At 34.7% G+C, this 288,358-nt stretch overlaps 11 protein-coding genes, 1 long non-coding RNA gene and 1 pseudogene across 29 annotated transcripts; 6 read left to right on the top strand and 7 right to left on the bottom strand.

Moving 5' to 3' along the window:
• Positions 1-13,280: 13,280 nt before the first annotated feature.
• Positions 13,281-16,734, bottom strand: LOC117322611. Its single transcript, XM_033877548.1, is given in 4 exon segments — positions 13,281-14,005; positions 14,008-14,753; positions 15,572-15,638; positions 16,349-16,734. Coding segments are annotated over 4 exon segments (1,425 nt in total). The 5' UTR covers positions 16,704-16,734; the 3' UTR covers positions 13,281-13,748.
• A 5,698-nt stretch (positions 16,735-22,432) lies between these two features.
• LOC117323348 lies at positions 22,433-44,882 on the bottom strand. 3 transcript variants are annotated; one of them, XM_033878521.1, is made up of 2 exons: positions 44,744-44,882; positions 22,433-25,477 (listed from the first exon to the last, which is right to left on the bottom strand). In XM_033878521.1, the coding sequence occupies exon 2, from the start codon at positions 25,420-25,422 to the stop codon at positions 24,016-24,018; it is 1,407 nt and encodes a 468-aa protein (XP_033734412.1). In that variant the 5' UTR covers positions 25,423-25,477; positions 44,744-44,882; the 3' UTR covers positions 22,433-24,015. The 3 variants fall into 3 exon arrangements, with proteins under 3 accessions (XP_033734412.1, XP_033734414.1, XP_033734415.1); XM_033878523.1 differs by lacking the exon at positions 44,744-44,882 and adding an exon at positions 40,590-40,719; XM_033878524.1 differs by lacking the exon at positions 44,744-44,882 and adding an exon at positions 27,777-27,865.
• A 2,082-nt stretch (positions 44,883-46,964) lies between these two features.
• Positions 46,965-155,442, bottom strand: LOC117323345 (ankycorbin-like). Of its 15 annotated transcripts, none has more exons than XM_033878505.1 (20): positions 154,522-155,439; positions 118,169-118,359; positions 89,308-89,527; positions 88,628-88,883; positions 86,213-86,236; positions 83,081-83,317; positions 82,736-82,810; positions 82,073-82,268; positions 80,918-81,051; positions 79,643-79,809; positions 64,231-66,748; positions 63,914-63,934; positions 62,801-62,874; positions 62,106-62,189; positions 60,959-61,185; positions 55,098-55,237; positions 54,540-54,737; positions 53,314-53,367; positions 52,145-52,156; positions 46,965-49,890 (listed from the first exon to the last, which is right to left on the bottom strand). In XM_033878505.1, the coding sequence occupies exons 1-20, from the start codon at positions 155,035-155,037 to the stop codon at positions 49,703-49,705; spliced, it is 5,532 nt and encodes a 1,843-aa protein (XP_033734396.1). In that variant the 5' UTR covers positions 155,038-155,439; the 3' UTR covers positions 46,965-49,702. The 15 variants fall into 15 exon arrangements, with proteins under 15 accessions (XP_033734396.1, XP_033734410.1, XP_033734403.1 ...); XM_033878519.1 differs by lacking the exon at positions 154,522-155,439 and adding an exon at positions 121,687-122,036; XM_033878512.1 differs by lacking the exon at positions 62,106-62,189 and having other exon boundaries at positions 154,522-155,440.
• Positions 74,679-76,856, top strand: LOC117323349. Its single transcript, XR_004531712.1, has 4 exons — positions 74,679-75,412; positions 75,527-75,597; positions 76,164-76,330; positions 76,686-76,856. It is a non-coding gene; the product is annotated as an uncharacterized LOC117323349 (long non-coding RNA).
• A 5,144-nt stretch (positions 155,443-160,586) lies between the features above and the next one.
• LOC117323350 lies at positions 160,587-179,860 on the bottom strand. Of its 2 annotated transcripts, none has more exons than XM_033878526.1 (3): positions 179,322-179,860; positions 162,271-162,417; positions 160,587-162,013 (listed from the first exon to the last, which is right to left on the bottom strand). In XM_033878526.1, the coding sequence occupies exons 1-3, from the start codon at positions 179,533-179,535 to the stop codon at positions 161,868-161,870; spliced, it is 507 nt and encodes a 168-aa protein (XP_033734417.1). In that variant the 5' UTR covers positions 179,536-179,860; the 3' UTR covers positions 160,587-161,867. The 2 variants fall into 2 exon arrangements, with proteins under 2 accessions (XP_033734417.1, XP_033734416.1); XM_033878525.1 differs by lacking the exon at positions 179,322-179,860 and adding an exon at positions 168,682-169,338.
• Positions 179,861-188,675: 8,815 nt separating this feature from the next.
• LOC117322612 lies at positions 188,676-221,819 on the bottom strand. The gene is made up of 6 exons (XM_033877550.1): positions 221,639-221,819; positions 200,176-200,442; positions 199,290-199,462; positions 192,889-193,060; positions 190,950-191,738; positions 188,676-190,559 (listed from the first exon to the last, which is right to left on the bottom strand). Exons 1-6 carry the CDS (start codon positions 221,817-221,819, stop codon positions 189,565-189,567), a joined length of 2,577 nt encoding a protein of 858 aa, XP_033733441.1. The 3' UTR covers positions 188,676-189,564.
• A 5,744-nt stretch (positions 221,820-227,563) lies between these two features.
• On the top strand, positions 227,564-232,764 carry LOC117323351 (fibrinolytic enzyme, isozyme C-like). Its single transcript, XM_033878527.1, has 7 exons — positions 227,564-227,654; positions 228,579-228,709; positions 229,545-229,696; positions 230,327-230,402; positions 230,881-231,055; positions 231,593-231,729; positions 232,526-232,764. The coding sequence occupies exons 1-7, from the start codon at positions 227,615-227,617 to the stop codon at positions 232,682-232,684; spliced, it is 870 nt and encodes a 289-aa protein (XP_033734418.1). The 5' UTR covers positions 227,564-227,614; the 3' UTR covers positions 232,685-232,764.
• A 13,578-nt stretch (positions 232,765-246,342) lies between these two features.
• Positions 246,343-251,748, top strand: LOC117323352 (fibrinolytic enzyme, isozyme C-like). The gene is made up of 7 exons (XM_033878528.1): positions 246,343-246,415; positions 248,188-248,258; positions 249,098-249,252; positions 249,642-249,714; positions 250,548-250,725; positions 251,104-251,240; positions 251,514-251,748. The coding sequence occupies exons 1-7, from the start codon at positions 246,376-246,378 to the stop codon at positions 251,658-251,660; spliced, it is 801 nt and encodes a 266-aa protein (XP_033734419.1). The 5' UTR covers positions 246,343-246,375; the 3' UTR covers positions 251,661-251,748.
• Positions 251,749-258,393: 6,645 nt separating this feature from the next.
• LOC117323355 (ADP-ribosylation factor 3-like) lies at positions 258,394-260,746 on the bottom strand. Its single transcript, XM_033878530.1, has 4 exons — positions 260,517-260,746; positions 259,924-260,100; positions 259,328-259,462; positions 258,394-259,183 (listed from the first exon to the last, which is right to left on the bottom strand). The coding sequence occupies exons 1-4, from the start codon at positions 260,608-260,610 to the stop codon at positions 259,020-259,022; spliced, it is 570 nt and encodes a 189-aa protein (XP_033734421.1). The 5' UTR covers positions 260,611-260,746; the 3' UTR covers positions 258,394-259,019.
• A 1,472-nt stretch (positions 260,747-262,218) lies between these two features.
• LOC117323356 (ADP-ribosylation factor 1-like) lies at positions 262,219-262,932 on the top strand. The gene is made up of 2 exons (XM_033878531.1): positions 262,219-262,472; positions 262,685-262,932. Exons 1-2 carry the CDS (start codon positions 262,379-262,381, stop codon positions 262,915-262,917), a joined length of 327 nt encoding a protein of 108 aa, XP_033734422.1. The 5' UTR covers positions 262,219-262,378; the 3' UTR covers positions 262,918-262,932.
• Positions 262,933-263,566: 634 nt separating this feature from the next.
• Positions 263,567-266,154, bottom strand: LOC117323357 (annotated as a pseudogene).
• Positions 266,155-268,077: 1,923 nt separating this feature from the next.
• Positions 268,078-270,158, top strand: LOC117323353 (ADP-ribosylation factor-like). The gene is made up of 4 exons (XM_033878529.1): positions 268,078-268,334; positions 268,552-268,728; positions 269,154-269,288; positions 269,507-270,158. The coding sequence occupies exons 1-4, from the start codon at positions 268,241-268,243 to the stop codon at positions 269,668-269,670; spliced, it is 570 nt and encodes a 189-aa protein (XP_033734420.1). The 5' UTR covers positions 268,078-268,240; the 3' UTR covers positions 269,671-270,158.
• Positions 270,159-271,713: 1,555 nt separating this feature from the next.
• On the top strand, positions 271,714-286,526 carry LOC117322613 (N-acetylated-alpha-linked acidic dipeptidase 2-like). The gene is made up of 18 exons (XM_033877551.1): positions 271,714-271,985; positions 272,852-273,152; positions 273,587-273,712; positions 274,655-274,841; positions 276,546-276,642; positions 277,004-277,093; positions 277,606-277,691; positions 277,821-277,940; positions 279,431-279,516; positions 280,049-280,112; positions 280,733-280,800; positions 281,111-281,208; positions 282,160-282,250; positions 282,772-282,855; positions 283,425-283,590; positions 283,953-284,034; positions 284,745-284,837; positions 285,295-286,526. Exons 1-18 carry the CDS (start codon positions 271,714-271,716, stop codon positions 285,524-285,526), a joined length of 2,343 nt encoding a protein of 780 aa, XP_033733442.1. The 3' UTR covers positions 285,527-286,526.
• The last annotated feature ends 1,832 nt before the right edge of the window (positions 286,527-288,358 follow it).

The raw sequence follows: 288,358 nt of genomic DNA on the forward strand, positions 1-288,358 counted from the left end.
CAATATTAGTGAATTTTGTTTGTATGCAATATCTTGCATAGATTTGAACTTTTACAATTACTTCTTGAAAAATAGAACAGCATAATAATATTTTGAGATAATAACTTTATATGCAAATCGTGACATCAATTTGTATTTCGAAATGCTGTATGAAGTTTATTTCATATTCTTAACCAGACGATGTTTATGAAAGGATATGTGAGTATTTGTGAATATTTTTATACTAGAATCCATTTAATATCATTATTGCATTATAATAGTAACAATGCGTTAATTTACAATAATTTACACATAACGGTGATGTATTAATTTCATATATGATGCGTAGCGTATGCAAATATCATTAATATGTCATATCTATCGTACAATATTGCAATTTACCTTTTGGCATTTCATTTTGTTATTTAAACTGAATGTGATGCTAAGTGAAAAGTGGTTAGCGCATTTCGTATTCAAATTATGAGATAGTGCTTTATGTGTAAGTAAATATATTTCCTGAGATATATAACAATTTCTTTATATCGCCACTTACTTAAGTAATAATCATTCTTTGTGTGTATGCATTCCTACAGTAAGTAAACCAACCTGTTGTTTAACATTTATAAAATGATTACAAGCAAATAGGTATGGTGAATAACATATGGTATACACAATGTACGTTAGTGTTAATGTACGTTTACATAGGGAACAAGTAAGATAGGAATATATTACACTATTAACCGACATATCCTATATAGCTTTAACGATATCAAATATGTCGATTTGTTTTGCAATTTTACGAACATTTATATAAGATACAGTGTGCCGTTCAAATATTATATTTTCCATCTTGTACAATTTACATAATACATATTATTATTTTTCTTTAAGGTATACACGTTTCATATAATATACATGGAATGAAACAAATATCGCTAATTATATACATGCAAGTGTATCTATCAAATAAATCAAACAACAGATAAAATAAATTATTGTCTAATCTTTCATACAGTTAACTTGTACAAAATCATTCTCGCCTCATATAACTCCGAGCATTTATCCGTTTATTCACTACCTTACATCATTTACTTCTTATCCAGTCATACTGTCTGCCATAAATGCATAATTATAAAAATTAAGTAAAAATTCATACTTTATTCACCCTTTTTATGTGTGTGATATTATATATATATATATATAAGTTTTGCAATATCATTCAAATTCTTTCGTTAACAGTTAAATGATTGTACACATAGAGTACACACGTTATAATAGTGCGTTTATTGAAGTAAAAAGTAGTCAGCGTTTGGCAGTGGTTATAATGTAACCGGAAGTGACGTTGTCTATTTACTTAGATTTTAAAATTTGACTTTCACCTATGCAATATATTATTTATTTTATTAAATTCACAACTCTAGTATCATATGACTTACACCTAACGGTAATTAGTTTATGCGGTAAATCATCAACTAAAATAGTAATATGAAATAAGCTGACCTCCAGTAAGGTAACAGTTTTTTTTAAAAGATAGATATAATTAAGCCATAGTTTGCATTTTTAGAAAAAGTAATGTGACTTAATGGTAATTATGTTGACCCATTAAATATAATCGTAATTGGGTTTGGATTTGAACTATTGTATTATGATTTGGTTTAGCCTACAGAAAGAAAAACATTTTCAAATAAACAGAAGCCATGTTTACCTCTTACAATAGTTGGATGACACGCCCCATCCTCCTTAAAATCATGGATAATGTTAAAACACATATCTCACTATAACGCATCAGCATTTGTGTATGAATTACCTTGATGACACATGTATGACACACACAGTTATGTATAATATGGTATGACTACCCTTTAAAATAACAATTTAAGATAATTCTTTATTCCTCAAAATAGAAATATGACGTGGTTCAAAGTCTGATATGGTTTACCACGTACCATTTTCAGTCAGAAGTTCCATTTCGTCCACAACATAAAGACAAGCTCACAATAAATGTATGACATTAGATTGGCAGCGCATTAAGACACCTATACATCAATGAACGAAAGCGTATCTGATTGTATGTAATGATATAACAAACATGCGCAATCAGTGATGATCATTATTGACGGAATCAATATGGATATTAGAAGAGTCGATGAAACGGTAGGTGTATATGGGTCTATGGTTAAATTGCACTAACCAATTCACCGTGCATTCGAAAATGCAGAGGCAACCTGTGCCGAATTGCCATTATATCTTATTTTTACATTAGAAGGGGTTTATTTCACTCCCTCCGTGTCTCTTACCCCTTATAGAGCCTCAGCCGACCAAGGAGGTATCCTCACTTAGTTCTAGTCCACGACTGGGGTAATATAATCATCTAGTCTTACATATCCTATTTGACTCAGAACGACCATCCTTTCTCTTTCTTTGCTTCTCGTGGAGACGGGGATGGAGGGAGGAATTTGACATTAGCATGATGGGACCTGCTCACCATACCGTTCATCCAGGGCATGGTGCGTGGCGGAGACACAACGCGCGTGTTTCTGCGAGCGCGTGTCGAACTTTTTTGATAAGAGGCTGTCTGGTACCGAGGAGTACCATATTGTTCCAGGCAATTAAGACGTTCTTCTAGCATTTTCATTGCCTCTTCGTCATGCCTCTGAATGTCCTCTAGCAATTCAATGTGATTTTGTTGTTTTTCCTTAATAACGCGGAGCTCAAATATTTGTTCCTTTTGAGCGCTGCGTTCAGCTATTCCATCATCATGCAATACCTGGAGTTTCATAATCTGAAGACTGAATCGATCTCTTTCTTCTTCGATTTCTTTTATTTTCTGAAGCTGAATGTTTAATTCCCTTTCTTTTTCTTCTAACTGTGATTTTTGTTCCTCCAAACGCTTCCAAATACTTTCCAGAGTTGTAGCTCTACTTTCTAGTTCATGTTTCAAAATCTTAGTTCCTTGTCCAGTGTCGCGTAACTTCTTGTTTTCGATTTGGAGTTGAATTATTTTTTGTTGAAACGAATTCAGTTGTTCAACAAAAGCGCGGTTAGTCTTTCGTAGGGCCTCGTTTTCATTCCGAACTTTATGGTATTCCTCAATCTGAGTTGGATCAGTGCTTGTAGTGGCAACTATGCTTTTCATCAACTCGGCGATTGCTGGTGCAATTTCTACCAAACCCCTTTCCACAACTTCAACATTTACTCCATCATTACTATTCCACTGAGCATTTGCCATTGCAGATGCCGCAGCTTGTGTCATTTGTGCGAAAGACGACTGTTCTGGAGTCATCAAAGAAATGTCGATAGAAGGTATTGCGTTTCTGGAAGTAGTAGCAGGGGTGCTACTGGGTGATTGAATAGGCGTGGTGATTTGTGCAGTGTTGCGGACAGATTGGTTCTTTTCCCCGTTATTGGCAAGCTCGCTCTGAAGCAGGGACGAAATAAATATATAAGCAAAGAATAGACAAGATACGTTAATATATCTCACATTTAAACGACACAACATTACTGGCGAGTAAATTTAATCGTTCCTACCTTCAAGGACAACACTCATCGTTTGGAAAATATATCTGAATGAATCAGTTGTAGTTGGAAATCAATTAATTGAATTAAAAGGGTGAGATTCATGCTTAACGCTTCGAAATCGCACTATTCCAATCGGTCAAAAAAGTTTTTGAAGGATTTTGGAAAATATTTTTGATCAATGATCTTGATGTTCATTGTTAATAGTCATAGCATACGTATGGTATCTATGAGAATAAATAACATGCATAAAGTCATAAGTGCAATACACTAGGACACCTATACTTTTGTTCCTGTATTTTTCACTAATTAGCAAATAATATTGTTATTCTGTAATACTCGTGAATTGTTCAATATTTTAATTGGAAACTCACATATCATATATAGAAACATCACAACATGAACAGATTTGTTTTCTTCCGAATTTTGCAAAATGGAAATGGCATACTTTTGTTAAAGGAACAACAAAAATGATTTTATCAAATTTCCGTATTCGGATGATTTTTAAAATTCTATTTAATTAGAGATATATATAAGTGCTTTGATACAAATGGGCGGGGTATTTTTAATGATTTCAATGTCATAACAGAATGTACACATAACATCCATTAGTGTTGACAATTTAACTGATACAGGAAATGATACGTGAGCTATAGGGATTGAATAAAATATTCCTCTTGAGACATCTTCAACCCGAGGATAATATTCTTGATTGACTTACCCAAGGATTTTCCAAACAAAAATATTACGCTGAGGGTCGGAGAGTTCTCTATCACATTGATAAGATACAGGAACATTCTATCAATTCCCATTTTCTCAAGATAGAGGATGATTTTTTCTCCCATCTTACTACTTAGTATTTCATCTAGGCATGGTGCAGTTATCCAAATATTAAAATTGCAATTGAAACTCAATATTTACGCAACATGATTGAATTGTCGAAATGACATCATTGTATTGTTGCCAAAACGTCCTATCTGCCATACCCTACAGAGACATCATACCCAAGGAGGTGATAGTGAAATCTTGAACAGATAAAACGGGAAACAATTTGCGCTTGATGGGAGAAAACTCAGTGACCGAAGGTTTTAGCCAAATTTGGTAATGATATTTCCATGACTTTTCTCTTACCTTGGATGATACATTAGAAGATGGTCTGCTGTTGTCATTCGAATCATCTGATCCTAAAATAAAATAAAATGTGATTTGCGTTACTGATTTTCTAGCTATTGTATCTCTATCATTCATCTTGTGCTCCTTTGTACATTTATTAAATGTTATGGATTAGATGTGATGTTTTGAATATTCACGTCGTCTCATGACAAATGGTCATCATAATATATTAGATAAATAGTGAAAATTTCAAGGCATATCTACTGTACTTTTTACGTAAAACCTATTCATGGTCTATACAAATTTGAAAGGCTGTCCATGTAACATAGGAGTAAAGTATTATGATTTACATTTTACCGCCATGCCCTTGTTGATATATTGTGATACAAGGGACATTTAGATAATTCACGTCCTTAATGCTTCATATTGATGCAATACTTTTATGTATATTTAAGCAAATGAGGCATTCAACATTATCTCCTTATCTTCTTAGACTTTTGTGAAGTATCATGATAATTGATAAATTGTAATTCACCGCCTTGGGCTTGTGTAAATTATTATGATTAATTATACATTGTAATTGACCGCCATACACTTGTGTAAAATATTATGATAAATGATACATTGTAATTCACCGCCTTACACTTGTGTAAAGTATTATGATAAATGTTACATTGTAATTTACCGCCTTATAATTGTGTAAAGTATTATGGTAAATGAAACATTTTAGTTTAGCGCCTTAGACTTGTGTGAAGTATTATGATAAATGATACATTATAATTCACCGCCTTACACTTGTGTAAAGTATTATGATAAATGATACATTGTAATTCACCGCCATACACTTGTGTAAAGTATCATGATAAATGATACATTGTAATTCACCGCCTTAGACATGTGTAAATTATTATGACAATGGTACATTGAAATTTAATGCCTTTCACTTATGTGAAGTATTAGGGTAAATGAGACATTAATGTAAACCTTGTTATATCTGCGAGGGTATAATCTCAATTTTGATATGTAAACTATATACGTGGACTTTACTTCCACGTTTCTTTTGTACCTGTTCTATAAATACCACATTCATCAAAATTAATACCAACGGAGGAATTTTCGCGGCCCAATTTCATTCGTGTATTTAACGTATAAAATCCACCTCGCATACATTTCAACTTTTACAGTATAAATAACTGCCGTACAGCCTGATACTAGCCTTGCGTAAAGAACTACGGTAATTGAGTCATTATAATTCATTTCTGTACTTCTTTACACTTGTGTATAGAATACGTTAAATGAGGCATTTATAACTTACCTCCTTAATATCAAACCATCGTTACGTAGATTTGATATTTACCAGGCCTTGTCATGAGTGGATGTTATATGCTAATATATTACATTATGTCTTCTGTTCTTATTGTCACTTCATAATATATCATGATGAATAAGAAATTATAATTAAGTATATGCTACTTCCATTTACAAGTATATTATGTTTTGTGGGTGTATTATATTATGTTTGTTGTGTGTATTATATTATGTTTGATGTGTGTAATATATTATGTTTGATTTGTGTATTATATTATGTTTGATTTGTGTATTATATTATGTTTGATGTGTGTGTTATATTATGTTTGATTTGTGTGTTATATTATGTTTGATCCATGTGGTATATTATGTTTGATGTGTGTGTTATATTATGTTTGATCTGTGTGTAGAATAGTATGTTTGATGTGTGTATTATATCATGTTTGATGTGTGTATTATATCGTAGTTGATGTGTATATAATATTACGTTTGATGTGTGTTATATTATGTTTGTTGTGTGTATTATATTATGTTTGATCTGTGTGAAGAATATTATGTTTGATGTGTGTAATATATTATGTTTGATGTGTGTAATATATTATGCTTAAGTTTTCATAAAATCTCATATGAAATATAAATAAATCTAAGATACTTTTCATTACATGACTGAGAACAAAATATTTTGATAGGTCAAAATATGGCATCATATTTAGTTTTTGACAGGTGCAACAAATGAAAATCGCTATAGGGTGTATAAAACTTAACGGTAAGCGAGACATTATAATCTATGCCATTACCTTTATGTAATACATTAAGGTAAAAGTGCAATTCACATCTTTACTGATATACACTTTTTGTCATGTATAGCCGTACATTATGACTCATTTACATAAATAAATTTATGTATCATATTGAGATAAATGTAATGTAATACATATTCAAATCGCGCCTTACTGTCGTACAATTATCTAATATATTACGGTAAATGTGCTGTTTCTCATCTATTACGGTAAAAATACTGATTATAATTCAAGTCTTTACCGATCTGTATTCATTTTATATATTACAGTAAAAGACTCCGATTAAAATGTCCACACCGCCGTGCACTTACGTAATATATTTCAGTTTGTACTTATATCAAATAACGTAATTATTTAAAACTGTGGCCCATATCATGAATTGATTAACCGATTAAAATACGATTGTTGGTTCTTTTTATTAATAATGGATATCAAAGATAAATGTGTAATATAGTGCATATCTTTTATTTCTCATTTAATTGGTTCAGAATACACACCACCCTTTCATGTTTGTGTTCGCTTTACTCTCTGCCCACCATGACCGTACTGCATGTGGTCAGTCGACCCACGGGTTTTGAATTATGTACTTTATCAAATGTATATATATTTTTTTATTTTTTCGAGGTCGTGCCTTAATAAAAAAAATAGCAGTTTTTTTCTATGATTTTGTTCTTTCTGAGATACAACCTATCTATATCATTTCATATGGTATTCTGATAAAATGGTTTGCTTCATTACCATTTTTCCCCTTTTTTCCCCTTTTTTACATTGCCATTCACTAACACCATTCTTTCATGTTTTGTTGACGAAATTCCCTGTCAAGCCCGATTAAAACAACATCAGGCTTATAGTATTTAAAAATGATGCTAGCATTATGCATTTTCACCTCATCGGCATTGTTATTTTGAGATACTGGATTTTCTTTACTACTCTGACCTTTTATTTTGTATAATGTCGTATGTCAATCCTGTCCTGCAAATTGGAAGTTTGTGCTTTTGTGCATTTAAGAATGTATGTCCCTATGTATATATATTTATGTGATTGAACTAATTGTTCAAAAACAATTGATGGTGGTGTTCCGTTTCCACATGAGCTGTATTTATCAGGTCGCGGATGAAGGAAGCATATCACACATTAGTTACGCTAGTTTGCGCTCCTTTATTTCTGTTAAAACCAAACGAATTCCGGAGATTAACGTAAGCAATCGCGTCTTTCTCTTGTATCAAATAATACAACGGTTGTCGTATGTACAGGAATTCAAACAATTATATATATATATTATTGTATATTGACCCGAATCAACATTGTTTACATGTTCTGTATCATAAAATTAAAGTATTTTTAGACTGACATGACACATTTAATGGCAGACAACATCTCATAATCTCAATCAAAATACAGTCAGCTTGCATTATAATGTATGCTTTTGGGTTCTTTCCCAGCTAGATATTTAAAACTTATTTTCCAATCTGATTTTGTTTTGTAAATTATCATAGTAAGGTCAGTGCAGCCGATAATTTACGAAAATGAATACCTTTTATTCATCTATAAACATTTTAAAACAACGCACTACATATATCATGAGCTAACGACTGAAAGTGATATTTGACGCCACTAAGACATATTTAACTTTAGTTGTAGTAAACTTATGGAAAGTGATGTTCCAGCATTATAAGTAAACCCCGGTAAGAACTGAGGGTGAAGTATGGAGAGATAGTGTGTGTTCTATCACAGATATGTCTCCATAGTATACCAAGATCTTCTTGTCGATCATTGAATATGTAAATTGTTAATAAGGCATATTTTTGAATGGAATTTATTGCACTTAAAGCAAACATTATTATCGATTGTTTATAAGGTCAAGTACTTGGCTAAGTTATGAACATCGATGAAACCTGTGTAAGGCCCTTGTTTCACCAACGTTCCCGAAGGAAATGCGAATTCCTTTACTCTTTTCCATAGGTAGGAATTATCAGAGTTAAATAATAATAAAAAACTCAGTTAAAGAAAATTTCACCAAAAGGTATGATGTTTCCTTTAGACAAAAAAGTGAATGGTGATGACACCAGGGCAGCCAAGAATATGTGTGGGGATGTTAAGCATATGTTTATCTCATTGCGTGCTCTCATTGCGTGCGTAAATAACAAATTTATGTATCTTGTCTCTCCTCTCCTTAAATATGTATTAAAAGTTCTATCGAAAAGCTGTACAGATTATGTTAATCATTAATATAGGAACGATTATTTATCATACAGTGTAAAAAGCAGCGTTCATTTATTTTAAAGCGAAAACAATATCTGGTTGATTAGGCCTTTACCATGTTTTTGTTGTTGTCTCAAAAAGGACTTAGATGGACAAGGTGTTGCTAGAGTGATATTGTGTTATTGAAGCAGACGGTCTAATTGTCGTATGTAGCACATCTACAAACTGCAGAAAGACACGTTTGAATTGGGAATTTTTAAAATCAAAGTCAAATAATCAACCAATGTAAAGCAAGCTATGTAAAAAGAATTATTAACATTTATATAATGATTACAACCATGATCCTTAGAACATTATCTTACCCGTGTCAGGACTCTCTCTGATCTCCAGTACTTCCATGACTTCTCTGTACCTATTACTGTCTCCCCGCAACACCTCACAGAACTTCTCATATGCATGAGACCCAGTTTTTATCAACGAATGGAGGAATTTGTCAGCTCGCATCAAGCGAGTGTTAGGCTGAACGGCTTTTATTTCTCGTTGAGTACTTTCAGAGAAGATCCCTGTAAACTCCTGAACAATTTTGTCAACCATGAGTTCATTTTTCACTAAAGTCCAATTCTTTATCAACCGTCTTTCGTCCTCTGGGTCCATGCCAGCCCCGCTGGACGCCATTTTGAAAATGGCTTCGCTCTTTTCGCTCTCTTTGTGGTTACATATGGAATGAATTTCCGTGTCGTTATCTCTCAGTTGACCGATCTGGTCATTTCTCTAAACTCGGTATGGGAACCAATCAAACGGCTTCATATAAATGACGTTCATGTGAGTTCAAAATATTACATACTTTATACTGGGGAACCCTTAAGGCTGGTAACTGATAAAATGACTCACAGTTATCATAATAGACTTACAAATTGATCAAAATTATTTTCTTATTTTTCACAGTAGGAAAACATGAAATCAAATTATTGTGTTAAATTCTGAAGATGAATATTAAGATATAATGAGTATCATAAAATGACAATGTTTTACCGGACCCCTTGAAGGTCCTCCCTAAAAGCTAAATTTGGACATCAAAACAATACAGATTGTTTAAAATGAATATATCTACAGAATCGGCGATCCAACTCGTGACCCGAGTATTCGGTTATTGTTTCTTTACCCCTATGGTGATACATTAAACCAAAGATCTCTCGAGCGGGCCCTAGTCCTTTGTGACTGATAAGACAAACTTATAAATGCCTTACCGAAATTTCCGAGGTATCCATTTCTTGCTATGAAATAAACACCATTAGCACAAGACCAACACTCTATAGCATTTGTGGACTTCTAACAAACCTAGTCAAATCGATTTGTTAGCAATTTATTTGTCGTCATGCTGGCGGTGTTCAATTACTGATATGACAGCTTGTTGTTAGCTCAGACAAGTTTTGCATCATGTCTACTCGTGTCGCTGTTAAACAATATGACCATATCATTTCGATTGTTTAAATAGTACATTTTCGTTTACCCTTTTTAAAATGTAAAGTATTTTTTTATTCAAGACAATGTTCAATTTTAAAGTTAAATTCTCATTAATTAACATTCTTCAAAAGTCATTACTATTTTATTCATTTTGATGAATTTTAACGAATATCATCAATGCATGAAAATTCATGAATAGTTCATAATCACATACAATTCTCATTCATTAAAGTTCTTCAAAATTCATTATCAACTGTTTTTACTATTCCATTCATTTTGATGAAATTTGATGAATATCATATATGCATGAAAGTTCATGAATAGTTCATAATCACATATGATGAACGATCATGAATTTTAAATTCTTTAATTGCTTAGCGGTAAATGAACACGGAGAAGCAAAATTTGCATAATTTTATAGATTACAACCTGTCCAGGCACACTTTCTATCTGTCAAAATTTCGCCCTTTTGACTGCTAGCGGAACCAATTTTCAAAACAATTTGAACTCGTTAAATGACGTTAAAAAGGAAAAGTAATAGTCAAAGATCAATTCAAATACTGAGGTTGCGGAGTCGCTTCAACCGATAATGTTGAAAATGACAATGTTTCAGAAAGTATTCATTACCTAAAACAATACTTAATATACAAGTATATCTTTCTATGCAAATGAAGGCATACGGTGCCAAATTAAATGCAAAATAATTAATCAATTATTGTTCCCAAATATTTATGCATGTCATTTTAAAACAAACTTTTGCTGAATATTCTAGTTAAATATTTCTATCAAACCACAAAAATGTATTATGATACTCGTTAATAAATGGCCTCCACCCAGTCGTTATAGTTCACACAGTTCGTTCCGTATTATTGAGCCTCCATTGTTTGTAATCGAATCATAGTTAATTGATCTTGATATTTTATAGTGGTTTGGCAGGTTAAATATATTAGATAATTATATGAAATGCATAACGTATAAGAACCATGATAAAGTGCTGAGAGCAATCGGCTTATTCACGGGCAAATATAGAAAACAATTCACGTCGACTGTTGGCGATAAAGTAAAAGCCGCTAACTCTTCAGAAACACATGGTCGCCTACTCCTTGTATTTTTTTCGTGAACTTTTGTTCATATTTTGCCCCCGTTTTGTCGATCGGGTTTTACTGTTTTATTTTTTTCATAACAATTGTCAATAAAATTATATATTTATATTTACGTGGTAAAATGACTATACATTCTACTATATTCTCCAGTCCATGATGTAAACTTACAGGAAAAATTGTCTTTGTGAGATATTATTTGATTAAGCTGATTATTTATAGTTAATATTCACTAACTATTCAAATTTTTAATGAATGTCGTTTGGAGTCCCGACTGGATTACTCAAAATCATAAATATTTCACCTAACAATTAATACCGCGTATTCAGCTTTAAGTCAACAGGTCTATTTCATACTATACAATTGTCAATGAACACCAACCACGATAGTTTCCATTGAGCACTGCACTGAATTATACGGAGATATGGATTGTATTTATATCGGTAACGAGATTTTTGGAACCAAATTAGGTCTGCCTGTGAAAATATTGCCAAAATCGTGATAGCAATATGTCCTATTGTTCATTACGAATTTCAGTAAGGTGTCAAAGTAATACATTATAATATGATTTTAGTTAAGTCAATGATTTAATTATTCATTTCGGTTTTCTATATAAGTTATTATTATTCATAGTTTTGTAATCGAATTATTACTACTGCTTCAATGCAAACAACATCAATATACTTGTGTTTATCGCATAGTGATAAGAAAGCAAATATTTTTTTCTTATAAATATGTTTTGAAGCTAACCATATGTTGAGGTCGTAGGCCCAGGTGTTGTCTCAAGTCCGAATGGAACATAATCTCTATAGAAATCATAAATAAACACGCAAGCGTGTACATAGAAATCTTTTGTTTTATTTATATTAACTTTACATGCTCGTACATAATATGTAGTAAAACAATGCATATACCTGTAACAATCACAATAGAATGCTCCAATGCACTTACATAAAACAATAGATCATGGACAATGCGGTAGTTGGACTGCTAATATATATGACCGGAGAGTCTAACCAGACTCCTATAACATTTCCAAACACAAAAACAGACATCAATTGTTTGTTAAACGTTTTTTAAAACTGCTAAAACGTATCATTCAAAGCAATAACGCATGCAAACATATAACTATAAAGATAATTCGGTAAATGAAAAATGTCGGTCAGGGGAATAGGTACAATATGCAAAATGTGTCAATGGGTAGTTATCCCGTCTTAAACATCTTGGGCACGTACACACACATATAAGTCAAATAATGAAGGTCAAACATGGTTATCTAATTATAACGACGAGATTGATCGTCCTCTAATCATTTTTCACATTATAGAGGACATGATCTATGAAATATATAACAATACCTAAATAATAACAGTTTTAGTATACTCCATATATAATGGGGACTGTTTTGACATCGCTATCCCTTACATTTACATATTGTTGTATATGATTAACATAAATAAAAACGAAAAATATCATTCAACCAGTATTAATGAACAAGACACTTTTGAAGACATGTATAGCTGGATTAGTGTGGTCTTATTATATATAAACATCATTATTTAGTAAGAAATATATAATTTCCTTTATGAAAAAAAAATCATTATTTGGGATTGAAAATTTTACATTTCTGTGATTTTCCATGATTTATCAGCTGATCATAAATATTAAAGTGACAAGATCCAATACAGTATATATACATGTATATGACCAAGTAAGAAACTAGCTAAAGATATCTCTAAATATACATAATCTTCAATCTTCAAAGAAAATAAATGAACTATAATGGTTTTGTCTGAAATATGGTGATATCCTTTCAGATTATCACTTCACTATTATATAAAATATATCTACCGTATATATAAATAAAACATTATTGAAAACATGAACGTTTAGTGGCTGAAGATCTACATATAATTATTCAACCGTAGACATTCCTTTCATACTGGTTGCATGTAACAATGATGAAGTGAGAAACATGGGTGATAATCAAAGTCTTCAAGGTTGCAGCGTTAAATTTTACATGGCCTTGGTAATTCCTAACCTGTGTTCTTGATTCTAGAAAGATCTACACCGGTTTCCATTAGTTCAAGGTAGAACATAGTAGTCATTTCCATATTATGACGAAACCATCTTGTGCCAAGTTCTTTGAGTAGACCCCGTAAATATAAGCAGGTGACTATCTCACAATAAAATTATGGTATAGAACCAAACCACTTTCCATTATGAATACCACCATTAAATATTCATAACAATATTGCCAGATTTGTCAGTTATAAAACATTCCTAATGGCCGTCTAGGCTTTATCTTTGAAGGATCGCTTCTCCTGAAGTTTCTTTTGGGCTGTTCTAGCTGTCTCATTCTAGCATCCAGGCTCTGCAGGCGTTCTTCCCCAACTCTCTGTTTGAATTCCAGCTTCAGTATCTGCTGTTGTTGCTTCTTCTTGTCCTCTCTAAGTATTAAGATTTCCTCTTGTTGCCGTTCATTGTCTAGTTGTCCTTCCTCATGTAGAGTCTCCAATTTCTTATTTGTTCCTTCTGTCTGGCGATATCGTTTTCGATATCCTGTATTTTCATCAGCTGGTTGTTAAGTTCCATCTCCTTCTCTTCCAACGCCTGTTTTTGCTCTTCAAGTCTCTTTTCCAGATCCTTCAGTTCAAACTCTTTCCGGTCTAGTTCATCCTTAGCTTCCATCACACCTTCTCCTTCTTCCCTGAGCTTTTTGTTCTCCAACTGAAGTTGTATGATCCTGTGCTGAAACGAGTTCAGTTTTTCAATGAGTGCACGGTTAGTTTTCCTCAGACGTTCATTTTCTGCCTTAACGTTTTGAATTTCTTCTTCACTCACAGGTTCTTTGCATGTTGTCTTTGCAAATTTTTGGAAAAGTTCTGCAATAGTTGGCGCGATGCGTACTAGTTCCTGTTCCAGCGCTTTCATGTCAACACCAGGTGTTTCAGCGGATGCTCCTTGTGTATTTTTATCAGAGCCAGTTGCACCGGAGGAATGGCCTCCGGAAGCTGATGCCATATCCGAACGTCCCTCGTAATCCGAGTTTCTCGATTGTGTGATTATTGCTTCTCCTGTGCTTGGTGCCCTAGCTATTCCCCCGTATGGAGCAATTGCATTATTTGGTGGTACTTGGTTGGTTGGTGGGAACGATTCACTGGCGGACGACTCGGACCGCCATGCACGACGAGCGGCCGATTTACCTCTTCGTTGGTTCTTTTCGCCTGTTTCGCCATCCCTGCTCGGCATGCTGATATCTGTACTGGCACTCTATCAAAGACAGAGAAAATTGATTTACACACGTTTGTTTTCTTGTATCAATGATAATGCTGCCACATCACCTCTGGAGTTATTATATGTTAGTTTTAAAACATGATTTATTTTTTGATGAATGATGAGGAATGGGACATGTGCAAAATTAAATGTATACATGTATATATATTAGCGACATACCATACATATTTGGAAATATAAATTTTATGTTTATAAAGCGATGCAATTTCAACATATCAATAGATTTTATGTGACGTTTAACATACAGGACGTCAGCATAATGATATAGTTATGCGTATATCTACAAATACCAATACTCGGCAAAGGGAGTTCCCCTGGCAATTACTTCATAGCTCAATTTAATAATCCAAAGTGTCTATATCAAATCGTACTAACACAGGCAATACTAAAATTAAACGAAGAAGTCGTAGAAGAACGGAAAGTTTAATACTTATTATTGGAGTATTGTTTTTAGAAACAAAAAACAAAACAAAAATAACATAATTATAGACATAAGAATATAAAACAATATGAAAAACATCTTATCAAGGATGATATGATCAGTAGTTCTACGTGATACTACACACCTTCATATACATTTACACAACATCATGATAATAGAAGTGGGTCAATGTTAAGATATTTAAACTTTTTGTAGAAATAAGAAATAGTCTACACAATTGTCCCTGTAATGTACTATCAATGCTACTCCTGTAGTTTGATAATAACTTATTTGCTTTAAAAAGTCTGCTACGTATATTTGTTTTTGATGTATATAAATATAATATTGGTATTAACTAATAACTTACAGACGAAGACATGCTGGAGATAGGCCTCTGAGATCCTGACATACCGGAGTCTGGCCGCAATGAGGGAGCTCCTGAAAAAGCGAGCAAATGACGTTGTTGACTCAAATCCGATGGCAGCAATTCACGGTAGTGTATATTAATGTATTAATTTTTTAAATTGATATTTATAGCAAATCTACTTTATGCTATTCATTTGACGTATATGGTTTTGTACCCACCCCCCATTTTAATGAAAGTTGTGTTTGCATATGTTTTACTGTTATCAGGGCCTCTCCCTACAACACTCCCACAACACTCCCTACAAATGTATACTACACAGTATACATTTTCAGAACGGATTATCTCCCTTTATTGCCCCCACATTCAATTATAATAATATGAATTATGCGAGCAATAGAAAATGCCTCTATTGTGTCATACATATTTGCTTAACAGGCCAAACATAAACTTTTAGAAAATACTTAGGCCTTGGATTTTGCGATATATCATATTATATAAATAGTACATATATTGTAACACAAATAATACTGAAACTGTCAATATGTTTTCTCTATACTTGTCAATATCTACATATACCCTGTATATTCCTATGTATTTAATAATTCATATTCTTTTGGGTCAGATACGATATTCATCTGCCAATATCATTCTTATAAACAATTTCTGTATTACTGGAGGCATCAATATATTTCATCCTTTATATATAAATATAATATATGGAAACTATTAAATAAAATAAATATATTGGCAGATCTCGCTTAGACCGGCATTTCGCTCTCACCTGTATTTGCGGGTCTGACATGCATGGCGTTTGAAGCACCCCCTCCACCAGCTCCCCCTCCCGAGTTGTCGCTTATCTCCAACCTTTCCATGATAGCTTTGTATCGGTTCTCGTTGTCACGTCGCATGATGTTACAAAACGTCTCAAATCCTTTATCCCCGGCATTTATCAGGTTGTTTAGAAATTTTTCAGCTTTCATCTGCCTTGTGTTTGGCTGAACACTTAAAATATCCCTTCCTTGGTTTGGGGCGAATATGCCAGCTTCGACCATTCCGTCCACAATTTCATCTGCTGGAAGTTCATTCTTAAGGTAAGCCCAGTGTTTCCAAATCTTCCTTTCGTCTATTGAGCTCATCTTCGTGCTGAATAGCGGTCAGTTAAAGAGAACTTTCTTCTCAAATAAGTTAATAAAATTATATTTTGATCACATAATATTCCCTGCGTTTGTTATGTGCGCCGCCATTTAATCTCCCCTGCCGTATGACTATGGACTTTTTACGGGCCAGCAAACTGGCCAATCACAGCTACCTTAAATTGTTTACAGAAGTCATATAAGACAATAGGAAAGGCGATTTCCGTTGTAGAGTTGCATTGTCTTGCATATATTTCATTGTTTGTAAGCCAAATACGTCAGGATTTTAAACCCTGGCTGAGTCACTGTAGAAGCATTACTTATACAATATTATAAATGGGTTGATAGCGTTTTAATTATTTTGTATATGTCATTCTGTTATGGACCAGATGGTCAAATTTCCTACTTGAACCTGATGTTTCTAATGATTACATTATGTTTCGTGGACAGGTTGTTTATTATAATAAGAAAATTTAAAGTCTTACCTGGAGTTTAGTCTACGGATAACACTACATTGTCTCTGTGAAAAAAGTCCGTATATGATATTATAATCTGTACCGTCCAATAAAACGAGGATAAAATATAAACATATATCTATATTTGAAAGGAAATCCTTGAAAAAGTACAAGGATAACAAGACCACGTGGCCCGGAAGAGTAAGCGTCTTTTGCTTCATCGATGACACCCGCCACATAAATCTAGGTCAAACCCGGGCTATGTCTCAGAATGTCATGTCAAGTATGGCAAATATCTCCATTTGTATTCCATCAGGATTATGTAAGACGTTACCATATGTGAGCTCCTAAGAAGTTCCGAAAATATTGTTAGTCATAAATCATTTGAACAGATACAACTACAAAAATGCACATATATGGTTTATGAAGAATAGTTTGCATGCTATTTCATTTCTATTTATGTATTACAGTTTGATAAAATGCGATATCCGTCTTAGAAACACTAACGATGTAACTGGTATATTTTTTTTATATCTTTCCCATTTCATTTTCTTTTTCAGTTGATAGGCATACAAAATTTTCTGATCTAAAGGTAAAGGTAGGTTATATAGAAGCTGTCTGATATACAGTAATGATGTTTTCTTTCCTCTAAAGTAAACATTGAATGATCATTTGATGAAGTTATTTCTGTGTGTTCAATCTTATGTAAATCTGAACAGAATACTCCAAATCAATTTAAAAAGTGTTTGAATCTTTACAAAATATTTAAAATTAGGTTTGTGTTAAAAGTAGTATAATTCAAATTTCACCAAGTGGAAAGACTTTGAATAAGAATTAAAATGATTAATTCTTTACTAACGTTTCAATTAAAACATTATTTTCCTATCGAGACCAAATCAAAGCTTTGGTTCAATTATTTTCGCTGAAATGGAAAACAAAAACTGAAAAAAAAGTATGTTGAATCTCAGAATCATAGGTACTATCCGAAGGATATGTCAAGGCAGAAAAGGAAATGAGAAAATGTTTTGAGGTCTCAAAGACACACCCATTTATTAACCAAATTGAAAATAATGGTAGGAATGTGATTTGAAAGGATGTTTTCAATGGAATGTATTAACTAGCGACAAAAGCTTTGTTTTAAACACCCTTGCGGTATGCCAGATATTATTTAAAATGACAAAGTTGGTTCTTTCTTCTCAGTTCGTGAATTTTGTTATTACCCTAGCATAATGATGATCTATACTTCCATGGAGAGTAAACGAGTATAAGATTACCCCAAAACAATATACGCAATCATACCGTAAAATATTCACAAAGCGTCAAAGGACATCTTTAAAATCGAAATGAGAATGGTATACAGGTGACAGACATTGGGATAACAAGTAAAACATATTCTGTTATGTAAGATTGGTCATCAAATATTTTTAATCGTGTTATATATATCATGCAAAGAGAGACAACTACTCATAGTATTGAACACATGCCGAATGTTTTAACCCCATTTACCTGAATAAGCACGTAAATGATATAGTTATATGGTTCAAATGATTTATCAAAACAAGGCACACACAATCAAAAAATGAATTTCCACTACTTAAATTTTTGATTATTTGTATTTATAGTTAATTAAAATCTAGCATTTCTTGTCTCGACAAAAAGACTAGCATTAAATGGAAACTGCCGACAGAAAATTCCACAATTAAAAGCTGTTGGGCAAAATTGTTGAGTTTTTAAGCTTTTTTCTATTGCTCGAATTTAAACTCAGCCTCAGAGTCTGACTGGTTGAAGCCATGACAAGTCAAGCCCCAATGAGTCCTATGAGAATGTCTATAGTATGTAAATATAAAAGAAAAACATAAAACAGAAAAAGGAAACATACAAAAGCATTGCCATCATAAACAAGAATGAGTGGAAATGGTGTGATTTGCAACAAATGGTTAAAACTGAACATTTAACTTTTACGATTTTCAAAACTCTCAGAGGTCAAAGTTCAGTAAGGCAGTTCAAGCGAATGAGCCAGGGGAGATAAAGGCATAGTTATTGCTTATATCAAAGGCATAATATCAAAAGAAATACTGATAAATAGATAACAATCGATGTTTTAGTTATAGATTTTAGCCTAGACATAAATATATTTGTTTAAAAAATGAGCATGTAAATTCATTCAGCAATACTTCTCATCTCTGACGCAATCCCCTCCTCTTTATTTGAAATTTTCTCAGAGGTCATATAGGAATTGCAGCGAATGTAAACACCTAGAAACATTCATAAAAAGCACGAAAACATTATTTTGGAACTACTAAGCTTTATATTCTTTATATTCTATTTCGATGGTGATACATCATTGATTACGTTGTCAGAACATTGGTTTTCATTTTGAAACTCTGACTTAATTTTGACCTATACTTGCATGGAGTGTCTTCGATGTAGCAGAAGTTGCTTCCCCTAACCGAGCGCCTGGTCTTTTTCTCCGTATGATTTTTTATGGTCATCCATATCATTCTATGTTTTGTTTATAGTTGCCGATTTCGTTTTGCATATCGGTATTTTATGGTAACTATCGACAATTAGAAATACAGTTAAAACAGACGCATCAATCTGTACGTTGTATTGTGATGCTGAAATCAGGACGTTTTTCTTATTCCAATCTTCTTAATTGAAGCATCTAGATCATCTTCAGTCAGGGCTGGTCTGTACTGTCGTTGTTGTGTCCTTGTGGCACTTTACCTTTATTGCTCTGGAAGACACGCGACGGGCCTCTATGTTGTTCCCTGAGGTAGTCACCAACTAATACAAGGATACCTCGCCTCAAAATGACCCTGGCTGCCCATGCGGCGATAAACCAAGCAAGCAAACAAACAAAAGGACACTGCATGTTATATAGGTTGCAACTTGTTTGTGATTTTGTAGTACTCATTAAAATAACATTCCAGCAAACTCAAGCCTTCGAATTTCGACTTCCGGCTTCGAATACTCCGTATTAGGTGTGATGCAATATTTATTTCTGTTAAATAGATCAATGGCGGACTACTAGATTAGACTTTGTGTTGCTATTTTAGATGGCCAAAGAAAACACTAGCTTTAACTCAGGGAAAATGCATAATGACTGCTTCTTACTTTATATAATGTTATGTCATCATGTATTGTGTCCTCGGTAAAACTTAAGTTGGTTTTGACAAAAAATTGCGTTAATCGCAGAAAACAAAGAATGTAAATTGAGGTTACCATTTATGTTTCGAAAGTGTTCTAGATATTACAGTTATACTCTATTGTAACACTATCAATATTATCTCTCAGCTCAAGAGGTACACAAATAGTATAAGGACTACAGTATAGACTGCAATTTAGGCTTCCAAAATTTAAAGGGAAGAAACTCCAATACGACTACAGCGATACAATAACATCTGTTCAGTTTTACCACCCATTGAATATGACCCCTGTCAAAACTGTACCAAGTGTAAAGTGGCATGGGGCCTCTGATCATGTGACTATATTATTGGAAATAAAAGTGTTGTCTACACAGAGGTCACTAGAATTAAACCTCTTGTTATCTTTTAATTAATTAATAATTTGCATATACAAGCTATCAATTATCACAGTTTAAGTAAGCGCACCACCAGGAAAAACCAGAACCATTTTGTATCCCTATGAAATAGCGTCTTCCAAAGTTGTAATATATAGATAGATATTTATGTGTATTCCCATCAAGATCGATTGCATTTTTATATATAATCAGTAGAAGTCTTTGCTGTTATTCATGCCAGTTAAATTTCTGATTTGTTTATATTTTACAAATGGTTGAATAATCCTTTGTTAAACACTCATTTATTTAATAATATCGCATAGAAATTGTTAAATATGAAAGAAACGTTTGCTGTGTATTTTCACCTAATTTACCCACTATCCCCGAATAAGTCTTGAATATTCCTTTTTTTTATTGTGTCTTTCTTTGTTGTCTGTTGACTTTGAGCAAAGATGGTAATTACTTAACTCTGTCATTTTTTAAATGTACCGATACATTTATTAAGGTGTCCTGCATCTGAACTAGACTACGGAAAGCATATATACATGATTGACGTTACCTGTGACGAATGATTAACATGTGTACACGTCATGGCGTCTTTAGAAAATCAGTAGAACAGTCTGTCATTCACAAAAGACCTTGTCCTTGCCAGTTCATGGCAGATCATGAGTTGTATGAATGTCTTGTCCAATGCGACCTCGACGGGATTGTTTTCTCTATCAGAAAATCTTTTGAAATGATCGGTACATGTCAGTTATGCAAATCTACCCGTATGTATATGTTAATTTGTACCGTGACAACCAGCACGCATCTCTCGATAGATCAGTTTTTCTCTGTAATAGACCGAAACATATGTATGATGATGTTTATTTCATTACACAGTTAGGTAATAAAATGCAGGTAGATTCACATATGTTTGTTCGCGACATCTCTGATGCACCAAACACATTAGGAGAATCAATAAGCTATGCCATATCTGCTCAGAAAATATCAATTATGCTTTATCAGATAGTTTAACACTGAATAAACACTATGGCCGAAATAACATATTTTTATGTAGACTTAAACTTTGAAAGAACCCGACAGATAAATCTTTTCTTGTATATAGTTATATACATTCACATGGGAAAATCCAACATAACTTAAACAGTACTAGAGTATAGGCAACTCTCACCTGGTTTTATTTACCTGGTAGCTCTACTTATTTATTCAGTTTGAGACTATATCCTACATTGTAACTTTTGTATGGTGGTAAGTGGTGACGTACAAATATTGACATATCCCTCTATTTCACACTACAATTGTATCAATGTTTAAGCGTTGTTTGTGGGTTTCTTCAAAATGCAACACAAACATGTGTTATACATAGAAGTAAATTTAAACATAACAGTTTGGAGAAAAGGGTGTCCAATGTGGTACGTATTAGACGCTAAACTTAGAATATGATATAATGACCTGTCATTTTAAACTTTGATTGCCATATCGATAAGAATATTAATTTTTATACAGGGAAGAAAAATAGGCCGTTTTCGAGCATCCGTTAGATACCATTGATTATAACCATATCACCCACAAAAAGAGGTAAGCTACATGATTACGGTCAAGCATGTGTGTGCTTAATGCACCGATACATCAATGCATACGTTACCACGCATGCGCATAAATAGGACCGCCAACTTTGAATATTCCATGAAAAGTCAACACGACAGGTTAGTCTGGAGCAGTACACAGAAATAAAACAAGTAATACACATATAGGCAATTGAACACTATTTTTATTCCACGTATTTCCTTGTTCCCGTCTTAAACCATTCCATATATTTAATTACCTATAACCATTCCATTACAAACGTATACCGCCATCTATGTGCCTTATCGACCATACAAGAATTATTCATAGCATAACTTTGTCATTTTAAGAAATATGAAGTCTACATATAAGTTAACGAAAAATTAATGATATATAATATCTATTTTCAATATGATGCAGGATTAGGTAAAAAAAAACAATGGTTGGGTATACTTTTGATTTTTGAATAATTATTCACCTATATACACATAATATGCAACCTTTAGATAGGTTAGTAGATATATCTTGGTCCAGATAGAATATATCATTCCCTCTCTGATTTAGACAGCAATACCTTAACCTAAAAGAAAGACGTTAAAAAACCAGGCTTGCCGAGAACTGTACTTAAGAAATAGTATCCCAAAGGATGATATGTTCCCTGTCTACGTCATACATAGATGAATGGTTATTCATTCTCCAACACTTTCTTAATTCGCTATATACTGAAGTTATACACACTCGAGTAAAGAATGTGCTACAAAATTGATTACGTTACTCGATTGCTGCATGAAATGATGACGTCATCTTATTGTGAGTCGTGACGTTTTTAGATAAGAAACGCATATTTCCTTAGAAAGAGAAAGACAAAGGATCTTTTCTTTACAAAAATTGATATACGTGTAAAGTCTGAGAACATGATATCCATCATCTCATCGTAAACAAAGTAAACCAGCTAGTTAGATAAAAACAAGATATGAAATTGTAAATTGATCAGGAATACTTGTTTTGATGTGATAGCAGAAATATATTTCTATGAAACAAACTCTAAGGCAATTGTGATATCTACTCATGTTCGACAATGTCTTTTGATGACGTTTGATGGTGGTAGGCTCCTCTATATACTGAGGACTATAATACAATACTAATAAATATACGTCCACTTTGATAAATAATTTATGGAGTAAATATTGATGTTAGAAATTATTTTGTTGAGCATATTTCACATAACCATTGTGTTACATTATTATCTTACATCGATACACATTAATTCGACGCTCTACATAATTGATATAAGAAACATACCTGCATGTAATACATGTATAGACCGTGCCATGTGTAGATTATTTTTTCTAATCATACTTTTGAATACATTTAGCATATTTGGCACATGTTACAGTTTTTGAACATATTTAGTATGATGGCTTAGTATATAGGATAACATAAGGTATAAACCTATCAATTAGTTATGTACACTTACGTATCCAGCTTAACCCTATCTAAAATATTTGAATATAAAATCTGCATTTTTGCAATATGTTAAAAAAATATACGACTGTTTGGATGTGAGAGATTTTGTGGATATCATTCTTTCCATTGCAATATGAAATGATTGCTAGCTAGTCGTGAAAGTTATATTTTTTAAAGAAAACTTCAATAATTTTGATATTTAAAAGCAAATAAAATGAAGTGCTTAGCACATAAAACACTAGTTTGTTCCTAGAAGAAGTAATACCTCAGTCCAATACTTAAAAGTTATGATATTTAATGTCTACACAACGTTTGACGCGGCGTATATCGACAAGTTCATTTGCTCTGAGATATTGGCAGGTAAAGTGTAAGCTGGGCTACAACTGTCCATTTTATGGTCCATGGCAGGCACTTCCCTTAGAAACTGCTTCGGTTCCATTGGCGATTTCAGTTTGTCAAGTTTATGTAGCCATTCCCTGTATAAATCATACGATGAGAGAGGAGGCGCCGAAGGCACGTGCCATCTCGTGCGCGTCACTGACATCCCGTTTTGTTGAAGGCCACCCGACACTGGCATCAGATTTTTTGATCGTGAGGATGTGGTATAAGCGGCCGTGGCCGATTTCACAGCGCGAGTAGATTGCTTTGATCCTGGTGGCAATTTCCACTTTATACCAATGTTTTCGATCTTATTTCGTTTGTTCTGCCGGTAATGTATTCCACAACTACTGTTTGCACTTTTAATAGTACTGGATGTAGAAGCACCATCGTCACCTCGACTATCATTGTCATTAGACGCTAAATCGTTCTGAGTCTGCCGACCTTTTTCAAACTCTCTTTCCACCCCGCTCCAAGTTACACGGAGTCCCTTTCTTTTCTTGTCACTTTTTTTACTCGACGCTCTACTTTCAGTACCGTCATCTAAGGAGAGAGTGAGAATTTCATACTCTGGAGTGTTCATATCTCTCTTTAATATCCCTCCTGAGCCAGTCGACCTGACACTATTACGCCTGTTTGAGTATTTGTTCTGTGGTTGAAAAATCCCTTGATATTTGAAAACTTTGACATTACTCGGATCATGTGTGTCGACTGAAAACGAAGGAAATGCCGCCGCATGTGTACCTGACGTTTCCAACTGATGTGACGGATGTAACTCGACGGTGGCGTTATCAGGAGGATGCGAAGCCGCATGTGCCTGTGAAAAATATTTGATTTGAGGAAACACAGACGATGACGCATCTGGTTGTTTCATAGCAGAATTCCGCATTTGAGACCGAATCTTTTCTTGATTTTTCCTTTGATATTCACTTTGCTTCCGCATTTTTTCATGTCTACGGAGCAAAAGATTGCTCTCATTGTCAAGTCTACTTGTTTGCACTTGCATTTCGCTATCGTATTTCTTATGGAGATTTTCTAGATGAACATAATCTTTTAAACCCTCCCGACGGAGTTTGTGCATCAAATGTGTCTTTGTAGTAAACTCTCCTGGAATGTTTTGTTTAAGCTTGGCCGTTAGACTGTTGGCCAGAAGGTTCTTCTCGAATCGCCCTCCTGCCTTGTCCATCAGGTAAACATCTTTATAGACAATCTCTTTAACACACTGATGTTTAGCGTCGTGGGAACTTGCTTCCGATTTCGTTCTATCAGTACTTCTAGTACCTTGTTTATGTGCATTTTCCTTGTCGTCTGAGGCTAGTGGCTTCTTCATTGTTCCGATAGAAGAATCTTTCTATCTCACAGAAAACGACTTCAACCCAGTCAGCCTGAAAAGAGATAACCACAATTAAGTATGTTAAACTATTTAAAATAAAAGATGCTTTGCAAATTCTTCTGAATATCATATCTTACATAAGTCGTTTTTACCGGTTCTGGCAGTGAAGCCACTCTTTTTCTGTTACCATTTCAGAGTCTTTCGGTACCAGTCCCTCAAGTCGACAAACGGAAATTATTCGGGACCTTTCGTCATAATTTTGAATTAGACGTCATGTCATACTATGTCATCTAAATCACTCTAACTCTGTGACTGGAACCGATTCCGATTCGAAAACATGCTTGTGTTAAGTGCTAGTATTGTTTCACAACAGCATGATATTTCTAGGAGCTTAAAACTGAAACGTAAATGGTCATATACATATATTTATATATATAAAGGTGTAATATACATATATACAATCAAGACAACAGATAGCAGTTATGTAGCATACCACACAGAGCAATGGTCGATAGCGAAATGGAAATATGATATTGTCATATTGTCAGTAGTAGTTTGTTTGATAACAAACTCAAATTGAGCATATCGATATCCAAGCAAAGTATATTAAATACAACTACTGAGAGATTTGTTTTGGTAAAGAATATCAATAAAAAACCGGGTCACGGCTTGTATTCAAATAAATACAGACGTTTCTATAGACCAGACCTACCTGCTGATATTTTGTCGATGGGAGTTGCTTTTACGTTCGAAATACTATCGAGTTTATGTCAATGTAACAGACGACAGGTTCAATTATTGCCGGAAATGAGTAGGGTATTAGCTATACAGCTATACTGTAGACTACATTTCCACAAGGCAATCGATTTTATTGATATAAGAGTTCTGATAGCAAGAACAGGGCCATAGGAGCACACTAGATTTTCTCTAAAACTACAGATAGAATAGTTTCTTTTCCAATGATTAATACGTGTTCCACAACGTCATTAAAATGTATTGACTTCGTATTATCATAACACTGTCCCTTCGAAGTAATTTCAGGGAACTTATTAGAGAAAGTCTTCATTTGATGTTAGGAGATACACAACAGATGATTGGTAGAGCAGGTTAACAGCGTTATAGTCATCCCTTGCTAATGAAGGAGATTCGTCACGACTAGTAAACAATGTGGTCTAGGCTATCTAACTGTGGAAATGAGAACATCTATGTTGCTAGCGTATGCCTAGAGAATAAGAACTCTTCAGAAGAATCCGTAATATGGGTCTACCTATCTCCTGTTTGTATAGGGAAATATCCAATATATTACAGCCGAGCGTTATCGACACGGGAGGATATTATACTATATATGTAAAGTCCAGTTTTAGTGTACACATATGAAAGTGGGTCAATGAGAATATTATATTTTAATGAATAATGAACCTATATATATATTCTACGTGTTTGATATTGTTAAAAAATTACAATTTAACCGAAACATAAAAACAAAGTATATCCTTATATTATTTTATGCTGTAGAGAGATCAACAAATATTCCTCGTATGTGTACTATACCATACGTATACCGCCAACGCCTATATTGTACAGTTTTGGCATTAGTTTAAAGGAAATGTAGATTAAAGCATGGTTAATGAAATTGAATAATGGCATACTTTTCATTTGCTTACATATTAAACATTGAATTATAGCAAAATAGAAATAGAACTTTACCTAAAAGTTTACTTTTGGTTTGAGTTCAATCAATTTATCGTCAATGATTTGAGTGCAATGTACAAGTAAGCTACACTGCTTCATTGTATTCAGGCTTACTTACTAACATTTTCTTTCCAGTCGGTTACTTTTAATCATTACTTAGTTAGCCCTCATGACAGATATTTAGTTAGTTTGTTTGTAATATGTAATGTTATAGCATATATACGTCAAAACGTCTGATAAAGGGAAGGGAAAGGAATTTTACTTACTTCAGCCTTATTAAAAAAGGAAGAAAATCCAAATGCATTTAATTTATATCTTAATAAAGTTAAGTGTATATGCAAATTCAGAAACATGCAGACTAGACAGACAATGCACGGAGATACACATTGTTAAAAATGCTAGCTTATACACACGAAAATAGATGTAATAAATGTTTATATATATATACAAACACGACATATTAATAAAATTGATAATACACACAGGCTGAGTATGCTATCGTTGTTTAAACATTATGAAGGGTATGATTCTTTCTCTTTTAAAAATCAAATGCTTAGCCGAAGAGGTTTGGATACATCGTTAACGTTCAAAATGTAATAAAAATATTCAGTCTACTATTGTTTCGAAAGAAATCTCAAGAATAACAAAACGACATTTACCTGTCGAGATCCCGGCTTTTGTTGGCCACTGATAGCCTTCCTTACACAGCTTTTACATAATACTCAATACTAACGTGTGTCAGACCCAGTTTTATAGATGTTTTGCCAGCAGGGGTCTCTTAGGCTAATTTCACACCCTACCGTTCGTGATTTAAAATCGATAGCAAGGATAAAGAGATTTATTTGACTTCTACCCAATAAACCCTTTCGTCAGGGTCATCCGGGAATTTATTATCCCATACTATTAAGTGTAACGATTACCCCTATCAGTAAAGCATGTCCTCGAAAGTAGTGTAGGTCGCTTTACCTGTCTGCCCTCAAGTGTTTAGATTGTCGGCATTTCCTTATTGCTTTAGAATTTAATCAAATTTGTTAAATGTTTTAATTGTAATCAGAGCCTCTTCCTATTTTGATTATCTAAAGTTGTAGATGATATCTATTCTATTTATCTTTCATAAACCATCGTGAATATGTATTCTTTTGGAAAATTCATTGGATTTAACACGTTTTAAGCAATTTACAATGGTGCATACATGCTGACAGATCTTTGTCGGAAAACCTTTTATGATCCCACTCTCAGCACTGTGAGGATGTAATTGTTTTATTGTAAACAAAAGCAGAAAAATATGTGATATCCATTGCCATAAATATCACCATTGTTCCGCCTTTGAATGTTGATAAAAACCAAGCGTCAACAATATTTGTTTACGTGTTAAACATGTTTGTGAAGAGAAATAAGGAAGTACTTGTGTAACAGAGACACCATTGTGTGATTGGGTAAGGTCGATTGCGCCTTGATAATAAACATAGAATAGATTTCATTGGAGGATCAATTGGTACAATGTGGATAGGATTTCAATAAAGAATAAAATTTGATTGAATTTTAACACATCTGACGTTAAAATTATTTGCACTTGGTGATAAAATACAACAAAGAATTCCATTGGATGACACAATGTAACAAACATTTCTATTGGATGAAACAAATTTCCTTAAATAAGATACGGTGTGTTTTCGGTGTGTTTTCTAACAATATGTAGTTTGGTTGTTACGAGGTGAATTGCTTCAACATCAATGCATTAGACATACATGATTAAAAGATAAACAATATCTTAGGCATTTACGAATAAGAACAATGATGTGCTCCATGCACAAAATATCCAATACATATACTTGAACTCCAAAGTATGTACTATTATTTGAAAATTGATTAAAAATCACGGAAAGTAAGGCTTGTAAAATGGATTTGTACCAAACATTAACCTTTTTGGACAAAATGTGACATTGAAAATGTATAAATAAAAAGTGTGACTACTAAACATCGTAATCGATTGTACAGTGGTAAGATGCTATCGGTAGGTTATGTTTATTTAGATAGATATTGAAAATAGATATGTTACTGTAATTCCTGTATTTCAACGTGAGTACTCTTGCTGCGAAACAGTAAATATTGACTGTGAATATGCAATGAGCGATTATCTGAGACTATATGCCTCACTAAGTAGAATAATGAATAATTACCTATGGACACGTGTATGAATTATGTAAATTTTAAATGTATTTTAAATTAAAAACTCATAATCACTTATCTGTCATTCACCTATTGATAAGCATATTTATGGTATAATTGATATTCAAGGTTGATAAGTGTAAAACAAATTAAGCATGCCTTCATTACCGTGATATATTTGTTAGATCGTACCGAAGCTCAACACGTGTTGATTGTTGTAATTTGGCATGTTTGTTCATGCGAAGTAGACTTATTGCATGTGTACAGATAGGAATATAGTACAAGAGGTTCTATAGCACCGGTAAAAACATTCAGAATCCAAATATTCTATCGAAGAAAGGAGTTGTACATGCATACCAGTGTCCACATCATAAAAACTTGCTGGAGCAAAAGGAGTTAAAAGAAAACCTGCATTATTCTGTTGGTGGGGTTTGATCCAAAATGTAATACTTGACGTTTTCTGTGTATATGTGATAATATTCAAGACGGGAAACTGCATACGAAGATATTGTTTATTAGTCCTTTTATGTATACAGAATTTATTTTTGTATCGATGAATGGCTGTTTAAACAATTAATGATATTTACGTAACACCCAGTGGCTTACAAACAAAATAACAATAGCTTGTCTTAAAAGGTAGCATCGATCTAAATATGCCCAATTAAATGTTCACGTTAAAGTCAGTGTCATTACAAGCGTTGTAAAGACCGTGAATTGACAGCCAGTAACATACTCCATTTGTTGAGATATAAGGAAGCTGCTATTTCGTAGAGTTTCCACCAAAATGTATGTATTGTATAACATAAAAAAATCGCGAAATTTGTGGTTGATGAAAATACACACGAAACTAAGAACCACCAATTTAAATGCAATTCTAGATTATTCATATCCTACCGAACTAAAGCATAACATTCTTACGCCCTACTTGCAGGGCCGCATTCCATATTTGTTTTGATGAGTATAAATAGATAAACAAAAAACATATACATACCATGTTACAGATGTGTACCTGTCCAGAAATATAGTATGTCTGAGTTTAAAACCTCCTTATACCTCTGGCTTCTTACTATAAACTAACACTCGGTATTAACACAGACAAATCGCATTACAAGTTAATGTTACACAGTAAGGGATTTGTTACAGAGTTAATACCTACATATACAGGTTGTATTTAATCCCTGTTCAATGCTTACTAACTAGCTATCCAGTAACAATATATAACACCAATAATTGGCGTAAAATAAACATTTACAGCAGAAAATCTGTAAAATACACAGGAAATAATGTTCATCTCAATATGTTTTCAACTTTCAATATCAGCATTATGTCGGTCTTTTTATGTCGCTTTAATGCTAGTGCATCACGAGCAATATAAGTATTTAAAATTTGAGTAACTTCAACAGCGTCTATGCTTTCAGTAGGTTGTTTTAGTAGATATCAGTATGTACTTAGAAATGTGAATTAATTGCTGGACACAAAACGACACTTCTGTACTGACGTGATACTAGTCAACTTCAAATATCAAAACTCAATATATTCCGCTTATATGTTTTTCATATTGTCTTCATATTTCACGTGATCGTCATTTCATTTCTTGCTAAAACTACATTCTTGTCAATGGAGTTATCTACACAGATTTTTACTTATTTCAAGTTCGAAATGAGTTTAGCTGCTATCTGTTCTACATCAATGTCCTTTTAGAGGATAAATGATTTATGTTCAAATAAAACAACTGGCTGTCCAACTTTTGCGCATAAATTCTTCTTGTAAGGAACATCTATCATCGGGTTCGGTTCTATCCTCACTAAGAGCACTTCAGAAAATACAATCAGTTTCCATTTTCGCTCTACGTGCACACTCGAACCACTTGAACCTTGTTTACATTACCTTCCTATTTCAATAAAAAGGACTTTTGTCGTGCATGTAGCTAGCAAACAGATATAATCCGTCTGAAGTAGAAAACCCTATTTATTACATCAACCAGAAAGACATCATAATCCTTTACACTATAGAACGGTCACGTCTAGCTAAGTGCTGTCATCTTGTTAAGCAATGTTGCTGTTAGGTTTCTACTGTATTGTAAAATACGTCCGAACAGAAATACAGGGGTATTTGAGCTGCATTTTACCAATAATGAGAGTTGAGGTAGTGTTTGAGATATTTCAAAGTCACATGAACTCCCCCAGATTAAACTACCAAATACCGGGAATACCTCACAAAGTGGTGTTTATTGAACACGGATATTACTACCCAATGACGGAATACAGGTTATGAATATCGGCCGAAAATATAGCTTTCGTTGCAAGTATACATGGGGAATATATTTCAGAATATGAAACATACATGAATTGCTGAGAATCAACACCAAACTATGTCTTGACACATAAACCCCGTTAAGCTTCTCTTACTTTGGCAAGAGAACTTGGAACATTTAAACAATTAGAAATCAACAGTCAGCAAAAGAACTGATAACCATAGAGTAACGACAAAAATATGACCGAAAGATACATAAATTCACACAAGACTCATGAAAAGGGAATGAGACCATGTGGCCTGGAAGGTAAGCGTCTCATACTACACATTTTTATAGAAACGGAATCATCCAGAATATTGATTCAACGAACTTGTAAAAAGTTACATCACAAAGGGAAATGGGTCGTTTTCACACGGTATCACGATGTAGGCAATGAAACTCTCTTATATCTCCCAAAACCCAGTGTTGTTATTCCATCAGCGCTGTCTACATTTATGAACCTGTATCGTCAGCTATATTGTCCTCTCGGACTCGTCAGTGATGCTAAAGGCATAAAGTGTTAATACCTAGAAAGTAACTCAACAAAGGCCGAAGGAATATGGACGGGGAGGGATGATAGCCCAGTAATTCAATTAATTTCATAATTTGCGCAATATTGGGTATCAAAGGGACGTCATTTACATACGTTTATTTGAGACTGTGTCACATGTAGATTAAGAAAACTTTAGCCCATCATCAGTTAACTTGGCCTGTAAATAATATCTATAAAATATCATGTCCTGGTCTGGACAACAGAGCTACGTTTTCGGTCGTCTGTAAAGGGGAACACATCTGATACTGGGATATATGAAAGTCATGGTCGCCTAGATAAATGTCTTTATAGAAGTGAGATGTTTCTACTGACGATATGATATCATGAGGCGCTGAATTAAAACATTACTCGGTACACGTGTACCTAACTCAGTTCGCACGTCCTGAACAGGACTCGAAGCTAAAAGTTCAAGGACAGATGACCCTGGTCAATATCCAGGCATTGATTTATTTGTAAGGATTATGGATACATTGATTTGACGAAACTGTCATTTTATAGGTTATAACAGCTTTATGATAAATTACTATCTCAGCCTAGTGTGAAGGAGTGCAGGATTAACAGAGGGTAGGACATGCTTTGGAAAGCATACGAACATGTTTGAAGAAAGGGTATGACAAGATTGAAAAGAGAAGACCAAGGTTGAATATAATGAACATGACAATGGGGGTCGGTGAGAAGGGAAGAGAGGGGCAGGGGGAGAAAATGTAAACATTAGGGAAGTATTGAATGGAAAAAGAGAGAAGACAGAAAGGCAGAGAGCAGGGAATGGAGAGATTGTGGCGCATCAGTTGATAAAAAATAGATACCACGCTGAGAAGGTTGTCGTTCAATAAATTCTGATTATCAATGTTGATTGAAAAATGTATGGGTATTAAAATCATCGATGCTCACAGGCTATGTCAATTAACATAGAACGAATGAAGCCAGATTGAAAGGAAATACAAGTATTGTGGTGTTCAATGTAGTCTATATTGTTAAAATGCTTGACATTTTCTTAATGTTATTTCATTGTATTTTAACATTCCAATGATGAGCAAAGAATGCTATTTCACATTGACGTCATTACACAATTTTCTTGTCTAGAAAACAAACACTCTTAAGTCAAAGATTTAGTAAGTTGCATAACAAATTGCCGTCGATAAATCCGAAATCAAATATATCGGTGACAGTTCTAGATTAAACTTGAACAGACTCTCGAATAATGGATTTATTATTTGATCAATACAATATTGGAAATTTGCTATCAATCATTTTTATTGGGGTTACGTGTACCCTCTTCGGGCTCTCAAACGTTACGGTGGCTCATATACTGTAAAACTGTCACGGTTAATTTTTCGTGGGATAACCTTTTGGTATCTGCCAGATTGTTTTTGGTCCCGCATTCCGGAAGCTAGTCTTTCCAGGTAAGTATTTGTCACACTATCCTAGACCATTATGCTGGTCAGACATGTCAACGTTAGACATAGAAGGATACAACCTACGTTAGGGTAAGACAGCGAACACTGGTTCTATTTATGGATAGAGACTCGTCAGACTGCCTGCCAATAATTAAATCTAATAAATGCGCGTAGGGGAGGGAGTTTATTGCAGAAACCTCATAATTTGTAACAGTCGACGAGTATTAAGACCAAACGCCTGTAAATATGCTTTACTCACTAGAATAGGTTTACATATGTAATACACATAGACTGTAACAAATCATTAGCTCTCTGTGATCCTTCACCCATCATATGATGTGGGACTTGCTGTGTTTTGTGCATCTGTAACATCGTGACGTATTTGGAAGGTGATTTTGTAATACATGGATCTCATATGTTTAACGTTATTTCTTGAAACTTTTTAGTGCGTGGTTTTTCAGACGTCAGTGTTGCAACAAAACTCTCTAAAATGCATTTGCCCCCTCCCCCTCCCCCTCCCCCTCCCCTCCCCCAAACACTCATGCAATCATCCCACCCCATAGATTCCTAATGTTGCTACCCCGGCATTTTGTGTGAAACAGCTGGTTTTCATGATGCCAATATAATGTGAGGTAGCACTATCACCAGGAGACAATCACGACCATACAGCAACCTCTTAAACACGCACTCAACACACGCATGTAGCTCGCGCACAGGGTATGCCTTAAATGACCTTAGCTGTTGATAGGACATTAAACAACACGGTTACAAAAACAACCCATGTTAAGCTAGTTATCTTTAAGTAATTCCGTTCAATAATAATCAAACACTCATTATATTAAATGTGTAAGCTATATACAACTACCATTAAATGACACTCACAATATCCATGTCATAAACATTCAATAAAGTTTATAGAGCCACTATAACTGTAAATGTCAAGTGTGAACATGCATGTTGTAAAATTTCAAAGAGCTGCTTGATATGTTAAATAACAGTTCATGTGTATTTGGTATATTTTATTTAGTCACCAGACCAGCATGTAACACGATATTTGGTATTTCATACCGTCACTTAAAAACTCAAAAGTGACTGTATATGTATTTTATGCTATCATCTAAACTGTTATGAACAGGTACATAGATATCTCTGCAAGCTGATAATGCCACGAGTACCTAGCATGCATAGAAAATCAATCCATTATCATGAGTTTCGGCGTTAGAGATTTCGAAGATTATTTGTGTTAATATTGAATACAAATATTACTGCTTTGTAGTTTGGCTAGGCTCTTTTGAAAGCTTTGAATTGTCAACACCTGAAATTATCTGTTAGTCTGCCAGACGGCTATCAACACATCTGGTCGCCTATGATACGTCACCTTTGCCCCGACTGTTTTAATAGCCGTCTCGATGTTCACTGCTCGTCCATTCAAAATATTGGCAAAATCGGTAACATCGTCACACACAGATAATGATGCGTTTCTCATGTGGAAATATTTCGCATGGTACTTGGTCTGTTTTCTAGTCTTCTCTATAGCTCTATCCAGGCCTCTATTTTGCGTCAAGTTGTTACATTTATATGGGTTTTCTTTGTACAGTTCCATTTTGAAATTTTAGCATTCTTAACAGAACATTGCCTTGTTTGTGACGGGTTATAACTTCACGTCAATAGGGATTAGGTGAAATAGTTAACATCAAAAATCCAGTTACCTTGGTTGTCTCATATATTGGGTTGGTATTGAAAAGTAATCTATATAATATACAAGTTGTTACTATACAGACCGCTCCAAACATTTCTTTTGACATTTTTTTTAGTAATCTCCTAGCCTATGTACATCACTCACGAGTCGTAGAAGAGTAAATTATTACTGTTGTGGGTTTCTCAATTTGTTTTGAAAGTTGCTTATATTTTGTGTGTCTTTAGTATCTACATCTAGGAATATTTTCACCAAGGAAATGTGATACTATTCAAGCAGAATTCTAAGTGATATACACGATTGAAAGGAGATTAACGTGCCGTATATCGATAAATCACATAAGGAATAAAGCCAAGGAGTATACAAAACATGTATACGGGATAGCGATGTCAGTACTATAATACTACTCCAGACGACTATTATCTGTCTCTGAATAAAAGATCGTCGTTCGATAGATTCCAATAATTTATGTCTCTTTAATAGTGCTACCCGTATGTTTTCGTTCATGACTCGTATTATCTAAAAATCAGTGGTATTGTTAGGTTTAGTATGCTCCGCCCGTTCAGTAATTACTCCGTTATAGACATATATATATATATGTACGCATACATTTTATATCAGATCATGAAAGTTTGAGGAAAAACTAATTTACTTCTCGTTATACCCCTTCCTCTTTCTCATTCGGCTGGATAACATAATATTCTCTATTCAGTATGCAAACTTATTGTCGTTCTATTTTGACTATATATTGTCCAATGTCTTCCTATGTGTTGACTCCATGGTATTTTACCCCTGTGTGTTGACTGTGGTGTATTATATCCCTGTGTGTTGACTGTGGTGTATTATATCCCTGTGTGTTGACTCTATGGTGTATTGTACCCCTATGTGTTGACTCTATGGTGTATTTTACCCCTATTTGTTGACTCTATGGTGTATTGTACCCCTGTGTGTTGACTCTTTGGTATATTGTATCCCTACGTGTTGACTCTATGGTGTATTGTACCCCTATGTGTTGACTCTATGGTATATTGTATCCCTGTGTGTTGACTGTGGTATATTGTATCCCTGTGTGTTGACTCTATGGTGTATTGTACCCCTATGTGTTGACTCTATGGTGTATTGTACCCCTATGTGTTGACTCTATGGTGTATTGTACCCCTATGTGTTGACTTTATGGTATATTGTATCCCTGTGTGTTTACTCTATGGTATATTGTATCCCTGTGTGTTGACTCTATGGTGTATTGTACCCATCTGTGTTGACTCTATGGTGTATTGTACCCCTGTGTATTTACTCTTTGGTATATTGTATCCCTACGTGTTGACTCTATGATATATTCTGTCCCTTCGTGTTTACTCTGTGATATATTGTACCCCCGTGTTGACTCTATGATATATTGTATCCCTGTGTGTTGACTCTATGATATATTTTACCACTGTGTGTTGACTCTATGGTGTATTATATCCCTACGTGTTTACTCTATGATATATTGTACCCCTATTTGTTGACTCTATGGTGTATTGTACCCCTGTGTGTTGACTCTTTGGTATATTGTATCCCTACGTGTTGACTCTATGGTGTATTGTACCCCTATGTGTTGACTCTATGATATATTGTATCCCTGTGTGTTGACTGTGGTATATTGTATCCCTGTGTGTTGACTCTATGGTGTATTGTACCCCTATGTGTTGACTCTATGGTGTATTGTACCCCTATGTGTTGACTCTATGGTGTATTGTACCCCTATGTGTTGACTTTATGGTATATTGTATCCCTGTGTGTTTACTCTATGGTATATTGTATCCCTGTGTGTTGACTCTATGGTGTATTGTACCCATCTGTGTTGACTCTATGGTGTATTGTACCCCTGTGTATTTACTCTTTGGTATATTGTATCCCTACGTGTTGACTCTATGATATATTGTGTCCCTTCGTGTTTACTCTGTGATATATTGTACCCCCGTGTTGACTCTATGATATATTGTATCCCTGTGTGTTGACTCTATGATATATTTTACCACTGTGTGTTGACTCTATGGTGTATTATATCCCTACGTGTTTACTCTATGATATATTGTACCCCTATTTGTTGACTCTATGGTGTATTGTACCCCTGTGTGTTGACTCTTTGGTATATTGTATCCCTACGTGTTGACTCTATGGTGTATTGTACCCCTATGTGTTGACTCTATGGTATATTGTATCCCTGTGTGTTGACTGTGGTGTATTGTACCCCTATGTGTTGACTCTATGGTGTATTGTACCCCTATGTGTTGACTCTATGGTGTATTGTACCCCTATGTGTTGACTTTATGGTATATTGTATCCCTGTGTGTTTACTCTATGGTATATTGTATCCCTGTGTGTTGACTCTATGGTGTCTTGTACCCATCTGTGTTGACTCTATGGTGTATTGTACCCCTGTGTATTTACTCTTTGGTATATTGTATCCCTACGTGTTGACTCTATGATATATTGTGTCCCTTCGTGTTTACTCTGTGATATATTGTACCCCCGTGTTGACTCTATGATATATTGTACCCCCGTGTGTTGACTCTATGGTATTTTGTATCCCTGTGTGTTGACTCTTTGGTAGATTGTATCCCTGTGTGTTGACTCTATGGTGTATTGTACCCCTATGTGTTTACTCTATGATATATTGTACCCCTGTGTGTTGACTCTATGGTATATTGTATCCCTGTGTGTTGACTCTATGATGTATTATATCCCTACGTGTTGACTCTATGATATATTGTATCCCTGTGTGTTTACTCTATGATATATTGTACCCCTGTGTGTTGACTCCATGGTATATTGTATCCCTGTGTGTTGACTCTTTGGTATATTGTATCCCTGTGTTGAATTTTTGGTATATTGTATCCCTGTGTGTTGACTCTATGGTATATTGTACCCCTGTGTGTTTACTCTATGGTATATTGTATCCCTGTGTGTTGACTCTTTGGTATATTGTATCACTATGTGTTGACTCTATGAGATATTGTATCCCTGTGTGTTGACTCTATGGTATATTGTACCCCTGTGTGTTGACTCTATGATATATTGTATCCCTGTGTGTTGACTCTATGATATATTGTACCCCTGTGTGTTGACTCTATGATATATTGTACCCCTGTGTGTTGACTCTATGATATATTGTATACCCTGTGTGTTGACTCTATGGTATATTTTATCCCTGTGTGTTGACTCTTTGGTATATTGTATCCATGTGTGTTGACTTTATGGTATATTTTTTCCCTGTGTGTTGACTCTTTGGTATATTGTATCCCTGTGTGTTTACTCTATGATATATTTTACCACTGTGTCTTGACTCTATGGTGTATTATATCCCTACGTGTTTACTCTATGATATATTGTACCCCTGTGTGTTGACTCTATGATATATTGTATCCCTGTGTGTTGACTCTATGGTGTATTATATCCCTACGTGTTTACTCTATGATATATTATACCCCTGTGTGTTGACTCTTTGGTATATTGTACCCCTGTGTGTTAACTCTAGGGTATATTGTATCCCTGTGTGTTGACTCTATGATATATTGTACCCCTGTGTATTTACTCTTTGGTATATTGTATCCCTACGTGTTGACTCTATGATATATTGTGTCCCTTCGTGTTTACTCTGTGATATATTGTACCCCTGTGTGTTGACTCTATGATATATTGTACCCCTGTGTGTGACTCTATGATATATTGTACCCCCGTGTTGACTCTATGGTATATTGTATCCCTGTGTGTTGACTCTTTGGTATATTGTATCCCTGTGTGTTGACTCTATGATATATTGTATCCTTGTGTGTTGACTCTATGGTATATTGTATCCCTACGTGTTGACTCTATGGTGTATTGTACCCCTATGTGTTGACTCTATGGTATATTGTATCCCTGTGTGTTGACTGTGGTATATTGTATCCCTGTGTGTTGACTCTATGATGTATTGTACCCCTGTGTGTTGACTCTATGATATATTGTACCACTGTGCGTTGACTCTATGGTATATTGTACCCCGGTATGTTGACGTTATGGTATATTGTACCCCTGTGTGTTGACTCTATGGTATATTATATCCCTGTGTGTTGACTCTTTGGTATATTGTATCCCTGTGTGTTGACTCTTTGGTATATTGTACCCCTGTGTGTTGACTCCATGGTATATTGTATCCCTGTGTGTTGACTCCATGGTATATTGTACCCCTGTGCGTTGCCACTGTGGTATATATTTTACCTGTGTAATGAAGATGCGGTACATTTTTCATTGTTTGTAAACGCTATGGCATTCGCAAACTTGTGATGACGTTATGGCATTCGCAAACTTGTGATGACGTTATGGTTTACCCGAGCGTGGTGTAGTTGCTGCGGTATACTTTAACTATGCAACAGTTTTTCTGACGTTTGTATGCTCTTATAAAAATCAAACTGATGTGTTAGCGCTGTGGTATGTTTTGTCTGTGGGTGTTGACGCGGTGGAATATTTTGTCCCTGTTTGTTGACGCTTGTATATTTTGTCCCTGTTCTTTGACGCTGTGGTATATTGTTCCATGCTTGTTAACGTTGATGTTTTGCGTGTTAGTTGACGCTGTGGCATATATTGTGCGTTTGTTGACGCTGTGGTATATTTTGTCCCTGGAGGTTGACGTTGTGGTATATTTTGTCCATTTGTTGACACTTTTGTTTACACTATATATCCTTGCAAATTGTCTCACTGTTAATCATTGTAATTTGCATGTGATATCGCATACTATTATTTTCATAAATCCTATTAAATCTTTTTATATATATACATTTCATATATTGAAATATCCCTTTCATATTATCGATATACTTCTTGATAGGCAGTTGCTATTCAGTGAGATATTCGCCATATTTACCCTTTCAAGTTTGAAAGATAAACTGTAAACTTATATAAGTATAATTATATCATAAACAATATATATGATGACATGTTTTAGATCACGTGATTAAAGGATATGTTTTTACGATTTATATTGTTTTATCTTATCAACGACACAAAATATTCTATGACATATATCGGAGATAGCACACACATAATCATATCCATTAATGAGTAATGCTTTGGTATACTTTAATGTAAACTAAAAAGTGACATTAGTTTCCTTAGCATAGCATACTGTTAGAGCGTTGATAAATGCATAGAGTGCACGTGACAATACAGATAACGAAAATAACACACAGCATTGACATTAATTTGTCATCTGTGAAGCGTCAGGTTAACCGTTAAAACAGCCACGTGCTATGAAATATAATCTCTAAAATTAACATATAACTTGGTTTTAACATCACTATAGTGTATAATTGAATTATGACAATAATAAATGATAATACATACCATTTTGATGGGGAAGTAGAGGTAAGAACCGTGACAACTGTCCTCTCTGTCGGTATATAATACTATAATGTAGTCGGGATATACACCAAGTGTCGATATGTAGGCAGTGATTTGGTCTTTTGACTATGTCACTACGGTACATATGTATACATTATACGCGTACTGAGGTCTAGGGGTAAATTTACTGATTCAATACACATCATGATATAAATGTCCTATCGTCAATTTCAATGCCAATTAATATTCAAAAGGTCGTACAAGGGGCCAGCCAGGGGGATTATATTTCGACGTGTGATATACGTGTAAATTACATTAAGTTTTGCACACCTTATGTACGGCGAGGCTCATTTCTCGCATTGCGTTAACAGGGATATTAACAAGAGAATCCTTTATAAGGGTTGTTTGAATTAATCAATATTGTATTGTACATGTATACTTACGTATATGCGACGTCATCCGGTATCTCATATAACAATACAACATGTTTGTTGGTTTGTTTATAGTTAAACACAGGTGAATTTTCATCGAATAATGAAGGTTATTGTCATAAATATAAAACAGTTATTTCAATACATGTAAGTAAGTTAGTCCGTTTGTTACGTAACCACACATTGTTTGACTCGGCTTTGTTAATGTGGGTTCATAAATTCACTTCATGGTCGCGTTCAATATCTAGTAGAAATTCTATCCCAGATCAATTATTTAGATACATTCGTGTTATCATTATTATTTTTGGAGTCATTAAAGTCTGTTAAAAGTATTAAGCGATTGATCTGGTTTAAAGTGCTTTTTGTTATTTGAATAATTATTCAAACAAAAAATAGTGCTTTACAATTTAATTCCACTTATCTGAAACGATATAAAGTCCAGATTGATCTGGCGCTAATTGTTAGGGACTACTGGGGCTTCAAAGCCATAATAATATGAAACAACTTCATTAAATTAGCTTAATAATATATCCATAGATTTGACACTGGACTGGTGTCATTTTACCTCCTTTTAGCACAAGTACTGGAAGGACTGCCACCACGAATGATGGGACCATTGATGGATGTGTTATAGTGTTATCACAAAGAAATGCAAGACCTGGACAAGGTAGCGTACACACCACCCTCTCTCATAATACTAAAGACGAGTGGCCCAGTCTTTACTGCTACATTTGTAACTTTAATGCTTAACGTGAAGTAGGCAATCTTATAAGACATTGCGGCTTTTTTCGGCCAGGGGACGGAACCCGAAACCTTTCTTATGGAGGTTAACTCTGAACTAAAGACAAAAAATGTCAATGGAAATTAGAGAAAATGTGTAGAAGTGTCATAACAAATTAGGTATCCTCTTATGAATCATGCATAGAGGGCAGCAGGTACAATTCAGAGGTGATACGTGTGATGTGAGTGAAATGAAACAGCTACCCTTTAAGAATTACTTATGTTCAACTGGGGACTACTGTGTTTTCAAGAATATTTGGTTGTTTTTGGATTCGTGGTATTTTTTGTGTCTTAATAATGTCTTCCCATATTTAAGCAATGGTGTCTTTAAGTTTCAACCTTGTAATAAATGATCGTATTAACTTGTGCGTCTTTTATTCAGTCAGTACAAGAATGGTCTTCAAAGATTGGAAAAAGTAAAAAGTATTTTATAGTTAATTACAGGGCCCGTATTCATGAAACCAATATCATGCTCAAACATGACATTTCTGCTCATTCCAAATTTCTTTAAACCGGTTTAAATTATGAAATAGCGTTTTAAAGAAAAAAAATACTTGAAATGATATTTCCAAAATTCCTTCTAATATATTAATTTAGATAAGCCTGAGCACAAATTATGTATTTGAGCTTTGGTACGGTTTTATGAATATAGGCCCTGGATCCAATTTCAATATCTGTTTTTTTCTGCTTTTGTAATTGAAAGGAATATCTCGTCTATAAAGGAATGAAAGCTATTCTTCGCGACCGATTGTCAACCAACAAGTGTTTGACACAAATTTCTTTAAGGAAAAAAATCGGTAAAAAAACAGTTTTCGTGACGAGCTTACTAGTGACAAAGATGTAGTTATATAGATGACAATGTCCGTGAAAATAACACCGCGAGGAAAAGCATTTATGTTTACCAATAAATATGAATCAATAATTATATAATGAATTCAATATTTTTTCCTTTCTATATTAAATTTTAACACACGGAATTACCTTGCCTTCCAGTAATCTATTTAGACCATTGCATTAATGATATTGACTGAAAGGGACTTTCACAATTACAGCGTAGATTTTAATGGACATATGGTTTTATGTACGCCACAATCACCGGACAACTTAATCCAAAACCTGGGGTATAAAATCTAAGTTTGGCCAGTATTGTGTATCGGCACATGTTATGTATATGAGATTTGAAAGACGTCTCCTGTTATCAGGGCTATCTGCATATGAGCAGCAAGTGATAACGCTGTCATGGTTCAGTGACCCTCAAAACTTTAAAGAGACAATATTTATTATGCTAATAATATTGCGACAAAAATCTTTCGCATAGATAGAGTAAATACAAAAAGGCACGGGTTTATTTATCAGATAAATATTTACTTTAATCTGCTCTGAATATACCTATGTGAGTTCTTTGTTGCGGTGGTGTGTCACGTTCACAGAGACCGGACAACGGAAACAATGCTTTTTGTGTCCGCGATTTTGTAGTTCATGCTACGTTCCCTATCACAGATACCAGACCATTTGGTAACACTGCCATGCGAATCACGATATAAAGCTGTATTTACTCTGGTGTTTTCCATGCCCTTTAATTAAATATTTTAATACAAACCTGTTAAGAATGTTGATTATTGATTACTCTGCTTTGAGGCAATAGCGAGAAGTACTTAGTAGTAGAATAGTTCACATGATTGTGAATAGCTGTTTACCAACTTAATAATTTATCGATAAGATATCATACGTAACGGTTTATATCTCCAATCGCTTAAATAATAATGTAAATAAACGGTGGACAGCTTGTGTTATAATCCATCATTTCAACATGTATATTTCATTAACCTAAGAATATATTAAAGGTTTAAATCTAATCGCAAATAAGATTTGCTATAATGTATTCCATTGATTTTTAAATCTGGGACAACACCACTAAAGGTTAGGTTTGTAAGTTTGCATATAGACGAAGGTGTGTTGTTGTAGGTAAATTAGACGACATTTCCTACTGGTAGAGCTAATTATATGTGAATTTTGGGAGAATATTGTTGGTAGGGTAGTGTGTAGTCTATGAAGTAGGAAAACGCTTTCATTTCCAGAACACATGGTCCTATAAGCCTTTTGTTCTTTTTCACGGGTAACAGTGGATTGGAGAAATCACGCACAAGACATTAGCACCTTTCAATACAAACTGAGTTCGGTAAAGCCAAAGATGAGGTAAACTGCATCATACAGCGGTCCATCTGCGACTCGACAGTTATGTCAAAGGCCTAATGTTATTATGTGTAAATTGGCATTTTGCTCATTTCCCCACTATTGATTATGAAGTCGACGATTTTGTTCACACGTTAGCATTATCTCTCCCCCTCCCCCTTTATACAAGTAGAAAGATGTGTGTTTCAATAGTTATATATTTCCATCACTCCAATATTCCTACAACATTAGTACGACCTTGAATGTGTTAATTCATGGACGTCTGTTCACGCACTGTTTTGATACATTGTGGCATGCACCACTATTCGTATTTGCATTAGTAATACTTACATCTTGTTAACAAAATAAGTTCATTTAATGCCGGTTTTCACGAATAATGGGGCATAACAACCGGTCACAATATACTTCTTCTCGGTCAGGGGACAGAATCCAAAAGCATTTCTCACAGGAGCGAAGGCTCAACTAAAGGTTTAGAAATGCCACCGCGTGTAAAGGACGACATTGGTAAGAATAATAACTAACTAGAACGCGAAGATAATATCCAAAATCTAGTCACTACTTACGAATTATGTAATGGGGACAGCAGGCACAGATATTACCCCATATTTTCTGGACACCACACAGAAACATTTGCATTGTCTGAATGGTTTCAGTTCTAAAATTGTAAGACGGATTTGTTTTACAAGGGAATCTGACCCAGCTAGTCATCAATAACTTGTTGATATTGTCAGTTATAAAAGACGTTCATCTTACCTTGTTGATACGCCATTGGTCACTTCACTTCCCAGGCCAAACACAAAACAATAGTTCTTCTTTGTATGTTCCCATGTCGTGTTTACTCTTATCATTTTATGTACGAAGTCTGTGGGTCTAAATGCTTGATAACTCACCGTTAATAAATCTACCTTTCTGTGGCATACATGGCAAGTTGGAGTATAAATCGTTAATCCCCTTATCAATTGTTCCGCTCGTACAACAATGCCGTTTTCAATCTCAATGGGTAGTTTATAATCGTATTTAATGTTTATTAGCTACGGTAGGCATACGCTCACTGTTAAATGAAAATGCTATTCAAATACAATAATAAGCTTTCATGTGCGTGTGTGGGCTATGTCTAGTCTGCCGGCCCCGTTCAATATTCAATAATGGAACGCCTCAATCTTTGTCTGGACATTTTTAATCAATTCATTATTTATCAATATAACTTATGTTTTTGATATGATTAGATTCATCAGTACAATAAATCGTAAACTGCACGTCAGATGTCGTGATTGTTAGTTGGATAAGTCTTCAAAAGATTTGATTTACGTATTTATCGCTTGTTTATTGTACTTATGTCAGTTTTGCTACTGGATATTATTGTGGTGATATTGAAAGTCATATCTAACAAAGCTTATCTCAAAAGATTCTGTTTTGAATCACAGTCAGTCCCAATGTAATAATTACCTTCAACACATGTTCAGTGTACCAGAATAAAGTACATAACTATATATAGTAACTAAAAAAATATTAATATGTATTCATGTGCAGATCGTAAATACTCATAATCAAAATTAATGATGGATCGTGGATGTGTAAGAGTCAAGTTTTGTCTTTATTATAGTTATGTCTATTAAATGAGTATCGATCATTATTTCCCCAGACTTTAAAAGATCATTAATATGTTTTGGGCAACCTGAGATAGAAAAAATTATGAATTTCAGGGCTAGTCAAGGCTTTAATTTGGTTTTAAAAGAAAGAAGAAAAAAACAATGTTAAATATACTGAAATTCAACCAAACAACCTTCGTTTTATCAGGTTACAATAGGAATTTTGATTTCCATGTTTTAACTTATATCAATCACGCTTGTTGGCCCAGATGGAAGCGCACGAAGGGCCTTACTGTGGGAGGAAACCGGAGTACCCAGGGAAAACCCACGTGGTCAGGCAGGTGACCCCATACCTTTTCACGTCCGATCGGGGAGTGGAACCCCGGCCGCCTAAGTAAAATGCATGTGTGTTACACTGTACCACTGTGCCACCCGACCACCCATCAGCGATGGATTGTCTCCTTGTATAAAGTTTCTTATTCTAGTATGTATTCATGTACGTTACCTATTTTTAATCCATGTTGAAACTTTCATGACCTCAGCTGACTACGTTCGAGGATTTTAGGAGGCTTATATCTGAAGGTCATTGCGCGTGTGGGTGACCAGCGATACTCTCCAAGTAGTTCATCGTAACAAATATCCACTTTAAGTCCGTATTTGAGTGTACTGAAACGCTAACAGGTTTCTGAAAGCATATTTCTCACATATCGTTCACATTTTATAACTAGGTTATTGTCATTAAAAGTGTATAAAAACCATACAAGTCATGCCCGGTCTCACACTGTACCGATCAGGATTGTGTTAAATGTAATATGAGCTAGTCAAGATTTAAATTAAAAATATCTTAGCATTAGGTGTATTGCTTGACACCTAGGATGTAAAGGGCATCGAATAAAAATGCCAGGTAATTTCACTTAATTATACAAGTACTTTACTTCAAAGACATATACACAAATCATTTTTGTTATTTGACAATGTCTTAGTGTGTATAATGAATCCAAAATCAGCTGTTTTCCGGACAATAAAGAATGTTCCGCTTACACCTAAATGCATTTTCACTTTTGCTATATTGCAGAAAATTGAATTGTAAGTTAAATGAGCCATCGTGGACCAAAACCAACATCAGATAAAATCATTTACAATTTGTTCGTACTTTTTAGTAAAGCAACATTATAAGCAGTCTTAATATCTCCGCATATTTTACCATACTCAAGTTGGGAGCAACCCTAATATAAACAGATGACTTACAAGTTGTATCATAAAGGCGGTAACTAGCAGACATTGACAGGCAGACAGACAGGTACATGTATAGTATATGATATAACACTAACATCCCCTGGTGCGTAGAATTTACACTGCATCACAATATAAGACAAACGCCATGGTAAATTGATAGTCTTTATTTGTACTAACACAGTAACACGAGTACTGCCTACCGCTGTATTTATGTCAGTATTATGCATATAGACGTGAAAATATCACAGATATTGGACATTATATATTATCATTAGCATATCACATGTTCTGATCACAGGAGAAAAATAATTTATAACAAGACATATACAATTCTCAGCAACATTAATATCTTCATCAGATTTGTCTGTTTTCAAATTAATATGATTTAATTTCAACCCTGTCATTGATTGTCTCACCATGTCGAAGTATTATTTCAAACTAAAAATCTGCAAGAATGACATTTTTTACATCTTAGTATTCTCCCTTGACAGGATTTTTATTTTATTATAAGCGAAGCGAGACGATTTTTAATTAAATATACTATCACCTCTTAGAAGCAACTGCAGAACTAGAGCTCAATTGAAATTACAATAAAATTTGTAACCGAAGAATTGATGGTGTTTCATATGAACATATTTTATAACATCTTTTTGCATTATCAGGGACAACAAAGTAAATGATCAATGACAATGAATATATCATATTTTTACAAACAAGTATCCTGAATACGAAAATACATTACGAACTCAAGGATAGACCATACGTAAAATTGATTATTGTTAAGTGTTTAATCCCAGGTATAATCTATGAATTCCTGCGAGTTAAATCTGAATACAAATCCACAAGACTCGATACAAATCATATCACTACAATATGTTTGGTTATCCTCTAAACTTTATAATTCTAAACTTGGTAACGGAACCATGACTGGGAATTACTGAACTCGTGGTATGATAATTCTAGAGACATCGCTGTTTTGATGAAAGTCTGTGGGATATGGGACATCATTTCACACAATAAGATGGCAGGTAGATAATTTCCCGGAGAATAGTGATTAAAAATGTTTAAATCTTGTTCCGAAATCGTATATAATTTGTGTATTATGCTGTGTATGCAGTGTGGTGCAATACAGTTTATATTAAATAAAAGCATTCTTCTATATGACAAATCATTATTCCGAGATGATTTCGTTTACGACATGAAACGTAAATTGCCCACTATTCAAAACCATTTCTCATACCAAAACGTGAAATGCGATCCAAGAATGTACATTCTTTCCATCCGTATTATTCTTCATATTTCACTTGGCAGAAACATACACGACACTGGTAAAAAGTTCGAGAGAAAGATGTTTCCTATAAAGTGTTAATGAACAAGATTCTGAAACTGTAACGATCTCCGAAAACTACAATGTATTAGCAAAACGACGAGTGAATTGCATGATATTCCGTCTCTTAGCACTAACGCCAAATGTTTAAATATATAAATTATATATCCATGCATAAATAGAAATTCCAATTGATATATTACAGAACTTCAATCAAGGATCATCTGAGATATAAACTACGTACACTAGTAGCAGTGATATAATGGAAATAGAAATACATTTTCAGATTGGACTGCAATGACAATGATTCCACTAAGGTTCTAGGAATATATTTGCTCAATCTTTGATTCTGAGTAAGTCATTTGATAAATTACGTTTCAGACATATCTTAAATAACGTTTCTGTGAAAGAGATGATCACTAAAAATTAGAAGTTTCTTGAACAGTGAGTTATATTATGGCACCAAATAAAACCAGGTATGAGTTCACAAACATCCTCAACACACACTCGCACATAGAAAATATTTGAACAAATATATTTAGAGCTGAAACTATATTCAAACTCACTACATTAGTCAATTCGATTATATAATACGACTTACTTAGCATACTATGATTGGTTATATAAAAGAATTTCAAATCTCCTGATTGGTTTGTCTACTTATTTAGCTATCCGCTGCTAACTTTGCTTTAAAAAAACAAAACTTTTAAATTGTTTGAAATTAACTTGATAAGATAAAAAATAATTTGTTAGTCTACTGAACATTAATTAGAATTATTAGTTCACATGATTTCTTCTATGATAACATAACAGACTCACGTCATTATCACAGTTTAGGTGTAAAAATAAGACGGGTGCTTTTCACACGGATGTCTACAAAATATTTAAATGTTAACAACGATACAGTTTCTACATTATATACATTAACTCTTTTTTTGCAATTAATTGATCGCGAATATTTGTACATAATAACGTATAAACAGACAATGTATCTAACATAATGGATCTATAAATCATATGTTAAAAAGATAATCACTTATAACAATAATATAAATAAGAAATATTTTACAATAAATAAAAAGCAACCACGGTCAAGTCAAATAAAGAATAAGTTATCACAGAGAATAGAAAAGCAAGTTGTGTAACAACTTGTTGGAAAGCACGATTTTTCGAATAAAAATCATCCACAGAAGTAGCAACAAATGCTCCCGGAAATACATCAAAATCTTCAATTCTGAACAACTACAGTATGTATATGACTATACCAAATGTATATTACGTCTCATTCAGTGAGATATTTAAACGAAAGTCAAAAGGTCCCTTCCCTCGTATTTCAAAGACGAAATAAAGGTTTCATGTCAAATCATGTTTTATGTAAGACCGTTTCCGGAAGATACGTTTTCCCCTTCATTATTTTGGCATTCCTTTCCACGAATTTCGAGTCCGCCACTGTTCTGGTATTGAGCACATTTAACGTTAATGCCATTGTATCTGTAAGAATTGACCACGAAGACATTTCCACCTCTAAAATTTTAATAACATGTCTAACTAAGGCGTTGGTCATGAAGACACTGGGCCCAACAAACGTTCGTCATCCATAGTAACATTCCCACTGCTTCGTGCCGCTATAGAGTAAGCCTTTTTCATTTGTTTTTCCTCTTTTAATGCTTCATCGTACACTTCTGGTTCCACGAACACAAGTCCCGCCCGAGGCCTTAGAGAACCATCAAACTTCGGCGTCCAGTTGGCTAAAATAAAAACAGTGACATAAGCACATCTTTCCTTGTTAGATATCTGCTTGTAAAATAAAGATCAAATAAATCAATGAATGAATGATATAATAAAAAGATGTCCATCAACTTCATGATTTGGTACTTTACAGTGTGAACCTTTGCTCGATGGTAAATAAACTTGTTATTAGTGAGATGTACTTCAAAACATACATAATATACCGATATGATTAGTTGTACTTCTTCTGTTTATGAAATTATATAAATACATCAACTCATCACCAATGTGTCCGTCATATCAATGCATCATGTAACTCTTTACTAAATCACAACCTATTCCTATTCCTAACCATGACATTGGACTGAAATCAAACTAAGTTTATTTTCTAACCCGTCACCAAAAAATTCCACAGTAACCTAAGTTTCTATGATTAACCTTTGATAAATGTGTGTGTTCACTGTTTAACAGTGTCATATGTATTGGAATGTTAGTAAAAGAATAAGGTTAGTTCAAAGGGAAGGCACATTATTAATAGATAAAATTAAAAATATATTTTTTTCAAAAAATCTGTAAAACAATCAAATTAATGGGACATGTTAAAATCACACAAACTAATAATACATATTTCACTGTAATTGAAAATGATCTGATAATGAAGCGAGGTTGTCTCCCCTTATTTCAAATACCGAAATTAAATATTTGAAGGGAGATAACCTCTATTACGGTGATAAAAGCTCGCCATGCAATGCATCTACAATATCAATCTGGAATGCGGTATCAAAATGACACTCAACAATATAATATAATAAGCAAAACCAGCACTTATAATAATGAAATACATTGAGTTTTTCACTCATTTAATTATGTATATATATATGAACAGAGACCCGAAAGTGCACTGTTATAAGATTAGAATACCATCGCGATGTTAGGGTAAGCAAACGGCTGACTTATTTCATTGTCATCCTCGTGCTGTAAGCACTATTCACCGACATTATCTTTCCATGAAAGAAATTTTATTTTAGTTTCTAAATTTAGCACGAAACCAAATTCAGCTTTTCGTCATGATAACACGTCATTACGCACAACTCTGTGCTCTACGAATATATATACTTCATATAATTAAATTTTATCAATCAAAAACATATTTCTGTCCCCAATGACTAAAGACGCTTGTAGAAAGCGTGACGATGATTGTTACGGATTTGCAAAAATGGACACGAAATACAAAAATTCACTCTACAGTAATTGTATCATGAAAATCATGCCTGATGAAAATGTTAATTACATACATATTAATGTATTACTTGTCATGTATCTAACCGTTCGCTTACCCGTTTATTACCATATTAAGATATCGGTTAGTCTATTGCACCATGCATCAATAAAATTGAATAAAATGAAAAGCATTGAATTGCTAAGATTTGTCAATAATAACACGTATAATATAATCTGTAAACTTTTGCTGAAAACAAAGCACCATGTATATAGTATGTCAATAGCTTTCTATAGGTTCAATTACTGCATTAAAGACAAATACCAAGCATGCACAACACTACTGATTATTCATTACAGGGCCATGCCACATTTAGTATATCTTAATGTAATACGGTTTGGTATCATTGCAGTATCATATTTTTGATTAAAAGGGGCACTATTAATAGGAACCGTTACATCCTGAAAATCATATTATTTAAAAAAAAAAACATATCAGTGTTTTAAGTTTATATATGAACAACAAAAAACATGCTTAAAATTAGTATCGTTCCAACAATATTAATCATGAAGGTTATATCTTCCAACAAAATTATAAATATAAAAGTTAGGGGAAAATACACAAAGGGATATTTCTGTATAACATGTTTTACAAAACTAATAATATTAATCTTCCAAACTTATATTCCCATCAACGTTTGTGTAATTATATACTTTCAAATGAATTTTAAACTTGCAACTTATACACATTACATTCAAGATACGAATGTTATTTGATACAATCTTATCTCAAAACATTACGCGTACAGTAAAAAGAACACTTGTGAACAAAACAATCTTCTACTTTACTTAAAAACTATTTTTCAATTGGTCCCTCTATAGCAACCCTTTTTCATAAGTAACCTCAGTTAGATAAAAGAACGTTTATAACCAATAACTTAGACCTGAATCCTCAATTTAGATATGTTAACAAGGGTGGGTAACTTTTTTATTTGTTACAGTTAGTTGTCTACACATGCAGCATATCACCGATAACGAGTTGGCAACGCTACATACCTTCACTATGATCTACAAAGACAAAGAGGAGACAGAGGATCATTAGTGGGCAAGTATACGGACAGGCACAAGTCAAAAGAGGACCATAATATGTATAGTTACTGGACAGATGCAACTGGAAACTACAGCAGCTGAAAGCGCTAAATATTAGAGAATATAGTCTAAAATGGAAAATGTGTAATATAATTTCCCGTAAACATACCAAAATGAAAAATATATATATATATCAATTTCCCGTAAACATACTAAGTCTTTGTAAACCTTTCCGAAAACAGTTCCATCGTATCAAAATGCAATATGCTAAAAGAAAGTGGACAGTCTCGATATCCTGTAATTTGTTTACAATCTTATTGAAATAAGTTGAAAGTGCATGCATATTTTGTCATAGATAATCTTGTGATACAATATTTGTAATACAATCTTCAATTAAACCATGATTTCTCAAACAAATGTTGTAGTATATTTTGATGTAGCAGTGAAAGCCATAAATCGACTTTAAGCTTGTGAAATTTGAAATTCTAATAAGCAAATAAAACCGTTTCCGTTTATATATATTAAGCAATTATTTGCACGTAAGTGTCTGCTATTTGATAAGAGATTTTTCAAAGAGTCAAAAGAAGGACTAGATACCAGATGAATTCATCAGGTTTCTTATGAATTAAGAATTGAGTTTGACTTGTATTCATCAACTATTTACACTGAAAACTATCTCAACCAAAGTTCACGGTCGTTTTTCAAAATTATGAGTATAAGAGTCTCGATATAATAATTTCTTTATAAACATGTATCAACAACCCGAAAACGAATGCAGCTTTTTAATTAATTTCAGTGTGAATAATTATGAGTCTCCACCTGTAGAACTAGATCACGGCATTAGACAGTTTGGTGATATCTGCACATCCAACATTGAATAAAGTGTAAAACCCTGGTCTTCAAATTAATTTCCACAAAGAAATATATTTTTAACTAAAGTTTGCCCATCTTGAAATATGTATTTAAAAAAGTGTCTACACTGTACTTAATTAAAAATTGTCAGTATTCGAATGTTGGAGGCGCAGATACCAATACTTGAAGGCAGTAAACGAAGTTTGAAGGAGGAATTATAAACAATAGAAAAGAAGAGCGCCCGAGTATCATGCTGATGTTGGAAGACTTATCCTCCTGTCTACCTTGCTCCAACAAGCCTCTATGTACGAGCCCCTTTTTACTCTTCACCTTGTTACCTGTCGACGTAAGCGTGTAAAACATATATGACGTGATTCATGCATTTACAATTCCGTGATGTATGTATATATCAAAGCTGTAAATAAAATCTGATTCTTAAGATTTCAACTGCTAATCAGAACTCCGAAGTTTCATTATTAAAATTGACGGCAACGGAGTACATCTTTTCCCATTTCTAATAAATGAGAACTGATAAATATTTCAAAATTTGTAAACCCGGATAATTTTGATAACCAAAGATGATATCAATATTGCAAAGGATTATTGGGACTAAAGCCTTGTCAATATTGCACAGTATTATTGGGACTAAAGCTACAATATTCCAGGTAGCAATAGTCAACATCTTTTAAACAGTGCTTTTTGATCTGATACATATATATTTTAAAATAAGCTTTATACTCATATATTTCATAATAACAATGTATATACAATGTACATAAATACAGAATAATAGCCAACCACCATATCTCAACTTTGTATTCTTCAGATTTCACATGTTAATTTGTTGTCAAAAACGCTGATCATGCAATCATCAAGATGTCTGATACAGTGGAATTTATATATGAAAACAGTATTTTCTCAATAATTTCATCTAGAATATCTGAAGAATACAAATACACTTTGCAATAGACAGTCTGTTTTAAAGAATATACTGGTCGCGGAATCACAATGACATACACTGTTTGGTTCTGTAATCCCTTGTATCACGAAATATAATGTTTCATTGTTCGTGTGACATCAAAATAAATATATATATTTTAGTTAGACTTTAAGAGAAATGTTAACCAAATCATCAAATAACATTAGGACAAACAACGAGGAATGTTTTGTGATTCTATGCCTGGTAACTTTGATAAGTAGCGTTTTGTTTTTTTTCCTTGGGATGAATCTATCCTGACATTAAACTCAAATTTGAATACCATTTACGTTTCAAGTAAAATTTGACCACAAATGGAGATCGATCTCTTATCAAATTGATGGTATACATGTCCTTTAATGATTTTGATATTTGATTCAATCCGACATCGTTATACAATAAACGTTATCATTAGCACCAGAACACGTGAACATAGGCCCATTATTTCTACTTCGAGTCACTTTCAAATGTAATTCTTTAAACAGACGTATCCAATTATTCATGCTGTTAATAAGCTTCTACACGCATGCGTACCGAATGGATAATCTGGATCTTTCTTTACCCTCCTCATTCCGTACTCCGTCATCTGAACAGTAATCTCACGATCCATACCATACTGGGCTTGAGACATACCCCCGCTGGTCATCGTAATCTGGGACTTCGGGCGTGGTGTCGATGTATAAGCAATTCGTGGCGTAGATGACTTAAAAGAGTGGGCTTTACTATTTTTAACTGAAAGAAGAAATCGTATCCTGGTTGGAATAAAGATGACAATGTTCATGATGTAAAATTCTAACCAAATCACTATATCAATCCTTGTTACATCACCATATCAATTCACAATTATCCCTGATTAATGGTCACATCACCATATTAACCCAACTTAGTCCTAATCACAACTATATCACCATCAAAATATGATTATCTACGCCGCATTAGCGAATATTCATTTAAATGAATATAACATTTCTTCTGAGTAACCATGTAAGTATTTGATAAACATGTTATCAGTAAATATAATCAACTAATCCAATACCATACTGCAGTGGGGAAAAAACCCTTTTATACTGATTTTGATAGACTTAGACTTACTATCTGAGTAATTCTGATCCGGTCCGTAGACCCTAAGAAGCTTCCGCCTCAGCTCCTCATTCTTCTTTTTGTGCCACTCTTTATATTTCTCCCTTCTCTCCTTCTCCATACTTTCAGCCTGGGACTGGGCTTCGTCACTCCTGTAAGTTTATCAGGCAGAAATATATACTACAGTCCACCCAACAGTACAAAATCGGAACTCATATATTATCAGGCAGTAGATGCAATTAATCAGTAATAAATCATCAAAAGTTTCAAATGTGTATTTTGATTAAACAATGGTAGTAGGGAATCACGGCATTGACTACTTGGTATAATGCGATGGTAAAACTTTTATAATTTTAGGTGGTCAAAATTGTCCTTGTCATTCTTCCTACAATTGCTATATGATGTTGATAAGATATGTTAGAATCGCATATCAACATTCGCAAATCTCCCAATAAAAATACAGCAACACAACATATGTCAAGATTATACAAGAGGCCCAGGGGCCTTAACGGTCATCTGACTCTAAATTAAAACCCTTATATTATTGTAGTATGCATTCTCTGTAGCAAGTATATAGTGGCACTGTTGGCCATGGTGGCCATCTTGGATTTCTGAACACCCCAATAAATAACAACACTTGGTGTGGACCATCTCAGGATCATTTCTGGTAAGTTAGAGCTGAATCCCACCGGTGGAATTTGAGAAAAAGTTTGAAATAGGTGTTGTTCAGGAAAACCATGATTGCGCAATCATGTTACAAAATGGCCGCCATTGCTGCCATGTCAAAGTTTTTACGAGGCCAAAAAAATAACAAGACTTTGTTGGCCCTGCTTCCTTAACATCTTCACCAATTTCCAGCTCAATGGCACCAGTGGAACTGGAGAAGAAGTATAAAATGTGTTTTTCAAGATGGCTGTAATGGCAGCCATCTTGGATTTCTGGCCGACCCGATAAATAGCTACACTTGGTAAGGACCATCTCAGGATCATTTCTGGTAAGTTAGAGCTGAATTCCACCAGTGGAATTTGAGAAGAAGTTTGAAATAGGTGTTGTTCAGGAAAACCATGATTGCGCAATCATGTTACAAAATGGCCGCCAAATTGCTGCCATGTCAAAGTTTTTACGAGGCCAAAAAAATAACACTATGTTGGCTCGCCTTCCTTGACATCCTCATCCATTTCCAGCTCAAAGGCACCAATGAACCTGGAGAAGAAGTTTAAAATGTGTTTTTCAAGATGGTGGTTATGGTGGCCATCTTGGATTTCGGACCGACCCGAAAAATAACGAAAAATAACAACACTTGGTCGGAATCATATCAGGATCATCTCAGGCAAGTTTCAGCTCAATAGCACTGATGGAACTTGAAAAGAAGTTAAAAATGTGTTTTTCAAGATGGCGGCTATGGCGGCCATCTTGGATTTCGGACCGACCCGAAAAATAACAACACTTGGTCGAGATCATATCAGGATCATTTCAGGCAGGTTTCAGCTCAATAGCACTGGTAGAACTTGAGAAGTTTAAAATGTGTTTTTCAAGATGGCGGCTATGGCGGCCATCTTGGATTATTGACCGACCCGAAAAATAACAACACTTCGTTGGGATCATATAAGGATCATCTCAGGCAAGTTTCAGCTCAATAGCACTGGTAGAACTTGAGAAGAAGTGTAAAATGTGTTTTTCAAGATGGCGGCTATGGCGGCCATCTTGGATTTCGGACTGATCTAAAAAATAACAACACTTGGTCGGGATCATATCAGGATCATTTCAGGCAAGTTTCAGCTCAATAGCACTGGTGAAACTTGAGAAGAAGTTTTAAATGTGTTTTTCAAGATGGCGGCTATGGCGGCCATCTTGGATTTCGGACCGACCCGAAAAATAACACACTTGGTCAGGATCATATCAGGATCATCTCAGGCAAGTTTCAACTCAATAGCACTGGTGGAACTTGAGAAGAAGTTTAAAATGTGTTTTTCAAGATGGCGGCTATGGCGGCCATCTTGGATTTCGGACCGACCCGAAAAATAACAACACTTGGTCGGGATCATATCAGGATCATTTCAGGCAAGTTTCAGCTCAATAGCACTGTTGAAACTTGAGAAGAAGCTTTAAATGTGTTTTTCAAGATGGCGGCTATGGCGGCCATCTTGGATTTCGGACTGATCTAAAAAATAACAACACTTGGTCGGGATCATATCAGGATCATTTCAGGCAAGTTTCAGCTCAATAGCACTGGTGAAACTTGAGAAGAAGTTTTAAATGTGTTTTTCAAGATGGCGGCCATCTTGGATTTCGGACCGACCCGAAAAATAACACACTTGGTCAGGATCATATCAGGATCATCTCAGGCAAGTTTCAACTCAATAGCACTGGTGGAACTTGAGAAGAAGTTTAAAATGTGTTTTTCAAGATGGCGGCTATGGCGGCCATCTTGGATTTCGGACCGACCCGAAAAATAACAACACTTGGTCGGGATCATATCAGGATCATTTCAGGCAAGTTTCAGCTCAATAGCACTGGTGGAAGTTGAGAAGAAGTGTAAAATGTGTTTTTCAAGATGGCCGCCATGGCCGCCATCTTGGATTTCGGACCGACCCGAAAAATAACAACACTTGGTCGGGATCATATCAGGATCATTTCAGGCAAGTTTCAGCTCAATAGCACTGGTGAAACTTGAGAAGAAGTTTTAAATGTGATTTTCAAGATGGCGGCTATGGCGGCCATCTTGGATTTCGGACCGACCCGAAAAATAACAACACTTGGTCGGGATCATATCAGGATCATCTCAGGCAAGTTTCAACTCAATAGCACTGGTGGAACTTGAGAAGAAGTTTAAAATGTGTTTTTCAAGATGGCGGCTATGGCGGCCATCTTGGATTATGGACCGACCCGAAAAATAACAACACTTCGTTGGGATCATATAAGGATCTTCTCAGGCAAGTTTCAGCTCAATAGCACTGGTAGAACTTGAGAAGAAGTTTAAAATGTGTTTTTCAAGATGGCGGCTATGGCGGCCATCTTGGATTTCGGACTGATCTAAAAAATAACAACACTTGGTCGGGATCATATCAGGATCATTTCAGGCAAGTTTCAGCTCAATAGCACTGGTGAAACTTGAGAAGAAGTTTTAAATGTGTTTTTCAAGATGGCGGCTATGGCGGCCATCTTGGATTTCGGACCGACCCGAAAAATAACAACACTTGGTCGGGATCATATCAGGATCATCTCAGGCAAGTTTCAACTCAATAGCACTGGTGGAACTTGAGAAGAAGTTTAAAATGTGTTTTTCAAGATGGCGGCTATGGCGGCCATCTTGGATTTCGGACCGACCCGAAAAATAACAACACTTCGTTGGGATCATATAAGGATCATCTCAGGCAAGTTTCAGCTCAATAGCACTGGTAGAACTTGAGAAGAAGTGTAAAATGTGTTTTTCAAGATGGCGGCTATGGCGGCCATCTTGGATTTCGGACTGATCTAAAAAATAACAACACTTGGTCGGGATCATATCAGGATCATTTCAGGCAAGTTTCAGCTCAATAGCACTGGTGAAACTTGAGAAGAAGTTTTAAATGTGTTTTTCAAGATGGCGGCTATGGCGGCCATCTTGGATTTCGGACCGACCCGAAAAATAACACACTTGGTCAGGATCATATCAGGATCATCTCAGGCAAGTTTCAACTCAATAGCACTGGTGGAACTTGAGAAGAAGTTTAAAATGTGTTTTTCAAGATGGCGGCTATGGCGGCCATCTTGGATTTCGGACCGACCCGAAAAATAACAACACTTGGTCGGGATCATATCAGGATCATTTCAGGCAAGTTTCAGCTCAATAGCACTGTTGAAACTTGAGAAGAAGCTTTAAATGTGTTTTTCAAGATGGCGGCTATGGCGGCCATCTTGGATTTCGGACTGATCTAAAAAATAACAACACTTGGTCGGGATCATATCAGGATCATTTCAGGCAAGTTTCAGCTCAATAGCACTGGTGAAACTTGAGAAGAAGTTTTAAATGTGTTTTTCAAGATGGCGGCCATCTTGGATTTCGGACCGACCCGAAAAATAACACACTTGGTCAGGATCATATCAGGATCATCTCAGGCAAGTTTCAACTCAATAGCACTGGTGGAACTTGAGAAGAAGTTTAAAATGTGTTTTTCAAGATGGCGGCTATGGCGGCCATCTTGGATTTCGGACCGACCCGAAAAATAACAACACTTGGTCGGGATCATATCAGGATCATTTCAGGCAAGTTTCAGCTCAATAGCACTGGTGGAAGTTGAGAAGAAGTTTAAAATGTGTTTTTCAAGATGGCCGCCATAGCCGCCATCTTGGATTTCGGACCGACCCGAAAAATAACAACACTTGGTCGGGATCATATCAGGATCATTTCAGGCAAGTTTCAGCTCAATAGCACTGGTGAAACTTGAGAAGAAGTTTTAAATGTGTTTTTCAAGATGGCGGCTATGGCGGCCATCTTGGATTTCGGACCGACCCGAAAAATAACAACACTTGGTCGGGATCATATCAGGATCATCTCAGGCAAGTTTCAACTCAATAGCACTGGTGGAACTTGAGAAGAAGTTTAAAATGTGTTTTTCAAGATGGCGGCTATGGCGGCCATCTTGGATTATGGACCGACCCGAAAAATAACAACACTTCGTTGGGATCATATAAGGATCTTCTCAGGCAAGTTTCAGCTCAATAGCACTGGTAGAACTTGAGAAGAAGTTTAAAATGTGTTTTTCAAGATGGCGGCTATGGCGGCCATCTTGGATTTCGGACTGATCTAAAAAATAACAACACTTGGTCGGGATCATATCAGGATCATTTCAGGCAAGTTTCAGCTCAATAGCACTGGTGAAACTTGAGAAGAAGTTTTAAATGTGTTTTTCAAGATGGCGGCTATGGCGGCCATCTTGGATTTCGGACCGACCCGAAAAATAACAACACTTGGTCGGGATCATATCAGGATCATCTCAGGCAAGTTTCAACTCAATAGCACTGGTGGAACTTGAGAAGAAGTTTAAAATGTGTTTTTCAAGATGGCGGCTATGGCGGCCATCTTGGATTTCGGACCGACCCGAAAAATAACAACACTTGGTCAGGATCATATCAGGATCATTTCAGGCAAGTTTCAGCTCAATAGCACAGGTGGAAGTTGAGAAGAAGTTTAAAATGTGTTTTTCAAGATGGCGGCTATGGCGGCCATCTTGGATTTCGGACTGATCTAAAAAATAACAACACTTGGTCGGGATCATATCAGGATCATTTCAGGCAAGTTTCAGCTCAATAGCACTGGTGAAACTTGAGAAGAAGTTTTAAATGTATTTTTCAAGATGGCGGCTATGGCGGCCATCTTGGATTTCGGACCGACCCGAAAAATAACAACACTTGGTCGGGATCATATCAGGATCATTTCAGGCAAGTTTCAGCTCAATAGCACTGGTGAAACTTGAGAAGAAGTTTTAAATGTGTTTTTCAAGATGGCGGCTATGGCGGCCATCTTGGATTTCAGACCGACCCGAAAAATAACAACACTTTGTCAGGATCATCTCAGGATCATTTCTGGCAAGTTTCAGCCCAACAGCAGTGGTGGAACTTTTGAAGAAGTTTAAAATGTGTTTTCAAAATGGCGGCTATGGCGGCCATCTTGGATTTCGGACCAACCCGAAAAATAACAACACTTGGTCAGAACCATCTCAGGATCATTTCTGGCAAGTTTCATGTGAATCCCACTGGTGGAACTTGAGAAGAAGATTGAAATGTGAAAAGTTTACGGACGGCGCACGGCGGACGACGACGGACGAAGCACGATGGCTATAGGTCATCCTGACCCTTCGGGTCAGATGACCTAAAAATCCAATATTACATACATGGATTCCTGGATGAGCCACTGGCGTTCCTTTTTAGTTGAATTGCCTGACTTGAGGCGTTCCGTAACATCTCTACGGAAATCGTTCTGGAGCTTATCATTCACTTTCTTTGCTTCATTGAGACTGTCTGAAGTCTTGCTGTGTACAGACTTCAGTGACTCATCGGTTTTCTTTGCAACCTCTTTCATTCTGTCTTCCACTGCTTCTCGCTCAGACATTTCAAATTCCTAAATCAAACCAATTGCTCACTTTAAAAATGTTTTTCCTTAAGTTGTTTTAAAATTGGTGATAATGAAATCAATTTGCGCTGAATAAACATTCAAAATGGTTTCTGAAGAAGAAATCATCTGAAGCATTTCAATTTACATTTACTTTTTCATAGAAGGAAAAACGGTTCAACAGATAAAAAACATCTTATGGAGACAGATAATCTTTTCCAGTTTCACTTGTGATGGGAAACGACAATTGATTCAGAATGCTTACATCATAGATTGCTATTCATAGCCTCAGATGTTGACTAAACATGTGTAAGTTAGTAAGGTTAAGATTGCATATGTATGGCAATGCCAACGTAATATGTGAATTGTGCAGTGGATACAAAAAGCAGTTATAACAGTTAGTATATCAAATTACATGACTGTTAACATTAGCTATGTGTATTGTTGTTTGTTTTAACTATTTTCAATGAAATTTCAGATAAAACGCTATGAACGGATCATGAAATGTATAAACTTGTTGAATATGTATATGAAATAGGTCAAATTCGACTTTTGACAATTAATTGTTGCTGATGACAACGAAATATGATCAGCTGTAGAATTAGATAATGTGTGTTTTGGTGAGGGTATGAATTAATTTGCCCAGAATATCACGAAGCATTTTGTGCACAAGCTTTTTTTTTTTAATTTATAAGTGGCCAAGTGCGACCTTTGACCTTTACCAATGACCGATGACCATCAAAATCTAATGAGGCGCTGAGACAGATGCTATGATATTATGGCTTGAATAAGACGCCAATCTGCCCAGGGGTTCATGAGATATCTTAAGCATGCACGCCAACGCCAAAAAGTGATAATGATATAGTATACACCCCCTTTACTAAGTCGGGTATAAAAAAGGGAATCGGTTCCCTTCAACATGAGTTTACCTCTTTAAATCTTAATTCAGCGTATCTGTTGTCCACACTACGTTTGGCAGAGTTTGCCGATTTCTCCGATCTAGTAGGCTGAGTCTTGAGAGCAAGAAAAAAACATAAAGCTCAGGGTGAATGAAAAGTGGTCAACTCAGATGTTCCACCAGATCAATGTGTCTATGTAAAGATTAGGATTCGAAATTCGCCACATGGCACATTCTTTTACATATATATGCCAAATGATATTCGTCAAATATTAATTTGAAGCCTAACTGCTTACAATTGATATAAAGTATGTGTATGGCTTTACTGTTTTAATATCTAAATATATAATTCTACAATAATATGCATTATTATATTATTATTCATGCAGTAGGCATGATGGATCCAGGATTTCCGCAAGAGCCTGCGGCTATTTTAAGATAAAGCAATGATTGTTTTTCTCTTTAAATCTGAGAACAAGCGAAAAGAAAAGAAAACGCATCTATAAGAATGCAGAAAACCTGTTTTCTTGTTCTAGGGATGAATGACCCCTGGATCCACCATTGTCAAACGTGAAAATGTTGACATTTTTATATGCATAATATCAACAATTGCAACGACACTTTTGTGACATTATTAACTATAACATTTATCAACAGTTAATTATTATCAGTGAACATGAGAGCTACATGCACCGTGCAGCATGCGATATACGAGGAGTTACCTACCCTGACAGTGTTGGTAGCAGATCGTAGTCCGGTCCTGTCATCCTCGTAGAAATGTGAAACAAACTGGAGTTGATCTGTTAACGAAGTCAAAACAAGAATTCTTCACATTACGGGGAGGTTAATGGAAGGTTTACATGTTATTGACAGCATGCTTAGGGGTGACAGTAGGTAAATATAAAGCAAAACGTCCAGGTAATTGTAAATAATTTACCTGGGTGTTAAATGCAACAACATCTATGTACTTACTGTTTTATATGTGGCGGGTCAGTATTACAATTATTACAATATATAAATGAAACTGTTAAAATAACGATCATTTGCAAATATACACAACATCATTACAATATGAAAAGCTAGAAATTTACATGCACATGCAGAAATATCTAAAGCCAGAAGCTGATTTAGCGAAAGTGTAAATGAATATTTGACAGATGAGCAGATGTAAATACAAGTTGTTTTGTTTTATATATAATACAGAATTAATAGGATTGGTGTATTATAGAAGTATATGTTTGAATTGTGAACACACACACGCCAATACAGTGAACTTAAGAGATTTCGATTATATACTCTAGTGGGAAACGGGTTTCTTTTACGAGACTGAAGTTTCACACAAATGTATCAAACTGATTGTTTCCGACGAGTGTGCATGTTTGATAACCATTTCCAACAGAGACATCTGAAATTTAATTTTGTGTTCAATACACCGCAAGTGCGAAAGAGAAATTATCATATTTGCTGCAGCAAGGTGCATATAGGTTATTGATAATGGAATTTTTAGAAACGTATGTGAGCATTATAGAAATATTCTTCATTCTCATAGAAATTGCATTGAAATCATTCAATGTTTTAACAAGATTTTGTAATTACATCAAAATGAAAACAAGGAAATGGATTTTTGATTTATGCATAACTTATGTAATTAAACTTGTATTTTCAAGCACAGAAATAATCTAAAAATAATTCTACTTCAATGAAAAAATAAAAAGGAAAATCAAGGATTCTACTGAAATGCATTGATACAGTGACACTAATTTGGACGGGTAAAAAAGACAATATCAGATCAAACTCAAGTGAGCACTCCCAAATCATACTACACTCCGGTATAAATACCCTCTCTATCCTCAAAGTTATCTGAAACAAACAGTTTGTATTGTACTTCCTACTCATCCCAGGCCTTCTCTGTCCCGAGACCTTTCTGTGCAAAAGACCAATGTGGAGCAACTTGAAATGCCAAAACAAGGCAGTGATAGCTGTAAAAATATTCATGCAACTCACCTTCAAACATTATTCAAATTGCACATGAATTAATTTTGAAGATTTAAAGTGTTCCGAAAACAGTCCACTTAAATATAAATGGAGAGTTTTCCATTTCCATGCTGAAACAGAATTCAACAATATTGTTGATGAACGGAATATATATGACTTACCTCGGAGGTAGCCTTCCCAGTCCTCGAGCACCTGCGAGTCGAGTGTACTGTCTGCATCATGTGGAGCGTTGTTTCTGTATACGTCCATCAGCTTACTGAACAGAACCACGTCGTGCATGGGACCCGTGTAGATCTGGGCACGCTTAAGTTGATGAAGCTGTCTAACCATGCGTCGCTCACTCTGGTACCGACGCACACTTTCTTGTATGGAGTTCACACATCGTCCAGTACCTCGGCGGGTACGTAAAATTGAGTGTTCAAGATCATTAATTTCGTCTGAACGATCCATCTCTACAAGTCTTCCGTTCAATTGACTATCACGATCACGAGCTAATCTCTTTTTGTCTCTGATTTGTTTGTGAACACCGACAGGTTTAGAAAGCCGATCAGGATCATACACACCGGCTACCTGTCGATTTCTTAGTTTCCTTGTCCTATTTTGTAATCTATTTTGTGCACGTTGTTTACGAGACTTTGGTTGAGCATCAACATAATCTCTTTCATCAATATCTTCACCTGATGAAAGGTCTGGCGAGTCACTCCTTTCAAATGTTCTTTGGCGCGATGGTTTCCGGGAATTCGTCAATAATCCCTGACTAATTCTACCATCAGTAGGAACCTTAGAAGGCGACTGTATTATACGCTGTCTGCTTTGTGGTTTCTCTTCACGGTTTGTCTCCGATTCTGCTCGTGATAAACTTCTCCTTGCAGCTGCTGCTCTCAGTGCTTCTGCTTCTGATTCTGGAGAATCTTTTGGAACCTCAAATTCTCCTTCAGACTCCTCCTTAGAAGCAGTCCTGACACGAGATTTAGGCTGACGACCTGGTGAGGATTCTCTACTGACCACCTGATCACCTGATAACTCTGTCTGGCTGCCACTCTGTCTGGTGTGCTGTTTCTTTGTCTGTATCCCTGTGTCTATTGTCTTCGGTTTTTCTTTCTCTTCCTTTCGATCTGTTTGAATTCCAACCTCTTCCTTTTGAACTTCTGAAACTTCCTTCTTATCCTTGCCTGCTGCTAAAGCTGCTGCTAAGCCTACTCCAGCTGCCCCTGCCGCTGGCGCGTGTGTGTGGTCTTTTGCTTCAATTCCAGTTTTACCACCTTTTTGTGGAGTTGCTACTCTTAATCCTTTCTTATTAGCTACTTCCCTTTTCTTCTTTTCTTCTTCTCTAAGTTTTTCAGCAGCTTCTTTCTTTTTCCTTTCTTCTTCCTTTATTTTTTCTGCAGCTTCTTTCTTTTTCCTTTCGTCTTCCTTTAATTTGTCTGCAGCTTCTTTCTTTTTCCTTTCTTCTTCCTTTAGTTTTTCTGCAGCTTCTTTCTTCTTCCTTTCGTCTTCCTTTAACTTTTCTGATTCTTTTTTCTTCCTCTGTTCGTCGAGTTCCTTTTTCTTTTTTGCCTCGTTCTGATCTTCTTTGGTTTTTTCCTGTTTTAATTTTTTGTTCTTTTCTTCTTCAGCTTGCAATGCTGCTGCAGCTAACGCAGCAGTGTCTTTTTTTCCCGTGCCCTCTCCTTCCTCTTCTTCTTCTTCTTCTTCCTCAACAGTATCTGTATTTCTTTTCTTGCGATGAACTCGTCCTCCTGCTGTTTCAACAGTCTTCCCCTTAGGCTGTTCAACACTTTCTTTTCCTTCCTCTTTTTTACCCTCCTCCTCTGAAGATTCTTGTTCTGAATCAGCTTCTACACCACTATCTCCGCGACTGTCCTTCTTGCCTGCCTCTTTGCTTCCTCTTCGCTTTACCTTTACAGCAGTTGCAGCTGCTGCAGCCGCAGCAATACGTGCAGCTTCGTCGTCCTGCTCAGAAGATTTTCTGCTCTTTTTACCTTCTTTCTCTTTGTTGTCTCCAGCTGTTTCTTCTTCTTCCTCCTCCTCTCCCTCAGTTTCCTCGCCCTTCTCTCGTTTTCCTTTTCTTTTAGCACCAACACCACCCTTTCCAAGTGGAACAGTTTTATCTACGGTATCCTTCTCTTCCTCCTCTGAACGACTTTCTTTTCTCTGTTTTTCTGAATCTTTTTCTTCCTCAGTTTTGCCTTTTGTTTTCTTTTTGTCTGTTGTTTCTTTCTCTTTGCCCTTTTTGTCTTTGGCTTTGAGACCAACACCAGCAGCTACTAACGGTTTCACTCCTGGGTCCTTGGCATCCTCTTCATCCTCATCTTCCTCTCCATCTGATTTCTGCACGTCTTTTCCCTTCTTTTCTGTTTCTTTGTCTTTCTTTTCAGCTTCCTTGTCTTTGGTACCCTTGTCTTTATCACCTTTACCTTTTTTATCTTTAGAAGGAGAAGCAACTGGCGCCAAGATTACATCTCCTTTCTTATCATGTTCAGCTTGTTCCTCCTTCTCTCGCTCTTCTGGTGTACTCTCAAGTGTGAGAACGCTACGACGGGATTTAGCTGACTTAGACTCACGCTTTCCAGTTTTGTCTGGATCTGTGGATGAATTTCCACCTTTTCCTTTTATATACTCTGCTGTCTCTTGATTGCCCTTTACCACAGCGGCGTCGTAGGGAGTGTATGTTTTGTCCTGTAAAATACAAAGGGAGACAAAAGTCATAATTATAATGGAAATGATAAATGTTTAATGTTCAAGCAGATATGAAACACACAGAAATACAAGTTCACTCATCATTATTCCAACAAACAAAATTTTTTTAAACAATTTATTCTAATAACAGAATTCTGTGTTATAGTATCAGTTAAGTTAACAGTGGATAATTAGCATTTTATTTTACATCAAACAATTAACTAAAAACGGATGGTAGTTAATTGCCTTACACAAGAGAAAATGGTAATTTTTCCGTTTGTTTACCATGTACATGTCTGATCTAATTCATGAACAAGTTTTAAATACATATGACTTCAAGAAATAAAACTAATACAACTAATGATGACATGATGAGATCATAAAGACAGATTTACAGAAGTTCCAAAACTTGTTTCTGAATCCAATTTGTACTGTAATTACTGAAAGTTTGATATTATACTTCATAAATTAATGTAAAAAGAAACAGTTGATGTAGGACCGCCGGATGGCCGGACGATGGACGCCGGACGATGGACGCCGCACCACGGCATAAGCTCACATGCCCTTCTGGCAGGTGAGCTAAAAATGAAATATTAATGAAGACATAATCCCCTATTTTGTGATGAGATCAATGGGATACATGAAATATCAAAGTAACAAGAAAATTAAGATGTTATGGAAAATATATTTGTGGTATTCATGATATTCTAATGTATTGGAAAACACATGTACAAAAGTATCTTATAATTGAGGAATATTATGACACTATTTGCCTTGTGAAAAGGAACTTGATACAGCAATAATCAGTTAAAAGGACAGTCTACCAAAACAAATCGACTATATAATCACATCAAACCTCGGCCCAGAACAAGTTGTCATCTCGACACCTGAGTTCATTGATTTCTCCCCGCACAGATTTTACCAGATAAGAAATAGAGGTAATATATCACGTATGTTTATTGATCAAATCTGTGGGGGGGTTTATTTTGCAGGTGAGTTAAATACCTACAGTCAAAACTAATACTCTTTTCACAACAAATCAATCATGATAATTGTTTTTGGTTGTTTCACTATACACTAAATATACCACAGAATATTTTCCAGAAATATTGAAAAGAAAAAGAAAAATTTTAAGAAACATTAGACTCATTAATTTTATGTCTAGCAAACATTTGGCCATGTCAAGTCATCATTTATTTCTTAATCAATAACTTTGGTCTAGACAAACATTATAAACAAGGCCAGAAATAGGAACAGACTTTAATACATCTCTTTACACTGTATCTAAAATCTCAAAACTTTGGCATGTTAACAGTGTCATTATTGACTGCCATCTAATTAAGCATGAACATATAGCATGACTATACTTTATGAATAACTACTCTGACACATGTTTTTCTCCTTGGGGTACTATAAGCTCATGTATATACACCAAAACATATATGTCATTAATTTGAATTTCTCCCACATACATGGTCATAGCAAGTAGCCCTGTACAGTACATGTATAGCTATATGTTTGTAGATACTAAGTAATACATCTACCACAGGCAACTAGAACCCATATTCCACATAGGTATCATATCATACATTTCTATGGAGTATGGGTTGAAAATCAGATGTACCAAGTCCCTGTGACACAGCATGTATACATATTTCATAACGAGGAGTGAGGAAAACTTCAACAGATGTCAAATTCCTTAAAATCCATGAATTAATATGAGAATGTTAACTTGAGGATGTTTCTAAGTATAAACTCAATATTCATCACATGTGGAGGATTGTGAAACAAAAGTAAGCCATATTTACATTAACTGTGTCCAAGGTCCAAGTTCAAGGTGTAATAAGTTATATTTCATAACACAAATACTACCTGCTGCCAATGTTTGTATATCTCTATGAATCCTGTTGGCCTAGACACTCTAAAGCCACAAATTGCCCTATCCTGGGGAACTCTGTACTAAGACCCTAACCTTGGTGCAATGACATTCAGCTTGTACAAAGAGGCTTTTCTTCCTCGCTCAACATTAACGGTGGGTATTTGACCCACAACTTTGTCTACAGTTATACTAGTATAGGGATTTAGCATTTTAAATTGAAGATGAATTGAACTCTGTTTTGAGTAATACATATACTGACTATGCCTTTCAGTTATGTTGTACACTTGTGTTTGTAATCACCAATTCATAGTCAAATATGATTAGCATTTACTCAAAATTTAATCTCAAACTTTTAATACCAAATTTAATACGTTTACTAAACCCAATATATAGGATACCACAGCTTAATGACTTGGGCAGACTGCATTATTAATTTACTAAAGCAGTATTTATTTGACTTTTTAATCAAAACATACTGTAAAGGAAGCTTTAATTTACTCTGCATGGATCAAAGAAATAACCATGTTATGGCCATTTGGAATCAAATGGGAAAAGTAATTTGACTGGAAAAGCAATATAAATTTACTTGCATATTGTCAATACCACATTCTTTCCTTCAACTTAAATCCTAACTGGGTAATTTTACCACTGGTAATCTTTGTGCTCTCTCTCTCTCTCTCTCTCTCTCTCTCTCTCATTTTCATATTGTGAATTATGAATTGATTGCTATAACATTATGGCAGACACAAATTCCTGTAACTCTGGGCGTAATACTAAGTTAAAAAAAGATAGAGCTTATCATATACACAGTGGTTCTTTGGCAATATCACATACATACATATACAATGTGTGTAAGTAAGTACATGCTTACAAACATGAATCTGTAATGAAAATTGTCCAGCCCTCACTGGGACTCGAACTAGTGACCTCTCCCTCTAGATCTCTTAGCGTACATCAATGCTATTCATAGGCTAGAGAGAAAATGTGCATCAACAAGAATTTGTAAGGTTGCCTCTGTTGCCTTATACTCTGGACTACTTTACAATCATCAGGAGGGAGGTACTAAGTTATACAGCTACATGTACTTAAGCACATGAAATACGCAAATGGTGTTAATATGGATACAGGACAAGAAATGTCAATAGGAAAAGCATAAAGCATGTACTGTCCATTGTACAAACCAATGGAGTTCCCTTTCTGTACTGTAGTAGCTGGTGTCCACCAAGATCACAACAATTTGATGACTATACATATAAAACCTGACTAACCCCTACTTAACTTTTCACAACAGGACATCACACCAACTCCTATCAATAACCATGACATTTATAAGCTGTTTTGATAGTTGAGAAAATGAACATATAATACATATCTTTAATATAGGGTCAACCTAAACACTGTACTGAATGAACTGAACAATTAAATTGCTAGGTACTCACACACAGCTGTGTATTACAGATTAAATATACATATTCAAATAATGTATAGATTAAAAACACATATCCAGTTCATGTTACATCTATGACTCGTGAGAATATCTGAGATACATAAACAGCTTTTTTTTTTTTTTAAATTGTCCTATAATTAATCAGCAGTGTTGAATATCATCAAGAACTGATTTCATTACCCTACCAGATTGGGACAAAATAGTATTAACTACACTTTAGTAGACTGCCGAGACATGTATGCTAGCTGTAACAGAGTGGATGCAGAGATATCACATACATTACTATGTACTAGATATACATACCTGTGTTAAGATCTAATGTTATATATCATACCTACACCACCATCAGCAGGACACACTACCAGCTCCTACACTGACACCACAAATCTGTTAGATACTCTTCAAATCTTGAAGGTAAATATACCGCCACATTTAAATCCGCTATCCAAATATGTTATTCACTTGTGGACAGCCAAAGCACTCAATCCATGAAATATCCACAATAGCTTGTGTATTGGGAGAATTTCATACGAGTGCCATCCAAAGCCCTTTATTGTCTGGCCCACTTCCTTTTGAACACTATAATACACAATATCTGCCTCATATAAATCCTCGTATTTGACATAGAATTGGTCGACTGCCTGTAAGGAAGAACTTTTAAGCTATATATACAAAAGTCTTTTCTAATCCAGGTCTTCAGAAATGAATTTTGTAAATATAAACTAGATTTTCTTTTTTGAAACTTCAGGTGAACTGTTTTGTAAGCAATCCTTTTGTAGATATTAGGGAAACACTACGAGAATTAAGATCTTCCTACGCCAGTGTCCCTAGACCATGTCTGTCATATTCTCATGAATTCCGTCTCAACAGCAGATCTTTTTGAGCTGTTGACAGATTTTAATTTTTGAATATGATGACACAAAGATACATGGTGTCGTTGGTGGCCTATCAGAGCAGAGGATTCCGTTACGGATCAAGACATAACGGACCATTACACAGACACTGTGAGCTCTATATACTTATATACATATAATTATCTGTATCCAATATATTACATCTAAAATAACATGGAAAGAATTGAACACAAAATATTTTTAAATGTACAAACGACAAGTTAAACAACTTGAATACCAAACCACCCATTAACATGCATACAAACGAGATAATTAGCCAATCAATTTGAGCCAAGGCTGTCGTTTGCATTGTAATCTGGTTGGTTCACTTCAAAAAGGATTTATTCTTATTTATTTCAATTTGATATCTTAATGATACCAGAATGTTTGACATAGTTTGTTTCTGGTCAATATTTCAACTTTAGACTGTTTAATCCATTTCAAACATAAGTTAGAAAACTGCCTAAAATACTGTGTCAGGCTGACAGAACCAAATTGGACAAAGACACCTTGACAATACATTGAACGGCAATACACCAGACAAGTTTCCTAAACAAAGACCACTATTTTAAACAATGGGCCATGAGGAAAACAATAGATAGAGATACAAATAGAATAGACATTTGATAACAACCACACAAAACCCACACAATATGAATCCATAGTATATCTCCATGGCCTGATCTTCCTTTTTGAAGGACAATATTTTAAAATGTAAGTTTTGAAAATCCCTGATGACCCATGAAACATTTTAATAGTCTATACATTGGTACGTTTTAAGGGAACTCTTTGTAGGCATTGTTGACAGCTATTAGTAAGTTGTAGTACGAAATCTGTCAGGAAGCTTGTATGTATAGACCTATATATTAATTACAGTGTACATTTATACTGTAGCACTTGTCTCGATCACCTGAACTCATTCATCCACTTCAAAATCTATAATCGCTTCAATCACCTCGATAACTTTACAAAATCTGGACGAATTTGGCAAGACCATTACTCAAATCCTCCCTATCATATATTACCTCATAACCTGTGAAAAATGATTAGATTCAACACCTGGGTGTTGTCCAAATGATAATCAATTTACCTGTAGTAGCTTATAATATATATTTGGTATTTAGTATTAAATCATGTATATACAGACGACACACTAAGCCACTACAGCTGGTGACTACTGTAACCAACGGAAGTTTTAACTATAATAGGTAGACACCAACCAATCAAGCTCCTTCTGAGTTACGGACATAAGTCGCCCACAAGGGTACACATACAATTCATCTTTGTTTAAATTACCATTAAATGTGAAATTTGAACAAACATCCATTCATTGATTTAAAGATCAAATGAAAACATTAAAGTAAACACGGATTAAAATGTGTACACTATAAAAAACACAAAAAGATATTATTACGTATATATTATCACTTAAAACTGACGTTATACAAAGAACGACCATTTCATGTTCTATAGTTAGTATTTCACCAATTATCTTTCAATTTACAGTCACGACAACAGAGGTCTACTGTGGGGTTTTTTTTATACATAAAGGATAAAATGTACCCTTTATAACTTAACACAAAGGGTCAAACGTACCAGGTTCACACTCTAAGGGGCTTCTAATTATAGCCAAATTAATTTTGTACATGCCTACAAGTTGTAATTTCCGTTGGAGATGTTGTTTACACTCACACTTTCAAGTCTTAAAAAAGTAGATTGCTTGACCTCTTTTCAACAAAAAAGTAACTAAAAACTTTAAACAGGCCTAACTAGAATTCAAAAATTAGAGGTAATTGTTTTTTCCAGTAAGAATTTATCTTTAAATCAAGATCAAAAGAAGTGAGTCTCTCTCTAAAACAGGGTGGGTTGGACTTTAGGTATATATAAAGTAATATTGTATTTATATACATGTATATATATACATTAAAAACCATCAGTCTGTAAACATATTAATATGTTCAATATATAGTTTAAGAATCCTTAGAGTTAAGGTGAAAAATGGTTGAAATTATATGTAAGTATTAATATCTATATCTGAGTTAAAATTATTTCCTGATATAAAGCTCCATGAATACTATACATCATTGTAGATGTCCTGTGGATGCCCTTATCAATTTGCAGCATGGACTGCAATGCAGCATATGCTGCAATCATGCTGCTTTTATGCTGGCATCATGCTGCTAGTTTCACAGCATGATTGCAGCATGTGCTGCATAGCAGCATGGTACCATGCTTCTGTACAGCATGTACTGCAACCATGCTTTAAAAATTGAGGTAATTGAATATCTGAACTCTATCATGCTGCAATCATGCTTTGTCGACTTAGTTAATTTATCATATGCACTGTATCATGCTGCAACCATGCTGCAATAACTTTGCCAGTTTGGATATCAAATCATATCATGCTGCAATCATGCTGTGTGGACTTAGTAAATTTATCATATGAATTGTATCATGCTGCAACCATGCTGCAATAACTTTGTCATTTTAGACAGGATATGTACCATGCTGCAACCATGCTGCAATAACTTTGCCAGTTTGGATATCGAATTATATCATGCTGCAATCATGCTGTGTGGACTTAGTAAATTTATCATATGAAATGCATCATGCTGCAACCATGCTGCAATAACTTTGGCATTTTAGATAGGATCTGTACCATGCTGCAACCATGCTGTATTAACTTTGCCATTTTAGATACAAACTGTACCATGCTGCAATTATGCTGTATTAACTTAGTTAATTTAATGAACTGCACCATTCTTTCATGTATTAACATGAATTGTTTAAGTTGAAATGTGTATATGCTTGGCCATTCTGCATTAGCTTAAAAGGGCATTCCTTTGTTCGGACATCACAAAATTTCTGTGGGTGAAATGTAGGTCCAAGCGAGGATCCAAAATCTAGGACCAAATTTCCCAGGTACCAAGATTAACCTAAACAATTATTAATTAATAAAATAAGATACAGAAAATTAACAAAAGTTGGTATTAGATATTTTAGTATCTTTTTTTTTAATTTTAAATAAAATATTGAAAATTTCCAGGTATCAATGGTGATAACAAAATAATTTTTAATAACATGTTTGTGTTGCAGCATTTCCTTTTTATACTTGATCAGTACCACACATATTTATTTAAAATTCAATAACAATTATTTAAATTAAGTATTTCGTTTATAAGTATGTTCTTTGTTAGTATAACGGTTCACAGCTTTTAAATGTGATATTTTGTCAGCTTTCACTTGTAGTTCTATCTCAGAAGGAATTAACTTAAACATTGATGAATGTTGCAAGTTAGTACATTCGTGTGACGACTTAAAACTCATCCCTATAAAAATTTCATTCAAATTTTCAGAGTTTAGATCGTTTTTTGAAGAACCAGTATATTGACTTTTGCTTCGATTATACACTTTTTATCGGAGATAGAATCAGTCACTTTATCCAAACACTGACATAAACCAAGACGTTGCCATTTACCATGCACCAGCTTACTACCAGGTAGCCACACATGTAACATGTTCGCCAAAACAAAATCGGGGTCACTCTACCAACAGTTACACATGTGCTTGGAATATCGCTTTTAATTCAATCAAATAAGATTAAAATCACCTGCTCTTTGTCTTTGTATCGCATACTTTCTGGATATATGCGGTGTTAAGATTACATCTGATAATAGCATACGAAATCACGTCGTGTTTGACACAACATTCATCGCTATAAACTCCAATAAACATGTGTCGAACTTATGTTGTCACTCGGACGCTTCCTTGTAAAACGTATATTGAAGTTAAGCGCTGTGATGATCTCGACCTCGACATGAGTTTACTAACAACAGACGATATTCCCGTACTTTAATCTGAATTATTTGAAATCGTGAACATAAAAAGAAAACGTGCATTGGTCGGTTCCTCGTCTGAAAATACATCCATATTAAACAATAGGCGTATGACAGACGAGGCCAAAACCTCTGGTCAGATTACATGTTTATCGTTCGGTTCACCTATGACCTCGTTTGTTTACCTTGCTCCCGAGATGTGACGAGAGTGCTCCTCGAGCTCGTGCGATCTAAATGTGCACGATGCAAGTATTAAATACTGTAATATTTATCTTAAAAGTATGACACAATAGAAGTTTATGATTTAGAATAAAAAACACGCACAAGTAAAAATGAATCGTGTTAATCTCTGGCAGTAAAATATTTATCCCATGATGCAACACACACGAGTTTAGCGGGAAGTCTGATAGCCATGTTTGAATTCACCGGATGTTTATTTCCAGAAGAAAAGTATAAACAAACACGACGATAGCCTAAAAACGAAGTTTGTTTCCAGTCTTACTGAAGAAGATCGACTTACTTCAAGTTACCGACGAATGAATATCAGCTTTCTCGTTGTTTTTGACGACCGATGCATATTTTTACCGACAAACATCGTTACGAGACAGGGTAAGTTTTAATTATATAATCTTCTTCACGTTCTGACATCGTTTCACATTATACGACGATGAATTTGATATAGATCTATTCATATCAATAATACCTAATAATTTATTATTTCAGGGTTTTGATGATTAATTTATCACAGATTACACGGCCGAAGGAAACGCAGTACCGATCCATGTGTTACAATCGTAAGTTTTCAATTTTATTTATTTATTATTAACGATCTTCGGCCCGACTTAAATTGCATTTTTCCCCCACTCACACAACCCTTGTTATGATTATGACGTACATACGTATTCACAAACAATGGTGAGGAAAATTTGTGTTTTGGATAATGAAACCTTTCGTGAAAGATCTTTACCTCCACATTCTTTTGAGGATCGATGTTTGCAGATTATTGCATCAAATTGAAACGATTAAATGAAATAGGTGAATTAAGATGAATTATAAGTAAGTAACATTGTTTTATGTATAGTATATTGCAGTTTCACATTGATATGAACTGATGGAGAATTCGGGAGTAGCTTGATTTAATTAATAATTAAGTCATCCTGGCAAGTTTTATTTTGTAGCTTTGTGTGGCTGGCTTAAATTTTCTTGATAAAAAGGCTTCCAAAGCAAACATAATGAAAATGATAGCAAAGTGATCATGAAAAGTACATAAGTTAAATACATACATTATCTTCAAAAACTTGACAATTATTCTAATTTTGAAATAAGAGAATATTCTAAAAGTCTTTCTTTCTTCCAACAGAGACTGAGTCTTCATGCAGTACATTCTGGAATGAGGAACACCGCATGCATTAATTGTGGTCCAAATTGATGGCATTGACTTAACACAAAGCAGAAAGGAATGAAGAGAAATGAAGAAGTTTATGTTTCACATTAATTAAGATTATTCGAGATATGTTATCTGTCGAGGTATACAACATTTCCTTTCATAATAAAAGTGTAAACATTAATATATATACCCCAAAAAATTATGTATATAATCTAAAAATCCTTGTTAGTTATTTGTTGTACTAGCAAAAAATATAATATAGTCGTCTCAAGCTTGGTTGTATTGAAATCCCCGGGGACAGTGACAGAGATATATCACTACAGTACGTGCTACATCAAACAACACACCATTGTTCAAATTGTCAATCAACATTTCATTTAGTCAGTATTTAGAATTGATTCCAAAATTATGATTATCTTTTCACAGTTTATTAGAAATAGGGTTAAATTCGATAGAAGAAGTCATTGACTGTTGCTTGTTTTTGTTTATTTTAAGTTTACGGACACACATGAAAACAGTTTCCAGTACATCTGGGCTACTTCGAGGAAACTACGTATACTGTCTGAAATCAGTCTTGTGCGTCGGTGACAAAATGTATACATATCCTACTATAACTCTGCTGGAAAATATTATTTTGTACTATTTTCCTACTATTTTAGAAAAAAACACAGAATTATAAATACATACTGTAGTATGTACTGACATTGAACTTGTATATCTTGTTGACTATTTTTGTTGAAACAAACCACTTCTAGCTAGGATGAATTGATATTAGTTGTATTTGAAAATTGTACTAGAAAAAGATAGCTGTGTTGTGTATGTGATGGAAGTTTTGAGAAAAAGAATATAAGAGGCAAATAAAATAAGTACCATGGGTAAATTAGAATTAAAATTTGTTTTGTCACATTCTCATTTCATTGATAAGTTTTAAATGTTTGAACTAGAAAAAACAGCCTGTATGAAAAGTTTTATACCATGTTAATTACCAAATAAAATGTAATACAAAAGTATTCTTCAAGTTTTTATTGCATGATTTTCATTGATTTTGTAAACCATCAGGGCATCCAGTAGGATTAAAATCTCAAGAGTCAGTGACCCTCAGCTTTGAAATCCTGAGAGTCAAATCAAAATCCTGAGAGTCAAAATATGAAATTCTCAAACTTGACGGTTAATCTTTTCCGAATGTAAGCTGATAAAAGCGTCTTTTTTTTAACATTATATTTAATTAAAAATTCAAAAGAACTTAGTTCATCTTAATTTATTATCCAATTGTTGTTTATATTAAATAAATAAAAGTGTTTTAAAAAATTGAACTTTTCTTTTAATTATCTATTTTTGTTTGAATAAAGCAGAATTAAAACACAATTTTTTTTTTTATTTAATTTAATCACTGAAATAAATTTCTTGTAAAGCTTTTAACAAATAAACTTGTATCACAGTTTTCTTGCTGAAATTATGTTTAAATGTGTTACAATGGTTAAGCATAATTTATAAAACCTTCTTTTTTCTTTTTTTTTTTTTAATCTGCTCAGCCTCTAGAGGTTATTTTTGTATGCAAATCATGTTTTCATATTTGCCGCCAAAATATAACAGGAATGATTTACGCTTCCCACCCTGTCAAATGCACTGCAGAGGTCATGTATATGTAAGGTTATTCAGGTTAACAATAAAATGGCTGCCGCCTGTGTTGGCATGATGCAAACTAGGCCTGCTTACGATCTCATTCTTGTTATGTACATGATTGAAAGTTATCACAAACATATGTTACATTAATTTGCTGGGATGGAAATCTACTATAGCTTACTTATTTCAATTATTAAAATGTGATTGCTTAGAATAAAGTACAGATCGGCCTCTACAGGTAGGTACAGTGGATACTTCACCTGTGCCCCAATTTGGCAATCGGCAGCGACTGTTGGATTAGTCACAGTTGAGTGGCTCTTTTAATTGACTCCTAGGGGTATTCTACTAATTAGTGTCACTGACCATAGCAAATATATCCTTTGTTGAGCCTGGGTATTGGACAACACATAGACTAATGACAGTGGTGGTCAAAATGTGAAGCGTCAGATTGACGCACGGCATGCAAAAGTCGTGCGTCAAATTAAATTTTGCTGCGTCATTGACCCGAGGTCTCTGGTTAATGGATGCCCTGAACCATGCTGCCATGAAGCATGATTGAAGCATGGTTATGCTGGGATCATGCTGCAGACCATGCTGGCATCATGCTGCAAACCATGCTGGCATCATGCTGCAGACCATGCTGGCATCATGCTGCAGACCATGCTGGGATCATGCTGCAGACCATGCTGGGATCATGCTTCACAGACCATGCTGGGATCATGCTGCGGCCATGCTTCCTTAAAGCATAAATGCAGCATGATCCCAGCATAATTTGCATAATTGAAACATGCTGCAATCATGCTTTAACTAGTAAGAATATATAGTGAGGTAAATTAGGCACCATGCTGCAGTCATGCTTCATTCATGCTGCAATTCCATGCTGCATTCATACTGCATCTATGCTGTGATCATGCTGCAAATTCATAAGGGTGTATAGTCTAATGAACAGGATCTATTTCCACTGTTGCAATATGCTTCAATAATTACAACATCTATGGATGACTGTATATTGCACTGCTATACCTTTTCAAGGCATAACCTTGGGAGCTAAGTAAAGGAATATATACCAGTAATGTTGTTGAATTATGAACATCAAAACTAATTAATACAGTAGTTTCAAACCAGATACTAATTGTATTACACAAGGAAAGTATGAAATACTGTAGCAGACAACCAAAAGGAAAATATTTATCCAATTCTGTAAGCCTCATGTAAATAAATAATTTCAAAGCATAAGTCTAATATACAACTTTCCGGTACATGTGAATGATTGGCAACACAAATCTACAACTCATTGTCTAATTAGTCCTATAGCACACATTCAAAATATAGTCACCACACACTTGTAAATGGCTGTTGGGCAAATGACCTCAGAGTGTAAACCTGTGAATTAGTCCTATAGCACACATTCAAAATACACCACACACTTGTAAATGGCTGTAGGGCAAATGACCTCAGAGTGTAAACCTGCATGTGGGTCAAGGTAATTAATTTGAACATCCACAGATTACAACACATTTGAAACCTGTGACCTTATATAGGTTCAGGTAAATCATTTTAACAAACTCTCTGTTTCTGAGAAGGCATTTGAAAGAAAAGTTTATGACAGACAGAGGACCAACCAATGCTACATCATTGCATATATAATCCCTTGCACTGGCAGGTGAAAAATTAAGGATAAATTTATTCAGAGAGTTGTATTAGTTCTGTTACTAACTCATTATAAAGGAAGGTTGTAATCACCCAACTCCCAATTCCCACCCTTTAATTACAAGCAAATGATGGTCTGATAACAGATGAGTATAGGCATCAATAAGAATGAGAATTACCTTGTGGATCATCGTTGCGTTTTTGTCGGCACCATTATCGATGAGAAGTTTACAGAGAGGCAGGTTGTTGACTATGGCTGCTATGTGTAGACAGGTGCGACCTCCCTTATTTGGTAGATTTACAGCATTAGGATCATTCTTCGATTTCAACAGGTACTTGACAACATCTGCATGGGGAAAAATGAGAGATTCAGTATGATTTTCCATAGACTGCATAAATCTGTTACAATAAATACTATCTTCATTTAACATAGTCAGCCTATGAACCCAGCTCTACTTCTGTAACATACGATATCTGGTAAATATTCCACCCTGGGACCCTCGGAGTTATACAGAGATCTCCCTATTATGTGTTGGACCATTTTGACAACTTATAAGCTAACTCATGCCTCATATTCATAAATGTTTCTTAAGTTAATAATTTATTAAAAGAGAATTCTTCAAATTCTTTCAGTAATGTTCCCCCTTTAACTTTCACAATGTTTTCCTTCATCAAATCAAAATAAGCTGTGATAATTCATTTAAGTTCAGACACTAATGAATTTTCTGTGTCTCTTTCTGTCAGACTTTAATTCAGATATAAATTAATGATGATTCTGTATTTAATTCAGATATAAATCAATGATGGTTCTATATATGTATATTCTAATTTTCACTAACCATATGTAGGTAAAACAACTAATTTGAAATAATATCTGGCATAAATTAATAGAATCAAATAAGGAAGACAAAATTTGCAATGTAACATATAACAGCATCGTATTACACAGTATAACCAAACTTCCTCTATAACATTAAAAAAAAAAATTCAATCGAAATTTTTAGAGAAATAGTTATATAATTCCTTTAAACATTTAAGCATTGATGTCATTTTTTTTTAGTTTCATCGGGGTATGAAACAAATTTTGTTCGCAAACTGTATGAATCCGCATAGCGGATTCTTATAGAAGTTTGCAAACAAAATTTGTTTCATGCCCCGATGAAACTAAAAAATAATTGACATCAACGCTTATAATAAATTTTTGAAAATGATATTCTAATTTAAAACATGTTTTATGTACAATTTTACTGGTTTTAAATGGGATTCTTTTTCTCAAATCAATACGCAACGTCAATTGTCGTATTGTGACGTCACATTTTTCGCGCCATTCTTGGAATTTCTTTCATAGAAGAATGAAAAGAATTTTTCGACCAATCACATTTGAGTATTTACCATGAAAACAAAGAAAAATTAATTATTTACATTTACTGACATAAAATTCTGTCTCTACTCACCACAGAATCCACCCTGAGCAGCCTCGTGGATGGGACAATCCTCGCGGACACTAGGTGCCCATAGCTGGGCGTTATGTTTATCCAGCATCTTGACAGTATCCACACAGCCCTTTATGGCAGCACAGTGGGTCGGTCTGAGCAAAAAGATGTGGTTTATATATATTTTAAATAAATAATTTATATGTTTTGGATTGTTTGGGATTAATTTTGAATCTTGTTTATTGATACAAGCTTTGCTTCAAAAGTAACAAGAAAATTACAAACTAATAGCAGAAAAATATCTTTATAAAATAAATAAATTACATTATTGTTCTAATCTTTATATTTTACATGTACACTATGTCACAATGATGTTGAAGCATAACTGGAAAATAAATAAATTTCAAGCATACATGAGTTATCTCCCTTCAACTCGAAAACTTCCTTTTTTCAATTTATAGTCTATTATTGATATTTTAAAATCAATAATTACAGACTTCATTTCATTTCATCAACATTCAATTTTTCATGAAAGTGGTTGAATATCGAAGTTTGTACAATTTAGATAATCAGTAATTTTGTGTTTCAAAGCAAAGTCTTATAACTCTGTAACATATATACATTGTACCTTCATAATGACAAATTTTCAAATTTGACATCTATAGTTAAATATTTATACTGGAAAGTTTTATTTTGATTATACATAAATGTCCAAACAGTAGATGTAACATGTATACAACAATGATTTTGCAGAACGACCATTACAGAACTAAGGTGTTGACATATAAAATATTTGCATTTATATAGCTTACGATCAATTTTAATCATGAGAACATTGAGTGTCAGTACACTATCAGATGCATTTTTGGAGGTCTAAATATATTCATCGATTCATTGACATCACAAAATCACAAATAATTTGAAATCTTGCATCAAGATATCTCATACTTCAGTGAAGTATGATTACATGTATCTTAACTGCACCTCCATCAGATCTTATTTTATTGTATTGTTATCTTGCATAAGTGTATTTCTAATATCATATAAATATCCCATATCTCAAACAATATTAGTAGTACCAAAAACAATATGTATCAATATCAAAGCCTTAAAAGTAGTATGACCACACCCTGTAAGGAACGTGTGTATGGTACTGTACATGGAAAAGACACTTACGTTCGTCCACGATTGTCCTGGTGGTTTGGGTTGGAACCAAACTTGAGAAGGGCCTTGGTGCACTCCTTGTTGCCCAGGGTGATGGCGTAGAACAGTGCTGTACAGTTGTTTTTGTCGGCCAGATCTACATTGGCACCAAGATTTTTCAATGTCTCTATACACTTGGTATGACCACGTGATGCTGCACAATGGAGAGCTGAGAACACAAAGAAAAGGTTAAATTAAAATTAGCTTCATATTCCTAAACATTATATTATGTCACTACTCTATACTAATAATGTATCTTATTTTTCTTCCTTATTTTGACATTTGTCTGTCAACTCATTCTGTATTTCTAAATTTTCTTTCTGGATTATGGACATTTCGGTAGCATCACTGATGAGTCCTAAAGCTACATGATACAGTGTTATATACAAAATTCAATAGTGTTTGGCAAATACTGTATGCAACTAAATTGATATTTTTTGTTATATTAATCACAAATACATAAGATTTCCCGATTCATCCTGCATCATATATTATTGATAATTTTATCTCCAAAATTTCCTTCCTGCATCAGCATTTTCTAATTATTTAAGAGTGTAGTTTTTAATATTCAGCTATATTTTAAAAGTTTACTTGATAATGATCAACAATCCATTTTCAATACTTAGATATAATTACCTGAGAGACCATCTTTATCTATAGCATTCACATCTGCTCCGGCCTTCACTAGCAACTTACAGGACTCAGAGTTACCTTAAAACATAAATATTACAAAATTCAACTACTTATTTAGTAAAGACATAGAGATTAAATTAAATGTTGGCAACAGAATAATATCAAAAATTTTCCTGAGATGTTTACTTCATACAGACTTTATTTCAAAAGTATTCATGAAAATAAATTATGATAAAATTTAATAAAGTGATGTAACAGATTGAATAAAAGACATTCTTTCAAAAGATAAAACATCTACACAAATCCAAATAATTGCCAAATTTAGAAACAGCGTAAAGCAATACATACCAGCACTAGCTGCCCACAGTAAAGGTTGGCGTCCATCTTTGTCTAGAACATCCATCGGCACACCATTTTCGACGAGTTTCCTGAGGACTTTCTCTCCTATCTTCGGATCAGTGTGACCATTCTCCTTGCCATTCATCTGAGCAGCATAATGTATAGGAAAAGCCTCATGACTGTCTGCCCGTGACACATCCGCTCCGTTCTCCAGTAAAATCTCCAGAACCTCCAAGTGGCCACAAACTGTAAAACACAAGTTATAACTCCCCTTAGGCAAAGCCTTAGCTTCTCCTCTGTAGACTATCCTAACTGAAAGTCCTGACACATTTTAATAGAAATATTAACTTGTCTATATGACCTAAAGAATACAGCTACAGTTAAATAGCTTCATATGTACATGCATAAATATATTTTTGGTTTTTACCATTTTTTGCTTTATAATATGAAACACCAAACATAAATTACTGACCTTAAGTTTGAGACACCGTAAATCTCTTAAAGGTAAACAGAGAGTAGGTTTCTGGACATTTGAATTAAGACAAGATTTAAATGATAGGTTCTAGGGTCACCAGAAAATTAAATCAATAATGACAAGTTTCTATCTGCTTGAGTTTCAAATTTCACTTTAATTGATGTTTTTGTTTTAAAATAGGAAGCAACTTAAATTGATACTTTTAGTGTTATGTACATTTAGGAAATGCTATGAAAGAAACATATAACATACTGTAGCTAAATATAATTACAGGAAATTAAATACAGAGAGATCTTATCAAAAGTTCAACACAATGTTTGTATACCAGAAAGATGTAAAATCAAACTAATCATACATAATACTCCTTTTTCTTAAAATTAAAAAATTAAAATAAAATAAAGCTTAAAGAGACATAGATACAAATTCAAGTTTCAAAACACTTTCTAGTCCTGTTCATGTTAATTTCTATAAAAAAATTTACTGATTCAAAACAGTAGTTATCTTGTAATAATAAATATTTGTATTTTTTTTCTGGTATACAAACTGTCTTCCAGACTCTATATGTAGAGGTCTACAATATCACAGATCTGAAATAGAACTTGTTAATTATAGTTGGTTATAGCTCTGGTTCTACAATGACTACTATAGTTAGACTGCCAGGCTGAAATTTTGATTTGGTTCTTTTCCTTAATCTTTGTCAGCATCACTAGATTTTAATGGGACATCTCCTATAGCAGCACCTAGTTTTGCCAATCAATAGTTGTACAGTACAGTATAGATAAAAAGTTCTTCAGGTAAAGTGGAGGGCATGAGTACCTACAATAAGTTTTTGCATGAAACTTTTCTTCAATTTCAATTTGTTTTTTGTCATTATCACAAGACACTTAATGTAACAACTGGTATTAATCATAAAATCTGAGACATTTTTAGATTGTTTGGGACGTCAACAAACAAAAGTCTCTATCGATTCAGCAATACAATTTTATTTTGACAGTCAAAACACTCATAGCATAGATTTATAAAGCATGCAGTGCTACTTACAGCTAAAGTCTATTATTACATGTATAAATTTTGGTACAGTCTGTTTTTGTCATACTGGTTTTGTTTTTTGTTTTTTGTTGTTGTTTTTTTTATCATTCTATATATATGTATCAATACACTTCCACTTGTTTCAGCAACCATATATCTTATAAAATTTCAACCCATATCCGCTGTAAAATTGAAACAGTCAATATACTACTATTTGATTTTAGTCAATGAAGCACTGGAAAATCCTTTTAAAGCAACATGTCATGTTCTATGCAGAAATCATATTAACCTATCAAACAGAGGCTACAACACTATGCCATATCATATCTTCTGGGTGAGGAGAATTCAAATCTAGGAAAATATTTATCAATATTGGCTAATTAGTACATTGCAATTATTTCATTATGTTATCTGAGGACGTAAAGGATTGACATGCCAAATTAAAACTGTTGCATACACTAACTGTAATTTAATCAGAATAAATTTAATAAAGTGTTGAAAAAAGTATAAATAAATAAATAAATATAAACACAATGATATTCAAACAAGCATACAAAAAATGGTAAAACATGTAAAAATTCAATAAATAAAATAAATAAATAAATAAAATGAAGTGAATATCTATATAGTTACAATACATCATTCCAAAGATTGTTTAATACTTTCACAAGATGAATACATTCACAAAACATTGATGATTTAAAAAAAAATGATTTAAAAAATTTATCAGTTTAACATATAGATTTTAGTCATAAAATTTTGAGGGCATTTTATTTACAGTTTACAGTCCTTATAATCTACATACGGTATATTTACCGTCTCTTAGGAAATACCATTCTGACTTATCAGGGTTATTTCCCTTTGTTTGATTTGTACCTGTATGGCAAAATGCTTGACCTGCATTCCGATGAATGCTGAGAATGAATAAATAGGTGTAAGTGTTTGTTTGATTATGACTGCATGTACAAATTTTGTCTTTTATCTCAAACGGTATTTTATAAATATCTAATTAAATCTTGATCTAATCTATTGAATAAAAAGTATAAGAAAAATTCTGGTTGCAGCAATTTTTTTTTTAAGTGGTTCAAGATCAGAGGAATGGCTAATATATATTTATAAAACTATTTTGGTTAGAAATTATTTCAAATATATTCATCAAAGTGTTAAGTATATATATGAAAATTAATTGTATGGAATTATGTCATATATCTATATATTGTTAATTAGTCTTGTTAATATTGAATTTAATTATATACGGTAGCTTAAAATATTTGCTTTTTACAGGAGAACTTGTGATTCGACACACACAGGGTTTATAAATCTTTATCAAGCAGAGAATCTAAACAATGAGTTCTAACTGAATTAAATGGATTTACCACCAAAAAAATCAAGATGGTATCAAGCATCATGATAAGGAAATCAGTTACTGTGTAATGATAATTATCATCAATAAATATTTTGTTCAAATTTCGATATTTGAATATATAAGAGGTGCATCTAAGCAACATCACTACAGAATGGTACATATAATATAATAACAAAAGTCAACTCTTGGAGAACACACCACAGGCTAAAAATGCTACCATAAATATATAGAGATGAAATACTGTGGTTGCAGGAGAGTGGTCTGCCCTTACCTTTACGTCCTGTCATATGATGCCCTTGGAGTGACGATTGAGGATATAAATAGATCAGTACAACACCAACAGGATGGGAGAATAAAATCACACAAATTTTTCTCATATGATGTCATAAAATACTCATTAAAACGTTAATTAAAAACCATTCTTCACACAGATGTTTAAAAACTTATTTAATATATGTAGCAATTAAATGAAGAAACAATATCTCACACCTGGGCAAGTTTATTAATGACTTGCATGATTAATGTATTTCGACTAACAGTTCTAAATATGACTTTTGTGAAAAATCTGAAATTTCACAAATGAATATGATTTGCCTTTTTTATTCAGTCAGATGATGATAATTTTAAATTCCAATATAATTTCATTTTATTTTGATTTCAATACTTTGACCATGCACGATTACATCAAATGCAAGCGGAGCATTCTGTTACTCATCCCACTCAGCAAAATCTCAGATATTAACCATAAATTTTGAATTCATAATCTATACTTATCTTAGTCTGGAAAACCAAGGTTTAATGATACTTTGGTTATAATATTTTTTTTTTTTTTTTAATTCTCCAGATGTTGAAATACTGGAATGTGGAGGTATGGATGCCAATTTAACCATTATATTTTATATTTTTATCTTTAAATCAGAATGAGTATTTAATTGAAATGTAATTTTAACTTTTAGAACATGTGAATTCATGTACTGTCCAGCTTAATTTGTTCGTGAATACCTATAAATCCAAATAATATTGATATGATATTGACAAGCACTGTATGACGTCATACAATGGAATTAAAATATAATCTGGTATACCAACGTAACAAACTATTCATATAGAAATAAGATACAGGGTTGTTTCTGGGAATTTAAAACTTAAAAAGTATGAAATAAAGTTATGCATATATAAAGAGAGGCTGAGCTTACATAATTATACAGCAAATAATGAATATCAATTTGAAACTCAAAATTAGCAAAATTGAAGAAAACAAATCCATTATATGAAAGAAAAAAGGAAAACTTTGAATCGTTAATATTTTCATCTAACTATCAACCTCCACAACAATAAAATCATTGACAGAATATAAGCCAGAACACTAGAAAACACTGTTCACAAAACTGACTAAGATCAAAACAGTTCTGTGTATACTTGAAAAATCATTTCATAAAACTTAATGAGGCAAAAGAAAATCAGAAGATCACTGGGTATCGATTTCATCCATATTACAATTTTGAACAATTACATTTTCTATCATACTTCAAATTTCAGAAATTTCTGTTTGATTTCAAACGGCTTAGTCTAAGGGAGGTAACCTGCTGTTTTTGGGTGTCAGATTTTATCTCCAGCTAGAGTTACTGTTTTACAAGTGTTTTTTGTAAATAACACCATTGATGAAACTTCAGTGCCATAACAAACCCTGTATGTATTGATAGGGTGCATAGCAACTGTACAAAGTAAAAACAATGAAACTGTTATGTTCGCCTGACTCACAGCCCCACCATTTCATCACAAAGCAGTACTTATAATATACCTACATTTGAATATGTATCCGCAAATATCAGGTTTCTAAAGCTCATATTATACAACGGCTGGAATTTTAAAGATTTGGATATGCAGGCCTAGAAGGGTTGGGTACATGTCCCCCCTGATCATGTACATATGTAGTAAATATAAACAGATGACCAGTAAACAACCTAACCTTAGTGAGTCAGTTTGACAAAATATAGATGTTTGTGCAATATTACACTTAATTTTTTATGAAAATTATAATAATAAAAAAAGAATGTAATGATAACGAGTATGTTAACATAGTTAGCATTGATATTGGCTTTTGAATTTGAGCATTTACATTTTTTTATAAGCATATACATGTATATATATAAAACATTCCAAAAATTTACTTGATGCTACATGTACCATAATTATTTTGGGATGATATTATATAGGATGGCAAGCTTAAAGGCCTTCAACTCTTCTTTGGGTCATTACAGATTGGAAGATGAATCCCATGTGATCAAAATAATTCAGTTTTATAACATCCAGGCACGTTTTCTCACTTTTCTTGTGATTTCAATGCATTCTCTTTTTGTTCATTTGCTTGATAACGAAACAAATTTTGTCAATCCTTATGGAATTTGAACTTAGCAATGAAAGCTTTTTCTTTTATCTTCACAGTATCATAATTAAACATCTACACGGCTATAAATATGTACATAACCAATATATATATAATTTTGAAATCATAAATTTAAACTCTTAAAATACATCTGTGATCATGCAATCCCTGATGTGGTGACCAGGATGACTAGCCAAGGTCCTAGGATAATTTTTGCATGAGAAATGTTACAGGTTAATAAGCGCCTAAACATCCAATATATGATAAAGAAATGAGTTATTGTGTGGATAAGGTACTCACCTGTCGCCCAGTGTGCGACCGTGTGATGTTCATTGTCCAGACAATTGATGTCTGCATCTTTCTTCAACAGGAGTCGTAGGAGGGGGGCATTGCCTCCTATCACGGCCATGTGGAGGGGCGTGAAGCCCTGCTCATCTTTGGAGTTGAGGAGATCAATGTCTTTGTGTAATATCATTTCCGCACATTGTGTTTCTAAGTTATCGGCACAGTAATGTAAAGCCGACTTTCCGGTTTTGTCCGCATCACTTGCTGAAGCCTGTAACAAAAAGTAGGGTTAATCAGGGAATACTACTACCTGGTACAAGAATGTCATGAAAGGCAGAATACTTATAAATGGGCAATGTATTAAACATAAAATGAAAAAACAAAATACATTTCATCAAAAATTATCTTTCAAATTTGTAAAATAGCACTTGATAAGATATAATTGTGTTCTCAAATGAAGCAATATTAAAATGAAAGACTTTGTGAATTTTGATGACATCACTGGAATAAAGATAAACCAACAGCATGTACAAATTGGAATGAGGCCTATATCCAGACCCAAATATTTTAACTGTTATTGAATAACAACATGCAGATTTATATTGATAATACTTTTATGTCTCATTTTTGGAAACTCGTTCTACAAAATGTTTTTGGAAACTTACAATGTATTATCTGTCCACTTATCAACCTACCCCTTTATCCAGGAGCTCTTTGAGTTGTTCTGGGTTGCCATTCTGACAGGCGATGATGACAGGTGTCATGCCATCGTCGGCCGCCTGATCCATGACGTCCTCTGGTATACCGTTATAAGTCTCTACCAGTTTCTGAAAGTACCTCGGGTCCTTGTTGCCACACACACGATGAAAGACGGTCTTACCCTGGTAGTCCGCTACATCTACCTCAGGTTTATATCTGGAAACAAACGGAGAAGTTATAACTACAATACCTCTATCACATGACTTATATATGGAACCGAACAGAGAACTACAATACCAACGTCAGCATTACTACCATCAACATGACGTCATGACATATGGAAGTCATATTGAAGACCTTGAAGTCAAACAACAGCTGATATTGACAAAGTTGGTTTTGATGATATAAAATTAATCTTGAAATTGTCCTCAAGATCATTCAATGAGATAAATGAAGAAAGTTTTGAAGCTTGATGGGTAAACGTCTCAAATAAAAAGAGAGCTTTTATCTATTTTAAGAACCTATTTTCTGTTACCCTGGATAGGGATATCCACAATTTTACCAGTGTGAGATTTTCTTTTCTCTTACTCTGGACAGGGATATACGCAGTTTTACCGGGCTGAGATTTCATTATCTGACCCAAGGGGAAAGAAAAGCAACACATGTTCTTTGCACGTTCTCAGCAATTGTATTTCGTCGCGTCAACAATACCACGATGTCATGGCAACAATACAATGACGTCACGCCAACAATTCAATCACGTCACATCAACATTTCCTTGCATTGATGTAATGTTAATATTAGATACGTAATATGCAAAGAGCACATGTAGTTTGCATGGTTTCAACCCTTGGGTGAGATTAATAGAATCTTTCACTCCCCTGGGGGTGAGATAGGGGAACCTTAACCTTCGTGGTAAGATATTAAGCTGCGCAAACACTCGGCAAGTCTCGTGTTTGGCAACTTAAGAATCTTCCCCTCGTGTTGAGATCCCCCTGTCTCAACCCCAAGGGGGTGAAAGATTCTATTATTCTCCCCCAAGGATTGAAACCATGCAAACCACTTGTGCTCTATGCACGATCTCAACAATTGTATTACGTCACAGCAACAATACAATGACACCAAGTCGACAATTCAATCAGTGTCTTGCATTGATGTAATATCAGTATTATAGATACCAAAGATGGTGAGAGAGAAATGATCATTGATCCCCTTGGGAGGAGACAGGGGGCCGGGTCTCAACCCTCGGGGTAAGATTCTGAAGCTGCCATGCGTTAATTGTGTTCAGCTTTTACTTAAGTATCTCTCCCCTTGGGTTAAGATCCCTTGTCTCACCCACAGGGGTGTATAAGATTCTATTTATCATACTCATACCACTGCCTGTTTATCTCCCATTTTAGTGGTGTCCTGTACAGTTATTCCATCTTTAAAATCCAAGGGTTCCACTAACCTATCCTTCCTACACCTTAAGACTATATATGACCAAAATTGAGGGCTCTGTACCAACATAAAATATACCTATATATCCTTTCTCCACCATAGGACAATGTCATAACAAGATTGAAGGCTCTGCATGTACACACTAATTACAATATACGACATTTAACCTGGAACTGTTACAGAATCATGTACACCTATTGATCATCTCTGTAATAAAGGTAAAAGCACTATGTATGTTAATGCTTCAGCAAAAAGGTAAAAGTGACTGCAGCCTTTGATCGTGAGTTAGGCTTAGAGCTGTATTGTGATCTTCTGAAGGACAGGTATTAGCCTACTAATTGGTGGGATTGTTAATGTGTGAAACCAATCACTTAGCTAAACATAAACATTTGTCACAACATATTTCAGTTCAGAATCTTATATGCATGGGCCTGTTCTGTGGCAGGGATATGTCAACACGAGTGTATATATATATAGGAGCTTCGTTGGTCAGTATGAGTTTTGCTTGGTGCTGGCCATGTATAGATATCCCTGTCCACAGAAATGACCCAATGAACATACAAATTTCAGTCAGAATAAATATGAATCTAATTTGTCCTCCATCAACCAAATATATTCTAAAATAATAAAATCAGTTTAATGATACAGCAACACGGGAATTCTATTTTTCTATACGAGACTGAAAGAATATTAAAAGTTTTTTAGCAAATTCAACAATTAACAAATCCCCATGATAGATAAATTTATCAGACTCCTTTGGAGAGTTGCACCCTATGATATTTTTGATAAACGTAAGTATTTTATTCATTTAAACATTCCAAGTAATTGTGAAGTACTTTCACATTTAGTGTGACTGCATGACATTTCAGCCTTTTAGTATCTGAATCAAACTCACATTTAAACCTCAGAGGTCAATCACCACAATAAATAGCTGTTTAACTTACTGTATCCAATGCCCTATAAAATTTGAGATTAATGTTTCTAAATACAATAAAAAATTTTCCCTCCATTAATTGCATTTTTAAAATTTACAATATGCCCAGTTAAGTAACTTAATGCAAACAAAGATTTCTCGGGGATGAAAAAACCCATCAATTTATAAAGAGAAACAAAATTAAAGTACACCTTTTCATAAAAACTTGAAACCTTTCTGTCTTCAACTAACAAGCACAATAAACACGACCGTAAGACTATTGTTATGATCTCCATAGGAAAACAATAAATAAAAACAATTAAACGGCCGGTGAGCTGGAAACCTGACCGATCACACCGATTAATCAAGGTAGGAAAACAGAGACTGAAATGGGTTACATTCGACGCTCAAATCAGTGAAGCTCGTAATCTGTGGAAGGATTTTCATGGTTCATTTCCTGACATATTGATGATGTGAATGCAGTAGAGATTATAACAAGTTTAATTGGGTGCCAGTACACCAGTATTGACGTCAATATCACATTTGATAAAATAATAAAAAGACAAAAAAACAAAATTGATTTTGTGCCACAGAAGATCTGTATTAAATATGGAGCTATAAAATCAGTATCCTTTACACAGTCTGGAGTAGGAATATTCACCTTATGGCATAACCCTTATCAATTTGCAGCATGGACTGCAATGCAGCATATGCTGCAATCATGCTGCTTTTATGCTGGCATCATGCTGCTAGTTTCACAGCATGATTGCAGCATGTGCTGCATAGCAGCATGGTACCATGCTTCTGTACAGCATGTACTGCAACCATGCTTTAAAAATTGAGGTAATTGAATATCTGAACTCTATCATGCTGCAATCATGCTTTGTCGACTTAGTTAATTTATCATATGCACTGTATCATGCTGCAACCATGCTGCAATAACTTTGCCAGTTTGGATATCAAATCATATCATGCTGCAATCATGCTGTGTGGACTTGGTGAATTTATCATATGAATTGTATCATGCTGCAACCATGCTGCAATAACTTTGTCATTTTAGACAGGATATGTACCATGCTGCAACCATGCTGCAATAACTTTGCCAGTTTGGATATCGAATTATATCATGCTGCAATCATGCTGTGTGGACTTAGTAAATTTATCATATGAAATGCATCATGCTGCAACCATGCTGCAATAACTTTGGCATTTTAGATAGGATCTGTACCATGCTGCAACCATGCTGTATTAACTTTGCCATTTTAGATACAAACTGTACCATGCTGCAATTATGCTGTATTAACTTAGTTAATTTAATGAACTGCACCATTCTTTCATGTATTAACATGAATTACTTAAGTTGAAATGTGTATATGCTTGGCCATTCTGTATTAGCTTAAAAGGGCATTCCTTTGTTCGGACATCACAAAAATTCTGTGGGTGAAATGTAGGTCCAAGCGAGGATCCAAAATCTAGGACCAAATTTCCCAGGTACCAAGATTAACCTAAACAATTATTAATTAATAAAATAAGATACAGAAAATTAACAAAAGTTGGTATTAGATATTTTAGTATCTTTTTTTTAATTTTAAATAAAACATAGAAAATTTCCAGGTATCAATGGTGATAACAAAATAATTTTTAAAAACATGTTTGTGTTGCAAGAAAATTTCCAGGTATCAATGGTGATAACAAAATAATTTTTTAAAACATGTTTGTGTTGCAGAATTTCCTTTTTATACTTGATCGGTACCACACATATTTATTTAAAATTCAATAACAATTATTTTGATTAAGTATTTCGTTTATAAGTATGTTCTTTGTTAGTATAACGGTTCACAGCTTTTAAATGTGATATTTTGTCAGCTTTCACTTGTAGTTCTATCTCAGAAGGAATTAACTTAAACATTGATAAATGTTGCAAGTTAGTACATTCGTGTGACGACTTAAAACTCATCCCTATAAAAATTTCATTCAAATTTTCAGAGTTTAGATCGTTTTTTGAAGAACCAGTATATTGACTTTTGCTTCGATTATACACTTTTTATCGGAGATAGAATCAGTCACTTTATCCAAACACTGACATAAACCAAGACGTTGCCGTTTACCATGCACCAGCTTAATACCAGGTAGCCATACATGTAACATGTTCGCCAAAACAAAATCGGGGTCACTCTACCAACAGTTACACATGTGCTTGGAATATCGCTTTTAATTCAATCAAATAAGATTAAAACCACCTGCTCTTTGTCTTTGTATCGCATACTTTCTGGATATATGCGGTGTTAAGATTACATCTGATAATAGCATACGAAATCACATCGTGTTTGACACAACATTCATCGCTATAAACTCCAATAAACATGTGTCGAACTTATGTTGTCACTCGGACGCTTCCTTGTATATTGAAGTTAAGCGCTGTGATGATCTCGACCTCGACATGAGTTTACTAACAACAGACGATATTCCCGTACTTTAATCTGAATTATTTGAAATCGTGAACATAAAAAGAAAACGTGCATTGGTCGGTTCTTCGTCTGAAAATATTAAACAATAGGCGTATGACAGACGAGGCCAAAACCTCTGGTCAGATTACATGTTTATCGTTCGGTTCACCTATGACCTCGTTTGTTTACCTTGCTCCCGAGATGTGACGAGAGTGCTCCTCGAGCTCGTGCGATCTAAATGTGCACGATGCAAGTATTAAATACTGTAATATTTATCTTAAAAGTATGACACAATAGAAGTTTATGATTTAGAATAAAAAACACGCACAAGTAAAAATGAATCGTGTTAATCTCTGGCAGTAAACTATTTATCCCATGATGCAACACACACGAGTTTAGCGGGAAGTCTGATAGCCATGTTTGAATTCACCGGATGTTTATTTCCAGAAGAAAAGTATAAACAAACAGTTTCCAGTACATCTGGGCTACTTCGAGGAAACTACGTATACTGTCTGAAATTAGTCTTGTGCGTCGGTGACAAAATGTATACATATCCTACTTTAACTCTGCTGGAAAATATTATTTGGACTATTTTCCTACTATTTTAGAAAAAAAAAACAGAATTATAAATACATACTGTAGTATGTACTGACATTGAACTTGTATATCTTGCTGACTATTTTTGTTGAAACAAACCACTTCTAGCTAGGATGAATTGATATTAGTTGTATTTGAAAATTGTACTAGAAAAAGATAGCTGTACTAGAAAAAGATAGCTGTGTTGTGTATGTGATGGAAGTTTTGAGAAAAAGAATATAAGAGGCAAATAAAATAAGTACCATGGGTAAATTAGAATTAAAATTTGTTTTGTCACATTCTCATTTCATTGATAAGTTTTAAATGTTTGAACTAGAAAAAAACAGCCTGTATGAAAAGTTTTATACCATGTTAATTACCAAATAAAATGTAATACAAAAGTATTCTTCAAGTTTTTATTGCATGATTTTCATTGATTTTGTAAACCATGCTGCCATGAAGCATGATTGAAGCATGATCCCAGCATAATTTGCATAATTGAAACATGCTGGGATCATGCTGCAGACCATGCTGGGATCATGCTGCAAACCATGCTGCAGACCATGCTGCAGACCATGCTGGGATCATGCTGCAGACCATGCTGGCATCATGCTGCAGACCATGCTAGGATCATGCTTCACAGACCATGCTGGGATTATGCTGCGGCCATGCTTCCTTAAAGCATAAATGCAGCATGATCCCAGCATAATTTGCATAATTGAAACATGCTGCAATCATGCTTTAACTAGTAAGAATATATAGTGAGGTAAATTAGGCACCATGCTGCAGTCATGCTTCATTCATGCTGCAATTCCATGCTGCATTCATACTGCATCTATGCTGTGATCATGCTGCAAATTCATAAGGGAATAGCCTTAATTTTGCTATAAATGAAATATAGAATTTTATTTATGAGTTGGTTTCCTGGAAACAACCTTGGCTAGAAAGTGACCAGACCCTGTTGTTATAAAGATGGTTAGCTTCACCACACCACTTGATTAATGAGGACCTCATTTCTCCTAATTACTTCAAAACCTGCTGGTGTGTTAAAGCTTTTCCTTCAAATAAACAGGTAGGAAGAGACCGACAAGTTTTATAGTTTCATAAATTTTAACTTTACCAGAAATGATTTTATCTGGATTTTAAAACTGTTGTCAAACTGTGATTAGCTTAATGACCTTTTGAACAACTGGGCCCACGGATTGGATAAGACTTTATGAAATATCATCATTAAGATATCTAAATATTTTAATCTACATACCACCCAAGACTTAAAAAGCAAAATCCTGCCTTTTTTCCTGTTTACCCATTTCCAGTGCAGCTAGTTATCTTCTATAGAGCCAGCTTGTATTTTCTGTGTATCCCCAATAAAAGGCTTAATCATCTGTATTTTTATGATATTTATCAGAGTTCAATGTTAAGGCTTTTAAGTGAACAGTGTTGTAGTGCTATAATTTTGGATGAATATACATCAACCTGATATAGTCTGTCAAATTGTTAATCACGGGATTCAATTAAATATAACAATGAAATGTTGATGTGTGTAAAAATTTGTTTCAATACATAATTATAATATTATTGATTACTGTGCCAAAGGACATGTGGTCAATAGTTATTCCCCCTCAGACATGGTGGGTTTTTGTTTACAATGTAATCATGCATTTGGTATATATAATATAGAACAGGCCATTGTGGGCAGATTAAAATGCATTGTACCGAAGGAAGCAGCTCTGTATTTTAATCCCGTAAATAATTTACATTTTGAAATCAGGTGGATTATATATAACATGTATAGATATAGATATTGTCCCTACAACATTTTACCGTAATTTATCTAGTAAATAAACAACTTGTGCAGATGACATTTTACCATAGTAATTTATTTAGTAAATGAATAACTTGTACAGATAGCATTTTACTATACTTTATCTAGTAAATAAACTTGTACAGATGACACCTTACCATACTTTATCTAATAAATAAACTTGTACAGATGACATTTTACTATACTTTATCTAATAAATAAACTTGTACAGATGACATTTTACCATACTTTATCTAATAAATAAACTTGTACAGATGACATTTTACCATACTTTATCTAATAAATAAACAACTTGTACAGATGACATATTACCGTGCTTTATCTGGTAAGTAAACATGTAAGGATGATATTTTACCATACTTTATCTAGTAAATAAATAACTTGTAAAGATGACATTTTTTTATTGTACTTTATCAAGTAATAAACAGATGACATTTTACCAACTATATCTATTACTGGTATTTACTCCATCATCACATAAACTTTACTCAATCATCACATAAACTTTACTCAATCATCACATAAACTTTACTCCATCACCACATAAACTTTACTCAATCATCATATAAACTTTACTCAATCACCACATAAACTTTACTCAATCATCATATAAACTTTACTCAATCATCACATAAACTTTACTCCATAACAACATAAACTTTACTCCGTAACCACAGAAACTTTACTCAATCATCATATGAACTTTTCTCCATCATCACATAAATTTTACTCAATTTCCACATAAACTTTACTCAATAACCACATATACTTTACTCCATCGTCACATAAACTTCACTCCATCATCATAAAAACTTTACTCAATCATCATATAAACTTTACTCCATCGTCACATAAAGTTTACTCCATCACATAAACTTTACTCCATCATCACAAAACTTAATTTACTACATCATCACATAAACTTACTCCATCATCACATAAACTTACTACATCGTCACATAAACTTTACTCCATCATCACATAAACTTTACTCCATCACATAAACTTTACTCCATCACCATATAAACTTTACTCAATAACCACATATACTTTAATTACTCCATCGTCACATAAACTTTACTCCATCATCACATAAACTTTACTCCATCATCACATAAACTTTACTCCATCATCACATAAACTTTACTCAATCATCACATAAACTTTACTCCATAACCACATAAACTTTACTCCATAACCACATAAACTTTACTCCATCATCACATAAACTTTACTCCATAACCACAAAAACTTTACTCCATCATCACATAAACTTTACTCCATCATCACATAAACTTTACTCCATCACATAAACTTTACTCCATCATATAAACTTTACTCCATCATCACAAAACTTTACTCCATCATCACATAAATCTACTCCATCATCACATAAAATTTACTCCATCATCACAAAACTTTACTCCATCATCACAAAACTTTACTCCATCATCACATAAATCTACTCCATCATCACATAAAATTTACTCCATCATCACAAAACTTCACTCCATCATCACATAAACTTTACTCCATAACCACATAAATTTTACTCCATCAGCACAAAACTTCACTCCATCATCACAAAACTTTACTCCATCATCACATAAACTTTACTCCATCACATAAACTTTACTACATAACCTCATAAACTTTACTCCATCATCACATAAACTTTACACCATCAGATAAACTTGACTCCATCATCACATAAACTTTACTCTATCATCACATAAACTTTACTCCATCATCACATAAACTTTACTCCATCATCACATAAACTTAAGCCATCACATAAACTTTACTCCATAACCACATAAACTTTACTCCATCATCACATAAACTTTACACCATCAGATAAACTTGACTCCATCATCACATAAACTTTACTCTATCATCACATAAACTTTACTCCATCATCACATAAACTTTACTCCATCATCACATAAACTTACTCCATCAACACATAAACTTACTCCATCATCACATAAACTTACTCCATCATCACATAAACTTACTCCATCATCACATAAAACTTACTCCATCATCACAAAACTTTACTCCATCATCACATAAACTTTACTCCATCATCACATAAACTTTACTCCAAAACCACATAAACTTTACTCCATCATCACATACACTACAGCTTACGTGGACTTTGCGGTTTCCACGCGCCCACGGTGGACTGCCCACGCAATGTCCACTAGTGGACATGCGTGGGCAAAGTGTCCACGTGATTCCGCGATTCGTGATGGATCGGCAGATACCGTGGGTGTCCACGCAACAGCGCGGCCCGTCGAGGAACACTGGATATCGTGGCCCGCCGGATGCCGTGTATGTCCACGGAACAGCGCGATCCGTCGTGGAACGCTAGATAGCGTGGCTAGCTTATGTTTTGAAGTTATGCTTACTTTACCGCGTCTTCTAATCACGGCCGAAGGCAGGATGTCCTCCCGATATATAAGAGTTACTTCCCTTCCGTTTCCCTGGTAATGTAATATTTGAATAATGCTCTATTATAACGGGCCGTATACAACATGTTACATCTCATTAATTTTCTTTAGTAACGGGCCGTATATAACATGTAATATTTGAATAATGCTCTATTATAACGGGCCGTATACAACATGTAACATCTCATTAATTTTCTTTAGTAACGGGCCGTATATAACATGTAATATTTGAATAATGCTCTATTATAACGGGCCGTATACAACATGTAACATCTCATTAATTTTCTTTAGTAACGGGCCGTATATAACATGTAATATTTGAATAATGCTCTATTATAACGGGCCGTATACAACATGTAACATCTCATTAATTTTCTTCAGTAACGGGCCGTATATAACATGTAGCCTTTGAATAATGCTCTATTATAACGGGCCGTATACAACATGTAACATCTCATTAATTTTCTTTAGTAACGGGCCGTATATAACATGTAATATTTGAATAATGCTCTATTATAACGGACCGTATACAACATGTAACATCTCATTAATTTTCTTTAGTAACGGGCCGTATATAACATGTAATATTTGCATAATGCTCTATTATAACGGGCCGTATACAACATGTAACATCTCATTAATTTTCTTTAGTAACGGGCCGTATATAACATGTAATATTTGAATAATGCTCTATTATAACGGACCGTATACAACATGTAACATCTCATTAATTTTCTTTAGTAACGGGCCGTATATAACATGTAATATTTGAATAATGCTCTATTATAACGGGCCGTATATAACATGTAATATTTGAATAATGCTCTATTATAACGGGCCGTATATAACATGTAACATCTCATTAATTTTCTTTAGTAACGGGCCGTATATAACATGTAATATTTGCATAATGCTCTATTATAACGGGCCGTATACAACATGTAACATCTAATTAATTTTCTTTAGTAACGGGCCGTATATAACATGTAATATTTCAATAATGCTCTATTATAACGGGCCGTATACAACATGTAACATCTCATTAATTTTCTTTAGTAACGGGCCGCATATAACATGTAATATTTGAATAATGCTCTATTATAACGGGCCGTATACAACATGTAACATCTCACTAATTTTCTTTAGTAACGGGCCGTATATAACATGTAATATTTCAATAATGCTCTATTATAACGGGCCGTATACAACATGTAACATCTCACTAATTTCCTTTAGTAACGGGCCGTATATAACATAATAATTTTAATTGTAAATAATCTAATAATCTCATATTAACACTAGTAAATATCTTTTATGTAATTTGCGTGTACACCATTGTATTAATGTATTTTATGTTACAGAAGTTAAAACGCAAAGTAAACGATGTGCTTATATCAGTTGATACTGTGTAATATGATAAATTCTTTTAATGCGTCATCTTTACGAGCCCATGTCTGTGTGAAGCACCTTCTATTTAAAAAAAATATATATCTAAATTTCATTAAGTGTGAACTATATTACAGATATTCTTTCCGTATATTACTTATGATCTGATCAATAATAATCATATTTTGGTTACGTACATTATGTATGTTGGTTTATGGGTTCTCACGTAACTACGGAATAAAATTTGTTGATATCATAGTTATCATCTGCTTTAAGTTTGAAACAAAAGCAAGACCAGTCTATAATCATTAATTAATTCGCTGTATAGGAAAGCAAAATACCGTTACAAAAACTGAGTTGCACAGGTAAATGCCTGGGGCTAGGACCTCGCAGCGGTTGCTATGACGACTTGGTGTGTCAAACGAGCTAGAGCTGTGAATCTGTCGCCACGGGTGACTGACCCACAAGGTAAGAAAAATCGTCTGGATTACCGCGGCGGGGGGGGGGGGGGGGGGGGGGGGGGGGGGGGGGGGGGTCTCCTTTCTCCTACTAGTAAAAATAGTTTATTCAAGTGTCACATGTTTCAATACAATACATAAAATACAGTTTTCATCACTGAGTTATTAAAACACCCGGCCGATTTCGACCTATGAGACACTGTCATATCATCATCTAATAAGAGCTATGCATTAACTAAATTTAAGAAATACATGCTAAAATATTCTAAAGTATTGTCACATTTGCTTACAATATATTACAATTTTTAAAATGTACAATAAACCTGATCCAATTCATAAAATATTCAACTATGATAACATCAGATAAATCTGACACAATTTCTAAAATATCTCACCCTTAAAAGCATTGCCGTCTTCTGTACATTTTATATAAAACAGATGATAATGAGCACTGTAGTGCATTATTATTCATTAAATATATAAGTTTATGTTGGGAGTCAAGCTCAAAAAAAGTAGGATTAAACACTCCTGCTTGCTCCAACAAAGTATTTCTTAAATCATCGTAAAAATCACAATCAATCAGGAAGTGAGTTTCATCTTCAATATGGTTTGAACTACATAATCGACAAACTCGTTCTTGTAATGGAGTTTTCTTACAAATAAGTTACGGGCAGGTATGTTGTGACAGTCATTATAGTCTTCACCTATACCTTACCTGGATTTTACCTGTGTTCTCCAAAGTTCTCCAAAATTACCGGTATCTTATCTGTATTCTCCGACATTACATGATCTTTACCTCTATTTTACACGAACTTTGAATTCATCTCATTTCATTCCTTATTAATAATTTTGCATACCATTTTCATAAACCAAATTTGCAGAAGACAGCTATAGTACAACAACGTAGATATTTTACTGTTTTAAATGATTGAAAATGCGAAACAAAATCACATCAGACCATTTACTACTATCCGATAACCCTTATCAACATGGCGAACTATCACTGATATTTTTCTTGATATTATTTAACTTAACTGATTACAAATCATATAGACATAAAAGTGTACTTGACTGTGAGTGGGTTAGTATACCATTTCACAATAATCAGGTGTGAAATTACGGTCGACACGGTCGTCACGCCTGTCACAGCACCACAGGTATCTGTTCTGTCGGGTGTTCTAATCGGAACTCGCCTATAACTGCTGGTGAGTTGACACGTATGGTTTCCGTGCACGTCAAAAATGTTCCGAATATATGCTTTTACAGGTTGTACGTATATTTAGCTTGAGTTTTGTTAAAAATTTCTTTTTACTGTAGGGATTCATTTTAAATTAAACACATTATTTACATTTAAATTCCGTTGAGTTTAAACAATAAACATTCGTATCACAAATAAAATAATTAGCCTAAGTTTGATCATTCACATACCCACGATGTTGAAACTTTACTTTAAGCATTTATTTCATGTACGAATTCCATTTTAAACTTATATTATTAGAAGTGTTGTAATCGAAATCGTTATAATAAAAGAAAAGTAGTAAGTAACATGTTATATAGGCCCGTTGAAATAGAACATTATTCAAATGTTACATGTTGTATACGGCCCATTACACCAGTATAGTAGAAAATTAGTAAGAAGTTAAATGTTATATGCGACTCGTTACAATAGAAAATCAGTGAGATGTATCATGGTGTATACGGACCGTTACAATAGCAAATTAGCATGTTATAAACGGTCCGTTCAAGCAGAAAAATAGAACATTATATAAATGTTACATGTTATATATGGCCCGTTATAATAGACATTCAGTGAGATGTTACATGTTGTATACGGCCCGTTATAAAAGAAAATTACAGTGAAACCTCACTATTAAGAACACCTGGGGGTCCGGGACAAAGTGCCGAGGTGGACCAATTTGAGCTAGACCATCAGGAACCGTAACTCTTAATTGACTGAACTCAGGTGCAAGTTGTTTAGATTTGGCTAAATACATGCCATAGTCTTAACTTTAAATAAAAAGAAAGACAATTGTTTTTTTCTATCATTTCCTTTATTTTCTTCATAACCTTCTAAAATTTCTGTCTTTCTTTTCAAGATGCTCTGACCTGTGTTTTGCCGACCCCAAACTGTTCAGCAAGTTGTCGTTGGCTACGACCATTGCTACATTGAATCAGTTCAATTTTCTTTTTTAGTGATAACTCGTTACGTTTACGTGATGGGCCATCATGAGCGAAAAAAGAAATGAAGTTAGAAAGAATAGCATAATTCTAGCGAAATATTTGAAACCAAACATGTTTTTTTTTTTCAAATTATAATAACACCTATCTACAGACCCTATTCAGCATTGATACAAAAACATCGAGATCGCTGAAAAAACTTGCGCTTGACCAGAAAAAAAATCAAACGTTACTATGTTTATTTTACTCGCTTGTATGTAATCGGGTCTTAAAACGACCAACAGCCACAAATCAATTATTTGAATACCATAATTAATAAGCAAATGTACGGTTATTACAATTTTCAAGGCAAGATAGATAATCTGATCACTTGTGTATTTGATCCGTCACAGCGCCACCAAGGAAGGGCGATCACCCGTAACGGTAAACAAAGGACTACAAACTAAAACCCGGCGGTTCATTCCCACTCAGCCAACATGTTGTTTTTGTTATATAAACATTACATGAGTTTACCTGTGGAAAATGTAGGTATAGTCTGTTTCAGTATTCGTATACATGGGACTCAAAGGTGATTAACAATAAAATTGAAATATACATTCATATGTACGTATTAATAACAAAATACATACAGTGATAATTTATTACTTATATCAATAATGATATTACACAACACTTTAAAAATAAAATAATGGAAAATCTTTCATAATCAAAAATACATCATATACAGGTAACAATGATATACAGTGTATTTTCAATCAGTTTTTCTTGTTGTTTTTTTTTTCTTTTAATTAGATATGATTACTATGTTATAATAAGCAACTAATTCTTACTAATTGAATTATTGTTTCAACAAAAATAATGGTGCATTTTGTTAGAATCACATTAAGAGTTAACGGCACAAACTTCAATGATATGTTTATAAGAGTATGTGTATATAACCAATACAAAAACAACACGATGGATGTGACTGCATAGAGGTACGGACAAAAGCCCCCCCGGACATTAGCCCCCCCGGACATTAGCCCCTAGGACAAAAGCCCCCCCGGACATTAGCCCCTTCACAATAATCAAAAAGTGGACAAAAGCCCCTTCATAAAAAAAATTATATTTATATTTTTTTTATTTTTTATGTTTTTATTTATTCATTTTTTTTTTTAAATTACAATATATGTTTTAGCAGTGGTTATATTAAGTGCTACATATACATTTCTTTATATGTAAGTGACTTCAGTCACCAGTGGCTTCTGCAATGTAAACAACTACTTGGACTGTTACATAAACAATAAGCTGTTACACAGGTGTTTGGTAGGTTTTTCATTGATTTTACTGTTACATAAACAATAAGCTGTTACACAGGTGTTTGGTAGGTTTTTCATTGATGTTGTATTCTCCTCGAAGGAAATATATCATTAATGGCTTCATGTGTATCAACAGTGAAATTTCTATGTTTGCACAGGTATAAATTGTTTTTATATTGTTTCTTTGATTTTAATCATTCCTAAAATTAAAATTACAACACAGAGCAACATGTTTGGTTAGGTACTTATTATGTTATAATTTGAGACACTGCAAATAGGGATCAAATGTTTATTGCTTTTGTAGGCATTTCTTTGATTATCAATATTTGCGGTATATTAGGAGGTCAGAAATTATGTGTAATCAGTAACAATTTGTTCAGCATGGAGATCATACGTACTGCCAAAGGTGGAGTGAAACTATGTGTAGATGGTTATATGTTTACGAAGAAAGGTACATTTCCTGAAATGTTCAGCTTACTTAATAATGTAAAGTTTGAACAAATAAATTATGATGTTTAACCACAGACATATAATGCAGCTCTGACATTGAACCAAGGACCTTCATTTTCCACACAATTTTTCTCCAAATTTCAGAGATAAAAACAGCAGTATATATACAGTTTTTGTTTTTCAAAAGTACAGATTTATATAAAGTATACCAGCTAAATTTATAATGAAGGGGCTTTTGTCCGGGGGGGCTAATGTCCGGGGGGGCTTTCGTCCGGAGGGGCTTTTGTCCTAGGGGCTAATGTCCGGGGGGGCTTTTGTCCTACACTCGACTGCATATGCTGATGCAGCTTCACATCTTATCCACTATATACATTGAACTATTTATTACGTGAATAATTTCGCATGTGAAGACTGCATATATGAGAACCACGATATATCATATTCAGTGATTACACAGTGACTTTGGTGATATTGTGAACTTTATCCGTGATTTCTAGGATTATACTGATTTGTGCTTTATTATTTAATCAGTTTCATGATTATACATGATTTGTTTTACTTGACCTATTAAAATGTCATTTAAAGTGTTTTGTTTTTAATTGTTTTCTCTTAAGTACATTGTATATATACTTGTTATATATCACAATGAAACAGGTAACGTTGACTTAAACTTATTGATGTGTCCTTCAATGTAAAGGTTAAATTGAACAAATGTATTTTCTGTTATACAATGTATTTAATAATTATGATAAAGTGTGAAATTTATAACAATGAAAGATATAGAAAAATGAACTATTTTCACTAATTTATGAAAATTTAAGTTATTCTATTTTAATATTTTTTAATTATATAAAAGTTTTTGTGATATATATATATTGTATACATTATGTACAAACTGTTAACAGCATGTAGCACAGGTAATACAGGTAACACAGGTAACCTGAGAATCAATTACTTCTCCAAAACAGGCTATAACTTACCTGTAATTAGTGCCTATTGTTCTGTATTGTTCCTACCCCCAATGTTAAAATAGGATATGTTGGCTGAGTGGGAAGACACCAACCCGGCACATGTTGGCTTGTTACGAACAATGAAAGACTGGATGTTTATTTTACCTTCCGGTCAGTGCGAAGATTTCAAAAAGATTAATAGCCATTCTACTCACCTGTCGATACACTGGTCAGTAAACAAAAGATCGATAATTACGTATACACACGTCAATGGCCAGTTTGACACGCATTACCGTAAGCTGTTCACGGTTCGCTACACACCAGGTGATTTTTTAGACACGACCAACTGGTCGTAATTGTGGGGGAAATAAGCGTTAATTAGTATTCGTTGGGACTGCCCAAGATGGTCGTAATATGGAATAGCAAAGTGGTCGTAATAGTGAAGCGACCAATACCAAGATATATAGAGAAAAATATCGGGACTGAAAAAAAGTGCCCGTAATAGCGGGGTGGTCGTAATTTTGAGGTGGTCGTAAGGTGAGGTTCGTAGTAAGAAGTTACGTGTTATAAACGGCCCGTTAAAATAGAACATTATATAATTGTGACATGTTATATAGGGCCCGTTTTAATAGAACATTATTCAAATGTTACATGCTGTATACTGCCCGATATAATAGAAATTTGTAAGAGGTTACATCAGCATCACATGTTATATACGGCCCGTTAAAACAGAACATTATATATGGTGACACGTTATATACGGCCCGTTATAATAGAAAATTAGTGAAATGTTACAAGTTGTTTACGGCCCGTTATATTAGAAATTTAGTGAGATGTTACATATTGTATACGGCCCGTTATAATAGAATATTGCTCAAATTTTACATGTTATATACAGGATGTTAAAACAGAACATAATATAATTGTGACATGTTGTATATGGCCCGTTATAATAGAAAATTAGTAAGAAGTTACTTGCTATATATGGCCCGTTAAAATAGAACATTATTCAAGTGTCATATGTCATATACGGCCCATTATGAAAGAAAATTAGTAAGAATATGTATGTTATATACGGCCCGTTAAAACAGAACATAATATAATTGTGACATGTTGTATACGGCCCGTATAATAGAAAATTAGTAAGAAGTTACATGTTATATATCGCCCGTTAAAATAGATCATTATTCAAATGCCATATGCTATATGCGGTCCATTATAAAAGAAAATTAGTAAGAAGTTACATGTTATATACAGCCCGTTAACACAGAACATTATATAATTATAACATGTTGTATACGGCCCGTTATAATAGAACATTATACCAAATGTTACATTTGCATTATCGTTGTCTTATTCGCATTAATTGCAGGCACGTGTTTACATTTGTTTATATATATTTCCTAAAAAGCGGTCTGATCCCGTTGAACCTGTGATATCACGATCTTGTATTGCTAATGTATATGTCTTTGTATATGTTGTAAAATCAGATTGGCTGAAACGCCAAAGGAATAGATGAATTAAATTTACCTACAGTTAAGGATCCACTTCTTGGCATTGGGAGTCCTTTTATATCATCATTATCAAAACAAACTGCCCTACAGGTAAATTCAACATGTTAGAGATACACCTGTTAATTAAGATGTGGTATTTACCGGGCTATTATCTTAACACGCCTCTGTGACCGCGGCCTGCCGGTCTCTGGCCTTTGTGGTGTTGGCCACTCGTCGGTTATAAAACGGACTCGGATGTATCTCAGTTCGTGTTTCTACGTGTAGATATTCATATAACATTATCATGACCAGTCCTAGGACAGGACTTTTTTTATTGTTTATTCCACAGATCAACCGATTCCCGTCTCTGATATCGAAGGTGCATTGAGACTTTTCTATCTCCAATAATTTAGCTCGAGCTCTCCAACAAATGAAATGTAACCCAAAACCGATGAGTGGATGAGTCGGAACAGAATATCACAAATCGTGCAACATCGTTGCCTAAAATATTAGCATCTCTAGAATAAACTTTTAATAGACTATTAATGCAATGACTCAAATACGGTCTCTGGGCGAACCTCACACGTGAGGTCACTGTGCGGAATATATCCCTATATAGGCTATTAGAACCGGTAGATAATCAGTTTTGACGGTATGTATCGATACAGTTTTTGATAATGTTTCTCAATATTTATTTAACGGGTTTTACGTCTACTATTACAACTGACGACAAAACATGTGCACGTACGCTGACTTGTCGATCATTCTCACCAACCAATGGAATTAACGGACGCCTTTCTACAGTGTTTGATTGACAGAGTCAGAGATCACTGGAGTGTAACAAGCTTTAGTGTCTTGTCAATCATTCTCACTAACCAATGAAACTCACGGATGCCGTCAGATACCCCGTTTGATTGACAGACAGCTAAAATAGAATCATCTGCGTGTGACGAGCTGCCGAGAAAATCAGCGGTTATGGCTGCCATGTTTATGCAAAACACCGCATAAAAAGTGTTGCATTCAATGACTAATTTATGACTTCAAATATGATTGAATACAAATCATTGAAATCACAGTGGTGATAGAAACAGAAACCATAATTGGACCTGAATGCAAAGCACTCAATATACATGATAAATATAAAGACATTAAATGGTTATCATAAATCGGTACATTTAGGGAATGTATATAAACATTGTACATGTAAATTATATTGCAGAAAGGGCCGTAGTAATGTTTTAATTACATTCTGAATCCATTCTGCTTTTGATGCAATAATGTAATGTTTAATTCCTTTTTGTGTTTTCCGTTTAGATACCACATTAACGATATTACATGTATACAAGATACCCAGATAGGCAGTTATTAACAGCTCTTTTGTGTGTACACTTTAGAATAGATATACAAATAGTTGTCACAACATTCGATATTCCGCATATTTTGATATGATCGGTGTCTGATAACATGATAGCACCGATGTTTAAAAGATAACGGAATAAGGATTCAAATGCCGAAGTTTAGATATTTTGATGAGATTTGGAAAAGCTGTTCTTATGTCGCAGTGGTATTTTCTATTTTCCCAATTCAATGTCGTGTAATGAATGCAATATTTCTAAAATAAATGAATATTTTTTAAAAACGTGAATACGTCAATGGAGAATGCTGGATGGATGAAACAGCTTATGTTAAGTTACATTAAATATTAACGGCGCTTAATATATTGCGATTGTTTTTTAATGTTTATAATATGGCCATAATAACGCTATTGATGGACCAAGGGTCTAAAGCTTTAAATAAAACTTGAAATGTTCTTCAATTTCATCTGAATCATAAAGGCTTATCTACACCACCAACATGAAACCATGCATAATTCTGATAAACGATACCGATACCACTACCGCTACCGAAAGACGAAGGGATATAACTCGTGTAGATCAGAAATGAACAGCAAACAACTTGTACCCACTGTATATCGCGGATCGACATGGACCACGGGCTTTAAAATGAAATGCATGTCCACCACGTATCGTGGATCGTCGTGGAACACGGTGTCTTGAGTTGAACTATGCCCACCACTAATCGCGGATCGTCACATACCGTGATGCCGAGTGGATACCGTATCAGTCAGCTGATGTCCACGATATATGACGGACCGTCGCGGAATGCCATATCCGGTGGGCGAGTGGGGTCCGCGCTGCCCACGTCCGTGACGGACGCGTGGAAACCGCAAAGTCCACGTAAGCTGTAGTGTAAACTTTACTTCATCATCACATAAACTTTACTCCATCATCACAAAACTTTACTCCATCATCACATAAACTTTACTCCATCAACACATAAACTTTACTCCAAAACCACATAAACTTTACTCCATCATCACATAAACTTTACTCCAAACCACATAAACTTTACTCCATCATTACATAAACTTTACTTCATCATCACATAAACTTTACTCCATCATCACAAAACTTTACTCCATCATCACATAAACTTTACTCCATCATCACATAAACTTTACTCAAAGTTGGGGTGAATTTAATATTGAAGTACAATGGAATAGCAGTTAGAATTACTATAATTTTTACTAATTGTGATAGACATGACTGGGTTTATTACCTGACACATATGCTTATTCATTGCTAGATGACTACCATATTTGATCAAAAAATGTTAAAAGCTAACGATATAATGACCTTAGTTGTCTCCCCTTTCTAACTCTTCATCTGCTATTTGAATACTATTACATATTGGTTTTATTATGAAAACGGAAATTAACATTACTTAACATTGTAGTACATTGTTTACACTCTGTCTGGAATTTTTTATCCTTTTTGCAAATGCAAAAAGGGGTGGGCAAGCAAAAAGGGGAGAGCACTTTCATTCACATGGGCATATTTAGGTAGATCACAGCTTCTACACAGTCCATATGCTAGGTCAATGAGAATTTCTTTTTTTAATTTTTATTTTCTATTATATTTTGTAGTTTTCCATTTTCAATAACCTAAAGATGATTTTGAAAAGTGAAAACTTCCTAAAATTAACACATTCAGCATCCATCAAACTCGCCTGCACCTTTCCCAAGGAAATTTTGCCATAAAAGCCCGCCTTCATTACTAACAGTACACAGATTTTAAAACAATCTGTTTTCATATATGACCATCAACTCCTCACATAAGAAAAAACAATTCTAGAAATTGATTTAAAACTTTTCCGTCATGTGCATAACAATTCGGAAAAATGGCCTGGATGCATGTCCAAGTGGGATTAAAATTTTGTTTGAAACCGATTAATAAGATTATATAATTGCTAGGCTATATAAAAAACAGAAATCAACTGTAAATGTATTACCTGCCAGCAGTGCTAATCAGCAATTCCAAATTGTGTGAGAAGGTGATTAGCACAGATTTCAAAATCCATGTTTATATATGTGTATCCGTTAAATCCTGCTAGTGCTAGGGCCGACCTTTAATCCAACTGGAAACATTACCGACGTGATGAAATGTTTTGTCATTCTCCTATATATGTCAGTTGCAGGCACAATATGATGAAGGGATTATACTATGTATCATTATCAAACCAGTCGAACCTGAATGCCATAACACAGATTTCCTCCACTAGGAATCATAACACACAATAATTATAAAACTTCAAAACTGATCTCCTGTGGATTTAAACGGATTAAAACCCTTAATTCACCAGGTTCAAATTCAATGATCATTGGCCCTTCTCAAATCCTGTATGGTCTGTACACTGTTATTAATATATAGGCCCTATCATTATGAGCCGGACCAGGTCGTTGGAGCTGAAGAAAGAGTATAGTATAGTAGTACACTTTCACCATTAGGATTGGCGTTTACCTTAGATTCCTGACTATGGAGACTCATGGTGGGACGGCAATAGTGTAAAATGTACATAGCGGGATCAATATTACCTAACAAAGCTCTCGTCCTTCTCCCAACACGGTATTTACATATACCAACACAGAAAATCTATCAACAGATCAGCACTACATTCTTCCTTATTTTAATTTTAATGGTATAGGTTTAGCATTGTCCTCTCTCCTACTTCTAGATGATGTTGCTGTACCAGTATTTCAGAAAAAGACTGATAGTTGTTGGGAGAAAGTAAAGATAGAACTCTAATAATATCATATAGAAATGCTGAAAGCTTTTTTATCAAGAAATCTATATGTTACAATAATTATGGATAACCTGGGGCTCGATAACACACAGCCCTCTATACCAAAAACACTTCCACTTCACTTATTTAAACAAACCTGCCATACATCTTCACAGGATGTAGGTCCAGCAGACTGAACACTCATCCTTGTTGAGAGGAAGGAAATATCACATGCATCTATAGTTATTTAAAATCTTAGATATACAAACAGGTGTCAATATCATACATAAAAACATCAGCAGATCACCAGAGTCGTTGGTAGTAATGGAAATCAGTTTCATTTTTATAAACAATGATCAAATACGCATAAGTTATTAATTGGTAATTGTAATCAGTTTCACAAGTCAAATGAAAATGCTTCTATTGTTTCCATATGATATCTCTTATAAACATATAGACTTTAACTCTTTCGCCCCTACTGACCATATTGGACTTCAAATGATGATTGCATGGAAGAGTCCACAAAAGTTTTTTAGGGTTGAAAGGGTTAAGTTCATCAATTATTTTTAAATTGCATGAAAATGTTTGGAGCATTGTGATATAAGCCAAAGGTCCAATTTTGTCAATTCTAAACTCTACCAATTAATTAACTTACTGTACCAATTTTGGCATGATGAATTTAGTTCCATTTCATTTTACCATATTTTTTAAAATAATTTTTTTAATATCATTGACCTACTTTTGTATCACTAGTTGTCAAGGTCTAAAAATCCTTGCAGATTCAGTGATCTACATCAGTACCGCAAAGTCTACTTTTAAAATTTGAAATAAATCAATCGTGGTTTGACAACCAACTTAAATAACACATTTGACTAACAATGAAAAACAAGACTCTTTTTTTAAATGCACAGATAGTGTATATGTATGTAACACGCAAAATGTATTGAAAAATTAGTCAGTTAATTTATTGTCATGAAAAAACCTGAACTGTCCATCATAAAATCAATTATTGTTTCATTTTCACTAACAAGGTTTTTGTCCTCTATGATATACACTATTGTTAGGTGAATGAAAGAGAGCTCTATTTCAGGGATACAAATATGGATCCATCTTAAATGTTGTTATACACAGTTTAACATGTATAATTAACAATATAATCTGAATCAATATCTGTACATACATCAGCCTCAGTAATAGTATATTATATTATTCAAGTCTGATAATTTTTCTCTTCAGTAATCAATAGAAAATCAAGTCACAGAGATTTTGATAAATATGTGTGAATTCATCGAAGCATATGACACTTAAATGTGAAAGGGACTTGAATTGTTATACGTGTACACTTGTATATATATATACGGTATATATCTGCCTATCGTAAGTGCATAACTAATTACATTTGTAATATGACATAAAGTCTCCTTGGGATATGTAACTATATGAGTGGAGAAGCTGGATTTTATTTCAAAAGTACATTTAGAAAGTGTCACCAAATTACATAAATCTATTCAAAAGAAACTTTCTGGAAATATACTGAATAATATGCAGGGAATCTAGGAATGGTAACTGCGGCAGCCATATTGAATTTTGGATTCAACTCAAAGTAAAAACTATGTCATATTTTGTGTTTATTAATCCCAGGAGGTGCTTAATCCTTATAACACTACCTACAGAAATATACTGTCTGTAGTATTAATTGTGACCAGCCAGCGTAGCCTGTACCATATTCCAATCAATAACATATAGACCTGTGGGCTTTCTTTCCCAGAACAAGTGCCATTACAACAGTATAATTTGTATACAAACAGAAACTTGACATACAGCTACCGTACTTTGACACCTAGAGCCAGGTATTGATGAGAATTGCATTTTACGTCCAGCTCACCGTATTGTATATTCATGTATTTTACTATACTGATTTTCTTGTCAACTTATGCATAACAAATGGGCCTCGATCATCAATCTGGTATCCAATATAAATTAAGCCAGACAAATACTTGCCTATAATACGTGGACTTATTTATCTGATCTCATATGCAGTCTACATAATCTTATATTTTGTGTATGAAATTACAATATGTACATGCAGAAATACATCAAACATCAAAGAACACAGTTCCATTTTCTCACAACACTGCAACAACTTAACCTATACAATATACATGCCTGACCTCAAAACACATGTGTCCTTCCTAACAAGTTACAACACACCTGTCCTACCCCATGACATACCTGTCCTATCTCATAACACACCTGTCCTACATCATGACATACCTGTCCTACCTCACAACATACCTGTCCTACCTCATGACATACCTGTCCTACATCATGACATACCTGTCCTACCTCACAACACACCTGTTCTACCTCAAAACACACATGATCTACCTCACAACACACACTGACCTCCATTTCACAAAAGGTCATCCAATGTTCTTTGTGAATTTGACCTTGTCCTCAATCTGACACAAGGTCATCTATATATAATATTCTTAATAAATCTAACCTAGACCTCAATTTAAGAAAAGGTCATCCATATGCAATACACAGTTCTTTTCATTGTACTTATTACCAGAGACTTGTATATCGATATATACAAGTCTCTGTTATTACTCAATAAAAAAACTAGTATCACCCATACCCATGTTATCAAATGCTGCCTCAGAATTTGCAGGAGTGACCTTAAATACATGTATCATTTTATATACTGTAGAACAAATCACATCCTGACATGTCACCCGAGGACAGGTAGTACATAATTTATCAGTTATTGTTACATAGACATAATTGGCAGCCTATTTACAGGTAGAATCTCTCACCTGCATAGCATCAGGGTCCCCCTGGGTGTAATACACACCTCCCTCCCTATATATACGTCACTGGACTACCTAGAGTGGGCAAGACACTCAATAATTAATGTCTCCAGTCGTTATTAGTCTGAAAATCAGGATCCCGATCACTGCTCCATAATATGAGAAAATCTATTGATCTCATCCATTCTACAAATTATTGAATTTTTTCCGTGGATAAAACAAAAACTTTATCGACAGGTTTAACTATATAGTCATATGATCCTATGATCCTTTCGATTGACCTTCTACAAATGTATTTGAGAAACGGTAATAATATGTATACATGTATATCTTGTCAAATATTTCTTGTAGTATATGTGACAAAATTGAAAATATATTATGTGCATGCTTCTTGCAATGTGCCATAATTATAATTCAATCAAAAATTAAGCATCCAGATCAAATTGGTCTTTTTACAATTGTATTTTATCTAGATTCATTTCAATTACTTTTGAACACTCGGTTTGGTTCACCATAACTCAAAAACCATTTTGAATTTAATTATCAAAGAACTGGAGTCTGATGGTGACTTGGAGGATACAATCTGATATCCAACACTTCCTATTAAGTTGACAATACACCTAAACTTTACTCATGGAAAAGGCATATATGTTATGATCATTTAAAGTAATATAAACTTTCACCAAATCATCCTGGCTATATATATTTATATATACAATTATATGTCAATGATCCCATACCTATATACCATTTAAGATCAAGGGATTTAAGAAGAAAGGTTTAAGTATACCCATGTGAACACTTAAAGACTAGTGTCAATACTCTGTTTACCGACATTGTGCCCTACAACTTAAAATCAAAATCAACAATGATCTTTTTTTAAATTATTTTTTTTATATATATTTACATATCATAAATCCTTGAATTTATTGGTTCATAGACTATACTAAGCATTTAAATATGATTTCCGAATTCAGAAAAAAAAGTACAACACTTTGTAATTTACTGTAGGGTCCGGTGTCAATTGGATGCAATCTTGCCCTGCTTACTGCTTTAATTCTGTGATCTAGTCAATACTGCACGGCACCAATCTTTACCTAATCGTACTAGTCTCTTTTACAACATATGGTGTCCTATTTCATAATCAACATCTAAATTTAAGTCTTTAGCCCACTATCTTAATGCCATCAACCTGAACTGCAGCTTACAAACGATATTTCAAAAACTGTTTAGAATTCAAGAATGAATGCAATATTCAATTTTCAGTATCATAATTTAAAGGGGCATTCAATTACAGATATATTGCACCTTATTGTGCATATAAGTCAACACCAGTTCAGTAAAATCTGCAAATGAATGAATTTCAGTTGTCAGGAGGCTTTAAACATTGCACTTAATTGTAACTGGGTTATTTGCAGTTAATAATGCATGATTAATTAAATTTAATTCACTGCCTCCACCAGGGATTAAACCCAGGACCTCTAACATTCTAGTCTTACTCTCCACCAATCAAGCTAACGAAAAGTTCTCTCTAACTGTTCTTCCCCTTCAGGAAAGAACTTCAATTGCCTCAAGTTTTCCAGGGGCAACAATGATGCTCATGGAGTGTTTTTCCTGGGTCCCTAGATTGCTGCCAACTATAGTGCCATGACAGATTAAATTTCATTTACTGCCTCCACTAGGGATTGAACCCAAGACCTCTGGCTTTGTAGTTTTCCATTCAACTGATCAAACTTAAGAGAAGTTCTCTTTAGCCAAGCAGTATATTGTGGCTAAAATTTACAAGGGTATGTAACCCTGGTAAATACTTGTTTGTAAAATATTACACAATACCGTTGATGCATCATTTCATGAATTTTATGATGCCTTCAATGTTTATTTCTTTTTTTATATTTCATATTTAAATTGATATTCTCTGACATAATTTTCTAAGGAGTGATAAAACATATAATATATATATATTAGCTAATCCCTCCAGTCATGGATGGCTCAATTGTGAAATAGTATACATTGTACCAGGCACACACAGTTCGATTTTTCTTTTAAAAACCTATTTATATGATCTGTACTAAAAGGTTAAAAAAAACAAAAGAGGTGTGTTCAGTGTCAGAAAAAAACTACATAAAAAGTGCATAAAGTTAATGGAGGCTTGTAAAAGTAAATTATAAGGTGTGTGTTTTCATCTGTCCAGGTACAGACTGTCCTTAACGAGAAATGTACCACCTTTCTACCTGGTCATTTCCTATTACAAGTGAATAATAAATCACCACTGTATTACAGATTTGATATCATACCTCCCAGTTCTCAAGTTTTTTTACACAAAGATTTACCTATCGCCTTGTAAAGCAGGTAACAGCACGTTTATGTTACATAAGGACCTTCCAGAACAAAAGGTCCTCTGTAGCATTTCATATATGTTGATCTCTTTAATAAAGTTATCCCTAGCTTACAAACATATACCCAGGTACATATAGTTTCTATTATTTGTAAATTAAAATAGTAGGTGGATACCTAAAATATGTATATTGCATGACAAAAACTCATCTCTGTTTAATTTTTCAATGAAAAAAGTCTGACATTTAATCATAAAATATGTATGATTCAGAAGCCTAATTTTAGACAGTCATATATATACTGGGTACATACATATTTAACAGAACAATGTGTCTTTTCATTCAATACATAAAAAAGGAATGAAATGAAAATATTACTCATGCTCAAACCCATCCTTGTTCTCAATTGACATTTTTCCAAAAGTGATGATAAAATGTAAAAAGTTTCCTATTTTTTTTTTTTTTTTTTAAATATACATGTACATGTGTATGGTTTTAATTTAAGAGTAATATAAATTCCATTCTTATATATCATGGCCATAATTATTCTATCATATTCATTTTTTATAATGATATTCCTAAAATAAAATACTTTATTTCTGACAGAACCAGTCACCAAACAAGCCTCCTGCTGACAGAACTGGCCACATCAGCAGTCGAGTCCCCAGACCGTTTTATCACACTGTAAACACTGTTGATGTTGTATCATCACCTTGGATACAGTAAACAAAGGTGTCCTGGTATCACTACAGCCAATCAATGCTTTGTATACACAGCAGGTTCTGTGTCACCATCAACACCACTGGATCAGCTAGGTTTATATCAACTTTGAATGCATTAGGTACTCATAAATGTTGGCATTATAGCCATGTGAAAAGGAAATTATAAATGACCAAGTTTTTGACACAGCTAGGCATTTTTTTATCACAATCATTAAAAGGTATTGGACATGCCCTATAAATGTATATACACGTATATGCCATAACTGATTGACAGGACATTGCATGTGCACTGCACTTGGATTCTTAAATGATCAGGACATATTTGTCTTGGTCAAATCTATACTTATTCTAAACCAAATTCAACTTTAGATGACTTAATGGCTTGATATAAGCATTCTACAAGCAAGTTGTCCATATGGTTACATAACCATTAACAAAAATTGATAATTGAAAAGAAGCAATGTAAATATGTTTTCTTTCAGAAATTTTGTTTCCATTATTTGGGGGAAACATTATCTTACAAGTAAGGCAGTTGTGATATTTCATACCAAACATTGACTGGTTGTCTATTAAATTGATATTTAAGAGAAATCAATAAACATCTTTGAGAGTTAAACAGTAACATGTACTATAGTCAAAATAACTGTTAGACAATATGCCACGATCATGACTTTCCCATTGTTAGGATTATGATAGGTGAATATCTGAAGTCAAACTTGGGCTATTAATAGACATTCTGTATACATGTTTATACAGTTTGTATATACATGTATATATCTGATAAAATTTTACAACATAATAAAGTTTATTACACCTAGCAATAGCATTATCTATACATCACATGTAGACAATAGAATTGCATGAACTTCAAATGAATCTGCAAGATAGACAATTTTTCTTAACACTGAGCATGTAAGACATTGAAACTGTTTTGATGTTTTTTTTCATCCTGAAATACACAAAATATTACTACATGTATAGCCGACACAATACTCACTTTAGTAAAAGTTCATATAAATCCAAACGTTTTGATGAGATGGCGTAGTGTAAAGCAGTGCGCTTGAGCCTGCGATCAGTCGCATTGATATCGACACCCAAGTCCAATAGACGCCGAGCAAAGTCTACCTGCCGATGCTGTACAGCTGCAACCACAGGAGGTACACCCTTCCCATCTTTGTGATCGAGGAACTGTACCAAGAAAAAACAAGTATTAAACAATGGTTGGCAGGTGAATGCACAAGCAGAAAAAGAAATTTTCGCACTTACATGTACAAAGCTGGGACATGCATATTTTTTATATCCTTCACTTCTAAAAATTATTATATATCTTAATGGCCCTGACCTTGACATTTACAGAGACACTTGCAACAAAGTGTTGGAAAGTACAAGTTTGTAAATAATAAAGTATGCATCACTATATATGCATATAACACATCAAATTCACATGGAATGTATACAGATTATACCCTCAAACTGAAATTTTATAACCGGTTGTTTTTATCATATTATCTACTTTGCTGTTTAGCAATAAGCCAACTACCTCCTTTGTGCCAAAATTTATGCGTTGAAACCCTTAGCGTGGTGTTAACAAATATCAAAATGGTAGCCTATATGTTACAAGCAAAATTTTTGATACTGTACATAAATTTTAACGCATAAAAGTTATCAAGCAATAGAGAACAAATTCAAGTTATTCAACAGCATATAGGCACATGATCTTCATTTGAATAAGGGATGTTATTTTTTTCATATTGATATTTTTCTGAAATCTAAACAGAATATAGAATTCAAATTCTGCATAAATCTAACTTAGTAATCTGAAGGGTTCTGATGTTAAAATCACCATTATTAAAAGCTGCATAACAAGATTGTCAGAATATACGGGCTAACATTGCATAATTACAAGGATAATGATTAAGACCAGGTGTTCCAGAAGTGCAAACGTATTGTCCTCTGTTTCCTCCATGACACCTGTCATACAAGTTTAGTTCAAATGCTAGTTAAATCACATTCTTCTAATTATAGTGATATCAACAAGCATCGAATGCGCCCGTCTTCATTTGTAGTTGAGTTACCTCCCTTACCTATGTTCTACTTCACGTACTGAATTAATGTAAATGTAATTTAAAATATAAAATTAACAATGGCGTTTGTTGCATCAATTAATGTTAAAATGACATAATGTTTTAGTTCTGTCACCCAATCTGCTGTGCAGCAACGGCTACTGTCATGACTCTTCAACCTTACTCGAGATACAGAAATACGCTACTGAATTTTCCCACTGCATCAACTTCTTCTTCGATCAAATTCACATCTGTCATAACCTACATTATTCTTGTCTATAGCATTTTCAATTGGTATCATATATACACGTTAATCGTGTAACATAAGGAACATAACATCCCGGGTTTCGTTATGCGAGGGAAAGTTAGCCTAGATGCCGACTTCAGCATGATACTTGTTTTTGGTTGCGGAAGCAGACGTACACACACAAGGGAAATAACTCTACGATACTTTACGAGTAAAACGCGGGACGGAATGCGGAATCTTTTTCTACGGAATTTTAGGTCACGTGGATACTAAGTTTAGAATATTTAGTACAGGTATATAAATGCCGACAGCACCGAGCATACTTTTACAATTAGTTAAACTATCCAACGAGAGTTTGAAAGATATCCTTCTAAGCGAGGAGCAGATGATGAAAGATGATCAATGGATAATATCGGTGTCACTATTAACCATATAGACTAGTTTAGCTAGTGCATTAGATGTTTCTATTGATAATTGTTGACCTGTCATTTTTCTTCTTATTCAATAAACAGCTTAAGGTATTATTAACGATCTTAAAACTGTAGATATTGTGTACTATCTCGTGATTTTGAAGCAGGTATTTAATACATGTATTGATATAGGCCTATTCATCACGCGTGGTAGATATATTAAAAGTACAACAGTTCGCCAATGTAAAAATCTATATCCATGCTCTAATATGTATTAATATACAAACTGTAAGTACAATATATAGTGTTGATATGATTACATGCATCTGACGTATTTTTGGTACGTACTTGATCTTCCGGTAACCCCCATAATCCCCTGTTAATCTTAGCTCTGTGTTCAAAGATTAGATTATGCTTTTATTTTCCATAAGCATAGTTAGATTCATTCAAACTGAAAACAGATATTTTAGCTCAAGTTTAAAATGTTCCACAAACAAACATCTGAAATATGGGTATGAAGCATTTTGCAGTGTATTGTACAGCTATATTGAAGTAATTGAGCGGGGAAATTTCACGTCATATTCCACAAGCTGAGCGAAATTCTGTACCGCTCTACCTACACAAACAGATGCCAATATTTTATACAGAGACTTATAAAGTTTGTTATCTAATTCTCTGTTTTATATGATACTTCTAAATATATCTTTCATTTGATTTGGGAATCAACAAAAACAAAAACAAAACAAAAAACAAAAAAATTGTGGGCATTATAGAAACCACGTATAAAATATTTCACCTTTCACCAGTCATCGCGATAGACAAATAACGATTTGTTCTTCCTCGGCGGAAATGTTTACGTTTTTGATTAATGTTAAAGCGTTTCTCATCGGCTCCTATCCAGTTTATCATAATTATACGAATGACAATAGATGCTGATTTTCGAAATAAACCAGTAAAATACTGTGCGTCTGCTCTGGCACTGTTCATTAACAGAAAGTGATTTAAAGATTTTATTTAACTCTGCCATACTTATTGTAAGCTTCAGTTTGAAAATTTTAAGAGGATTACATACGAATTTATATATAGGACACATTCTATCGACTCTCTGTTTTTTACCTATCGCCTAATATGTTTTGTGGTCACCTCAGGGACGAGATACTGATTGGAAATTACAAAACTGTAAAATCGATACAGAACTTGTCGCTAGACATGTAACATAGCTAGTTAGCATTAATTGATAGAGTAATTACAATCCATTATTTCATCAATTTAAAAAAAAGATATCTTATCTGTTGGTACAATATCTTTTTTGTTATAATATGTTTATCATAATATCTAGTGTATAACTACCGTACCCTTGGTTAATATTTGACTATACCAGGTTAATACAACACTTTATTGACCTCACCAAAGGTCCATAATTGATAAATGCATGTATCTCATGTGATGTGTAAGGCAAAGACAAATGCATTTGTGATGGACAACAGATACATGAAATGGAAAACAACTTGTGTATGTGATAATTTCTACATGTGACATATACGAAATTATATAAATCATATAGAAAGTCTAATGAAAAAAATATATAAATTTTTAAAACTTTTAAAACTAGATCGACATTGCTCTACCATGGATAAGCGAGTTTGCTTGTTATATCTTGTCACTGTAATCGGTAGAAACAGTAGAAATTTTGATGTGCTCAAGATGTACAGGGCAGGTTTTCTTCATCTTTCCATATTTCGTTATTATTTTAAATACTTTAAAAAACACCAATCCGCACTAGAATAAAACTTACCGTTGAATGTTGTTAAATCCTGATAGATATACGAAATGTTCAATTAAATCCCTATTGTCTACAAATTATCCCACATGTATCACAAACTCAGAAGTCCCGGGCCTAGCTGGACCGACACACCCGTATTGATGGAGATCGAAGTTCACACTGTGAGTCTAAACCAATCCAGAGGGTATCGATATCCGATCAGTTATTATCGATACACGCCTGTATGTGTCGTACACAGCTTCTGAACAAATACACAGAAACCTGTGGATAAGTACAATCGCTTCCGAAATCAATTTCCAATTATTAATGGAACAAACCCAGAGTATATCTACCCAGAAACGTAATACGTCCCCTTTAACTTTGCATACTGGGTATTGTTTGTCGTCTACAATATTTCAGTGTAGGTCCTTGGTAGGTAAAAATGTACTGCGTTACCCGTGACCGCACTTTGACAATGAGGGGCTTATATAGCCACCTACACTGAAGGTAGTGTGGTTAATGTAATAACTCTTTATAAATTTGTCAAAATAATTAACATAAATTTGTCTGTTTTGTTTATTTTTCTTCATTGACAAATTATTTATTGTTCAAAATGATTTCCCTTTAAATGAATCATGTTTATGATAATAATGAAGTCATTTTTATCATCCCTGCTGAGCGCGTCAATAGACTGCATGGTTTGCCAAAAAACAGAAGTTTATTATTACTACAAATATTAAAATATCTGTTTTCATAATATCTCTGATGACAATTTAGAAATATATATAATAGGGGATATATAAATTCAGCGTGTCTTCATCAATCCCAGTCTCATCTTTAAGCACCTGCCATAACAACGGTATTTTTTTTCGTATACAACTACAATATATCAGTTGATACAAAATGTATTTGAATTCTTTTCTAACTGTTTCCTGATAATAATGATTTTAAAGACGCCAATATCTTTTTTCAATAAAAGCATTTATTTCTAATTTGGTACATTTGTATATCAAAATAGATATAGGTATACTTCAAAGAGATTAGCCGGCCTCTGTTCTGTTGACCTCTTCATTGTTTGTATCATATGCTCTGTGGTTGTTGCGTTAAAGTATTTCAAAATGGTCATATATAAATTATGTATCTAATCAGTGAATTGCTCGATATATGTTTATTTGTTGTTGTTATTTTGTCCCCATTAAATAATAACAATGTAACAGTCTCTCGCAGATTCAATCGTTAAGGAATGCGTGCAGCCTCTGAATATCATACAAAGGACATTCATATACGTTGTAGATCAGAGTCCATTTTCTGAGTGATGTCGACTGTGTCGTCAAATTGATTCTAATCAACCGTATTCACACATCTCACAGTTATCTAATTAGCACCATCCGTTTTTATACAAAGGACGGTTCATATAATGATTTTATTTTTTAACAACCATAACTTGTATTTCAACTACACCGAGAGTATGATACAACGAAGAGTTAGTTAATGGGCCCTATATATTGTAGAGATATTTGATAATCAAAATTATTTCCTAAGAGCTACGGTTTTCTTTCGTCAATCTATTGTTACTGGTAGCAGCGCTGTAAGATTTAAATTTCAATTATTTATTATTTTGCCTTTTATAAAGGATTATAAATAACTTTTCCTCTTTATATTACCATAACAAATATCAAGGTCATATCAAGGTCATATGTATATTACCAATATACGTCTCCAGTTCCACTTTGTTAACTTAGTTTGTAATGAAATATTTCACACCAACATCGAGAGGCTCGCCCCTTTCACACACCTGTCCTGGAGCTGTTGGACTCGCCTAGTTACCGACACACACCCTCTCCTGTTCATTGTAGTCGTCCACGGTGGAAATATTTCTATTTTTTTTATCTGATATAAGAAATGTATAAAGTCTTTGTTCCAAGACCTATCACTGATATATATAACGTGTATATGTATTCAGCTTGAGAGGTGGAAGTGTAAAACTCGATTAGGGAGTCAAGCGGAATCTTACCTTCTCGTCGCTCTTCTCGTCTCATTCATACATGTGTATACGCAGTTGCGTTCATGGATAGCACTATGAACACAATTGGTGTTTATCATACCGCATTATTCTGTCAATTTGACGATTTGGAGTCGGCATTGAGTATATGATGTAATATAACGTACAGCTTTGATTCAACAGCTCAAATGACTTAAGATGACTTAAAAGGGTATTGGTGCGAATTTCATTGTACAAAGTTTTTAACGCAAAAACACAGACCGAATAAATTTTCCTGGTATTCTGAATATGAGAATACCTCCAGCATGTTGTTGTTCAGTGAAGTAGCCACCAGCTATTACAAAAGAGACCCAACCTCGAAATGACCCTGACTATTATCCGTGCATACAATCAATTAGCTTACATTTTGTAATTATTTAAAAATTTAAAAAAATTCCTCTCTCCGCATTTTATTATATTTCTAATTACATGTACGTTGGATTTGAACCATTCAAGAAATATATTTGCATGTGTTCACATAACATTACACAATTAAATTCTAAACCTGATGATTATAAGATTTTGGTGACCATCAGTCAATGTTAAATATAAAAGGTCGCCATTGACAACTTTTAAATTAGGAAAAAAATGTCTAGTAGAAAGTAAAAAGACACACAAGGTTTCTAATACCCAAATATGGAATATATACCTTTAACTGGAGAGTATGGTTTTTGAAAATGCAGAAATTGTGTCATACCTTTTCCTCACTTTTCGGCATTAATTTCCCTTTAATTACAGTTAGGTTGCAAGCATTATATTTTACCCCCTGTAGTGTCAAAGAAAATATTGGATACAATTTCTTAGTTTCTATGCTGATGGCAAGAAAGTTATAGTACATTAAACAAAATACATATATTAGGGATATTTAAAATGAAATTCAATCATCTTTGACCCAATTAACGAACATTAACTTGTCAGATTTTCAGTAAATATAGTTCCGGTGGTCCTGATACTGTGGTGAGAAAGATTAGTCCGATAAAACTCGACAACCGTGTCCGTTGTAGTGATCCATTGTTCTGAGGCCCATTAGATAGAATCTTTACTGAACATTATAGCATATACCACAAAAACGACATGGGTATGTACTCGGGTATGACAAAGCAAATTTTCACACTTTAAACAATGACTATTTGTTCACTTTTTTAAATGCTTGCCATGAAATCGTCATTGAAAGTCTAATTTGCTGAAATTGGAGGTGAATTCGGTATTTTTTGGACCAACGCGTTCAATTATAACATACCCCAGCAATGTACAAGTTGTATACACAAACATGTGTATGTTGATTTGTTTGGAGGAGATATGGGACTCAGACACCCACTCCTACTGGCAGAACATCACTGCATCACGTTTGGGATGATGAGATCCCCCACTAAAAGCGCATGACGTCATCAGTAAGTTCCTGGACATAATGCATTGTGAAGAAGCCATTTTGCGCAGAATTATTGACGAGAAAAACGAACTGAACAGGAACAGGAAATTAAAATGAAAGATAATTGGTCAATTGTAATAGTGCGTGTGCATTAAGGAAGTTTTTTTTTTACAATTTAATTAACAAACCTTTCAACGAGTAACGAGAAAGACGTGTCATTTAAAGTAAACGTACTTCCGGATCAAGTCAGCAATTACGCTGTCACAATACTGTCATACACGAAATGAACTATTTTTTATTCATTTTACATTTTGAAGCAAGACAATAAATACTGTTATTTGCGCAGATTGAAATGTATTTCCGGAAAAATTCTCTTCAACTTAATCACATCGACAAGTTTTAGCCATTCTGTTGATTATGAAATCTCAAATGAACTGTTACAGATGTGCATAAAAGAAAGAAAGAAAGAAAAGATATAAACTTGAAACTAGTACCGAGATGATCTATGGGTCGGACGTATGAACATTATAAACAAAATTAATGATAGCATGAAGACAATGGCGTCTATGAAACGTCACGGCAACAACTACATGTATCAGCTGTGGTGGGCGCCGTCAGAAGACCCATATAGTGCAATTCTTCGTGCGTTCTGAGAGCTACATTGATGTAGATTGGACGATGGTGGAGCAATGTCGAATTCCTCTAAATGGTTAGGGTAACCATTAATTGTTGGCGTATTGCCTTGGACTTTCGTGAGAGAAGTCCGTTCATTAAATACAGTTATTGGTCACATCCACGACAAACAGCTGTATTTTCTGGACCAATTATTCAATTGTTAAACACTTTCATGGGTGAAATGGTTTTATTTTTTCCCGTTGACTGATTCAGACAACACAATATTTACGACTTATCTAAGGCAACCGTATGTGTCAACGCCAGGTCTACAGACCATCCCTAATACCTACTACTTCTCCTCTCCCTCTGTTTTTATTGCGAAATCTCAAACTATTCAAAGTATTGTATATCCAGTCACCAGTCACGTTCGATAGAAATTCTAAGTTAACGGGACTTCCCTCTTTAATATTTGGGACATATCACGTTACTACTGTGGCCTAGAAAGGGCGTTTCCTCTTCAATATTGGGGACAGATGAGGCGATTTAACTGTGGCCCAGATGAGGTGCCTTAGATCATGGGGGAGTTTAAATCTTATGGTCGACATTATGGTTTAATTCTCTTTTATATGACGTTAGACATGTCCGATGCTCGTTGATATCCAGCTGGATCACTACCACTGTTCTCATATTGAGGACATGCCATAGCTTGGATTAGCATGGCGGATGTCGTCGATGAAGAAGACGCTTACTCTACCGGAACACCCGGTCGTATTTTACTTTTACTTTTTATTCATGTTAACGCTCGTTTTATCGGTTTCCAGCAAATAATTACGATTTGGTTTAAACATGTATAAATTCTTTTAACATTGACTTCTGTGAATGTTGTCATTAACATCGTTGTTGTGACTTAAATTTCTAACTTATGCAGTTTCTTGATGACACGTGTGTTATTTAAGTTTGATTTTATAATTTTTGGTAATGGGTTTTTACAGTACTTTTCTGTTTATGTTATACATACATGTATATTTTGTACACATCAGACAGAACTTAAATTAACTTTAAAAAGTTAAAGTAAGGGCGACAAGCATGACAGTGGGCCACATTGTGGAGTGTTTTCTGCCATGCACGCGTGCAAATCAGTACCCCCTGAAATATCAAAGACATTGTACCACTAATGTACGTTTAAATGTTAGTTTTTTTCTGTGATAATGCAAACAAGCAAATTTATAAGTAATGTTCAAGTACCCATATCACACTTACTAATTATAAATCAAGAATGAAAAGTACAATTGTCATTCTTCTCTGAACCTTCCTGACATCCTGCGGTCAAGATTAACCAATCACAGACTTCCTTACATCCTTAGTGATGTTTTACCAATCAAAAGCTTCCTGACATCCTGTGATCATGATCGATCAATCACAAGCGTTAATTCTGACACCATTATTAGTCTACACGCGGTCATGACTGACAAAAACTTTTGAAATTCTAGTATAGCTGAATCAGGAAGTTTCCTTGTTCTGAGCTATTCGCGTGGTTTTCATTCGAATGCCCCCGAGTTTCGACCGGAAGTCACTTTAATACTTTATCTCGCCTGTTTGATTCTGAACATAGGATATGTTATACAAATACGCGTTGTTGTCCCGACTGAACAAACGAATAAGCGGTTACATTTGAGCATTTACAATGCTTATTTTCAATTTTGTAACAGTGATTTTCTTAATTTTATATGCGATGAACACTTTAAAATGATTTTTGCATCACTGTATACGTATCTATATCGGTGAAATAGTTTTCTCCGACAGGCTTTATGTCTTTTGATAATGGTGATATACGTCAAAAGCAGCCTCAGCGCGAAAAGGCTCGATAGGACGTGAAACGTATGTAGCGTCGGCTGCCCGATCACGTGATTTTTCTCGGGTACTCAACTCTCCTTCCACAGTCAAACCCATCGCACACTTTAATCTGAGCAAACAACTTGTTTCGCAATTGTTGTAAAATACATTATGTAGAAAATGTTCACTTTTTACGCTTTTTTAATTTCGTTTTTTCGCTGTGAAAAGACGATATGTCTTGCTGGTGGGAACGACGAACTAACACTTATTAGTAAACAAACACTAGCTATTATAGCTGTTTTAATCAGATGACAATGAAGCAACGGAGTAAAAAGAGGTATTTGAATGTTATTTAAATATGTAATAAAAGGAGATTTGATGGTTCTCCGTGAAATACCATATATATTTCACAAGACGTTTGTACAGATATTCTTTATTTATAAAAAATCCCACCAAAAACAAGAAATATCTTTAAAAAAGATAAACGGCATAGTTTAAATGCTGGTGTTTATAATATAAAACTGCTGGTGAAATAAATGAACGAACTAATGTGTTTCAGCACAGATAACAAAATGATATCATTTTGAATCAATTTGGTGATAATACCATGGGTTATTTTGTATGTGTATGCATAACATAGCACGACACGTGTTCTAGAGTTCAGTTAAAAGTTGGAATTATAACGATTATCATTATACTCGGATAGGGTTTGATTGACGAGGATTGATGTCCTTGTTCCGGTTATAGCCGAGCCTCATTCGGATCATCCTCGGGTTTGCTATACCTACCCGAGGAGTTTCGGATGAGCCGAGGCTAGGACACTCTCAGATAGGGTCAGAGTTCAGAAGCGTAACTACCAGGGAACTGTGTTCACGTGACAACCCAGGCAAGCCAGGAAAATCACACTTGGTCTCGTTTGGAGACGTTAATCCCACTATTTAGCAGCCTTCATATATAAGGCAAAACATTCGTGACAGCGTTGGTGTGCAAACCTAATGATTTAGAAATACATTAATTTACTAATTTCATTGAAGATCAGACAAAGGGTACATATAAAATATCAAAATCTGTACATTTGAAAATTAGATTTCTGTGTCTAGCTGCGTTCAGAAAGCTGTGTTTCATTATATTCAATAACATTCCTAAGCATACGTATAGTAACGTTCACCAAACGTTTGAAAGCAAACGATTTCCTTAAAAGTATTGATTCATTTCCGCATTTTACCAACTGTCATGTAGTGAGGAAAATTTCAATAGTGAATTTTGTACTCTATGCGCATATAAAACTCCGGACCTGTTCTTTTGGTTGATGTTTTATAATTCATTTTAAGATTAACAGTAACAAATATGTAAATCGGTTTCGGGTTGTAAGTAGTCCTTTATAGGAATGACACCAAAGGGAGGATGGTGGGCTAAATCAGACCCCAGAAAAAATCTAAATGTTACTATGCCCAAATTTTAAATCATATTTAAATGAGCAATTTAAATATTATCTCCAATTTTCACTATTCGCTCATTCACTACATGTACGTTTACCAATAGATGATATAGGCGCTTAATTTACTTTTCTTAATTGAGAAAGTATCAGATTATTTTTTCTACAAGTTTCATGCAATTTGTGCCGAAATACACACACACACATATTTGAAAAAAATGTTTTTCTCGCTGTGTATAATTGGTATAATGGAATGAGTTAAATTATAATTTTATGTTGTATTGTGTTTCGGCATATTATCGTGATAACATATCTTATATAAGATAATACATTTTAAGGGGTAGGAAATCTAACGATGCTATATAGTTTACATTCAGCACGTATCTTAATATAGCTGTTAGATTATCTGACATGTGTAAAAGAGCTTTCAGATACCCCTTTTCCTCGTGGAATTAATTGAAATCTACTTTTACCTGAAATGGTTTTACATGTACGTCTAACTGCAAAAAAGCAAGTATGTGTACTTGAGACATATTTAAAAATATAACCTGTTTAGTATAAAAAAGATAATCTGAATTGTATAAATAAATATGTATTGTAAAAGGGAATGGTAGGAGAGATAAACAGAGAAAATTAGGAGAATTTAGAAAATAGTTTGCTCTATTTTGAAGGTACATTACCAAAAAGACTGATTGATCAAGACAAGAGAGGTGGAGGACGCCAAACCGGAATCAAGTTAATAATCATTCAGTAGAGTAAAGTTACCAAAAAAATATTATTGAATTATTCTATTTTTTTCTTTTGATTTAACTTTCTTATGTTTAGGACTTAACGTTTTTGTATCAAAGCTCATTTTAAACTTATCGAAACACTTTTAAGTCTATATTAGTATATATATCTGGCCTCTTTTTTATTTGATAACTAATTTTGAAATTATTTGGATTTATTTTCATTTTTCCCATATTTTGTGTAAACCGTTGGATATCAAAACTCAGTTTTGTGTGCTATTTAGAATTTGCTTCAACCTCTCATATATACTCATATCTTAAAATGCACAAATTTGGCATTGATCTTTTATGTCCTGAATGCTCTAAAATGTTAGCGTAAGCATTTTGCAATTCTGACAACCAACAGGGTGCTTTGTTACATCAGGTGTACCATTTTGACTTGTTTCTTATGGTGATGGTTCCTAAGGGGCGAGCTGAAATTTCTTCCAAAGAAACAGGTCTTCGGATTTTTCTTGATCCCACTATTTAACCGACCGATTGATTGCGTTCCCTACCACGTAATGACTAGTTATATCAATTAGTAGGTTTGACTAGAACCATCACCTAGGGACCGCATACATAGTTTGTGTATAGATAAGCTCATATAAATGACAGATTTTTTCTTTCTTTGTTTTTTTGTTTTTGTTTTGTTGAAAACTGATGTGTACGCAACTGCGTATTTGTGTATAGACAGCTACACATGTACGCGCCAGAATACGACTGCATTTCAATCAGAAATATAATTTTATTAATGTGCCATTTGAAAAGATGCATCCACTTATTCAGCTTGCATTCAATCGTATCTACATTTTGCATTTACCGCTACATTGACCAATCACATACTTCATCTTGACCAGTAACGCCACCTGTCGCGTCATTTCCGCGGACAAAAGAATATTATACCGCTATGCCGAAAAATTATTTCAACGTTGGAACACAACTGTATTTGATACATATATCAATAGCATTTTAAGTACATATTATTTTTTGTAATAAATTGCTTGGTGTACGTAAAAGTACAAGTAACGATGTGGTTTATCTTGAAGTAGGTAGGTATCTATTAAGAGTGCTACGAAAAATTGGAATTATGAAATATTGGATGAAACTGAGAAACTCCCGAAATTATATTTCACAGTCTTGCTATGACGACATGTTAGAAAATAATGATAGATGGATGTTGAATATCAAGGAAGAATTATATAGAATAGGTTTCGGATATAAATGGGAATCACAAAAGGTTGACATTAATGATCTTCAAATGACAAAGGAAAGAAGTTTTGATTTATATGAAAGAGTGTATAGAAAAAAATATATTGTCCTCTAAAGGAATTTTATATCAACATGTTTACAACAGTTATAGTTTACAGAATTATCTGAAAAAGCCCATATCAGTTGAATACTTGAGAGAAATAACTAAAATTCGACTATCGTCACACACTCTAAATGTTGAAAAGGGTAGATATCATAACATTGAGCGACACCAAAGAGTTTGTCATTTATGTGACATGAATGATATTGAAGACGAGTTCCTTTTTGTATTAGTGTGGCCTTGTTTTGCAAATTTAAGAAATACATTCTCCAAAAGTTATTTTGTAACAAATCCAAGTGTGTACAAATGAGAGGAATTGCTTCATACAAATAGCCCTAAAGAATTGACAAGTTTTGGTAAATGTATAAAGCTTGCTAATAACCTTTGACCTTCCAGTTACGCTGATACTGATTACATACCATATCGATAATCACTTAATAAGCCTGACAGTTTTAGGTTTTATACAAAACATTTTAAACGAATGCGGTTTAATGTACATGTATATATGGAATTCACAGTTTCAATGCAATTTGAATCCTAAATGGGTAAAAGTTAAAGTAAAGCAAACGGAGGTTGGAGATGTCGTCCATTTTCCGCACCAGGATCTTGCTGGACTGGATATGCAGTATTTTTATAGAAAATCCTTCCGTTATTTGTAGGTATGATTATGCCTTGTTTAATATGGTGATAATTATGTCATACTGTTTCTGTATACTATGACTATATTGTCTGAAATAACAAATTATTTAGAAAGTTTTGGCGTCAATTATATATTATATACCTCTTGTTACACGAGTTGAAAATAATAAATCTTATAAAACGAACAGCGACCGTTTCACACTCTTATCCTCATCCTTTCCTTACATGACATCTCCAATGAATGAAAACGCCCACTTCATAGTTAAGTAGGAACTCCAATGGCTGCCTTCTTCATTCAATGGAGGATATGCAAAAGTAGTTTGTAGATAATACGGTGAACTAACACTGTGATACAGTGTACTAATACTGCATCACAGTGTTAGTACATTGTATCACCTTACATTTGCATCATGTCAAGCATAGGAAAGGCCAATTGGGGCTTAGGGGACCTTTGATTACACAGCGGTACATATTCGCACCTGTGCTTGAAAATAAAAGTGCAGTTGTTCTTGCAAAAACCTACACATTTATACCAAAGGAAATCGATTTTCCTATATGTACATATATTTTCGATATATTTTTATATCGCTGCAGCCGTTTCATGTTCAACAAATTTGTTTAAATACGTTTCAGAGTATTCTAAACATTTACATATTAATTTTGTTTCAAGAAATAAAAGTGAAGTACTTGGATGAATTGAATTTTACTTCATTCCCTGACAAAAATGTAGGAGGTAACTCTTGTTTTGTCCCCTCAGGTAGACTAAGTACAGTTCACCCCTCCCCAGTACTAATCCCTACCCAAGTCAGTACCTCTATATACTAATCCCGACAATTATCTCCGCCGGACACTCCAACCGCCCCGGTAAACGGTGACGAACTACAGTCAGCACTTAATGTATGTAGTATTGATTATTTCTATTCTTTTTACATTTTATTTGAATTTTCACGTTAACTGCAATTAGTCAAAAAAGAAAAACAGGGCATCATCTTAAAATCACCGAAACCATATTCAAAACAATACCTTGATGTACATCGTACAAAGCCTTCACCGACACAATATATCTTCTTTTGCAGAATTATTTCGTTGGCATTTCCCATTTATATAGATATCAGTCAGGTTTCCAATCAGGGAATATTACTGTTAATCTGTAACAGAATGTGGGAAACCGCTACTGTCTAGTTTTCTGTGACATTTACAAGACATTCAACAGAGTTTCAACTGTGGCATGGGGGATTGGAAGTGAACATTTCTGCAAATATTTGTATTCCATTGTCTTTGCTACTTCCCATAACTACGACTTTTACAGGTCAAGTAAATTGATTCTCCCTAGTATAAAGTCTCTTACAATTTTCTCTGTGTATGTCCCTTATAAGATAGTTTACATCATTTTCTCTATGTATGTCCCCGTTATAAGATAGTTACATCATTTTCTCTGTGTATGTCCCCGTTATAAGATAGTTACATCATTTTCTCTGTGTATGTCCCTTTTAAGAAAGTTACATCATTTTCTCTGTGTATGTCCCCGTTATAAGATAGTTACATCATTTTCTCTGTGTATGTCCCCGTTATAAGATAGTTACATCATTTTCTCTGTGTATGTCCCCGTTATAAGATAGTTACATCATTTTCTCTGTGTATGTCCCCGTTATAAGATAGTTACATCATTTTCTCTATGTATGTCCCCGTTATAAGATAGTTACATCATTGTCTTTATGTATGTCCCTTATAAGATAGTTACATCATTTTCTTTATGTATATCGCTTATAATCCCCGGCCTTTAAGTTTGTTCCGTTTTTAACTGCATATCTGCATTTTGCATTTACCACTACATTGACCAATCACATACTTCATCTTGACCAGTAACGCCACCTGTTGCGTCATTTCCGGGGACAAAGAATATTATACGGCTATGCCGAAAAAAAACAAAAAACGATTGGCATGGCCCTGAGAACAGAGTGGTTTTAATGCTGTAAACTAAATGATGAGATATATGTATACAAGAGGTTAAATGACCGACCGAACACTCTGATGGATTGCCGTAATTCTTCGATCGCACCGTGTCGATTCCCATTAATGTCCCTATACGACATTCCGGACCGCGGTAAATAGACTGGACCATTGTTTATATGGCCATTCGCATGACCCAGAGAAATTTGTAACATGAACTAGTTAAGTGAGGTGTAGCGACCCTCCATCCCTCGATCACGGTACCGACTGACACATGTCACATTAACATGTTAACACTTTCTTCTGTGGGCTTCCAATCAATGTAAAGAAAAAATGTAAACTTTATTTATTTTACAACAATTGCGAAACAAGTTACATGTATATTAACTTATATTAATCACGCGGGTTGGCCCGGATGGAAGCGCGCGAGGGGTCTTACTGTGGGGAGGAAACCGGAGTACCCGGGGAAAAACCCACGCGGTCGGGCAGGTGACCTCAAACCTTCTAATGTCTCTCATGACACTGCCTTACTTTAAATTTGACTGTTCGCACTTGTGAGAAAGACTTTGCATTGGTTTCTGCCCCCTGGTCGTGCTATACCAGAGTCTAAAAAATGGCTGTTGGTACCTATCTCGTTAAGATGACATCGATGAGCTATCGAATTTTCTCTGCATACATTGTACATATATTTCCCCTGAAGATCTACATGTATATAATCTAGAAAATGTACATCCCTAAAAGATCATATCCATTTTGGAGGCCTTTATCCCTATAAAATATATGTCTATACGATTTTCCCTATTAGATATATATACATGTAAGATTCTGTCGATAAAATATATACTCTTGTAAGATTGTTTTCCTACAAAATATTATATCTCTACGGGACCCCTAAAGATTTAAATCAATATCAGATCTAAAGTTTTCCCGATAAAATTCTTATCCATATATAGAGAAACAATTTCTTAAATTTTGGGAGAAGCATCCCTAAGATGATAAATGTATGTTTAGTTGTAAGTTTGTGACTGCCAGTCATAATGCGTCACTTGGTAATGATCGATTGTCCTGATTATGATCAGAAATCTTTTGTCACGTTACACGATGGTATGTCACGAGACAATTACTGACCCAAAAACTCGATACACTGGACTGTGTTCGTGTTAATTGTCAATTTAAAGGATGACATAAGATGTTGTTGTGCCATGATTAACCCGTCCAATGCTGTGCTGTTGTTCCTTAAAAACTTAATGTATGAACGGCGTCTCTTGCTGACGTTTCATAGCATTTTATAGCTCATATACAAAATAAAAAAATTAACAGTTATGATCGCTTCTAACATCACATAACACTCTTCATTTTTCTCTTTTCAATATACATTTAATATTTTTTGTTAGTCACAGTAAGAAAATATATCATGACGAATTTACACTGTATGTAATTTGTACAATGAAATATTTTTTGTTGTTATTATTGAGACACGTGTATTCTTCAAGGGGCATAGTCATAACGGAGTTGTCTCCCTTGTCATATACGTCTCTGGTACAACATCAGTTGAATTCAAACCAATAAAATATAGAGAATAGGTGAAGTGGAATATAGAAAGGTTTATAAATTGAAATCCCAGGGGCTTCGAGGGAAATACCTATAAAATGTGAGAGCAATATCATATATCATATCATTTGTAACGAACCCCTATATTGAAATTAAATCCCGCTTCTAGAAGGGAGACAACTCTTGAAGACGTATCACATTCTCTGATAGCAGTTCATACAATACACAAGTCGACGGGCACGGGAATCAAATCTACGCTTAGCAACACTATTAAGTCAGAACAATCACCAGTTCTAGACATCAGGTACATAATTAATGCATGTGTATTGTTTATTTGTTTGCCGCCCTTATGCTGCACATTACTGATGAATTGTTCCGTAATCTAGTACAACATGAACTTGAACTTGAAATTATATAAAATGCTTACTCATACAGGTCTACAAGGATTGATTTCTCACGTCGGTGACCTCCACATCTGAACTCTAATCAATGAAAAAAATGGGGACAATGTAGAAATATCGATGAATAAAGTACGCAAATGTACATGTATTTAAATAGATATTTTAGAACGTTAAAAATCAATTTAATCCCCTGCGTCATATCTGAATTGTCAGATAAAAGCTCTGTGCAATTCATTCAACCCTTACAGAGATCTTTAGTGCGTTTTGTTTGTTAGTTTGGTATTCAACACTGTCAAAACAGACCAAACATCTCCGTGTATTTTGCTTGATAATTATAACCAATGTCTGCGTTTAATTTTAATTTCTTGGTCCATTTCTTCAGAGAAAGCTAGACTATAATTTATCGATATCACGAGTCTAATGCCTTTACGGAGATATACTTGTATACAACGGTATTCAATTCAATCCAGTGAAATTGTCAAAGGCTGTTTTGTATATATATATTTTTTTCCGCATGCTTTCTTTTTTTATACATTCACCAGTAGGACTAAAATCGACTCGGCTAAACTGAATGTTTTTTCATGAAAGTTGTTGGCAATAATTTTCAATCACAGACAAAGCCCAATTATTAAAACGTTGATTTACATTTGCTTGATCACACATTTATTTCCAGTGAAATATCAGAAATAATCAATAAAATAGAAATTTCATCATCACAAGTAATTACAATGATTAAAGCACATTAAGACTTTATATCTCAAATGTATTTTGTAGTATTCTATCTGTTACTATGGTAACATGTTACCTGGTTACATGATACGAAATATCGCCGCTCAGAGAAACTTATACTTCGCACATGAATCACATATTTTAAAAAAAAGTGTTAATTACGATTGGAGACCTGTCAATAATTCCTATCTAAAGATGAAAACAAACTGGGAAATAACTCTTTTAGATTATACCATAAATATTCCTCAGATATGATTTCAAACAATACCGACAATATTCATAAATTCCTGAAAGATGCACTATATCTCCGACAAAGAGTAATTAAGATGCTTGTAAACAAGAACAGATTATAACGTATACTTTTGTAATAACCAAACGTTGTATATCTTACACTATTACCACCCTCCAAAACTTCGAGGTTCGGCTTTTTATCTTTTAAAATCTAACGTTGATAACTAATTAATTTCATCCATTGCCTCGTCTCCATACAATTTGTCAGTAACTTTCGGTCGTACCCGCGATCACCATTAGGTTGCAGTATTTTATCATTTGCCGGTCTAAATCAGAAATGTTTCAATACAGTGTTTTCCATTTTATGTATTTTGTGAGAGGCAGTGTGTACGCTCTCGATGACGTCAAATGTTTGTGTGTAATTATGAAGAAACTCATTCAATTACATTCTGGGTGGTAAGAACGAAGCATGCAATATAAAAACTAAAATTACACGGCTGCACCGGAAGAAAACAGCATCAAGGGATGAAGAACAGCGATGAAAAGAATGCAGACAGAAGAACACATACCCCATCATATCTACTATAGATAGTCGACAAGTGTATTTTTTATGTATACATTTTTTCACATTCTGGTCTAAAGTTATAAAGGCGATTTGAGAACGTTAAACGTATATGTAAATTAGTGATTTAATTCAACGAAAACCTGACAAAGTAAACAGAACCCCACCAATGATATGTTAATACACTGTATGGTTCTTTCAGAGACTGATTGATTGGGTTCTAAGTATATCACGGTTCATGTGCCGCAGTGGTTCCACCCAGTAATAAGGCATTGTTTGTTTTAATTGCCCCTGTGGATGACTTAAATCAGTAGATGAACAATCGGTAATTTTGTTTCTGTGTCAAATATTTCCGATTAAGGAAAAAGTGTTGTATACAACACAAACCCTCGATGACGTGATTCTGATACACGGTGTTTCTTTGTCTTCCGTTTATTTATCTTGTTTAACGTCCTAATAACAGCAAGAGTCATAAGGACGTGCCATATTTTGGAGATGGAGGAAAGCTGGAGTACCCGGAGAAAAGACACAGGCCTACGGTCAGTACCAGGCAACTGCCACACGTGGGTTTCGAATTCGTAACCCAGAGGTGGAGGGCTAGTGAAAAGTGTCGGGACAGCTTAACCACTCGGCCACAGCGGCCCCTATTTGTCTACTGTACGTCTTAGACCTTCAGCCTACTAAATTGGACAAGACAAATGTGGTATCGATATGCTAGCAGTGAAGCATATGCTCGCATCTATGACATGCCTTTGAAATGAGTTTTCCCTTGTCCTACCTCCTTTTAACCTTTCACTACTGGTATCGGCCATTTTGTTTTCACAAAACTCAAAACAAGACCACGTGATTCCCGATGATGAAGATGCTAGTTCCACGAAAAAAGACAAGGAGTGAGAGACACAGAAATACAGTGAGCGATTTACTGAAGAAAAAAACAGACAGGGGAAGACATGATGCTGGGGAGGGAGAAAAGCAACACACAAGATGGAGAAAACGTATACTATCTAAATCCAGATCGTCGGTACAGTCTGTAAGACATGCAGTTTGTTGCAAGCTTATTGCTATGTTACGCTGATGAACTTCACTTTTGCGGAGAATCAATAATAAAACATTTGTTTGACCTGAATTGGTTACTTGAAAGTCAGTGCCATTGATCGCAAAATATGATGAAGTACTTGCAATCGTATCGTATTGTGTTTCTTAAGTTTTAAAATAATATCCAAATTCGTGTTTCACCTGTCTTAATTAACGGGTGTCCACAGTAATGAAGTAGGTCTTAATGCAACCCGAATTACTGAATCCGGACTAGGCCGTGCATCGTCATGGTTGTCTGTCACCATGGCAACTTAGTGAAACATGCTGCATCACATTCATTAATCGATAGTTAAATTTACACAATCATCCCTGGCTGATGTTCAAATCGTTATTAAAATAAACACAAAAGAAAATTTAGTCGATTCAAAGAAATGTCAATAGCGTACAACATGCAGACATTTTATACAGGTAGCAACCAACAGCCTACTTCCGGTATGTATGACGTCATAGATTACCATATTTCGATTTCTGGTAAATGGAAACATATTTTTTTCGTCAATATTTGATGATAATGACCCAGGCATAATATAGATCAATAAAACACCATTCGACATCAAATACATTACCAGTGCAATCACTCTACGATGGCCAGCATAACACCGGATATTGGTACTACAATATGTCTGCGCAAATGAAAATGTTCAAATTCTAGCTACTTCCTGAAATAAAACCATGTTCACAGTAAGAAAAGGAGTATTCAATACTGAATCACATGGAGAGTTGCGGATCAAACACATCTTACAGTGTACAGAAACTTCCATGTGACGTCACTCAACATATTTTCTGGAAAGCTAAGCGGTCCATGAACAAAGATGAATTAATATTTATGTCTTCAAAGTGCATCAAGTACTTCATCAATCTACACAGTCACGTTATACACTAGCCCCAACCTCACCTATGTACATGTAGCTTTGAAGTTTACCATTTATAAGAATACCACAGCTCTTGTATAACTTTGAAGTTTATAATTTGGTGTGCTTTTTATCCGAATGTAAATATTTTATTGGAAATGAATAATGTCGGGTGCCTAGAGACGTAACTTGATAATGATACTGGTGTATAATCCCATAATGCACCTAAACCGTCATGCGCCGACGTGACACCGTCCTCATAACATGCATACGTCGATGGATGATATATTGTATGATGTGTAACTGAGTTTGGTAAACAAAAAACATTAAAAAACAAAACTAAAATAACTGAATCTGATATATGGGAGCGTGGTTTTAGGAGAAAATCGAATTAAAGTTCTATTCAACAGTTATTTCATCTAAATGTTATTCAAACTAAGGTACTAAGTTACGAAAGCCAAACTATCTCCACAGTGGTTGTATACAAAATATATGCATAATGTCATTTGCAAACACTGTTGATGAAGGGTTTATTGTCATAAAATATGTATGCGTGGAAGTTTTCTAATTTAAGTTTTCGTCAACCGTATCCGTCAGCGCCCAAACATTATCAATATTTAACAGGAAACTTTTAGACAATACATGTGAAGCTATATAGTGTAATAGGCAAGTGAGGAGGCTCCACAGGGAATTCTGCCGTCTGATGATGCTATGTATTGTTTATGGAACTATTTCCGTCACTACAGGGATTTCATCTGTTTAGGAAACTTCATGCACCACTACTACAGCATGGCGAAATGACACCACGCCATGGTATCTAGTTAACATATATAGTCCTCAAATTTGTGTCGCTAAAACCACTCAAAGGAAAAATCGAGAAGCATGAGAAAAGGGTAATTTTCCAATTTTCCAAATTCAAACCTCTCTAATCCTTAACAATCATATAGTACACAGTTTAGATATGTTAATCAGGGTCTAGGCGTGTTTCTGATTTTGTCACCCTTCACCGGAAGTTTACATTCACGGAAATTCATTCATTCGGAAATGAACGCAGCGATTAGTACAATGATTTGCAAATGTATGAAAAAGAGAATTATCGTTTTATGCTCTTCCTGACGGGAATTCCTTGATACAGGACAAATTTGAAGAAGAGTAAATTTACATTAGTTTGAAAGAAATATGAATGACCCTTTAAAGGAAAGGGAAATCCTTCAAGAAATTGGCGGAAATTGACGGAAATCGACTGTTATCGGATAAGCAATGATTTGTGGCAATGACAGGATGTTTTTGTAAATTGGTTATTTGAGAGTTAACAAACACCACATGAAAGTATACACATTGACTGCTGGTGTAATTTACGGCCAGGTCATTTATAATATTTACCCGGGAAGGAACTACACGGTTTAAACACACGTGTCAACATTGTTAGGCCCACTCGACAAATATTGACCAGACCAATATATACTGCTACATGTACTTAAACCGGGTATATTTGAAGATTAATTTACAGCCGAGAGAAGGTTAAAACTGGGACAAGGCCTGAGGTCATACACCATTAACTGTCCATATGAAATAAAGCGACGTCAGGTCAAACGAGCATTTCAAACGGTAATAGACTTTACATGTACAGAGACAATGGGTTATAACCCTGTTCAATATGTCTATACGTTCAAGCATTGTGTTACGGTTACACGAGATAATTATTGGTTAAATAAACTAAGTGATTCCACAGGGACTTGACACAATTTCCCAATCCACAGTCTATATATATGTATGTATGTATGTATGTATGTATGTATGTATGTATGTATCATAAAAACATTATATCGACCGTGATTAAATAATCTGTGTCATGTCCCTGTGCGTACTTTCAAAGGGAGGAATTTTCTAGTGAGGGAACGCTATACAAATCTGTACATATCATATTTCACTGAAATAAATTAATAAACTAATAACTGAATAAGAAGAAAATCTTAAAAATGAATTCAATGGGGACAGTGCAGTTCGTCAACTTTTATTACATTAACAGTTTTTCTAAATTAAAAGATTAGTAACACTTTAATTGGCGTTTTATTACTCAAGCAGTTAAGTTAAAATAAGGATTTTACAATGCTAAAGGTTTCCACAAGAACCACTTCTATTCCCATGTGTATGAGAGTCGGTATTCGGTAATATGATAATCGTCATATTTCTGGCTAGACATTTGAACAAAAGAATCATCTTGTTGACGTCCAGCTCATATTTCAGATTAAATGCCCCAGACTTTGACAGGTGTAACTTGGTACATATTGTTAACTGTACCACGAAGGCCAAAGTTCCCGTCCGGCGATTTGTTAGTTTGATAAATGTTTCCGGATATAGAAACATATGTTCGATACGTCACTTCCTGTATGGAAAGTAAGAAACGTGAAGTTATTGGGATATGTGAAAACACCAGATTAGTTATTTGATACATTATTCCCATTCCAATGCCAGTATTGTTATACCTAACTAGTTACAGGAGAGCCTTTTGACGGTTCCAACGGTCTATCTGACATCTGGCCATGAAGATTGGCCAACAAGTCACACGGAAGTAATGCGTATCAGGTTAACAGGTAATGTAAAGTAAAGATTCGTTATCTGAAACACTGGTAACTCGATGTCGCTGCTAAACTCGAAGACAAAATATCAGTTCCGACAGAAACTATTAGGTATAGAATATACACGGCTAACTCGTCTACCCGGAATATCTCTAGTTTTTTCATTGTATCATTGACTTAGAGATACTGAGGTTCGACTCTAGATTTATTATACATATATTCAGGCCCATCATTTGTTTGTAACTATGCAATTAAAAGTTGTCATACAGCATATTAAGATGGGCCAGTCTATCCCAACTTCAGATTCGCCGTATAGCATTGAAACAAGTGCCTCATGGCAAATAACTGGCAGCAGTCACTATTGCAACTCTGATAGGGATATAAATGGCATATCTACTGCTACATTGTGCATAACCACAACATATGTTATAACAAATGCCATTACGGGTGCATTGTGTTAGCTTAAGAAAAGAAGGGAAGGTCAGAGAAAAACTTGGTCGAGCAAATGTTCATTCAACTCACTAAGAAAATCTATTGTGAGAGACACCTTTGCATGCCATCTTGGGAGTTACATGGAGGTTGGTGTAGAAACTTAGAGGGTCACACTCTTCAGAAAAGGTGAACTTCTAGGCCAATGACAAATAAAGATGAAAAGTCGTCGGCGTTGAAATATCAAATTTCCCTCAAATATGAAAATTTAAGTTGTTGTAAGAAAAATAGGAGAAGGATCAGTCTCAAGACTGAAAAGATGTCTTAATTTTTCGCTCCTGAGACTGATCCTTCTCCTATAGGAGGCCTTCAAAAATGACAAAAACCGGAGGCAGTTTTTGTTCCGATGAAAATACTCCAGGAAAACTGTAGGACCATTACACTGAATTGATAAACGGGAAATCATGAACCGAAACCTTATTATGTTGAGTTTGGAATGACTTTGCATAAAGTACACACGTATCATCAACCAACATATTAGAGAAATTAAGGCGAAACTGACAGTATGGCAGCTGGAACACGACAATGCATAGGAGACAGTCCTGGACTATGATAATATTTCTTGTAGCATTGGGAACCTGATAATGAATAGACCGACAGTAAGAACGACACATAATAATGGAAATAATACTGACCCAGACCAAATTGGGTTGGTTAGCTGATATGTACAGTCGAGAAAGTCAGTCAAATAATGAGGATATACAATTTCATCCATATTCTTTATCATTGGAATATATCTTAGCTTTACTGCGTGAGAGTGAGAGACCCTAGGGCAATAATGTGATCAGGTAACTTCCAATAAGTAAATAGAGGATTTGTGGTTAAATGCTTGGTTCTGACCACACAGGAGGATACAGAGTCGTTGGTGCTCTAACAAAAGAAATCCTCCTGTTTGGTCGCGAAGGTGAGGACTCATGAGGAGGATATTCCGTCAATCATGAGGAGCTCGGTATTGTACAGGTTAAGGGTTAATGACCTCCTCCAAATGGACGAAAAAGAACAACAAATCTTGACTGTTAGGAAGACCCAATTCATAAATATACTAACACTTTGTGCTTTATCGTACGGAATTCCCAATTCCCACGACAAGAATTGAGGCAATAGAAAGGTGGTTTGGAGTCCCAAAAAACTTAACAGCTATTAGCCTATAGTAATTCTGCGCATTTAAAACTTCTGACAGCAATGCCAACCTTTTAATATGATAATTATTACAACCGATGATCACACAGAAAGGGATACATATAAGGACACGACGGAAGTGGTATGGTATGTGACAAAGTCAGTAGCAGAGGCAAAGAGTAAGCTAAAACTGCAATGCTTCATGAACCCATCTGTTGGGAGACAGGGTATCGGAAGAAAAGACAACGGAAAACTGAGAAGAAGGCGTCTACAAAAGAAGCCAGTTGATTTGTACAGAACTGTAGAAGAATAAATCCTGCAATTCAGACTTCAAAGTTTTCTCATGATTATCTCACTATTACATCACACTAGAACATGCGAGAGCAAGATATCCCCCAGTTAGAAGAATCATAGTTGTACGACACAACATGAAATAGTTGTCTGTGTTGTATGGATGAAATTGAGATTTTGACTGCCATTTTGTAATGAATGAACAATGCGTTTTAAAGGATGAAATGAATTCAGCGCCCGAAATCATACGGAGACAACACATGCAACATGTTTTCTTTAAAAATAACTGCAACGTTAAATATACAGCAGGAGGATATTTCTTAATTTGATCCTTACTGAAGAGAGACCGTAAATCTAGAAAGTCATCTAATAAAGATTAATGTCGGAAATTAGGCAGTCATCTAGTCAGATTTTGGTGTAAGGTACATAGTGGTACGCTGGACCACGTCCAACTCCTAGCTTAATGATATATAGCCAGGGTATGTGTGAGCCAGTTTTAACAAGAGTTGTGTAATTAATAATCTCTCTGTGAAATCACGCACACGTACAATTCCAACGTGCATTTTGTTACACGTGTAAAATATGTAGAAGTAAAGATACTATTTTACCGAATCACTGATCTTCCTGTCAGGTTGACGACGAGGACGCGTCCTTCAGTGTCTGATCAAACAGATTAATATCTAACCGATGTACCTTGACCCGGACGATCGACGAATGACCTATGTGGTATCGATACACTAGTTAATGATTTCCGACACGCTTGGAATGACGACTGTTATGTCTATAGTCGTATTTATAAATACCCATGTTAGATTGACTTGAGGACTTTTAGGAGTATTGCCTTACCTCTGACAAATAAAGGTCAAAGATCAGTATTGCTGCATCTATTGTGGACATAGGGCGTCCCGGTAGGTCATGTCACCTTGGCAGTAAGGGAAGAGGGTGTATTTATGTACTCCTGTAAGGCATAGCTTAATTAGCTGACAACAGATTATGATTTGTATGATATGATGGCTTCTTTCATAAATTGATATACTCGTGTGTGAAGGCAGTAAAGTTCAATTATTGTTTTAGTGACATATTCAATCATTGATAATATTCAAAAGCAAACAATATTGAAAGGTTTAATGATGTGTCTTAAGCTTGTAACGAAATATCACACACAGGAGAGCATTCTTTATCTTTCATTACGATAATATCGCTGTCTGTCATTTACATGACTGCCCGTTGCGATTTCCACAAGTGCCGATGCCATTTTTTGCTTATATGGGTTGGCTGCTATAGAGAAGTCAAACAAATTGGTACTAATACTTGCAAGGATTTCACTTTTGTGCCCTCAATCATCCCTAACATTAGAAGGACAAAAAAAAAACATAAAAAAAACGTATGATGCATTTTTATATTCATAAATCCATATGGACAGTATCAATCATTAAATTTATATTGAAAGGTCTATTCATCTATGTTTGTCTCTGCTAAATACTTAGCAAGACCTTTCACTTTGTGTGAATGATGATATTTCTACATAACTTCCAAAGGAGTACTCATTGGATAAACATGTACGACAGAAGACCTCAAAACTAATATGGCACCACAATTTTATAAAGCTTTATGGTTCAGGTATTCACATACACAGCTGATTTTCAGGCTTTTGAATCCGCGTCATAGACCAAATTTTGGCCACACTGAATGGAGAGACACAAATGAACACGGGAAACCCCTATAGACTGGTAGCTCGCCGATAGGTAGAGATAAAGAGCTATCTAGAACGGAATCGTTGATATATCTGCTTTGACGTAATATCGCTCTAAAATAGCACAGGGGTAGTTGTTGCCAGACGTACACATTGGATGACATGATACAATCTTAACGCTAGCACATGCATACATTATGTAATAAAAATGCATTGGTTATGGTGACAGCTTACATGTCAGGTTCACCGGCAGTGCATGATTAATATTAATGGTGATTGGTGGTGCCGCTATTTGGGGAACCTTGTCTTGTTGTTTATATTGGTACCGTAGTAATGATTTATACCAGGTTGGTGATACAGCTGTATTGTATTGATTTTGAGTTTGATTTGATGGATGTTGTGTTTCTGTGAGTAAATGATTTGATGGTATGATTTGATGGTAGGTTGTGTGTCTGTGAGTTACTGATTTGATGGTAGGTTGTGTTTCTGTGAGTAAATGATTTGATGGTAGGTTGTGTGACTGTGAGTGAATGAGTTATTGGTAGGTTGTGTTTCTGTGAGTTAATAATTTGATGATTTGTTGGTTGGTTATGTTTCTGTGAGTTAATGATTTAATGGTAGGTTGTTTTTTGTGTGAGATAATGATTTAATGGTAGGTTGTTTTCGTGTGAGTTGACTAATTGGATGGTTGGTTGTGTTTCTGAGAATTAATGATTTTATGGTTGGTTGTATTTCTGAGAATTAATGATTTGTTGGTTTGTTGGGTTTCTGTGAGTGAATGATTTGTTGGTTGGTTGTGTTTCTGTGAGTGAATAATTTGATGGTATAATTTGATGGTAGGTTGCGTTTCTTTGAGTTAATGATTTGATGGTATGATTTGATGGTAGGTTGTGTTTATGTGAGTTACTGATTGATAGTTTGTTGCGCTGGTAATTAACAAGACCTAAGCTTGAAGTTTATCGGTAACACATGGTCAAACGAGGGCGTACAAAACTCGGTTGGGCGTTGTGCTAAGGAAAGTAGTTGTCTTCCAGAATACTTAGACTTAGCAAGAAACTAAGGAGGTTATCTCGGGACTAATGAATTCTACACAATATATTTGTTCTGAACTGATGGCCTGAGCGACAGGGACGTATAAATCACCGCCCGTAACTCACTCAATAGCTACAATATAAATATATGATTGATATCAATCAGGTCTTTTAAATACATAAACCTGTCTGTGGACTTAAACCAAATAAACGTGTATTAATTATCTTGTCAAAATCACATTTTTATTTACTTAAGAATGATACGAGTCTTTAAATTCTAAAAAAAAAGGAGAAGAAATCTTCTCAGGGCACACCTTCACCACTTCAAATGTCAACCTTTTGTGAACACTGAGAAGTATATTAGTATAGAGCTTACTCAAACGCCCCTCGTGGTATATATGCACCTTGATGACAATTATAAACTTTGGAACTCTAGTTTCACTGATTTACATTATGTACCTTGTTTTTATCATCATTTAACACAAATGGCAGTGGCCATTTTTGAACAATATTTAGGATTTATTTACTACATGTATACATATTTATTTAATTTTCTTTCTTTCTGAAAACCGAATTAAGAAACTGTTGATATGTACTATCACACACTTATGTAGGAAAATCCCATTCATTTTCTTCAAAACCCAGAAATTCTGCGATATTGCATTAATGACCAACACTTATCCCCGAAATGGTCTATGTTGACTATTCGTTGATATATAAATACAGTCCAGTAATAGAAAAATTTCGGTAAAGTGTTAATGGTTATGCCCAAAAACTTACAATACGTCAAGCAATGACCTTCGTTCCCTTTACAATGTCTCGTGAGTGTAGCATTTACACGTTAAATGACCTCTAAACCATTTGTGGTTGTGAAAAGAACACTTCTTATTTAAATAGAACCTATTTGATCTATCGTACTTAGTCCCGTAAACGGCGTTTAGACGTCATAGCTATTATATGTTTTCACAGGAGTAATACACATGGTATTTACATTGATTACTATAGTTAAATCTACAGATAATTAAAAAAATAGTATCATGGTTAATGATATCAGTGCTGGACTCTCGCTTAAAGGCAAAGTATATTTATATTCACCTGCTAAAAAAATTCGGTCTTCAAGTTCAGTTTTCAGTTTTTAAAATATATAAATAATAAAACAAATAAATAAAAATAAATCAATATTTCATATTGTCGGAACAGCCACCATATAATCTGGATATTAGCAAATGCCAATTTCCTTAGATGATGTATTGCAACACGGGATAGTGTTTCTTCTAAAACTTTCTGTAGGCCGATATTTACATTATTTACTACCGTTAAATCTTAAATACAGACAATTAAAAAAAACCCAGAATAATGGTTAAAGATATCAGTGCTTGTCTGGTACTTAAAGGCAAAGTATATTTATTTTCGTCTACTATTAATATCGATCTTTAAGTTAAGTTTTCAGTTTTTGAAATAGATAAATGAACACATAAACATTTCATATTTTCAGAACGGCCACCAATTTTCCTAACACTATGTATTGGAATGTATTATTTTGTTTCACTGAAATATACATCAACGGCATAACGTTTCTTCCAAAACTTTCTGTAGGCCGATTTCAGAATTCTGTTCAAACAATATATGTCTCCCTAACCTATCGTGTGTATCAGTGTGTATTGTTCTCCTTCATTATATGGTAAACAAACATGGACGCTAATTGAATGTATCTAGTCTTAATTTGAAAAGAAGTAATTTATCATTGTCCAGATATGAGAGCAGCTTATTATTTAAATGCCTTTAAATAATCGACACTAATTAACCTTGTTGTAAGATTTAAAGATAGCCATTTTATCCCACACACCACAGGTGTAGTTTTATTAGGATAGATTGAGACAGATCTAGATGGTGTAGTGCGCTAGGTTCACCTCTACAACCTCTATGTATGACCGTAGTACAATGTGTAATGATAATGGTAATCACTCCTGTCTGGTTCATAGGTTACTATATCAGAATGAAATGAAGGATATAATCTAATTTCTACATTTATATACATTAAGGATTGACTTTTATGTTTAAAACACCACTCTTAGCTCTATCAAGTTAATATGTAAATGACACTTTTATCTTAATACTTTATTTCACACTTTTGTGTAAATGTTTAGTATTATTTATGTTATTGTATAAAAATCACGTTGTGATATACCTTATTAAAGAACATTTTTTATATTATTACATCATAAAGTGACAGAGCGAAAGTGAACGTAGCCCCTGAAGTACTATTTTTAGTAAGTCATAACTTTGGTATACCTTATTTAAAAGACATTTTCATATTATTACATCCTCGATATTCCAGTTATTACGTTCATTAAGTGACAGAGTGAAAGTGAACGTAACCCCTGAAATACCGAGGATGATTTTTAGTCATAATTTTGGTAGACCTTATTTAAAGGACATTTTGATGTTATTCCTTAAGTTCAGAGGGAAAGTGATGGAGGCAAAACTGATAGAGAGCGAAAGTTAACTTAACTCCTGAAGTACCAAGGATGATTATCTTAGCAAGTTGCCATTTTGTCTATGCCATATTGAAAGGACATTTTGATGTTATTGCATTACTTAAGTTCAGAGTAAAAGTGATGAAGAGGAAAATACATGTAGATAGAGAGCGAAAGCGAACGTAACTATAAGAGTACCCAGGATGATGTTATTGTCAATCAACGCTTTTGAAATACCATATTTAAAGGTCAATATGCATTAATGTAGAATTATGATATTATGTTATAACTTATTTGAAAGCCATTTCACTTTATTGTTTGAATCAATATTCGAAGTGCATATAAAGTCAATATAAAAATCTTCATCATTTTTGCTATATAATATTCACAGTAAATAAGACATTTTAATAGATTTTAGTATCGCACGTCATTTTACAATAAAATGATTGAATTGTCCTTTCCTTTTATCTTATCTCGCTCATTTATTTGAATTCAATTTATATGTTTTTGTCATATTCACGTTGTCGTGTAAATTAACCTTGTACTAATAATACGAGTTTGTTATTTCAGTATGTAATTTATCACTATATTATTGTTTGACATCCTGAAAGTGTTTTATTCATACATACTTTATTGCATAAAAATCTTCCTTTTATGCACGACCCAATGTTTAATTAATGTTTTTGTTTGTTTGTTTGTTTTTTGTTTTTTAATTGTTAATGTATTATAATAGATATATTTATGTTCAATGATGTACAATTTGTTTTACAATCTTTGTTACACGACGAAATTCTATATTAATGCAATGACGTGATCGCCTAAGCAGTTTCCCTCGATTTTTAAAAACTATTTACGGTCACTATTCGAGTAGAAGACTTACGACCAATATGGAGCTTCATTCAAACCAAAAAAGTCGCAAGACTGTTTGGGAAAGATTAAGGTCGTTTCACATACACAATGTCTTTCAAATGCAAAAAGTTAGCTATATTTTAAGGAAGTTATATGAATATAATGACATATCATCATGTGAGATTTCCTTAAGTAAAATGTCTTTAAAATCACACTAGTAATCGATATGTGCATTAAATAATTCGAATTCGGGTTTCAGGTGTTAACGATATGTATCATCGGCCTCGGATATGACCAAGTAATAGAGAATATGCCTGTGTATATTGAAGTCTGGTTCATACATTATGTAAATAAAAAGTCTGGTTTTTAATTTTAAAACATGATCCTCTTGATTATGTCTATTTTAATGAATATGTGATGCATAATATATATTTAGGTGACAAACACACAATTATGGCAGTTGAAACACACTAAAGATTTATATAAATATGAGCCTGCAAACTGTTCCAGATGTTTTGCCAATAAGTTGTGATCCAAACTCTATCTAGTAGTCCATGTGTCAGAATTGGGTCAGGACCACACCAAATGTATGTGGGAGAATTCACACACAATTAAATAAATACCTATTACTTTGGCAGATAGTTCACACCACAATGAGAAAGAAATCGTATATGCGTACAGTTAAAAATAGCGATTTTAAATCGCTACCAGAGGCAAATTGTGTTCATGAACATATTCTGATTTCAATCTTAACTCTTTATTAGGTAAAATGCCCTTTGTCAACATTACTGTACATGAACAGTTTATAGACAAGCCAAAGTAAGAGAAGCATACAAATAAAGTGTCGCCATTAATCTATAAGATACAATCAACAATGATGACAAAGCTTCATGTTTTAATATATCAAGAAGAACAAATACAGAGAAAGGTTCTTCTACGACCGTATATATTGATACCAGATGGTGACAGAGCCGAGAGTCGATCACCACAGAACAGTTACTCCTAACCCGATATTATTTTTTATAAAACATTTTATAAACACTACCGATATTACCACTGTTTGACCTCTACTACATCACTAACGACATAAACCACTTTTTGACTTCTACTACTACAACACGACATACATCACTTTTGGACTTCTACTAATACAACATTAACGACAAAATCACTTTTTGACTTCTACTACTACAACACTAACGACATACATCACTCTCTGACCTCTACTACTACAACATTAACGACATAATCACTTTTTGGCCTCTACTACTACAACATTAACGACATACACCACTGTTTGACCTCTGCTACTACAACACTAACGACACACACCGAAGTTTGACCTCTACTACTACAACACTAACGATACAAACCAAAGTTTGACCTCTACTACTACAACACTAACGACATACACCACTGATTGACCTCTACTACTACAACACTAACGACATACACCACTGTTTGACCTCTACAACTACAACACTAACGACACACACCAAAGTTTGACCTCTACTACTACAACACTAACGACACAAACCAAAGTTTGACCTCTACTACTACAACACTAACGACATACACCACTGTTTGACCTCTACTACTACAACACTTACGACATACACCACAGTTTGACCTCTACTACTACAACACTTACGACATACACCACTGTTTGACCTCTACTACTACAACACTAACGACATACACCACTGTATGACCTCTACTACTACAACACTAACGACATACACCACTGTTTGACCTCTAATACTACTACTACACTAACGACATACAACACTGTTTGACCTCTACTACTACAACACTAACGACAGATACCACTGTATGACCTTTACTACTACTACACTAACGACATACACCACTGTTTGACCTCTACTACTACAACACTAACGACAGATACCACTGTATGTCCTTTACTACTACTACACTAACGACATACACCACTGTTTGACCTCTACTACTACACTAACGACATGCACCACTGTTTGACCTCTACTACTACAGCACTAACAACATACACCACTATTTGACATCTACTACTACAACACTAACAACATACACCACTGTTTGACCTCTACTACTACTACAATAACAACATACACCACTGTTTGACCTCTACTACTACTACAACACTAACGACATACACCACTGTTTGACCTCTACACTACAACACTAACGACATACACCACTGTTTGACCTCTACAACTACAACACTAACGACATACACCACTGTTTGACCTCTACTACTACTACAACACTAACAACATACACCACTGTTTGACCTCTACTACTACTACAACACTAACAACATACACCACTGTTTGACCTCTACTACTACTACAACACTAACGACATAATCACTTTTTGACCTCTACTACTACAACACTAACGACACACACCACTGTTTGACCTCTACTACTACAACACTAACGACATACACCACTGTTTGACCTCTACTACTACAACACTAACGACATACACCACTGTTTGACCTCTACTACTACAACAATAACGACATACACCACTGTTGACTTCTACTACTACAACAATAACGACATACACCACTGTTTGACTTCTACTACTACAACAATAACGACATACACCACTGTTTGACTTCTACTATTACACCACTATGACATACACCACTTTGACCTATACTACAACACTTACGACATACACCACTGTTTGACCTGTACTACAACAACACTTACGACATACACCACTGTTTTACCTCTACTACTACTACACTAACGAAATATAACTCTGTTTGACCTCTACAACTACTACAACACTAATGGCATACACCACAGTTTGACCTCTACTACTACAACACTAACGACATAATCACTTTTTGACCTCTACTACTACTACAACATTAACGACATAATCACTTTTTGACTTCTACTACTACAACACTAACGACACACACCAAAGTTTGACCTCTACTACTACAACACTAACGACACACACCAAAGTTTGACCTCTACTACTACTACACTAACGACATACACCACTGTTTGACTTCTACTACTACAACACTAACGACATACACCACTGTTTGACCTCTACTACTACTACTACTACTACTACTACTACACTAACGACATACACCACTGTTTGACCTCTACTACTACTACTACTACTACTACTACTACTACTACTACTACTACAACACTAATGGCATACACCACTGTTTTACCTCTACTACTACAACATTAACGACATACACCACTGTTTGACCTCTACTACTACAATACTAACGACATACACCACTATTTGACCTCTACTACTACACCACTTACGACATACACCACTGTTTGACCTCTACAACTACTACAACACTAATGGTATACACCACTGTTTGACCTCTACTACTACAATACTAACGACATACACCACTATTTGACCTCTACTACTACACCACTTACGACATACACCACTGTTTTACCTCTACTACTACTACACTAACGAAATATAACTCTGTTTGACCTCTACAACTACTACAACACTAATGGCATACACCACAGTTTGACCTCTACTACTACAACACTAACGACCTACACCACTGTTTGACCTCTACTACTACAACACTTACGACATACACCACTGTTTGACCTCTACTACTACAACACTAACGACATACACCACTGATTGACCTCTCCTACTACTACAATAACAACATACACCATTGTTTGACTTCTACTACTACTACAATAACAACATACACCATTGTTTGACCTCTACTACTACTACTACAATAACAACATACACCACTGTTTGACCTCTACTACTACTACAACACTAACGACTTACATCACTGTTTGACCTCTACTACTACTACTACAACACTAACGACATACCACTGTTTGACCTCTACTATTACTACTTCTACTACTACTACTACTACAACACTAACGACATACACCACTGTTTGACTTCTACTACTACTACAATAACAACATACACCATTGTTTGACCTCTACTACTACTACTACAATAACAACATACACCACTGTTTGACCTCTACTACTACTACAACACTAACGACATACACCACTGTTTGACCTCTACTACTACTACTTCTACTACTACTACTACTACTACTACTACTACTACTACACTAACGACATACACCACTGTTTGACCTCTACTACAACAACACTAACGACCTACACCACTGTTTGACCTCTACTACTACTACTATAACGACATACACCACTGTATGACCTCTACTACTACTACAACATTAACGACATACGCCACTGTTTGACCTCTACTACAACAACACTAACGACCTACACCACTGTATGACCTCTACTACTACTACTACTACAACATTAACGACACACACCACTGTTTGACCTCTACTACTACACCACTAACGACACACACCACTGTTTGACCTCTACTACTACAACACTAACGACCTACACCACTGTATGACCTCTACTACTACTACTACTACACCATTAACGACATACACCACTGTTTGACCTCTGCTACTACACCACTAACGACATACACCACTGTTTGACTTCTATTACTACCACATTAACGACACTTATATATTCTACCTGTTACAATATCGAGATTTTTCAATATCATAATTTGAAAAAATGTACATATTGTACGTGACCTTATCATCATGCTATGTTAACCGACCCGCTATGTCAACATAGTAAGATGAATATTTTAGTTAACAGTGTATGATATTAACAAAACACAGTGCTATGTTAACGGACTCGCTATATCAACTTCAAACGGCGTAACTTGAAGCTAACAATGCATGACCAGCCATGTCAGCTTAAATAGATACAATTTTAAGGTGATAATGTATAATCTTAACACAACACGGTGTAACATTGAACATACTGAAAGAGAACGCTTTGTCATTCCATTACATGCATAAATATCCATTAATTTTGATACATTGTAGAGGTATATGGTACTTACCTCGATCTCTCTGTCCCTGACAATTGCGTTAAATATTTCCTTGGCTCCAATAATGATACTGAGATGAAATGGATCCATTCCATCCTGATCCCGAATACTGGGATCTGCCCCACTTTCAAGTAACTCATTTACAAAACTGATATTTTTACTGAACACAGCCCAATGGAGTGGGGTTCGACCGGCTTTATCCTGGTCGTCAGTGGACGCCCCCTTCTCCACGAGCAGACGACAACATCGGATGTAATCCCGTCCGAATGAGGTGGGACCCCTGTCACATCCCTCTTTCACACATTGCATCAACACGTTCCCACCATCCTCGTCGAAATCATCGTTATCTTCGTCCAAAGGAATATCTACCTTACGAAATATATGGAAAAATTTCTTCAGATCATTGAATTTTCCCTCCGTAACGAGCGTCCAAAGCCGGTCTTTGAGCGCCTGCGGGGATACAACTGGCGTCGGATCTTTATCATCCTCTTCTTGCTCATCTTCTTCCTTTTTGTCTGTCGCCTCCATTATGTAATTACTTAGTGATGAGTAATTACAGAATGGACAGACCTGTTTAGCTCATCCTCGGGTACATTTAAACCCCATACCCGTACAACACAACACGTCTGTAGTCCCCTGTGTATCTGTTCACATGTGGTGCTAAGGACTACGATATTTAAACTACCCGATGAACCGTACGATCCTTAATTTCCGTCCACAGTATTGTCAGTGACACAATTTAACCCACACATATACCTTTAACTAATTCATTAAGAATACAACACACTTGGATAAGAACAAACAATTCAGGCAACGGAGCGTAAGACCACGTTGTAGTCTCGCCGCACTCAACGAGATATCAATAATGATGGGTATGATACCTACTGTAACGCTTCGCAAACAATTAAGGTCTCCAATATGTATATGACTGTTTTGTATATACATAAATGTGTACATACGTATTGACGAGTACCATTTGTGTACAGACATATGCGGCTTTCGCCCCGCCTTCCAATGCTTTGTTGATGTATAGAATATACATGTTGACACGTTGCTAATGTTCTATTGATTTCTGGGGCTCAAACGAAAGCAAGTACCATCTCAAAGGGAATCGTCAATATTCTCTATGTAAAATTAAGACTGTTGTTCATCGGGAATCATTGCGACAATTTGAGCGCAGCTGAACGTATTACATGTACTTCTTAATAATGGCTTCACGCAAATAGACGTGCCCGCCAGGACTTAGAGCTATTGTAGGTAAACTCACTTCATTTACGAGTGATCACAATGAATAACGATGGGGTTTAATTGATTCTTGTGTTAATATTAGTTCGAGCATTACATAATTAGCGATAGTGAGAAGGAAACCATTATTTGGTATTGTATTGAAATCGATCAGATTGGATCGTACATGAATTAATTATATATTAAGTTATTTCATGTTGAAAATAAATGATATCAATACACCAATTATATAAGTAAACATCATTATGATCCCATGAAAGGAATGAATGTTGTTGGGTTGTTTTTTTGTTTTTTTCTTAAATGTCTTTCATAAAAATATTGAGACGAAAAATGGTAACTCAAACAATGCAAACATAAGGGTTCATAATAAAGGACATTTTTTAAAATGTATTTATTGACCCACTAGATTGTTAATTTATCCTCTTTTCGTGTGATATTGGCTGTTGTTGAACGGCTCACGAGCTAGGTATGATGAAACTACGAGACAATGAGTGACTAGTCTAGGGGCAACAAATTAAACTCGAAGGCAACAGAGGAATATTCAAGGCAAATCAAGCTCAGAGGCAACAGAGGAATATTCAAGGCAAAACAAGCTCAGAGGCAACAGAGGAATATTCAAGGCAAAACAAGCTCAGAGGCAACAGAGGACTATTCAAGGCAAAACAAACTCAGAGGCAACAGAGGAATATTCAAGGCAAAACAAGCTCAGAGGCAACAGAGGACTATTCAAGGCAAAACAAGCTCAGAGGCAACAGAGGACTATTCAAGGCAAAACAGACTCAGAGGCAACAGAGGAATATTCAAGGCAAAACAAACTCAGAGGCAACAGAGGAATATTCAAGGCAAAACAAGCTCAGAGGTAACAGAGGACTATTCAAGGCGAAACAAGCTCAGAGGTAACAGAGGTCCTTTCAAGTCATAACAAACTCAGAGGCAACGGAGGACTATTTAAGGCATAACAAACTCCGAGGCAACAGAGGACTATTCAAGCCATAACGAACTCGGAACTCACTTGGGACTTTTCAAAGCAAAACGAATTCGGACCCTACATGGGACTTTTCAAATCATAGCAAACTCGGACCTCGGACCCTCTAGGGGACAATTCAATGCCGTACTTTAACATAAATATTGTCAAAAAATATTCTGCAAAGTAATTGGATTAAAATTGGAATGTTTAAATTATTGTGATGATTTGATATGTAATGCATTGAAATGAATGCAGTTCTTTTCCATTTAATAAACTGTTGCCAGTCAGGAGTAGCGTTGACATTATTTCCGTGTATCAAAGGATATACAAAATATATAACACAAACAACGGAGTGTACTTTAAATAAACAGCGAAGCGGTTAACGATGAGAGTACATAACTCCATAACATCAAAAATTTATTCTAGCTAATCCTTATAATTTAATCTATACCCTGCAAAAATTCACTTTATTGATGGACTTTTTCTCTTACAAATTATTACGCTGCTCCATTCGCCAAAATGACGACGCCGTTTATAACGTCGTTTTTTTTTTATTGGCGGATGATTTGGTTGTTAGACAATAATAAACCAAACCATCCGCCAATGAAAAGCGACGTAATAAACGGCGACGTCATTTTTTACGTTAGCCAATGAAAATGCTTGTTTCAAACAAGATTAAATTATTTTAAAAGTCATAACTAAAATAGGCTACCGCACTGTTAAAAAGGAGCCATATTTAATTCTTCGTAAGCAAACGCCATTTAACATGACATTTTAAACCAGTTGGTAGTTTCAAGATTCTCAATATTTTATAAATACCAGATGACAAACAAAATACCTTTATTGAATAACCGTACATCAATAGGCATTTTCTCAAAGTTTGTCAAAAGCCGAAATAAAAAACTTGAACCTATGTCATAATGGACACGTACAAGCAGGCCTGGGAGGGGGTGCAGACACGACCGCATGGCCTTGCACCTGTAGCCAACCTTGTGCACGCCAGCGATCAAGGCGATTGGTTGCAATAGGCAGAGTTTCATAACCTCATTAATAATTTGGTATATCGGACGAGATGATATTCTTACTCAATCAAGCTATATATACCTTTTAACATAATATGGTAGCGACACCGAAACCTGTCTTATTATAATGCCTCTAAATCTTCAGCGCAGAGTACAATGGCGAGATTGATGTGTTTTATGCTCGTTCCCGCAGACTAGAAGTTTGATAAGCTATTGTTGTTTCAGGTATGTGGTATGCGGAGTCATTTATTGCAGTTAACTATCAAAATAATCTATTAATTAATTACGTATATATATTTCCTCTTTGATCTTTCACATCTACCTTCGAAGTTACACGACCGATAACTGTTACAGCTGTTATTTAGTGCAAACTTCAACGATGTTACAGTATTATACAATGTGCACTGTTATAATGTCATACAATGTACACTGTTATAATGTCATACAATGTACACCATTATAATGTCATACAATGTACACCATCATAATTTCATACAATGTACACCTTTATAATGACATACAATATACAACATTATAATGTCATATAGTGTACAACATTATAATGTCATAAAATGTACACCATTATAATGTCATACAATGTACACCATTATAATGTCATACAATGTACACCATTATAATGTCATATAGTGTACAACATTATAATGTCATACAATAAACACCATTATACTGTCATACAATGTACACCATTATAATGTCATAAAATATACACACTTATAATACCATACAATGTACATTGTTATAATGTCATACATTGTACACCATAATAATGTCATACAATGTATACCATTATAATGTCATACAATATACACCATTATAATATCATACAATGTATACCATTATAATGTCATACAATATACACCATTATAATGTCATACAATATACATCATTATAATGTCATACCTTGCACACCATTATAATGTCATACAATGTACACCATTATAATGTCATACAATAAACACCATAATAATGGCATAAAATATACACACTTATAATACATTACAATGTACATTGTTATAATGTCATACATTGTACACCATAATAATGTCATACAATGTATACCATTATAATGTCATACAATATACACCATTATAATGTCATACAATATACACCATTATAATGTCATACCTTGTACACCATTATAATGTCATACAATAAACACCATTATAATGGCATAAAATATACACACTTATAATACCATACAATGTACATTGTTATAATGTCATACATTGTATACCATAATAATGTCATACAATGCATACCATTATAATGTCATACATTGTACACCATTATAATGTCATACAATATACACCATTATAATGTCATACAATATACATCATTATAATGTCATAACTTGTACACCATTATAATGTCATACATTGCACACCATTATAATGTCATACATTGTACACCATTATAATGTCATACATTGTACACCATTATAATGTCATACAATAAACACCATTATAATGTCATACATTGTACACCATTACAATGTCATACAATGTAACCATTATAACATATGAGGATATGTATAGCATAACATGTTATACAATGTATACTATTATAATATATAATGTATAGTGTAACATATAATAGCGATGTATATTATAAAATATTATACAATATGTATCATTATGATATCACACAATGTATACCACTACATTTATATACAGTAATTCGGAACTGTGACGCACATCCCTTTTGTAATCATATCATATTGAAAATGGAGCCTCGTGGTAAAACGAAGGAACCGGGGTCTGATTTCATAGGTCATTTTCATAACGTCGCCCCGTTCTCTGTTAATTTGTATTTGTATTTTTTGGGGTGTATGTCTCGGTTGATTTCTTGTTGTGATGCACTGTTTAGGACTCCGGGAGGGAGGACCCCCTGTCTCAGCTCTTTGATAATGAAAGGAAGGAATTCATATCTGTAGGGCAATATCCCCTCAAGGAGTTGACATCTTTTGTTCATCTCCTAACTTACATAATGTATATATGTTGTTGAAATTGAGTATTCTGTGTACATATTAGGAGCCGTAAGGCTTCAAGATGAATAAACAAATGAGACTGCTGAACCTAATCATTCGGTCCGAATAGTCGCAATCATGGTGATCCGTAATTCATCCAATTCACACCCAAGAATTACCCCAAGTTTTCTCTGACCCTGACACCATGTCTGGTGTAGGGGCTCTACAGCAAACGTGGTGTCAGGGCCAGGCCAGAGGAAACTCGGGCTACTAAGAATAATTGCCCCATCTTTCCTACAAATCGAACACACAACCCAGGTTTTTCCAATGGGATTAAAGTGGAGTGGGCAGTTGCACCAAATCTATTATGTCCCTGTGTATACTGGTACGCATATGTAGGCCTGAGCTGTTAAGGTGACCTATACTCTCCACTTTTACACTATTCCCTCCTTCACACAATCTTTGTCCATGAAGACAACCACAACCCAGGTTCTTAAACATCAAGAGAAGCATCTCGATCTCCTACATCTAACACTTGGAGTGGTGAACGGCACCAACTCTGTAATTATTGGAATACAATAAATACTTTTCCCGGAATGGAACTCTTACTTTCCACATGAAGACTCTGATAACAGTGAAATTCTCAACAGCTTTAGCTGACAGGTGTTTTCCAACTAGAGTTTGACAAAGTCTGTTGAGTATATTTTGGAGTCAAGACTTTTTGTCTAACTTGGGTCGGTATTGGGTCTGTAGTGGAATATGTTATTATAGTCTATCGTAAGGTATGGATTTCATATTCGTGGAAGCTATAGATACAAAGTCGATACGATTTTAATGAAAAAAATCTGAAAAGAAGTTCAGTTTTGTGTTATCTTTTTATTAAAATGTTTATAGTAAGAAAGAACAATATTACACAAGCAAACTATAGCTAAATAAATGTCATTTGCATTATACATTTTAAACAATTGAGCCATGCATTCACTCATAACGAAATACCAACCAGACTTTAAATATATATATATATATGATATTATTTGATAACATGAGGAAGTTTGACAAGGGAAATCACAAATTTAGTAAGAGTTATCTTTCTTGGACTGTTTGAACACTGGTATCCGACACCGCGGGGGGTCTCGCTTTATACACGTATGTGGTCCCCACCAATCAGAATCAGACAACAACAAAAAGAACGAGAACACAACGGCCATTTATACTTCTGCTGCCTACGTCACCATAACACATTTGGGGTCAAGGTCATACATGAAAACACTTGCCAAAACTATATACTGTATATCCATAAATTCCACGCAAATTTGTAGCGTTGACTTCTGAGACATAATTAGTGTTTCTTAGTTCATGACGGGAAAATCAAAATCTGCAGTGATGAAATCTTTTTAAATGATATTTTTACTTCTTTCGAAATCATAAATGACGTCAAGAACGGTGAGTTACGGTGAGTTAGTTAGCTTTGACTCAGTTTTGAAAAAAAATATTGCCATTGCGACCTTGACACATATGCTTAGAGATAAAAGCACTTTGAGTAAAGACAAAAATTATACAAATCTATAAAACTGAAATTGTCAGACGTATCATATAAATATTGTTATAAACTATTACAAAATTTACAATCATGTAAAACTCAAAAAATGAGCCGTGTTAGACAGTTTTAAATGTCACATTCATTGCTTTATCAAAATCCAAAACGGCAGCCATGATTTCAGTCACGTGATGTTTACTATATACTGGGATTATTTCCACAATGATTCCGCGGTTTTGGCCATACGTGCCTCATTTTCACTTTCAAAAATACAAAGCCAAAAAGTCTTATCTGTCGGAGTAAAGTGCAAAGGTTGTGAAAATGGGGGATTTAGAGCATATACATGGTAACCTGAAGACAATTTCCATTCGGTAGTTATCGTGGTTTGGTCACAAGATGGTTGGCAAGAGGATTACATGAAACCTCGTCCTGCCAAAATAACAGTCTGCCTCCATAAGTTGGTTGCATCGAGAAAGTTATGGCGGAATGCCCAGTGTCTCCACGCCTTCTCCTGAGAATGACAGTGATCATGAAAACTTGACCCTTATTTGATGGAGGAAACTTCTGTATTTGGCGTCAGAGGTGAAGTAATATATTAATTTATTTAATTTCTAAAACCTCCATGATGCCCGCCACGAAAGCCAATATGGCTGCCGCGATGGCCAAGCCCATTGACCAGCCTATTTCATAGCCGTAGTTGTCGAACTTGGATGCAAAAATGGCGATACCGATGATGATGAAACCCACTGTAAAACAATGAAGAAATAAATGCAACTAAAATCATCTTGAGAAATACTTGTTCTCTATTTTTTTTTATTTATTTATTTATTTATTTTATTTATTTATTTGAAACTTAAGCTACTTTGGATAATCATTTTACAAAAAATTAAATTCAGGTTTCAAATGATCAAATGCCGTTTTTCAACATTTTATTTAATTATAATTTTCAGATTCTTTCTCCAACAAATATGTATCAACACTTATTAAAACGTAGGTTACATACCAGCAGCGAACGTGAAGATGATCGTGGCAATGAGAGCATTCCTTCTTTTACATGAAGCGACGAAGAAGTAAAGGAGAAGGAGGAAGGTGGCGATGACGATGCAGATGAGACCAAAGCACTCCATAGCCTGGGTGGCACGGTACCAATCTGTAACATAATGAGGTCAAGGTCAGGACAAAAGGTCAAAGGTTAAACATACCGGCTACCCATTTATCGTTGAAATGAATATTTCGCCACAATTAACAAAATAAAGTCATTTTCTCAAAATGTCCGTCAAAATCAGTCTGGTAATACTTACATAATTATGTAACAATCGACACTTATTTTATTCATTGGCAAATAAATGTCATAAAATGGCAATTATAAAACTGTAATGTGCAGTAAGATTTCCATGTGATTATCGATATGACGTCATAATCAAATGACGTCATAATCAAATGGCTCTATAACAACACAATCCTTTTCCGGTTTTGTGTTTATTTAGATAAAATGTATCATATTTACAAGATTTACGACTATGTTGCGCCGTGTGTATGTTTCTTATTTCCAACCGTGATTGAAAGAGCGATGTCACGTGACCAGTTGCACTTTTAGAGTATATTTCTAGTTATCACGTGGATCTCAGAACAAGCTCAATTACATTTATATAACCATAACATCTGATTACATCCACACACCTACTGTACGATTGCTGTGTGGGTGTAAGTCTGATCAAATCATAACTTATATAAGAAAATTATTGCATGTAAGTGTTATAGATCATGATGGAATATGCAATCATTTGATGTTTATTAAAATTGTCTTAAATTCTTTACCATGTCATAAAACGGTCTATAAAACTCATCACATCTTAAAGACGTCTTCGAAAAATTCCCTATCAACGGCCCGGCCGTATGTTTGCAATTTGTGCCAAGTTAGCTTACCAAATGGAAATGTTCCGAAACTCGTTTCAGAAACGTCATATGAAATAACAGATCATGTCAAACCCAGTAAATATTACAAGGTATTATTCTTCAAATATAGATTCTGTTCTTCCATTGACAAAGAAACTTTACTTGCAAAAGTTTGTACATGTATCAAGGTCATTGACAGGAAAAACATCTGGCTGGTCTGGTTGGACAAACTGTTGATCCGAAAGTAAACTTAATATTGACACATTGACGTCATGCAGCACCTCAAGATACAGCGTCAGGCAAGGTATATGTAATCAACAATGTGAACCACTAAATCGGAGCTGGAACTAGTCCAGACAGTCGCTCTATTACGTCAGCAGATGTTGTTATTACAAGTGCGACTACCAATGTCAGTGTGTTACAAATGCATAACATTACAAATATTTGATTCTAAACACGTCATTCTAAGCACGAATAACATATCGTTAGTCAATTCACAACGACAATTCTCATTATACCGAACAAACATAATATCAAGTTAGTAAATATACAACCACTAACCTCGTTATACCAAACACAAATAACATATCGTTAGTCAATACACAACGACTAACCTCGTTAAACCAAACACAAATAACATCACGTTAGTCTATACACAACGACTAACCTCGTTATACCAAACACAAATAACATCACGTTAGTCAATACACAACGACTAACCTCGTTATACCCAACACAAATAACATCACGTTAGTCAATATACAACGACTAACCTCGTTATACCAAACACAAATAACATCACGTTTGTCTATACACAACGACTAACCTCGTTATACCAAACACAAACAACATCACGTTAGTCAATACACAACGACTAACCTCGTTATACTAAACACAAATAACATCACGTTAGTCTATACACAACGACTAACCTCGTTATACCCAACACAAATAACATCACGTTAGTCTATACACAACGACTAACCTCGTTATACCAAACACAAACAACATCACCTGTTATAGGTCACCCCAAAAACCTGTTATAGGTCACCCCAAAAACCTGTTATAGGTCACCCCAAAAACTGTTATAGGTCACCCCAAAAACTGGCATACGAGGAATGATTGATATGTTGTGAGCCTCGTAATGAAGAATGTACTCAAAGATGTTCTGTTTAAGTCCTACTATTTTCTGACTATATACATTTTTGTATGGCCGTGTACCCAAAGACTGGTCTCAGTTGGTTAGTTTATATCGACGAGGTAGTACTCTAATGTAAACAAGACAAGCGGCTTTTGCAAAATGGGACAAAATCGGTGGAAAATAGCGATCCATTATTTGCATTAAAGAGGTTTAACACCTAACGATATCCATAATGATATGGTAGCAACACTAGGGAAAGATGCCCCTTTATATGCTACCGTGAAAAGATTGGTGGCGGAATTTTAGAGCGGCCGACAGAGCCTTGAGGATGACAGCCGTCCTCAAAGGCCTGTCAATGTTGCAACCCCAGAAATGTCAATAAAGTTCCTGATACTGTTATGACTGACAGACGAGTCATAGAATGATATATTGCCGGAAAAGTTGGCATTTCACAGGAAAGAGTACATTCCATTCTGACCGAGGATTTTGCAATGAGAAAGCTTTCGGCCCGATGGGTACCAAGACTTCTGACAGTTGATCAGAAGCACACCAGGCGCATATTATCGAGTGCTAATCATAGCCTTTTTGAGGAAGATCCTGCCAACTTTCTTCAGAGATTTGTCACTATGGATGAAACATGGGTCTATCATTTTACCATATAGGCCAAACAATAATGGAAACAATGGAAGCACCCTGGCTCTCCCCCGCCAAAGAAGGCAAAGACTGTTCCATCAGCTGGGAAGATTATGGCCTCGATTTTCTGGGATGCAGATGGTATTCTGCTGTAAGATTGTCTCCAAAAGGGACAAACAATCAATGACGCATACAATGCTTCACTTCTGAGGAGGCAGTTACGAGACAATATCAAACTTAAGCGCCGCGGAAAGCTCAATAAAGTTGTGTTATTCCATCAGGACAATGCTCCGGTTCACAAGTCTGTTATTGCCATGGCTGCCATTCACGATTGTGGCTTTAAATTGATTGAGCATCCGCCTAATTCATCCGATCTCGCTCCATGAGACTTTGATCTATTTTCAAAACTGAAAACAGCTATTTCAGGCACCCACTTTCAGTCCGAGGATGGCGTCATACATGCAGAGGATGACTTTCTGAACAGCCAAGAAAAGGAGTTCTATAAAAGTGGCACTGGGGCCCTTAAACACCACTGGCAAAAGTGTGTAGATACTGAAGGATATTATGTTAAAAAATAATACAATATGTCCAGCAAAATTGAAATCCTTTAACATGATGCTCACAACATATCAAACAGCCCTCGTAGGTCACCCCAAAATCTGTCATTGGTCACCCAAAAAACTGTCATAAGTGACCCATAAAATTGTCAAAGGTCACCAAAAAACGGTCATAGGTCATTAAAAAAACTGTTATAGGTCAACCCAAAAAACTGCTATAGGTTTTATCCCCCCACTAACTGTAATAAAACACCCTAAAAACTGTCTTAGGTCATCCCCAAAAAAAGTCATAAGTCATCCCAAAAGACAGTTATAGGTTTCATCACCCCCAACACTGCTATCGGAGTCATCACTCCTAAAACTGCTACCGGAGTCATCACTCCTAAATAAAACTGCTACCGGAGTCATCACTCCTAGAACTGCTATCGGAGTCATCACTCCTAAAACTGCTACCGGAGTCATCACTCCTAAAACTGCTATCGGAATCATCACTCCTAAAACTGCTACAGGAGTCATCACTCCTAAAACTGCTACCGGAGTCATCACTCCTAGAACTGCTACCGGAGTCATCACTCCTAAAACTGCTATCGGAGTCATCACTCCTAAAACTGCTACCGGAGTCATCACCCCCAACACTGCTATCGGAGTCATCACTCCTAAAACTGCTATCGGAGTCATCACTCCTAAAACTGCTACCGGAGTCATCACTCCTAGAACTGCTACAGGAGTCATCACTCCTAAAACTGCTACCGGAGTCATCACTCCTAGAACTGCTACCGGAGTCATCACTCCTAAAACTGCTACCGGAGTCATCACTCCTAGAACTGCTATAGGTTTCATCACCCCCAAAACTGCTACCGGAGTCATCACTCCTAAAACTGCTACCGGAGTCATCACTCCTAAAACTGCTATCGGAGTCATCACTCCTAGAACTGCTACCGGAGCCATCACTCCTAGAACTGCTACCGGAGTCATCACTCCTAAAACTGCTATCGGAGTCATCACTCCTAAAACTGCTACCGGAGTCATCACTCCTAAAACTGCTACCGGAGTCATCACCCCCAACACTGCTACCGGAGATAGCAGTCATCACTCCTAAAACTGCTACCGGAGTCATCACTCCTAAAACTGCTACCGGAGTCATCACTCCTAAAACTGCTACCGGAGTCATCACCCCCAACACTGCTACCGGAGTCATCACTCCTAAAACTGCTATCGGAGTCATCACTCCTAAAACTGCTATCGGAGTCATCACTCCTAGTACTGCTATAGGTATCATGACCCCCAAAACTGTTATAAAAGGCATCACTCTTAAAACTGCTATAGGAATCATCACCTCCAAAACTGCTATAGGTTTCATCACCCCCAAAATTGCTATAGGTTTCATCACCCATATAACTGCTAAAGGAGTCGTCATCCCCAAAATTGCCATAGGAATCATCATCCCAAAATGGTATCTACAATGTGGTATCAAAAGAATATGTAAATCAGAAAAAGAAAAGAAAAAGACATGTTGGTCGCAGCAGACCTTGATGTCTGATGTCTGCAGTGATAGTCCCTAGTGATCTCAAGACCACACGAGCAGTCATCAATTCAACTAATATAGAAACCAACACTGAAGCACGATACCTGAAATTCATCCCATCCATGAAAAGTACAGTTCGAAAAGTGATACAGCGAGCAAATATTATCATGTCACTTAGCAAAACTAAGATTATTTCATGTACATGTGATATAAATGAGTCGCCGTGATCAAAGATAGCGTCAGACGGATGTGAGCTTTTGATATACATATCTAACTCTTTGATAGCGGGAACTGAATTACTGATTCCACAAAACGCTTACATGTGCAGCAAGTTATACCTAATATTGTAAAACGTAGGTTTCACCTTGAAAAAGGCGTTTGGCAAAGGGGAAAAGATAAACAATAACAACATTATGTGGCACAATATCATACAGTTTCATTATTACAGACAAGAGGGAGTTTTTGCAACATCTGTTCAGGATATGATGTTTCGGTTATCTTGTCGATAACAAACGGTGTAGTCGACAATTTTAGTAAAAAAAACAAAAAAAAACATTACCGTGCTGTTTCGTCCGTTATATATTGCCCTTATATAAAACGCCTGCGTTTGTACCCGTTAGCTGTTATATTTTGTATCGTGGAATGTGTCAGGATTTACGTTAAAATGTAATCAAAAAGATCTAGTTTAAACGACAACACAATAAAAACTGTAAACGAAAAATATTGCGCCTCTGTAAACCCCGTCGGGGGCCTCTTTGTGAGAAATGTACATCAGGAATGTGTAAACATCACTTCCTGTCATTATAAGAAGATGTAAACACGGACATCATAAGATAAGAGGATCACTACGGGGTACTTGGTTTTATTGCAAGATTGAAAAAAACACCTGTTTAATTACGTCATAACTCTTTAAGGAGGAACGCGGCGCAGTATGCTGAAGTCTTTACGGCGAGGAGCGCTGATTGAATTAATTATGAACACACGAACAGTTGGCTACTTAAATTACATGATGACGAGGAGGAAGCAACGAGAGGGAATTAAAACTTCATAATCTCGCTCGTGTCTATAACGAGGCACAAGGATTTCATGACAGATAGATGAAAATCGACAAGATCAACAAATTATATTGATCAAATGATATATGAAAATCATATAAAATTCAGCTATCTAAAGGGGCATATCTCTGGTATTTGTTGAGTTGTGTTTAATTTGTAAGTTATACACATCATATTAAATAATATGCGTCTACATTAGAAAGCCTGGTTTATTTATATACAGGAATCAGAGTATTTATCGAGTGGGCTCCATGCTGCTGAAGATACATTGGTTATATACGAGATAAGACGCGGCCCTTATCTGCTAATTCGCAATCGCTATTGCTGCTCGTGTAGGCGTGCTTTTAAAATGATAGCTTATCTAGATTACCCGTTAGATTGTAGAAGTTGATTTTTTATCGAATTCGTTTGTAATATATAGCGCTCATGAAGTAATTTCTGTGGTCATACTTAAGCCGTTCCCTTTATGATCAGGAATGTATTTTTTATTACGACATAGAAACGCAAGGTCATAGCAATACGTATTTGTTTCACATATAACAATGATTTTAAAAGGGTAAGGCTGAAAATACTAACGTTTCACTATAAAGACTACCTGTGTCCTCACCTGATCTCGTAATAACAATAGCATTGTTTCCTATATTCGCTCTAATGGCCCCGACGTCCTCGTAGCGTGAACTGTACGTGTAAAATAGGTACCTCCACAGGCCGTACTCTCGCCTAGCGTCCTCCCGGAATGTCGCAAAGATCCAAACATCCGTAGAAAATCCAACAATGAACAAAATTGTAGACACGATTTGTAAAACTAGTCCTATTTTTAGCCACACCGTAAAATGGTCATACCATTTATGTGCCATTGTTATAGGTCAAAACAAATGTTTAAAATATCCAAACTGATTGATATTTTACCGATTGGAATTAATTAGCACTCCAGTATATTAAATAGCTACATTGTATCAAACACAAGCACAGAACTAGTCAGAGAAAGTTTCCGTCCTTTCCATCGGTAACCTTTTTAATGAATGATATCCCTAGAAGTATGTTTCCACGCGAAGATAATTAACTGTCAGATACAAATATAGCCCACAGACGAAAATAAACACTAGCGGATTCTTACATGTTCAACTTATTGCTGATATTATTCCGCTCGACCAGTACAAGATAACATACAGTGCGCAATTGTCTAGGGCTACATGCCCAATTTTAAGACGGCTATTTTTCCTCTGACAAACCTCTGGGTCTGATTTCCTCTGTTCACTCTCATCCTTTTACTTTGGCGTTTTAAGTTTTAAACCAGATAATGAAACGTAAGAAAGTTAGTGTATTTTAAGAAGTAGCTTTTTCTATTTATACCTTCATAGAATTGCTCTATGAGGCTACCAGAGGGGTTCAGGAATTTTTCTGTTAAACTGATTTTTGATCGAAACAAATCAGCAAATCTATTTACAATTTTATTAAATATCCTGAAATATATAACCATAAAGATAATTTCTGACATGTTATTCTATAAAATATAAAAAAAAAAACATGCTTTTAATAATTATCCAACCCCGTTTGGCGCCTCCTGAATATCTGAACACTTTCTTGGCACCGTTTCATCTTTCAGAAATGTAATAGGTTACCTGAACGCGAGTTTCGGCATCTGGGGCCATAACTGGGGTAATGGTCAAGCGAAAGACCTGATACTATCCAGATGGTCAGCAGTCAAGGGCCAGATCAGGGTTTTTTTTCTTACTTTACACCTTCATTCATGCCTTTCGCAGATATCGTATGCACAAAATATTCTACAGTACTTATGAATTCGATTGAGGTTTAAGCACTCCCGTTTGAGCTTTTTAACGATTTATAGGCATTATTAAAGGGTGAAGGTAACTGGATGTCGAATGTTATTCATATTTATATGACTAATATATGATTTGAATATATTTGATATGCTTTAAACTGTTGAAAGGTTAAATTTCCTATTTCATGAAATTTGAGATAAATAAGCCTTTAGTACATATGACATTGGGAACGAAGAACGTGTACTATTTGGCAATCTGTAGTTACAGCTACAGGTCTAACTGAGACACCTGCCAAAGTCGTTATATCTGTTTTATGTATATCAACACTTCCGTTCTAAGTCGTTGTAAAACACTTTCAGGAGAAAATTACATTGGTACAGAGTCATTCTGACGCTTTTCGCTCTTCGCATAACATAAGGACATCCTATTTAGATGCAAACATTTAGATGACTTTTACTTGTTCTTGGAATGTTTGCATGCTTCGAGAGAAAATGTTTAGACATTGGATTCGTTTCATAGCCAGTATTAATGCCAACTAGAGATGAAAAAGTCCATCTTGGATTTGACATTTCACACTGCCTATGAATTCAAACTTTTGAAAATGCTCTTATCGGCAAGCATACTTACATTATTGTTTATACATTGTATATGTGCGAGGGTGTGTGTCTGTGTATGTATTAATATATCGGTAACAATGTTACAAAATGTATATTTTATTTAACCGTATTCCATGAATAATAATAAACATTATATACTGCATCTAAAACACACTAATCTTTGCAGAAACTATAACCATTTAATCGCGTTTCACGCAAATTGAAAAAAAAAATCAGAAACAAATTGCCGATGATAGCGGAATCATAAATATATTAATGAAAACACGATTTAAGAAAAATATTGTTTGTTCATTTCTTCTTTTATTATTAAAACCTTTGTTTTATCCGAAATAAACCCCCACAGCAACTTATTTTAGTTGATGCGTGTATATTAATGTGAAGGATAATTACGACACAAACCCCGTCGGTAGCCCCTGTGGTAGTACTGTAACAGATGACAAATGACCGACTCCTCCCATTCATCCCATTGAACCACTACAACGTACACTGGAGGGCTCTCAGCCGTCCACTCGGCGGACGTATACATACGAGGCTACTACCGACTGAAGCACAGGCACTAGGATACATTACATATAATACCTACATATAAATATGAACAGTGGGTTAAAACTTCGTGCCAAACTCCTGTGCTCTCAATAACTTCGGGGACAAATTTAGCAAAGAAGTATGGGGCGCCGTTTTACTATTTATTCCCATTTGGTGATATCACCTATTCGAATAGGTGATATCACTTATAAAATTCTTAAGTGATATCACCTATTCGAATGAGTGATATCACCTATACGAATAGGTGATATCACTTATGAAATTTTATAAGTGATATCACCTATTCGAATTTGTGATATCACCTATTCGAATGAGTGATATCATCTATTCGTTTCATTAAGTGATATTCGAATTGGTGATATCACCTAATCGAATTGGTGATATCACCTATTCGTTTCATTAAGTGATATCACCTATTCGAATGAGTGATATCACCTATTCGTTTCATTAAGTGATATCACCTATTCGAATGGGTGATATCACTTATTCGAATGGGTGATATCACTCTTTCGAATAGGTGATATCACCTATTCGAATCGGTGATATCACTTAAAAAAGTTCTTAAGTGATATCACCTATTCGAATAGGTTATATCACTCATTTGAATAGGTGATATCACCAAATGGGAATAAATAGTAAAACGGCGCCCCATAAAGAAGTGCCTCAGCCATTGGTTTTAGGACTTAACGATATTCTTTAACAAGTTTCATGTTTTAAAGACAAAATTATTTGATTTTCAAATGTCGTGAGGTGACATGTGTCATCAGGTTATACTGATCGATGTCGATATACCGAGGAATGTCCGATATACTGAGGAATGTCTGATATACCGAGGAATGTCTGATATACCGAGGAATGTCTGATATACAGAGGAATGTCTGATATACTGAGGAATGTCTGATATACCGAGGAATGTCTGATATACCGAGGGATGTCTGATATACTGAGGAATGTCTGATATACTGAGGAATGTCTGATATAACGAGGAATGTCTGATATACCGAGGAATGTCTGATAAACCGGGGAATGTATGATATACCGAGGAATGTCCGATATACCGAGGGATGTCTGATATACAGAGAAATGTCTGATATACAGAGGAATGTCTGATATACCGAGGGATGTCTGATATACAGAGGAATGTCTGATATACAGAGGAATGTCTGATATACTGAGGAATGTCTGATATACTGAGGAATGTCTGATATACAGAGGAATGTCTGATATACCGAGGAATGTCTGATATACAGAGGAATGTCTAATATACCGAGGAATGTCTGATATACCGAGGAATGTCTGATATACCGAGGGAATGTCTGATATACAGAGGAATGTCTGATATACCGAGGAATGTCTGATATACCGAGGAATGTCTGATATACCGAGGAATGTCTGATATACAGAGGAATGTCTGATATACCGAGGAATGTCTGATATACCGAGGAATGTCTGATATACCGAGGAATGTCTGATATACCGAGGAATGTCTGATATACAGAGGAATGTCTGATATACCGAGGAATGTCTGATATACCGAGGAATGTCTGATATACCGAGGAATGTCTGATATACCGAGGAATGTCTGATATACAGAGGAATGTCTGATATACCGAGGAATGTCTGATATACAGAGGAATGTCTGATATACCGAGGAATGTCTGATATACAGAGGAATGTCTGATATACCGAGGAATGTCTGATATACCGAGGAATGTCTGATATACGAGGAATGTCTGATATACCGAGGAATGTCTGATATACAGAGGAATGTCTGATATACCGAGGAATGTCTGATATACCGAGGAATGTCTGATATACCGAGGAATGTCTGATATACCGAGGAATGTCTGATATACAGAGGAATGTCTGATATACAGAGGAATGTCTGATATACCGTGGGAATGTCTGATATACAGAGGAATGTCTGATATACCGAGGAATGTCTGATATACCGAGGAATGTCTGATATACAGAGGAATGTCTGATATACAGAGGAATGTCTGATATACCGAGGAATGTCTGATATACAGAGGAATGTCTGATATACCGAGGAATGTCTGATATACAGAGGAATGTCTGATATACAGAGGAATGTCTGATATACTGAGGAATGTCTGATATACAGAGGAATGTCTGATATACTGAGGAATGTCTGATATACCGAGGAATGTCTGATATACAGAGGAATGTCTGATATACAGAGGAATGTCTGATATACTGAGGAATGTCTGATATACAGAGGAATGTCTGATATACAGAGGAATGTCTGATATACCGAGGGATGTCTGATATACCGAGGGATGTCTGATATACCGATGATGTCTGATATACCGGGGAATGTCTGATATACAGAGGAATGTCTGATATACAGAGGAATGTCTGATATACAGAGGAATGTCTGATATACCGAGGAATGTCTGATATACCGAGGAATGTCTAATATACACAGGAATGTCTGATATACAGAGGAATGTCTGATATACAGAGGGATGTCTGATATACCGAGGGATGTCTGATATACCGAGGAATGTCTGATATACCGGGGAATGTCTGATATACAGAGGAATGTCTGATATACCGAGGAATGTCTGATATACCGAGGAATGTCTGATATACCGAGGAATGTCTGATATACAGAGGAATGTCTGATATACAGAGGAATGTCTGATATACTGAGGAATGTCTGATATACCGAGGAATGTCTGATATACAGAGAAATATGTCTGATATACCGAGGAATGTCTGATATACAGAGAAATATGTCTGATATACAGAGGAATGTCTGATATACCGAGGAATGTCTGATATATAGTGGAATGTCTGATATACCGAGGAATGTCATATGTACAGTGGAATGTCTGATACACAGAGGAATGTCTGATATACCGAGGAATGTCTGATATACCGGGGAATGTCTGATATACCGAGGGATGTCTGATATACCGAGGGATGTCTGATATACCGAGGGATGTCTGATATACCGAGGAATGTCTGATATACAGAGGAATGTCTGATACACAGAGGAATGTCTGATATACTGAGGAATGTCTGATATACCGAGGGATGTCTGATATACCGAGGAATGTCTGATATACCGAGGAATGTCTGATATACCGAGGAATGTCTGATATACCGAGGAATGTCTGATATACAGAGGAATGTCTGATATACTGAGGAATGTCTGATATACAGAGAAATGTCTGATACACAGAGGAATGTCTGATACACAGAGGAATGTCTGATATACAATGTACCGAGGAATGTCTGATATACTGAGGAATGTCTGATATACTGAGGAATGTCTGATATACCGAGGAATGTCTGATATACCGAGGAATGTATTATACACTTAGGAATGTCTGATAAACTGAGGAATGTCGAACCTACACAGGAAGGGTCTCTGAGCGAAATAGTCGGGACAATTATAATTGATTTTCTACAAATTACCGCGAGTCTGATAATTAGAATAATTATGAATAATAATGAAGTCGGTATTTACACATAGAGAACGAAATGTCAGCTCGGGTTACTCCCTGGACACATTTCATGCTTCGTTTCTTGATTAGATATTTAGACATTTTCCCATGAATAATGAAATACATAATCTCTAACTATTTGTATTAAGATAGATTACCTCACTACCTCATACTCAACCTAAAAATGCAATATTGAGGGACTGCTTTACGTTAAGACTATTTTAGAGCAACCGGTACAAAGGTGATTAGTTGCCCCCTTTTAATGTTTTAGACCATTTTGCCCGATATGACTTTTAGAGTAAGTCAAGGTCGTTCACACGGCTCAGACTTGTTTACATCCCTAGGAAGGCCCTCCCAAAATATAAAGAAATACGGGTTTTTAAGGTTTATTGCTATTGCTAAAATGCCATCGGGCAATGGACGCAGACGTCATAACAGCAGTTTACTAACACTTAAAGTGTAATGCGAACTAAAACGACCATTCAGTCTTACATACATGTACCGATCTATATGTATATTACGTTGGCCTTACTAGCACGCTCTTGCCAGGAAGACTCTGTATAAACAGAAATGATACATTCCGAAGAGTAAATGCTTCCATCATAAACTAGTCGGCCAGGAAAATGTTGCCGAGATTGACAGGTTTGTTGTCCTGATTACACTGCGGGTGTGAGAGAAAATGCTGTGTGTAACATGGCGAAATATCAGTACCACAGATAACTCTTCAGGTGCGCCAACCTTCACTTTTAGTAGATATCGCATTCATATTGTATTGTGGTATCATTACAAACACTGTCAAAGCCAATCACCAATGTCTTTTTCTTGGAACACATAGACCGGAAGTGGATGAAAAGATATTGATATCCTGGTCTTAAACCAAATCCAACCAATTCGCCACGAAATCAAATATTAGTAATGTTGACACCAATCTCGCAATGTTAACAAAATAAACAAATATCTCTATACATCAATGTCAACGAGGCTCGTGCACGACATACGCGTCCAGAAGGTCAATCAGTGTCAACATCTCTGTCGTGTGACATGTCAAAATCAACAAATGTAAACATTATCTTTCATGATATGACATTACAAGATCTACTGTGTCCAAACAACTCTTGTAAGGTGCGATTTCTGACCAATCTAGTGTCAGTCAACCAGACGCTTGATTGCTACACATTCTCAGGGTGGTGAAGCGTTCGTAGCTAGCAAGAGCTTGGTTGAACGAGACCAGTTTTTGAAAAAGTATACAAAATCATGGTTTATAAAATTTCTTTCGAGTCAATTACATGGTTTTGGGATTTGATGTCTACTGGCACAGGTACAAACACCTGTCATCCATAAGGTCCTATACATTTTACAGATACAAAATTTTGAAATTCAAAAAATTATCTACCATTAAATATTGTGTATTGTATTTTCTGTCTGTTAACTTCTTATGGTAATGCTTCATAGTGTATGAATATTCAATACCGTTATTGATGAAGTACACTCCTCAAAATGCAACATTTTTGCAATATTTTGAAAATTTACCATTGTTTATGAAAAAAAAATTTCTTTAAGGAATAGTTTCTGATTTACTTATATAATTTTAACAATTTAAAATAATTTGTATAGTTTTTGTAGACGGTAGTATGTGTCACATGACTGTACCCGTGTGATCCAGTCCATGTTTCAATATAGAGGCAGCCGTCCCATTGAAAACACATGGAGACGTTTTTTACAATCTCGGGTTAGGGAAATCTCAAGTATTTACGAGTACACTTGTCAGCACCAGGCCGATTTTCCAGAACATACGAGCACCTGCTGTAGTATACCATATATTTCCACGGTGGTATGAAACCCCCTTGCTACTTACCATGTGGGTCTCCTGTTGTGTAGTTGAAAGAAAACGGTTAAGTATACCATCAAAGAAAGTTCTATTCCATCTTTGTTTTTATAATATGTACACCGTACTGACTTAATAACAGAGACAGCCGCTATTCGGCAAGACCAAACTTTACTAACATCCACTTTAAACTAGTATACTAATTATTAATGAGTTTAATGGTAATCTGTTATCCTCACCAAGTTTTCAATGTTTTGATTATTCATCAATAGTATATAATAATGACTTCCGGAGGTAACTGGGCAACATTACATCTATGGTAATAGACAAATCCATGCTAAATTCATAATTCAATTTACATATTTAACTGCACGGTGTTACATCATGTATATTCTGTGCCATACATTGAAGGTCAAGGACGATGTCGTGTTACATTATAGGATGTGTGTCAAGGACGATGCAGTGTTGTATTATAGACTGTAAAATAATGTAGGTCAAGGACAATGTCGTGTTACATTATAGGCTGTAGGTCAAGGACGATGTCGTGTTGTATTTTAGGCTGTAGGTCAAGGACGATATCGTGTTTTAATATAGGCTGTAGGTCAAGGATGTCATGATGCCGTGTTGTATTATATATCGAAGGTCAAGGTTGATGTGTTGTATTATAGGCTCTAGGTTAAGGACGATGTTGTGTTTATTAAACACTGTAGGTCAATGCCAATGGCCTGTTGTATTATGGACAGTAGGTCAATGATGATTTCGTGTTGTATTATTGGCTGTAGGTCAAGGACGATTTCGTGTTGTATATTGGCTGTAGGTCAAGGACGATTGTCGTGTTGTATTTAGGCTGTAGGTCAAGGACGATATCGTGTTACATTATATAGACTGTAAGTCTAGGACGATGCTGTGTTACATTTTAGGCTGTAGGTCAAGGACGCCATCGTGTTACATTATAGGCTGTAGGCCAAGGACAACATCGTGTTACATTATAGGCTGTAGGTCAAGGATGATGTTGAATTGTATTATAGGCTGTAGGTCTAGGGCGATGCTGTGTTATAATATAGGCTGTAGGTCAAGGACGATTTCGTGTTGTATTATAGACAGTAGGTCTAGGGCGATTTCGTGTTGTATTATAGGCTGTAGGTCAAGGACGATTTCGTGTTTTAATATAGGTTGTAGGTCAAGGATGCCATGATGCCGTGTTGTATTATATATCAAAGGTCAAGATTGATGTGTTGTATTATAGGCTCTAGGTCAAGGACGATGTTGTGTTTATTAAACACTGTAGGTCAAGACCAATGTCCTGTTGTATTATGGACGGTAGGTCAATGATGATTTCGTGTTGTATTATTGGCTGTAGGTCAATGACGATTTCGTGTTGTATTATTGACGTAAGGTCAAGGACGATTTCGTGTTGTATTATTGACGTTAGGTCAAGGACGATTTCGTGTTGTATTATTGGCTGTAGGTCAATGACGATTTCGTGTTGTATTATTGGCGGTAGGTCAAGGACGATTTCGTGTTGTATTATTATTGGCTGTAGGTCAGGGACGATTTCGTGTTGTATTATTGGCGGTAGGTCAAGGACGATTTCGTGTTGTATTATTGACGTTAGGTCAAGGACGATTTCGTGTTGTATTATTGACGTTAGGTCAAGGACGATTTCGTGTTGTATTATTGGCTGTAGGTCAATGACGATTTCGTGTTGTATTATTGGCGGTTGGTCAATGACGATTTCGTGTTGTATTATTGGCGGTAGGTCAAGGACGATTTCGTGTTGTATTATTGACGTTAGGTCAAGGACGATTTCGTGTTGTATTATTGACGTTAGGTCAAGGACGATTTCGTGTTGTATTATTGGCTGTAGGTCAATGACGATTTCGTGTTGTATTATTGGCGGTAGGTCAATGACGATTTCGTGTTGTATTATTGGCGGTAGGTCAAGGACGATTTCGTGTTGTATTATTAATGGCTGTAGGTCAGGGACGATTTCGTGTTGTATTATTGGCGGTAGGTCAATGACGATTTCGTGTTGTATTATTATTGGCTGTAGGTCAAGGACGATTTCGTGTTGTATTTCAGGCTGTAGGTCAAGGACGATTTCGTGTTGTATTTCAGGCTGTAGGTCAAGGACGATTTCATGTTGTATTATAGGTTGTAGGTCAAGAATGAGCTATCATATATTGTACATTTGTAGGTCATGGACGATGTGTTATATCATCCGTTCAAGATTAAAGATGTTGTGTTATGCTAAACACTCAAAATCAAGGAAGATATCGTGATGTACAATACAACGAAGGTCAAGGCGCTATAGTATACGTTGTAAGTCAAGAAGTTGTATTTTACAAAAGAATGACGATCATTGACCATGTCCTGCTCTTTCATACAAATTAGGTCAAGAAAGCTGGTGTATTATATCATACATTGTAGTTCAAACTTTAGGTAAATGACGATATGTCTTCCTTCATACATTGTAAATCAAGGTCGATGTGTTAGGTTATATACTTTGTAAATTAAATATGTATAGTATACATTAAAGATGAAACTGTTTCACTAATTTTAGGTAAAAGGCGTTCTGTTGTACAATATCATACATATTTGGCAGAGGACATGATTATCATGCAGTGTAGGTCAAGGTCAATGTGTCAGGATGTTACACTGTAAGTCAAGGCCGATGTGTTGATATGCTACACACTAGGTCAAGGTCGATGCGTGATAATATCCAATCTTGGTCATGAGCGATGTAATACACTATAAATCAAGGACAAATCCCTGCTGTTTTATGCAAACTTAGAAACATGGTATATGTCACAGATATACGTCATCTGATAAACTCAACATGCCTATTATACTGATAAATCCTATAATTTATGGTACAAGTGTCATGAAACTATACTGTCGTAACATCGGCAACATTGACAGAAATAATGAAAAAAATACCCATAATGGACAGAGAGAAACTACAATTTTTCTTTATTTTATCAAGCAATGATCCTTACCTGCCATCGCCCTGTTAGGGTTGACATCCCCGGAAACGCAGCCCCGACCTCTACAATCCTTGTACTCCCAAAGTCCCTGACTCCTGTCGTAATGGTAAGATGTGTACACCATCCAGCCAGTCGTGGCGAAAGCAATCACAAATAACAGTAATCCCAAACATAGACAGATTAGAGCAATCTTCATCCATGTCGAGGAGGTGTTCCACCCAGCCATTTCCCCGCGTTACTAGTGACTAAAATTGTTTTAAAAGAACAATCCTGTCAAATGTGTGATTGTTTCCCTTTATATAACGTTTATCACTAGTTATGATGCAAACAACGTCTTATGTTTTTTAACAAGATGACGCGAGTTTTGAAAATTGGTAAAAGCCCACCTAACTCAGCAAGGAAAATGCTACGAGAGGGGTAACGCCCTTGTATGATGGAGCTGTGTCGAGTTATTTATAGCTTACACACGAGGAACACAAATCGTAACAGTATATGTTGTCCAAGTTTGAAGATGGTGCCAAGCGCACACACGTATCTGTGCAGACTACGTAAAGTTAGTACAGGGGAAAACGCGTGACCTCACTATGAAACTAAATACATCTTCGCGCGCATGCGAACTGATGAATATCCCAGGGACGCGAACTCAGAGGTAGCTGTACTAATGCGAGAGTTACCATGACAACCACTGTCCAACATATATCAATTTTGTTTGTGAAGGTAGCTTGCCTTGTGGTGTTAGGCGATACTCACCATACGGAGTACCTCGCGGATATGTTTTCGTTTGTTTTGATCTTCAGTGATTTGGATAAACGGAATGAAATCTTAATAATATAGATTTTAGAGGTCAAAACCTTGACCTCTATTACAATGTACATTTTCTATCACTAATCGTGTTACATTTATTTTTGTTGGTGTTTGATAGCATAATAGTGAGATAATAAGTGACAGAACTATCGTCAGGTTCAAAATTCAAAACAGGTGGGCGTTGTTAGCTGAAATTGTGTGGATGTGGGTGTCCTATAAGTTATGCATAAGAAGCGGTGGTATTCACACACCCAGGGCGACGTTGTGTGTCAATTTTGTTCTATAGAATCCCCGCCCAACCAAAGTTCGATGTTGTGACTCATCATCATCATCATCATCATCATCATCATCATCATCATCGTCGTCGTCGTCGTCGTCGTCAGTAATATCACAACGCTCAGGATGATACCATTCGACTAAATCTCTCCAGTCGGTAACATCCCCGCCCCTGGGATACTGTGTGACTATAACCCCTCAATCCCACCCCGCCAGGTAACATCCCCGCCCCTGGGATGCTGTGTGACTATAACCCCTAAATCCCACCCCGCCAGGTAACATCCCCGCCCCTGGGATGCTGTGTGACTATAACCCCTCAACCTATCCCGCCAGGTAACATCCCCGCCCCTGGGATGCTGTGTGACTATAACCCCTCAACCTATCCCGCCAGGTAACATCCCCGCCCCTGGGATGCTGTGTGACTATAACCCCTCAATCCCACCCCGCTAGGTAACATCCCCGCCCCTGGGCGACGTTTCACGAAATCCTTTCGCTCGGTGATATCCCCACTCCCGGGGCGATGAAGTGTGATTCAGAACCTGAGCTCGATGATGTTACTGTAAAGTGATAATGAGAGTTCATACTGGAGTAGTGCTAATAAGTATGACCATTTTGATCCTAAAGTATGGTCCAACTTGTATTACTTTACCTAAAGTATGGTCCAAACAGTATTACTTTATCATAAAGTATTGTCCAAACAGTATCACTTTACCTAAAGTATATATGGTCCAACTTGTATTACTTTACCTAAAGTATATATGGTCCAAACAGTATTATTTTACCTAAAGTATATCTGGTCCAACTTGTATTACTTTACCTAAAGCATGGTCCAAACAGTATTACTTTATCATAATGTATGGTCCAAACAGTATTACTTTACCTAAAGTATGGTCCAAACAGTATCACTTTATCATAAAGTATGGTCCAAACAGTATCCCTTTATCATAAAGTATGGTCCAAACATTATCGCTTTATCATAAAGTATATGGTCCAAACAGTATCCCTTTATCATAAAGTATGGTCCAAACAGTATCCCTTTATCATAAAGTATGGTCCAAACAGTATCCCTTTTATCATAAAGTATGGTCCAAACAGTATCCCTTTATCATAAAGTATGGTCCAAACAGTATCCCTTTATCATAAAGTATGGTCCAAACAGTATCGCTTTTGACTTTGGTAATTAGAGGATGAAGTTCTGTAATTATATCTAGGTAAAATGAAACAAATGGCGAATTGAAGAATCCGGGTTCATGAATGTTAAATGTATCCGAGTTAGGTTTTAGTTATACTTGTTGAGGTATAGAACATTATCGCGTATGTTTGTAATTCTTCTCGTCATATACACCTGGGGGAGGGGAGGGTTAAGGCCAAAGTGTGTATGGGTGGATCCGGGGGGGTGGGGTCTGTATACAGGGGATATTATCTACACGTATCTATGCTTTCACTGTCATAAATATCATGCAACTGTCCATAATTTCCACCATCATACAAACTGTTTTTTGATCCATTATAAGTTGATGCTGGGGAGATGTCAGGCCTCCCACACAAACCTACACCTGTCGGAGTTAGGTCGTGGGCGTTTTCTTGGTACATTTTTAATAAATGGTGCTACTGGCAGTTTCCCGAATACCTCGCCATCTTCTACCGTAGCGATAGGCGATTACTCACGCTCGAGTCTCGCCGTGAACGCCCTGGGCTAAGCTTTCCACCGATATTTCCTCTCAAGTTATTTCAACACTAGTAATATATATTTACACGGTGACTCAAAAACATGTATTACGTTTGTTTCTATAATTGTTATCGAAACATTCTCTGTGAATTTAAACATCAGACACCGTCTCAATCCAAACCCGTTTTTTGTTAATGCGAAGTTCTTTTACTTGCAGTTTCCGTGGTTCGCTCAAAAGCAGAAAGCAAAAGGGATGTGTATTTCACAGAAAATATCAACATGTAATCAACCATATCTTTCTATAGTAATTGTATAATCTATTTTAAGGTATATATATATATATATTCGCGATTTTATTTTATATGCACTTCCAAATGAACGAGAAATTAAATCCACTGACAATAATCTAACATAGACGACACATAGTTTTACATTATGATACAAATCCATTACAATAGCTTTATTTTATTGTATTAAATAATGTAGTGTCACTAAAATCTTGATAAATAATTGAATTGCAACATTTAATTTGTCAGAGAATCTAAGGTCACATTCCACCTCATGTCACAGACACGTACATCTAAGGTCACATCCCACCTCATGTCACAGACACGTGGATCTAAGGTCACATCCCACCTCATGTCACAGACACGTGGATCTAAGGTCAGATTCCACCTCATGTCACAGACACGTGGATCTAAGGTCAGATTCCACCTCATGTCACAGACACGTGGATCTAAGGTCAGATTCCACCTCATGTCACAGACACGTGGATCTAAGGTCACATTCCACCTCATGTCACAGAAACGTGGATCTAAGGTCACATCTCACCTCATGTCACAGACACGTGGATTTAAGGTCGATTCCACCTCATGTCACAGACACGTGGATCTAAGGTCAGTATCCACCTCATGTCACAGACACGTGGATCCAAGATCAGATTCCACCTCATGTCACAGACACGTGGATCTAAGCTCAGATTCCACCTCATGTAACAGACACGTGGACCTCAGGTCGATTCCACCTCATGTCACAGACACGTGGATCTAAGGTCAGATTCCACCTCATGTCACAGACACGTGGATCTAAGGTCAAATTCAACCTCATGTCACAGACACGTGGATCTAAGGTCAGATTCCACCTCATGTAACAGACACGTGGACCTCAGGTCGATTCAATCTCATGTCACAGACACGTGGATCCAAGGTCAGATTCCACCTCATGTCACAGACACGTGGATCTAAGGTTAGATTCCACCTCATGTCACAGACACGTGGATCTAAGGTCAGTATCCACCTCATGTCACAGACACGTGGACCTCAGGTCGATTCCATCTCATGTCACAGACACGTGGACCTCAGGTCGATTCCACCTCATGTAACAGACACGTGGATCTAAGGTCACATCCCACCTCATGTCACAGACACGTGGATCTAAGGTCGATTCCACCTCATGTAACAGACACGTGGATCTAAGGTCGATTCCACCTCATGTCACAGACACGTGGATCTAAGGTCGATTCCACCTCATGTCACAAACATGTGGATCTTATGTCTAACAATCTACATCTGCCAAAATCACCTTTGATCATTTCATTTTTCAGTACTTTCACAGAATTTCAGATAACAAACTTCCATATTCAAAATCCAATATTGTTGCCTCTTGGCGATCTTGGTTGATATCATTTTTTAAACAGAATATATGCATATGTAGTCACCATGGTAAATAGACATGTAGAAAAAGAGTAAACACTTTTCAACTCAAAAAGTCAAATGTCTGCCCGATGGCCATTTTTTGCTTCCAAACAGTCCTAATATGAATCACAAACAAAGGACAGTTTTTAAAGGCCTCCATGTGATGATGGTTGTCTAACGAAATAAAGTTGATGAATTAGCAAGTGTGATCAAAGTACATGTAACCTCCCTTGATTTTTTTCACTTTTCATTCTGGGCCATAGGAACATGTCCAGCCTCTGTGATTTTGTGTAAATCAAATTGTATTAAAACAAATTCATAAAATTAAAGTTTCTTCTGTAAACACAAAATAATTTAAAACTGCGTACATATATTTTACATTTATTTCACCACAAGTGCATAAATCATTTATGCCAGAAACATCTTATCATACGTACTCACCCTGCATAGTGCGTGGTTATCAACAGACTCACACAAGGGAGGTAACTCACCCATACAGTAATGCTAGAGCACTATACATAGATATTGCCTTTAAGATTTACACATTAGTATTCATCAACATAAAAAACATAAATAGCATATATATAAACAAAACTCAAAACTTGCACCTAAACAATGAAGCACCATTAGAATACAAAGATCAACATAAAATATATATATCTATATGTAAAGTTGTAAAAAATTCAGTTTTCACCATAAAATATACAGCTGTCCTACTGCAGTGGGGACTACCTGAATCCCCTCTCCTCAAAAAGGTCAGACAGAAATTTCAAGTCAAGGGATGGTAATCTTGATCACCCAACCAAAGGCTTGCTTAAAACTTGGAGGATATACACTGAACAATAGCATCGGCCTAAATAAAGGCTTGCTTAAACCTTGGAGGATATATACTGAACAGCATCTACCTAAACAAAGGCTTGCTTAAACCTTGGAGGATATACTGAACAATAGCATCTGTCTAAATAAAGGCTTGATAAACCTTGGAGGATATACTGAACAATAGCATCTGTCTAAATAAAGGCTTGCTTAAACCTTGGAGGATATACTGAACAACAGCATCCGTCTAAATAAAGGCTTGCTTAAACCTTCGGGTATATACTGAACAACAGCATCGGCCTAAACAAAGGCTTGATAAACCTTGGAGGATATACTGAACAATAGCATCTACCTAAACAAAGGCTTGATAAACCTTGGAGGATATACTGAACAACAGCATCTGTCTAAATAAAGGCTTGCTTAAACCTTGGGGTATATACTGAACAACAGCATCCACCTAAATAAAGGCTTTCTAAACCTTGGAGGTGATACTGAACAATAGCATCTACCTAAACAAGGCTTGCTTAAACCTTGGATGATATACTGAACAATAGCATCCGCCTAAACAAAGGCTTGCTTATATTAAACCGTGGAGGATATATTGAACAATAGCATCTGCCTAAACAACGCCTTGCTAAACCTTGGAGGTTACAATGATCAATATTAATCCCAAGAGTTAAGAATTTGTGTAAGTCCATCATATTACTAGCGGATTCATTTTTTTCCATTTCATTAATAAATTGCCATAAAATAATGGTTATATTAGACTGTATGTTTTCTCATCCATTAAAATCTGATTGTATCATACTTAGCTGTTCCTGTGACTTTTCCATTCTATTGAATTATCACATTCCACATACAGTTATCTCCCCCTGGATTGAAAAGCTGCTGATCTAATTTCAATGTATATGTAACTGACTTCAGATATATTAAAAACATAAGACCTAAACTAAGACCTATGTTCACTTCCACCAAGGCCAGGAAAAATTATAAAGATAAATTGATGTAATTAGTTACATAAATGTTGTAAAATAAATTAAGTTCGGTTTTATGTAATATGTAAACTTTACATTCCATACATATTTATGTACATACCACATACAAACTGATACATACATTTACCCTTCACTTCATAAAATATTCCATACACTTACCACATTTACTTCAAACAGAACAGCTATAATTCATTTCCCTTCAATATATAAGTACCCAGTATCAAAGATATTTGCATAGATTATCTAAATGAACAGATCAAAAAGAAAAAAGAAAACTTAAACTATAGCCAGTCCCCATGTTTCAAACCTAAAATGCCATTCCAATCAGAAAATTGATATTTGAACATACATATATATATACTAAAATTTGTTTCTCACACATCACATTACTTGGGTGTTGGTCATGGGTATACAAAATGTCTGTGAGAGTACGGGTTAATGTCTTACACATAGCTTATCTTACTAATGAAATCACTTGACTGAGCCCAAGCATCCACAGGGAATATTTTTCACTTTTCATTTTGTTACCGATTTGATTTGGAACCGTTGGAGCCACTAGACCTGACTTTCATTTAGCATGGTTTTAGAGTAGACTAATTAAGCTAGAGCCTACTTTTCCACTGAAGCCTCATTATATAGATATTCTTGCAATTAGAATCTTTAATGTTCATTATTCAAAAACACATATCTTTGTTTTATTACCAATCAGTATTAATATGTGACATTTCCACCAATGAGAATGCTTGTTATTTGACATACTGTTGAATCCAGTAATCAGAAAGCTAGGTATTTGGAATGTTTACACAACTACCTTAGGTATTTGGCAGATATACACAAATACTTTGGTTTTCACCAATAACAATACTTGGTATTTGACATACCTTGGTTTCAACTAATCAGAATACTTGGTATTTGACATACCTTTGTTTCAACTAATCAGAATACTTGGTAATTGACATACCTTGGTTTTCACCAATCAGAATACTTGGTATTTGACATACCTTGGTTTCACCAATCATCAGAATACTTGGTAATTGACATACCTTGGTTCCCATCAATCAGAATACTTGATATTTGACATACCTTGGTTTCCACCAATCAGAATACTTTGTATTTGACATACCTTGGTTTCCACCAATCAGAATACTTTGTATTTGACATACCTTTGTTTCCTCTAACCCGAGTACTTGGTATTTGACATACCTTGGTTCCCATCAATCAGAATACTTGGTATTTGACATACCTTGGTTTCCACCAATCAGAATACTTTGTATTTGACATACCTTGGTTTCCACCAATCAGAATACTTTGTATTTGACATACCTTGGTTTCCACCAATATGAATACTTGATATTTGACATACCTTGGTTTCAACTAATCAGAATACTTGATATTTGACATACCTTGGTTTCCACCAATCAGAATACTTTGTATTTGACATACCTTGGTTTCCACCAATTAGAATACTTGATATTTGACATACCTTGGTTTCTACCAATCAGAATACTTTGTATTTGACATACCTTGGTTTCCACCAATCAGAATACTTGATATTTGACATACCTTGGTTTCCACAACTAAGAATACTTGGTATTTGACATACGTTTGTTTAAACCAATAAGAATACTTGGTTTCCACCAACAGAATGCATGCTTGGTATTTGACATACCTTGGTTTCTACCAATCAGAATGCTTGGTATTTGACATACCTTGGTTCTACCAATCAGAATGCTTGATATTTGACATACCTTGGTTTCCACAAATAAGAATACTTGGTATTTGACATACCTTGATTTCCACAACTAAGAATACTTGGTATTTGACATACGTTTGTTTAAACCAATAAGAATACTTGGTTTCCACCAACAGAATGCATGCTTGGTATTTGACATACCTTGGTTTCCACCAACAGAATGCTAGGTATTTGATATACCTTGGTTTCCATCAATCAGAATGCTTGGCATTGGTTTATGGTAATACAGTACTAGTACTGGTGACAACAAGTTATAATGGATATTTATACATAAATGATCATTATAGAAAGGAACCCTAGTATAAAAGTACTCACTTTTGAAAGGGGCGGCACAATATGGTAACATACTCATGATCACCTTAAAGATAAATGGGGGTTACCTGTCTGACCACTTTGGTTTCTCTGTGTACACTGTACATGTATAGTAATACCCATTACACACCTCCATAGAGGTCAACAATACTGATAATGTACAAGTTAACATAACTTCTTTTGTACATGTTGTAAAATGAATAAACTTTATACATCATTTGTATGAATGCCTTCACTTTGTGAGCAGGTTTTCATCAGTATTTACTAAAACTAATCTAAAGCAATAAATAAAAGTTCTATCACAGTTTAACAGTTTCAAATACAGCAAGTTTTTGTATTAATACAAAACAAAAAAAAATTAAAAAAAAAAAAAAAAATTGTTCAAACTCCTCATGTCAATACAAACTCATAGTATACTAAGTATGATGTACAACAAACCTCTAACAGCCTTAAGGTAAACCAGAGCAAATAAAAGGTCAAGGGTCAAACCTGGAATGTTTAGTTTCTTTGATCAATCGATATCATAGATCTATAATTAAGGTACAGAGAAAGCATGTCTAAACAACTGTTTATAAACAAAACTGATGCCTATATTTAATTAATCCTAAACAGTGAAAAATATTCTCTCATATTTCTAAATTGGTAATCACATTTAATTGTCTTTAAGAAATGTCTTTAAACGTTTTTTTTTTAAATAATCTGTCAAGATTAATTTCAAACCACATATGTTAATATTGTACACCTTACAATTTTGTAGTCATATTCTTACCAATTGTTTTCTTTTAATGAACTTTTTTTTCACCTTTTGCACATGACAATTCTTTATCCAAGTACAATAACTTGTTCACTGCAGAGATTCTAGATTATAAATAACCCTAGTTTAATCATATATCATCAAGACAAGTTATGATCTTACATGAACTTATACTCAATTATTAATTGGTGTAAGATGATGTATATATATAAATTTTAAAAGATTTTTTAATTTGAATGTTTTCAATACTACATACATTTTACCTGTATATAGTGTACATTGTATATGCTATAGTTTACACATTCACTTAAGCATATTTATCCAATGTTATACTGAATCATGATTTTCTCTTAATTAAAAAATAAAATTGACTCATTTTCCTCAAATTTAAGTGAAATTCTTAAACTGAAATATCTGTTATCAAAAAATGTAAAATATATTAATATATTGCAGCAATCAAATTTAAAGATGCTACATCATGGACACAAGATCTAGAGAAAACAAGAAAAATGAAAACAAGAATATAATGGACTGTTAATTTTTATACAATAACAAAATTTACATAATTTATGCAATAATGTATTACATTGTACCACCCTTCAAAAGGTTAAGCTTGTGTCTTTAATTTTTTAATTTAATGTAAATAAATAATCTATTCTTCCATATTCCACCTCTCTATTGGGTATATAAATTTTTGTATAACAAACTATTATTTTTTCTTTGGTTGTGTTAATCAATATAAATTGCTAGAGCATGCAGGTGGGTGCCATTATATGTATTTTTGTGACTAGGAGTGTATAGGCTGTCTGTGCTGTGTCATCTTTAAATTAAATACTGGTAATTGTAATTTTCGCCTATTTCACAACAAGAATACAAGTTGCTTCCCTTTTTGCTATAAATTGGTAAACAATACAGGTGAAATACATCAAAACTCACTATTAGGCTATATTAAATCACAACAACATATCCATGAATCTGTCAAATTAAGTGATCATGAGCTTGAGACAACAAATGAAAAGAGGGGTATATATATATTATACCAAAGATTTACTGTACATGAATGTTCATGTACACTAAGAAATAAAATCATTGATCAATTTTATAAACTTAACAATGTTATACAATATACATTTTTATATCCAGGTAATTCAATAACTGCATTTGTCTATGTTAAATATCTGATCATAACCGGACAAAAGGCCGTGGATGGTAACGAATGTGAACTCGGCGTGACCTAATAAATCTGTACATAAAGAAAACAACAAGAAGCATGCTGGCACATACTATTAAAAATAAAGTGTTAGGGGGGTTGGCACTGTTATGAGGTAAAGTGTCAACAGTAAGTGTTTTCTTTTTAATACTCTCAACTTTATCCTCTAAAACCTGAGCCGGTTGAAGTATTTTCTTTTGAGTCTCAGCGGTGTCGCTTTCATCCTCATCGAAATTATTGTAACCATTGTGTTGCTCTTTTTCATCATAATACGTGTAATCTGTTTCGTCAGCCTTCGGAATCACTGGTTTCCTACCGATCTGTATATGATTGACATCATTTTTAAAATTATTCAGAGCTTTCTCTTCATCATAGTCTCCATCCTCATTTTCATTGTTGTGGTTGTCATCTTTATATCCATCTTCCTCGTAACCATCCTGTAAACCTTTATTATCGGCGTTCACTAAAGGCCCATTATCAAATTGAACCAACATATGCTTTTTATCCTTACTCTGATCTGGCAAATTTTCTTTATTTTTTTCATCATAGACTTCTTCATTTCCATTGTGAGCGTAATAATTCCCGTCACCTTCCTCATTATTGAGATTTAACTGTGCGTTTAGGTTATTTTGTGCCTCATTTTCCTCGTAATCCTCCCCGACACCAAGCTTAGGAGCATTACCCTCCATTAAATGACCTGCCACTCCTGCCCCGGCCTTTAACAATTTCACTAAATGTTCGTCCTCTGTCAAGCCATCGTTATCTCTGTCCTGCCCATCATCTACAGCCAGGTGAGAAGCATTTAAAGCAGACTGTTGTTTAGAGACTTCCCTACTCATAAGGAAGCGGTGCTGACTGGGGTCCATTATTTTGCGCTGTATGTCCATGGGCCCCGGATCAATGAGGTAGCGTAAGTACATGACCAAAGCTCCAGCTGCCACAGCTGTCTTGTGAGCCAAGCAACCCTCTGGAAGCAAAAAAAAGAAAATTTTTACATAAAGTAAATGTAGATTGGATAAGTTTCGGAAAGACTGTCTAAGTTTGCCAAAGATTCAGTCATTGTTGGCAATATAGACAATTTGTAATATTAAAGTTTAATGAAGGTCATTGTTGGCTACGTATACCACACAGTAAACTTTCTGAAAGATTTAGGTTTTACTAAGGGTAATGATTGCTGAAGAAACTATCTTGTAACTTTCCCAGTAAACATAGTCTTACATACAGCTTTGAAAGTCATATCCGTTAATGTTGCACCACCACAAATATATATTTACCTACCTACTAGCTAGACTAAAACTGTCAGTTAATATATACACATATAGATATATCAAATAACTCAAATTCACAACATTTTTACCTTTCATGGCCTTTTCTGCCAAGAGGCGCCGCCCAATGTTGTGAATTGCCTCCCCTGCTTGTCCCTGGTTTCGAAATTGGCGCTGTTGTTCAATTTCATTACCATTCCTCTCCACTGCTGCTCCTGGAATTACTTGCTTGTTCTGTTTAGAAGATATCTGATTTAATGCTGAATTTTGATTGTTTCCTGTCCCAGTGTCCACGTTTGTCCTCGATCTTTGATGTCCACTTTGAATATTATTACTAATCACCGAATCAACTTTCTGCGAGTTCATCTGAATTACATTAGCACCTGCAGAATGTTTTCCAGTGTCCATTACGACATCCGAGTTGACTTTCATTAACACTGGTGTAAATTTACCTACGAGACCATTTCCACTCTGAATCACTACATCACTATTTTCTTTCACAGGTGCCTTCGGAACTATTGATTTGTCATCAGAGGACCTCTGTCTTTCTATGTTGACATGTTTTAAAGCACTAGGCAAGTTCCTGCTATCTAAACTTTTAACTGCATTTTGGTTGTTGCCTTTAGCGTCATGTTCATCAGAACTGTTGATGTTTCTCTTTTCCTCAAGTTCATTCAAATTATAATTTTCCAAATCGTCCTCATAGGTGTACTCTGCACTCAAATCTGTGAATTCCTTGCTTTGATTATTTCGAATACTATTTGTGGTTTTCAGTCTATGCATAACACCATAACATCCTGGTGGTTTTTGCCATGACAACATCTGGTCAAGATAGGAATACGACAAAAATTGGTAATATCCCAGACTTGGACAAACAAATTCTGAAAATAAAAACCGTATGTTTTCACATTTGATCAAACTGGTAAAAATTAAGGACACATAGGCAGCCTGCTATACTTATCATTTGCCCTTAAAGGTTATGAATTTGTGATGTCATCTTCCCTTTAAAATATTTTGTTTTTATAATATTTCATTGATAAAACCTCAATGGGTTTGTAATATGTATATACATGTATATATATAATTTGTTGATTTCAATAGGAAAGCCATCGCAGAATTTAAGGGAAAAATTTTTCCTTAAATCCAATATGATTTCCTATGACAATTTTAAGAATAAAAAAATTCTTTATTTAAGAGACAATGATGAAAATGAGACCAGGTCTTATACCACAATGAAAACTAATAATATTTAGTCATAATTATGTGTTAATTTTTCATCATGAGTCTTGATAAACAATAGGGGTGGAACGGTTCAAGATTTATTCGGTTCGGTACAGTTCAGTTTTTTCTGATTTGGTTTGTTCCATATAAACAATGTATTGTTGGTACCAGTCATTTTACACTATTTGTGTGTGTTTAGTCAGTTTTTTTTCGCCTATCCAATGAAAGCTACAGCTTAAATTTTCATTGTTCATTAGAGTAAAATATTCAGTTTTATTTTATGTTGTTGTTTTTTTTAAGTGAATGCCTCTGTGTTAACACAACAGACCATCCTGACTTGGATCTATTTTTGTTTGTTTCGAACATTGATGTTGGGTTTGGACTCCTGGCTGATCTCCTGCTTGCATGCACACCATGTTTCCGCTGAAGATGGGATGATATAGTAGATGTAGTGCCGTGCTTATATTTAAAGGAGTTTCTGCACATGATACACACTGCTGATTTCTCATTTTCCTAGTCGGGTTCTGGTTTTAATAGGAAATATGCCTCATATTCTCTGCCATTGTATAAGTCACAGTCATTTAGCCACTTGATCATTATGTGGGTAGACAACAAGTGTCTGGTTGACCGAGACTAGCATTTTACAATAATCAATTGAGTAATTTTAGAAGCAGACCAAACCGAAATCTGTAATGTACGAACCAAAACCGAACCTACCATGTTGAACTGTAGTTCATCGTTTTTTAACCAAACCGTCACAACCCTGATGAACAAGAATTTAAGTGTTGTCTTCAAACTTAGCATACTTACGCTGCTCCAAAAACAGATCTTGATATTTTGGTGTGATGATACCATGAAGATGTAAGTTGATAAAATCAGTCATCTCATAAAAATTGTTGGCACAAAACTCCTCTCTGTAGTCTTCTAGGGATCTCAGGCCCTTCTCCATCAGCAACTTGTTTAATGTCCGCCCACAGCCGTGCTGAAAATAAATGTTATTTCAGTATTTATCACTTTTGTTTTCTTTTATGAAATTTTGTAAATGTGGTACATCTAACTTATTTTTCTATTTCTTATTTTTTAACCTTGGCATCAACAATATTCCACAGGTAAAATCCTATAGATGTTCATCTGTTTCTTTTTCTTCTTTTTTAAAAATGTTAGTCTTAAAATCAAACCTACATATGGAATGAGGATATTTCCTGTACTTTTCAGGAAATAATGATAAACTTAAAGGCACTTATAAAATAGCTTCTGGGGTAATCTCACATCGTATAAGAGCAGTTTTGGGTAAAATTATTAATGAGGATCAGACAGGGTTTTTATCAGGTAGATATATAGGGGAAAATATTCGTACGGTCTATGATGTAATGCAGTATGCAGAGGAACACAACATACCAGGAATGTTATTGATGGTAGATTTCGAAAAAGCTTTTGATTCGGTTTCATGGGCGTTCATAGATAAGGTTCTAGGCTATTTTAACTTTAGGAAAGATATAAGGAAATGGATAAATACTCTTCATAATAATGCAAGTGCATCTATAAATCAAGGTGGAAACATATCAAAACATATTAAGATTCAACGTGGATGTCGACAAGGCGATCCAATTGCACCATACATTTTTACTCTCTGTGCCGAAGTTTTAGCTGCAAAAATTAAAAATAATAATCTCATAAAGGGAATTAATATTGAAAATTCTCCTATTCTAAATGTACAGTATGCAGATGATACAGGTTTGATATTGGATGGATCTAAAGAGTCGCTGAGAGAATCTATTTTTGAACTAACTACTTATGCTAAGATATCTGGTCTAAGAATTAATTCTAATAAATCTCAGGTGATATGGATAGGAAGTAGGAAATATAGTGAAGAAACTTTTTTGCCTGAAGTAAATCTGTTGTGGGGACAACACAATTTCACTTTCTTAGGGATAGAATTTTCTGTTGATCTGGATAAAATTCCTAAAATGAATTTTGACAAAAAAATTGTAAAACTTAAATCTGTTATTAACTTATGGAAAAGAAGGAATTTGACACCATTAGGTAAGATTAATATTATTAAATCTCTGTTGATTTCACAACTTAACTATTTGTTCATTACTTTGCCAAACCCTTCAGAAAAGATGATTGCCCAGTTAAATTCTCTGATTCTGGATTTTTTATGGAATAGTAAATGTCATAAAATAAAAAAAAATGTTGTTATTCAAGACTATATTGATGGGGGTTTAAAGATGATTGATGTTCATTCTTTTATTGACTCTCTAAAGTTAGGTTGGGTAAGAAGATTATTTCACTCATCTGGTAAGTGGAAATTAATTTTAAATACATATGTTAATTTTAGAAAACTATGTAACTGTGGAAAGGAATATATTGATTTGTGTAGATCCAATTGTAAAAACTTTTTTTGGAGGGATGTGTTTAAATCATTAAATAGGCTTAATAATTCAGATTCTATTAGGCTTCCAAAACCAGACTCAATTTTAAAATCACCCATCTGGTATAATAATGATATCAAGGTAAACAACAAGTATGTTTTTTATCAAAACTGGTTTGATGTGGGCATATTAACAATAAATGATTTAATTAAAGATTCAGATGATTTAGCTTTTCTTTCTTTTGAAGAGTTCAGACATAATTTTCGAACTATAAACACAAATTTTCTCCAATACCATGGACTAGTTTCAGCTATCAAGCGCTTTTTGAAAAAATTTGATTACCTGATTCAAAGACCTCAACAGCCTTTTATACCTTTTCTATTTGACATATTTTTAAGAGTGAAAAGGGTTCAAAAGATTTTTACAAATGCCTTATTGCGCCAATATCCATACCTACTGGAACAAGAAAATGGAACCAAGAATTCATTATTGATCAAAATAAATGGGCCAAAATATTCAAACTTCCTTTTATAGTTACCAAAAGTTCTAAATTACAGTGGTTCCAAGTGAGAATTATACACCATATTTTGGTAACAAACACGTTCCTTTTTAAAATAAACTTAAGTCCTAGTATTTTATGTAACTTATGTTGTATGGAGCGTGAAACAATAGTGCATTGCTTATGGGAATGCCAAGAGGTTCAGTCACTATTACAGAGATTTGAAGCACTACTTGATATACTTTTAATTCCGTTTGCTTACAATAAAGAATCCTTCCTGTTTGGTATAGTATCACAGTACTGCAGTAATGTTGATAACGAAATTTTAATTCTTATCAAGCATTATATTTATAAAACTAGATGTCTCAGCAACTCTTTAAATCTTAATGCGCTTATTAATGTCATCAAAGATCATTTTTCTATTCAACAATACATTAATTACAGTAAAAGTGAGAAAATTAAAAGGCAATTTGAACTCAATTGGAAGAAATGGAAACCTGTTCTAGATTTATAGTCATCTGAAAAAGATAGTTCCTCTTTGCATATATAGCTTTAGGTCCCCAAAGACTGACATCGCCTGTTCTAGCTCCTTTCCATTACTTTTTATTTTTACCATTTAAAGAAATTTTCTCCCATGCTTCAGTCATGTTTATTTTTGTCTGTCTTTGTGTGTGTGCGTTCTATGTGTGATGGTGTGTCCGGTTATGCGTCTGTCTGTGCGTGTGTCTGTTTTGTCTTGTGTGATGGTGAGTCTATGTGTGTGTCTGTCGGTGTCGAAGTGTGTGTGTGTGTATGTCTGTGTAATGGTGCGTCTGTCTGTGTCTATCTGTCTTGTCTGTGTGATGGTATGTCTGTCTGCTTCCTTCTCACTCTGTATAAATTTAGGTTAGGTTATGTATGTATGTTAATTAATATGTAAATGATGTAAGTAGATGTGAGGCTTGTGGTTCAAGCTTAAAATAATCGTGATGAAGATGATGTTTTTTGTGTGATGATAAGGATGATGATGTTTTATTGTGATGAAAAAAATGATAATAATTTATGTATGGATAATGATATCATGATAGATGATGATGATGATTAAGTGTGATTCTTTTGATGATGATGATGATGATGATGATGAATGGATGAAGATGATGATGCTGATATGATGATGTTTGATTATGTATGATGATGATCATGATGGTGATGATGGTGGTGATGATGAACCGATGATGATGAGGAGTAAGATGATGATAAAGATGATGATTCTGATATGATGATGTTTGATTATGTATGATGATGATGATGATGATGAATCATGAGTATAGCTACTGTGGGTGTAAGAGTGAGAATGTGTGTGCATATATGTTTCAAATGTTTTGTATTTATGAAAAAAATCTTGAAAAATAAAAAAATTCAAAAAAAAAAAAATAAACTTAAAGGCCGGGGATGACCTACATAAAAAACCGGGTGGTTAGCAATTAAGCCGATAAGGGAGTAGGAGGGGCTACAACAGCCTTTGCTGCTGCTGTAAACACAACCACATGGGCCTTAACCACGTGTGTACATGGTCACAGCAATGCAGAAGCACTACAGTATAACCAACAGTCATTTATGATTTGATACAGCCTGCATATTTATTTAGAAATATTCAAATTAAACATAGACATTTCTATTTACATGCAAAAACCCCTATTTGATTAAATATATCTTTATTTCAAATACAGACATTTATTTTTCTGATATATAAACTATTATTATTATGTACTATACATTTTTCAGTATTCAATTCAAACATCTAAATAATATCTGAATATTTGTCAGGAAATATATATCAATTTGTACCGTATTTAGCATTCTAGATAATAATTATCTGAAATAATACTAGATATCTGAATAAATAGGATATGCCTATACCATAATCACAAATTGTTAACTCACTTAGTCACATTCAGATGCTCACTGAATCACAATATGATTGTTCTCACGTGTGTATTCCTTTGTTCCATGTATAGCTTATATCACCGAAATAATTTTTTTATACATTTGTTCCAAACAGAATTTCTATAATTGTGTGTTGGGGGTTTATAGGTTTTCTTTCAATCAACTGAATATTGTCAGAAATATTTGTGTACATATATATGTTAAGAGTAAAAGTTGACCCCTTAGGTCAAGTCGATTTCATTGAAGTTGAGGTTAGTTTTACAATTAGGCGCTACTCAGGCTATCCCAGTGCAGTCAGTGTGATAAATTTCATAGCTGTCAGGACACCTAGCTTTGTGACCGCGGGAGATGTCAGATAACTTGATACATGTAGTTAATGAATTTTGGATTTAGAATAGCGTAACTTTATTTCATGCCTATTTTCATTTTATAATTGCTCAAGGATTCCTTTGTATTGTAAATGGTATATCAAGTAAACTGAATTTGATACCTTATACCAAACACATGTTATGATGCAACAGGAAACACTGACCTCCATCTCACTGGTCAAACAGATATAATCTGGGGAGTGTTTGGAGGGAAATATTCTCAGTAGGTCTCTCAGTCACTTGTAAGGTGTGGCAAGATAAACATGGCCAAGGAAAGAAAATACTGTTTAGTTGTGAGCCAGGAACAGAGAGACAATATTTTTAGTTTGTTTGCACATTATGACTGGGATTTAGAGGAAAGGATTTGTAATGAAAAGTTTACTGCCAGTGATGAATTTGAAAACAGATGTAAAGCCACAATGACAGAGCCTGATAATATGTCAAAGGAATATGAAGAAACCGGCGATTCATCTCAACTAGAGCAATATGCAGAATTTATTATTGCAAAAGAGCCTCTGTCAAATGAGTGTCCTCATTGTTTTAGTCAACCATGTGTCACAGAAAAAACTTTCAGACAGATGTGGTGGGAAACTAAAAACCAACCACAACATGCACGGAATCATCATTGCAGGAAAGAAATGTACAAAAGGTTTTGGGTTATGTTACTACATAGACAAGTCTGGAAAGATGCTAAATACTTAGTAAAGAAAAAAAAACAAGCACTTGAGAGGAAAAGTGAAATACAGAAACTTGTGTGGCATAAACATGACATTATGCCTAACTGTGTTATACAATTAGTGAGGAGCTGGTATCTTAATCCAGATGGTCTCCATACATGGGCCATTTCTGGGACTAAATCTGACCACTAGCCGAGAGAACCTGTGTGATACTTATTCTAGACTGTAAATCTTGATGGAGTAGATTAAATCTGGTGATGATTGCTTTATACATATTTGTTTAGGAAAAGTGTGAGATAATTGGATTAATGTATATTCCTGTAATATATATGTGCCTCAGGGATCTAGTTTCTGGACATTGCCGCCAAAATGTTGATAAGGTAGGAGATTTTGTTTAGTCAGCATGCCTAGCTAGGGTCATAGCAACACTGTGTATGTAAACTTCCGGTATCAACTTCCGGGGAGGCAAATTCAAATTTCAAATTTGATTGACAGCCTCCAACATTGGCAAATAAAAATTTTACATCAGGATTAAAACTAAATTAGATTTTTAAAAAGAAAACCATTACCATATTCAAATTCATTACAAGAATATCTTCATCCCCAACAAAATTAGTAACATCAGCTTTATTGAAAAACACGAATTTATAGAAAATCCTTCTCTGAAGTGAAGGCAGCCAAAGTTTTGCATATTCCTCCATTTTCCTGAGTTGTCTCCCTTTTATACCCCATCCCCGGCCTTTAACATGTCAAAATCCAAGACAGTAACCCATCAATCATTTAGTTTTTTCCATATTCAGTCTCAAAAGCAAAATGACACAAGTAATTGGGGGCAATAAGTACATAGAAATGAAATGAAGAATTACCTTTTTGGATCCTCACAAGAAATAAGCAATAACAAAATTTGACAGCCAAAAGCTTTTCTTGTCCAATAACCTAATTACAGTGTTAACGTTTGTACTAAATGTCAGGTCCATTCATCATACACTGTTAAATGTACATATCTTAGCAGAATTCTATTTAGCACTGGATGGTATGCATTAGATTACTATTACACAAATTACACATTTTATACACTGTTTCTATGGCAAATCATATTGGTGCACTAACACAAGTCATCATTGTGCTAAACCATTGTATATTAGTTAATCTGCTAAAATTTGAAATTACCTAATAAATGAGCATGTTTACAGTACCAGGGTTATATAAGACTTCTTAGAAATGTGGCAAATCACGAGGATAAGTAAAATGATCTAAAATGAAGTCTAGCATGAGAAATTCTATGGAATATTCATGACTACTGATAAAGGTAAGAATTTTTATTTTTTTTAAATGGAATTGCGAGATGAAAATTACAGTATCTGACCTTTTCAGCCAGGACCGTCCATAGAAGCTGATGAGTGATACCGTAACCAGATAGACCCGTCGTGGTCATCATCTGGATACAAAAGTTGCTGATTTCACATGTCCTCTTGGAGTTGGAGTTGGTTCCCATCAGCTCTGCCATACATCTGTCCGACACATCTTCATTCAATTTGGCTAAAATAAAAAAATTTACATATAATGCTAAAGTACTGTTAATCTATGTATGATAAACACACTATTACAAATGATCCATTTATCATATCATGAAAGTTGAAATATATACATACACACAGTAAAACCGGTTTATAACAAATTTCATGGGACCGGATATTATTTGTCATATAAAATTTGTTATAAGATTTTAAACAAATAATGTTGAGCTTAATTCAAGGAATATAATCTACTTGGTCACAATAAGCAGAAATTTGTATTAAGCCATAATTAAACTGTAGGGGCTATTATATGGTGACATCTTGCTTACATTAAAAAAAACCTGTACGTATGTAAATGTAAACTTTATTTTACAACAATTGAAGTTATGTCAACTTATATCAATCACACTTGTTGGCCTGTATTGAAGCGTGTGAGCAGTCTTACTGTGGAAGAAAACCAGAGAACCCAGGGAAAACGACCTTGACCCCATACCTTTTCAAGTCCGATCAGGGAATCAAACCCCAGCCGCCTAGGTGAATAGCAATTGCAAGTGTGTTACAACTGTGCTTCGACCACCTAATACATATGTATGAGACAGGATGAAGACACAGTTTGGTATAACAATTAATTACCCGAATATGACAATCTACAACCATTATGTGTACATGATAAGTTTCAACTATAAAAGCATGACATATATATTGATGAAAAGACCAATTGTCAGCAAAAATTACTTTTTCTTCGCTGTAGGTATAAAGCTGGTTGCCAACGAAGCTGATTCTTGAGTTCTTTGTGCTTTTTTAAAAATTCCCATGGTTTTCCAACAACAAATCGCAGTTTCTGGAAATATTCTTCATCGTCTCGTCGGACATATTCCACAGCATTGTTACTAGCCAGTGAAGATACCGACTTCATATCCTTCAGTCTGGAAATGATATCTGTAGACAGATTGTGATGTCTTCCTTGCTCCTCATACTGTCGAAGCAAAAGGTTTAACTGTCCTGTAAAAGAAATGTTGATATATATATAATTGCAATACAAACACTGTTATATTCAGATGACAAATTAAATCACGAGAAGCAATTAATATAAATGAATATTAATTACTTTTTATATAAAATTTGACAGCTGTTTTTTTTTTTTAATTCAAACAATCCATGTAAACAGTGGGATTAAATCTTGATCTGTCTCATCTATGTTGATTCTTTCACTTTTTATTTTTATTTCTGCAATATCTTGTACATTTTGTATGCCCTAGCTGACCTGTGCAGCAGGTAGATTGTAAGCATTGTACCTGCTGCCCCATTGCATGCTGATCCTTAGAAGTGACTTAATCACGAGATCTTATCTTTTCTCTCTTTTAAGCTTCTTAAACAGCATTCTTAAAGCTCTCCTTAAACTTCCTCAACAGCTTTCTTAAAGCTTGTTTCTAATGTCTTTCTTGACACTGTCTCACTTTTGGCCTTCAGTTGAACATTCGCCCTCAAGCTCGTGAGAAGGCTTTCAGTTCTGTTTGCTGGCTGAGACATATATACATATACACCACGTGCACGGTCTATATCAAAATAGTAGTTTAGGTTGCTACTCCTGCTAAACACTCGGCATAATAGGAGTACTAGTGGGACAACTGGTTCAACAGGTCAGTAACGTGAACGGACGGGGTGTCCTGATTGGGTGCCTTTGGCACTGTTAAAAAAAATGCAAACCAAACCAAATCGACCATATGTTATATTAAGGTAACTAATTATGATATATAATGTCCAGTCAGCAAATTAAAAGACAAAAAACATTGATCATGACAACTAACCTAAGTAAAATATTACAAAATGATGATCATGAAAAGGAGACCATGTCTATCTTTTATAATAAAACTAGCTGCCTATATATAGCTAAGTCAGTTTGTCCCTATATATACTCTACATGTCCATGCATGGCCCTGTGGCTGTGGTATATAAAACAAAACCAAACACCTACATGTTCTGTGTCTTCTGTAGTTCAACCTAAGTTTCAATCAAAACAGGGTTGTAGATACGATAAATCTTGAACTGAAATTACTTTATAATACCTATAAAGACCCATGCATGAATGAACAGGGAAAAACACATTTCAGTGGCATGATCAGTATCCCAACAGGAATCGAACCTCTGTCATTTCCAGTGTGATAATTAATCATCATGATCATGATCAGATATATAACCTCCTCATCACAATCGAGTCAATTACAAAAAAGCATGCTCCATCATGATCAGCTGAATAACAGATGTAGCAGGCCGGGTTTTAATTGTAAATACTGTGTACATAGTTGTATGGTCGTCTTCTAGCTTCGGGCTCGGGGGAATTTCCCTTTAGCTCAGTCGGTAGAGCGGCAGACCAGTAAGCCGAGGGTCTCTGGTTCGATCCATGCTGGCTGCACACTATATAGCTACTACTCCTTGAACTTTTACGTTGGTGCTGCAGACCACTGCAGGTGATCATGAAAGCAAGAGGCTTCCTTGGAGATAGAACATGGGTTGGTGTGTTCAGGGGCGAACACATTTGAAGGAGGGAGTAGTGTAGCAGGCCGGGTTTTAATTGTAAATACTATACATAGTTGTGTGGCCGCCTTCTAGCTTCGGGCTAGGGGGAATTCCCCTTTAGCTCAGTTGGTAGAGCGGCGGACCAGTAAGCCGAGGGTCACGGGTTCGATCCCGGCTGGCTGCACTACTACTCCTTGAACTTTTACACAGAGATAAGCCTATCTAAAATTATTGTCAGTACATGTTTGTAAGCCACACTTACAGGTACATGTTGTACGTTCCTTTTACAAACCAAAATCGATTATCAAAACTAATGAAAGAGAGAATCAACTCATTTCATAGCCCATTCCTCTGGCCCTGACACCATTTTAAATGACACATGCACAGACATATGTATACATAGATATATGCCTGTGTCCATTTTTAAGCATGAAAATAGAATAAAACATTGCATAATAAACAGCATTATGATTCACTGCAGGGATATTCCTACAGTGAGAACTTGTGAATTGGGGGCAAATAAATATAACTTCCCTTTCACATAATAAAATTTTCCTAATTCCCAATTTGCCCATGAAAAATGTAAAATTTAATTATGATTCTTATTCTTACATGTATACGTAAGTGGCACAGAGCTTAAAAGGATATTGTAGAGTGCAACTGATACTATGATGTGAGTGGTACGAATTCCTATAATGATCAGACACATGTCAAACATAATAAAAACGTAATTTATTATCCACTACTGCAATGAATTCAAGCAATCACAATCATGCTTAGTCTGACGACATCACCCTCAACCACTATACTAGAGATGTAACTGTGCTCATTATAATTATAAGCTTACAGTATGCATTGAAAATTATATTATAATATTAATAATGAAAGAAAACAAGCCCCCCCCCCCCCCCCCCCATTTTTCCCTATTTCACATTTAACACCTTAAAAAATCCACATTAACTGGACCTTAGACCCGACAAAAATGCAGGAAACCCCCTTGCACTGTGTCATGTAAAATAAGTCGGCTGTAAGTAGCTTATTGCTGAGTAGACAGACGTGTTTGTCCGGTTGGGGTATTTACCGAAACGGACCGAAACGGAGATGGAATTACCGAAACGGAGGAAAATGGGGCTTAATTTAGCATTCTTTTCAGAGAACGGACCCGAATATATGTTCTACAGTGCCTAACTGTGTCATATGTAAAATATCGGGGGTTTATTTGACCGAGAAGTATTTTAATTCGATTTTTTAATCATTCGCGATTAGCGGCCCGATTGTCGTCCGGGTTGCATTACCGAAATGGCCGATAATGGACCCGAAATCGATATTGTTACAAGAGAATGGACCAAATATTGTATTATTTGGTGTGTATAGATGTCAGAGGTAAAATATGTTTTATTTATTTTGCCTAGAAGTATTTAAAAATAATTATTAAAATACCCGATTGATGGCCCAATTTTCGATTGAGACGAACTACCGAAATGGAATTAAATTTACCTGAAATTATCTGTTTTTGAAGAGAAAGGACCCAAAATATTATTCTTCAGTAGATAATTGAATAATGTATGAAATATGAGGGGTTAATTTAACCTGGAAATGTTTGAATTTATTTTTTTAAAAACCTCGCGATGTCACATTCAGATTGTAAACAGAGTCGCTCGCATAGGGCGTGAGTAAAAGAAAGAGCCGGAAAACGGAAATCCGGATTATCTAAAAACATGCAAAAATACTTATAAATTTAGTTATAATTAATAAAAGGATTTCTTATTCTTTATAGGTTTTTAACAGAAATACCATGTTTGATTCTCTAAGTAAAATTGTTGTGGAACCTTTGGTAATTTTTAAAACAATTTATTTTAACAATTTATAAAAATAGTGATTTTTTTATTCTCGCCAATCCATATTTCAAACTTGAAGTAATTAATGAATTGAATTGAAGTCAAGGCAATGAATTAATATTTTTCCTATTATTTTTTAATAAACTGCAAAAAAGTGTCCAGATGACTTTTTGTGCCATGCTGTCACAAAATTTCCATTATAATTCTAAAATCAAAAATTAATATAAAAATATGATAGCCTGTCAAAAAAAAGCGACTGTAGTCTACAGTAATCCCAATCATTCAGTGGATAGTGGTACATATATAGGCCTATGCATATTTCTGTAATATGAACAGATCTTTTTTCTTATAACTTTAGAATGATCGAATGTTATCAAATTTAGATTAAGTCTCATCAAGAACAATAAGTGGATTATTGAATTCTAAATGAAATCAACATGTCAGTGTAACTTCAGCAAAAATTCATTATTGTTAAAAATCAGATCCATGAATAATATCTATTCTAAAAAAATCAACAGAATATTCATAATCCATCAGCTGTATACATGTACATGTATATAACAAGAGATCCCAGAGGGATCTACGCATCCACCATTGAGATTGATCTCTTTTCTACTTTTCCATTACTTTAATTCTTTTAATTATATGGGAAACCTACATATGAAGTCTAAGTTAGATCTTAAGAAAAACTTTTGGAAAAGTATCAATAACGGATTTAACTGTCGATACGTATGGTGGGCTGGCTGCCTTTAAGAAATTTTGTTTTCCTGATCAGACTCAAAGATAAATAGGTAAAAGTAGGGAACAAGGGAATTTGTTAGGCAGTACTTTTCAAAAAATGGGAATTATAAGGAATTGTTTATGTACATGTACTTCCGTCTGATGATGGTGAGCAAAAATCTTTATACTGTAGGTTTTCTTTTTTTATGAATAAATTACTTAAAACATTCTGTCTTTTTTAAGATATAGGAAATATCTAGCTGCTTCTAACTAAGTGTATAAGTAGTGATGATATGATGATTAGATATACTTGATTAACTAGTTGTTTTACATAAGATGATCTGATATTAGTTTTTTGGTCGCTTTCGGGTCCTTTAATTACTTTAAGTCCCTGAGAATCATTCATGTGTCTTATTAATTAATTAGGACAAAACAACTATAATTGATTTTTGCTATACTGTATCTATATATCTTAATTTATTTTGAAAGATATAAATATCTTGTGTCATTTGTACAACCCTAAATCATGTTGTAAAGATTTTCAATATTTACTTGTCATTTTCAGAAAGGTGTGTACGTAACTCTGTAGGATCATGCAGATATTGTTAGAAACATTGGAAAACTAGCAACGCATTATTTTAATGATTTCCTTATAATACATGTATACTGTGCTGCTTTACATTAAGACATAAAATTCAGTAATCAACAGAAAAGTTGTTGAATTGAAAACCTTTTAGAAATCTTATTAACTTTCATTCACACACATTTCATAATTAAGATACCGTATAATTGAGTGTAGAAAAAAATCAGGAAAGCTTATCATTTAAAACAAAATCTCTTAAAGTTTGTACAATAAATTATGATGTTTTCCACAAACTTACTCACGTTTTCTGTCATATATGTTGCATACTTCAATTAATGAATACAAAAAAAATTGCAGTGTCTCAAATTCTAATATAATAAGTACCCAACCATGCAACCACGTTGCTCTGTGTTGTATTAATTTTAATTTTAAGAATGATTAAGATCAAAGAAACAATATAAAAACAAATTATACCTGTGGCTGTGCAAACATGGGCATTTCACTGTTGATACACCTGAAGCCATTAATGATATATTTCTTTTCAGGAGAATACAATATCAATGAAAAACCTACCAAATACCTGTGTAACAACTTATTGTTTATGTAACAAATCAAGTAGTTTTTGTTTGAACCTTGGAACCAGTTCTTTACATTGCAGAATCAACTGATGACTGAAGTCACTTATACATATACATGTATGTATATATGTAGCACTAAAAAATCAATAAAAAATATCATTTTTTTTATGAGGGGGCTTTTGTCCTAGGAGCTAATGTCTGGAGGGGCTACAGTTCTCCTGTAATGGCATGGGGGGGGGGGGGGGGGGGGGGGGGGTGGCTTTTGTCCGTACCTCCTTATAATTACCATGTTGATGTTTTATAATTCCAAAATTCTCATTATGATGAGCAAATTCACACACATGAAATTGTATAATGCATAAATAAGAATTTACATTGCATGATAATATAATACCTATTACCTAATATGCAAGAAATAGCGAGTGCAGGACAAAGAAGATTATGATCATTTCCATTTTTATGACATTGCTATATATTATTACCTTAACTTGGTGAAGAGTATATGATTATGAACATTATATAGTTAACTACTTAATTGGATCCAATTTCTGTATGAATTACTTACTTGACAATATTAATTTGCGATATGTAAATTTTACATATTACTCCACATCACCCTTTTAGCCAACTAATACTTTCAGATATGAAAGTTATTTCTAAAATATTTGAAGATTAATTTTTCACACCTTGGGAGATGATTGACATGCCTGTGTAACTTACACTAATTGACCAGTGTATTGAAAGTCCCCTTAGGCTATAACTGAAGTGTCCAGGTGTAACACACCTGTGTTGAAGGTGGAGAGAGAGAGAGATTTCACCTGTGAGATATATTTAAGAGTTAATTTCCTAAGATTTAAATACAAATGTATAACAGGTATAAATTAAATCTTTGTTAAATTATGTTCAATGAACATCAGTATAAAACTCAAAAGTTGAGTATGAATTAAAAATATTGTATCAGGTTCTGAGCTTGTTACTCTTCTTTTGTGCCTTGTGCAATTACTTTTGTGCCTTGTGCAATTAATATTAAGTACATTAAATATTCAATAATAACATTAAAATATATATATAGCATAGGCAATTTTTCCTTGTGAAGTAGGCATGTCATCTAAATTACAAAATAAAATAAAATCGAACACATCATTCAATACATGAATTTTATTTGAGAGATGGTATTTTGCCTCAATTACTAATAATATTCAGACCTTTTCTATAATTAATTGAAATAAAACATAAATATCCATAGGTTTTTAAAAGATCAGTTTTGTGTTTGTTATGATATTAAAATTGATTAAAAAATATACATGTATAAAAAAAATTTACAGCATAAATGAACACTTTTAGTTCATTATAAACTCCTGAAGTGAAAATTTCATCAATATTTAAGACATGTTTCATATTAATAAGTCGGACCAAAGAAACACTTTAACTTTTTTTTTGCAAATTTTGACACTGTTGTAGATTTATAAATTTGAATTTACCATTTACATGTTTCCAACAAGGAATTTTTCCTAAGTCTAGACTTGCATTGATTTCAGTGATAGGATGGTGATATTTCGACCCAATATTTTTTAGATTAACAAGAGGCCCATGGGCCTTAACGGTCACCTGATTTTTGAAATATTTCAGTAAATTTGAATGAAAGAATGAATTTCAAAACAAATAAACAAATGATAGTCAAAAATGTGATTTCCCTATAACTATAGTAAAGTTTATCTCCTCCCATGGGGCAAACGTGAGACCCCAGGGCTAGGAAATTCACAATTACGGTAAAGCACCTTAAGACCCTTCGATCTGTGAAGAGTATTTAATTCTACCTTATTTGGGTTGTAAGAAAAAGATTTTTAAAATTTCAGTTAATTTGACCCTTTTTGGCCCCGCCCATCAGCCCCTGGGGGTCAGCCAGGGCCAACATGTACATACCATCAAACTGTCATCCCAAGCTGATAATGTTAACCAAGTTAGAATGAATTCCAATAAAAATTCAACAAATAATAGTCAAAAATGTGATTTCCCTATATAAACTATAGTAAAGTTTACCCCCTCCCCAGGGGCAAACATGAGACCCCAGGGTCATGAAATTTAACAATTTTGGTAAAGTACCTTAAGACCCTTCCATCTATGAAGAGTATTTGATTCTAACATATCTGAGAGTAGAGAAGAAGATGTTTGAAATTTCAGTCAATTTGACCCTTTTTGGCCCCGCCCACCAGCCCCTAGGGGTCAACCAGGGCCAACATGTACATACCATCAAACTGTCATCCCATGCTGATAATATGATACAAGTTAGATTGAATTCCAATACAAATCCAACAAATAATAGTCAAAAATGTGATTTCCCTATATAAACTATAGTAAAGTTTACCCCCTCCCCAGGGGCAAACGTGAGACCCCAGGGTCATGAAATTCACAATTTTGGTAAAGCACCTTAAGACCCTTCCATCTATGAAGAGTGTTTGATTCCACCTTATCTGAGAGTAGAGAAGAAGATTTTTTGAAGTTTTAGTCAAATTGACCCTTTTTGGCCCCGCCCCTCAGGCCCCTGGGGGATGGGGACCATATAATTCACAATTTTAGTTGAACTTTAGCCATAGAAGCTCCCTGCCAAATTTCATTGAATTTGGTGCAGTGGTTTTGGAGAAGAAGTTGAAAATGTAAATTGTTTACGGACGGACGACGGACGACGCACGACGACGGACAAAAGGCGATAAGAATAGGTCACTTGAGACTTCGTCTCAGGTGACCTAAAAATCAATTTTGTGAAGTCAAAATTTACATGTTTATAATTTTTTATCATATATGGTACAGAATTTAATGATAATTGTACAAATATATCATAAATTATCACTTAGTCAAGTAAAATGATATTAGTTAAAATCCTGACTATTTTAATATTATTCGAACATACTCATTTGATGATGAGAAAATTACAACTCTTTATTCCCAGACTCTTAAACTCTTAAATAGTACGCATATTGAAGTCCTTAAATATTGGATTGATCCTGCATTAAAAACCCAATTCTTCACAAATCTTTACTAATAAGTTAAAACTCTTAATTCTTGAACCCATAGACCTTAATTTTTAACTTGTTAAACTTTAAAAATTTTAGGTCCATATTTGAGATGCCTCAATATCTAAATTAATGAACATATTGTTCAAATAAAAATGTTAATAGTCAAAATCCTGATATTTTAAGATAATTCAAACATACTCATTTGACGATGAGGAAATTTAAATGTCATCACGTGATGATTTATGATTAAAATTCTTAATTTCCAGACACTTAAATTCTTAAATCTTAAACAAAATAAACTCCAGATTTTGGACAGGGGAGATGATGCAGGTGTAGAAGAAATGACAGTCATGGAATCTGCTGCAAAACATCTTATAGGTTGATCATACTCTATTAAATTCCTGAATATTCAAAAAAAAAAATCAAACATCATCATTTGATGTTCAAAAATTCAAACTCTCATTTCCTTAGGCACTTATATACTCCCAACGTTGGAAGGATCCTGTCACCAAATCAGAAAACCTTAAATCCTAGAACTACTTAACTCCTAATATTGGATTGATCATGCCATTTATTAAATTTAGAATTTTTCACTCATAATCCCATAAATATTAAACTTTTAACTGCTAATATTGGACAGAGGAAAGAATATTCTTCTTCTTCTTTTTCTTCTTCTTGACTTCTTTTTCTTCTTCTTCCATAAAGTAGAGGGATACAAATCCTTAATATCTTACATAATGAAGGGGGTATACAAATTCTACAGCTACTTTATATATATATAAATTGGGCATATCTTACAGAAGTTAGGGGGATACAAATCCTATGGCTATAGAAATGAGCATTTCATATGATAAAGATATGATAGAATTTACTGATTTTCTTGGATATCTTTACCTCCATATTTTCTGCATGTTATAGCAAATGCATGTAATAGCAAAGGAAGTCAGACAATTTGCAAATATCTACCATATACAAGAGGCCCAGAGAGCCTGTATCACTCACCTGGTTTCATGAGATATGAAACAAGAATGATGCTTCAGTATATTTGTCGCTGGTATTGCTATGTCAATATATATCATCAGCATTTTATATGGGTACATGTACATTGGTTTTATTTCAATACTAAAAATGCCAAAAAGTGCATTAATCCATGAAATGAAATTGACCTTTGGCGCGACCCCATAGGGATGCTACCACACAAATGCGAGTGATATCCATTGTTAAGTTTCAGAGAAGATCTTGTTAAGACTAATTGACCCCTTTTAACCCTGCCCTCTGCCCCCTCGGGGGTCAGCTCCTTCCTTTATACAATTTTGAATCTCTACCCCTATATGATGCTACCAGTCAAACCATTGCTAAGTTTCAGAGAATAATTTGTTAAAATCAATTAAGCCAAATTTACCCCTTTCTGATCAGCGGTTACGAAGAAGAAGTCAATTGTTGACGGACGGACAGACGACGGACGCCACGTTAAGGCATAAGCTCACCTTGGTCCTTTGGACCAGGTGAGCTAATAAGGAATAAAGAAATCAGAGTATTTCATAACATATGAAATAAGTTATAGTTTTTAGGTCAGGTCAGGATGACTTATGGCATGCATCGATCGTGCTCCATCCATGGTCCGCCGTTAGACTTTTTCTTTCAAAACCCTACTCCTCCTTAACCCCAAAGACAGTGTTTTATTTCCAGAAACACCGTTGGGGAAGGGCAGTTATATTTTATATAAATGAGGCTAGTGTGATTAGGGCCTGATTGGTGGGGCCCCAAAAGGGAAACTTTGCTGTTGTTTTGCTTTAAAACCCTACTCCTCCTAAAGTGCTTAGTGGATTACAACCAAATTTTGTACTGAAATATCATAAGGGGATGGCAAAAACATGATTTTTTATAAATGGAGTGACCCTTGGGGTCGGGGTACGGACAAAAGAAAAACCTTGGACAATAGCCCTTTTGTAAAACAGAAAAAATATGGGTTCGTAACTGTTACTAAATGTATGAGTAGTCCTTATCACCTTTACATATTGAGCATAAAAGAACAAAGAAAATAAGACCATTTGCTTGAATTTCTTGAGTCAATCAAACCCCAAAGCAATTCAGAATTTGATATTTGTTCGATGATGAATTGTAACATTTTACTGAATATCTGAAATATCCTTGATATCTTTACTTATTTATGTTCTACATGTAAGAATGAAGGAAATAAGGCCTTTTGTAGTCATTTAACTGAAGAAATGGAAACAATTCTATATTTCATAATATCAGAGTTTTTTGTTCTGAATGCATCAAACAGAATTGCAAAAGTTTACTTATATAAATATCTGAGCCATCCTTCATATCTACATCATCTCTACAAATAAAGATTTTCCATGTTACATGGTACTAGGTGTAAGATATTCCAGTTATTATAAGTTATTTATGATAATTTAACAACTATTAAAATCTAAAACTATAATTTAATTGCCTGTCTATACTTAAGTTTCTAAACTTCTAAAGTATATGGACAAATAAACTGGCCCTCAATAAACAATTCTTGTTATCGCTATTTCAGAAATCATCATAAGTACAGAAGGGATCTTTCTCAAAATATCTACCCCCATTGATCACGATAATTACACCCTTGTAAAGTACATATCTACCCCAATTGATTATTACACATCCTACATATATACCCCATTGAATATTACATCCATGTAAAGTACATATCAACCCCCTTTGATTCATAGAATATTACATAATTTCCATTAACCGAGCAGTTCGAAAAAAAAAGACAGATACAACGAAGAGAGGCAATTTTTTTTTATCTTATAACCTATGATAAACTGAAATATATACATTCAACAATTCAAGTACAATATTTTTAACTAAGTGTCAGATATTTTCCTAAATTATTCATTTCATTTATATTCTGAGTAGTAACCAAACCATCATATCAGGTCTGGTATAAGTTCTGGCATTGAAATCTCCAGTTATGTACACATTAATACATTTTTGTATTTGATTTATAATTACCACAGGTAGTTGTGGAATATTGCAAAATTTGAAATAAGTCTTATTTTAGAGTTATTTTTGGAGAAAACACTGATTTCAGGTGCAAAATAGCAAACCACAAACAAGCTATGTTTTAGATTTTCTTCAAATTTTTACCATTACGCTATCATGTATATTTTCAACTAAAGACATCTTACTTTTTAGCAGTTTTATAGAAGATATTTTATATTACTTTCATCAAAACCAGTTTTCCTTGGGAATACATATTTACAATAAACATTTAAATAAAATTCATCTTTTTCGAATAACCAGCATTCACTTAAACATATATTGTAATAAATGGCAATTATAGATAATCACTTCTTCTTGATATCTACTGGAGGATTATATCCAAAAGGGGTCAGTTTTATATAATTGATATAAACAACTTCTGCTCTGAAACTCAGCAATGGATATCACTCATATTTGCCTGGTAGCATCACTATGGGGCCTGGGTGGGGATTCAAAATTGTACAAATGGTGGGGCTGCCCCCAAGGGGTCTGAGGGGCGTGGCCAAAAGGGGTCAATTTGGCTCTCTTAATATAAACGACTTCTTCTCTGAAACCAAGCAAGGGATATCGCTCATATTTGCCTAGTATTACGTAACATCCTTTTGGGTAGGGATTCAAAATTTTATAAAGGAAGCAACTGACCCCCACTCCCCCCGGGGTGCAGAGGGCGGGGTCAAAAGGGCTCAATTGGTTTAAGCAACTTCTTTTCTGAAACTAAGCAATGGATATCACTCACATTTGTGTGGTAGCATCCCTATGGGGTTGTGCCAAAAGTTAATTTTATTTCATGGATTAATGTATTTTTTGATATAAAATCCTCACGTACCCATATAAAATGCCTATGATATATTGACATAGCAATACCTGCGACAAATATATTTAATCATCATTCTTGTTTCATATCTCATGAAATCCAGGTGAGCGATACAGGCCCTCTGGGCCTCTTGTTTTTAAAGTGCTTGTTGGTATTAAATATGAGTATACAGACATGTTTGCGTGAAATAGTTGTTTGAAATCTTTATTGTATTTTATTCCAATTATGGGTTTTATGCATTAACTGTGCTTGTTTTAAAATCAGTTATACAATATATATTACATTATTTGTTCACACAAAAAGTTGATTTATTTTTTTCATAAGTGTTTAAGCTTTTAACATATTTTGAGGGGAATATTTTCTATCATCCTATGTTAACTATATAAGGCTAACTGCATGTTAGAAGCATTGTTTTCTTGTGTAACTGTTATATATATATTCCAATGAAATTTACATTATAACTTTTTCTCTTTGTGCTTATCACTTTGTCCATGCATACCTATATACAACTGATATTATATTGCACATTTGTTTTCTCATTTTCTTTTTTATTAAAATTTAATCTTTGTATTTTTCATTTTACTTAAAAATATACCTGTTTGTTATATGATACCTTTTTTGCAGTGAATACATGACTTTGTAAAATAATTAGTCTCCTTTTTATTATTCCAATTATGGGGTTTTATGCAAAATACAGTGCTTGCTTTAAATTTGCAGTATTACAGTGCTAAATTCATTAGTTATAGAACATATATTTTATTATCTGTTTACACTAAAGATTTATTTGAGTGATTTTCCATTAGTGGGTGAAGTTTTCAAAAAATGATATCTCACAAGGGAAACATTTATTCTATAACTTTGACTTGTTTCATATTGCCAACTGTTTATTTCATGTCTTTGCCTTTTGTGCTCAATAAAATGTGAAAAGTAATTATTTGTCTTATCTTGTTGAGGTTTCAATTATTTGGATTATAAACAATGGTTAAAGCACTAAGTTTAATTTTGTTTTCGAAAGATAATTAAAAACATAAATGCTCATGTATTATGCTACATGTTTCATTTCATTAATGAAAACTGAAATGATATCAAGTTTAATCAAAGTACTGGAAGTACTGTAAACGAACATTATTGTTTAATGCAAAATCAGTAATCTTCTAAGTTTAAAGTCGATAAATTTACTGATATTGGTTTAGGAATTAATTGCCAATTATTTGAAATGTTTGCAGCTGTTCTGATATGATTGAACACATGCATATTTCTGTAAGGTCCTGATTGAAATTGGAAGTTTATTGATCTATCTTGGATGGATAAAAATAAAATATGTCTTCTTTCTTTCGGGAAGCCATCATCAGTTATAATACAGCCAGGACTCTGTGACCTTATTGATGCCAACTTCTAATATGCACTAAATTAAGGCTAGTTCCATCGTTAGTTTAGCATATTTCAACTTAATATGATGAAACACACATAAAGAACTACTGAAAACCAAAACCAGAGCTGCTAATCAAGGCCCGGATTAGGAATGTATGCTATTGAAACTGTACTCAAGCATGTATGGTACTTCAAAACAAAAAACTTCCGACTCCTTTTGTTCAGGAATCATTTGATGTTAATAAATCTTTATATGAGAAGATATACTTCTGGTATAATTACAGCATTGTACACAATGTGATAAAGAATAACAACCATATAAAGACTATCTTCATCAAATAATTCAGCAAACAGGAAAAGAAAACTTCAAGCTTCATTTTCAACTTCAAACTGATAAAGGTTACAGTCCATTCGATGGGATGACACATTCCCTATTTATTGTCCCTTTCCAATGTTGACCATCCAATCATAGTGAACCACACAGTTCAGCAATGTAATTGCACAAATCATATCCTTTATGTGGAGAGAACAGTTTTCGGGGTGTTATAAGATTCCATAACTGTATGCAAATTTGTGAATAATTCCATATCTATATCTATATATATACCGTTCGTGTATATATTTACACATATCAAAATTGGAATGACACAGGAGATTTGCAAGTTTAAGTTCACCATCAGTCATGGGAGGTTTACGTAAAATGTTATATTTACCGGGGTAATTAGTAATTTTGATTATATATCTATCAAGCTCTATTCTGTACTTTCTACCAGTGCTTATATTAGAGAATGGACACAATTATATGTTCTCCAATGTCAAAATTAATCATATGTAAAATATTAGGGGTTTATTTGACCGAGACGTATTTAAAATGTTTGTAATCATTCGCCATTCGAGGCCTGATTGCCGTCATATTTGAATTACCAAAATGGACCTGAAATCAATATTTTAAAAAAGAGAATGATCTGTGACTTGAATATTTCATAAAAATAATTTAATACATCGTTTATTCACTTCATTCAGATCTTCAGACACCACATAATTTGTGAAGTCATATATAGAAATGTATATGAACCATTTTGTTATTGATTAATAGTTCACACAAGTAAGCACTAGATGTAAGCAGAAAGTATATGTACCGCTATCTACTGGCATGACTTTGAGTACAGTAGACTACACTCGCTTTGTGGATATTGACAGGATAACATATATTTACATACTAATTCAATTTTAGAATTGTAACTGAAATCTTGTAACAGCATGGCACAAATAGTCATCTGAACATTTGTTGTATATTGAAAAAATATTTAAGGTAAATATTAACTCATTTGCTTGACTTAAATTTTCAGTTTATCAATTCATCGATTACTCTGTGTTTGAAGTATGGTGTCTTGATTATGACTTGATGAAAATTCTAAATTAACAAATTATTAAAATGAATTTGTTTGAAAAATAACACAAGTTCCACAGCAATATTATATAGAGTATCAATCACAAAATATCAGAAGTTATCAAACTACAGATAACAATTAACGACTGAATATCAAATTAAGTGAATATCACAAGTATTTTTGCATTTGTTTTTAGATAATCCGGATTTCCGTCTTAAAAAAAAAAAACTAGTAGACGTAGTGCATAGTAAACGTAGCCATGACTGTGCTCACGCTAGCCGTTCGCATTTTCGTAATTAACGAAACTACATCATTATTTGCGAAAGTAAATAAAGACCGTTTAGCTACTTTTGCGAAAGCATTTTTCACTTCAATAGAACGTTAAATCTCTTGGAAGTAGTCCACGATCATATTAAAGAAGTAATATTAAGTATTCGACTGGATTCACTGCTTTTCACGCTAAGTTTAAACATCGGAAGTCACAGAAAAAATGCTGACGAGGTCTGTGTCTTTTCGCCCCTTCGATGTAAACGTACAGGCGATCAAGACCAGCAGATTTTTCCCGATGGGAATTCCCCTACATTTGTGTTCTTCGATACGAAAATGGAAGTTGACGAGTTCAGCACCTCGCTACTTCCAAATGACATACAAATGGGAGGGTCTTTTAAGGCATACAAGTCTCTTGGAAATGGCAACTGCCTTTTCAATTCAGTGTCAATATGCCTTCAAGGTAACATTAGCAGCATTATTATTTCAAACAACAGGTCTGACACTTCAGACTGTTCTATAAATAGACCAACATGTGTGCCGTCCGATAAAACTAGAAAATATATTAATAGTCGGATTTAGTCAATGGAAAGTTGTAAACATACATGATCATCACCAACTACAAACGATTAACCTCTGCCTGATGTGAATTCTCGTGTTTTTAAATTATTGTACAATTATAAAATGTAGCCAGCCACGTGTGTTTTTATACAGATTTTTTTTGCGTTGTCAGAAGAAAGTTCCATCAACTGATTTCATTAGGTACAGTAAAATTATTATTTGATATCGATTATATTTTAATTAAGTAATATTTCACATAGGTAACACAGATAAAGAAATTTTAAATATTATTTGTAATGTAAATGAAAATAACATGTTAAATTGAAAAAAAAAAATGAAAAAATCAATGAGCTTTAATTTCTTCTGATGAATTATCAGAAAGAAGAATATATTACTACTTGAGCGGAGTTTTTCTGATAGAACTCTGAAAGTTTTTACCCATTATCTGTATCTTAGCATATACTTGTGCGAACACAATGGTTTCAATATATATTTCATGCATTTTGACAAATTTTCAATAACTTTCATGAGTTTGTTTTTCACTGGAATTTATTGAAATTTTGCACAAACAGAAAATTATTTGCTCATTCTTCTGATAATACTTGTATAATTTTCCATAGCCGATTACAAGCGATATTGCATATATTTCTGCAATGGCATTTTATTTAATGAAAATGAAGAACAAAACGACTTCATGCTTTTGTTACTTTGCATACATTCTTATATTTTGGGAAACTAAACAACGGAAAAGGATTGAAATATATCAGATAAAAGAGACAACAATTCTTAATTTGTGTATGGAATTTCAAGAAAATCTATTGCAAAATGATGTCATAGATATTCCTTGAAAGTTTGTCAAAATGCATAAAATATATAGCAAAAATATTACAATGTACGTGTTCGAATATATATTGCACTACACTGTACATTGTCAGACTTGTTTCTGGTAATTTGTGCATTTACCAAAAAAAATCATCCATTTTCTCTTTCCGTTTAGTTAACACATTCGAAAATAGTACTTGAACTATTTTTTTTCATAAATTATATAAAGACTATACCTTGGGTAAATGTAAATTGACATGTACATGAAATAAATATAAGTTTGAATAATTTTGTCTTAAGGAGACCCAAGTGATCAGTCCATTCCATTGGGAGCATGACATTTATCCACTTGATCATTCAGTTTCTTTGGGCATATTTATGATTATACTTTGAATTTGATATTTGTGAAGTAAGAATTGAATCATTAACTTAGAAAATACAATTACTAGTCTAATTCAAAACATTTCTGAATAAATTTGATTTGTTGACTGATACCGTTATTTTTTTCGTTTTCTCCCCTCTCCAGGTAATGAAAAATTAGCTGCAGAACTCCGACAGCAATGTGCATGGGAGCTGTTTAATCACATGGGCGATTATTTTCAGAAATTCGCCAAATCAAAATTAGAAAACATACCAGATAATTATAAGCTATAGAAACTTTTATTTGTTAAGAGTTACCCATATCATAATACTCAAAACACGCTACTGAATTTACTTATTAGAAGTATAAATGTTGTTAATATTTGACATTTTATACACCAGCTGTCTGATTTACATATTCTAAACACTTATCATTGTTACAATTCTGAATTTCAATCAATTGCCATTGGTTTGTGTTCGTTGTTTAAAAATAAATCTGTTGTTGTTAGAATTTAAATATTTGTGTTGTTCTCATGAAAAGCAAATGTTCGTGTTATAAATCTCGACTGCATATCTTGCATTCTCTTCCTGAAAAGGTAAACACAATACAATACACAGTGGTTATGTACACTATTAGCTTTTCCTCTTTCTATTATTAAGCTAATTTCATCATATGTGAACCCATAAGCATGCAATAAAAAGTTGCTAAAGGCAATCCTTATTTGCTAAAAGAAAAAAAAGGTCTTTAGCTACTTTTGCTAAACAGATTTTCATCCTAGAGTTAGCACAGCATGTAACAGCTGATTTTAATCAGATTGACTTAACATGAACTTAACACCGTCACAGAAGTTCGTCGCAATCGAAAATTTGGTCGTGAATTCGGTATTTTGCAAATTATTTCAAAATACTTTCAGGTAAAAGAAAACAAAAATTCTCGTAAAAATATCGATTTTGGGTCGACTATCGGCCATTTCGGTAATTCAACTCCAACGACAATCGGGCCTCGATTCGCAAATGAATAATTAATTTAAAATTCGGTCAAATAAACCTCTAATATTTTATATATGATACAATCAGGCATTGCAGAACATATATTTTGGTCAATCCTCTGAAAATAATGCCAATTTATATTATAATTAAGCCCGATTTTTCTTCGTTTCGGTATTTCCAAGTCTGCTTCACGTGTGGTCCGTTTCAGTAAATATTCTCGTCTTTGCCGAAATAAAAACAAGCTATATAATTGTTCATTTTAAACATGACAACAACTGCCAACCACACGTATCCAAAGATGTTATTGTTGATATTGTAGTAGGAACGACCTCTCAGTCGTTACAGACTTTTACCCAGGTTCTAGTCTGGGGTTCCATGTGTTACAGTAATAATGAACAACAATATTAAGTTTCAACAGTTTTATTTGAACATGAAGAACATTAAACATAACACGGACAGATATATAAACGGGTTCAGCTTCCTGGCTCGGCCCGTAGGACGACACAATGTACGAGACAAGAACGAAACATTGACTAAGACATTTACATAGCCACCCACCTGCAAACACGTGTACACCCTACTGCTAACAGGGACGCCGAGACGGACTCAGCAATAGCTAACTGCCCGTCTACCGAAAACACGTGCGCTACCTTATTATAGTAAATACGGTAGCCAATCTCGGATGCCCTACTGGTCGACCAATCAACGAGACGCTCTCATACATTGTACATGACAAATTATAAACAACATGGACGACACGAGTGACAGACGACAAGTCCCAGCGACGGCAATACACACATATTATAAACACAGAGCTCGAACAAGGTAATATTAATAATAACAATCATCCATAAACAGATACATCCCTTCCATTCATGATCACATTCAGTCATTCACACACAGACTCGATCATCGGTAGCTCGTACAACTTACACAACATTCCATAGGCCTATGCACACACATATACACATGTAAAATACCCAACTTCCACAATATCATCTGAATATTGCCGTAGTTATATCTGTCACTTCGATTGTACACCCCATGCATGCCAAAGTGAAGGAAGAATCGACCAATCAAATTGGTTTATTTTTGATTTCCGTAAATCTTGCAGTTACCTCCCTTACAACAGTAAATACGTTCCAAGTATCGCCTACAACAAGCAATCCCGTGCACATAACAAGATATTATCATTTGCATTTGATTTATTGGGTCATTTTCGTCAAAGGAAACTGGTATATGGAAATCGATGACAATTTTAACGCTATGACCAGTCACCCTGACCACAAATGCCACCTAATTGTAAGCCTATACATATGTACAGTTCTTTCTCGCAAACACGTACAGTAACTACAGTATAGTATGATACAATGTATCGTCTCGTATGCCGTCATTGATATATTTCTTTCTCTAAATTATAGAAATACACACCTAGTTGATAATGATGTAACATTCTAGAATATATATATTACACATTTAAGTAAATCGCGGACACATTTGCAGACCTATGCTATAATGTCAGCCGTTTTGGAAAGAACACAGAAGAGCAAAACTTTCTAAACATCCGGAGACGAATGCGCCTGCGCAATAGTTGTTTACATAAATATATTGACCTGGACCGGAGTTATTCGCAAAGTTCAGGTTCATTTAGTCTTCTCATTTCGCTAGCGTTATGCATTTCTCAAATCGTATGCATCTTGAAAACACCTACTGAATACATTTCAAACTTTTCGGTAAAACTACTATATAAAACGAAGATGTTTTTGCAAGTAAATTATTTGAAGCGTAAGGCATTGAAACAGACAGTAGATGGCGTATTGGTGAATGTGGCTACCATATATGGTTATATTTCTCAGTCCAGTTCTTGATCACAATAACCGAACATTAATGTTCGTTTAAAAATTTGAATCAAAATTTTTACCAAAGATAGGTCTGAACAACAATGTCTTCTAGTGATCATCATGGGAATGAAAACGACAAGATTTATAATTATAAATGTCATATTGATATCTTCAACACAATTATTATGGTAGTTTGACCGACGTGACTGCTGAATCTATCTACATAAACTATAAACATCGGAACCATACAGAGATGAGCATTTTGTACTGACATCAAGAGTAGCAAGGGATGGCACACATTGAATGTCATATAATGTTGCATTGAAATTCTTATGAGTGGTTATAACCCTCCCTCACCTTGACTTACACTACAAAGTTAAATATTTAAAAGTTTAAAGAAATCGTTTGAAACAAATACTGAAATAAACAATGTGCACTAGATTGCAAAAATGGTCAAATCAAAATTTTTTTCATGGAAACACATATTTTGATAATAAAGCCTTACCAATTTCCCAATAAGTATAGAACGACAACACATTATACCATGCATATCATAATAATCTCATCAAATGTTCTGTAGGCGAAGAACTGTTGTAAAAAAGCATAACTTGTCCCGCAAATGTTTGTCATTTAATAATTAAAATATTGGATAAGTAAGATTTATATTGTGTACTTGATGGAATTAATTTGTGTTACTCACCCTGAACGGACATCATTCATTAATAGCTGGAAAATCTCTGATATCTTCAATAACACAAAAATGTTGAAGTCCAAATCATGTCATAAAGCAGGTGGAAGTTTTTTGTTTGTTTTTGTTTTAAATAAATATCCGGATTTCTGTTTTCCGGCTCCTTTTTTATTCATGACCAATGCGTAAACGAAAATTAGGTTGTGGTTCGGGTTTTTGGATAATGATTTTAAAATACTTCTAGAGAAAACATATCAAAAATGTTTTACATATGACTTCTTTATATACCAAAGAATACTTTATTGGGTCCATTACCCCGTAAAAATATCGGTTTAGGATCCATTATCGGCCATTTCGGTAATTCAACTATGACGGCAATGGGGTCGTGGATCGGATATTTTGATAATTATTTTTAAATACTTCTAGGCAAAATAAATAGAACATATTTTACCTCTGACATCTATACACACCAAATAATACAATATTTGGTCCATTCTCTTGTAACAATATCGATTTCGGGTCCATTATCGGCCATTTCGGTAATGCAACCCGGACGACAATCGGGTCGCTAATCGCGAATGATTAAAAAATCGAATTAAAATACTTCTCGGTCAAATAAACCCCCGATATTTTACATATGACACAGTTAGGCACTGTAGAACATATATTCGGGTCCGTTCTCTGAAAAGAATGCTAATTTAAGCCCCATTTTCCTCCGTTTCGGTAATTCCATCTCCGTTTCGGTCCGTTTCGGTAAATACCCCAACCCGTGTTTGTCGGCTGTTTGTGCGATACCACATTTCTTACCTTCTACCACACGCAATCCAAATAAACCGTCCACGTTTAAATCTTCATAATTCAATTTATAGTAATTGACAAGCTTCTCCAATGCATCAACCACTTTCCCGATGTAAATCAAACGATCTTCTGACAGTGAACATGGTAAAAGTAATATTAGCAGCCCAACAGCTGAAACTTTCGCCGCCATCTTTAATTTGTTCTATCATACTAAGTCCGGACCTGGAAGACGTTCCGGAATTAAAACGCTGGATCGGAAACTAGGGTTCTCTTATTATAACTAATTATTATATTATTCGTATGTAAATTTAATGACCCGCATTATTCAGAATTATATAGTCATGAATAATGAAATGTTAATGAACAACGACAATGGAGTCAAAAGGCCAAGAAATAACAAATTTATGTAGTCATACACAATGGATGACATTATCATAGGATAAGTCAGGTAATGGCAGAGTTTATTATATATGGTCATAAATTTACATTTCCCACTGCCTTCAGCTCATTTTATGAATGCAAATTGGTTAGCAATTATAACATATATTTCAATACTACGTATTGGGTATTTGAAGATATTTTAAGACCTATATTGTATATGTACTGGAGAAAAGTATGTATATTATGTATTTATTATTATACAATTAAAACTACAAATGACTGTAATTTATAGAATGCTCTACACTCTACCAGAGACCTATATACTAGGTCTCTGACTCTACCACTTCCGATGGCAGACTGGTACATAGATAAAATTAAAAAAAACAACATTGTTAAACATTTCTCTGACTGTATACTGATGACCAGTTCTTTGTGGCTTGACATCACGTGTTATTTGTCATCGCCGGGGATTTTTCTCTCTCGGGTCAACGGGCTAAAGTGGGTAGGCTATTTCCAGACACTGTAGTGTCTTTGGATAGAATACAATGTATGGAAGGATTTCGCTGGGTACATATGGGGAGGGCATTATATACACACGTTACAATGTAATGTATGGAAGGATTTCGCTGGGTACATATGGAGAGGGCATTATATACACACGTTACAATGTAATGTATGGGCGGTCTCGCTGGGTACACATGGGGAGGACATTATATACACACGTTACAATGTAATGTAATGTATGGAAGGTCTCGCTGGGTACATATGGGGAGGGCATTATATACACATGCACGTTATGTACAATGTATTTTATGGAAGGGTCCATTTAGAGGGATGCCAGGTTGTGCAATATTGTTATACCTGAAATAGTGTCAAATCCAATTGCTCTTCAAGACATGACATGCTAGCCTATGATTTCAAAATTTCAAAAGTCGGTGAAATCTCGAAGAGAATTCAAAATTAATAATTTCAATGAAAGCAACCCACAGTCCATACATATATGTGTGTATTGTATTTTGAAAATCGTGCCAAATCCCTGTTTTCAGCCCAAGGAAAAAAAATGCTGTATATACATGTATTATACGAACGCAGACAGTCCTCAAAACAAAGCGGAACTGATGAGAAGGTATATCAATCAAGAAGTAAATATAACAAAGGATATATGCCATAAAATACCACACAAAGAGAACGGATAATATTACGGTTAATTATGATCTTTTTCTTAATTAAACTGACTATCACCGAGGAATAACAATAAATATATATATAACAAACTAAGGATGTCGAGATAAATATAGGTTATGAAATTTCACGATATTTTTGGCTAGAGTTGCTAAAGGATGATAGTCTAATTATAGGCCATATCTACAAAAGGTCAGGATAGATGACAGTAATTTAATATGACAGAGCTTTATATATTCAAATATTCTAATTTTGTAAGATTTCAATTTGAAAAAATAAAAAACAAACGTACAAAACAAAAAAGCAACAGACAGGGTCATATGAGGACGGGTGTCGAGGAGACATCAACAGACAGGGTCATATGAGGATGGGTGTCGAGGAGACACCAACAGACAGGGTCATATGAGGATGGGTGTCGAGGAGACACCAACAGACAGGGTCATATGAGGACGGTTGTCGAGGAGACACCAACAGACAGGATCATATGAGGACGGGTGTCGAGGTGACATCAACAGACAGGGTCATATGAGGACGTGTGTCGATGAGACACCAACAGACAGGGTCATATGAGGATGGGTGTCGAGGAGACACCAACAGACAGGGTCATATGAGGATGGGTGTCGAGGAGACACCAACAGACAGGGTCATACGAGGATGGGTGTCGAGGAGACACCAACAGACAGGGTCATATATGGACGGGTGTCGAGGAGACACCAACAGACAGGGTCATATGAGGACGGGTGTCGAGGAGACACCAACAGACAGGGTCATATGAGGATGGGTGTCAAGTAGACATCAACAGCCAGGGTTATATAAGGACGGGTACCAGGGAGACATCAACAGACAGGGTCATATGAGGACGGGTGTCAAGGAGACACCAACAGACAGGGTCATATGAGGACGGGTTTTGTAGGAGACACCAACAGACAGAGTCATATGAGGACGGGTGTCAAGGAGACACCAACAGCCAGGGTTATATGAGGACGGGTACCAGGGAGACATCAACAGACAGGGTCATATGAGGACGGGTGTCAAGGAGACACCAACAGACAGGGTCATATGAGGACGGGTGTCGAGGAGCCACCAACAGACAGGATCATACGAAGGTGAGTGTCGAGGAGACACCAACAGACAGGGTCATATGAGGACGAGTGTCGAGGAGACACCAACAGCAAGGGTCATATGAGGACTGGTTTCAAGGAGACACCTAGGAAAACAAAACAAAGAAAGACAGAGTAGCGATGACAGAAAGAAAGATTTAAGATCTCAAGTGAAGCAATGGGTCAGAGGATCTATTTTGGTCTCTTCAATGTTCCATTGATTGACGACACAGAAGAAAAACCATGATTCTTCATGGGGTCCACTGTTCGGTCGCCTTCAACAAGAAATGTAGTGGGATATAACGGGCTGTATTTTTGGGCTCTTAAATATTCCCTGAACAAATGTGTAGTCAATGTGCCACCCGACGGTTGTGCATACTATAGAAGAATTATACTACACGGAATATAAGATGAATAACTAATCATTATATTATGTGTATGTATTGCAGCTAACAGTCATCCTTTGATTGATTGAAATTAAAGCCATCCCGACAAGGGAAGATATTCATTCTAATTTATGACTGGTACCATCACATCTATAAATCGATCGAGCACTGTTTATGATCGTAGCATAGTCTCATGAGAAATGTCTACCGGTATCAATAGCCATGTCTCTCATGCAATGTCCAGAAGAGGGATGCGAATGGCGATCTCGGGATCTTGTTGCTGAATTCGCTGTCGGCCTGGTCATAGTCCTTCAGATTCTTGACAGTACTGCTTATGTCATACAAATTCCTCCGCCTGCACAACCTACAACAACCGCAACGTCTGAAGTTGAATTCGCATACTCTATCAGCTGGACATGACGCAGAGACCAAGGCAACACCAGCCTTAGTTTTGTTTGGACTAATTGTTCGGGATGCGATCCTTTTCCCGATTGGTAGATACTCACCGCATGGGACAATGAGAGCCATTCTGTCCCACCGTGGAATGGCCATGGTCAGACGCCATTTCAGTAACGTTAAAGCGAGCACACTTTCCTTTTGTAACCGCTGAAAGTTGCAAATCATGTCTGATCAGCCTGTCTATTTTGTTTAACGTCCTATATAACAGCCAGGGTCATCTAAGTACGTGCCAGGTTTTAGAGGTGGAGGAAAGCTAGAGTACCCGGAGAAAAACCACCGGCCTCCGGTCAGTAGCAGGCAATTGCTCCACGTAGGTTTCGGCCCCCCAGCCAGAGGTGGTGGATAGTGATAAAATGTCGAGACACCTTAACCACTCGGCCACCGCGGCCCAAGTGTGTGATCATTGTAGTTGGGATACACTTTGGATAAGTTAGTTCCGAGATGCAATCGTTACACACGTGAAGAGAAACAATATATTCTACAACATATATATTGAACCATAGTTGCGAAATCGATTCAATATATATGGACTTGATGAAAACGTTCGATAAAGTACCACACAAGAGATTAATTGGAAAACGCCGAAGCTGCAGTATAACTAGTAAAATGGGAGCAAAAACTTAAGGAAAAAGCATGTTACTCTATTGATCAACGAAAAAATATCCCTCAAAGTAATGCCCATGATCTTATACTATTTGTAGTTTATATAAATAACATACTAGCCCACACTTTCAAAACATTTCAGTTTGCTGACGATACGAAAATTTACAGAGAAATAGATATAATGAAAAATGTAAAATATCCACAATCAAATGTATGAATAAACAAAACACTACATGTACCATACGGTAGGAAAAGGAGAAGAAAAGTTGATCCTGGAAATATAAAAAAGATATAGAAGTACACATGGAGGAAGGCATCAACTTCTCACCACATATACAATAGGCCGTCAACGAGGCATATGGTGTGATCTGACTGATGGAATGTCCATAGCACCAAGTGTGTAACAATATTATTCACATCCACCAAACTGTCGTTGAATGAGATTGTGCTCCATTAGTAATTTTTTTGTTAGTCGACGAAGGTGGTCGATCGCGAAAATACTACCACGCGAAAACGTTTACCACGTTTGTTGACATCACGTACAGTTTATATATCGAAATCGCGAAATTACCCCCTGCGAATATAACCACGTTTACCGTAACAAATATAGAGAAGTTTTATCGTACGATAGGACGTCAAAATATTTTGATATCACGTACAGTTTATATATCGAAATCTCGAAAATACACCCCTCGCAAAAAGATCCCCGTTTACCGTAACTTATATAGAGAAGTTAAATTGTACGATAGGGCGTCAATATATTTTTGACATCACGTAGGCTAGTGATTTCATCTACATCTATATACATATGTATACTATACCGTAAATATTTGATACAACATGAACAATTACCGCATCGGTACACCAGTTCTATATGATTTCTGGAGCTAAAATTTTATATAAGATAAATAAATAAGATTACATATAACATAATAATTTGATAATATGTAGCAGCATGACACGTCTTCATAATGTAATGATACTTCATTAGGTAAATAGATTTGATAGGATGTTAAACAGCAATTACAAGGGATGATTGATATGTTGTGAACCTCGTGTTGAAGAAGGTACTCAATGATGTTCTTTTAAAGTCCTACTATGCATTTCAAATTGAAGAAATACAAATCAAATGATGGGCTACTTGTTATTCTAAAACCCGGATCCTCAACTGGTCGATTTAATATGAAAATAACGAAATCGTTTTCACTTAAGGGAAATGATTTCAACTTCACTGTTATAAGGTATCAAATTTCACTGTTTAAAATGAAAACGAATTATTATAGAATTTAAGTCAGAGATACCTAGATTTAATTACATAAAACATAAGGTCTTTTATCATAAAACTTTAGATATCACAATGCTATTCCACTGGTCTCTTTCAAACTTTTGCCTAAAACTTAGGATTGTTAATTCGATATTTCTCAATATATAAATACTCTATTAGATTTGGTTCGAAAGCAATACAATAAATTCAAATTTATTGTTTAAGTATTTAGAAATAAGATAATGCCAATTCATGACAAGAGGCCACAAAAAAGCACTTGATCGATATCGACAAGTAGGCAGATTGCCTCTTACGGTCGTTTATGATACGCTTTGAATGCAGAGTAAACTAAAAAAAGCTTCGATCATATGTATATTGTTTTCGTTTTCAACGGCATCAAGTACTATTGGTGTATAAATGGTATTACAAACACTTGTAAACATCACGTTTGATACATGTTCGTGTCAGGTAGGACAGAAACTCGGCAGCTGTGGAAGTGGGGGCACATGGGAAATTACAGATGCTGCATGTCATGAACAGTACCAGGTAGCATAAAAAGGACAGTTTCACCGAGCAGAAGCCACACAACACCGGTTGTTTATCAGTCACGATGAACGGTCTTGTCTTCGTTTGTTTCTTGCTTGTAGCCGGTAAGTCTTAAGGGTTTTACTAATAATTATTTGTAATGTATGTATGTTTCTATGTGTGATCTTCTTACAATGAATTAGTTCTGTTGTCTTTCATTTGAAAACGTTAACAACATCAAGATTACCGGAAATAATAACTTAGGTACTCCCTGCGAATGGAAGACAAAACAGTGTTATAAATTTAGATAACAAATTTAAAGCATGCTGTAGGAAGGATACATCAGATTTATTTATTTACTTTTTTATTCATTTATTTCATTTATTTATCTATATATTTTCGATTTTGTATTTTGATCTTCGAAATGTTATATCAGGAAAAGAAATATAATAATTTATTTATTTAAACGCAATAACATACATGTACGTGATTATATTTTTTTTATAATCCAGATTAAGGGAGATTCCATTTTTTATTGCAGAAATTGCTTTTTGATATTCTATAATCTTTGCATTTATATACATGTATATATATAATTTGTCAAGTAGTAATAACGAAAGCACAGACAAGTAAATTGTCGAATCTTCGAGGCAATCTGCACTTTTATCAAGACAAAATAAAATTACAAACGATCACACATAGACATAGAACATGGAACAGTTACACAAATTGTCTGGTGTTTATCTACTAAATTTGTGTAACTGCGTCAGTTTCTAAAATATACTTAACGTTCCTTTTTATCCAACACTAAATGTTATGAAAATAATTAAATTTTGCGCATTTGGCCTCCCCAACAATATTTTGGCATTTCTAGTTTTTGGTCACCTCCCTGAGCATAACTGACGAATCATAAAATACCGAAACATTTGTATGGGACAGTTTCCCTCGAGTCTTGTAGCGTTACTTGCTATGGATTATATCAACGGTTTTTATTGATCTGAACATTGTCGGGTTGAAGTATTTAAAATCATATGTTTTGATTTTGACAGAATCCTGGGCGAAGGTAGCACCAGTGCCACGCCATCCTTCGGAAGACCTCATCAGGAAGGCTGAAGAGGCCGGATCCTTGCCGCCAGTGCCACGACACCTTTCGGAGGATCTCATCAATGAGGCTGAACAGGCAAGTTTATGACAAATAAATCAACAAAAATCTACTGAACTAAATAACAAAACATACTGATGTTCGTGGTAGTGTCACACATTTGGGGGGCCGCGGTGGCCGAGTGGTTAAGGTGTCCCGACACTTTATCACTAGCCCTCCACCTCTAGGTTCGAAACCTACGTGGGGCAGTTGCCAGGTACTGACTGTAGGCCGGTGGTTTTTCTCCGGGTACTCCGGCTTTCCTATTTAAGACCTACTAATAAGAAATGATTTAGTAACGTCAAAACTTGTCGTTATCAAGCCAAGAAGTTATGAACTTTTGAATATCCCTGCTCATGTAAGAGACCAACATTATAATCTCCTTTGCATACAAACTGTGCCATTTCTACATGTGTTCCGATTCCATTGTCTTTTTTTACATGATTCCATCTGTCTATGCAGACTCCGATTGAAATCCTTCCCTTTATTCGTTTCATAATCTAATTTACGCTCAATTTCTTCTTTTCTGGAGATGTTAACATTTGTAGCCTTCCTCGCTTCTTAGTGCAATCGCCATTACTCGTTTTTGTTTCTGTTTACGGCGCATGCGCAATCAGTATTTCGTTCAATATGTAGGCAGAGCGAATGGAATTTCTTCGGGACGCAATTAATCATTTTTATTATATTTTTTTTTATTATTTTAGAGATACATAAGAAGAAAACAATTTCCAAGGTTGGTAAAAGTGTCAAGTGTGTAACTTTTATTGCTGAAGAACAACATACATATGAGTCTATTCGTGTTTTTAATTAATAAATAATACCATTTATCGGAGGAGTCTCACCTTTAAGATAATATAGTCTTTCTTGGTTTTAGCTGTCTAACAGTAGAATTATCGGAGGGAGTGACGCCCAAATCAGTAACAACCCCTGGCAAGTATCACTCCGGCGATTCAGCAGCCATATTTGTGGAGGGGTCATCCTCAATTCTACTGCTGTTCTGACCGCTGCTCACTGTGTAACTGGAAAGTAAGGATGTCCATTTATTTTATTGTTATTACTGTTATTATATAGATAAATATATATATATATAATTTGACAGTGCCATGACGTTATCAACTGGATACATTGTTATCTGAGATATATAATGAATTTAACTTCTACAACATTTAAATGAACGACATAACAATTCACAGAAAAATGGTATTATATGTTATCGACAAAATATTACTTTTCATTGTTGTAAACAGATCTCGGTATCAATTTTAAATAACGTATCATGTTGAACGATTTACAAACTTAACGAACACACTATTACAACTATGATAGGGGCAGTGCAGTCAAGAAGCATGATGACATTTCTTGATTCATCATTATCTGTCAAATTTGTATCAACATTTTTTGTATGGCAGATCGTGTCTTTGGAAATCTGACCTCAGTAACACACCTAGATTGTCTTAAACATATGTTAAATTGCTTTGTCCTCACTGTCCCTATGACTGCCCCCAAACATATGCAACTAAACTATAACCTCCTAATGCAAATCTGCCATATAAAAGGGAATACTATTCTATATATAAACGGGGAATTTATTGCAACGTTACATTTTATTATGACCCGCAATGTAGCATTGTCTTATTTTTGTATTTGCCTTTAAAGCTCCTACACAGTGCGGTATGGATCCGGCAGTTCCAACGGTGGTGGAAGCATCGCGTCAGTCACGGCTATCAAGTCGGTCAGTGTCTTTTTTTTCATCACAATGCATTTGTATATAAATATATCCTATATAAGGAGAAAAACATTACATAACCCTCAGAAACGGATGGACATGAGATTATAAACATGTGGGGAAAATAACCACCCGTCCTTGTAACACGATTAAAACGATACAAAACAGGAAGGTAGACACGTTTTCCTCAGAATCAAACAATGAACGCTATTTAGATTTTATGAGACTCTAGTTAAAGTTCAAGGTCACTTTCGCTTGTAAAAGATCAGTTTTAAAGGCCTCATGGTAGTCCCACGTAATTGGATGAGGAAATCCATAAGGGGACACGTCAAGGTGATAAGGGACATCTTATGAGTGTCATAATAACCACAAAAACCATCGTTACGATATTTCGAACCTTTAAAAGTTTTTCAGACTTGCAAATAATGTAACATTGAGCTTTAAATCTATCTTTTTAGCATATGCATGGTATTTTACTTGACAGCATGGAAATTATGGGTCGGGTTCAGGCGCTTTTCCGAACGATATTGCAGTACTGACAGTTCAAGAAATGAATTTAGGCAGTAACGCCCAAGCCATCAGTCTGACTTCTCGTACTAATAGCGATTTAACTTCAGCATCATGTAGGATCACTGGATGGGGACTCACTGAAGCCGGTGGTAAGAATATCTTCTGAAAACCAATAATATACTGTTATATGATGCATGGTGATTGTATAGTGCAGAAAAAATAGCCAGGAGGTAAACATTTTTTAAACTTCCCATGAAACAGATTAAAGATTATATCAGAATAGTTTGATGCAAAAATGTCGATAAAAGGAAGATTAAAAAAAATGCAATTTGCAATTGCCAATGATTGATTAAATAATTTCAGCATATTTCAATAATTTTAACAAAGGGTTTATCATATAACATGTCAAAATAACACGCCAAAGTGTTTTAAATGGTATTGTATGTTCGTCAACATCGTATTAAGCCATACAAAATTGGAACATAATTTGGAGCAATCAAGGCAATTAAGTTCTAACGAATTTCCAAATTTTAATAGATCAGTGTTTATATCTAAGGAAACTGTATATAGAACAAGATTATCATAGCTTACTGCAATACTTGCATCGTGAAAAGCACAAACATAAGATTCCCGCATGTACGTTTGGTCTACATCATATACTAATTAACTATATATATCCTAATTAGGCAGCGTTTCGACACTCCTCCAAGGCGCTGATATGAATGTTATAACGGACAGCACGTGCAAGAACACCTGGGGAACTAACATCTGTAATAGTTGCCACATCTGTATCACCGGGGTTGAAGCGAGCAGTGCATGCAACGTAAGGGTTTACTATGTGGAATGAGTAAATACTATACTCTGAGGATTCATTATTTGGCATGGCATAAGTAATTACATCATAAGGGAACATTATGTGGCGAAGCATCTGTAATTACACCAATTATACCACATTTTGTGGCGAAGCATCTGTAATTATATCATTTATACCGCATTATGTGGCGTAGCATCTGTAATTATATCATTTATACCGCATTTTGTGGCGAAGCATCTGTAATTATATCATTTATACCGCATTATGTGGCGTAGCATCTGTAATTATATCATTTATACCGCATTTTGTGGCGAAGCATCTGTAATTATATCATTTATACCGCATTATGTGGCGTAGCATCTGTAATTATATCATTTATACCGCATTATGTGGCGAAGCATCTGTAATTATATCATTTATACCGCATTATGTGGCGTAGCATCTGTAATTAACAACAATTATACCACATTATGTGGCGTAGCATCTGTAATTACAACAGTTATACCACATTATGTGGCGTAGCATCTGGAATTACAACAATTATACCACATTATATGGCATGGCATCTGTAAGTACACAAGATGAGTTCATAACTGTAGCATTTTATCAGTATTTACACCAGATTGGCTCATTATGTGACATTGCATCAGTAATTACACTATTTATTCCATAAGAGCGCAATGTTTGGTGTAACATGAAATAATAATTTAATATATTTGCATAACAACTAAGGTGAGGTCGTACATTTCTTTCTGAACTGTCTACTTTAGTCAAGCTTAGTATTCTCTCCATTTTGCTATTACAGGGAGACAGCGGTGGACCTTTGGTGTGCGCAAATGGAAATGATATGGAACTTGTCGGAGTGACGTCATGGGGAGCGACGAACTGTCCAACGAATTATCCGTCAGTGTATACCGAGGTTAGATCCTACACGAATTTTGTGTTATATTCAAATGCGATTTAGTCAAAATAGCCATGTCGATCAGCTATCTTCAATATCTTATTTGATTTAGAGCCAATAAAATGCATTCAATCTCATTAAAACGGGTTATGTTTATTTATAACTACAGTTCAGAATAATTTTTGTAGCACACTCGTCACAACGTTTGGTGCAGGATCACGTACAGACAAAATCGACAATTGCAACCAAATCTTAGCCTACAGAACCTTTAGCCTACCAGCTGGAAAGAGAGCCGACTGCAATTGACAGTTTGAACTCATTCCAGCCTGATTAATAAAATATTAGAATTATCTTAAACAGTTTTTACAAGACATAATCAATTTAATATCATTCTATCAACTGCATACTTCCATGCTTGTGGAATGAATATACATATGAAACACATGTGATCTGTGATTTGAATATAAATTAAAACTTTATAACATCAATACCATTGAAATATACCACTGTGCTGATATAACACTAAACAGCCCATTCAAAATGGCGTCGTTGTCACGGTAACGAAGAGGAGGCATCTGATTGGCTTAAATTAAGACAATGTATGATTTTGCCGACAATTGTTACATAGGGGATGGCGGAATAATAAATTCAATGGCGGCAGTTTCGAAAAGCTTGGTTTCTTTGTTAATGAAATAGTGGCCTGTCATTGGTCAAAATTTAGAGATTGTCAGATTATGATGAAATCTGATATGTAGATGATTTATGATGCTACAAACATGACTGCGACTTTTACTAGCGTCTGAAAATGTTTGATTTCAATAAAATGGCATTTCAAGGTATTATGACTTTAGAAATAACATTGTGGTTTCTTTAATCTTCATTATCGACTGCGGAGGTTGTTTTGGGGACTTCTGTCAAGTTCTTCGCTACAATAACCACATGTCACTTGTGGTTTTGTACAAACCTATGAGATTGATGGGTGTTAAGCTGTGCTAGTAGACTTGTAAAAGTCCTCTACCTTGATTTTGCATCGGTAGTATCCGTTCATTTTGTACACATCTTTTTCATTTTCAAATTATCCAATAACAAGGTTGAATAGTTGCTAAGCCATATCAAAGGAATATGTGATAGCTTTCAGGATCGGTGTTATGCCTTTAACATATCAACAAAACGGGTGGATGATCTGAGACACCATTCTATACTACTAATCAAGGTCATATATATGCGATGACACGGGAGCTTCGTTCTTTGGGTGAAAATTTCGTCCAAACACTAGAAACATCGACTCGGAACACTGGTTCTGGAAAAAAATATATAATTTACTCATTTTTGTGGAGTAAAAAGAACAAAGATGGCTGTCCACACATGCTCGAGAACGTTTTCATTATCGATTGGATCGGTTGGAATAGTTATTCGCTTACGAAATAAGGGCGGACTTGTTTTCATATTAGCCTTGATACATGTATAACGAATTAACGTATTAACGAACAGGCCCATTATAGGGAACACCGTCTTGTTGTTCTCGTCCTTTTTACATAGAAAGTGTTCTTGCTCTACTCTAGGGTCAACTAAACGATCGTGCCTAAGGAGTCTCCAAATGTATTGCACTAGAACAGACAGGGACATGGCTATATAATTGCAAGTAGGATACTAAATACACGGGTACAAGCTTGATGCCTGATAATGTCATCTGGCAAAGAGTGCATTTTAGCAATCCAAATTAAGAGAGCCTTCGATGATAAAGGAAAATATTCGTTTGTAATGTTTAGTAATTTTACAATGCGAAAATAGACGTTATGATAATACTTCAACAAACTGTATGAATAAATGGTCGTTCCCTGTCATATTAGTATCCGTATACATGTACATGTACTTATGTGTGTAGGTATACCTCTTACTATAAGTAACGTGTATGTCGGTAGCGACTCTGAAGCTAGCCATGATGTGTTTCAATACCTCCGAACGGAACGAGCCTCCATATCGGGTGCCTTCTTTAGTTAAACTTTTGTTGGGATTTGTGAGTTTTTCTACAGTGGACTGGTGTAACGTTAAAAAAGGACCCCCCAATGAGGTCCCCTCATTCAACATAAGCTTAACCGATCTCTCTGACAATAGAGAGGAGATTCAGTTCAACTAACAACACAGCTTTTCTATCAGAAAGCATGTATCCATCTTGGTAGATTCGTGATTCACCGTTCAGTATAGGGCAAAATCCAATTTTCATCCTAGTTGGCGCTATTAAGTCACTCGTTTTATATTTTTTTTAACAATAGAAAATGAAGAGAAAATATTTCGTTGGAAGTTACTCCATAATATTATTCCAAATGGTGTTTTACTAAAGAGATGGAAAATTAAGTTACATGAAAATTGTGAAATTTGTAAAACGAAGGATGATTATAATCATTATTTTATTGAATGTTGTGGTATTGACCCACTTTGGCATCACGTTAATCAATCGCTAATTAGACTTGGTTATACTATCGATCTAAGGAATTTAAGGTATATAGTTATTGGGTACAAAATTGTTTATACAGCCTATAACGATATCAACAGCCTTTTATCACTTATAGGGTTTGTTATATACAAATGGTATCACCTCAGTGAAACAAGAACTAAATATGTGGATATAGTTAAACTTTTTAAATACGAATTGAGTAGGAAGCTTTATCTTAAGTATTACCAAAAAATGTCATTGTTACACAATTTTGTGTAAAACAGTATTTTAGTGAAGTAAATGAAATATCAGACATGTTCATGTATCAAATATGGAAATTGTTGTATGATATAAAACATAATGAATTGATTAATACGAATAAAAAAAAAAAAAATATCAAGCACAATGATGAGAACAAAAAGAGAATGAAGACATCAGCTAATGCAGAACTTAAAACAATTTATTATGATATGACTAAAAAAAGTTCGAAATTGGTTTATTCCAAGTTGTCAGTATGATTGTAAGAATGTGTACTATATAGAGAATATCAGTCAGTGTGCTCGGCATTGGGTCTACAATGTTTACATTTTTTACATTATGTCTATAGTCTGTTTCAACTATTTGTGTTATCCTTCTTTCATTTGTATTGTTTATACATATATCGAAGATTGCTCAAAATATGTTTGTACAAGTTTTTTTTGTTTTTGTTTTTGTCTGCATGTGTGCAATGTTTGAAGCCAGAGAGTCGGGTTTTGTCATTATAAGTATGAATAGAATGTTTTCGGTATGGTGGTTTGGTTTCGTGTTCTTGTCTCCGTCTAAATGATGTATATCAATTTGTTGTCCTTGTAAAAGCGAGGTGTACATGTATTATAAAGTGTGTAAGATGAGTTTTTTTGTTATATGCGAATGTGTGTCCATTTAAATGAGTGTAAAACAGAGAAAAACATGTTTAATGGAAAAATATAATTTGTGCAAGCTGAAAGTCGAAAACAAATATATATTCTCAGTTCTGAGTGCAAAAAAAAAAAGAAAAAAAAAAAAAAAAAAGTCACTAGTTGTACAAGTTGTGTCATTACTCTTTGGTGTCACACTCTCTTGTACAAGCTGTGCCATTAGTATTTGGTGTCATACTCCCTTGTACAAGCTGTGCCATAAGTATTTGGTGTAACACTCCTTTGTACAAGCTGTGCCATTAGTATTTTGTGTAACACTCCCTAGTACAAGCTGTACCATTAGTCTTTGGTTTAACACAGTAATGTAGTATCTCTCTGTAAGTTCCCAGTCTATGGATGGTAGGGAGAAGTTATTCTATAGTGTACCTCTCTGTAAGTCGCCAGTCTGTGGATGGTAGGGAGAAGTTACTCTATGTTGTACGTTTTCAACGTTGAATATGGACCCTGAATGCCTTTGAAAATGGGTCGTGCCGCTGAAAAATGACAGCTTAAAAGGTCAAAAATTGACTCTTCAACATAAGCTTAACCGATCTGCTCCATTGTAACATCAAACAATTACAGAATATGTATTTAAAAGACGTTTTAAAACTCAACCTGAGAGGGAAATGTATGGAATATAACGGCAAATCTTCTTTGTAAATCGCCCCCTGCCTTTGAAGTTATCACTGTGCGGCACTGTGCACGTGCTTGTTTCTTTGATGTGTCAATCAAATTAGACTCCACTTTATAGCGGGGACTTATTGCGGGTTGCGATTAAATAAATAATATTAAAAATGAGGTTTTAATATCACTTTTCAGCGTTTTATAAGAAACAAGCACGTGCACAGTGCCGCACAGTGATAACTTCAAAGGCAGCGGCGATTTACAAAGAAGATTTGCCGTTATATTCCATACATTTCCCTCTCAGGTTGAGTTTTAAAACGTCTTTTAAATACATATTCTGTTATTGTTTTCAAGAAATAAAGTCGGAAAGCCTCTAATTTTGTCACATAGAAACGTGTACTGAAGTTTATTTAGTGATCGGAGATGTGCCGTTTACCGGTCCGTCTGCGGGTAAGCCTCTTTAACTGATGAATTCGCCCCTTTTTGAAAAATATTTATCCATTTTCTTATATCCTTCCCAAAATTGAAAAATTCCAACACTTTATCAATGAAGACCCACCCTACCGAATCAAAGGCTTTTTCAAAATCAACATTTAATAGCATCCCAGGAATATCATTTTCATCTGCATACTGCATAATATCATATATAATTCTTGTATTCTCTCCTATATACCTACCTGAAATAAAGCCAGACTGATCTGAGTTAATAATTTTATCCAATACTGTTCTTATTCTAGTAGCAATTGTACCTGAGGCAATTTTATACACTGTGTTTAAGAGCGAAATGGGTCTCCAATTCTTAATATACTGCCTTGGCTTATCTCCCTTTGGTAAACAAGTTATGATCCCCTGTCTTTGTGTTACTGAAAGTTTGTCAATATTAAACCCGTGTTGAATTGATCTGACTACAAAATGCCCTAACTGTTTCCAAAAACATTTAAAAAAAAACTCTACAGTAAACCCATCTGATCCTGGACTTTTATCATTCTTCATATTTTTAAGAGTTTGAGAAGCCTCCTTGTAAGTAATATTACCCTCTTAACTGTTTGATTCTAAAATATTTAATTTTGGTATATTATCATAATAAAGATATTCATTTAAGTTTACATCATGTAATTCACTATCCTCTGAATACAGTTTTTCATAAAATTGTTTAACTTCATTTAAAATTTCCTCTTGGTTTCTAATTATCTCACCATCATCTTTTTCAATTATAGGTATGATTTTAGTAATAAAGTTCCTATTTTCTAAATTAAAAAAAATCTGGACGGCTTCTCTCCCTCTTCAACCCATTTAACCTTAGATCTTAATATATTTCCCTTGAGCTTATGTTTTCTGATGGACTCTAATTCTCCCTTCACTCTATTTAAATCTTCCAAGTTAACATTATCTTGCTCTTCTAATCCTTTTACTTGCTCTCTAAGGGATTGTTCTTCACTAGCTCTCTGTTTTTTCTTATCAGATGAATAAGAAATGGTTTTACCCCTAATTTCAAATAAAACAGTTTCTAAAAAAAAAGCTGATCATTTATTGTAAATTGAATATCTTCATCTGAAACATCTGCTAAATAATTCTTATTATATATTATACTTTTTTATCATCATGAAAGTAAAGTGAAACATATTTCAATATATGTTATGTTTCATTGCCATTATGTTTTATTTTCTCCAAGGTAAAAAAAAAAATCCATTATTATCATTATGTTTTATTTCCATTTTCATTATGTCAACTAAGAAACAGCGTGAGTAAACTTTAACTTTGACACGTTCTTATCACTTATCATAATGGAAATAAAACATATATTTAATGGAAATAAAACATATATTTAATGGAAATAATCCGGGAAATAATACTGATTTTACTAATAACAAATGAAGTAGAGAAAAGGTCTCGAATTGGTCAGAAATTAAACACCCAATGCTTGGTCAATAGATCGACTATTCCATATCTGATTCATGAGAGTGGGTGTCCGATTTACTCAACAGTAGCATTTGCATTATGTTTTATTTCACTTAAGTGAAAAAGATTTTCCCTTAAGATGAATAAAATTTATTTCACTTAAGTGTAATTCTTTTTCACTTAAGTGAAATAAAACATAATGCAAAAAAAGTCTTTTAACCTTAAGGTAAAAAGTATTTCACTTAAGTGAAATTTTGAAGCATATTTTACCTTAAGAGGAAATGGGATTAAATGTTAAAACGGCTTGCCATATGTAATTTACACTAGATCTGTGTATATCTACTAACACGGCATTAAACATAACTAGCGTTTAGCAAATCATGGCCATGGTGAAGTGACCCCCTCTTTACATAAATAACATTAAAATCACCTACCCATTTTCTTGATTTCCTATGTATATAATAATGAATGGAAGTAGGCAAATAATAGGTGTGTGTGGAGGGGAGGTCATGACCATGATAAAAGCCTTTACCTCTCCATTGACCCGTAGCCACCCAAATTTGTACTGGTTATCATGAAACAACAATATTTTAGTTAAAATATGTTAAATATCACTTGATAAATGTTATAGTGATTTTATTGGGGGGGGGGGGGGGGGGGGGGGGGGGGGGTCATTTCATCATAATGTTATTTTGACCCCAGGGTCAATTTGCCATTGGGGTCAAAATACCATACTACACAGGGATGAGCAAATGTTAGCCAATGAGAGTAAATTGTGTGTGCATATAAGGGTCTCAAGTTAAGGAAAGAAGAAATGTGTCATAGGCTGGGTTATAACCGGATCAAGGACGTGCCCTATCATTCAAAGGATCAAATAATAAAATTTGGGACTAACTTCACGTATCACAGAAATTTTCTACTTTATGTCAGATACACATGTACTTTAGTGAGAGCTGAGTGTTTGATTCGTAGTGGGATTTATGTGTTATCTGACTTCATGAATGTATAAATAAAATTGTATGATCTTTGAATTCATTGTTTTTACTTGAGAATATACAATGTTTGAAGCTTTCAGAATCATACACCAGTAATGTCTCCCTCAAAATACTAAGCATGTCTTCATATGACAGTAGCTCCTTCTAAACAGTCACAGAAGCAGTCTTATGGTATTTTCAAACACATAACAGATAGTTCGATATGTATGTGTATGTTCAATGGTAGCTTACATGTAAACACCTCGGTCATGTATAAAGTCAAACAGTTTGTGAATGTGGATATCATTGACAGTCGGATTTTTCCTCTCGTAAGGGCTATACTTTCATCGAACGGGACGTTGGTGTTCAGAAAAAGAACCCTCTACTCTGGATGCACTTCATCAACAAGCTGAATGTAGGATGACAACTGCTCATATCTTTCCTAAAATATTACCTATCACATACAGTATAAAATTAGCGCTCGATCACGTGTGTCTTGTTCTTTTGCTGTGCCACACCCTAGAATGTAGGAAAACATGATACTACGATACCTTCCATACAGCGATACCGCATATTATTTACCAAAAGAACTAACGGTACATACATGTACTTTGAATCTTTTTGATGCCCCATACAGCTCGGCAACTCTCATTAGGCAAAACGTTGCTGATTGGTTGACCAAAGTCGTCCTTTGAAACATGCTTACCATGTATACAACCATGTGCAGTTCTGCTCTTTGTTTCAATCTGTACATATATTTATCTTAAATTTTTAGGCCTGATTAGTGTGAAGACGTGGAACACTTGGTTATTCGGTGATGTAGAATTTGGACCAAAATCAGAAGCTCTAGCTGGACTGGCAGATGAGGAAGAAAATGAGGTATATAAAGACTGATAGAACCAGATGAGTCATATATAATGACCGATGAAGAATGCTTCCTTTAAATTTAAAGTGAAAGGATATCAACCCGAAACCTATTATTTGTGTCTCATGAAGAGTATTTGTGTATGGAAAGTATGATGTCTGTCACAAGTATGGTGGTGGTTGTGTGACAGCTATGTCACAAGTATGGTGTATGTGTCACAAATTTGGTAAGTATAATTTTGTGTGGTAAGTATGGTTGATGTGGTAAGTATGGTGTATTTGTCATATGTTTGGTGAGTATGATGTATATATAATGTGGTAAGTATGGTGTATGTGTCAGAAGTATATGTTGACGTTGCATGCATGTGAACATTAATGTTCATGGATCTGGTTAACTGAAATAGATTTGTTTTCAGAATCGATTAAAATATCTAGTTCAAGAAACTTTTTTTTTTACTTTTAATTGCCTTCTTCTTTGTTGTAACGTTGATGTATGATTTACAAGTACAACATTTGTTTGGCTGTATCATGTAGCCATACAGCCAACTAACAACAAGGAGAGTACGGAGTTAAGTAGTTCTGGGGTTTTCCTTGTTTTATTTGACATGTAGACAAATTATAGAGTAAGTGTATTGAAGAGCTGTATTTTAATCAAATTGATGTTTCACTAAACATTAGTTGGGGGACGGGACTATAAGTTTCCTCTCTGTCTGTCTGTCCACTCAGTTTTCCAGTTTTCTCACTCACGCTTCAAGATATGTTCGTGAATGTTGGTATGTAACTTCAGTATGAATAGGTTCAGATAAAGTTTGAGTTTCAGGGTCAAGGTCAAGGTCAAGGTCAAAGTTTTTTAGTGGGGTCCGGTAGGGGATATATATTGCTTCAGCATCATTATATGCATACTTATCGCCAGAGACTGACACAAACATTTTTGTCATACATTTGTACTTTTGTTTAACATACAAGAATAATATCAGTTAATCAGTCCTGGATGCCTTGAAACTGATGTATTGTCCACAGTCATCAGGGATGATCTGTCTCTAATTTTCTAAACTGCACAGATTGGGATATTGCTGTAAACCCAGCAGAACAACAGTATGTTGATATGTTAATCCTCTATCACATACTGCGCATGGTAAACCATGTCTTTCAGACTACTACAAGCTCTACCTCGTCCCCTTCCCCGAGCTCTGAGAAGCTGGTGATGGTGTCTATGGTATAATATATAATTAGCTAACATGGTGTTGATCTGAATTAAAACCAAAGCTATTGAATTTGTTTATAACATTATAAAAAGAAAACTTGATATATGACAGAAAAGTAGAAAGATACTGGACAAACTCATTACGTTTGCCATTCATTCTCACTGGGAGACACGAATGTCCTTGTTTTTTTCATATTTTCTCCTAATTTAGAATTTTTCACCAATTTTACCAAATAAGCATTAATTTAGCACAGCACACACTATTTTTTCAGAAACATATCTAATTATGAAATTCACACACTAGTTTTTTGCCTTCAAGCCGAATTTTGTGAAATGTACCTAATACTTCTGTGATAGGCACTAATATTGTTTTCAGTGTCTATTATTTCCCTCAATGTCTAAAAAAAGATGAATACTCTCTAATTCTCTCTTTACTGTCTAAAACTAGGTGATGTGTCCTATTATTCTTCAATTTTGACTATTTTTCCTGGTCGGTACTAGAAATATTGGACAGTGTCTAAAATTGGAGAAAATGACTATTTTTCTTGGAACAAGGACTAATTTTGAGAGATTTGCCTCGGGCTATTTTATCACACAGCAACACCACAGCACTGCTAGCTTTATACTACCTTACCTGGACAGCAGTAATCCCTGACCACCAAGCTCAGTGGCTAGCCCTGGCCTGCAGCGCTCATCCATGAAGCTGTCTTATATAATTACCTAATTGATGGATATCAGGTCTTGAAATAATTAGGATACAACAGGGAAATATTTCATCATTGTGATAATTTATTTGTGAAAATTAAAACACATACGTCTAAAGTTTAGTGATATGAAAAGGACTACCCAAAAAGCTGATGAGTATTTCATCAATTAAAGGATTTATTCAGCAAAATGGAGAACAAACTGTTATATTGAACATAATCATAGACGTATATATCACAATATTTGATGTGTTTTAGTGACTAAATGTTATATCTATCTTTGATAACACAATAGCTTAGCAGATAATGACAATTAGTCAGCGGCAGTGGTACACGTATACAGGATAACACAATGATGCAGCTCACGACAGAAGTGGATATTTCACACTTTTCAAGTTAGCATTGTGACACTGTATTTCATTGCATCATAAGCAAAATTATATGTCTGCAAATAGCTTATCTGTCATCATACGTCAAAGTATAAATAGTAATATAATTAATTATAAATAGTTATGTTATAATACAAGTAGTATTTTATCAATAATCATCGATTACATGGTGCTATCAGGTTCCTAAAACATCTCCCTTTACAGTATCTGTATTAGTTTCGAGTGTATCTTATAGCTGGGTTTATCTGTAAAAGACTATTGGACAACTTAATTTATCAGTGATATAGGCTACTTTATTATAGATATTAAAAGTTATAATGGTTTGTATTCCTTAGTATTAGGTTATGGTATGTAGTAATTGTCGTGAATAGAATAGTAGAAATTGTCAAAATATCAGTTTAGTTTACAGTTTGATATTTTTAGACATTGAGGGAAATAATAGACACTGAAAACAATATTAATGCCTATCACAGAAGTATTAGGTACATTTCACAAAATTCGGCTTGAAGGCAAAAATCTAGTGTGTGAATTTCATAATTAGATATGTTTCTGAACAAATAGTGTGTGCTGTGCTAAATTAGTGCTTATTTGGTAAAATTGGTAAAAACATCTAAATTAGGAGAAATATGAAAAAACTAGGACATTCGTGTCTTCCAGTGTCTTTTTAACATGTTGTACATGTACCTTGGAGACATAGAGTTAGCTTAACTCTTATATGCCATGTACATAAGTCACACTGATTATTACTTGCATGTATTTATATCAAATATATACGCCAGTTGAATGGAAAACAATATCTATTAAAACAGAGAAGGTATCAATTCCTGTGCATATCTTCGAAGAATACAGTAACATTCTAGTTAAAAATCTTAAAGAATCAAGAGAGACAATAAGTTTATGTTTCGATTGTAATTATCCCCTTTGAAACTCCACTAGTTTAGCGCCAGCGATAGACAGAGTTAATTATCGAACGACAAAGCCACAACAAAACGAATTACTAAGTTTGATTTTTAAAACTTATATATTATATCACTATGGAATCATGTACTGCAAACAAAAAATAGCATAAAGACGCAAAAGTAAGTGCCATGCCTAAGACGTGTGTTTGCTTACACTTGCCTCGTGATTCATTTTTCTTTGCGACAGAAGTTAAAGACTTCGTCACGAGACGAGCCATCTGAACTATTCGGCTTTCCTCGTAATAAATCGAGCGTGATCGTGTTTACAAACAATAACAATGTTCCGACCCGAAAATATGTACAAAAACGACAAATTTGACGTTATAGGCGCGTGGATCGCTTAATTATGGATATATCTTATTATTCATAGGGCGAATTCTACAATTACTGAGGTTGAAATGTAAGGTAATAATCCCTTAAGCGTTTAAACCGTTTGGTGTTTCGAGTCCTATGTTTGGGTTGTTTCATACTTCGTTTTCCAAACTATAGAATAGACAACGTAATATTGGGATCAAATCTGCTTTTCCATTTATCTGTCCTTTTTCTAAGATTTTATTTTAAGGTCTTTTAAGAATATTATGGTCATTATGTGTTTTTATTTTACAATAGAAATTGAGTAGGGTAGGAAAAGACAGCTGGCACGCTCTGAGACTCTCCCCACAATCGCGTAACGTGACCATTTTTATGTAGCGTAACCACGTCCCAAATCGATAACGCTATCGATTGCAACGCATATTTCAAGTACGAAATATAATCAAGCATGGGCCTGTTCCGTGGACAAGGGATACCTCATGCCTCGTGCTGTCAAGACAAACTCTTACATTTGGATTGAGACCTCCTGTCCACAGAACAAGTCCATGGACGATTCTATTATTCTTCCATCGTTCACAGATTTGTCTCCTATTTTGTTGTTCTAGATTTTTTGTCACACCTAGGGTGTTGTGTCCTTGCTAACTTCAAGGATATGACAGATTAAACGTTCGCGTAACAATACAATGACTTCACCGTGACAAGCAATTACGTCATGTCCACCATTTACTGACGTAACGGTGACAATTCAATCACATCACGTCAGCATTGTGTTGCATTGCAATAGTATTTATTCAATATTGGAACGAAAAGACGCCATTTTGAAAACTTGACAGAGAAATCTCTATCACACCCTCAAGAAATGGGAATATTCTAACAATTTCACACGGGATATTGAAAGACAGCTTATAGGCACTATGACGCTATCTTCATTAGTGTAGCGTCATCTTTTCATGAAGCGTAGCCATGTCAAAAATGTTAAACGTCATTAAATTCTACGCACATTCCATGGGTAATTAGTGATAACCGGTTAAATAGGTTTGACAACACCTTTGATTTTGTTACTTTTGTTTTTGTTTTAAGTTTGCGGGGAAAATAATCAAACATGGATCTGTTCCGTGGACAAGCCTCAGTAAAGCCTCGTGCTGACAAGCCAAACTCGCCCACTCGTGTTGAAATATACATGTCCCACGGGACAAACCCATGTAAAATTTTCTTAGTCACACATGTAACATGATTCAAATCTAATAAAAAAAGTCATTAAAATCTAACAGGAAGATTTTAGTAAACAGAAGTCGAAAAATTGTGTAAAATAAAAAGCGTTTTTGATAGAACAGAAATTGTTAAAATGGCTGATTATGCCGAAATGTTTTCAGCCTATGTATGGCAGTGTATTTGTCCATTGCACGTATTTGAGAAAATATGTTGGTATGTTTAATTGAAACATTCATTAAATAAACGCCGTCACCTACAATGACTTCTTTAAACTAGATTTTGGCAGACTTTCTTCTCTCTGTAAGACTGTCCTCTCTTTAGAATTCGACAAGCTGACTTTTCTCCAGGTTCTGACCGGCCGACTTTTGTCTAGATTCTGACTGGCGTACTTCTCGCTAGATTCTTAGAGGCTGACATTATATTTATACTAAGCGTGGAGAAGGGAATAAAGACAACAAAAATCAAAAATAAGTCTTTGTAAAAAGAGACAATATCCTTTCATGTGTATCAATTTATCTTTATTAGCTTAATTAATTTCTTTTATTTGTTATTACTTTTTTTTTCCTTTTTTATTATTTTTTATTTTACAAAATAGACTTAGCTGCTGTATTTTGGAAGTAGGCTTTCCAATGGGGACGGATCCTGTCCTAACCGCCGACATCCCACACGGTGGAGGATACATCCTTACATTGGGGCACCCCAGCATTAAAACAGATTGTTAGAATGGAAGAAACGTTTAGTCTGACCTGACACGTGATAGTCGTTTAAATGTGAAGAGGTATTTGTAATACAATCAATCTAAATAAGTTGACACTGGGGAATTGTTTCGGTACATAGCTAGCAATAAAATATTACCAATGCATGACTTTGACAAGAGGCTATAAAAAAGCACTTCACAATCAAGTAGATGAGGTGATCATGAGATACCTTGAATGGACAGTATAGAAAATGTAAATGTTTCAAGCATATGGATATTATTTTTAATTTCACAAGCATAAAGTACTATTAGTGTATTAATGGTATTCCCAAAACAGGTGTAAACATCACGTTTATTATATCATTGATTGGTATAATGTACTCTATTCGTGTCAGGTACCACATAAATTCGGCAGGTGTGGACGTGGAGGGGGAGGGGGGTGCGTGGGATATTACAGATGCTGCATGTCATGAACAGTACCAGGTAGCATAAAAAGGACAGTTTCACCGAGCAGAAGCCACACAACATCGGTTGTAGATCAGTCAAGATGAACGGTCTTGTCTTCGTTTGTATCTTGCTTGTAGCCGGTAAGTCTTGATTTTTTGCTGATAAAATCACTTATAATGTCGGTCATGATTTTTCACAATGCTCTACTGTTATACTGTGATAAATTGAATTATATATGATATATTGCAATTCATTCATTTTCTGTGATGTATTTTGATCATCATATTGTGCCGGGAAACAATTTATTTATTTATTCTACGCAATCGAAACGCAATCAGAATGTGTGTGTTGATGTTTCCTCTGTTAAATCATGTAGCTATTTTATTGAGCGTCACACAAACATTTCATATTTTCATTTATGTCATAAACCAAGAAAACCCGGATTTAGGAAGATTTTATTTGTTTATTTTATTTATTTATTTATTTATTTATTTATGTGTTTATTTATTTATTTATTTATTCATTTATTTATTTATTCATACATTCATTTATTTATCTATTCATTCTTTTTAATTTCTTTTAGATATTTCACATTTGTATCGGTATTTCACACTAACTTTAGATTTCAGTATTATAGTAGGGTAAATCAGAACGAATTGCAAGCAAAATGACTTCATGGTAACATGCTGTGGTTTACACAGTGTGAGCATTGTTATGAAAAAGGAGAATGTGGACGGCCATGAGTATGACCTTTAAATGGAAGTTTTACCTTAGAAGCTTTACGACAAAATTTATTGTTAAAAATAAACTGATTTACTTATCTAAAACAAATGGATATCGTTTCATTATTGACATGTGCTATTAGAAGAGTAAACTAGTTTTATTTGTGTATGCTGAACCCGAAATTAAATTAACCTAACCCATTTAACATGTATAACGTCATATAAATCTGTTTGCAAAATCTTTTCAGTAGATTTAAATAGCTTTTTAGCGCGACAACAAACATTTTTTGGTGCATATCTTAGCATTGCTGGTGTATATTTTAGCATTGCTGGTGTATATTTTAGCATTGCTGGTGTATATTTTAGCATTGCTGGTGTATATTTTAGCATTGCTGGTGTATATCTTAGCATTGCTGGTGTATATTTTAGCATTGCTGGTGTATGTTTTAGCATTGCTGGTAAATATCTTGGCCATCTTCGTGTATATCCTAGCATTGCTGGTGTATATTTTAGCATTGCTGGTGTATATCTTAACATTGTGGTAAATATCTTGGCCTTCTTCGTGTAAATCTTAGCACATTGCTGGCGTATATCTTAGCATTGCTGGTGTATATTTTAGCATTGCTGGTGTATATCTTAGCATTGTGGTAAATATCTTAGACTTCTTCGTGTAAATCTTTGCACATTGCTGGCGTATATCTTAGCATTGCTGGTGTATATTTTAGCATTGCTGGTGTATATCTTAGCATTGCTGGTGTATATCTTAGCATTGTTGGTATATAGCTTAGCATTGCTGGTGTATAGCTTAGCATTCCTCGTGTATAACTTGGCATTCCTAGTGTAAATATTTGCATTCCTAAGCAAGAACCAAAATGATATTGTATGAATATTTAAACTATTATTGACTGAAATGGATATGAATGCATGAAAAGTATCAAAAAACTGACGCTGGTTAATATGGTCTAAACATGAATATGAGTACATATCTAAGTAATCTAAGCACAAAATGACATTAAAATGAATTTATTGCTTCATTGGGCAAACACTACTGATAGTCGAGTAATGTAAAGAGTCATGTAACGTTATTTGTTATTAATTATATATCATTTCTTTTCTTTCTGCAACTGGAATTTTATATCATGACCCTATGTCGAGTTGCATGATTAATTGATATGATATGATTTTGACAGACTCTTGGGCGAAAGTGGCGGTACCAGTGCCACGCCATCCTTCGGAGGATCTCATCAAAGGAGCTGAACAGGTAAGTCTACGGCTAAAAACTACACTAAAATAGTAAATGATAAAATAGAATAATGTTTTCATATTTACAATATACATTAATAAAATGTTATCTGACATCTTCAGTTATAAAAGACTTCATAAACATTTCATCTATAAATATCAAAATCATAATTGCAACATAATTATACTATTAATTCATATATAAATATACTTATATATATATCAGATATATAAGAACGCCGATGTTGATTGGGTGCCGTAGATCGTGAGTTCGAGGCCCGGTCAGGGCACGAGTCAAAAAGTTGTCTTCCTTCGTCATTTGTGTTTCTAAGCTATATATCTATTATTAGCACAATGTATCATATACACTATGTGTTGGTGATCCGAAGATATAGATTTGAATTTCCTGTCGTAGTTGTACCGAGAGAAATATATATAAGTACAATTCGTATCCATGTATGTAAATACATTGCGATCCAGGTATTCATATCATCTTATAGACGACTTCCACAATAATCATGTCAGGGTATCGGGCCGACCATCACTGCGCCATTGAAACGTTCTTTTTTAAGAACGCCGATGTGGCGCAGCGGTATAGGCTGCGGGTATTTCTGGCTAGGCGATTGGGTGCCGTAGATCGTGAGCTCGAGGCCCGGTCAGGGAACGAGTCAAAAAGTTGTGTTTCTAAGCTATATATCAGATATACTATCATACCTATCACCCAACCATTCTGACTTTATTCATCGACATACATATCATTCCTTACTTAACACCACTTATATACTGTCATACCGTTTTTTGTGTATTCGTCAGCCAACGACGAAAATTTTAAGATATCAAAGCTTATTTTGTTTTCAGCTGTATAACAGTAGAATTATCGGAGGAAGTGACGTCACAATCAGCGACAACCCTTGGCAGGTCTCCCTACGATCCATTTTTACTGGCCATATTTGTGGAGGGGTCATCCTAAGTTCTACTACTGTTCTGACCGCCGCTCATTGTGTCACTGGAGGGTAATACTGTACTTTGGCTAGACACCTTTTCGTATACTGTAAACGTGGGTATTTTCGCGTTGGGTTATTTCGCGATTTCGATATGTAAGCTATACGCGTTGGGGCAATTTTCCCGATCGAGCCACATTCGCTTGTAGTTCAAGATTACGCAAATTTATATCAATACAATAAGTCTGGGGAATTATCGCGATCAAAAGGACGTAAATAGCATAAATTTACCCCTCGCGTAAATTTCATCACGTTTACAGTATCATAAATAACGTTTCATATTTAATAGTTATTTACGAAAAAACTATCACCGATATTACCGATATTTACATCTCATAAATGCGACAATTTAACCTGTGTCATATTTTTGGTGTGTGATAAAAAATGTTTTTATATTTTAGTTTTTACTCAGTGAGTTACGGCACCGGGCTTACCAGCAGTGGATCCACCGTGCAAGTCACGAACATCAGGAGTGTCAGTGTTTTTTTTTGTTTTTTGGTTTTTTTTCTCGTGAAATTTGCATACTTTCTATATATATATGGGGCAAAGAAGTAATTTAAACAGTGTGGACAATGAGGCTTGTTAAATTTTCGAGGCAATCCGCCCCTTTATCAAAACACTGTTTGAATTACTTCTTTGCCCCATATAATCATTACAAGTAATTCGTATCCTCCATACATTTATGTGAGGATCCAGTGTTATCTGAATTATACTGTTTATATTACTTCTTTGACCCATATACATATACTTTATAGAAATCCCCATACGAAAAATAAAAACATCATTAAACAGAAGAATATTACAGGAATTTAAATCGAAGTCTTCTATTAAAAACACCTAGTGTAGAATGTAATGTTTTCCTTCTTTCTTCTAAACTGAAAATACCTCGTTGATTATCATAGGTCAAAGTTTGTTTAAAAAAAACAGAAATAAAAAAAACTTGGAGGTACTGGATAACGCATGTATGTCTATTACAATATATTTACTGTTTATAGGTTTTGTTATAATAAGTACCATACCCGGCACTGAAGTTGTTTTGGAGATAGATAACATAGAATTTGCCTAATGTAAAATGCCATTGTTAAAATGCATGGGTAACTACGGAAGGGGGAGTTGGGGGAGGAGAGAGACATTCAAGTAACTCTGTATTTATAAGCATGGCATTAGGTGAGTGCCATATTGACATAGAAAAAAACGTAGCTACAATATTTCGAACCTTTTGTATTATTTTACACTCGCAATTCATAATATAACCTTTAGCAATATATTCAAGTAAATTAGAATATGCATTGCATTTTACCTGACAGCATCGAGATTACAACCCAGATTCCACCACATTCGCTTTTCCGAACGATATTGCAGTACTGACAGTTCAAGAAATGAGTTTAGGCGGTAACGCCCAAGCGATCAGTCTGACTTCTCGAAGTAATGACGAGTTAGTTTTCGCATCATGTAGGATCACTGGATGGGGAGTCACCGACACAGGTAAGAATATCTCCCGGAAACAAATGATATATGGTGATTGCATAGTGCAGAAAAAGGGTCAGACAAAACATTACCAAAACTTAGATAATGGCTCTTTCCATAACAACAGAAGTGAGAGTATTATCTGGATACTTGCATTCAAATGGCATTTTATCAAGTCATTTGATAGATATATAGCTCGATATTCCTTCATGCCAAACTATTGACAAAAGCAACAAATTTCTTGGCAATCAACACTAACAACCTAGTCCATATTTATATACTAGTTTTTATCAATATACTTGGTTCAAATAGCTATATATGAACCTCGTCAAAAAGCTATATCTGTATTTTATAACCAAGGATTTTACTTTTACCGATCACTTATCTTCAAAATAGGCAGTCCTTCCACAACCCTTAAAGGGGCGAATATGAATGTTTTGACGGACAGCGAATGCATGGAGACCTGGGGAGGAAATATATGTCCCGAATGTCATATTTGTGTCTATGGGGACGGTGAACGTAGTGCATGCAATGTGAGTAAATAAGATCCTGTAAGGGCTTCAACAAGGAAGCCGGCATTCATTTTGTGACATGAAGTCAGTAAAAGAAATACCATAAGAGTTAATTGTGTGTCTATCAGTCATTACACCATTTACAGTATATGGACTCCATATGTTTCACATCATCAATGGTACCACAATAAGGAATTATTTTTTTTTTTTTTTTTTTTTCAACTGAGTTGTACATTTCTTTCTGAACTGTCTACTTTAGTCAAGCTTAGTATTCTCTCCATTTTGCTATTACAGGGAGACAGCGGTGGACCTTTGGTTTGCGCAAATGGAAATGAGATGGAACTTGTCGGAGTGACGTCATGGGGGGCGACGAACTGTCCAGCGAATTATCCGTCAGTCTATACTGAGGTTAGATCCTACACGAATTTTGTGTTCAATTAGGATTCAAGCACAATGGCAATGTTGATCAGCTTCTTTTCAAAGATGTAATTTGACTAAAAGCCAATAAAATTCATGCAAACTCAACAAACTCAACTCGACTGTTTTTAATAACTATGGTATAGAAATGTGTATAGAATACATATGGTTCCTTTAACGCTGTGACATGTTTGGTGCAGGATCGTACACAAAATCGACAATGAACATTTTGTCTATCAGAATATCTTTCTTTTAGTCCAGTCAATTTATTCAAAATATAGCCCAAAGCCGTACAAAATTGCAACTGGTTTTATTTATTGATCTTTTGGAAAATGTCTTTTTGGTTTTCTTAGAACATCAATGAGAAAAATCGTGTACTTAACTTTCTTTGTTTGAAGTGCAATAAGTATCTTTTTTGTCAAAATGGATATGGAAAATTTCCAAAATATTAAGACAAGATAAAATACAGTACAAAATTGCGAAAGGTTTTCATTGGGTAAATATCAATATGGCTTTCAATCGTTTTAAACTATCGATAATGGCATTTGTTTTCTTTTTGGATGTAGAAAATATCATTAACTTTTCTAAATAGCAAAACCAGTTTCTGTTTATTTATTTATTTATTTATTTACTTATTTATTTATTTATTTATTTATGTATTTTTGTGGTATATGACCGATGTTACGTTAATACAAATAAAAATATCAAGCATTCAATTTTGGTAATTAAGCTGATCTGGTGATATATGTAGTTGTTGTCAATATTAAATGATATAACTATTTCTGCAAACTGTAATTTAAAAAGGGACAAGCATATCCTTAAGAGATTTTTATATACATTTATTTAAATGCAGCGCTTATTTTAAAGTAAAAAGTCCATGATTCTGAATAACAAAAATCTTTATTTCTGGAACCAGCTTAATCCGATTACATGAAAATCATCATAAAATATTTTCCTGGATTAAGTTTAAAGTTTCCATAAATAATACAAAATAGCACTGTTCTCCACTGTCGGAGAAATTTTGCTTTCAGTAACGTAACAATTGACGTGTGAGATCTTGTTCCTTATCATTGTTGATATACCGAACAGTGTCCTCTCAGGCTCAATCGTTGTTCTCTGTCGTATACACCAAACATCAGATCTCTGAAGCGAAAATTACAACAGAAAGGAAAGAGTTATTTGCACATGAATACACCATGAAAAAATAATATCCTGTAGTTTCAGACATATTTCTCCGTCCATAAAATTGAATCGCTTTCTTTCGTGACATATTACAGCTATTGAAAAAGGCTGCATTCACCTAAATCAACTTGAATGTTAAATGCCCGAATTATATACGAATCATAATGACAAGCATTACAACCTAAGACTGATATTGCTGGCAGGAATGCAACAAAGAAAATCTCAAAACGCTTCATTTCCGGTACAATATCGTTTTGTTTCACCTTATGCAGGATCCTCGTTTGACATGTGAAGAGATATCTAAGTATTTGTAAAACATCATCGCCCAGTAGTATGTTTTGGTTTGATATACATAAATAACAAATATACAATAGAAATGTCGAAACTTATAATATGAATACCAATTATGAAATATAAAATAACAATAATATAAGAGAAAAGACAAATTATACAATACAAATAACAAGAAAACAATAGGAATGTCAAATAATACAATACAAATAACAAGAAAACAATAGGAATGTCAAATAATACAATACAAATAACAAGAAAACAATAGGAATGTCAAATAATACAATACAAATAACAAGAAAACAATAGGAATGTCAAATAATACAATACAAATAACAAGAAAACAATAGGAATGTCAAATAATACAATACAAATAACAAGAAAACAATAGGAATGTCAAATAATACAATACAAATAACAAGAAAACAATAGGAATGTCAAATAATACAATACAAATAACAAGAAAAAAATAGGAATGTCAAATAATACAATACAAATAACAAGAAAACAATAGGAATGACAAATTATAAAATACAAATAACAAGAAAACAATAGGAATGTCAAATAATACAATACAAATAACAAGAAAACAATCAGAATGTCAAATAATACAATACAAATAACAAGAAAACAATAGGAATGTCAAATAATACAATACAAATAACAAGAAAACAATAGGAATGTCAAATTATACAATACAAATAACAAGAAAACAAAAGGAATGTCAAATAATACAATACAAATAACAAGAAAACAATAGGAATGTCAAATAATACAATACAAATAACAAGAAAACAATAGGAGTTACAAATTATACAATACAAATAACAAGAAAACAATAGGATTGACAATTTATTCAATAGAATTAACAAGAAAACATTAGGAATTATAAATCATACAATGCAAAATTGTTATTATTTACAAAATTTGATTGACTGAAATAAGACCACATGACTCTCAGTAAAACCATAAAAACAATATCGACCTTTCTTGGGAGAAAGAAAACTAACTAAACAAGAAATATCTTTAAAAAAGATAAACGCCATAGTTTAAATGCTGGTGTTTATAAATATAAACTGCTGGTGAAATAAATGAACGAACTAATGTGTTTCAGCACAGATATCAGTTTGAATCATTTTGGTGATAATACCATGCGCTTAGCCAAGTTATTTTGTATGTGTTTGCAGAGAAATGAAATGAGTGGTGAATGAGTACGGTATTATGATATACAGTTAAGTGTTTGGACAATTTAAGTCCGTCATTTAACGATGTCGTTAACTAGAACTCGGAAAACTCGAGTACCCCGCTTAACTCGAAGTACTTCGTCAGTCCCGGTCGAATTCTCTCTTTATCTTAGTAAAGAAAACTAGGAAAACTCGAACTCGGAAAACTCGAAAAACTCGGATAATACGAAGTGAAAATTTGGTCCCAACAAGAAAAATCCTACTTGAAATGATCGAATAACTCGAAGTATAATTCTTGTGTCCAACAACGATCGGTGGTAAACGCTGACATTTTTTAACAGCGAAATTCCGTTTGTAATATACTGAAGATATCGGCACTACAAAGCGTTTCATAAATTCATTAAAGAAATTGTCGGTGGAATCTTATAACAACAACTCTTGGTGATAAAAAGTACTGCTTTACTTACATGAGGTAATTTCTTAAGGCGGTCGCCGATAATAGTACACACGATAGTCAACAACTCATCTACCCGCTCGCTCAAGCGGAACTAATCTCTGACACACCGGTACTCAGCTGATGTTTTTACAGGCGTGGAAATGAAACAGTCACCTGTGCCTATTAAATCTTTAAACAGCTGAAACAATAGCGTAATTACTGCCGAGGTGTTCAGAGTACGACTGTAACGGTCAGCGCTGTCTATTAAATCGGATACCACGTCAACTCAGCAACAGTAACATTTTATACGCACATGCGCAGCCCAACTTCCTGTGCTAATACACATGGAAATGGCGTGGTTTTCGGTAAAACGTAAGTAGGCCTATCAAACAGTATTTTATATGTCCAATATAAGGTAATGGTTCTGTTACGTTTTACATATAATTTGTGTTAAATTTAAACGGTTATTTGATTTGACATGAATAAATTGTTATTCTGTTGAATTCCGTTTTATCGGTATGCCTTTTGCAAACATGACATGTACATCAGATCGTTATTGAAGTGACTAAGCGAAAGAAAGTTTATCGTGACTGTATATCGGCAAAACTACACCAAACTACGAGTGACAGAGCGAAACATTACATGTACATTATATGTATTGACCAGTCTTTAAACTGAACAGATGAGTGACAGAGCGGAGTTATAATGATTATATAATGTTGACAAATATTGACCAAACTTTTCACCAAAAATGATAACTCGCTTAATTCGAACACTCGGATAACGCGAAGTTTTCTCGTGGTCCCGTCGACTTCGAGTTAACGACGTTCCACTGTAGTTACGTTGTCCTGTTTTCTTGAAACAACGAGCCTTGTACAGCATTTAGAATGATAATTTGTGTTGACTTTACCTTATTTTGCACGCTTGGAACACGTTTACATAATGTCCGAATATGTGTTCAATAACCATACGTACATAACCATAGTCCATTGGGCAAAGCAATAACAACTGTATATTTATATATAAATGTATTTTACCTACACATAACGTCATGAAAACATCATCCATTGTCGCAATGATCATCCCAAAACGTCCTGTTACGGTAACACGACTTAAATACAAGGTTGATCTCAGGTTTTTGGTCTTGATTTCTTTCTTTTACAGCCCTTCCCACAGGAAAGGAGTTATAAAAGTTCAAGTAAAGTCGAATTGAATTTAATATGAATGAATCTTTCATCTGGACCGGGTTTAACATAGCACGACATGTGTTCTAGAGTTAAATTAAAAGTTGAAATTATAACGATTATCATTATACTCAGATAGGGATTGATTGATGGGGATTAACGTCCTTGTTCCGGTTATAGCCGAGCCTAGGACACTCTCTCAGATAGGGGTCAGAGTTCAGAAGCTTAACTACCAGGGAACTGTGTTCATGTGACAACCCATTCAAGCCAGGAAAACCACACTTGGTCTCGTTTGGAGACGTTAATCCCACTATTTAGCAGCCTTGATATATAAGGCAAAACATTCGTGACAGCGTTGGTGTGCAAACTGATTATTTAAAAATACATTAATTTACTGATTTCATTGAAGATCAGACAAAGGGTACATATATAATATCAAAATATGTACATTTGAAAATTAGATTTCTGTGTCTATCTGCGTTCAGAAAGCTGTGCTTCATTATATTCAATAACATTCTTAAGCATGCGTATAGTAACGTTCACCTAACGTTTGAAAGCAAACGATTTCCTTAAAAGTATTGATTCATTTCTGCATCTTACCAACTGTCATGTAGCGAGGAAAATTCCAATAGTGAATTTTGTGCTCTATCCGCATGTATAACTCCGGACCTATTCTTTTGGTTAATGTTTTATAATTCATTTTAAGATTAACAGTAACAAATATGTAAATCAGACTTCACCCTGGATTCCGGTTATAAGTAGTCCTTTATAGGAATGGCACCAAAGGGAGGATGGTGGGTTAGATCCGACCCCAGAAAAAAATTAAATTTTACTATGCCCAAATTTTAAATCATATTTAAATGAGCAATTTAAATATGTAAATGAGATATTATCTCCAATTTTCACTATTCGCTGATTCACTACATGTACGTTTAACAATAGATGATATAGGCGGTTATTTTACTTTTCTTAATTAAGAAAGTATAAGATTATTTTTTCTACAAGTTTCATGCAATTTGTGCCGAAATACACACACACATTTGAAAAAAAAAGTTTTTCTCGTTGTGTATAATTGTTATAATGGAATGAGTTAAATTATAATTCTATGTTGTATTGTGTTTCGGCATATTATCGTGGTAACATATCTTATATAAGATAATACATTTTAAGGGATAGGAGATCTAACAATGCTATATAGTTTACATTCAGCACGTATCTGAATATAGCTGTTAGATTGTCTGACATGAGTAAAAGAGCTTTCAGATACCCCTTTTCCTCGTGGAATCAATTGAAATCTACTTTTACCTGAAATGGTTTTACATGTACGTCTAACTGCAAAAAAAGCAAATACGTGTACTTGCGAGATATTTAAAAATATAATCTGTTTAGTTTAGTAAAAAGATAATCTGAATTGTATGAAATAAATATGTATTGTAAAAGGGAATGGTAGTAGAGATAAACAGAAGAAAATTAGGAGAATTTAGAAAATAATTTGCTCTATTTTGAAGGTACAATACCAAATAGACTGATTGATCAAGAAAAAAGAGAAAGAGGACGCCAAACCGGAATCAAGTTAATAATAATTTAGTAGAGTAAAGTTACAAAAAAATATTATTGAATTATTCTATTTTTTTCTTTTAATTTAAGTTTCCTATGTTTAGGACTTACCGTTTTTGTATCAAAGTTCATTTTAAACTTATCGAAACACTTTTAAGTCTATATTAGTATATATATCTGGCATCTGTTTTATTTGACAACTAATTTTGAAATTATTTGGATTTATTTTCATTTTCCATATTTTGTGTAAACCGCTGGATATCAAAACAAAATTTTGTGTGCTATTTAGAATTTACTTGCAACCTCTCATATATACATAATATTATATCTTGCAAATTTTGCAGGCGCGGATCCAGGAATTTGAAAAGGGGGTGGGGGGTGGGGGGTTGGGTTCCAGAAATTTAGTGGTAATGCGAGCGCCATAGGCGCGAGCCGAATTTTTTTTTTTTGGAGAGTGGTCTGGGGGCCAAAATTTCCCAAACTATGTCCTATACCTTGTACTTATGTACAACAGAGACGAACAATTCCTTCATGACTGAGATACCTTGGAATTGATATTTTAGTTTAGAATTAGATGTATTCTACGTTCGTTTTGATTATGTGATATTTAAAAGATATGTTTAATCTTTTTATGTCCATATTAAACCCATGAAGGAGCGAGAAAAGAATATGACTGCTGCCGTAAGAGGCGACATATTGTGGGGTCACTGCTGGGTCGGCGATGCTTTTTCCAACATCTTCTCCTGGGGATAATTGAGAGTCCTAGAAAAAGGCTAGCTTTATCATCTCATTGCATGTTGATAGTAGAAGACAACTAAAAGTGTCATTTAAATGTCATTTATGATTTATATTGACGTTAACAAACAACACATTTTTTTTCATTTTTTTTTATTAAAACATAATAACAAAATGTATATAAAATGTAAAAATTATCATCACAGAGCACAAAATATAAAACAATTCATTTTTTATGAAAATATAAAATACCCTAACTATGTGAAACCGTTAGGATCACAAACAAATTGTTTGTTGCTAGGTACAACGATGGTAATTTGGAAGCGAAGACTATTTGTAGTAGTTGGTGGCTACCTCACTGAAAAGAACTTACTGGTGCCTGTTGGATGCTATCCAGAGCATTGGGGTAAAGTGTCTTAACCGTGAACACGACAACAAGACGATGCAATATCTTAGCCTCCATATGAAAATACAAAATAACCACTGTTCTTCACTGAGAGATCTTTAAGATCTCATGCAAAATGTTAAAATCGTGAAGATGCTTAATGATCATCCATTTTAGAAAGTATCTTAAGAAACACATAAATAAATAAACATATTAACGGCGAAGGATCGTTAGCCTATTGTTCACATTGTACATATCGGACACTTCATAAGCATTGAATATGGCAATCCTCAAGCCAGACGTCAAAACTCGTGTGCCACTCTACGACCTCATTATCAGCAGATGAGAATTTACACAGCAGTATGGTATCTTCAACTTGGCTTGAATGTCCTTGTTAACCGTAAGGAAAGGTCTTTAAATGGAGATGTGTCATCTGTAATTCTTTTTGTTTTCTTTCGTAAGTCTGGCCATCTCTTGCATGCCTTCAAATAAGCCATCACCATTTCTCGCGCATGCTCCTTGAACGAACCACTTCCGTCCAGTCAGTTTCCCCAAACACATCCTGTCCGCTACCTCTGCCGTGTTCATGGCGTCTATAATGAACAAACGATAAATATTTGATTTATTCCAAACAAACAAAAATAAGAAAAATGTAAAGCCAAGGTATATTACTGTTTTTATGTAAAATACTTCTTTATCAGAAAATTTAGCAATAGTTTGCATTAAATAAAGCTTACGTGGTAGATCTTGTTTGTTTGCAAACACAACAACCGGTACCCCTCTCATCTCATCATTATCTAAAATACCGAACAGTTCCTCTCGGGCTTCATCGATCCTCTCTCTGTCATTGCTGTCTACGACAAACATTAGACCTGTGAAGCGAAAAATGGACAGTATGAATGAAGAATCTCGCTAAACAAGTACACAAAATATAAGAATTGATATCAAATGACATCAGATGAAGCAGGAAACAAGTTTATTTAACAGTGAGCCCCATTTATTCGTTACTTGTTACAAGTCTCGAATATGCTACATACACCTTTATTTACATCATAAGTAAGCTACATACACCTTTATTTACATCAAAATTAAGAAATACTCAACTATAAACAACAAAGCGATATGTCCTTTCAAAAAATAAATAAAATTCAATTTAATAATGTTAATGCATTTTCTTGATATTGAAAAAAGGAAATCAACAACAACGACAAAGTATTCTATCATGTATACATATTAGTCTTTTGTTTGTTCTTTTTTCTTTATGTTATTTTTATCATTTTTTTTTTTTTTTTTTTTTCATTTCATTTTTTTCTCATTTACAAAACAGTTTTACCTTCTGTATTTTGGAAGTAGACTTTCCAGAGCGGACGGATCTTGTCCTGACCGCCGACATCCCACACAGTGAAGGATACACCCTTACACGGGGACACCTCCTCTACGTTAAATCCGATCGTCGGGATTGTAGACACTTGCTCGTTTAGTTTGACTTTATACAGGATCGTTGTTTTACCTGTTAAGAAATATTTAGACATTTGTAAAAGATCCTCTTCTGTTTTGACACTTGCGTTTAGAATGCTTTCCAAAAGACTGAAAATCTGAAAATATCACTGGAATGTTTGATGTTTGGCGACTATTCCGCTAGAATCATATGACACATCAATACATTTTCGTGCAACATTGTCGTTAAATCGTTTAAAGTATATAATATAAGAATGAGATTTTGTCACATTTGATGATGTTATGGTCAATTGTGATACATAATAAAATGAACATATGTGTACGGTAGGAACTTCTGTGATATTGGTTATATAAGTCAAAAAGGTCTTCGATATATCCTGAATTAATCAATAAAAATTGATATGATGACTTGATTTTTATGCTTAGGTATTAGTAGATATATAATTCAAACATGCTACACCCAATTACCTGCCGCATCCAGCCCCAGCATCAGTATCCGGGATGGGGTTCCACTTGAGAAACTCTGCATCACATCAGCAAGCTTAGCTATTAATGCTCCCATTTTGTTTCTTTTATATATGATATTTCTCAGTTACAATACTGCTATCGCGTGTTAGTCTTTTATATTTGTGTGCGGTCGTTGTAAATGTTCCATGTTTTATAGTGTTTCGGTTCCACGTATTTCACAAAGCCTGTACAGGGGTATGCAACACCCGACCTGTCAGCACAGCCATACAGTCAATACCAGCGTGGAGAAAATTGCGTCACAGGTAGCTTTCATTCGGAATACCCGCTTCGAACCAATGATAATGATAAAGTCCGAGAACCGTCGAGTGTGTCTATTTTTAGTCTAATGGTTGGGATTACCCTCGAATTGTCGTATCTACTGGATTGTCGCATCAAATGCGGTTTGTTTGTTATTTGTTTGTTGATTTTTTCTGGGGGTTTTGGGGCGGAGGGAGGGGAGGGGGTGTTCTTTTTTCGCCATTTTTATCTTCTTGTAAAAAAAGACAATATAACTGGTAATAGGGTATATGACACATTCTGGAATATATTTTGGGTTTACTTTTGGTACTTTCACCAACTGTCATAATTTATAAATTCGTCTTCCTTTATTTTGCTGACACGTCGAAAACGTTTTCCTACGTTGGCACAAACTCAGATGAAATACATGTACCTGAATTATTGTTTCACGAATTACTTTTTTATCTTCATTTAGTTCTTTGCTGAAATGCATACACTTCAGTAAAAAATAATTTAAAAAAAAATTATTTGTGAATAAAATTGGATTTTTGGGACCAAATTACCATTTCCATACGTTTAGGTCGGGACGAATATTCCCTATATTTCTAATGAGAGTTAATGATAATAACTAATACACAATCTCCGGTAGTTCTGGTAAAATATACAGTCTTTGATTTGTAAGACGACTGTTATATCTGGTATATTCTATAGCTTAAAAGACAAAATCAATACACCTCTAGTTTAATCTCACCATTAATTAGCTTTTGAGGTAAAATACAAGAATATTTATAGTGGTTTAGATATTGAGGAGCAATACAGAACATTCCTAAGTTATCATGTACCGGGGTGAAATACCTGTACAATTTTATTAATCTTCGAAAATCATAAGCAAGCCATTTGTTTATTGTATATATATAGAGAGAGAAATTTGTGACGTTATCTTCGTTTCCAGCACTGTCTGGCCCTTCGATGTTTTTTTCTACAATTCATAATAGCACTAGATTTAAAAATAAAACAGCCAAGGAAAATACGAAAACACCTTTTATCAGAAGTATTGATTTATGTATGTATCTAGGCTATATATAACGATTAACGGGTTTCACGTCCGATAAATCACGGCCTTAAAACCTTTTAGCTGAAAAGATCATAAATGTAGGAAAGGTATACGCATATACTCAATCAGAGGTTTCAAAAGTATCAACAAGATATTAAAGTTATTTACGTGCATAAATGTATAAGCGTGGCCATATTTCAACTGGGTCGTAGGCAAGGTAAACAAACTTAGGGAATCCCCAGCGTAAGATTAAAAATAGAAGCTATCGAAGTGTATCGGACTTTATCCACATTGTTGTACTAGTGGGTGTTCCGAATAGCGTGACGCATTTTTCTCCACGTTGGTATTGAACATATGGCTAGAGTGACAGGTCGGGTGTTGCATACCCATGTACAGGCTTCGTGAAATACGTGGAACCGAAACACTATAAAACCTGAAACATTTACAACGATTGCACACATATCTAACGGATCAGCACGCGATCTAGCCTTGTATTATTTAAAAGCAGAGGAATATTTAACAGAGAACAAAAATGGGTTTGTTATTGGCTAAACTCGCTGATGTGATGCAAAGTTTCTCAAGTGGAACCACCACCCGGATTCTGATGCTGGGATTAGATGCGGCAGGTAAATATTTTTTCATTAAAAATTGATCAATTTTAATTGTAAAATTATGATAATATATGTCATTCCTAATTAACTCCTAAGTCTGACTCTTAGCATTCCTTTACAAAATCACTACAAGTACTTATTATTAAGTTGTATTCTTAAGTTTTTTATCATAAAAGATTTCTTTTTCCGTAAACTATATTTCAAATGTTTTATGTTAATTTCTACAGGAAAAACTACGGTCCTGTACAAGATCAAATTAAACGAGAATGTATGTACCATCCCGACGATCGGATTTAACGTAGAGGAGGTGTCCCCGTGTAAGGGTGTATCCTTCACTGTGTGGGACGTCGGCGGTCAGGAGAAAATCCGGGCTCTCTGGAGACACTATTTCCAAAACACGGAAGGTAAGCTGTCTTTATGGTATATATATGGAGCAGAGAATATAGATTTTTTTGTTTGATTGATTTTTGTTTTTGTTTTTTTTTATTATTATTATTTTGATATAATTTTAGCTTCAATATGACTTGATCTCAACGGTAAGAATTGCTTACCGACCTATTTGTTCTTTTGTTTTTAGTACTTTCTTTAAAGAAGTATTAGATCAATATTTTTGGTATTGATTATGATATATAGGCCAGTCATTTTACACTTTGATGAAATGAGACCTTTCAGACTGAAACATTTTTTTCTAAGTCTGATACAAATTCTATTATCTATTTCATCATGCATGATCTACACATTCTATTATTGGGTACATATTTTGAAACCTGATGAAATTAGATTCGCTATTGATTTCTTTATTATCTATTATCTTATCTCCTAGTTTTTTTTTTTTTCAAAACCTCAAAAATTGCTCTCCCGTAAGAGGCGACATAATTGTGGGGTCACTGCTGGGTCGGCGATGCTTTTTCCAACATCTTCTCCTGGGGATAATTGAGAGTCCTAGAAAAAAGGCTAGCTTTATCATCTCATTGCATGTTGATAGTAGAAGACAACTAAAAGTGTCATTTAAATGTCATTTATGATTTATATTGACGTTAACAAACAACACATTTTTTCATTTTTTTTTTCATTAAAACATAATAAAAAAATGTATATAAAATGTAAACATTATCATCACAGAGCACAAAATATAAAACAATTCATTTTTTTATGAAAATATAAAATATCCTAACTATTTGAAACCATTAGGATCACAAACAAATTGTTTGTTGCTAGGTACAACCACGGTAATTTGGAAGCGGATACTATTTGTAGTAGTTGGTGGCTACCTCACTGAAAAGAACTTACTGGTGCCTTTTGGATGCTATCCAGAGCATTGGGGTAAAGTGTCTTAACCATGAACACGATAACAAGACGATGCAATATCTTAGCCTCCATATGAAAATACAAAATAACCACTGTTCTTCACTGAGAGATCTTTAAGATCTCATGCAAAATGTTAAAATCGTGAAGATGCTTAATGATCATCCATTTTAGAAAGTATCTTAAGAAACACATAAATAAATAAACATATTAACGGCGAAGGATCGTTAGCCTATTGTTCACATTGTACATATCGGACACTTCATAAGCATTGGATATGCCAATCCTCAAGCCAGACGTCAAAACTCGTGTGCCACTCTATGACCTCATTATCAGCAGATGAGAATTTACATAGCAGTATGGTATCGTCAAGTTGGATTGAATGTCCTTGTTAACCGTAAGGAAAGGTCTTTAAATGGACATATGTCATCTGTAATTCTTTTTGTTTTCTTTCGTAAGTCTGGCCATCTCTTGCATGCCTTCAAATAAGCCATCACCATTGCTCGCACATGCTCCTTGAACGAACCACTTCCGTCCAGTCAGTTTCCCCAGACACATCCTGTCCGCTACCTCTGCAGTGTTCATGGCGTCTATAATGAACAAACGATAAATATTTGATTCATTCCAAACAAACAAAAATAAGAAAAATGTAAAGCCAAGGTATATTACTGTTTTTATGTAAAATACTTCTTTATCAGAAAATTTAGCAATAGTTTGCATTAAATAAAGCTTACGTGGTAGATCTTGCTTGTTTGCAAACACAACAACCGGTACCCCTCTCATCTCATCATTATCTAAAATACCGAACAGTTCCTCTCGGGCTTCATCGATCCTCTCTCTGTCATTGCTGTCTACGACAAACATTAGACCTGTGAAGCGAAAAATAGACAGTAAGAATGAAGAATATCACTAAACAAGTACACAAAATATAAAAATTGATATCAAATGACATCAGATGAAGCAGGAAACAAGTTTATTTAACAGTGAGCCCCATTTATTCGTGACTTGTTACAAGTCTCGAATATGCTACATACACCTTTATTTACATCATAAGTAAGCTACATACACCTTTATTTACATCATAAGTAAGCTACATACACCTTTATTTACATCATAAGTAAGCTACATACACCTTTATTTACATCATAAGTAAGCTACATACACCTTTATTTACATCATAAGTAAGCTACATACACCTTTATTTACATCATAAGTAAGCTACATACACCTTTATTTACATCATAAGTAAGCTACATACACCTTTATTTACATCACAAGTAAGCTACATACACCTTTATTTACATCATAAGTAAGCTACATACACCTTTATTTACATCATAATTAAGAAATACTCAACTATAAACAACAAAGCGATATTTCCTTTCAAAACTAAATAAAATTCAATTTAATAATGTTAATGCATTTTCTTGATATTGAAAAAAGGAAATCAACAACAACGACAAAGTAGTCTATCATGTATACATATTAGTCTTTTGTTTGTTCTTTTTTCTTTATTTTATTTTTCATTTTTTTTTTTTTTTTTCATTTTTTTCTCATTTACAAAACAGTTTTACCTTCTGTATTTTAGAAGTAGACTTTCCAGAGCGGACGGATCTTGTCCTGACCGCCGACATCCCACACAGTGAAGGATACACCCTTACACGGGGACACCTCCTCTACGTTAAATCCGATCGTCGGGATGGTAGACACTTGCTCGTTTAGTTTGACTTTATACAGGATCGTTGTTTTACCTGTTAAGAAATATTTAGACATTTGTAAAAGATCCTCTTCTGTTTTGACACTTGCGTTTAGAACGCTTTCCAAAAGTCTGAAAATCTGAAAATATCGCTGGAATGTTTGATGTTTGGCGACTATTCCGCGAGAATCATACGACACATCAATACATTTTCGTGCAACATTGTCGTTAAATCTTTTAATGTACATAATAAAAGAATGCGATTTTTTCACATTTGATGATGTTATGGTCAATTGTGATACATAATAAAATGAACATATGTGTACGGTAGGAACTTCTGTGATATTGGTTATATAAGTCAAAAAGGTCTTCGATATATCCTGAATTAATCAATAAAAATAGATATGATAAATTGATTTTTACGCTTAGGTATTAGTAGATATATAATTCAAACATGCTACACCCAATTACCTGCCGCATCCAGCCCCAGCATCAGTATCCGGGATGGGGTCCCACTTGAGAAACTCTGCATCACATCAGCAAGCTTAGCTATTAATGCTCCCATTTTGTTTCTTTTATATATGATATTTCTCAGTTACAATATTGATATCGTGTATATTTGTGTGCGGTCGTTCTAGATGTTACAGGTTTTATAGCGTTTCGGTTCCACGTATTTCACAAAGCCTGTACAGGGGTATGCAACACGTGCACCCGACCTGTCAGTACAGCCATACAGTCAATACCAGCGTGGAGAAAATTGCGTCACATGTAGCTTTCATTCGGAATACCCGCTTCGAACCAATGATAATGATAAAGTCCGAGAACCGTCGAGTGTGTCTATTTTTAGTCTAATGGTTGGGATTACCCTCGTCGTGTATGAGTAATATCTACTGGATTGTCGCATCAAATGCGGTTTGTTTGTTATTTGTTTGTTGATTTTTTCTGGAGTTTTTGGGGCGGAGGGAGGGGAGGGGCGTGTTCTTTTTTCGCCATTTTTATATTCTTGTAAAAAAAAGACAATATAACTGGTAATGGGGCATATGACACATTCTGGAATATATTTTGGGTTTACTTTTGGTACTTTCACCAACTGTCATAATTTATAAATTCGTCTTCCTTTATTTTGCTGACACGTCGAAAACGTTTTCCTACGTTGGCACAAACTCAGATGAAATACATGTACCTGAATTATTGTTTCACAAATTACTTTTTTATCTTCACTTAGTTCTTTGCTGAAATGCATACACTTCAGTAAAAAATAATTTTAAAAAAAATAATTTGTGATAAAATTGAATTTTTGGGACCAAAGGATATATATTATTACCATTTCCATACGACTAGGTCGGGACGAATATTTCCTATATTTCTAATGCGAGTTAATGATAAATAGAGGATATCTAACAGTGTCTTCAGTAATACCAAATATATTTCACTCGGGAGGCTAATATTTTGATATTTTTCACTCGTGCTGCGCACTCGTGAAAAATATCAAAATATTAGCCCCCCTCGTGAAATATATTTGGTATTACTGAAGACACTGTTAGATATTCTGTTTATTACATTTTTTATCAACGAAAAACCTACCCCGTATGCTAACTAGGCCTAATTAAATAGTTTCCCCTGTCCAGGTGCTGACATATATGTCAGGCTTTCTGATTGGTCAATTATTTTGGTATTTTCTAATCATTAATTTGATTGGTCAAATCAGCAAAAGTGATATTTTTCATATGATATTTTTCACTAGTGAAAAAATATCACTTTTATAGAATGAATAATTCTTGATATTTCACTGGTAAAAATGTAATAATAACTAATACACAATCTCCGGTAGTTCTGGTAAAATATACAGTCTTTGATTTGTTAGACGACTGTTATATCTGGTATATTCTATAGCTTAAAAGACAAAATCAATACACCTCTAGTTTAATCTCACCATTAAGATAGCTTTTGAGGTAAAATACAAAAATATTTATAGTGGTTTAGATATTGAGGAGTAATACAGAACATTCCTAAGTTATCATGTACCGCGGTGAAATGCCTGTACAATTTTATTAATCTTCGAAAATCATAAGCAAGCCATTTGTTTATTGTATACATAAAGAGAGAGAGATTTGTGACATTATCTTCGTTTCCAGCACTGTCCGGCCCTTCGATGTTTTTTTCTACAATTCATAATAGCACTAGATTTAGAAATAAAACAGCCAAGGAAAATACGAAAACACCTTTTATCAGAAGTATTGATTTATGTATGTATGTATCTAGGCTATATATAACGATTAACGGGTTTCACGTCCGATAAATTACGGCCTTAAAACCTTTCAGCTATAAAGATTATAGATGTAGGAAAGGTATACGCATATACTCAATCAGCGGTTTCAAAAGTATCAACAAGATATTAAAGTTATTTACGTGCATAAATGTATAAGCGTGGCCATATTTCAACTGGGTCGTAGGCAAGGTAAACAAACTTAGGGAATCCCCAGCGTAATATTAAAAATAGAAGCTATCGAAGTGTATCGGACTTTATCCACATTGTTGTACTAGTGGGTGTTCCGAATAGAAGCTATAGCGTGACGCATTTTTCTCCACGTTGGTATTGAACATATGGCTAGAGTGACAGGTCGGGTGTTGCATACCCATGTACAGGCTTCGTGAAATACGTGGAACCGAAACACTATAAAACCTGAAACATTTACAACGATTGCACACATATCTAACGGATCAGCACGCGATCTAACCTTGTATTATTTAAAAGCAGAGGAATATTTAACAGAGAACAAAAATGGGTTTGTTATTGGCTAAACTCGCTGATGTGATGCAAAGTTTCTCAAGTGGAACCACCACCCGGATTCTGATGCTGGGATTAGATGCGGCAGGTAAATATTTTTTCATTGAAAATTGATCAATTTTAATTGTAAAATTATGATAATACATGTATATGTCATTCCTAACTAACTCCTAAGTCTGACTCTTAGCATTCCTTTACAAAATCACTACAAGTACTTATTATTAAGTTGTTTTCTTAAGTTTTTATCATAAAAGATTTCTTTTTCCGTAAATTATATTTCAAATGTTTTATGTTAATTTCTACAGGAAAAACTACGGTCCTGTACAAGATCAAATTAAACGAGAATGTATGTACCATCCCGACGATCGGATTTAACGTAGAGGAGGTGTCCCCGTGTAAGGGTGTATCCTTCACTGTGTGGGACGTCGGCGGTCAGGAGAAAATCCGGGCTCTCTGGAGACACTATTTCCAAAACACGGAAGGTAAGCTGTCTTTATGGTATATCTATGGAGCAGAGAATATAGATTTTTTTGTTTGATTGATTTTTGTTTTTGTTTTTTTTTTATTATCATTATTTTGATATAATTTTAGCTTCAATATTACTTGATCTCAACGGTAAGAATTGCTTACCGACCTATTTGTTCTTTTGTTTTTAGTGCTTTCTTTAAAGAAGTATTAGATCAATATTTTTGGTATTGATAATGATATATAGGCCAGTCATTTTACACTTTGATGAAATGAGACCTTTCAGACTGAAACATTTTTTTCTAAGTCTGATACAAATTCTATTATCTATTTCATCATGCATGATCTACACATTCTATTATTGGGTACATATTTTGAAACCTGATGAAATTAGATTCGCTATTGATTTCTTTATTATCTATTATCTTATCTCCCTTTACAGGTCTGGTGTATGTCGTGGACAGTAACGACAGAGAAAGGGTCAATGAGGCCCGAGAGGAACTCTTCGGAATACTCGATAATGATGAGATGAGAGGTGTTCCAGTTGTAGTGCTTGCAAACAAACAGGATCTCCCATGTAAGTTTAAATTGATAACAAAAGAGCCAGTTTTAGTTGGTATCTCGTTGATACCAATATATTAAAAAGCCAAAAAAAAAAAATCTTCAAAATTCATTTCTCAAGTAGTTTCGTCATCCGGCATTCAAAATAAAAACAAATTCTATACTAACTGAAGAACTGTAGAAGGTATATGCATCATATGGCTTTGAATTAACTATTGATATTTTTACTTATAGACGCCTTGAAAACGTCGGAAATAGCAGATAAGATGTGTCTGCCGAAACTTACCGGGCGGAAGTGGTTTGTTCAGGGAACATGCGCAATGACTGGCGATGGCATATACGAAGGCATGAAAGAAATGGCACGACTTGTGAAAGAAAACAAAAAGAACAACAGATGAAACAGTCATGCTAATTATAACGTCCAGATTCTATAAATAATCAAATGGAGGTCTGTGACGAGTTTGCACACCGGAGCTTACATAATGGTATTCGGCGTACACATTCTCCTGATTGTAGTTCTCGTCACATCTCGAGAGATTCCGAGCCCACGTCATATTGATGAAGAATGCCAGAATCTAAGGGCATTCCGCATAAAACATGTATCGCTCACGTGGAATACATTTCTTGATTTAATGACAGTATGAATGGAAACCAATGGAGACATGTGAGATAAATCCTTTCCGAGTTGTCTTATAGAATAGTTTACGACATAACGACAAATTCAGTGGATCTAAGTTGTATACGAGTCGTATATCAAAGTGACGTTATGGATAAATGGCACTGTGATAACCTTTTATTGTACATTTTAATGTTATTTTACTGTTTATATGTTATTTGTTTATCTTATATTTTAAACATGTCTTCTTTTAATAAATTTATAATGATAAAGTAATGGTTTGTTTTTTGGTATTGTTTAGGGATATTCAAAGGCAATGTCCACGATAATACGTCCTATCTGAGGACTGTTCTGCTAACCATGGAGACACGACCTACAATTTTATTACGTCCTATCCGAGAGACTGTTTTGGTATTCATGGTGACTCGACCTACAATTTTATTACGTTCTATCTGAAGGACTGTTTTGGTAATCATGGTGACACATTTGAACCTTCAGTTTTAATACGTCTTATCTGAGTGACTGCTCTGGTTACCATGGAGACAATACCTACATTTTTACATTATGTAATACGCATTATCTGAAATAATGTTCTGGTAACCATGGAGACACGACATATGATTTTAATACGTCCTATCTGAGGACTGTACTGTTTACCATGGAGACATGACCTAGAGTTTATAAACATCCTATCTGAGGACTGTTCTGGTAACCATGGAGACACGACCAACAGTTTATAAACGTCCTATCTGAGGACTGTTCTCTTTACCATGGAGACACGACCTACAGTTTATAACCGTCCTATCTGAGGACTGTTCTGTTTACCATGGAGACACGACCTACAGTTTTACAATATGTTATACGTCCTATCTGAGGAACTGCTCTGGTTACCATGGATACACGGCCTTCAGTTTTAATATGTCCTATATACAAGGGACTGTGCTCGTAGTTAATTGTAACGCATTCCCAAGTTTTATTATGAGCACAAAGACATCTTCTAAAGATCAAATGTTAATTATGTAACGATAAGTATTCACTGGTAATGCATGTACATAGGCTTTTTAACACTCGTGACCGGAAGTCTATATATATATATAGCTATAGCTCAGCCGGTCATCTATTTCATTAACATTTTTTAGTGACAACCGCTACAGGTCAATTGAAACACGATCCAGTTTTGATAACTCCTATCATAGGAGGTAGTCTAGTATCCAGATAGCTAACAGCTCCATAATCTCTAATGTTGAAGACATAAATACCTATAGCATTTGAAATATATCAGGAAAGAGTTCAGAAATATTGATGGCGGTCGATGACGCATATTCATGTTATATTTGCCATAAATCGATAGATGGCTATTTGTATATTCTAATTTATTTTATTTTATATATGACGTGTGATAAAAAGGTGCCATGTGTTTGTGATAAGTCTTTATTTTTGCTGCGGTTAATGAATACCACACCTCTTCTTTAGAAAACTGTAAATCAGAATTACTGTAGAAGTCTCTGGATAGCTCTGACAATTGCCAAATGCCAAGCAAGCAATCAGGTAAGTTAGTAGGTAAGATTAAGTTAGTAAAGTAAGTAAGTAAGTAAGTAAGCAAGAGTAAGTTAGTAAAGTAAGTAAATAAGTTGTTGTAACATAGCTAACACAATAGTTTGCAAATTTATATATCTATATATATTTATGAAGAAACACCCGACAGAAGTGTTCATAATTTCATATTTTGATTTTAAATGTGTCACAGGAAAATAGGAACAGCAGTCTTAAATAACGCCTGCGTGACCGGCACAACTGGTTCCAAATCAACCGTCTCGACCATAAAATGACTGGTGAATACACACATATGGCCGAGTACCCTTATGAAGGTTCGAGACAAAACATCATTAAGTGGACAGACTCCTGCATAGCGGCTTTAGCTGGTTTATCAATAGGTATAGCTGTTGGACTTTTTATTGGAAATTCTGTCAAAGATGGCATCGGAGCTGGTGTTTTTCTTCCTGGAGTTTCAAATAGAATCATCAAAGATGGAGACCCAACAGTTAGTGATATTATCATGGATACCATCAAAAGTGAAAACATCCGGGAATACTTGAGGTAATATTAAATAAAATCTACTTTAAGCATTGAGTTACGAAAAACACATTGATAAGTATCCTTTATTAATTTTTTTAAAGTGTTTTCACATGAATTTTTTTTTTTTTTTTGCTCCAAACTTTGGACTTTGAAATAATCCGTTATAATTTTAACATAACCAACTATTTATTCTCTTTAATTCAATCGGGATTTGGATTAAAATGTTAAAACCGAAGTTTCCCGTTGATATGAAAATGTCGATTGTAAATATGACTGCAAACTCGGACCTAGCATGTCGAGACCAATTAACTAAATATTGTAAAGGCTGGGCTTGACTCTACGGGGAATCGGTATTTGTTGCGCCTCTCAGCCTAATTAAGATTGTCGAACTAAAAATCGTACAAGAAGATTCAGCAGACCTGGAGGATTAACTCGGGAATCGTTCAGTAACAATAAATGATCTTGGTTTTGAAGACCTCTTGGACAGCGTCTGTTTTAGTATCAAAGTTGCCTTTTCACAAATTCTCGTTTGGTTTCTCTAGTTTCCAATTTTATTATGCTACATCAACTTGTAAAATGTATTCCCAATATTAGCCATTTTTGTGTAAAAAGTGAAATAATAACGTTATACTTGTCTGTTGAAAAATGCAAGTTCCGAAGAATCAAGCATGAAAAAAACCTTGTGTTACATTGAGGATGAGACAAGAAAGTCTTTTGACTTTACCAGCCGGTTTGTTTAGAAACAATGTATTGATATATATATATTGATATAGAAACTAACGCGTGTTTCCCAAAGTGCAATAATCAAAAACATAGGTATGAAGTATATATGCATCTATATATCGGTTACTGAATTTTCTTAAGCTACTTTCAAACTTGCGTCATAGGGACCTGTCTGAGTTACCCCACCTGGCGGGGACGGATGCTGACTTCCGCCAAGCTAACGAGCTACGCGACTTCTGGAGACAGGAGGGAATGGACGAGGTCTACGTCACACCGTATGACGTCTTGTTGTCCTACCCCAACGTCACTGATGACGACATGATGAACCGGATAGAGTTGCTCAACGCCACCGGTGGTATAGTTTACCAATCTCCACTAAGGGAAGCAATCCTTCATCAGAGTGACAACAAAAGCGGTGTGGTCCCACCCTTCAATGCTTACTCTGCTCCCGGGGATGTCACAGCGGTAAGTGTTATTTATTGCTTCTCAAAATGCTGTTGTTTTGTATATACAGATTTATTTTTTTTTAATTTCATTTTTTATTTATTGAATTTCCTAACAATACGGACAAAAGATGTGTACCGAGTGTCACTTCAAATACTTGGCCCAGATCCTAGACAAGATGGCAGGAAGGAAAAGGCCCATACAATAGTATTGCTCTAAAAGCAATTTCCAATAATCATGTGGAAATGTTAGGTTGCTAGAAAAATGTACTTTTATTAAAAACTTCAGTATTGCTGGCGCCATTTTCATCAACATGTTACTGAATTACTGAGATACTTGAATGCAAATAGTTTTAAAAGAAAAAGGTTTTAAAAAAACTCAAATCTTCTTATTGCTACTTTTAAATTAGACTTGATCTTATATTATATCCATGACAGCTTTGTTGATTCAAACAGGGGCGCCTGGTTTATGTTAACTACGGACGCCTAGAAGACTATCGTTGGCTGAAGAACAATACTTCCGTCAACGTCTCGGGCGCCATTGTTATAGTCCGATACCAGAACGTATTCAGGGGCGACAAGGTTTGTGATGAACTCTGATAGTACGGTTAGGTAAGGTAATCAGGGATTACGAGTTTAAGATAAAATTAAAAGACAAAAGTTCGGTAATTGAGGACTTATATCCGTATTCGTTCACCCGACCCCCAACCCCCCTTTTTTACTAGATAGAAGGAAAGTAACCCGAGTAAGAATATTAAAAGTGTAAAACTTGCCGATGAGGACCGAAAAGATGGTTAATGAGTGTATCTACAGTATACTTTAATGTTAAATAATCAGTAATGTTCGCCCTCAGGAACATATGGGAAAAAACCTATGTATTGTTGTTTAGTTTAACGTCTATATTTTAACATAAAATATAAAGTAACACAACGAGCGAATGTTTATATTTCTTTCGCTAGAGTTTGTGTGACCTGTTTCTACCACAATAGAAAAGGAAAAAGAAAGGATGAATTGACATATTTTTTGTACTTTTCACAATATCAGGTGGGATGTAATGATATGGCCTGAAGTAAAATGCCGCTAATCAATATGCAAAACTGCAATTTAGGAAACGTGTGTATATATAACAATTTTTCATTAATCATAACAAAATATTAGCAAGATTATTACTTCTCAAAGAAATAATTGATAGAAATCTATAGGAAAAAAATGAATTCCACAAAAACAGTTGCGAACTACTTTTTGTGTATCATTATTTCAGCCAGGCAGTGAAGCAGCCTTCATGTGTAAGCCAATCAAAACCCACTGAACCACATGATTGAAAATAGTCCCGGACAAATGTCACTATGTCAGCCAATCAAAACGTGTTGAGAGGTTATTACACGTGTAGTGTAAACTATTTGTTATTCAACATTTTAATGATAATTCCATGCATTGGGAGTTGATAAATATCCACCTGTTGTGGTAGAAATAGACGTTTTAACTGGTATGGATAACAAAACTTTCACATTCTGGCGGTTATAGGTAAAATTAGCAGCCGCTAATGGAGCTGTAGGCGTCATTCTTTACTCAGACCCCGCAGAGGTTGTACCAAGCGGAAGTTCATCTAAACTGTATCCGGATGGCTGGTGGCTCCCTCCGTCGGGAGTACAGCGGGGCACTGTTGGCAGAATGAGCGGGGATCCTCTAACGCCGGGATACCCCGCTACGGGTAAGCATACCACCCACTCAAACTGGCATTATCTTGGTGAAAAAACAATCAATGTTGTATATTTTCTGAGCTTTGAGGATTTCCATAAAGAGTGTCCATATTTTCAAGCACCAGATCTGTTTAAAGACAGAGGTAATACATTAAAAACACATATACCTTGTTAGGCAACTTTTATTTATTTAATTATTTATAAACAATAAAGGCGATAAATGCAAAAGAAAAGAAAAAAAATCTCGCCTGCGTTTGATTTCATGTCAACAACCTAATTTGTTGTAACTCTTTCTACCTACCTATTTTAAGGAATTCATGCAAAAAGGTTTTGAAGTAAAGGAGAAATAAAATTTTACTAATCAAATGATTAAGCTAATCACCTTTTAAACAACTGGGCCCTGGTCGCAGTCTCCTTGCACGTTCTAATGGTTGTCACTGTGATGTTATTGTTCGTTTTTGTTTCTTGTGTTATCAATTTCAGGTACATTGTATATTGTATTTACGATAATCTTTTATTTGTTAGTTTGTTTGTTTTCTTGTTTGTTTATTTCTAGTAGAGAAATAGGCAAATAGCACGTCGAATCTTCTTATGTAAGTGGATAATCTACTTAAAGAGACTTAAAGGTAACAATAGCAAACCTGTAGATTCTTAACTTCTAAACAATTCATGAAAGATTAGATGCTGTTGGCATACCTGCATAAAATGTTTCAGGACGATGCATATTGGGTTTTATTACATAATGCGTTTGATTTTCTCTAACTATAAACATAAGGTATATTTTGAACTATTGCACGGCTAAAATAACTATTGTCCGGTCACGTACGAACTATTGAACACCTGTGACCTTTCGGTATGTCGTCCTACCCTTTCAAGCGTCTAAGTCACTCAGATGTCAACACTGCCAACGACAGTAATGATGACTTCTAGACTTACAGAAAAGTCGATATGTCAGTGATTCTAAGTGCTTTTTAGTGATTATGTAATAAAACAAGTATATCATTGGTGTCTGTGCAATAGTCCGGAATATTTTACCTTCGTGACACCTCTAATATATTTGTATTCTTCCACTACCGGCTTTTGTATCACAGCATTCAAAATGAAAACTAATGTATAACATCCATATGTCCATATGTTCGATTTCACTCTAAGAGGGGTTTTTTAAAAAAAAATTGTAGTGTTGAGAACGTTACCTTGATATCATCATTTTGGCAGAATTAAGAACATCCAAAGACTGTCAGACCAGTAATTTACTCGAGGATTATTTGCGTTTCAGTTTTTGCGATTCCCTTAAAAGTTACTAATATATTTTATATAGTAATGCTAAATAGAGGATATGGTTGGTGGCCATTTCAATTTCTAGTATTCATGTTCCTCCACATATATCAAGAATAACTCAAACAAGTATATAAAATTGAAATGGCCATCCACCAGGGTGACATTTGAATGTATTACTAAAAAAGCAACCTATTGGCTTCTAACATGAAAGAATGTTTATGATTACACAGTAGTTGCACCAATACAATAATGACAACTACAATCAATATCAAAAAGTAGATCAAAAACACATAAAAACCTATGCTAGTCTCAGTGGGGTTGATATAAAAACCGCCACAAAGACCTTCATGGTATACCATATCATGAATTTCTTACCCACATGAGTGAAATTTGTCTGAAATTATGCTCTCTGTTTGGCCAAATACTTGATAACACAGAAACAGCGTACAGGTACTCTGAGAACAGCAGTGAGGCGCAACTCCCAACTATTCCTGTCCATCCCATAGGTTATGGCGCGGCGGAGGTATTCCTCAGGTGAGCCTGTTAGTAAAATGGCAACACATCGGCGAATTCCGTTAATTTTCGGAATTCCGAGTCTTGACGGATTCGGCTGAGACATTGATGTCACTTGTGTGAATATAGGAGTGTTAAGGTAGATAAGAGAGAGGGGCAAGATATTCATCGTTCAGACGGCAGGAATTACACGTAAACGTAATTACTTTGGTAATTAATTACATTTTTGCAATATACTTTAATAGTCAACATAAGAATTTTTTTTCAAATTATCGGGGGGTTATTATTTTCATTAACTCCACAAATCATAAAAAATCAGAACTATACAGATCTGTTGATACATAAGCACTGGAGTCATTATCTTTATTGGTTTTACCCGAAGAGAGATGACGGGAGATGAGGTCCCTGATCATTGGAAAGGAGGTTTAAACATTACGTACAGACTAGGGGGACAATTAAAGACCAATGGCAGGTGAGTAGACCTTCCACAAATCTATATCAATGAGTTATAACTTCTCATGAGCCGCAAAGAAAGTATTTAACGAAAGACAGAAGTTGATGGACCTTTAGATATGAATATGAAATATATATATATATATACATGTATATATATATGAAAGTATGAAAGTAAGCAATAGATAAGTTCTACCGAATGTTCATTCTAGGATTCGTCAGCAAAGCCAGGGGCCAACATTTGTTAGAATCCAGATTCGAAGCCGAAGAAAAAACCAAAACGATTAAAAAAGGCGTTTAAATTAGAATGGATTGTGCAATGGCCATTTGAAATAAATTTTGTATGGTTCAACTATTGAAAATCTATAATTCATAAATTTGTTTTGTTGAAATCGCTGCTATAAGATATTCTCATGGAATGTTATAAAACTTAATTTGGCATATTAACTTTCAAAAAAAATATTTGCTGGAAAAATAGTGTCGTTCATTAACATGAGGTTGTATATTTCTTTATATGATGGATTATTTCAGAAAAATACGAATATTCATTTCGACACAGAGTTACATGAGACGGATCTATAACGTATTCGGAGTCATACATGGAAGTGTGGAGCCAGGTAACCTGCCTTTAATCTCAAATGAATTTTCATTTTTATCAAACATAATTTGTAACAGAACTAAAATTAGATTGCAGAAGTAAAGTAACAATAACATCTTTTGTTAAAATATGCTTTGTTGTCTTTCAGACCGATACGTGTTGATGGGTAACCATAGAGACGCGTGGGTATTTGGCGCTATTGACCCATCAAGTGCCACGGCAGTCATGAAAGAAGTTTCCAGAGTAATGGGAAATCTTGTAAAGCAAGGTACCAATACATACTCCACGTCGTCATCGTGATGGAAAAACTGGTTTAATCCTGCATGGGAACAAAACGCAAATAAACGTTTGTAAAAACACACAAGATAACAACATCTTTCCATATAAATTGAGAGTAGAGAACAAATTAATCAAACTGCATCATGCAGCAGTTTTGTCCTTCTAGGACTTGCCAGTGATGCTAGGACCGTAACGTTTTAACACATATAGGAGGAAAATAAGATAGCTCGAAAGAGGTCCAATAGTCCCATAAATTAAAAAAAAAATCGTAATTTTAAACATTGGATTTCAAAAAAATATCAACTCCATTTTACAAGTATGTATATATAGCACATGTCACCATTGTGGAGGAGTGGTGGAGGGCTAGTGTTAAGGTGTACCGACACTTTAACACTAGCCCTCCACCAGTGGGTTGCGAGTTCGAAACCTCCGTGGGGCAGTTGCCAGGTACTGACTGAAGGCCGGTGGTTTTTCTCCGGTACTCCGGCTTTCCTCCACCTCGAAAACCTGGCACGTCCTTAAATGACCCTGGCTGTTAATAGGATGTTAAACAAACTAAACCAAAAAAACCAGACCATTGTGATAGAGTGGAATAAACGAGAATATTCGAGGCTGGCGTGTTATGGACAGCACTTGGTGTTTGATACTGAATATAAGGATAGGAAAGTGAAGATTGTTTGTGTCCATGCTGACGGAGAATTCCTCTAGGAACTCGGCAACAATCACCATGCCATTGTGGCGACACATTAACACAGCGAGTTTCTGCTTTATGCTGTTGCCACTGTAATAAAAGCGACACATTAGTTATAGTTATAGACGAATGAAACAGCTGCATAATGCAGTTGGATATTCATTATTCAACTTTAATTGCATTCATTACTAAAATATCTTAAGCCACAACATATTTTAAATGCAGATCGTCACAAAGATAATCATTCAATATTTCATGGTATCGACCACTCGCAAGTTGATGTCACCACTTGTGAATACTTTTTAATGTAAAATGTCCATTCCATTTTATTACGACCATTACTGATGAAGTATGAGATATACGATCTGTCGTTTGCAGTAACGTTACTGAACTACCAATAGATCAGCCTAACTAACGAACTAAGGTAGCGTGTTAGAGTCTTTTTGTATTGGCAATATCCTGATGTTGTTACTACTCATCATTAGATACTTACGCACAAAATGCGATGTCATGTTTACCGAACTTTGCTTTCTAACACCTTACCATACCTTACAAACCCTTTTGCACATTGGAATATTTTCAAAAAGATCACCAGGAGCTAGACCTATATATACCATCTGATGATGTGACTTGTTCTTTATTGGTCAGACATTCAACTCATTTATATCAACTTTATATTTTCCTGAAACCTTAACACCTGTCGATATTGATAGATACTATTCTTTTTTTGATCAACTCAATACGCTATTGTTTGCTGTGATTATGGTATAAGTCATATTTTACCTCAGGGCGATGGCGGCCACGACGTACGATCATATTCTGTAGCTGGGACGCTGAGGAGTACGGAGTAATTGGCTCGTACGAGTGGGTCGAGGTAAAACAATATTCTATTGCAATTAATCCTTCAGCACTATCACCGTTTCATTAGTATAGTTCGTATTTTCAAATAAGACATTGTGAACATTTAAACTTTATTTATTTTATAACGATTACTTGACTGAAGTTAAACTAATTTATATAAATCATGTTGTTGGCCCGGTTAGAAGCTCGCGAGGGGTCTTACTATGGGAGGAAAACGGGGTACCAGGAGAAAACCTACGTGGTCAGGCAGGTGACTGCATAACTCATATAGCGTCATATAGGGGCATCATCCCCGGCCACCTAGGTGAAAGGCTTTTCTTAGATTTACACGCAGGGGTCTTACTCTTGACAGAAAACCGGTGTACTAAGAGAGAACCAACGTGGTCAGGCAGGTGACATCATACCTTTTCACCTCCCATCGGGGAATCAACCCCGGCTGCTTTTGTGAATGTCGAATAAGTGTGGCACAACTGTACCACCCTAATACTCGAAAGACATTGCCAGTTGTTTTTAATTACTAGTTTTTGGCGTCTTTTTATTTGTAGCAATATGTGAAAAACCTTGCCGCGCGGTCAGTGGCCTACATCAATATCGACATGGCTGTTACAGGTAATTTTGATAAGACACCCAACCAAGTAGTCACCTGTAAGTCTTATGAGACAAGTAAGTAAGCTGTAATAGATAAGCTTACCTATGATAGGTAAGTTCGATGAGACAGATAAGTCTTGTGAGACAGGTGATTTTCATAAGACACCCAAGCAAGTTATCACCGGTAAGCATTATGAGACAAGTAAGTAAGCTGTCATAGATAAGCTTACCTATGATAGGTAAGTTCGATGAGACAGATAAGTCTTGTGAGACAGGTGATTTTCATAAGACACCCAAGCAAGTTATCACCGGTAAGCATTATGAGACAAGTAAGTAAGCTGTAATAGATAAGTTTACCTATGATAGGTAAGTTCGATGAGACAGATAAGTCTTGTGAGACAGGTGATTTTCATAAGATATCCACCAAATGCGGAAAAGTTATACAGAATGCAGTGTGTTTATACATTGTTGTATCTTAGGAATAAAACGCTCTGCAAATATCTATGCCAAACGTTTTAACCATCCAAATGATAATAATGATAATAATAACCGAAACGAAGTACATGCCGTGGATAACGACATTTTTCAAGAAGCATGTACGTGTTTGATAATATACTGGTTTATCTTCACAACACTTTCAGGAAACCTTTCGTTTGTACCGACTGGAACACCCTTGATCTTTACGGCCACCTACGAAGCCACCAAAAAGGTATTATATAACGGTATAACGAGTAAATTTTGTTGCATAAGGCTTAAACATTAGAAGTTAATCTGATAATATAATACGGATAACAAACATCTAAGGGTCATTTTGACCTACTTATCAGATATTGTTTTTCTGAGTTAAACAATAAAAAAAAACATGAACCGATGACCCCTGTAAATAGAACATTGTTTAAATGACATTGACGCGGTCAACAAAATCCTATGATGATATGACGTAACGAAATTATGATGTAATCATTTTATGAAGGTTTTATAAAGAGATAAATACCAAGTATATTTTGAATTTTGACGAGGTGGCGAACCCCGATCCGGACGACTTACGAGAAGGATTACGCACTGTCTACGATAAGTGGTTGAGAACATATCCATCTCCTGGTCAGTCTAAACCTCTGTAAGTAGCCTTCACGTGTCAATAAATTGGAGTTTATTGATATTGGGACTCAATAAGTAAAATAATTCATTTTAGCTCTCACTAACACTAACATTTCTAATAGGAAGGATAACTGAAAATAATGAAAAATATTTCGCTCTATAAACGAGCATTTTTCCACTTTGAAAAAGGGAAACTACTGCTAATCTGGGTTTGTACGATAACATCTTCTCTGTCGCTTCAAAGATTCTCATCATTCTAAACCACTGTGGTAGCGATAAGCTCGATTGATGTTCTCAACGGAGGATTTGTTAGGAAAAGTAATTATGGCAAAGATATAAAATTCGCAATCACACAGAGAATACTGATATGCAAATGAAATTGTAATTCTAACTCAAAGTTGATAAAACGGGGGGCAAGCTATAAACACAGTATACATGAGATCATAAAAAAACAGGCCAAATGTTTCCGAGGGAGTAACGTCCAATGCTTCATCGCCGATGCCCTGCACACAAATCTAGATAAAATCCAGGTTGATCCACATGCTCAAAATAAGAACTGGCTATGGGAAGACAAACACCAATTATGTCAAGTAGCATGTTAAGTAAAAAGATTATTTCCAAGCGGGATTATAATGCCGTCATTAATGTTTGGGATTCCCAAACCTTTTTCTCTGAAAACTGTATTGTATTTTCCCCTAAAGTAAACTTTACAACAATTGCTAAACAAGTTATATAAAATTATACTAATCACGCTTGTAGGCCCGGATTGAAGCGCGCGAGGGGCTACTGTGGAAGAAAGTGTGTTTGTTACCACTGTGCTACCCGATTACCAAAATTATATCATTGAATCAACTGAGCCATATCTAAAACCTAGGCCGGAGGGAACCCGGATGCTATTACTTCCCTATACTTTCTTGTTTCCTTTTAAAACAAAAGAATGTTTTGTCGCCAGGATTGCGTTATTTTACAGATTCGGTATGCTTGGATCCACGAGTGACCATGCTCCGTTTGTACAGCTTGTTGGGGTTCCTTGTGTGATGCTATCATATGTAGGAAATCTGGTTTGTATCTTGATATCTATCTCCGTCATATATTCATTTCATTGGGTTTATAAAACTTCTCATAAACAATATCGGACCAACCCAAATCGTGACAGCATTTCTATTTTGTAACGTTTTGATAACCTCGCTTTTATTATTCATAAACATAGCAGAACTGGAAATCGTTGAAATTAAATAGGCATTCCCCATTGAAAAGTTTCCGTCACCGGTTGTTTTCTAGGCGTGAGAACGTGACGTTATATAAGAAGGCTAATAACATGACTGCCAATGTTATTGAGGTGAACGTCGCGTCGAGACTGTGAATGTCTGAAAAAGATATTGTTACATATCTTGATATGATTATTGCTCGCACATTTAGCGTTTTTTTTATGTTTTCTTATAAATATACGAAGAGTGTTATCAAGAAAAAAAATCTGTTTGATTTGTTGTTGTTGTTGTTGTTGTTGTTACATTTTTCACCTATTTTCATATGGATTTTCACGTATTTAATCCTTGTGATTTATTTTGCAATCGCTATCCAGACGGTTTACAACTTATACCCCACGTATCACTCTAGGTACGATACATTCCGCGTTATAGACGACTTCATTGACAAAGGCTTCAAGGTAAGACATATTTACGATATTGTGTTGTATTATGACGTATTGTTCGGTATCGAACAAAAAGGCAATGTTGTGGAAAGGTGAAACATTCATACATTTAGGTCGTAGCAAAGAATACCGACACAATTACAAAACCATAACTTATTTAAATATGGGGCTTTTACAATTCCCCACCCTGATTTTGACGTTTCTTTCGACCTGCTTAATTTCCTCTCTCGCCTACAAGGTATCAACACCTCAGTCCCTTAGCATCACTGACGAGTCCTAGATGGACGAAACAGCGATATGGTGAAATTATTCACCATTTATGGCTTTATAGTATCTCGCTCTCAAATGATATTGAAAGGTGCAAATATGTCTTGTTGAAATCATATATAAATGACCAAACATTACACACATGAACAAGTCAATGCTTAAAATGACAAACTCACAGACTTGATGAGTCAAATATGTAAATGTCATATATAATTCTCTTCTTTCTATCTTTAGTGAATGTTAAGATAGATTCATGTTCCACTCCAGCATCTTATGAAAATTCGATAGCGTTGATATGTATTGACTTTTGTTTGTAGACCCATCGAGCGGTAGGTCAAGTCGCTGCCGAAATGACGAGGAATTTGGCCGACTCTCTCATTGTACCTTTTAATGTGAACGACTTTTCACAGCAGCTTCAGATACTCGTCGAAGTCCTTGACAATGAGTACGGACAGTTTCTCAGATCTCACGGTGTTCACTTTGGTGAGTAGTATATAGGGAAGAAGAATTAGAAACCTATTATAACGGTTTAGATCACGTAAACCCCCAGTGTGTTCAGGTAAATGTTTTAATAATATATGGGAATAATATTTCTGTATTTGTAACCAACTCACAAATATATATGAGTGATTTTGTCATATTCTAAGTCCCATCGATCTTCCAAAATGAAATCATGATTAACTTATTTATAGAAATAATATCCCTTTTTCAGTTGTCAGCTCAAACTATGAAATATACCTATATTGAACGATCGTCTGGTGTAAATTTCAGTGTAAAGAGATCAAATATCCATTCAACTCCAATGAAAGTGTTCTGGGATTATATTCCTGATCATAATTTTCCAGATTGGTTGCAGGAAGCCGCGAACAACTTTTCTGCAGAAGCCGTTGAATTTCAAACACGGGTGGATAGCGTTGATATGAATAAGTATGACATTTTTGTTTAATCTCCGGTGGTGACATTGTCTTTTTATTACACCAGGATCACAGATATTATCAATATTTTCCCCGAGCGCAAAAACAGAAAGAAAAAATGTGTGTAAATGGAAACGTGATTCCAATTTATAATTATGTGATTTCTTTTTGCTACAAAGTTGCTGCCATTTGTTATTTTTACACTCGCTTCATCATTACCTAAACAAAAACTCAACAAGTTCTCAATCCGAGAGTAAGAAGCAACGTTCAATATGAAAAATTCATATATCATTATAATCATATGAAAAAAATAATATCCCTTTTCCCACGTCATCATTGTAGTTATGATATACAGGGTATCTTCAGATTGAAAGTTCCTGATATTTCATTGGTAAAGCGAACATGACATTCTTCCTATATAAATATACTATAACTTATTATGACATTATAGGTATGACATTCTACTTTACCACTTTTCAATTTCACTTTAAAACTTCGTTTATCTACGTATCTTGAACATGCCACCGTAGATACTGTGTTCTATTGTTGCTTTTTACTTTAACGAAATTATTGAACAAATCCGTTTTTCCAATTAAAGTTAACGTCATGTTGGTTCATCAAAGAGTTACCTCCCCTCACATAGAATCGTTCATATTATGAACAACGTCATAAGAGAACATCCCTAATATCATGTCCTTCTTATCATTATTTGGCATTGTCCAGTCCTTTCTCAATTCGACGTATCAACGACCAGCTAATGCTGTTAGAGAGAGCCTTCATTGACCCTGCTGGACTTCCCGGACGGCCCCAAGCCAGGTACGTTCCAGGAAGACTCCCTGTCATGAACAGGTTGTCTTTATTTTGCTAATTTTATCATACAATCCTAACACGCTGCAATTTGTATATGGAGCTTACAAGCTATCGACGGGGATCATTTTGTTAAACGCACAAAAACTATCTGTTATAAGGAGTGTGCAAAAGATATGGATCAACATCTTTCAAAACAGACTGATGCTCAGGGACCAAAAGACTTGACCATAGGTGGCGACCAAAAGTTCAAAATAAGTCGAAAGATATATCAAAATATGAAGGGGGAGGGACTGAAAAAAAACTTTCTTAAATTAATAATTTTAATGATTTGAAATTTTAACATTTCATATCCGTTTCAAGAGATTGATATAGCGTTAGATGTTTTCATCCACGTGTTAATATTACAAGATAAACATGATAAAATACCTCTCATACATCGACAAAACTATTGTTTATGTTTCAGACACGTGTTATATTCGAACCTCGATGTGGATACCTACCAAGGAACTACTTTCCCTGGATTGATGGATACACTATTGAAACTGACATCTGTTCCGGAACAGGAAGCAGAAGAGCTCTGGGAAGTCGTAAAACATCATTTCTCAGTGGTGATATATACTATTCAGTCGGCTCAGTCCACTCTCCGGGATGTTACATCATTTATGCCAGATTCCAAGGAATCAGTAGTAAAATAAGTGCAAGTAACGATTGAGGAGAATTGGTAGTGTGTATAGTCAGCAAACAAATAAGACTGATGAATTGATAAATATATAATATTTATGAAAATAAAAATAAAGCTGTTTTGGTACGTTTGTGACAGTTAATTATCTGTCGAAGTGGTTATAGGATATGCTTTTCTTTCCTGTTGTGGTAAGGTCAGCTGTATTTACAGGTAAACACCGACTTTCAACTTATTGGTTTATCGTTATTTGATTTTTTAAATATCAGTAAATATGCGACACATGAACGTGGGTCATTTCGCTTTTTGTTGCTGCATAGTGTTAAGTAGAGTTTGGGAATATGAACATTCATGTATCCTTATTCGTGTGAAATGTATGTATCCTTGCCGAATTAAAGGCCGTTAGGTCCTAAAAGCGGGCGTAAAACCCTTTAAATATATGGTATGAATATGTTGCTTTGGTAACTATATGGTTGTAATGTGTGAATGCATTGTCTATGGTAAACTATATGGACCTATTTTGTGTATGTGTTGTCATATGTAACTTTATGTCAGATTTAGTTACATTCGTAATGCATATATGTTACCAGGACTGGCATTGACCAGGACCGGCGCCGAACAGAGACGTTGTGTTGTATGCCGTTTGAAAGGTTCTGTAAAATTTTGTGTTGAATTGTATCAGATGAAAATAAATGTGATTTTTTTATTATAATTTTTTCGGTTTTTGTTAAATGTAAAAAGATCAATGTGAATTTTTGTCGATATGGAAACCTAATAATAATCAATGCGGTTTGTCCATGCTGTCTCCTTCATATTGAGACTGTAGTTACAAGTTAAAGTCTTCTATTACTTTAAGGTTTGCGTCTCGTCAGTGTAGGATACAATATATATCATTAAATCAGACAGTCTTCTGTATAAATCATCATGTTTCAGTCCCTTATAACAGCGAAATACAATCAGGAAGCAGAGGGGGGAATCATGTTTTTGAATATATAGCGAATGTGCTACTGTGATTAGTGGCCTTGTACAAATCAGCTGAGCTGTCACGTGACCGTGACTGAAACTGGAACCAAGGCCGAAGAGAAATGTAAAGATGGATAACTCGTCTCTACTTAAAGCGATGCCTTATTGTATTCGTGTGTAGTGCATAGTATAATATATGATCAGGGAGAGCTTGATCAGGAAATTAAATAAAATGTATTTCGGTGATAATATGTCATATAAGTATACTGTATATCGTGTTCAGCAATATCAAATAATTTTAAAACAAAATAGAATTCACAGTATTAAATTATGAATTGTATAGCCTAATATACATACAGTTATTGCTGTCTATCCTTGCCGTGGGGAGTTAGATCAGAAAATGTAAATATTTTTCAGAGATATTCTATGGTATGCAAAACCTCGGGGACAAACGTCTGTCAACATTACCTGCCACCTACGATCCCAAATATTTATACAAAAGACACATGATAAAAAATATTTAACTGCATCATAAGTTAGTTTGTACTTCCAAGAACTTGTAAATGATGGTAAGGGCCTAGAATGACGAAGCTTATGTGTCAACGGATGAAATTCAAAAAAGGGCATAAAGAAATGTGAAAATATGGATGGGGAGGTACAATAATTATATTATTTTATTTCAAATATATGTGGATTCAGAAGAACGTCAAACACAGGTGTAAATTCAGAATATATTTGAAAATAAGAAAAGTATAACACATTATGTAAAAATATCATGATAACATATTAAATGGCACATTACTACAAATATAACACTACACACGCATTTATACACCACACAATCACATGCACGAACACCAAAATGATAGCACTGGCTATGACCAATTGCTTTTAACCATTGTATAGATGTATTTGCAGGTAAAGACATGATTGAACACTTTATCCTAGAACATGATCCATAGTCAATATACTAAACAATAAATATATCTCCGAAGAGGGACAAGGATGACCCTTTCCCTACCGTCTCTGACAGCAGATTTAAGGAGTGTAATTTTCAACCTATACATTGATTTCAATTATTTTGTCACCGAGACATAATCATGTCTGTTCTGTAACATTAACAGAAATCCTAACGATGTAAGAAAATATATAAAAATACAAAGTATAATATCAAAACACATTTGCATGAAATAGAACCACTATTATGGATATCGGCTAACGATACCACAAATCTTTAAACGGGATACCTTAATCGTACCTTTACTTTTAAATAACTGAGGAGGTATCCTAATAATGAAGCGTTTGATGGTTTTCCAAAATTATTCAAATTCAGCCAGCGCTTATAAAATCTACACATATAACAGAAGTACTTATCATATTATATATACATAGAATGCATAATCAATGTGTTTTCTTTATTGAAAGTGTTTGTTATTGAAGAGTTGAATCATGCATATCTGGATCTATTTAGGAATTCATTAATATTATTTATTAATACTCTATGTATTTCTGTCAATTCACACAGCTTACACCACATAACTGGTGGGAAAATTAAGATTATTCAAGCTAACGGAAATAGTTGCAGCACAAAAATTACATATATGCAAGAAGATGAAGATTATGGAAAGTTTATGCTCGTTGTAATGATTTCATCTCATTTGAAAAATAGTATGCTTGAATCCCGCTTGTCGTTTTGAACGCGAAATCAGGCCCATATCACCTTGATTCACACGGCAGGTGTCGTCATTGACGTAGAAGAGGCTTGCACCCCGAACACATGGTTTTAATCTCCTTAAATGTTTGGAAGTGAACTCATGTTAGTCTGTACATTTTTCTTATCATGAAAACAAATAAAGGAATATAGAGGAAATAAAAATATCTTATT

This window comes from Pecten maximus, chromosome 3 (assembly GCF_902652985.1).
Source record: "Pecten maximus chromosome 3, xPecMax1.1, whole genome shotgun sequence".
In the NCBI taxonomy this organism is placed as follows: Eukaryota; Metazoa; Mollusca; class Bivalvia; order Pectinida; family Pectinidae; genus Pecten; species Pecten maximus.

Coding starts and splice junctions, on each gene's coding strand:
- LOC117323355 (XM_033878530.1), bottom strand. CDS start 260,610: ATGGGAGCATTAATAGCTAAGCTTGCTGATGTGATGCAGAGTTTCTCA. Junction 260,101..260,516: donor GCTGGGGCTGGATGCGGCAG/GTAATTGGGTGT, acceptor ATTTCTTAACAG/GTAAAACAACGATCCTGTAT. Junction 259,184..259,327: donor AAACAAACAAGATCTACCAC/GTAAGCTTTATT, acceptor TGTTCATTATAG/ACGCCATGAACACGGCAGAG.
- LOC117323351 (XM_033878527.1), top strand. CDS start 227,615: ATGAACGGTCTTGTCTTCGTTTGTTTCTTGCTTGTAGCCG. Junction 229,697..230,326: donor GCTCACTGTGTAACTGGAAA/GTAAGGATGTCC, acceptor TTGCCTTTAAAG/CTCCTACACAGTGCGGTATG. Junction 231,730..232,525: donor AAGCGAGCAGTGCATGCAAC/GTAAGGGTTTAC, acceptor TTGCTATTACAG/GGAGACAGCGGTGGACCTTT.
- LOC117323348 (XM_033878521.1), bottom strand. CDS start 25,422: ATGAAGAAGCCACTAGCCTCAGACGACAAGGAAAATGCACATAAACAA.
- LOC117323352 (XM_033878528.1), top strand. CDS start 246,376: ATGAACGGTCTTGTCTTCGTTTGTATCTTGCTTGTAGCCG. Junction 248,259..249,097: donor TCATCAAAGGAGCTGAACAG/GTAAGTCTACGG, acceptor TTTTGTTTTCAG/CTGTATAACAGTAGAATTAT. Junction 249,715..250,547: donor AAGTCACGAACATCAGGAGT/GTCAGTGTTTTT, acceptor TTTACCTGACAG/CATCGAGATTACAACCCAGA.
- LOC117323353 (XM_033878529.1), top strand. CDS start 268,241: ATGGGTTTGTTATTGGCTAAACTCGCTGATGTGATGCAAAGTTTCTCA. Junction 268,335..268,551: donor GCTGGGATTAGATGCGGCAG/GTAAATATTTTT, acceptor TAATTTCTACAG/GAAAAACTACGGTCCTGTAC. Junction 269,289..269,506: donor AAACAAACAGGATCTCCCAT/GTAAGTTTAAAT, acceptor TTTTACTTATAG/ACGCCTTGAAAACGTCGGAA.
- LOC117322612 (XM_033877550.1), bottom strand. CDS start 221,819: ATGGCGGCGAAAGTTTCAGCTGTTGGGCTGCTAATATTACTTTTACCA. Junction 200,443..221,638: donor TGGATTGCGTGTGGTAGAAG/GTAAGAAATGTG, acceptor TTTCTTTTACAG/GACAGTTAAACCTTTTGCTT. Junction 193,061..199,289: donor GGACGGTCCTGGCTGAAAAG/GTCAGATACTGT, acceptor ATTTATTTTCAG/CACGGCTGTGGGCGGACATT.
- LOC117323350 (XM_033878525.1), bottom strand. CDS start 168,931: ATGGCACATAAATGGTATGACCATTTTACGGTGTGGCTAAAAATAGGA. Junction 162,418..168,681: donor TATTGTTATTACGAGATCAG/GTGAGGACACAG, acceptor ATTATGTTACAG/ATTGGTACCGTGCCACCCAG. Junction 162,014..162,270: donor CATCTTCACGTTCGCTGCTG/GTATGTAACCTA, acceptor ATTGTTTTACAG/TGGGTTTCATCATCATCGGT.
- LOC117323356 (XM_033878531.1), top strand. CDS start 262,379: ATGGGTTTGTTATTGGCTAAACTCGCTGATGTGATGCAAAGTTTCTCA. Junction 262,473..262,684: donor GCTGGGATTAGATGCGGCAG/GTAAATATTTTT, acceptor TAATTTCTACAG/GAAAAACTACGGTCCTGTAC.
- LOC117322613 (XM_033877551.1), top strand. CDS start 271,714: ATGACTGGTGAATACACACATATGGCCGAGTACCCTTATGAAGGTTCG. Junction 277,941..279,430: donor GGGAAATCTTGTAAAGCAAG/GTACCAATACAT, acceptor ATTTTACCTCAG/GGCGATGGCGGCCACGACGT. Junction 284,035..284,744: donor GATAGCGTTGATATGAATAA/GTATGACATTTT, acceptor GGCATTGTCCAG/TCCTTTCTCAATTCGACGTA.
- LOC117323345 (XM_033878505.1), bottom strand. CDS start 155,037: ATGGAGGCGACAGACAAAAAGGAAGAAGATGAGCAAGAAGAGGATGAT. Junction 89,528..118,168: donor TTATATGAACTTTTACTAAA/GTGAGTATTGTG, acceptor GTTTGTTTCCAG/ATATAAACCTGAGGTAGATG. Junction 54,738..55,097: donor GGATCAGAATTACTCAGATA/GTAAGTCTAAGT, acceptor TTCTTCTTTCAG/TTAAAAATAGTAAAGCCCAC.